General features: G+C 42.9%; 1 protein-coding gene across 8 annotated transcripts; it reads right to left on the bottom strand.

The window, feature by feature from the left end:
• Positions 1-26,184: 26,184 nt before the first annotated feature.
• On the bottom strand, positions 26,185-191,673 carry ZNF704 (zinc finger protein 704). Of its 8 annotated transcripts, XR_007772645.1 has the most exons (13): positions 189,143-189,209; positions 142,084-142,331; positions 73,742-73,845; positions 68,778-69,010; positions 66,255-66,355; positions 65,002-65,263; positions 60,037-60,141; positions 47,837-47,934; positions 40,932-45,821; positions 39,572-39,621; positions 27,198-27,285; positions 26,953-27,097; positions 26,185-26,649 (listed from the first exon to the last, which is right to left on the bottom strand). XR_007772645.1 is itself a non-coding variant. In XM_050941068.1 (9 exons), the coding sequence occupies exons 2-9, from the start codon at positions 142,308-142,310 to the stop codon at positions 45,710-45,712; spliced, it is 1,242 nt and encodes a 413-aa protein (XP_050797025.1). In that variant the 5' UTR covers positions 142,311-142,331; positions 189,633-191,673; the 3' UTR covers positions 32,313-45,709. The 8 variants fall into 8 exon arrangements, 3 of the variants coding, with proteins under 3 accessions (XP_050797025.1, XP_050797028.1, XP_050797026.1); XR_007772642.1 differs by having other exon boundaries at positions 27,198-27,280; positions 39,572-45,821; XR_007772641.1 differs by having other exon boundaries at positions 39,572-45,821.
• Positions 191,674-208,250: the final 16,577 nt, after the last annotated feature.

Below are 208,250 nucleotides of genomic sequence, written 5' to 3' on the forward strand. Positions count from 1 at the left end.
AACTCACTGGTTTAAATTAAAACATAAAATAAATTTATTAACTACAAAAGATAGATTTTAAGTGATCATAAGCAAACAGATCAAAGCAAATTACCTAGCAAATAAACAAAAAACACAAACTAAGCTTAATATACTAGATAGATTGGATATGAATTAGCAGCTTCTCACCCTAACTGATGGCATAGGCAGGCTTGCAGATATATAAGGCACAAGCTGTATTAGCTTTACAGCTTGGGTTTGTCAGGCTAGAAATCCCTTTAGCCTGGGTCCAGCACTTCCCCAGTTCAGTTTTTGTTCTTCAGGTGTTTCCCGGAGTCCTCTGATGTGGGGAGTAAAGAACAACAGATGATGTCACTCCCTGCCTTATATAGCTTTAGCATATGGCGGGAACCCTTTGTTTCAAAACTTGGTTCCCAGACTGGTTTGTGGAAAAATACTGTACTAACATCCCAAGCTGGAGTACAGAAGCATGTGGCCTGATCACATGTCCTTGCAGAGTCATAGCAGCCATTACTTCCAGGCTGTCTGTAGGGTTCTCAGGAAGGCTCAGCAGTTGGGAGATAAGCTTCTCCTAAAGTCTGTTGTTTTCCCTAATGGCTCATTGGCCTGAATAGGCCCTTTCCAACCAGGTATCTAGACTGAAAGCATCTTGTCTAGTGGGCATTACCCAGGTGCAACTACATTTGAAGTACAGCTACATAGTCAGAATTTATAACGTCAGATACAAAATGATACATGCATACAAATAGGATAATCATATTCAGCAAATCATAACTTTTCCAATGACACCTTACATGACCTGTCTTGCATCAAATACACCATAATTATGCTATAATAATAATAATATCACTATGAAAAATATGGAGTGCAGTGTCACACCCAGGACTCCAGGGTCTGGGGCTTTTAAGAAAAAACACTGAATAGTGCAATCATGAGAGCTGGCAACACGGTTACTGATACTATCATGTTAATTTAGCTCAAACACTGTATTATAGGCAGAGCTGTTAGTGTTGCTTGTTCTTAAGGTTGCTCATCACTTCCCATGATAAGACCCTCTTTTCGCAGCTCCTTAGAACTTTGCCAAATTTAACCATTCAGGCTGAAATTTCCTGTACTGTATGTTTGCCCGGATGTTTGGGGTCAGTTTCAGCAAACATGGTTCTGCTATGTCTGAGCCTGAGATTAGGGAAAAAAAAAATTTCTCCTTCATGTTAAAAGAAGTTATACAACCATTTCACAGGGGAGAAGCTCTGTTGCCCCCATGGGTTGCCATGGGTTTGAGATGGGGGTGGCATTTTTGCCAAGGATGTGCCTTACGCTGTTCCCAGGAAAAAAAACTGTTCAAATTTGACTAATTTATAAGTTTCTGCAAAATCTCGGTTTTCACATGCTCAGCAAAGACTTGTTATAGAATTTGACAGATAAAGTCTCTGAAGAGTCCATGCTCCATCCCAGAGCTGTAGGGGCTAAACAGGACTTCCCCTGCAGTTGCTACTCCTGGCTGTTGTGGCACCAGACACAGGAACTGAGAGCAGGGAAACTGTCTCCTCTGTACTCTCAAGGCTCCCTCTGCTGGTGCCCAGGAAGCAAGGAGTAGGGATGCCTCCTAACTCAAATGCAAAGATGAAGAAGCAGATTTGAAGGGGTGTTGTAGAGTATAATGGGACAAGGAACTTGGAGGAGGGTGGGAACTGGGACTGGAGAGAGATAGGACAGGAGATTGAGGGGTAGAGGGAAGACTGGAACTGGTAGGCAAGAAGACTGGGGATGAGGAGCTAGTGAAGAGGAGGAAAACTAGGAGCCAGTGGGGCAGACACATTGGACAATGAAGCGGGGGGGTGGGAGTGGAACTGACATTGGCTGGGCAAGGAGACTTGGGTAGGAGCCTGGAGGGATTTGATTGAGATCAGATGAGGAGCCTGGTGGGGAGGGAGACTGGGATATGGACAGGCCACCTCAAGGGGGAGACTAGGACTGGGATGAAAAGCCAGATGAGTGGAAACTAGAAGAGACAGGAAGTGGTAGGCAGTGTTCCGTAATGGCTAGGGAGCTGGACTGGGAGGCAGGAGACCTGCTGTGTGATGCTGGGCAAATTGCTAGAAGAGACAGGAAGAGGACAGGGTGGAAGGGAAGGGGCAGAAGGATTCAGGTCATGGGGGAAGAGAGGCAGGTAGGTCTATGACCACTACACCGTAGTCATCTGACCTCTGGAATAGAACCCAAGATTCCTGAGTCTCCCCAGTCCTTTGGCATCAGCAAATAGCTGTTAAAACCACTGAGAAAAGTAAAAGCAGCAAAGAATCCTGTGGCGCCTTATAGATTAACAGAGGTTTTGGAGCATGAGCTTTCGTAGGTGAATACCTACTTCGTCAGATGCATGTAGTGGAAATTTACAGGGGCAGGTATATATATGCAAGCAAGCTAGAGATAATGAGGTTAGTTCAATCAGGGAGGATGTGGCCCTGTTCTAGCAGTTGAGGTGTGAAAACCAAGGGAGAAGAAACTGGTTTTGTAGTTGGCAAGCCATTCACAGTCTTTGTTAATCCTGAGCCGATGGTGTCAAATTTGCAGATGAACTGAAGCTCAGCAGTTTCTCTTTGAATTCTGGTCCTGAAGTTTTTTTGCTGCAGGATGGTCACCTTAAGGTCTGCTTTGGTGTGGCCAGGGAGGTTGAAGTGTTCTCCTACAGGTTTTTGTATATTACCATTCCTAATATCTGATTTGTGTCCATTTATCCTTTTCCACAGAGACTGTCCAGTTTGGCCGATGTACATAGCAGAGGGGCATTGCTGGCATATGATGGCGTATATTACATTGATGGACGTGCAGGTGAATGAACCGGTGATGGTGTGGCTGATCTGGTTAGGTCCTGTGATGGTGTCGCTGGTGTAGGTATGTGGGCAGAGTTGGCATCGAGGTTTGTTGCATGGATTGGTTCCTGAGCTAGAGTTACTATGGTGCGGTGTGCAGTTACTGGTGAGAATATGTTTCAGGTTGGCAGGCTGTGAATGAACCATCACCGGTTCATTAACCTGCACGTCCATCAATGTAATATACGCCATCATATGCCAGCAATGCCCCTCTGCTATGTACATCGGCCAAACTGGACAGTCTCTGTGGAAAAGGATAAATGGACACAAATCAGATATTAGGAATGGCAATATACAGAAACCTGTAGGAGAACACTTCAACCTCCCTGGCCACACTATAGCAGACCTTAAGGTGGCCATCCTGTAGCAAAAAAACTTCAAGATGACTTCAAAGAGAAACTGCTGAGCTTCAGTTCATCTGCAAATTTGACACCATCAGCTCAGGATTAAACAAAGACTGTGAATGGCTTGCCAATTACAAAACCAGTTTCTCCTCCCCTTGGTTTTCACACCTCAACTGCTAGAACAAGGCCTCATCCTCCTTGATTGAACTAACCTCATTATCTCTAGCTTGCTTGCATATATATACCTGCCCCTGGAAATTTCCACTACATGCATCTGACAAAGTAGGTATTCACCTACGAAAGCTCATGCTCCAAAACCTCTGTTAGTCGATAAGGTGCCACAGGATTCTTTGCTGCTTTTACAGATCCAGACTAACACGGCTATCCCTCTCATACTCAGAAAAGTGTATGTCCCACTTCCTCTCTAATGGTGTTCTACATAGATGATAATAACCCACTACTGCTATCTGTTACTCTGTTAGCTCAAATAGCAGAGATCGATGTTGTGGATCTAAAGGTTCTGACCCTGTTGATGAACCATGTGGGTGTCAATACGATTTCACATGGTGGAATTTCTGTTTCCTCAGTTTGCTTTTAATAAAACCTAGGAAATTACATTACAAAAAAACTGTATGTTAAAAGAACATTTAAGATTGCAATGTCAAGCACTCAAAAATTAGAAAAGGCCAAAATTAAGGTTGTCTGTGTAACCTTAATTTGGCTCCCTTGTGCCTATGCATTATGTTATAGTCTTTAATTAGGTTCATAGAGCATCAGGGTGGGACAGGACGTCAGGAGATCATCTAGTCTAACCCCTGCTTAAAGCAGGATCTCTTCTCCCCAGACAGATTTTTGCCCCAGATCCCTAAATGGCTCCCTCAAGGATTGAACCCACAACCCTAGGTTTAGCAGGCCAATGCACAAACCACTGAGCTATCCTTCCCCCCTATTCAGTTGTTATTTCTTTCACAGGACCCCTGCCCCACTCAGAACACTGAATGGATGGTGGTCAAGGGATGAATCACAGCTATACAATGAAGAAGACTCTTGTATGTAGGACCCCTGCCTTATTTATTGCAGAAGTTAAGTGTGGGTGGTGAATGAGGCAGGAATCACAGGAAGAAAAGGGATGATCTCATGGTTTAGGCACTTAAATGCTGCCCTGGTGAATTGGATTCTACCTCTGCCTCTGCCACAGAGTTTATATATGATGCTGGGCCAGGGGCATGCACAAGGGGGTCCAACCAAGGGCACAGCCCCCCAATAATCAGCAGGGGCACAGAACTCCTCGGGGCCTGAGCAGGGGGAACTGACACCTCCTCCACCCCAGGGGGCAGAGTGTGGGGAGTGCATAAGAGCTCATCCAGCCCTGGGGCTGCGGCAGGAGGAACAGAACATGCCCCTCTAACAGTAGTCAAATTTTTATACCTACGCATACCCCTGTGCTGGGCAAGTCACTGACACAAAACTTTTCACAGGTGGTCACTAATTGTGTGTTCCTCACTTTCTGAATGTCCAAACTGAGACATCTGGGGTCTGATTTGCAGAAGTGCTGCTGAGCACTCACAGCTGCAACTGCAGTCGATGGGAGCTCTGAACATATAAAATGTTATATAATGCTAAGTACTCTGAAAAATCAGGTTGGAGGTATCTCAAACTGGGCATCCAAAACTAATGGATATGTCTAACCTTACATATCTTTGTGTAGCCCATCTGTAAAGTAGGGATAACAGTACCCCCTCATCTGACATCAATGTTATAAAGATAAACTCTCTAATCTTTGTGACATGCTTGGATGCTATAGGGAGGAGCACTGTAGAAGAGCCCATGAAGGAATTAATAATTCTGTATTCAGAGCAGGGTTTGAATCATGTGCAGCAAATGAGACAGGAACCACATACTTAAGTGCACACTATCCAGCCTGTGAACTGAATGATGCAAGGATCCTGTGGAAAAAACAGTACGTGCTCATGTAATTAAAGATGATCATAATGCAGAAGTGGGTTGAATTAAAGTTGCACTAGCACCTTTAACTCCAGCATTTACTAACTCTGCTCCATTTTGCAACCTGAATATTCTTTTTTCATCGCATCTTTTTGACAAAAGTGGCTATTTTGATTTAAATGAAGTTGCAGCACCCCTCTGCCCCTGCCCCACCGTCTCTTTGCAGTTTGGCTCTGGTGAGAGTCAGGAGTGCTGAGAGCAGCTGCTCCATCTCTCGCATGACTGCAGCAGCTCGTCTGCTGTATTGCAGTGAAATGGGAGAAAGAGCAGCTCTAAGTGAGCTCTCTCTCTCCCCACAGTGAGTGGGAAAGGTGCTCCACTGCCCCTACCTGCATCTGGGGGGAAGCCTAGCATGGGGTGGCCTCTCTCCCTGCCCAGCAGTGAAACTTTTGTCTGAGTTCTTCTCCTGGAAAGAAGCCTTCAGGTGAGTTGAGTGAAGCCCAGCATCTGTTTGTTATGGAAGGTGGAGACATTGTGAGTTTTCTGGGGTGAAGGGGGTTGGGGATCACTGTATCAGTTGGCTGGAGGAGGCACAGGCTGAGTTTTCTGTGTGTGGCGGAAGGTAGCATCAGTTCAGTTGGCTCGGGGGTGGGGTGGGTGGAATGGGCAAAGAATCAATCAAATGGGACCATGTGCCCAGAAGTGACATATCTTTGAAAAATGCTTTAATGTTATGTTTGTGTATCTAGGGCAAACATGACTGTGAGCGGGGCCTAAAGTTTCCAGTGCGTGTTGGCTGGTGACTTTCAGTTGGAAGTCCTGGCAATTTCAGGTGCCCTTGTGTTCCCTGGCTAGTTTTCGTGGTTCTACAATCGCACTTCTCTGTTGTTATGTGGAGACTCACAAAAATAACAGGGGAAATGGTATGCAAAATACCATCAAACGCACAAAGCAAAACTTAAAAAAAGGGAACTTTAAACTCTGTCTTTCAGTTGTGTTATTTGTAACAATAGTGGGTAAACAGGTTTTAAAAATGTGAGTTTTTTCCTATAACTTTGACAGTGACTTTTTAATCAGCATGATTTTTCACCTGAGAGTTTATTTTAAAATGACTAGTAAATAGGAAGTAGGATGTGGGGTTTGGGTTCTGATTTTTTTTTCTGGTTCCTAAAATTCATGGTCTACAATTGTTCTAACAGGCAGGACATTGTAATTGGTATTCCAAAGTTTGATATAGCAGATCCCATGGTTTCCCCCACCTTTATTATTTCTTGCTTCCCTACACTCTGTCTAGTTTCATTCTTCTCTTTATGAGCCTACATTTAAAAAGAATCACCTCTCGGAGCTTCTTTATATATCATAAGGAAGCAAAAACAGGACAATCCCTCCTCCTTTAAATCTATAATAATAATAATTAATTATATAGCCCTTCATCAATAGATCTCAAAATGCTTTGTAAAGGTGCTCAGTATCATTACCCCCATGTTACAGTTGGGGGAACTGAGGCACATAAAGGTGAAATGACTTGCTCACAGTCCCCTAGCTGGCCACTGGTAGAGCTAGGAATGTAGAACCTAGGTTTCCGGAGTGGTTCTTCCACTAGGCAAACTCTGCAAGTTATTTCAGTTAGCCCTATCAGCATGATCTTTTGAGATGACAAACAGACTTGTGAAGTGTTGCCCATATCCCAAAAGTCACCAAGAAATTTGGTGCTTCATCCCCAAATGCTTCAGAATTTGTGACATCAGGGTTCTGTTCTATGCCTGCCTCTATAATTAATAATTATGGTCCATATGGTTCTCTTTTCAGGATGTGGGAGAACCCCCAATGAAGCCCACAGGGCTATGTGTGGGTCTGCTGGCCTTGGCTCTTTGCAGGATTGGGTCCATTCTAGAAACACAAAACAGATTTGAATCACAAGTTCAATTAAACTGAATATATTTGAGCACTTTTTTTACTTGGATTTTTTTTTTAAAGTGACATTAGGGTTTGTGTGAAGTGGCAGATTGTGAAAGATGCCTTGGAAAGTGAAATCTTTAGTCAATAGGACAGATGCAGCACAAGCAGTGGCAGTGTGAGCTTGTCACTTGCCACCATAGCTCTGCATTAGCCTTTCACCATGAACCAGAGGGTGAAAAGAGAGTTCATTTTCCATATTCACACAACAGTCCTTGGATTCCCTGCTGAACTAGTGGGAATTATTGATGTAGATATCTGACTTTTGAGATCTTTCTCCTGGACTGAGATTCACCAGCAATTTATCTCATGCAAGTCTGCAAACAACCCCTGTCTTTCAGTTACTACTGACTTGAGACTAATTGGAACCCGTGAGTGACTGTTGAAATCTTACTTTATATGCCACAATGATGCAATCTCTTTAGGCACCTAGCTTCCACTATGTAATTGCTTTACTCAGGTGTTGTGTGGTTTTTAAAGAAAAACAACAACAAAAACTACATTTCTAATTTGAAGAGTTTCACAAGGTTTTAAAAAATATTTCCACTCACTGTATAAAATCAAGGTTTCTCCTTTAGGAGTGTATCTAGAATTAGATGGATTTTAAAGCTTTGAGATAGGCTTTGATTATTGTAACTGCTAGCTCTGTAGAATAGATGCATTTTAAAAATATTTCTCAGTGCAATGTGTTCTCTCTGTGTAATATCTGTGATCATCTATTTAAGTTGTATGTCAATTTTTCCACTTACCATAGTCATTTTGTAATAACAAATGGCTTCCACTAGAAAATTACATAGTTTGGCCTTGGGATCATAGGTGCTGACCCCATGGGAAAAAAATTGTGGGTGCTCAGCACCCACCAGCCACAGTGGTTTGATGGTGTTGCCAATCAACTCTTTGGCAGCTGGAGCAGGCATTTGGGAGGGCGGAGAGCAGTGAGTGGTGGGGTCCTTGGGGAAGGGGTTGGAGTGGGGTTGGGAAGAGGCGGAGCAAGGGCAGGGCCTTGGGAGAGGATGGAGCATGGCAGGAAGAGGCAGAATAAGGGCTGGGCCTTGGGAGGGGGCATGACCTCAGGGTGGAGTGGGGGTGGATCATCTGCTGGGAAAAATAAAAGTATGCTTGGAATAACATGAGTGGTGAGAGAAGTCCAGAGAAAGGCAGAGTTCTAATCTAACACTGGGTCCTTTTATGAAATACCCTAAATAGGAACTGTGACTTTGAAATAATTCTCGTAGTACTTCATCCCGAGCTAGTCTATGAGATAAGGCTGAAAGCAATTATTGACAGTTTCACAGGGTTAAGGTTGAGATTAGGGCTAGGTCAAATTTGCTCAGCCAGGAGCAAGAATTGATAAGAGGGTTGTCAGGGTAATACTTCCAAGCACTTTTAGTAAGTCTGCTTCAAAGCATGGCACATTAGTATTAACCAGGACAATTTGGGCATGGTGATAGAACACAGGGAAGAGGAATGCTTTAGACTCAGTGCCTTAAACTGGAGTGCCTGAAAAACAAGAACATTTAATGCAACAGTAATATTTTATAGTCCTGAGTGAGCAGTCCCATTGACTCCAATGCTTAAATGTAGGCAGGTGCTTAAAGATGGGATTTTCAAAAGCACCTGAGTGATTTAGGAGCACACATTCTGTTTACTTTCATTGGGATTTATGTCCCTAAATCACTTAGGGCAGGGTTTTCAAACATGCTGAAGAATCTTGTTGATTCAAGGCCTAACAAGTGCATTAATTGAATCCCCCATAACAGTTCACTTGTAGGACTTCAGAAATGGACAGCCACTGCAAGTGACAAGCTTTTAAAAATATATATCCATTATGCAGCAGCATTTATTTTATTTATTTTAATTTCAGAAAGATACAGACAGTAAAGAAACAGGGACTTATATTTGCTACAGGGAGCTGTTTTCAGCACATAGTTTTGTACGTTGTAATTAATTGCTATGACATGTTGCTCATCCAGAATTTATAGATTGTACAGATATGCATTGATTTCATGATTTGATTTGTTCTGTGTTTGGGATTTTCAAAGAAGCCTATGGGAGTTAGGTACACAACTTTCAGTGGGATTTCGGTGCCTACCTAATAACTACTTTAGGCTCTTTTGACAATCCCAGTCTTGGACATTTTCTGAGTTATCCTTTAAGTGCTCCAGCAGTTAATGGTAGGTCTGGAGCAGGACAGATGACTGTCTGGCTCTTTGATCCAGTTGATTGTCTTACCGAGGCTATGGTCCAAGTCCCTGGACCAAATGTGTTTGCAGAGGTTCTCAAATGAGCTAAGTCTCACTGCATTTATCTCTCTTGCTGTATGGTATTTTTCTGATCAGGATAAACCTGTAAGCTTAGTGGAATAAAGCAGGTAACGTTTTAGTTTTCTCTTCTCTGCGTTAGAAGCTGGCGAATAATTTGTGTTTTACCCAATATGAATATTGTAGAGAATCTACATAGTTTAGAAACTTCAAACAGATGTTTATTACATCTACTTTTAAGTGCCTCAAAGTAGCTAAGAATTTAACCTTTGGAGTCTTGCATCTACAAACATTCTGAGAGAAAATGGTCCCTGTTACAGGCTGGCTGGCTGCTTGCAATAAAATAGGCCCAGCAGCACCCATATGCTAGAACAGGTGCTCTCACTTTGGCCAATTCAGAGGGGGGTGGGGCAGCACATGGGGCTATAAGGAGACAGGCTGTCAGCGAGAAAGGGGCATTGTGAATCACAATTTGTGATCCCACATTGTGTAAGGATTGGATTCAGCTTCTCAGCCTAAAATGGAGAGGGGTTTCTAGGCACAGAACAGAGACTGTTGCAGACAGCAGGTGCATGGTCATGTGGTCACAGTGCATGTATTTAGGGCCCCCCCCCCAAAAAAAGCACTGAGCCTCTCCAAGTGCAGGTGGTCACCCCTTACAGCCTCTGCCTAAGAGCAGGCCTGTGGAGGATCACACAAATGCCTGAACATTGTATGTTCAGGAGGCATAAGGAATTGTCAGATGCAGAATAGAAGGGAAATACAAGCACACTCTGTGGGTACCCAACACAATAAGATGTCTGTAACACCATCGGTTGGATAGATTCTGGACCTCATTCTCCTATTGTCTTATTTAAAAAGACCAACCTTTTGCTAGATTTAATTTTTCCAACTGAATTAGATTTTAAGAGGAATGTGTCAGTTTCCTGGAGAAATTGCCTCAAGACTGCTTTGTCAGGTGTAGATAAGTCTATTAGAAAACAAGGTGGCATAAAAGTATCAGTGCTCTGACTGGTTTGCTTCCCACTCAGCTCCTCGAGGGCAGATTACTGTGCAGGTTCAAGGGTGTCATGAGTTCCAAAATGGCTTCCACGCCCACAAGTGTGGGCTCTGCATTTAGAATCGGGTCTGGCCAGGGCCAGCTCTAACTTTTTTGCTGCCCCAAGCAAAAAAGAAGAGTGCCATGCTGCCATACACCACCCCCCCAAGCGCCGTGCTGCCGAACCCCCCCCGAGCACCCCGCCAAGTGCCGCGCTGCCCCAAGCTCCCGCTCCCCCTCCGAATGCTGCGCCACGCCCTGCCCCCCTGAGCGCCGCGCATGTGCTTGGTCAGCTGGTGCCTGAAGCTGGCCCTGGGTCTGGCCCCTGTCACTTTAGCAGCCAAGCTAGTTCAGAGAGGAGCCATGTTGTGTTTGTGTTTCAAACACAGACTCTCTCTAGCGTGTTACTTTGTTAAATCCCACACGAGGGACATCCAGCAGGAGGAGAGTTTGGGAAGTCAGGGGGATCCTAGAAAGTGTTAGATGTACAAATGCCACAGGAGTGGAGAGAACAGCCTTTGGCAATGTTTAGAAAAGCAGCCAGTTGTGAACCAAGTGAGCTGCAAACAGGTAGTTTGCCTGGTGGGATTTCCCACAGAGTTTTTGCCTTTCAGGCTTCTGTGAGCAGTAAATACAACATTTGAAGAGGCTCTTCAAAGGAAGACAATGTGGATTGGATAGCGAACAATCAGCTATTGTGACCTGCACAGGACATATCATGTTTGTCTTTCTCCCACAGAATAGAAGTGACTTCGTCTGTAGGAAGTGAAAGCTGGTCTCCATATTGGAAGAAAAGGTTAAAGGACTAGAGACCCAAGTATCAACCCTGCATTGCATGAGAGAAAATGAAGACTCTCTGAATAGAAGTCAGTTTGGAACTGCAGTGCAGAACAGGGAAGAAAATTGGTAGCGTGTGACCCCCAGAAAAAAAGAGGAGAACCCATGTACCCCAGTGCAGATAGAGGTAATAAACCATTTTCAGGCTCTCTGCAGAGGTACTACCGCGGAGAATGGTTTGGAAGAGTCATCTGAGGGAAGGGATCAGAATGAGACCCTATCGACCAGAAGGCATGGGATGCATTGTCCTAGGGATGGGGGTTCCACGACCACCATTCCCAAGATGAGGAGATGGGTGGTCATGGTTGGGGACTCCCTCCTAAGGAGGACGGAGTCACCCAGTCTAGATGGCAGATGGACAATTTGAGAAGTGTGCTGCTTGCCTGGAGCTAGAATTCAGGATGTGATGGAGTGTCTACCAAGATTGATCAAACCTTTGGACAGCTACCCCTTCCTACTTCTCCACGTGGGCACCAATGATATTGCCAAGAATGACCTTGAGCAGGTCACTGCAGACTATGTGACTCTGGGAAGAAGGAAAAAGGTGTTTGAGGTGCAAGTTGTGTTCTCATCCATCCTCCCGTTGAAGGAAAAGGTCCAGGTAGGTGTCATCGAGTTGTGGAAGAAAATGTGTGGTTGACCGTGGGATATTGTTCCAGGAACAAGGATTGCTAGGAAGAGATGGGATCCACCTAATGAAGAGAGGGAAGAGCATCTTCACCAGCAGGCTTGCTAACCTAGAGAGGAGAGCTTTAAACTAGATTCACCGGGGGATGGAGACCTAAGCCCTGAGGGAAGTGAGGAAGTGGGATACCGGGAGGAAACACAAAGAGGAGGGTGCAAAGGGGAGGCCTTCTGATTCATACTGAGAAAGTAGGGCAATCGGCTAGTTATCTTAGGTACCTGTACATGAACACGAGCCTGGGAAACAAGCAGGAAGAATTGGAAGTCAAGGAACTATGATGTGATTGGAAAAACAGAGACTTGGGGTAACTCATGTGACTGGAGCACTGTCATGGATGGGTATAAACAGTTCAGAAAGGACAGGTGGGGGAGAAAAGGTGGAGGAGTTGCACTGTATGTAAGGGAGCGGTGTGATTGCTCAGAGCTCCAGTATGAAACTGGAGAAAAGCCTGTTGAGAGTCTTTGGGTTAAGTTTAGAGGCAAGCGCAACAAGGGTGGTGTCATGGTGGGCATCTGCTGTAGACTACCAGACCAGGAGAATGAGGTAGACAAGGCTTTATTCGGACAACTAACAGAAGTTTCCAGATCGCAGGCCCTGGTTCTCATGGGGGACTTCAATCACCCTGACATCTGCTGGGAGAGAAATACAGCAGTGCACAGACAATCCAGGAAGATTTTGGAGAGTGTTGGGGGAGGACAACTTCCTGGTACAAGTGCTGGAGGAACCAACTAGGGGCCATGCTTCTCTTGACCTGCTACTTACAAACAGGGAAGAATTGGTAGGGGAAGTGGAAGTGGGTGGAAACCTGGGTAACAGTGACCATGAGATGGTCGAGTTCAGTATCCTGACAAAAGGAAGAAAGGAGAGCAGCAGAATATGGACTCTGGACTTCAGAAAAGCAGACTTTGATTCCCTCTGAGAACTGATGGGCAGGATCCCCTGGGAGGCTAATATGAGGGGGAAAGGAGAGCTGGCTGTATTTTAAAGAAGCCTTATTGAGGGCGCAGGGACAAACCATCCTGATGTGCAGAAAGAATAGCAAATGTGGCAGGTGACCAGCTTGGCTTAACAGAGAAATCTTAGCGCTTAGACACAAATGGGAAGCTTACCAGAAGTGGAAACTTGGACAGATGACTAGGGAGGAGTATAAAAATATTGCTTGAGCATGCAGGGGTGTAATCAGTTGTCCTTTGGCCTTCCTGGAGTTGCAGCTAGCAAGGGATGTAAAGGGTAACAAGAAGTGTTTCTACAGGTATGTTAGCGACAAGAAGGTGGTCAGGGAAAGTGTGGGACCCTTACTGAATGAGAGAGGCATCCTAGTGACAGATGATGTGGAAAAAGCTAAAGCACTCAATGCTTTTTTTTTTTTTTTCCTTGAACTTCACAGACCAGGTCAGCTCCCAGACTGCTGCACTGGGCAGCACAATATGGGGAGGAGGAGAGCAGCCCTCAGTAGTGAAATAACAGATTAAGGACTATTTAGAAAAACTGGACACGCTCAAGTCTGTGGGGCCAGATGTAATGCATCCGAGGGTGCTGAGGAAGTTGGCTGATGTGATTGCAGAGCCATTGGCTATTATCTCTGAAAACTCATGGCAATCGAGGGAGGTCCAAGCTGATTGGAAAAAGGCAAATATAGTTCCCATCTTTAAAAATGGGAAGAAGGAGAGTCCAGGGAACTACAGACTGATCAGCCTCACCTCTTTCCCCAGAAAAATCATGGAGCAGGTCCTCAAATAATTCATTTTGAAGCACTTGGAGGAGAGGAAGGTGATCAGGAACAGTCAACATGGATTCACCAAGGGCAAGTCATGCCTGAACAATCTGATTGCCTTCTATATGAGATAACTGGCTCTGTGGATATGGAAACTGGTGGATGTGATATATCTTGACTTTAGCAAAGCTTTTGATAAGGTGGTCTGCCGTATTCTTGCCAACAAGTTAAAGTATGGATTGGATGAATGGACTATAAGGTGGATAAAAAGCTGGCTAGATCGTCGGGCTCAGTGGGTAGTGATCAATGGTTTGATGTCTAGTTGGCAGCTGGTATCAAGCGGAGTGCTCCAGGAGTTGGTCCTGGGGCCAGTTTTGTTCAACATCTTCATTAATGAGCTGGATGATGGGATAGATTGCACCCTCAGCAAGTTAGCAGATGACACGAGACTGGGGGGAGATGTAGATATGCTGGAGGGTAGGGGTAGGGTCCAGAGGGACCTAGACAAATTGGAGGATTGAGCTAAAAGAAATCTGAGGTTCAACAAGGACAAGTGCAGTGTCCTGCACCTAGGATGGAAGAATCCCATGCACGGCTACAGGGTGGCTGGCTAAACATCAGTTCTGCAGAAAAGGACTGGGGGACAGATAGTCACATAGTCTGCAGTGACCTGCTCAAGGTCTTCTGGCAGATGGCAGAACAAGGAGTAATTGTCTCAAGTTGCCATTGGAGGAGGTCTAGATTGGATATTAGTGGATGAGAAGCTAGATATTAGTCAGCAGTGTACCCTTGTTGCCAAGAAGGCTAACGGCATATTGGGCTGCATTAGTAGGAGCATTGCCAGCAGATCGAGGGAAGTGATTATTCCCTTCTATTCAGAACTGGTGAGGCCACATCTGGAGTATTGTGTCCAGTTTTGGGCCCCCAACTACAGAAAGGATGTGAACAAATTGGACAGAGTCCAGTGGAGGGCAATGAAAATGATTGCGGCTGAGGAACATGACTTATGAGGAGAGGCTGAGGGAACTGGGCTTATTTAGTCAGCAGAAGAAAAGAGTGAGAGGGGATTTGATAGTAGCCTTCAACTACCTGAAAGCTGTTCTTAGTGGTGGCAGATGACAAAACAAGGAGTAATTGTCTCAAGTTGCAGTGGAGGAGGTCTAGGTTGGATATTAGGAAAAATTATTTCACAAGGAGGGTGGTGAAGCACTAGAATGGGTTACCTAAGAAAGTGGTGGAATCTCAATCCTTAGAGGTTTTTAAGGCTCGGCTTACAAAGCCCTGGCTGGGATGATTTAGTTGGGGTTGGCCCTGCTTTGAGCAGGGGGTTGGACTAGATGACCTCCTGAGATCTCTTCCAACCCTAATCTTCTGTGATGTTCAAAGACCCAGGGTCAGATTGCCTGCTGTGCCCAGAGGAGCCAACATGGAGCTGAACTCAACTCTGATTCTCTGCATGGCCATCACCTTGAATAGAATAGCCTAGGAGTTACTCTAGCATGTGCCAGCTGGTAGCAGTCTCCTTGGGACCATTCACTAGCTGAGGACAGTGGGAGCACTAACATGCCTTTCTTCACCCTCAACACAGTCCTCCCTGCAGAGCAAGGGATGTAGGAGCTGGCTATGCCAGCTCTGTACCCATTGGGGACTGTTTCATGCAGGAAGAATCCTACCTAAGGGGTTGTGACCAGTCTCCATTTCATTGTTATTGCCTGAGCAGTGCAAAAGGTAGTTAATGCTGTTCGTGTAAATGGGGACCACATTGTTTTTTTTCCAAGGAAGGATGCATGCTAAGGAAAAATCCAATATGAATATTACATGAGATTGCCTCTTTGTGTATCATATGGGTCTTGTTTGAGGGACAGCATTTTTCAGCATGGCTCTGAGTTGTGATATAAGTTGTATGATTAGGACATGACTTTTCATAAGTGCTGAGATCAGCTGAAGTCAGTGGGAGCTGTAGATGTTTAGAAGAGCTGATTGAAAATCAGAATTTCAATCCCACAGGAAATTCTGATATTTTGACATTTGTTTTTGTCCAAATCGGGACCTAAATGCTCCCAAATTGTAACATTTAGTTTTGACTTGGTTAGACACTAATCTGTGTCCTCCTGAGTTATCATGGTGCCTCATGGGAAGTGTACATGTGAAGTGCCACATGCCCCACATTCTTCTTTCCATTTCCCATGATGGTTGCATGACTTCTGTGCTATGCTGCATTTGTTCAACCAGAGAGGAGACGGTGGTGCCTCATGGGAGATATAGTCCAGCCAGGGAGCCTCACCCGTAAAGGAAAATGGGGACAAGAGGCTGCTGACCTGCAATTCTCCTGAGGTATAGTTGCAGCTCAGGTGAATGTAGATTAATGCTGAATTGACCAAAAATGTTTTGATTTGGGTTGATCAAACCTGGAACTAAGTATTTCATTTAAATTTTCCAAAAAAACTTTGATTTTGTGGAAACTGCATTTTCTGTCAAAAATACTTGAGCATGTCAGAAATGTTCACATATATATTCATATTTCAAGGGTAGAGCACTTGTGAAAATCAGGCCAGTTATTTAAAGGCCTTAATATGGATTTGGAAGCCTGAATTTAGGCTACTATTTTTGAATATCTAGGCTAGTGAATAGTGCAGGAATGTTTTCTTAACAGGGCTATAATGGCTTGGATTAATTTTTGGTGTAATAATGTCCATGGGACTAATGTAATTTAAAACTTGATTCTCCTTTCACATTAATAGCCATTTATATCCCATCTCCCATAAAAGAGACGAAAATGAGAAGCGGAATGAGTATGGAAATCAGATTTTAAAAGCACATTAAGAATAAAACTCAAATTGCATGGAACGGGGTGAGACTAAGGGAATGTCATTTGGAAGTCCTAAGGCACCTATGTGGTTTTAAATAGATCAAAGAGACAACAATAGTAAGAGGGGAAAATATCAGAGTAAAACTGAAGCAAAAGTCTGCAGTAGCATGTCTATCACTATATAAAACTGCATGCCCTGTTCTACTGTCCCATGTTATTACTAGTTTATATTCCTGTTCAGGTTACCTAACTCCTGAATCTGGCCTTGGGGGGATTGACTGCTCTTCTTTATTTTACTGTCTTTGTGTCTCGAGACAGCTGCTCTGAATTTCCTATTGACACCTGCAGTTGTGACCCCTGCAGTGAGAATCTATTAATTCTTTCCATCTGTCTGGATCAACAGTTATAGCAACCCTACAGTGTTTCCTGTGCTCAGAATCTCTTCTGCAGTGTATGCTTCATCACCCCCCCCATCACATCTGTGCATTAAGGCTGTTTGTGATAATCAAATATGAACAATTATATTCGTTACTGTCATGTGCAAGGGTGAAAGACCACCTGGGGCATCTTCTTTGAAGTCTGGGATTGTTGCATACAGTCATAAATGGGCCATTCTATTCCCAGAGAACTTTTAATTAGAGTCAGGGGGATACGAGGAAGTATGTGTATCCCCAGTGTCCTGGCCTAATTCCATCTGGATTACATTCAACCTGTCTACATCCCTCCAGGTTAGCTGGATGCAATATTCTCTTCACTTCCCTGTGTATAACGTTGTGATGTGATAAACTCTGGCTGGATTTCACCCTATATATTGGCAGTGGTAAAAAGAATCTATATATAATTTGTGAAACTTTTGGGGATCCTTCTACATGAAATATACAGGTTGTGTCTGTGTGTGTACATACATACATGTACACACATTATTTCCAAATTGTCTTTAAATTGCCTTGATGTTGGCCTCTTGGCTGGCAAAAGTAAGACCTCAGCAGTACCCAGCTTCAAACTTTACTATAGGCCAGACTACCCCATCTCCTGCGAAGCAAGGGGGTTTTCAGATGTGTTTAGGTTGTGACCATTGGTATGAGGTCAAAAGAAGAAACCCTGAAGCATGACACATGCTGCAACCTGTCTATCTCTGAGTACATCGCTCTCTCTGTTTTCTGCTGTAATCTCACTGAGTCCAAAATTGCCTGAATGGATCTGGCCACTAGAAGATTGTCCTGCATATGAGGACTGCCCCAGTGGTATAAAGCAACTATACTGACTCTATGCCTCTTGGCCACTGGCAGAGGGGTCCTGGCTGTGGAATCCCTCTGCCCCAGCAATCCTCGGTGGCTGGAATGGTGTCGGGGTGGGGCTCATCTAGTTTTATACCAGGTACTGTCTGATGTCACCCGGGATTGAATGGGAGATCTCCAGCTCTAAAAGCATGCATCTCTACAGCTTGAGCTAGAGATCCAGACTCGTAGTCAACCATTGTACAGTCTCATGTTTCCTCTGTGGCTGGGGCATGGGATGGGGTGGGGGCCACAACCTTCCCAGTCCCAGGATGAAGCCAATGCAAAAGTGACTAAACGCCACGTTGGTGGACACATGCTTGATTTTGCACTGAGCACACACCATCTGAGGCTCATGATCTCGGCCACAGCTTTTAGCTGCTGCTAACATGAGAGAGGGTAGTGAAAGCCTTTAGTTGGGTTGACACCTCTTCCCCTTATCCAACACCCTTCAGGCTTGCAGCCATTTGTTGACTTGCTAACATTAATGATCCATGATCTGTAACAGGAATATTTTCATTACAGTTTTGTAAACAGAAAGGGAAATCAGGGGATCACTTGTAGAATATCTGAAGCCTCTATGGGATAGTATTTGAAGCTGTGTGGTGGAGATATGAGATATTCTAAACTAAGAGTACTAGAAAACGGGCTGGATTCTCTGCTCATCTGCCTCAGTTTTAAACCAGTATAACTCCCATTGCTATCAGTGGATTTATTCAGAATTACACTCATATAAATGAGAACATAATTTGACCCAGTATATTTCTTTAACAGTCACTTAGGGCAGCAAATTAGGGACAATGAAGTATGGGATTGTGACATGATTTTGTGAGTAACTGTGGGTGTGGGAGGAGTGTAAAATAATTAGAACCCATGGTATCTAGCTGAGGAATGTTTGGGGAAATCCCTGTAAGAAATATCAATCTGCGATTAATTAGGAGACTGGAGAGTCCATGTTTGAAACTGATGAAGAATAACATAGGGAAGAATCTGGCAGAAGACATGTCTCTGGGGGACATTGACAGGTACTTTGCTGCCAAGAAGAAGGAAAAGCATAAGCGTTATGCAAGATTTATGGAGGCTAGGGGCAAAGTTTAAATTTGAGCACTGCTAGCAAGTGCATCCCAGCTGATTTCAGCTGTCAAAGGGGAAATATATATTTCGATTTAGTATTTTTCTAATTTAGCAACTTGCAGATTTAATGTAGGTGTTCAATAGGAATTTAGTCAAAATGAATAAGTTAAATAACCTATTCATTTTCCACCAGGCTCTACCCCTTCAACTGCAGAGGCTGGTTAAAATTATTCCTCACAAAACAACTTGCATTTCATTTCAGTTTTAATCTTTATGTGGGAATCTATGTAATACTGAGGAATATATGCTGGACTGTATTAAACAACACAAAGAAACATTAGCTTTGCAATATTCCCTCTGAAGATAGAGAGGAGACAGTGACAACTTGCTATTTTCAGAAGAATAACCAGGAGAAGAATTCTTTCTATGTCTTGTAACTTTAAATTGGAGAGAGAAGGAAGAAGTTGCTGGATTGGCTGGACAGAATAATCTAGAAGAGGGATTTGTAGTCAGAGAAATCCCTATGACAGAGGTTTTCGAACTGGGGCACAACCTCTTGGGGGGCATGGAGGAACGTTCAGAGGGGGTGAATGGTGATGCCACGTGGCTCGTGCCCAGTGGTGCTGGAACTGGGGATGCTGCAGCACTCCCTGGCTTGAAGTAATAATAACAAACACCAAATTCCATAGTTTCCATCATCAGCACCTCCACTATAAAAATTGTTCCAGCACCCCTGCTCAGGCCAGCCCTGTGTGGTGGGGCCCGGGCCAGCCTCCATTGCGGGGAGGCAGGAAGAGAGTGCCACCTCCACCCCCTGACTCACCTCAGTGGCCACCCAGCCTGTGGGTCAGTGTCAGTGCCAGTTTCTGCTCCTGGCAACTTCCGTGCCCAGTGCTGGAAACCTGAGGGGGATGGGCAGGGGAGCAGGTAATGGCCCTGCCCTAGTGGTGCAGCCTGGCTGTAAGTTAGAAGCAGCCTGATGTGAAGGAAGCCTTGGATGGGCCATTGGTAAGTATCTGTGTATCTGAAACTTACAGGTGTAGGTAATGTAATGAAAGTTGTGTTAAGGTTTCTGAGTTGGCTACCTAGCATACTTTTGCATGTGTCTATATTTGTCGGGGGGGGGGGACCAAAAATTATAACTCAAAGAAGGAGGGGGGCTCAGCTCAGAAAGTTTAAAAACAGCTGCCCTAGGATGTTAGAGCTGTGCCTTTAAGAGCTGACTGCCTCTCGGAGTCTTCCATCTGGTTCTGAGGTTCTGTTGTTCTCACTGGGCTAGGTTGTGCTTTATGCACCTAGACCTGAGCAAGCTTGACTCCTTGCTTGAGATGGGGAGTAAGTTGCTTCACTCCTTGCATGGAGCAGCTTTACTCAACCACCTCAGGCCCTCAGGTGCCCGGCCAGCTATTCTAGCCAGAAAGCTGAGGTGGAGCAGAGCCAAAATTCCCACCCTTCCATCCTTTCCTTTCCCATTTACTCCCTGGGGAGCATTGAATGAGCTGCCGCTGCATCAGGATTCTTAATCTGCGCAGCCCTTACTCAGGCAGGAGTGAAGTAGGAGGGGCTGGGCTTACTCCACTGTCAGTTCAGGTATGATAGAGACTGTCACAGCTCTTAACATAAGCCGACCCATATGGATTGCAAAGTCCTTAAGATATAGCTGCCCAGAAGCCAGCTCTCGCTGGGGTCCCTTTGCTCCAGGGACACAACGGGGCTGTAAAGCTGCACTAAGTGAGCAGCTGCAAATCCCTGTCAAGCAGGGGAATTCCTGCCTGATGTAGAGCTGGCAAAGCTGGTTCTGCCCCACCTCTTCTAGTCTAATGGAGTGCGGTCATGCTGTGGGCATGGTCAGAGCAAAGAGATGTGGCTGGCTTACTGCTACACTCTGGTGATCCCTGGCTGGCATAAAACCCCTTGGCTATTGCTGCTGACTGTCAGATACAGCAGCCCTGAGGCTGCTCTAATTACATTGTGGACAAAACCAGTCCTTGGCGTCCTCAGGGGAAAGGGGAGTCTATAGCCTGCATAAAGCCTTTCCCCAGGTCTTGCACCAAACACAACTGAGCCTGACCAGAGGATCAGGGCCACTGTATTACTGGAATTCCCTGTATTGGTCTTAGTAATTGGTTTTACATCTAGAATCTTGTGTGTGAATTGCTGTGTTGATCCTTGGAGAAATACATTATTATTATTTTTTTAATTAAGGGGGAAAATTGAGTGGATAAATGAACTGTTAATCCTATGGTATTATCTCTTTACATAAGTGCTGCCTATTTAATTTCCCCTGGTCTTGTGTTATGTTAAAACTAACACAAGGAAGTATTTCTTCACGCAACACACAGTCAATCTGTGAAACTCATTGCCAAGGGCTGTTGTCAAGGCCAAAAGTGAAACTGCGTTCAAACAAGAATTAGATAAGTGCATGGAGGATAGGTCCATCAATGACTATTAGCCAAGAGAGTCAGGCATGCTGCCCCATGCTCTGGGTGTCCCTTACCCACACCTCTAAGTACCAGAAGCTGGTACTGGATGATAGGAGATGGATCACTTGACAATTGCCCTGTTCTGTTAATTTCCTCTGAAGCACTTGGCACTGGCCACTATCAGAAACAAGATAGCGGACTAGATGGACCATTGGTCTGACCCAGTATGGCCATTCTTATGTTCCCATTGAAGTCAATGGCAGAACTTCCATTGGTTTCACTGGGAGCAGAACTGGATCTCAAACAAGGCATGACTGAATCTACATCCCTAGTTTATGCTCATCGTACAATATGAAATCACTATTATAATGTTCATGCTAAAAATAGGCCTGGCATGCCTTATGACCTAATCAGAGCCCGGGCTAACTGTCACTGAAGTCAGAGGAAGTTACCCTTTTCCTTCAGTGGGAGCTGGATCAGCCCAATATTGAGGTAAGAAAAGAGAGGCTGTCTAACAGACCTAGAAGCTGGGTAGGCTTTATAAAGAGGAAACCTAAACTGGAGAGAGTGGACACAGGATAAGAAAAATAAGGTGGGAAAATATCTGATTTTCTACCTATGCAGAGGTAGCACGAGCCATCATACGGTGAGAAGGCATGTACAGCACTGGATCAAAGGACAAAAGCCTGGCACTAGATTAAGAGGGCAATAATTGCAGGCAGGCAGAGTTCTTTTATAATAGAGGTGATAATGTACAGCAGAGGAAGGAAACTGCAAGGAACAGAAATGAGGCTAAAGTGGAAATAAAAGATCCTTTGATCTCTCTGGCTCTCTCTCTCTACATAACAGCATTATTTTATCTTCCAGTTCCCCTCTCCTTTCATCTCCCTCTCCTCTGCTAGTTCTCTAGTCTCTCTACCCTGAAACCATACGAGGTTTCCCATCCCACATGCATCTTGTATAAATGGTGATCTATACAGTGGTATATCTTCATCAAGTGTACTTTCTAAGTATGAGCCATCCCAAGTGTGAGATTAGATGTGGACCTTGGGAGGCAACAGATGAAGAGTTGGCTAAGAGAAGGGGATTGTATATCAGGCACTCAGCTACATGCAGTGAATCTGGCCTGAGAGAGCATGACCCTGATGTTTCGTATGTGCGTGGTCGTGATCAGTGTGTACATTGAGGGAGCGAGGAGGAGGAATCAATAGTGCTTTGCTCCCTCTTCAACCCTCATTTGTTTTTCGAGTAGCGTGAGTGTTGCACATGCTGACACTGTTTTCATGGCTGTGACGAGTCTGTTCTGGAGTCCTCATTTTTGGTCCCGGGCCGTTTGACCCACACAAGTAAAGATGACCTAGATTATAGGACATGGGAAGGATGTAATACCTTGCCTCTTTAATCTCAGTGAAATCTGTTCTTGCCCTTTGAGTTGTCTAGTAAAATCACAATGTTATGGCAGAGTAGGCGGCCTGATATGATGCTAGTCGAATGCTCAGGTCTGTGCAGCTGGGATTAAGTCTACTGTAAGTTTTTTTGGAAAAATGACCCTTTTACACTTTCATCTTAAGAGCTCCTTCTCCCCTTGGGTGTGTGCTACACTTATGCCCACTCTGCTGATGGAATACTAAGCCATGGCTGTGTCAGGTTCTGCTGCTGCGTTGTCGACTTTACCTCTTTTGCTAACAAAATAGTTCAAGATGAGGGGCATGATGAGGCAATCAGGAGTTGAGATTCATTCTCTGCTCACAGAGGCTGGGTGCTGAACAGATAGCAAATGATACACAGGTCAGGCTACCAGACAGTTGTGATTTTTATCCAGAAGTTGTGGCCTGTTTGTTAAAGTTGCAGTTTGGTGCATGTACGTGGCTGTGCAGGAGGTGCATCCAGGATCTAAACTCTTGTTTTATAATTTTACTAGATGTTGAGATGGCAGCACAGTCCTTTACCTTCAACGGGGGCTGGATTTTCCCCTCTACTCTCCCCCATTTCTCCAATCCCCAGGGTGGGGGAGCGTGTGTGTGTGTGGGGGGGGGGGAGAGCTCGAGTCCCTATGCCCTAGAGCCAGCCCCAGCTCAGAAACCCCTGAAGATGCTGGGGGATGGAGGGTGCTGGCACTGCTGGGGCTCCCTTCTCTCAATACTGTGGCCAACTGGAGGCACAAGACCCAGCCCCACTCACCGAGGCCTCCCTGAGCCTGGTCCCTGGCACGGCTGGGCAGCCACAGACGGCAAAGTCCTCAAGGTGTCACAGGAGGTCGCTGCTGTCATGATGGAGGGGCGGCCAGGCCAAATGTTAGTTAGTGGCATTGTGGAAAATGTTGCAGAGAGTGTTGAAAGTTGCACGTCTGCAACAGAATTGTGGCTCACAATTTTCTTACAGCCTTTTACATAGGACCAGTTCCTGGCAGAGGGGTGGAGAACAGGCCTGGCCAGAGACTTCCCCTACTAACATTATTTTCCTCCCATTTTTGAGTTTTCCAACCAAATCTAGTCTCAGACATAAGCCCAACTCCAGAAAGGACCAGATGTGCTGGCGGTCCAATGCTTTTGGCTAAATGGGATTGTTAGGAAAGCCTTGATCTGCATTACCTCTGTGAAGGGTATCTAGGACCAGGATTTCACTGTGGGGGAGTGCTCTTCTGAAATGACTGTTCTATAAATAGCCTCTCTTTTTTTGATATATAAAAACACAAGACTTTAATGTTCGTAGTTGAATCCCACTCCAATAGATATAGTCTTAAATGAGAGTATAAGCAATCCCATTCTCTGCAGGATGGTTGATTTTCCTTTTACTGGTCCAGGGGCTCATTATTCCCTGATAAGGTTGGCAGCTGCTTCCAGAAAACTGAGGAGACAGAATTTCCCACAGGAAATTTTCCATGCTGCTAGGTGCAAGGGAATCCCTGGCAGACATGGGGGTCTTTTACCAGTTTGTCTGGTTGAGGGACTAAATTGGAGTTGATATGAGCATTTTCATTAACAGTGGACATCAGAGTTTGGTTGGCCCACCTTAGGGTGGTTACAATTGCTATTGTAGTTTTTTGCCATGTTGCTTGGCTCGCTGCCCTCCACGGATAGGGGGAGCAAGACCAAAGAAGAGCATCTATTGTTAGCTTCTGAGTCAGGCGGAGTGTTTTTATTAACCTTATGTAAGTAGTGGTACAGTCCCAATTTATATAACTAGCTCTTGAAGGCATCTCTCCACAAACACTTAGAATTATCTCTATTTACATGCCTTTAATTTTTAGAGACTGTAAATTCTCTATACACCACAAGAGGTCGGTATGTGATAAAGGTTTGCCCAATTAAACAAACTGCCTGATTTTTTTTTTCACAAATGCTGAGCACCTGCCGCTTCCATTGATATCAGTGGGTTGGTGGGTGCTCACACCTGTAAAAATCAAGCCATGTGTACATCACAAATACCTGCAGACTGACTCATTTGAAATCCCCCATCAGAAGGTCATACTTTTTTTTTCTCACATTTTCTGCCATTTTGCTATCTTTAAAATACCACATTTAGAAGCCAAAGTCATTTTAAAACTGAAATGAACATGATGTTGTTCGGTGCACTTGGAACAAAGCTGCAAAACTTTGTGGCTGGGAAGACAAGCATATATCAGTTTTAATAGAGAAAATGTGGTTTACATCTTTGTGAATGAATCACAGGCAGTAACATTCAATGAATTAATACTCTGGATCTTCAGAGTCATGCTATAGATTTTTATTGATATACGTTTTCTTATATCCCTAAAACACATTACAAGCTGGCCAAGTTCAGCATGGCTGAGCCTCAGCTCAGAACAGGCTACTATAGCAGAGTAACTATAGTACAGGAGACTGAGTTGGGAGGCTACTAAGCAGGATAGGGCTGATATATAGAGATGTAAGGGAAACTTGCACAGCACCTGTCCACTGTTATAATTAATGAGTTTAAAGTCTCCCTCTCTCAGTTCCCTCCCCAGCAAATATAAATAAAACTTTCTGTGTATCACTGACAATATCAGGATGAGGAATGATATGAAACTTCAGAAAGATGCAAATGTTTTCTCTGTCATTCATCTCTAGAGCTAGATTTAAAATGGTAGCAGAATGTTTTCCCATTTGACTAAATTTTCTTGCATCGCTACAGATCTTCAAACCAACACTGCAGTTTTACAACCACAAATATTTTAATTTGGTTCCAAACTATCCAGACTGAGCATTGCTAGAAATCTTGGCAGATGGTTGTCAAAGTTAATGAACTAAAACAAAACCTATCCAAGCTAGGGGCTCCAGAATAATGTTACATGAAATAATTTTACTTAATAGTATGTTGTGACTTGCAGGGCAGCAGGTTTCTACTACGAAATTTACTGGAAAATAGGATTGTATTACAATAATGTTGCAGCATTAATCTTGGAGAGCAGACGATTAATATAATGCTTTATAATGTATTGCTAACTCTTTATATTCACTGACCTTTACCTGGTTGACTGTCATAGATTGTTTCATAGGCCTTGGTATTGCTAGAGCTAGTGGAGTTCTCCTTTGGCATGTTTGGTGAGTCCAAAGCTGTTTTTCTTTTGTGAGCAGAAGGACCTGAGCTCTATCCTAGGTGATGCTATAAATTATCCAGATGACCATAGTGACAAAAGTGCAATGTAATTAGAGAAAGGTAATCCCTTGAGTTTGTCCACTAAATGGAGCATAAAGTTTCAAGGCTGACTCCTGTCTCTCTCTTGATGAGAGAACATAAAAATGTGCCACAAAGCACACAACTAGGAAGAATTAAGAGAGCCCCCAGCTTCATGACAGAGGCTGATCTAACTATTGAAGTACAATTTCACACAGTAAACATGATGTGCAATCATGAAACATTTTTAAATACTGTATGTTAAGATTATTTTATTGCAGTTGAATTTAACTGGAAACATTTGCTTTAGAGCATTTGTAGTGCACGATATATTATTTCAAATCAGTTCTCCCCCATTGCACAGCTGTAGCTCACCACTGCTCTGGAGGGACAAGCTCTAGGAGTGAAGAGGTAGTTTGCTCTTTATGCCATTTAGTCCTGGACTTCTCTGCTGAGACTGCCAGCTCCAGGACCACATGGCTGTGGATAACTTTCCTACAGGAGTGGGATTTTCCTCTAAAGTAGCCCACCAAGTAGCCATCTTTCATTGGCAGTAATCGCTGACCACTCCTGGTTTCAAAATAAATATTTAAGAGAAGCAAAACAGCTCTTATAAGGATGGGAGCTGGTTGGAAAATGAAAAGAAATCTTGTCAGAAGCATGTCGGTGGAAACCAGCAATGTATTGGATGGTTGTAGGGACGGCAGGAGCGGGGCTTCCTCATCTAAACCCTTCTGGTGTTTGGTTCCGAGAAAGGGCTGAGGTTTGAGACAATCCTTTACTAGATCTGGCTGGAAAACTGTCAAAACAGGAGTAAAAAAAAAATGTGAATAGGGGAAGTATGTGGTCTGGCTGCCAGCCCCACTGTTATCCTGGGATTGAGTTCTCAGCAAGGTATTTGAATGATAGTGTGTTTAGGTTAGTTTTCGTGGTTCTTAGGCTACACATTCACAACAGTGGTTCAAAAGGGGAATCTGCTGCTTCTGTGTATATATTCTATGGACCATCACTAGGTACCCCTGCTGGAATGCATCTCAGATCCCTTCTGGTGTATGGCAATCCTGTTTCTAGGCAAAGCTAATGAAGCTGCTCTTTAACTTACTACTTTAAATGTTGCATTTCGGGAGCTTTCGTTGGAACACCGGCGCTCTGAAGCCTGTTCACGTGTACAGCAGCTAACATGCTGAGAGGACGGAGCCACTGCTTCAGCTCAGCAGGTAGAGGTCTGTATTTTTGAGCGCACAAATCTGAAATGGGGAAATAGAGGAAGAGGCTAAGTGACTTCTCTGAGCCAAAATTAAAACTCTGGGTCCAAATTTCCAGTCCCAAGGTAGACCATGAGATCACCTGTAAATATCTGACTTATGACCAGGCTGATGATGGTCCAATCCCACTTCTGCTGACTGGTTAGGCTCAGTATGCTTACAGTCCTGTACTGTAAAAGAATGAAACTTTGCACAAACAACCAACCTACAAGTAGAAGTTATACACAAAGTCTTTTTATTACATGAAATAGTTGAACATACTCCATAATAGTTAATCAATTACAAGTGCATTTATTTAATGTTTTGTGGACATTGTAACAGTCTGAATGGCTGGATGGCCAGCATTCTACTGAATTCAAGCCAGTGCAAACCATGGCATAACCATAAACAGTAAATTACAGGTCTACAATGATGTTAGACTAGCTAAGCAAGAGCATATTTATTGACACATCGAAGCATCACAAAGTATGAGAGCCCAAATGTTAGAAAACTATCACTAAAATGGCATTTGTACAAATTCCTTATTTTATCTAACAGTAATGATCCTTTCTTGGATCCTGGTACATCAGTAATGCATGAGATCTTTCTCTAGTTTCAGGGAAGCCATTTAAATGTTTGATACTATAATGGGCAACAAAAAAATGTAAACATTTTAATGGTCCTTTGAAAGCCCATTGAGAGAGAATAAACTGTGCCACAGGAAAAGTGCATTTTAACTGGTGTGCCCCTTACGGCCAGTTTTTTAAATTTTAATTTTTCAATCAGAAATTAATGTCCTGATACACATAGCAACAGTTATTTATCCATTTCTGGTGCAAAAAATTAGAAAACTTTTTTTTCATTTAACTCATAAAAGAGAAAACAAGTAGAATAAAAACAAGTTGTCTTTCCTTAGAGGAACAGCAGTAAAAAACACCCAACATTTAAACACATCACCTTCTCTATCTATAGAGATATACACAATATACCAATAGCTAGCAAAACGCATAGCTGATGAACAGTCATTTTTTTCCTCCAGGTTTATGTAGCTGAACATTATAAGATTATTTACAGTCGGATAGATATCCACATAAGTAGTAATCAGAACACTTGTATTTGGCTAAAAGTTATATAAAAGACAGACAATTTATTTTTCAAATACTTTCCAAATATATATTAAGTTTCCAATATTTCCATTAGCGCCAGAGTTGGAAGCTCTTTTTCTCATGTTTAAAAAGTGAAGTTTGTGATATTAACTGATGACAAAGGGCCTGACCTGCTCCCACTGCAGTCACCGTAAGGGCTCATGTTGACTGCAGTGGGCCCTTGGTCAGACCCAAAGGGCAATCAAAGATTGCAGAGAAATGTAATAGTGCCTCTTTATTTTTGCCATAGGCCCTGCTCTGGCAGTGATATGTTTAGTGAGACCTTGGGTCTCCACAGATCCCCTTTGACTGCACTGAGGGTCTATGCAGATGGACTTACGTGCCCTTGCTGGGGATAGACTGTCAGCTGGTACAAATGGTTATACTTCCAATAGCTATGACAGTTTACACCAGCTGAAGATGTTGGCCCACTTCCTTACTGAAATCAATAGACTCAGTGTTGGTGCAAGGCCAGTGTGCATCACGCTGCAGGATCAGGGCCACAGTAGTGCTAGGAAGAATGATTTTCATACTGGAGAACAGACACAAGCTTTGCTAAAAAACAAAACTATAGTGGCTAATGTGACAAAAAAGCTTTAGAAGGGATGGGAATATTACACATGCAACACAGTAAATTAAGAAATATGTATGTAACTTGAAAAATATATTTTCATGCTACTTTTATAAAAACTACAGAATTAGGAAGTGAGCTGATCCATAAAATAAAAACATTTCTGTATGTTATTTTTGAAATTGTAACTGAATACCCCCTAGAAGCATATACTTTTCTAGATAAATATAAAAATAGCGCCACTGCTATCTTTATATGAGTATTCTGTGTTTGAGTAGATTGCGTATAAGCAAAAACCATCTTAGACTTGTAGTCCAGGGTTACTGTACTGTACCTTTTAAAGCAACAATGTTCTTAGCACATCTGACTCTTGCAAGGTAAAATATAAGAAACATATGTTACTCATTCACCAGAATGGTTTGACCTGTACTACAGAAGAAGCAACTGCCTGTACTTTAATGTTCTATGTAATACTTCTTTATTTTCCCATGTCTTCCTGCCATCTTCTAATCATTTCTCTAGTGAAGCACGCATTGAAAACAATACGGCCTGATCCTTCATTCCTTACACTCTCAAAACTCCCTTTGAAGTCGAGGGGAATTCAGGGTGTGTTAAGAATGCGGGCTGGGGCCCTCAGGAGCAATATGATAGATATCCAGAAAATTTGTTTGGTTTTGAATCAATACAAAATACAATAAAGGACAGTATGGAAATGCATAGTTTGTAGTTGCATACATTCATTCACTGTGATCAAAGGAAGCTGCTTCTGCTAGGCTAGTTCATCACCATCTATTTGCAACAGAACTGAATTCTGACAAACTTACATGAGATCAGTGACCAACATACATCTTGCAAATTAATGGTCACTAAACAATGCTACTTTTCTCTCCTCACTGTCTCTGTGAGCTACTTTAAGCCTTTTATCACGTGTAGGCTCCTAGATAAACTAGAACAGCGGTTCTCAAACTTCAGTAACCCAAGGACTCCCATTTTGATTTTAAAATTTTTCGGGGCCCCCAAATCTCTTGCTCAGCCCCAGGCCCAACCCCCACTCCATTCCTTTCCCCCAAGGCCTTGCCCTACCCCATCTCTTCCTGCTCCCCTACCCCTCCAATTCCCCCCTTTCCATCCCCCTCCCCTGAGCGTGCCCTGTCTCTGCTCCTCCCCCTCCCTCCCAGCACCACCTGCATGACACTGAACAGCTGTTCCCTGGCGTGCTGAAGGCACTGGGAGGGAGGGGAAGGAGTTGATCAGCGTGGGCCGTGGACCCCAGTTTGTGAGATGCTGAACTAGAACATACAATCTCCAAACCCATTATAGCGAATTCTTGCTGAACTTCAGGTATGCCAACATGTACATGTTTAGCCTGGTTTGTCTGGGGTTTAGACCAATGCTGCTCTCATTGATACAATGGAGACATAAGTCTTAGAAAAACTTTGTCTTTAAATATGGTGTTATGAGCTAGCTAAAAAGTGGCTTGGTTTCAAACACTGATATTTTAGTCCTCAGCATAGACTAGTGCTTCTTACTTTTTGTTTTTGGCAATGGCTGAGTATTTGAAAATGCTACCAAGTGTGCTTACTACTTACATTTCATTAACCCTTTGGAATCTAGCCTTTTCTATCATCCTGAGCAACTCAGAGCCTTCACTAGCACTATCTGCAGAGTTAGCTTTCCAACATCTGCACCATCACTTATGCTTAGAGTTGTTACATTACACATCGTAAGACTCCTTGAAAATGTATTGAAAGATTTGAATTCAGCATGCAAAAATATGCATATGCGGGCACAAAGAATCATAAGTGCATTAAAAACGTGTATACAAAGCAATTGCAGACTTCACATAAGAATTTCGGGTAGCCTCAATCTCTACATTCTTGGTCTAGCCCTAAAACCTTTCCATTCTGGCAGCAGAATGCACAGAGCCATTTCTAAGAATTACAGGCCTGATCCTGTGAATTGCACTGTCCTGAAGAGCAGGGAGCTGTGTATGTTGCATGGATACAGAAGTGGGTTCGCAGGTGCATTTCAGGGTTAAGTCTACATTAAATTCAATTGTAACTGGGTCCTCAAACTTAGCTGTGGTGTATCTAGGCCCAAAGAGTCTCTCCTAAGTCAATGGGAGTTTTACCTGAATAAAGACATCTCAGAGGTGCACCTAGGGTGACCAGATGTCCCAATTTTATAGGGACAGTCCTGATTTTTGGGAGGCTTTTTCTTATACAGACACCTATTACGCCTCCACCCCCGTCCCAATTTTTTACAGTTGCTATCTGGGTCACCCTAGGTGAACTCATTGTTCCAATACTATCAGGTCTTCTAAGCAAGAAGATTGACTGACTGACTGACTATAAAGACTATCGTTTGCAGTGTTGTAACCATATTGGTCTCAGCATGAGATAGACAAGGCAGAAGAGGTAATATCTTTTACTGGACCAACTTCTATTGGTGAAAGTGACAAGCTTTCCAGTTCTCTGACACACACAAGCTTCTCTTTTACCACCAGAAGTTGATCGAATAAGCACTAGTACCTCACCCACCTTGTGTGCCTCATAAATATTATTTTCTGCTTAGCGCATGCTGTCTGAACAAGGTTGGTGACTGGAATTCCGAGGAGGGTGAGGATTGTGATTTTTTTTTTTAAAGATGCTCTACCCCCACCCTCCCAAATTTCTGTAACACCTTAGGGAAATTTGTTACTAGTGTGTGTGGTGGATTAGTCACAAAATTACCCCTTGCTGCCAACAGGAGTTGTGCATTTAAATCCTCCACACATGGCATTGAAGACTTTCCCCTTAGCATGGGAGTTACTCGTCTGCACTGATCAGATACATAAAGAGTCTTTTTTTCTTCCTTCAGTTTTTGTGTAATCAAATGAAAATGCAGAAACTAGCTCAGTGGCAAAGCTATTCTGTGTGCTATCATGCAGGGGCTCTAGTTCTGAGTAAGGCCTTGGCTACACTGGCGCTTTACAGCGCTGCAACTTTCTCGCTCAGAGGTGTGAAAAAACACACCCCTGAGAGCAGCAAGTCACAGCGCTGTAAAGCGCCAGTGTAAACAGTGCCCAGCGCTGGGAGCGCGGCTCCCAGTGCTGCAAGCTAATCCCCACGGGGAGGTGGAGTACCTGCAGTGACCACACTTCAAAGTGCTCCCGTGGCAGCGCTTTGGAGTTTTGAGTGTAGCCAAGCCCTAAGTTTCACCAGCCTTGGGCAAGTGGAAGTTGGGTTTCACAGACACATCTTTAGCCTTTGCAGGGAGAGAAGACAGAAATCTCACACCGGGTAGGGACCGATCCTGCTTTTACTACTCAGGCAAACTATCAAAACGGAGGTTTGAGAGTTTGTCAGTAACAGCTGCAGGATAGTGCTGTTACAGATCAACTAACACTGGTGAACTAGCAGAGCATCCGCTTCAGAGGAAGTTAGGTGTTATGCCATCATCTACCTATTCATTTGGTACTGGTGAGGAAGGCACGTGTGTGTGTGTGTGTGTGTGTGTGTGTGTCTTTTGGATAGAATTAGGGGTTTAGATTCCTTCTGCTTCCATGCTGTAATCTCAAGACCTTCCAAGCATAGGGTGATCCCACAGTACCTCAGACAGTTGTGTTTGTATTATGGGAGGGGAACCTAGAAAGGATCTGCCCTTGGAAGGAAAGGGAGGGGGCAAAAGAGAGTTTTCTTAGCCAGCCAGTTTGCTCTGGCTTCCAGTCACTGTAGATCCTAGTGCTCTGAAGTTCAAGGGATGATTTGGAAACTGAAATAAACGCAGTTTGGGTGAGGTAAACAATTAGACATAGTGTTTATTTTCAGTGTGTTCTACAACACCTACAGAGGGCTCTGATGATCCTTGTTTGCTTTTTAAAGCAACAGGTGCTCATCTTGAAAGACAAAAAAGGAAAAAACAAACAAACTTTAAATGCATCTGGATGTAGCTTTAGGGCCAGATATTTTTTTAATGCAAAGAGTTCCATGTGGGGAGTGATGGATAATATAGCCGTTAGGGGCTGATCCTGCAAATGTTTACTCACATGAGTAGTTAGTGGCTTCTGTGATCTTACTCATACTCATATGAGTAAAGATCTGCAGCTTCCTTTTAATAATCAGGACCCAGTCTATGCAGAGAGTTGCACCGGTTTAACTAAGGGTGTGTTTTTAAATCAATTCAGCTAAACTAGTGCCAACTCCATAGTGGACAGTTTTTTAAAACCATTTAAACCTGGTTTATAAAGATTGATCACAAAGGAGTTTGGACCGGTTCAACCAAACCAATTAAAAAATATAGTTTACTTAACCAGTGGAAGTTCTGTGTATATACAAGTTCCAGGGCTACACCTTTTCCACTTGCTAGGAGATATTCCTTTTTAAAGCTGTATCATCTCATTTGTGTACTGAATCAACCAAATGTCAATTAATTCCAGAAGCTACAGTATTTATGTATACACCATTTAAAAAGTACCTCATCTGATCCAGAAACTATACATTTTTTTTACTAATTTAATAAAAATTGCTTGGTACCAGATTTCTCCATATTTCAGGATCATTTCTAAAAATTATAGGTCAAAGCTCTGCAAGATGCTGGTAATAATAATAAAAAAGATTTAAAAAATCAATTTCTCAATTATTTTTTAATATAAAAATACATGGCTAATAAGTAGGAAAAATATATACAATTAATTATCTAATTAAAGATCACTTCTTTTGCACAGAGTGGAAGAGAAAATACTTTTTAAAAATATAGTTTAAAAAAAAAGACTGAATTGCTTCTTGAAATATGTTTTAAAATTTCAAAATTTTACAGTCTCCAAAGCAACATTTGGCAGGAAATAGATGAGAAACACTAAACAGAGATTGTTTTCCTACAATAGGGAAATTCAATCATAAGGACACATGGACCTGAATCCTGCAGTCCCAATGCAGGCAAAATACCGACTGATTTTATCAGGCATTTTGCCCACGTATGGATGGCAAGATTGGGCCAATTCTGACTAATATTTGGCCTTTTGGCTTACACTAAAGTCTATAATATTAATATTCTCTTTCTGTACATTAAAATACGATGCCTCTATTACAGAAAAGGTAAAAAATTTTATTTAAGTGCTTCTTCATAGTTGTGAGATGTTACAAAACTTAGTGTAATTTGATGTTGGTTAGGACAGATTTGTTCCTTAATGACATTATGGACTAGATCCTATATACCCCTTTGCCCCTTTTTATGCCATTCTGATGGTGCAAAGGGGCTAGAATGCTGCACTAACAAGCCAGTTGAGGATTCTCCTCAGCACAGGAAATCCCAGAGGGGCATCGAGCCAGTGTAGCTAGCTCTGTGCCACCTCCACCAGTCCCAGCGGCCATAGCTTGCTCCATTCCTGTAATCTCCAGCCAACATAAGGACTCAGGGGCTGTTACAAACTAGCAAAAATTAGAGGAACCTCAGACTTCCCTGCATTATATCGTGGGCCAAAAACTGGCTCCTAGAAGCCCCTGCAGTCAGGGGATTACAAAGATAGTTCAAAGCTACCCTTGATGCTCATCAAAGCCATGACAAATGGAGCCCTGGCACAGCTGAGGTCCTACGTCTCATTTTACATAAGATTATTTGGCTAACCACTGACCGGTCCCCACTTCTCTCTTCTCCCCCCGCCCAATCATATGAAATACTACTAGTAGGAGGGTTAAACATTAGGCTTCATTATGCTAAGCAGTGTGCAAACACAAATAAGAGTCAGGCCCTGCCCTAAAGAGATTACAGTCTAAATAGCCAGGACAGACAAATGGTAAGAGAGAGGCTGTAATGTCATTGTGTGTGTGTGTGGGGGGGGGGGGATTATCGTAAGTGACTTGCCCAAAGTTACACAAGAAATCAAAATTGAGCCAAGATCTCCTAAATCCCCAGTCCAGCACCTATTCTCAATACCATCCTTTCTCTCCTAAATACTGATAGCAAAATCCTGTTTTCTAGAATAATGGGGAAGAGACTCCACAGTTCTGCTTAGCCAGCTTTTTGGCATAATCTTGTTTGTTTGTTCTTCTGGAGGAATGTGTGAACATAAGAACAGCCATACTGGGTCAGACCACAGGTCCATTTAGCTCAGTATCCTGTCCTCTGACAGTGGCCAATGGCAGGTGCCCCAGAGGGAATGAACTCATCAAGTGATCCACCCGTGGCCCACTTCCAGCTTCTGGCAAACAGAGGCTAAGGACAACATTCCTGCCCATCCTGACAAATAGTCATTGATGTCAAGTGAAAACTAAGGGCCCTCATCTTGCAACCCTTACTCTAACAGTCCTTACTTGCATGAGTAGTCCTATTGTCTTCAGTGAGGCTGTTCACATGAGTAGGAACTATTCTCTTGAGAAAAGACTGTGTGATTGGTCCTCAGCTAGCTACAACGCAATTCAGTCATGATACTGATGTAAAGTCTTGGATTGTAATATAATAGTGTTTTGTAAAAATATATGAATTGTGCAACTGACAACCATAATACGCTGCAGTTGTGCACTGAAGATAGACACTAGCGTCCGATCTCTTGGCTCTAGAGAAAATTCTCTGTCGTTTAATATGGACTTGAGAATGTGCAATATGTGCTGCTCTCCCTGCATCCCCAAGACATGCTAGCATTAATTATTGCTATATTAATCTTATTTTAAAATAACCAGCAGTAGTTGTTTTGACTGACCTACTCTATAGAAAGAATCATCTTAAAGGTATCCATGAAAGGCTCATTTTCATGAATTAATTTACAACAGTTACTTAAAAATGTACATGTATACAAATAAGTAAAGCATTTTAATAAATATGCAAATCACATTTGCTTTAAGGTACTTAAGAGGAAAAAAAATGACCTAAGCTAATGAATAATCTTTTCTGGCAAGTTTCTTGACTATTACATTATAAAACAGTAAATAAAAGTGGTGTTGATCACTGACTATCTTCTACTTACAAGTGATTTGAAAATAGTACAATATTCTGGCAGGAGAAAAGAACCTGTACTCAGTGAGGAGGCCATAAGTATCTGGATAGAGAAGTGTTATCCAGATGTAACCAAACTAGATTGTCAGGCTGCATAATGTAAGGTACAAAGTGCATGAAGTCTACTATACCTGCAGTTCTCAACCAGGGGTCTGGTGCCTCCTGGTGGGCCACGAGCAGGTTTCAGGGGGGTCCGTCAAGCAGGGCTGGACTTAGACTCACTGGGGCCCAGGGCAGAAAGCCAAAGCCCTGTTGCGCAGAATTGAAGCCCAGGATCCTGAACCCTGCCACCCGAAGCCTGAGCAACTTAGTTTCGTGGGGCCCCACTTGCCCTGCTTGCAACCCTAACAGTGGCCCTGGCTTTTATGTGCTGAAAAACAGTTGTTGTGGCACAGGTGGGGTATGGAGTTTTTACAGCATGTGGGGGTGGGGGGCTCAGAAAGAAAAACGTTGAGAACCTCAGTACTGTACCCTCTCCAAGACACTGGACACAACTCTTGTGCAATAATAAGTAGAGAGGCCCAAACAAACACTTAAATCATACTATGCTCCAGTTCTGAGGATATTTGGATTAAGATCTTAACTTCTTGTCTCAAACCTCCCTCAAGTAGTACTTATGTAACTGAGTCTGCCCATTAACCTTCTCCTAGAAGAAAGCCAAGATAATCATGTTTCTTTAAATGTGAAGCAAGGAAACATCCTGTTTAAGAGACTGCTGCTTGTCTTAATCTTCAGTTAACTCTGGTTAACAGAATGAGGGGGGAGGGATAGCTCAGTGGTTTGAGCACTGGCCTGCTAAAAACGCAGGGTTGTGAGTTCAATCCTTGTGGGGGCCACCCTAGGGATCTGGGGCAAAAATCATTACTTGGTCCTGCTAGTGAAGGCAGGGGGCTGGACTTGATGACCTTTAAGGGTCCCTTCCAGTTCTATGAGATAGGTATATTAATTGGAGGGGAGACTGTGTCTTTCTTGCTGCTAAGGAAATGTGGTGCATGATTGCTCAGTGTGGGACATCTCTATGCTGGAATCTCAGTAAGACACGGGCTATTCTCCTACCTACACATCCACATGAGGAGTCTGCACTTGATTATTTGAGGCTGTTACTTTGTTCACCCCGAATTCTACTTTCTCTTGGAGTGATGCTACCACTGACTTTGGATGAAGCTGCTCACTGTGACTCCTGGATCAATTAATAGTGCCATGGCCAAAGCTTTGTTGAGGGAGCAGAGACTTTAAGCAGACACAATGGCAATTCCCCAGCACTTTTAAGTGGGGGTTAGATGTGGCTTGATAATAAAATACGCTCACATGCCTACGGTGGTACCTCACTTCCTTAAGGAATATTTTCAGTGTGGGAAGACGGGTTTCCCACGAATTACTCCAGTAGTTGAATGGTTTGGGGCATAACTGGGAAAAGCTGGAAGAATGCTATTTAGTAAGTGGATAGGTGATTGTGTGTTGTTAGCAGCACCGCTAATATCATTTGGACCCTCTAGGCAATATCGGATGATTGAGGCCATCATAGAGTTTTTTGTCTGGCAGGGGCCTGTGAAGGCTATAACACCATCCAAGATAAAGGCTGGCACAGATTTTGGTAAAGTGGCAGTCCTTAGGCAGGGAGAACATTTCTCCAGCCTGGTTGGATTTCATTAGTTTTCAGGCCAGACATTTTCAGGTGCATTTGTTTTTGGTCCTCAACAAAAAGCACAAAATTTTGGTGCAGCTCCTGCTCACTGAACTCATACAGACAGTCTCTGACGCCAGTGGCGCTACATATGTGAGGGATTCTGTCAGCCAGGCTTTAATGGGGGTGTAGGAATACCTGGCCATGACATCCTTCCCTTGGCTGCATCCCTTCTATACCGGGAAGCAGATGGGGCGGGGGGGAAGAAGAGGGGGGAAGGGGTTTGGCACAGGAACTGCTATGGTGGCTCTGTGGACCTCAAAGATTCCCTAGCCAGAGATAATTCACAGGATCCGGATCCACTGGCTTTATCGTTGCCCTGCACTGCAAGAGCAGCATCTGGCTCTGGAGCTGTTCTTTTTGTAAACAATTAACATTCCCTCCATAACTGCTACCTCAGATTATTAATCAGTTTGATAAGGAATCAGTTTGACGTTCCAGCACCCAGTGCTGCAATGTATGAGTTGCTAGCTCTGCAGGGGATTCATAAATCTAATTAAAACAAATACTTTAAATTGCCTTTTAAAATTCTAAAAGAGTTTTTTGTTTGGTTTAAATGCCTCCCAAAATCTCTAAATTGTGGGTGCTAACCCACATGACAAAGCCCCTTTAAAAAACATAGTGAAAGCTGTGTATGACATGGTATCAGAACATCTGTAAGGCTTGTCTTTTGATTGCCCCAGCTATGAGAAGCGTTTCTATCTGTGAACAATGCGCTTGCAAATGATCTTTCTATGAGGACCTTTCTAGCACAGGGTCTCACTGAAGTCTGAGCAGATTGCCTTGTAGGATCGGGCTCAAACTGGTATGACTGTGTTTCAGAAATCGTTGTCAAAATGTACTGCATCTTCAAGTTAAATAGTTGACAATTTTAAGAACTTTACAACTGAGACTATAAATATTGTAAAACCCCCAAGAGACCAAGCAAAATCTCTTTTCAGAACATGGAATGCATGACCATGAAGTAGGCTTGTCTTCATGACACTGAAATGTTAATTTCAGACTAAATTATCTCTATGCTACCAAGGGCAACATTTTTTCCTTTCAGAAAGACTTGAAAGTCGCTATTTCTAATTCCTCCCAGGTGTTCTGGATTATTTCTTCTGCTCTGTTACGGTGTGTGCACTGTTGGTGTATAAAGCAACAACTCTCTTGCATCATTCATGGAATCTGAGTTTTGTTTCACAGTTTTTAGTAAATTGATATAAAATAATGCCAGCATTGTTGCAGCTCTGAAGTTTTGCCTGTACTAACCTATTGTTATTGATAAGTTAGCTTTAAAGAGCATGCTTTGCAGCACTTGGTTCTATAGTTTAGCCCTTTGTTTAGTAAGCAAGTATTGCATCGTATAAAGAAGGCTGCTATCTGTTTCCTTGCCAGAATAAATATGAGATCTTTTTAGAAACACTAAAACTTACACAGAACAACATCAGTCATGATGATACAAACATATTTGCATTTTGAAAGTTTAGGTGAACCGACAAACTAAGAACTATGGGCCTGATCGTTTGTTTCCTGTACACCCAGAATTCCTATTGAAGTCAGTGGGTGTGTTGAGCGCATAAGCAATGCAGAGATCAAACTGTATGTCATCAGTGACCTGTATGTGTCATGTGTGTGTTCTGACAGGCTTTCTTTGAGTTTGAGAGGGACAGGGCAATGTTGGAATTCTAAACAGTGTCTTAAAAAGCCAGTTCTCTGAATTAGACTTTTCTTAGTGTAAAAGTATTTCTGAATCTACAACAAACAGCACAAAATTACAAATGGCCAGGTTGTCTTGCAATATATTTCAAAACAAGACTATAAGAATAAGATGTCTCTATGGTCCTGAGTCAGCAAAGCATGCAAGCACATTTAGACTCTAAGCATATAAATAATCCCATTGGTGAGACTCTCATGTGCTCTGCATAAGTGCTTTTCTGCTACTGAAATACATCTCTTCAACCTCTAGTAAACTTTGAATGTGCCCTGCTATGCAGATTTATCGTACCTACACTCTGAGAGAAAGATCAGTCGCTATCATTAACAGTGTCCACATGAGAATTACATAAAGCTAAGAACTTTATTAAAATGTTCAGATATTTATGCACATGCATGATTTTACTCACTTGAGTGTATGTCTGCCCAGCTGGATCCCTGGTCATGATGTTAACAGATTCTGTAAAGAGATTCTGATAAGGAGAAATTACAATGGAACAAAAAAAAAGGGTCACTTCTTCATGTACAAATGGAGAAGTTTTGAGAACTGTGTGTATTTCAATAAAATGCATTTTCTTATTTGCATGCATGATCTTGAGTTTCATTCAAGCTTGTACTCTAGTAGATATGAAAAAGGTCTAGTTAAACATCAAGTGCACCATAAGGAAATTAGCACCTTGCAAACCAGAGTACTTAGTAGTTACAGGACAGCATGCTACAAAGTATACATTTTTGTTGTGAGCCACTTAAATGAACAGTAATCCAGTTATAGATAACACATGTTTAACTGGGTGATTGTATAGCGACAAGACTTCATGTTTACAATACATTCTAGAAAGCTTTATACAAATATGTAGACCATCTATTGTATCAGGTCGTGTTTCAAACTCTGTTCCCATAACTTTACATCAGCTAAAACCTCTTTCCTTTTAATATTTGAAGCACACAGGCTTAAATACTCTGTGTTAGCAAGAAAAAATCACAAATAAGCACTCATTTCTCATTTTAATAATTCAAATGGTAATATAGTCCTTATTTCATTAAATAATTCTATCCAGAAAAATAAAATAAAATACATATTAAAATTCTTAGTAATTGTAGGTTCAAACAGACCAATTTTTTGCATCTACTGCCCTTTTATTTTCCCTGAGGAAATCCATATTATTTACATAACTTTGTTATTTTTCTCAAGATATTTCTCTATGTACACTTAGTAACTTCTGTTTATCTGAACATTACATACCAAATGCTGCACTACTATTTGCTATTGAAATAACTAATTGGCGAGGAAAACTCTTCCTTAACATGACTGGATACAAATTCAGAACTCGGGGATATCCCTATCTTCTACAGTAGAGTAGTGTAAAATGAAAGACAAAATTCTTACATTTCCTAGAGGGGAACAATGATGAACCTTGAGAATTTACAAATGTAATTTAGGAGCTCCTTTGTAGCACTGGGTTAGATTTTAAGAATTCGGACAAAATCTTGCAATCCTGATTTATGTGAGTTGTCCCAGATAATAGGAAAGCTACATTTATATTTCTACTGCTAATTTGTTTTTCATGTTATAATTATTTCTTTATTTCTCTCAGGGAAACATACAATAGTTATCTCAAACTTGGATGCAAAGGTTTTACCAGAATTTTTTTTTTCTTAAAATTTGATTAAGGTTAGAAAAGCAGTTCTATTGAACTGTGGCTTGTTACTGCATTTGTCTATTCCCTTATGTGTTATCTGACCAGTTTATTGACAAAAACAAGTTCTTACTACTGTCAGCAATGTGGAGTAAACAAGGGTATGGATGAGTGAGCTGTATTCTTCTTCAGCCTGTGCATCATCAAAAATAGTGCCAGCTACCTTCTGACTGTAGAATCTTTCTGGACTGGTTAGAGATGATGTACTGTACGAAGCAGAAAGAACAAAGCTTGATTTTCAGATAATGAAAGAAATTGTCCTGCTGAAAGTCACAGAAAAATCCTTGTATCTTGTATATGATGGACATTTGATAAAGAAGTCTATGTAAACAGCACTGTAGTACCAGATGGGGAATACTGGAAGCAGATGCTATCAACCACAATTCAAGACACCACTTTTTGCAACCTTGAAAAAGGTTTTTGAAGCACAAGGATCCTGCCGCCACAAGTTGCTTAATTTAGCATCTATCTTCCGTACCTAAACTGTCAACTTGACTAGTTTTCCGTTATTTTGCTAAAGGGGTATAAAATCCTTCTGGAATCCCACAACAACAAAAACTCCACTACAATAATGTTTTATAACTGCTTTTAGAACAGGCAGCAACTATGTACAAGATAAGTCCTGGTAGTCTAGGATTAGCTCCATTTGTCTCTTCAGAGTTCAGTTCCAGCAGTGCTACCTCTAGGTAAGTTCAGTGAAGTGTAAATAGAAAACAAGATGTCATTTTAGTAACCTCTTTCCAGCCACCACTGTTATAGTGAAGAGCAGTATAATTTGATTGTAGGGATGACTGCTGTGGAGTTTGGCCCAGTCAAGAGTGGGGACAAACCCTCATAACCTGTTAAGTCTTCCCAACTGGCCAGGAGATGCCTAATTTCACATCCCTCTCCCAGGTTCTTGAGCAGCTCTCTTAATGTACCTATGGGAGAGTAACAGACCTGCAGGGAAGCCCTCTAGGTTACATCTGTACATTTAATTCACCAGAACTCCAGGCAAGATCTCTCTTTAGATAGTCCCTGATCAGACCATAGCAAAGGAGATATGGGTAGAATGACATCATGCTGCTATGTAGGGTGTCACTCTCAGGGAAAACTTGAGGGTGTAATATAAGTGCGTGGGACTGGAGAAAGAAACAGGCTCAGGTTTCAGGAGGATACCCAGTTTGGAATGACACCTGGAGCTCACATATGCAAGCTGGTGGCCAGGCTAATACTGGAAAAACAGAGGTCTCAGCGTGTAACACTGGCCTATATACATGTTCCATAAAGATCTCTGCCTTCTTGCAGTATCATTGCTTATTGCTAACGAAACAGCTGGAGGGGGGGCAGGGACCTGATTGATCACTAAACAATCAGTATTCAGATATCCCAATTAGGTGATTGAATTCCATAAAATGTCCCGCCCTAGACTCTGACCAGGTATGAAGCCTGCTCACCTTATTCACACAGATAGACCCAATGGGCATGTTTGCACCAACTTGAATGGCAGCTGACACCTCTGAAAAGTAGGTGTCAATATGCAAATCAGAATGGAAGTTTTGCTTACTTTGCACACCTATAAAGGACTATACAAGGTGCAAGGCAGTGCAGAATCAGATCAATTGACCTGGATGGAAACAGCTATGTGAATAAGATTATCCAATTTTTATATATTTCCAATATTTGGCATTTTATGCAGGACTAGAGAAACAAGCTAATCATGTTTAAAATGCTTGTCTAAAATGTTCTCCTTTTGCTTGAAATTTCCTTTTTTCAGGCATTTTCCCAAAAAGACATTTGTTTTGCTGTAGCAGGAAAGTCACTCCAGCAAAAATTAGGATCCAGTGGTGTATCTGTCAATATAAAAGTTTGATAAGATCACGTGGTACCAACTTCTGTCACCAGCATAATTTCTATTAAGTGGTTAAAAGAATTTTATATATATCCTTCAATATTTATATTTTAAGGGTCATGTTCTGGCTGCTAGTGGTGCATGTACACACATACCAAAGAACCCATGGCCAACTGTGAGAATGCATGTTGGAAACCGATCACCAAATTCTTACTCCTCTGAAAAAATCAGGGGTCACCTGACAGACCCTCCAGAGAAGTGTGACTTGGTGTGGTTAAACAGTGTAGGGAAGTAGTCCATACAGACATATGAGCCAAGCACTTCGGCCAGGCAGGGGCCCATTCATGCAGCTTATTGTAAATAATCTTACTCTTATCAAGAACAGAATGAAAGTGTGTGTAACTTTGAGAGGTGGACAATAACACAGCTTTGGTGGTCTATTTGTGTGCCTATCTTTCTAAGAATAGATATAAAATTAGCAGTGTGGGAGTGGCTATGTGAATTACGTTATAGGAATGGCTTTGCTAACGTTTATGTGAAGCCTCTGAGCATGCCCAGTAGATCTTTCCACAAGCCAGAGCAGAGTGAGCTGAGTATACATGCAATTAATAAGATCTGTGCCTTCTCTCTAACTCATTTTCCTCCAGTATTACAGCTGGGACGAGTGCTGTGCCTGGTTCTTAGGGCCAACCAGCATTTGCCTCATGTTGTGGAAATTTTATGATTTAATTAATATGTTCATTTATAAAGTGCCCCCTGTCAAGGTGCTCATGATGCTGTACAACATTTTAGAAACCAATTACAATAATATATTTAAAAATCCTCTTTAAAATTCAAGAGATCAGAGCAAATAAGGGAGAAGGGGAATACAAAGAGAAGGGAACAATGATGGGGATAAGTAACGAATATGAGGCCAACAGGGGTCATAATAATTATTTTATAAGCATCTTGAGAGGCTTTAAGAAATAAAGAGGGATATCAGTGAAGCAAGGGATATACTGTGTCCCACCATAGTAAAGGCACTGACAACAAGGTCAGCATTTAAAAGGAAGTAACTAGAAACAGTTACAAATTGCTAAGAGGTATTTCCCTAAAGAAAGCTTTGAAAAAAAACCACAGAAGGAAAAGCCATGACCTATGACTTCACCAAAAGATAAGGAAGTGCAAACAATAGGGTGCAGATGGCGCTGTATATCTGCCAATCTTTACCTTCTGTTGTGTTAATAAAACAAAACATGAAATAAATTATTCTGGCTGGATTATAGGGTCTGATTTTTCTAAACAAGTTAGGTGCACAGTTGTGCATAAAAAATAGGTAACTGTATGCATGCACGTGACCCTCACTAGCCACTTGTGCATGAAAATTGCGTGATTTGTAAACACAGTTGCAGAAATAATGCTGAAATTAAGCATGCAACAGAGCAAATAATTTGTTTTAAAAAAATCAGTCTCTTACTATTCTTATGTTCTTTCCATTCAAACATGTATTGCCTTTTCTTTAACATTACACTCTATGCTAGGTTCAAAAGTGTGTGCTTTTGTTCTTAAAATGGGCATAGGAAGCAGTGCAAGTTAAGTAATGCTGTCATGAAAGCTATGTGATCCAGTTTATCAGACTCCATGAAAAACAAGTGCCGCTGGTACTGGGCCTGTGTAACCCTATTAATATGATAGGTGCCTATACCTATGGTTTATTTTGCTTTTTAAACAGGCAGGAGTTGGTGACGCACATTCATATGGCATTTCCGCTTTACTTTATTTTCTCACTAAAATAACTACTGACGTATAAGTAACCTCATCTATCTAGCATTCTGGATTTAAACCCTCTAACAAAACATCAGCATTCTGGATTTACACTCTCTAACAACCTGAAGGACTAAATACACCAAAGCGCACACATCTATCAAAGTGCCCTCTGCATGAAAATTGGCTATTTCTGACCTCAGTGACTTTTTTTTAAATAAAAAAGGACTTTACTTAACACATACATATGTTGCTCCACTGCTGTCATATTCCACTTGCTGGGATGATGCAATGGGAGCACTTCTTGGGTGTTTTTGTTTTCTATACATTTTTTGCACAAATAAAATTTGGCATTGCTAATGGAAGGAATGAGTGAGTGAACCATTAATTTAGTAACCACCTTATACATAGGAGAAAAGGAAGCAAGAGTTGAACTGCTGGGTTGGCTCACATCTCTGAATAGATATTACGTATAATCCAGTTCTTAATAGGGCTTCAGCAGCATAAGATGGCCATTGCTAGGAAAAGGGACCAGTGAGAAGAAAAGATACTGGAATCCAAATTATATTCCTGTATGTTTCAATGATCGTTGAAATGCCTTCCCTCAAATCTTGGACTTACTTGTGGCTGAGATCTGCTGGTGATTTCCCATCATTTTTCTGTCTCTGGAGTATTACAATCTAATTTAAAACTTAGCTCCACTCTTTTGTTCTGGTTTGTGACTGCTTTTAAAAAATCATCCAGGAGTCCTTCTGACATATTAAGATTTGAAATCCTCAAAAAAACACCCGAAAATGAGGGATCCAACCAAGATCATTCACATCAGCAGACTTATTTAACAGGTTCCACTCTTGGTATGGGTGCTGTTGAGTGAACTGTAGCTTATATGTCTTAAAGTGTTAATTAGGCTTTTGAAAAGAAATCTTCATTTCAGGGCAAGATGCGGTGCTTGGTTCAACTGATACAGACGTTCACAGCATAGACATTGACACTGTTAAAAAAACAGTCATGGGGAGCAAGTAGTTCCGAGTTAGCAACAAGTTATTTTTTGTTTTAAGAAAAACATTAATAGCTGCTCTGGGTTCAATACTTGATAAGACTTTTTGTTCTATTGCTCCACACTGGTTTTGCTAAGTGCTTTTCCTTGGCTACAAGTGCTTTGTTTTGAAATACAAGTCTGTTTAAAAGGCAGCACTGGAGGATAGGCAGGGGCAGCTGCAGCAACAGGATCCTGCTATTGTACTTCACATCCCTTGGGTCCTCCATGCTTCCAGTCTTTAGTCGACGAACCTTTGGCAGGCTTTCTTCCAACGGCAGGCAGTACACCACATATCTCGGTTCTCCATCCCATACACTTTTCGGCATTTTTTCCCCTCCCCTCTAGGTTTCCTGTCCAAGAAAAAGGGACACCTCGTTAACAAGGTTTTTAGCTATGCCTCATCATCCCACACATTTTGAAAGAGACAAAACAATCTAAATGCAGCATGACCTTGAAAGAGCCTCATATTTTCAATGGATCTCTGACTACTTCAGCAGAATCTTGGTAATTTGAAAATAGTAAGACTAGGAGTGAGGTGAAACCTGCTATTGAGTGATCCACTCCGACCACCCTCCTGTGCTGTAGTCTTTAGAGAGTAGCTGGTGGGCTCGCTCCTCTATGTTGCTTCAAGGGCTCTAGCCCATCCAATCCTTTGTAAGGTGTGTGTGTGTGTGTGAGGGGAATAGGCAATCTGTCCTCTTCTCCCTTCCCATTCATAATAAACTAGATTAGAAAATGCTCCTCTGGTTCCATTGATGTATCTTTAAGAGAATCCTAGAAATTAGCAAATAGAAAGTCTTATTAGATTCCGTTGTCCATCTCTGTAAATCCAGGACTAGTCCCTATAATATATATAGCCCTAGAGTCAGATATACCACAGAGTGCCATGCAGTAATAGAAAATCACAACTATTACTGCAGTGCTGTCTGGAGTACAGCAGGCAAGAGGTTTGCTTGGTTTAGGTTTGCAGTATAAAAATTTTGCAAAGCTGTAGGCAAGCCTTGGAATTATGTGATAGTTGTCCCATATGGTAGGTATTACATTTTAGGGGAAAAGCCACTAAATTCAGAAGACAATCTACAATCCTAGTCCTGGATTTACTTTGACTCTCACTATAAACCAACTGGTACAGTATTCTATGTGATAGAAGATAGTGAATGTTGGTTTTGTTTTAATGGTAGCTCTCTGTAAGTCATTTGATATTCCAAAGCTAGCACTTTACAAGGATTCTTTGTTTGAGATATGTGGCTGCAAACCCTAAAGCACAAGTTACAATGTGGAAAAAGTGTCAGGGTAAGCTTAAAGTAAGTGTTAAAATAGCACCTTCCTATTCAACATATATGCATCCTGTGGACCAAATTTAGCCCTAGTGTAAGCAAGTGCAACTCTAAAATAACTGCACCATTACACAAGTGCCAGATTTGTCCCTGTGTATCTTTTGAATCATATCTACTTATGTTACAGACAAAATGAAGTTCAATACAGTAAACACTGCAGAACACCTAGGGGAGAGCTACCTGGATTCTGCTCTGCCTCCTACATCAGCAATACGAATGGCAGCAACATTTTAATCACTGAAAATTCACTACTGGGAATAGCATCTAAACAAGGAAGAGTCCTAGGTTGAGTTTGTAGCCTATGCAGTTAGAAAAATAATGTTTGTTTGTCTGTTTAATAACTTCAGAGTTATTAAGGTTTAACATGCATCTCTTATAATGTTTGAAATTTAGATCCAACGTGGGATTTTGAACATAAAAAGCAAAAACAATCTCATGAATTTGTGGTGCCTGATTCAACATCCGTTGACTTCAGAGGAGGTGGATCATGTCCACAGCCAAGAGCAAAGTGCCTGGTTTCTAAGTGAAACCAAAAGTATCTTGACCTGTTGTAAGATACATTTTCCATGGTTACACAAATTAAGTAAAAATACTGCATGAATGCTGATGAGCATGAAGATATCCCGGGATCCAAGGGAATATGCAAGGCAGTGTAGTGAAGTTTAGAGACGTTCCAAACTAGAATACTGGATCCAAACACCTTGAATTTTAGTGAAATTCAGGTCTGACTTGGAACTTCATGGCTCAGATTCATCTGGGGTATTGCCTAATAGCATGTCTTTTGAAACTCTCAGTAATTCAGTTCCTCCAAAACCTTTACTTTCTGTACTAATGAGAGAGAGAGAGAGAGAGAGAGAGAGAAATGTGTGTCTATTGCTGTTGTGTTCTATTGAAAGGAAATGCACCACACAGACAGGCAGTGCCAGTTCTGATTCTGGGCATTTGACTCTTCTGTACTCCTGCTGCCTACAGGCTCTCTCCAAATATTGAACCTACTGCTCTGTCATGAGGAGTTAATGGTCTCATACCTTAAGCCAAATGACACTCTGGGCGGTGATGAGAGAACTGTGTGGATCTGTTGTTTCAGCTCTCCAGTCCCTGCAGGACGATTATGAGTTGGTGAGACCTGGCAAAACACAGAAAAATGCAGTTAATAAAGTACACATGTATGTACATACAATATAAACATATTATTTGGCACCACAGCTGGCATGTCCACCACTGGATTTTTCCTAGGAAATCCCAGTTCCTGACGTGTGGTGAGAAAAGTAGTCAAGTAAGGTGAGTATGTGACATCTGACCCTTCAAAAGTTAGGGGATCTGTTCTGAAAAGTGTCCTCATAGCTTTATCTGCATGTGATGAACTTCCTCCCCTCTTCCTGTGACCCTCCAGCTCCATGAATAGAACAAACTAGAACACAGAACAACATGATTGTGTATTTTGGGAAATAAATAAAATGGATGATTGAGTTTTTCTTGTTGGAACTCTAAACAGTTCTCACTCTGAGCTAGTGAATGGTCATGATGAATAGTTAATGACTTGTCATTTGATCAGGAAAAAGTGAGATTAACTTAGGGGTGAGGATGTAGCCTGGCTAAGATTAAAAACGAATAACCCACAGTGCAATCAAGGGGTTTCACTTATTACTGTAGGGTGTGGTTTACACACCTGCATCCCTGGCAGCTACATAAAAGGGAGATTCCCTCTGGAGGGACACTGTAGTATAACCAGAACTCTCCCCTGACGGCTCTACCGGGGATGTTCGTTCTAGTTTATGGCTCCCTAGGATCCCTGCTGGCAGAGGCTGTCAAGGAGATGTACTGAATCATCATATTTGCCATGCCCTTGAAACCTCCTTCAGAGTCTTTTCCCCTATTTGGGTGGCTCTGTGCCCCTGGCAGAGGAGGGTGGTAGATGGCTTTTGCCCACTTTTGAGTAAATTTACTACATGGGCCTGGCCGTGGGCAGCTCAAATCAACTCAATATCAATGTTGGTGGCCCTAAACCTTTCCTGTGAACTCTGATTTCTCAGGAGGTGATCCTGCTCCTGTGTGGAAGAGATCAACACAAAAACCATCTACAAGATGGAGGAGTTGTTAAATGTCTGTGATAGCTCTAAATGCTCATTTTGGTGTACACAGAGAAATGCGTTTTCCTTAAGATGTTTCTAAATATGGAGATTGCTGTGCCCTTGAATTTAGATTCCAACAAATTGTTAAAGATCGTGCAAGTAACAGTCCTTTGTAAATTACCATTTTTCACCACTGCCTTTTTAAACTCCCATACCACCCATTCTGAAAAATTAGGACAAGGAAACTTCATATTCTTTGTTTTAGCCTGGCTAACTGCTTTCTAGCAATGCCATTGCTATAAACACGTAGAGAATTTTTGTAATGCTACTGGCATATAATTGACACAGCTTCTACATTGCCTCTTATTTGTTGAGCAGAAAGCTTTTATCTAACTGCAGGAACAGTAGAGAACAGTCTAGTGAAGGAAAACTCTGGTTGACAGTAATATAGCGACTAATCATTTAATCTAATTACTTCTGGCAAGATTCTGATCTCAGTTACACTGGTGTAACTCGGGAATGGCTCTAACCAGTTGGTGGTGTGGCTGATTCTCAACATGGCATGTGACCACATGCAGTATGGTAAATACTTGATTGGAAACTGCCTCCTAACCATGTTTGTCCTTTCTGGAGTCCTAAGCTGGCACATGGCTGCCATTCTGTAACCCATTTGTTAAACTGTTGTTCTGCCATGTGGATGGGATCCCTTAACTGTGCTTGAACACCTACCTTAGTCCATCTTCCTCCTAGATTGCTGTGCGACAGGACATCCCAGAGTGCATTGCCCATGTCCTGCTGGTGATGGTCTGTTTGCATGTCCTGCTAAGCTACCAAGGGTAGTGGCTCAGACTTTACCAGAATGATCTGACACACACTCACAAGCAGGCTGGAAGGTGTAGATACACAATCTCAGTTGACAAATGGATGAATGGGGGTGGGGAAGGGAGGGTGATGAATCTTGCTGAACAACTGCTTCCCTCAAGTGTGGTGTTATAAATGGATCAGAGGAGATTGTTTCTATAACCAAACACTCTCTAACTTGTGTGGACAAGCCCTCATCTGAAGTCTGTAGTCTATTTTTGTGCAGTGGTTTGGGAGATTGTTGGCACCATGCTGAAATGTTCTAGTATGCTTCTATTGAATTGTAGCATACACTGAAGGCCAGATATTCTGCTGTGCCCAGCTTATGCTGGGTGCAGCAATGATGCAGCTGTCAGGGAGATGATTATAGCTCCTTGCTTCTCTGTCTCAGCCTTGATGCAGTTTGGCAGTGGCGCTAAACACCACCAGCTGTCTATGATCCTCTAGTTGGGGATTACCAGAGCACTGTTTGTTCCAGCCACTTCCCCAAAATGCCCTCAACGCTAGCAGCTGTAAGTAGGGAGGCATCGGAACTGGTTCCTCTCCTGTGGGGGATGCCCCCCTCCCATGAGTATTCGGAGCAGGGGAAAATCAGAGTGAAGACCTCTAAGTACAATTCCCAATAGAATCAGGAGCTGAATCTAACTCTGAAATCCCATCCTCACGGATCTTCTCTGGTTCCACCCTTCTGAGTCTTTTAATGGCTGCCATGATTTATCTTCTTGGCATACAGCAGAGATGGACATGTGTGCTGGCAGACTAGGTGGCCAGCTTCTGCCAACGCCCCGGGTCTCACTGAACACTTCCTAACGTGTAGCTGGAAACCAGTCTGGCTCACCAGTGTGTTAGTATTGTTAAAATAGATATTAGCATTATAATAATGTATTTAGATTTTATGAAATGCTTGTTGGATGCTGCAAGTATTAATCTCACTTACAATATCTGTATCTCATGTTATAGGGTAAAGTTTAAGTGTTTGCTCTGTAACTATAAAAGTGTTTGCTAAAACTGTGAAACCCCACAGTCAGTAGAGAAGCATTACCAAGTGTGAAATGCTCATTTATCACAAGAGTTGTCATCTTCTCCCCAACAAAAAAGGCCTTTAGACACCAGACAAACCATTGTGGAACATCGGTGGCCACAAACTTTGTTAATTGCTTCCCCCACACCGATGAAGAGGTGTGTGCACAAGCCCTCATCCTATCACAGCTAGAATGCTGGGGGAACGGCATAAAATCCCTGTCAAGGAAGAATTGTGGTCACTATGCTGCTTGGAATTCAAAGGGCAATATACTAGCCAGGGACTCCCAAGATGCTTGGCTTAGCCCTAAAGAAACCCTAAACTTGTATATTATAGCAGCTACTATTACCTTTTGGAAACTAAGACTATCTCATGTGTGTGTGTTTACCGGCTTTAACCTTGTAAGTAACTCATTTATTTTTCTTAGTTAATATTATAGGGTTGGCTGTGAGCACGATCTTTGGTTTGAGATCTGAGGTACAACTGACCTAGGGTGACTTGTCCTTTGGGACTGGGAGTAACCTGAATATTGTTGTGCTTTTTGGTGCAAGGCTTTGGTGTAAGGCAGGCTTGGTTAGGTGACAAGATAGACAGGAGTGCCCAAGGAACTGTCTGTGACTCAATGGTAAGGCTGTTATCATGCTTTAGGAATTCACACTTGTTCCTTGGTTGGTGAAATCTAATTATTAGGGCTTTTGATTAATTGCCATTAACCATGCGGTTAACTCAAAAAAACCTGATCACGATTAATTGCAGTTTTAATCGTACTGTTAAACAATAGACTATCAATTTAAATTTATAAAATAGTTTTGGATTTTTCTACATTTTCAAATATATTGATTTCAATTACAACATATAATACAAAGTGCACAGTGTTCATTTTATATTATTTTTATTACAAATATTTGCACTGTAAAAATGATAAAAGTAGTAGTATTTTTCAATTCACTTCATACAAGTACTGTTGTACAATCTCTTTGTTGTGAAAGTGCAACTTACAAATGTAGAATTATGTACAAAAAATAACTGCATTAAAAAATAAAACAAGGTAAAACCGTAGAGCCTACAAGTCCACTCAGTCCAACTTCTTGTTCAGCCAATCGCTCAGACAAACAAGTTTGTTTACATTTGCAGGAGATAATGCTGCCCACTTCTATTCTATTATTGTTTAACAGCACGATTAATCAATTTTTTTTAATTGCTTGACAGCCCTACTAATTGTAGAACACAGCCATTTAGGGATTTGTGCCCTGGTTTGTAACAGTCTTCCCTGAGGCTTGCACTCACACTCATGAGCTACTTTAAACAGCTTGACAGCACACTTGAGTGTATGGGGAACCCAATCCTGCGTTAATAAAACTCCTGCTGCTGCATGGCCATCAAATTAGGCCCTCTGGTACCAATCTGCAAACTCCAATGTCATCCCTGCCCACTGGATTATCTGCATGACAGTTGATCTCCTTACACATGCCCATACCATGCCTCTCTTTATTATGCATATGCCTCTTTTGAGTATGGGAACAGGTGCGCCATTGGTGTGAGACTTATTTATTTCTGTTCCACATGGAGAATCATACGTAGCAGTTAATTTTTCTCGTGCCAATGTATAGATTCCGCTCAGGGATTAAGGCCACAGAGTATGTAGAACTGACACAGGAGGGACTCATCACTCACATTAATCAGTTCTCTGTTCGATGTCCCTGTGACATCCTGGCACCCCAATATTCACCACTGTCATGTAGTTAGGATACGTTTTGTACAAAGTATGCCTTGTGAGGTAGCATTCTAAAAGTCTTGATCTGCTGGACAGTAGTATCTCATTGGATTGTATGTGCTATCATCGTATGTGAAGTTATAAAGTTTGGCTATGTATGTGTTACCGAAGCACGTTGTCCTGAAAGGCTGCTTGTGGCTATTTTCAACCTCACAATAGTAAAAAGGCCAAACAATGTTAAAGGCTTATTGAGGAAATGCACACAACCACAAGGATTACCCCAGAAACCTCTCAGAGGTACAATTACACAATGGGAACTCTTTGACCCAGCTCACAGCAAAAGAGCTTTCCAGCAAGAGGGAAGATGATATAAAAAGGGAACAATGACATCATGATGGGACCTCACTCTACAACAACACACCTGGAAACATCTGAGGCAAGGACTAAACTGGGGGAAGTGATGGTCCCAGGCTAAAGGGTTTTTTAGCCTATGTATGAAAACCTGGGAAAGCCAAGGCAACTTGTACCTTAAGAATCTGCCAGCCTGTTTATCACTCAGGGTGAGAATTTGCTAGTTCATATCTTACCTATCTCGTGTATTTAAGCTCAGTTTGCAGTTTTGTTTATTAAGGTAATCTGCTTTGATCTGTTTGCTATCACTTAAAATCTATCTTTTGTAGTCAATACATTTATCTTTACCAGTGAGTTTGCCTGAAGTGCTTGGTAAGGGTGTTTGCTCAAGTTTACAAAGACTGGTGTATATCCACTTTCCATTGATTAAGTGGTGAACCAATTAATAAATTCGCACTGCTCAGTATATTCCTGAGGTACAGTGGTGGGAGCTGGGTGGGATTTGGCTAGTGCCTTTCTCGGTGTGATTCATGAGTGGCTCTGGGAGCATTCATGCAATCTGGGTGGGTATGGGGCTCCACATGCTGTTGTGCTGAGTGATAACAGCAGCTGGAGTGGTTTGCTGCTTGTCACTAGCAAAGCATTGTGAGAGACAGACGAAGCCAGGGCCGCCCAGAGGGGGGCGCAAGAGGGGCAATTTGCCCCGGGTTCCGCAGGGGCCCCCACAAGTTTTTCGGGGCCCCTGGAGCGGGGTCCTTCACTCTCTTGGGGGCCCCAGAAAACTCTTGCGGGGCTGGGCCCCGGAGCTTCTTCCGCTCCCAGTCTTCGCTGGCGGGGGAGTCCTTCCGCTCCGGGGCGGAAGGACCCCCTGCCATTGCATTACCGCCGAAGTGCAACCCGGTCTTCGGCGGTAATTTGGCGGCGGGGGGCCCTTCTGTTCAGGGACCCGCCGCCCAAGTGCCCCGAAGACCCGCGGCGGGGGCCCCCCGCCACCGAATTACCGCTGAAGAGCGGGTTGCACTTCAGCGGCGGGTCCTGCTTCGGCGGTAATTCGCCGGTGGGGGGCCCCCACTGCGGGTCTTCGGGGCACTTGGGCGGTGGGTCCCTGAATGGAAGGGCCCCCCGCCGCCAAACAGGGCCGGCTCTAGACATTTCACCGCGCGGGGGGCCCCCTGCCACTTGCCACTCCCACGGCTCCGGTGGACCTCCCGCAGGCATGGCTGCGGAGGGTCCGCCGGTCCCGCGGCTCCGGTGGACCTCCCACAGGCGTGCCTGCGGATGCTCCACCGGAGCCGCGGGACCAGCGGACCCTCCGCAGGCACGCCTGCGGGAGGTCCACCAGAGCCGCCTGCCGCCGATGGCCCCAGACCCCCGGAATCCTCTGGGCGGCCCTGGCCGAAGCTGGAGAGTTAAGGGGGCACAGCAGTCCCATGATCCCAGGCTGCACCCCAGGGTTCCTGTCACACCTAGAAATGACTCAGAAGCCACAGAGCTGCCTAAGCTAGCCAGGCATGAAATGCTGAAGAGAGCATCTTAGGCACTGAAGTGGTTGACCTGGTGGCGTCCCTTGCTGACGAGGCCGACGTAGGAGTGTTCCTCAGCCACACATCCTGTCCTGGAGCTAGGCACCTAAACCAGCTCAGATACTTAAGCAACCCATGTCTTAGCAACTGAAACCATCTTCCTCTCTTTCACATGCGATACCCCTTCATGTTCATCCTACATTTCCCCATGGTCCAGTGCATCTCCTGTGTGGGCACTGTTCTGCCCCATCACCTATTGCCGGGCTGTCTCCAGCAGGATCTGACAGGCATCAGGTCTTGGTGTGCTCAGAGCTTGTCTACAGGACCTGTGAGACCGGGATCCCCATGACTAATTTGAGAAGCCCATCTCTGGAGCTTCAGCATGAGGTAGGGTCAGAGATACACACTAACTATAGGACAGCATTAGAGTTCAGTCAACTTTGCATATGCTGACCCGTGGTCACCTCAGCAGCAGCTTTGAGAATGTCAGTGGTGCCTAAATGGTGGACTTAGGAGCCTAAAGCGCCAGACAGGTGCTTTGAGGAGCTGGGCTGAAAACTCTAGTATTCATTAGTTAGGGCCTGGCCGCAGCAATGTGTGCAAAGTCCTCTGAGGATGTGAACTGCACTATCTGCTAAACGCTAGTAATTATTAATAATAAGACAAAGAACGATGGGCTATTTTTCACACTGCTTGGAGTGCCCTTTTTGTCTCTCTCAGATGAAAAAAGAGGAAGAAAACAGCCTCCACATACATCTTTAAAATATTAGTGTCCATTTTACCTAATCATATGTTTAATTCCTATTAAGAATTATAAAACAGAGAAATATGTGTCCATGTAGTGGTGGTGATGTGTGGTTTATTTATTTATTTTTAGGACTGAGCGGCATTTGTAAAATTGTCAGGAGAAAGGGGGATAAAAATGACCTATAATTGTGCTATCAACCCTGTTACTCTAGATCTTCACATAAGATTGTTTTAAGTTATACTGTAAATCACTAGCATCTTATTATTTCCCAGAAAATTATTTGTTGTTTCTTAAATTCCGCTGGGAACACTCTCCCTCTATAGCTGCAAGATCAATGTTATTGCTTGAAGTCAACTAAATGCCTACATGTCTAATCCTTTCCCTTTTAGTGTCTGATTTACAATGCCACTAATTGCATTCTTGGATTCCCAATACTACTGGCGCCAATTTCTGCTACTCCACAAAAGGAGCTAGTTTAATAATTACTCTATCAACTGTATTGTTGTGCAATTGAATTCCGAGGGTACTTTACACATGGCATGCTCTGTCGAGGCACTCTTGTTCAAATGGCTGCCAGCATGATGGCTTTCACTGTTAGTTGTTCCTTGATGGAACTTAATAAATATTCATTGGCAGAGTGCAGTGTAATTGATTCAACCACTTTCATTTTTATCAGCCCTGCAGGAGACCACGCTTTTGCAGAAAATCTCCAAGACTTACCAAATGTTGAGAGTAAGAGGCTTTTGTGATTCACTTGGTGAAGCGAGGACAGAGAGGCTGCATCTGTTATCACCGTGTCTATTATACATTGCCAAGAAAAAAAACCCAAAACCTCTGTGGCTCTCTGGATGACTAGTGTGCATTATGTGATAATTAAACCGTGAAAATTTTCAGTTTAATTTGAAATGAAATGTTTTGATATCCAACATAAAAATGATTGCCAGCCGATCAGAATCCTGCTTAACATTTTTTAATAAGAATTAAAATGAGAATATATTTATTCACTAATAGATTTTCTGCATCTTAAAATTAATGATGTGAATTTAAATTTTGTATTCACATTGAATTATGTACCCGTCACCTAGTATTATCCAGTTTACCTCTCTCAACTCTTATTTTATTTGGATGGGATTGTGGAAAGTTTCTCTATAATTAAGCAAAAGGTCTGATTCAACAGTCCTTACTCAGGCAAAATTTCCATTTACTTTCACAAGGACTTGTCAAAGTTGGTCTTGAATTCTAATACTCCACCATTAACAAATAATTTCAGGACATACTAAGTGCATGTTTTCAATATAAAAGCAAAATGTTCCTTTGTGAAATCAACAGAAGTTGCATGCATGTATCTGAGGCTAGAATCAGAACTTAAAATGCATAATTCAGTTTTGTTAGGCCAATTCTTTTCTTTCAGTTGTACAGGAGTTGCAGTGTTCTATTTACTCCTGAGGACATTCTGTCCCTAAAAATTATATGCCCAAGAATTTAAAATTCTGCAAACTTCTACAAGTTTTGTCAATAAATAAATGCAGAGCCTCCAACATGGCAGTGGGGAGCACAGGCCATTGGCTGCACAAAGGTGGAAGATCCTGCAGTCCTCCACCCCCAGGCAGCGGTGGCTCCAGGCACCAGTGCTCCAAGCGCGAGCCTGGAGCGACAAGCTGGGAGGGGGGTGCATCCTGCCGGTCCCTGCAAGGGCGGCAGTCAGGCAGCCTTCAGTAGCTTGCATGCGGGAGGTCCGCCAGTCCCACGGATTCGGCGGCAATTCGGCAATGGGTATGCCAAAGCCACGGGACTGGCGGACCTCCCGCAGGCAAGCTGCCAAAGGCAGCCTGCCTGCTATGCTTTGGGCAGCAAAAAAGTTAGACCTACCCCTGCCCCCAGGACACTGACTCAGCAGTGAGGCTGCACTGCACCTGACACAGCACAAGGCCCGGGCCTGTCCCAGAAACACCCTGGGGTTCTGTGCCAGGAGTAGGGCAGGCAGGCTCAACCAGACAGGATCCAAGTGTGGAGGGGCTCAGTGTGGGGGGATCCGGGTGTGGGGTGAGAGGATTCTGTGTGAGACAATATGGGTGCCAGCAGCTCAATGGGGTGATCTGGGATGCACAGAGGCTCTTTGAGGGGGTTCTAGGTACAGGGGCAATGGGATTAGGGGGAGAGGCACTCCGGCGGCTCTTTCTTTTTTTTTTTTTTTTCTTTTTTGCTCCGCTGCGCATCCCCACATTCCAATATTTCATCTTTGTCATCTGGTCACCCTAAATGGGATTCTGCAGGGGCTTCCAGGTTGTGGGTGTCTCAGCAGGGTGTGTGTGCTGGAGGAGTGGAGTTTGATGAGGGGGTCTGGGTCTGGGTACAGGCACGGGAGTCTGGAGACAGGGGGTCAGAGCTGGGGTTGAGCTTCAGTGGGGTGGGGTTCGGGTAGGGCAGGCTAGGGGGGATCTGAATGTACCGGGTAAGGCTTGGCAGGGGTGTCTGGGTATGGGAGGTCCAGATGCACAGGGCTTGGGGGGATAAGGAAGCAGCTCCCCATAGAGTGACACCTCCTCCCCACAGCTGAGGAGTGATGGGGGCAGGAAGCAAGGGAGGTTTCTGGGGGTGGATCTGACACAGCCCCAGTCACTCCTTGCAGGGGAAGAGGAAGTCCCATCCTTTCCTGCCAGCAGCCCAGCCAGGACAAGCAGCTGATCCTGGCGCAGGGTAGGAACTACTGGCTGGGGTGTCCCCAGCCCCACAGTGATTTACTTCTCTGTGAGCTGCTCTGGGTGCCGAAACGTTGTACCTGCAGTGCTAGGAGTGGTGTGTGATTGCTCTTGCTCTTGCAGCTTCCCTGTCAGAAAGTCATTTTTCTATAGGGAAGCAAAGAAATCTGCGGGGGACATGAATTCTGTTCACGCGCAGTGGTGCATAATTCCCCCAGGAGTATCTATTGGACATTAGCATCTCTGCTAGATTCTTTAAACGTAAGTACCTTTCTAATAAGCTGCCTAGGAAAATGATCATTTCCTCTAGTTTTATAATTAATCCTTTAGAAATATAAACAATGGACACATGCAGTGGGAAATGTAGAAGATTTTACAGACTCTGCGCTACCCAGTTCATTCTTTTGTAATCAGATAGTTTTAAAAATATACTACAGACCTGATTCTCCAATTATTTACATATTGTAAATTGGGAGTAACTGAATGTAAGTCAATGTAGTATAACACTGGGGTTTTCAAACTTCATTGTACCACGATCCCCTTCTGACCCCAAAAGTTACTACTTGATCCCAGGAGGGGGAACCAAAGCCTGAGCCCGACAGAGTCCCACAGTCCCAGGTGGGAGGGCTGAAGCCAAAGCCTACTGTCCTGGGCAAGGGGGCCAAAGCCAAAGGCTTCAGGCCCAGGCATGGCCTGTAACCTGAGCCTCTCCACCCAGGGCTGAAGCCCTTGTCTTTGGCCCCGGGCGATGGGGCTTGGGCTTTGGGGTCAGGGCCGGCTCCAGACACCAGCCTACCACGCACGTGCTTGGGGCGGCACCTCGGGACAGGGTGGCACTCAGGGTTTGCTTTTGTTTTTTTTTGGTTCGGCCAGGTGGTGCTGGGGGGAGGCGGGGCTTGGGAGGCGTGGCACCGTGCTGGGGGGACTGGGACTTGGGCAGCACGGCGCTCGGCTGGGGCGGGCTTCAGCTGCATGGCGCTCAGGGGGGGCGGGGACTTGGGCAGCACGACGCTCGGGGGGGCAGGGACTTGGGCAGCACGATGCAATGCTCAGGGGGGGCGGGGACTTGGGCATCTCATGGGAGGGGCAGAGACTTGGGCGGCGCGACACTCGGGGGACTTGAGCAACAAAAATGTTAGAGCCAGCCCTGTTTGGGGTCCCGACCTATATAGTCTGAGAACCGCTAGTTTAAGGGCTTGTCTACATCAGAAAGTTGCAGCGCTGGTGAGGGAGTTACAGCGCTGCAACTTAGGAGGTGTACACATCTGCAGGGCACCACCAGCGCTGCAACTCCCTGTTTGCAGCGCTGGCCGTACTCCCGTTTTGTCTCGGGTGTAGAGGATCCAGCGCTGGTGATCCAGCGCTGGTAATCAAATATAGACACTTACCAGCGCTTTTCTTGACCTCCGTGGAATAAGCAGGTATCCCAGCATACCTGAGGAAGCCTCTGGTAATCAAGCTGGTCTCCTTCCCCGGTTTGCTCTCGCGTTCCCCGAACCCCGAGCAAGCAGGTCTCCTTCCCTGAGGTTTGCTGGGTGGTTCCGGGAACGCGAGAGCAAACCGGGAAAGGAGACCAGCTTCGCCGCGGTTTGCTCTCGCGTTCCCCGAACCCCGAGCAAGCAGGTCTCCTTCCCTGAGGTTTGCTGGGTGGTTCCGGGAACGCGAGAGCAAACCGGGAAAGGAGACCAGCTTCGCCGCGGTTTGCTCTCGCGTTTCCCGGAACCACCCTGCAAACCGCAGGGAAGGAGACCTGCTTGTTCGGGGAACGCGAGAGCAAACCGCGGCGAAGCTGGTCTCCTTTCCTGGGTTTGCTCTCGCGTTCCCCGAACCACCCAGCAAACCGCAGGGAAGGAGACCTGCTTGTTCGGGGGTTCGGGGAACACTGGAGCAAACCGGGGAAGGAGACCTGATTCCCCGCGGTTTGCTCTCGCGTTCCCCGAACCCCGCTTGAAGCCGCCCAACAGCGCTGCAGTGTGGCCACATCTAACACCACTTGCAGCGCTGGTTGCTGTAAGTGTGGCCACTCTGCAGCGCTGGCCCTATACAGCTGTACTAATACAGCTGTAACAACCAGCGCTGCAAAATTTTAGATGTAGACATGGCCTAAGAGGAGAATCAGGACTTGTGGGAATGTATCTTTCTCAGTATCTCGGTCACATTTCATTTCAATAAGAGCATTACTGGTAAGTTTTAAAACTTTCCATTGGTAAGGTACCTTCTTTGTTCATCTTCCACTTACCGGAATGCCCGTGAAGGTAACTGGAGGTGACTGCCAAGAGACGCTAAAGCTACGGCCATTGGGAGTGAACTTTGTTGACCCTGGAATGTTCACTGGAGGAGTGGCCTGTTTTAAAAAGAAAATGTTCCAATAAAAATAAGTGCTCCTCTTCCAAAGCATTGCACCAAAATCTTTTGCTATTTTTTTTCAGTTGAAACTTTTAAGTAAAGCAAAGTTACAATAAAATGTTAACATACTTAATTGTACATCATTTATTCAAGACCAGATTAATATTCAAAGAAACAGGCAAAAGATTCTGGCTTGCTCCACCGAGTAAACAAAAAATTGTAACCAAATTTCTAAATACTTGTCCAATTTTTGGCACTTTTCTCCTGTATGTACTTGGTGTGAAAACTTTTCCATTACAATACTCCAGGGGGAATACATGTGCCCTGCAGATTTTTTTTTCTCCACAGAAAATACATTCTGACAAAGAGGCTCTGTAGTTACACCTTTCACCCACCAGGGGCTGCTGTTGTGCCAGAACAGAGGCAGCCTGTGTACTGCTCATCAAATAGAAAGAGAGCAGAGGCTGCATTCCTCACAGTGCCCTGCCTGGAGGGACAGACAGAGAGAGTGGGGACACACAGGGCTACTGGGAGGGGGGGGCACATAAACCAGAAGAGCTGGGGGGGGACAGACTGGAGTGGGGCTGAATGGGAGTCGGGGGTGCCGGACCTCATGGGGACAGGGGATGGCTGAGTGGAGATGCAGGGACACATGAGGACGGGCAGATGTGCCTGGGAGAGGCTAGGGCTCAGACAGAGCCTGCATGGGGGAAGTTCCCCAAGTCCCTTACAATCCCTCCCACCTCCCTCAGAACCCCCCCACAAAAAAAACCCCATGTTCCATACTTCTCCACCCACACCCAATCACTCCCAGCTCCTTCCTAGCAATTACTTCCTTCTCTCTCAGCTCCTCCATTACCTCTGACTCCTCAAAGCCTTTGCATTGTTTCTGAGGGGTGCAGGAAATATGTTTCTGTACTGTAGTTTAAATGAATTATTACTCAAAGTTCTGTATTAATATGCCTAGTAAGGAATTTATTTGTCAAAAAAACATTTCCTGAATCTTTTTTTGTTGTCTGTATTGTTGACAGGTATTTTGAAATAAATTATTAACATAATTGAAACTGGCATGATTATATTGTGTTATTTTGACAAATAAAACATGCAGAATTTTAAAATATCCTGCACATAATTTTTAATTTTTTGGCACAGAAGTCCCCCAAGAGTAATTACAAAGATAATCCATATTTTACTATACCACAATTGCATAGCAGGAGAAGTCACACTTTTATATGCAATACAAAGTCTTGCTACTAACAAAACAAAAAAAAGAAAAAGGAAATTACTTTGCCATTCTGTTTACAACTGGAGCATTCAATAAGCATGTCTGGGGATCTCTAGGAAGCTGGAATTCTGTCATAAAATGAATTTCAAGAATTTCCTCCCAAAACTGTCTAATTCCTCAACACAACTACCAGATGTGCAAGTATGTTCCCCCTTCCCCACTATATATATAAAGTTCTAAAAACCAGCATCTGGTCAATTCTTACAAAAACTTTAACTAGAACGATTAAAAGCCTAGTAATGAGCAAACCCAAATATAGTACTTTAAACTAATGTTACTGTCTGATTGAAACTACTAAAGAGTGAAAGGAGAGAAATTTCAGCTACCAAAATGTTTAATGATCAACAATATGAGGTAGCTATTCTGCAATTATAAGATAAACATGCTGAAAAACAGCTTTCCCTGTTTAAAACAGTGGACTGAAATCATTCCCACCACATAAGGACAGTTATTGGAAAAAAATAAAGCTAAATCAAGATTTTGAAAAACAACACTATTTTCCTCTCAGCTCACTTATTTTCCTTCCACCTAGGTTTTATAATGTGCTCATCACATTTATGATGAGCATCTTTCTGTTGAGCTGCCTCCTCCTCTATGGGCTGTTGGAACCTGGCTAAAAGGTGTGCTCTGCTGAATTGGGGTTTCCTTCAACATCATCTTCACTCCTTTCTTATTTTATACAGTATTTCACAATTTGTTCCTCTCTGCTTATCAGGGTGAATAAGTAGCTGCCTTTAGGACTGGCTTCCTATGCCTTTTGTGAATCAACCTTTTTTCATCACAAGGTTCTTGTTTTACATTTAGACCATTTAAAAGTGAGCTTTCCTTCCAGTCTTTCCACCAGCCAATCAGGGCCACTCAGGGGGAGGCAAGTGGGGTAATTTGCCCCAGGCCTGCAGCCCCACAGGGGCCCCCACAAGAATATAGCATTCTATAGTATTGCAACTTTTTTTTAATAGAAGTGGCCCCTGAAATTGCTTTGCCCTATGCCCCCTGAATCCTCCGGGCAGCCCTGCAGCCAAGAACGGCCGTACCGGGTCAGACCAAAGGTCCATCTAGCCCAGTATCTGTCTACCGACAGTGGCCAATGCCAGGCGCCCCAGAGGGAGTGAACCTAACAGGCAATGATCTCCATCCTCTGACAAACAGAGGCTAGGGACACCATTCCTTACCCATCCTGGCTAATAGCCATTTATGGACTTAATCACCATGAATTTATCCAGTTCTCTTTTAAACACTGTTATAGTCCCAGCCTTCACAACCTCCTCAGGTAAGGAGATCCACAAGTTGACTGTGCGCTGCATGAAGAAGAACTTCCTTTTATTTGTTTTAAACCTGCTGCCTATTAATTTCATTTGGTGACCCCTAGTTCTTGTATTATGGGAATAAGTAAATAACTTTTCCTTACCCACTTTCTCCACATCATTCATGATTTTATATACCTCTATCATATCCCCCCTTAGTCTCCTCTTTTCCAAGCTGAAGAGTCCTAGCCTCTTTAATCTTTCCTCATATAGGACCCTCTCCAAACCCCTAATCATTTTAGTTGCCCTTTGCTGAACTTTTTCTAGTGCCAGTACAGAAAATTTTAAAATATCATGTATGTTTGCAGCCACTTACCATATCTGAGTGTCTCCCTCACTAGACTCACAGTCATGTTCAGCAGGAGAGATGACAAACTAGAATTTTGCAGACTTCTGCACAAGATAGTTCTCAGGACACATAAGCATTGTCTAAAGCCAACCTCAGGGATTTCTCAAAGGGGAAAGGAGCAAGACTGTGAACAATAACATCTAAGGGAACAAAGGCCTGTATGCGAATAGCTGCCATCAGAATCTGCTGCCAGATCTAAGAGAATCAACACTGACACATAATCTTATCCAGCGATAGGAGGCCATCAGCCAATGAGGTCAGAGTGTGTCTGTGACATATCCATGCTGAAAGCCTGACTGAAAGTCATCAAGGAAATCTAGTCACTTGCAATGATACCAGAATTGCTTTATCACAATCTCTGCAATAATTTTCCTTAAAACAGGAATGTTTGAAACCCAAAGACAATTGGCAAGATTAGCAGCATCAAGTGAGTAACAGCTTGTTTGACGGGAAGATGGTGTATCCACTACCACCATGCTGGAGCATTGGTTCAATATTCACTCAGATAAAGGGTGTCATCACTGCTATTTCCCAAAATACTTTAATGAGAGACCTCCAAGGAAAACCCAAAGCACTGACCAAGCCTACCTCCAATTATCTTATAGCTAGGGCCCTACCAAATTCACGGCCATGAAAAACGCATCATGGACTGTGAAATCTGGACTCCCCCCATGAATTCTGGCCTTTTGTGTGCTTTTACCTGATACTATACCGATTTCAAAGGGGAGACCAGCATTTCTCAAATTAGGGGTCTTGACCCAAAAGGGAGTTGCGGGGGGGTCGGGTCACAGTATTGCCACCCTTACTTCTGTGTGCCTTCAAATCTGGGCGGCTGTTAGCCGGGCACCCAGCTCTGAAGGCAGTGCCCTGCTAGCAGCAGCGCAAAAGTATGGGTGGCAATACCATACCACGCCACCCTTATTTCTGCGCTGCTGCTGGCAGCAGCGCTGCCTTCAGAATTAGGCTCCTGGCCAGCAGCCACCACTCTCCAGCTGCCCAGCTCTGAAGGCAGCGCCACCACCAGCAGCAGCGCAGAAATAAGGATAGCAATGCCGCAACCACCCTACAATAACCTTGCAACCCCTCCCCCCTACAACTCCTTTATGGGTCAGGACTCTTAAAATTACAATACTGTGAAACTTCAGATTTAAATACTTGGAATCATGACTTTTATTATTTTTAAAATCCCGTGACTGTGAAATTGACCAGAATGGACCATGAATTTTGTAGGGCCCTACTTACAGTTAACATACAGCTGGAGGTGATCTCACTAAAGACTAGATATCAGATCCAGCTGAATATATTATATTGCTTTGGTGCTTGCAGATGCATAACAAAGGTTTTTAGTTTGTGCAAAAGACACATACAATATATGAAAAAATTATTAAATTTATTAGATGTGATAAGAATTCATTTTTTATGTCCATAAGCAGGCCATGGACCCCAATACTTCAAAGCCTATATTTTTCTTAGAAATTATATGGTGTTCAGGAGATTAAAGCATGTTAAAAGCAAGAGTTTTCAATAACTCATTTTTAGCACAGTTTTACATGCTGTTTGAATTAAGCTGGAAAGTTCTTTAATAGAATCTGGAATCTCTTTGGGTTTTTCTGCCATTTGTAAAGAATCACCAGTAATAGCGGTGGATATTATAGCCTTCTTTTTATTGTTCTTGCTCAACCACTTGTATGCAATGCTGCCCACCTCACAACAGACCAATCAGAAATGTTTTGGCAGCCACTAGGACTTGTCATGCAGAAAAATCCAATATGGGCCAGGCAGTGTTAGTCTCTCCCAGTGTCTCTCTCATACAAAAAAACATTATCTAGTTTATGTAAAGGTGCTTTGGTTGTTAAACTCAAGCAGGTGTGTGATCACTGAATTCTAGTAAATAGGTTAGTTCAATGTCACTGACTTTACCTGGTAAGCATGATCCGTGTGTATGAGGTAGAGATTGGTAGGAGCTGAGCGGCTCAGAGGCGTCATCAATTTAGTCTCAGTTTTGGCACATGAAGTTTCAGGACGGTTTGCATCTTGGGTGGGGAAAGGAGGAGGAGATCCTAGAGATGGAGAGACTGGAGAAAGGCTGCTTAAGCCATCCGCTACTGAGTCTGTGTTGAGCCTGATCTCTGTGTAGTAAAAATCTTCCTCTCCATCACTGTAGTCAGACTCTCCTACACGTCTAATTCAAGAAAAGACAAAACACATATTACTATACTAAGGCAACAGTGTGAATTTTCAAGGTTAATTTTTGAAGTCCCAGATACATAGCAAATAAATTAAATATATGAACATTTAAGCGTCAGCTGTGCTTACTTTTATAAAGAATGATGTGTGTATCATATAAACATTTTACTCATTTGCAGGGAAGGACTTGGCAGAAGTCTTGTGTACTCTTTAGAGCAGGGGACTAGTCGTCAGTCTTCCGCATGGCATTCTTGACCCTGACACTGACTCATTTTTTTGACCATGGACCCATCACTTAACTTCTGTGCCTCAGTTTACCCATCAGTAAATTGAGACACTTGCCTCGTGGTAAACAACTAATGTTGGTAAAGTGCTTCGAGATCCTCACATGAAGTATGGCTATGGAAAATACAGAGTATTCGTCGTACTAGTAGAAGTGATAGCAAAGGTGGGCAGTCACCAGTTTCATTAGTAGTATTTCCACTAGTAAAGAAAGCCACTTCCTCTACCTTGGAATGGGATTTTGACTCTAGAAGGAGAGGTGCCTTAGAAATCCTCAAAATGGATTGTGGAGGCATCAGTCATTCATTTGTAGTAAAGGCTCTGTTGAGATTTCAACTTAATGATTAAATTCCTTTGTTGCATATGGAATATACTGTGTCACTGCACCAAATTTACCTCACTTACTCTTAGTGTACAGACTTGAGTTTTCAAAAACATTGGAAGTGAGGAGTTTAGGACTTAGAAGTAGGTAAAATGACTCCTTTTTGAAACCACTGCGTTGGTTACACTCATGCCACATTTCTGGGGTGAAGGGCACTGTTAGTTTGTTTTTTTATACGGCAGCTTAAATTCTGATGTAATCACTTGACTCTAGAAGCTGGTCCAGGGTGCCTATACCTCCATCTGGCCCTGCTTGTGTGAGCATTGGAGAATCTGAAAATGGGTCAGTACCAAATCTCTTCAAAGGAGGATTGTCCTCTTACCCAAGATGAATGGTCCGGATGTGTTTCTGAATCCCTGCAGCTGTGCTCAGTACCTTTCCACAGTTTTTCCATAGGCATTTGAACATTACCTTCATGGAGTTCTGACAAGTTATAAGAAAAGCAGGTTTAAAAAAATATGGTATTATTCATATGTTCACATGAAAGGTAGGAAAAATTACAGTTATACACCGTCACTATATGTTACTCCATCCTAAACCGGGCCATACTCTGCTGTCAGTTACACCAGTGTAAATCCAGAGTACACCGGTGTAATTCTGCTGAATTCAACAGAGTTACTCTGGATTTATACTTGGTGTAACTACAACAGAAACTGGGATCCCCCTGCAACATTTCCTGGATCATTTTGCAAGAAAACTTAGGGCCAGATTCTATGCCTAATTTAAGATCTTGCAGCATGCTGACTTCAGTCAAGCTATATGGCATGAAAAAGCAGAATCTGGCTCTTGAACACGTAAAACGTAAGTGGCCTGATTTTCAAAGGCGCTTAATACCCACAGCTTCCAATGACTTTCATAGGAATGGTGGGTGCTCAGCATCTTGGAAAATAAGGCCACAAATAGTGTTAAGTATAACAAAGAGCCACCTCCCACTAACTTCATAGAATGATAAATCAAAACACTGGAAAATATTAGATATAAATAGAGACGCCCACATCTACACACACAAGGCAGTGTTAAAAAGGCAACAGTCAGCATGGGACTGGATCTCATGAAACCTGCCAATTTTCAAGAATTTATTGCTTTCCCAGGCCATGGAATAGTCCATTTCTATAGAAACTGTTTTACTGTTCTAGGCACCTCCTCTTCTCCAAATTAGTGAGTTCAGAATATTAAGATAGTCAAGCAACTGCCCGATCATTCTTTAGTGCTTTTAACTCCTTCCATTCAGACATAAGTAAGTGATTCGGTGGGGAATGGGTTGAATTTATGGCAAAATGTAAACATTCAACTTTCTTGAGGGGTGGAAGTGGAGTACATGACATTGTCCAAGACGTGACTCTACAAAGCAGAGGTAATTTGACACTAACTTATTTGGCATTCTGTTACTCCTAATTGGTGAAGTTATCAATTGCTCTATTTTCACATTTACACTTCGTGGATTGACAGCGCTAACAAACTAGTAATTAGATCATAAATATTTTTCTCCAAAGAGCAAAGTCACAATCAGACAATTACTAGTCAGGGACAGAATGAAAACATAGGAGAAAGTGAATTTGCCATAGGTGAACCCTATGTAATATCATTCATTCCTTATACAAATTTGATGTTTGTTGTACAGGCCAAAAACTGAAAACACTAAAACAGACCATCAAGTATAAAATGTGTGTGGCAGGTATGTAAAATATGAATAATGAAGCAGTAAGAATGGCAGTTGTAAAACCACCTGCCTAATCACTGCTGAACAATCAGAACAATGACAAGCACAGCTTTAAGTGGGTAGTAAAAACATCACAGCATTTCTTTTTCTCTCTCTGTCCAGCCTCCAACCCCCGAGCCACCTCTGGATTTGTTTTAATAACTAACCCCTTTTAATTTATCATAGCAAATGTGTTCTCCATACTGTTTTTTTTATTTAGCAACGGGGAACAATAACCTCACAAAAGATGTCTCAACAAAGGCAACAGTGATTGTGGGACAGCAAATGAGCAACTCCTGTAGCAAAGAGATGAATCCAATCGGGTTTAAAAACCATCATTAAAACTTCATTCTGCCAGTGATGAGGCAATTATTGCTCTCTGTCTGATCCAGAGAAGAAGTCACCAAGAAAGGATAAATACCTTGTTTTCCTCTTTCTCACACAGAGCTCTTTTTCATCTTGCTATGTAAAATCTATCCTGTTGTGTTAGGAGTGAAGAAATCTTGGATTAATGCCATCTCTTTGTTTTCTTCTTCAAGAGTGGCGCTTTGCTTGCTGGCATACTGATGGGGGAAGGGAAGTTACATACCAAATGAAGGCATTTGGTTTAGTTTAATTTATTTAGTTGTGAGTGGCCACACGAATCCTTCCTTGGGGGAGTAAGGTTGATTTCAGTGAAGTTCCCCTAGGGATGAATTTGGCCCGATGACATTATACAGATTCAGTTTGTCTCCTCGCCGTCCCATCATGTTTGTTCTGAGTGCTTCACCATATTAGGACACCTGATAACTAACAGCATTTTCAACGAACTAGAAATACAGGGCCGAATCCGGCCCTGTGATGACAAAAAGGGAAAAGGGAGAGGCTGCCTGTTGCAGCCTGTCCCAATGGGGTCTCTGCAGGAAGCATCTTGCTGCTTCTCTGGGCAGGAGCTATGCTGATGGCAGCATGTACACTAGCCAGAGGGGTGGCGTTAGGGGGGACATGCTGCATGGGCTAGCACATACATGGAGCTATGGAGAGTATCTGTTTAACAGCTGAAACTCCCTGCAGAGTTGTTTGTGTAGTCTTTTGTGGGTTTCATCCCCCCTACAGCAGAACAGGATCCCAGATGTGTAGTGTTGTGGAGCTGCACAGGAGGCTAACCTTTCTCTTCCTAGGGATGGGCTCGTCAAAAAGGAGATTACTGGTTTCAGCTTCATCAATACTATCATCTGGCTGAGAGGGCATTCGAAAGGGTTTGAAGCTATCGGCAGACAGAGGCGGAGATGGGGTGGATGGATTGGACTGATCACTGGGTGCACTCCAGCTCCAGTATCCACTACTGCTGGTACTAGAAGGCACAAATCCTCCTTCTTTCCAAGATCCATTCAGGGATTCTGTAAGAACAGCAATGACAGGAATTAACAAATGTCATGAGTTAAAGCTAAGAAGATCTGTTTGCTTTTATCTGGTACTCAGTTACCATGTTTACCTTAGGCAGACAAAAGTCAGAGAACTCAGTTTGCAAAGAGGACAGACTGATCTTACTAACATTTGTTTCAGTAAAAAACCCACCTATGATACATGAAGAGGGGGAGGGTAGATCCCTTTTATGGACACCCAGCCAGCCAGTTAGCTATAAAGTCCTCCTTGAGGGCAGGATTGGATTTTTTTGTCCCTAAAAGGTTTGTGCATATGCTGTTTAATTGACTAGTGGAAACAGCTAATTTCCCTTTTGTTTTTTTTTCCTCAGCTCTTCCCAGGAAGGGGGGGTGAAAGGGCTTGAGGGCACCCCACAGGAAGAAATTCCCAAGTGTTCCTTCCTGGGTTCTAAAAAAGGGGGTGGGGGATTTGCACTTGGGAGGTGGCAGCATCTACCCATCCAAGGTCATAGAGAAGCTGTGACCTTGGGAGTTTAATACAAGCCTGGAGTGGCCAGTATTAATTTTTAAAATCCTTGTGGGCCTCCACATTTTGCACTCTAAGTCAATTTGTCAATCAGCCTTGACACCACCTTTCTAGAAAAGAAAAAGCTGAAGAGGGGAGACAAAAAACTATTCTGGAATATAACTATATCTGGAGCTGCCAGATAGCACGGTGATGAGTGCTTGATTCAGGAAAGCATTGAAGCAGATGCTTAATTTTGAGTATTCCTAGGACATACTGACTTCAGTGCGATTTAAGCATATGCTTCACTACAATCATAAATAGGAATGTTTTCCCTGAATAGGGCCCAAATTGATCACTAAAATAAATTAGATTAAAAAATCAAATCCCCTCCCTTTGACTGATAGAAACTCTAAATGTGCTATATAAATTCCCCAATCTTAAACTTCTGAGTATGCCTAAATCTCTGTTTTGTAATCCCAGACACCCCCTCCCCCGAAAAGAGGCACACACAGCCCCAAAACACTAACCCATATCCGTAAAAATTCTTCATCAGCCTACTGAACTGAACACCAAACAAACAAAAGTGCTCCAACATCAACCTCATGGTGTGCCAGTGTGTTTATGTATCAGATCTTTATTTATTTATTTAGATATATGTGTCCTGGGGCAGGAACCTTCCCCCTGCCCCCCAATACAATGCCAAGCACTCTGCTGGTGCTTAGCAAGTAAATAATAAAATTCAGTATTAAATGCGAGACTGGAATTTTTCCAAATCTGACACTACTTGCAATTTCCTGTCCCTCACAAACTCTTCCTTACTTTTTCACTTTTTAACACACAACTCTCATTCTCAGTGGCGGTACAGGCACAAGAATCATTTCCTTCACTCATTAACAAAAGCCTCATCCAAAACCCACTGAAGTCAATAGAAATCTTTCCACTGTCTTCCATGGGTTTTGGATCAGGCCCTAAAGGATGAGCAATTATTAAAAATATCCACTGCTCACAACACTGGGTCCAATCTTGCAAACATTATGCTCATGTATAATTATACTCACTTACGTGCTTAAGTGTTTGCAGGATCGGGATCAGAGTGCAAAATGCAGGCAAGTTAGTGAGCACCACAATTCCCTTTGAAAATGTACAAATAATTAGCTCATTGTTGACAAAGCACAAAATAAAACATTAGAACATAATGCAAAACTGTTTCAGTTTGTGGTTACAGCACTTCAGCATTCTTGTGTTTCTCTCCTTTTTTCTATTTTTTGAATGATTTGCACTTCAGTCCCATGACAAAGCCAAGCAGCACATCTGGTATCAGCTTGTGAACTTAGCACCATTTAAAAATGCTGTTTGTTCAGAAAAACAAAGGAGGAAACATGCTTTCAAATGTAATTTTCCGACACATTTATGGCGGCGCTTTGTGTTCTCTGGCTTTACAGCTTCCCTTTACGTTGGTGAGATGGAGATTTAATCAAGAAAAAAGTAATAAACAAAAGCAAATGACTGAATGAGGTTGACAAGAAGAAGAAAACAAGCACAGTGGGCCTGATTTGCATTTACACTAACACATTTGGCAGTGTAAAGGAGCCTTAAAATAGGTATAATTGTAATTTACTTCCACTTTAAGGCCCCTTTACACTGCCAGAGTGGTATAAAGGGGGCTAACCGTAAATGAGAATCAGGCCCAATATTACAGGTTTGTGGGAAAAAGGGCCATCTTCTGATCTAGTTTACACAGAGGTAAATCCAGAGCAACTCTGCTATAGAGCAGAATTTCACCCACCATTCTTACAAACGTTTGAATCAAAACTTTTAATTTAATCTTTCCACTATTTAGCAAATATTCAAATGGTATATGCAGAAATATCATAGAGCACTCAAAACTGCATCAGAATGAATATCAAACTCAGTGATCCATGACCTTGTACATATTAACAACAATTCAGTAGAACTTATCAACTGGGAAAGCTGACCAATTAGAAGCTACTAAAGAGCACGCGTTGATGCTCTCTTTCTGTTTTTAAATCGTTGGAAGTTTTTCAGATGCTAGGGTTGCGGGGACTATCTAAGTCAAGGTTTCTCAAACAAGGATCACCGCTTGTGTGAGGAAAGGCCCTGTCAGGGCAGTATGTCCCTCAGCCGCTTCCAGCAGCTCCCTTGGGCCCGGAGCAGCGATCCGCGGCCAGTGGGAGCCATGATCAGCCGGACCTGCGGACAGGGTAGCTAAACACACCGGCCCGGCCTGCCAGGGGCTTTCCCTACACAAGCGGCGACCTCTGTTTGAGAAACCCCGATCTAAGTAGCTAGATACACAGATTCCCAGACAGTGTATCTTTTATGAAAGATGAAGAATTGGCTTCAAAAGCAAGGGTTTCTCAAACACTTTCAAAGTGTGGACTCCATCTTAATAGAAAGATTGCTTTGTGGCTCACTCCCACCTCCTCCACTGATTCATGATCAGTTAATATCCCTGCTACAACTACTGCAATTGTTTACAGTAGGAGAGTATTTAGTACATAGTTAGCAGCTGGAAGTGAGGAGGAAGAGCCAGCACACATGACCGGCTAGTTCTCCATGGACCTCTAACAAGTGCATCACCACATCAGGATCTCTGCCACATAATATTATAGATTTTTAAACCTTTACAAGCCCTCTCAAACTATCATTGACGTTTTCTTATCAATTTCATTATCAGATGTTGAAAATACCAATTGCTTATCAGATTTAAGAACTGTTTTACACTTATGTTGTGTTCATGTAATCAAGTGTCTTATGGGTAGGGCCCTACCAAATTCATGGCCATGAAAAACATGTCACGGCCGGTGAAATCTGGTCTCCTTCCATGAAATCTGGTCTTTTGTGTGCTTTTACCCTATACTATACAGATTTCACAGTGGTGACCAGCGTTTCTCAAATTGGGGGTCCTTATCCAAAAGGGATTTTCAGGGCGGACACAAGGGTATTTTAGGGAAGTCATGGTATTGCCACTCTTAGTTCTGCGCTGCCTTCAGAGCTGGGTAGCTGGAGAGCAGCGGCTGTTGGCCAGGAATCCAGCTCTGCAGGCAGCAGCGAAGAAGTAAGGGTGGCGATACCATACCATGACATCCTTACTTCTGCACTGCTGCTGGTGGCAGCTCTGCCTTCAGAGCTGGCCCAGCAGCTGCCACTCTCCAGCCGCTCAGCTCTGAAGGCAGCACTATTGCCAGCAACAGCATAGAAATAAGGGTGACAGAATTGCAACCCTCCCTATAATAACTTTGTGGGCCCCCCCCACAACTCCTTTTTGGGTCAGGACCGTACAATTACAACAATATGAAATTTCAGACTTAAATATCTGAAATCATGAAATTTATGATTTTTAAAATCCTATGACCATGAAATTGACCAAAATGGATGGTGAATTTGGTAGGGCCCTATTCATGAGTTTGGTTGCATGTTGTCTGAGAGAAATTATCCTGGAAACAGGTGCACAGGATGGGAACTAAGGCCCCGATTTTTCAATTTTTCAATCTTTTCAGCCTTGAAGTTGTAATCAGGTCTCCGGGAGGAGGGAGGAGTCACAATTACTCTGCCTTCTCATATTGCTAAATGAGAAATAGGACCTGGATCTGTTCTGACTGGGGAGGATGTGGGTGGGTGGGGACAGTAGGGAAAAGGCTGAGAATCACTGCCATATTGACTTTATGTGTAAATTCTACAGATTATCAGATTATTTTATACAAACATTTCAGGATGGTCAGAAGATCCACCACTTTACTGATCCTCCTCTGGTCTTTCTTCTCATGCAGGGGTTGAGCTAGGGTTACAGATGCTAGATCAGCTCCACTGCCACTCAGAAGCCATATTCTCATGTATGGGCTTTTCTCCAATAGCACCTAGAGACCTCTACTAGGTCAAGGCCCAACTGTACTAGGACAGTATAAACACAGAGTAAATCACAGTCCCCTCCAGAGGTGGATTCTGCTCCTCATTTATCTGAACTCTCTCACTAGTCCTCAAGTTTGCCTCTAGCTCCCCTAATGGGTAATTATAATGGGTACAACAGGACAACTGGGCAGCTATTCTTTTCCAGTTGAATTACTACTACTGGGGCAGATAAGGATACTTTATCACTACCATATTTATTCAGATGTGTTATGTGCCTGCCACAAAATGGAAAGTAACTTTCAGATTCTCAGTATAATGTATTACTACCACTTCCTACAATCCCCCAAAGTACTATTTTGTAAGTTTACCATTGGGCCGTACAGGAGGGCTGTGAACCAAAGGGCTGGTGGATAAACTGGTTAGTACCATAGCTGCTGTCACTTTATCCATGTCCAGTTCTTCTGAAGATTTTCTGAAACACAGTGAAAGGAAGGCAGAAAAATCTCAGTAAACGACTCTTTCAGCAGTTTAATGGTAGGCCTAATCCTAGGATTGCCAACTTTCTAATTGCACAAAACCAAACATCCTAGCCACGCCCCTTTCCCAAGGCCCCACCCTGCCCCTTCCCCGAGGCCCTGCCCCCCACTCACTACATTCCCCCCCTTCTCAGTGGCTTGCTCTCCCCTTCACTGAGTTGGGGCAGGGGTTGGGCTGTGGGAGGGAGTGTGGGCTCTGGGAATGAGGGGTTTGAGATCCAGGAGGGGGTTTCGGGCTGGGAGGAGCTCAGGGGTTTTGGGTGCAGTTGGGGGCTCCAGCCAAGGGATCTGGAGGGTGGGAGGGGGATGCGGGTTGAGGCAGGGGGTTAGGGTGCAGGAGGGGGTATGGGCTCTGGGTGCGGGCTCTGGGTTGGGGCTAGGGATGAGGGGTTTAGGGTGTGTGAGTGGACTCTGGGCTGGGGCAGTGTGTTGGGGATGCATGTGTATGACAGGGCTCTAGTTGGGGTGTAGGCTCTGGGGTGTGGCTAGGGAATCAGGGATTTGGGGTGCAGGAAGGGGCTCCAGGTTTTGGGGGACGGTTCAGGGCTGGGGCAGGGGCATGGGTTTACCTTGGGTGGCTCCCAGTCAGTGGCACAGTGGGGCTAAGGCAGGTGCCCTGCCTGTCCTGACTTTGCCACAGTTCCCGGCCAATGGGAGTGCAGAGCTGGTGCTTGGGGTGGGGGCAGCACGTGGAGCCCTGTGCACCCCCTTCCCCCCCGCCTATGATCCAACCTGCTGGCTGCTTCTAGGGAACAGCACAGTGCCACAATAGGTAGGGACTAGCCTGCATTAGACCCGCAGCACCGTCAACTAGACTTTTAACAGCCTGGTCGCCGGTGCTGACTGGAGCCACTAGGGTCCTTTTTCAACTGGGCACTCCGGTCAAAAACTGGACGCCTGGCAACCCTACCTAGCCCACAGGAAACTGGAAGATGGCAACAAAACTACTTAAGGAGAGAATCAGAAAACAACCAGATCTGAAAGTTTGTGTCAATCACCTACCTATACTAAAGTTGACTACTTTTAGCAAATCAAAGGGAAAGATACTGAAAATGAAAAAGGGTTTGCATGAAAGATGTTGTGAACCTCTCTCTCTCTTTGTTACCACAGTGAGGCCCCATGATTTCAACTACTCATGTGCTTAAGTGCTTTTCTGGATTGAGGCCTAAAGAAACAAAAGTAGGGCAGGTAAAATAAACAGCACTCTCAGCAGAGTAACAGGATACCTGGAAGCACTCTTTAATTTCAAGCTAAAATTGAGTGGGACAGATTTTATTTTATTTTAGTTACTTCTGCTTAATTGTATTAAGTACACACACACACACGCTCTCTCTCTCTCTCTCTTTCACTTTATCATCACTTGGCCATTAGCTTAAAAGATCGGTTAGGTTACAGACCAGACCCACCAAGCAACCACCTGCTTTAAGATAAAAAAAAATCTTTGAAAATCTGAAAGATTCAGCCCTAGAATGATCTGCAGCACAAGGATCCACAGGGGACGGTAAGTCTACCAGGACAGGAATTGTGACAGCTAACTAAGGGGCCTGGAGTGGGCTAGCATCTTCCCAAAAGTGGGCAAAGCCTGCTGTGGCAAGGAAAGTGAGGACAGCTGATTTTCAGAGAGTTTCCTATATAGCCTGAACTTCAATTTAAAGCTACCCAACTGCCTGGCAGAACCTCTGAGTAAGCAGCAGTGCAAAAACTGCCTGGGGCACAGTGTCCCCTGCTGGTTAAGACAGGCACATTAGCAGGGATGAATCAAGCCTCTAGAATAGATATGTATTCAAGGCAGAGCTCTTGTTCCATTTTTGTGGCTGTAAAAGTGGCTCTCTTTATATTACAGTATACTTCAAATAGCATTTCCATTTACATTCTGCCAAACTACTCCAAGAGACAGACAATCAGGAAAATGTAAATGTATTGGAAACAAATTTCTGAAAATAGACTGCACCAAAACAAAACTACTGAACATCACTACCTGTGAATTCAGCTGTGACAGAGGAACTCTATCAAAAAGCAAAGAGAGAAAACACATCTAGGTGAGAGAACCCCCAAAATTCACATTAATGAACCAATAATGCCAATGACCGGATTTTGCAAATCAGTCAGCAAGTGCACACACAATAAAAAACAAAGTTCATGAATCACAGAATATACTTTGATAATTGAATTTGACAACTATAGATAAATTTCTATTATTATACTTCATAGCCCATTAGTACATTTACTGGCCATTAATTGTTAAAATAATGAATTCCTGGTAATTATTTTTAAAATAATGAGTTCAGTACAAGGCTTTGCTATTACATTTTTGCTGGGCAGTTGGGAGAGACTACTAATTTTTTGTGTGAATTTGGAAGTATGTAGATCAGCGGGGTTCTACTGCATATTTAAAAACAGAACAACTCTCTTGATATTTTGGATTAGCCACTTGTTGGTCAATCATTATAAAGTAATTTCATCCTGCATATGGGGCACTGTTTTATGAAATACAGGATTTAACTCACTTAATTTGTATTCCCCTCTTCCCCCTCCCTGCCCTTGTTTGTGTTTGCTTTCTGTTGCTATTCTAGCAAATGAGTTTGTTGACAGGCATGTTCATCTTAAGTGTATAGTTTATACTGGTGACTTTGCAGAAAGGGGATGGGAAAACATTTGGCTGGGCCATTCACTACAAGGCCCAAGATTTATTATGCAATCTGATTACTTCTGTGTCAACAGAGGATGGGAGGAAATTCTAGCCCAACAGAGGAAATGCACCAGGAACAGATGCAGGCCTTTGGGGAATGAGTTGGAGGGCAAAGGATAGCAGGAAGGGAAAAATCTGATGTTCCTTGACCAGGGTTGTCATATTTAAAAAGGGTTAATGGGATGACCCAGGCAATTATAGGCCTGTCAGGCTGACACTGATTGCAGCAAAGATAGTAGAACAGCTGATATAAGATTCGATTAATACAGAATTAAAGGATGGCAATATAATTAATGCCAATCAACATGGATTTATGGAAAATAGATCCTTTCAGACTAACTTGATTTCTTTCTTTATTGAGATTACAAACTTGGCTGATAAAGGTAATAGTGTTGATGTAATATACTTAGATTTCTGTAAGGTGTTTGACTTGGTACTGCACAACGTTTTGATTAAAAAACTATAATGCTATTCAGTTAACATGGCACACATTAAATGGATTAAAAACTGGCTGATAGCTATCAAAATAAAATTGTAAACAGGGAATCATCATCAAGTGGGTCTGTTTCAAGTGGGTACTGCAGGGATTGGTTCTTGGCCCTACACCATTTTAAATTTTTATCAATGACGTGGAAAAAAACATAAATTTATCACTGACAAAGTTTGCAGATGACACAAAAATTGGAGGAGTGGTAAATAATGAAGAGTACACGTCACTAATATAAAGTGATCTAGATCGCTTGCTAAGATGGGTGCAAGCAAACAGTGTTTTAATATGGATACATCTAAATATTTATCTCTGTGAATAAAGAATGTAGGTCATACTTAGGATAGGGATTGTACCTGGGAAGCAGTGACTCTGAAAGAGATTTGGGGGTCATGGTGGATAATCAGCCGAACACAAACTCTGAATGTATTGCTATGGCCAAAAGGGATGCATAAACATGGGAATCTTGAGTGGAATAGAGCTGGTATTTAACAATGGTGTGACCACCGCTGGAATACTATGTCCAGTTCCGGTGCTCACAATTCAAGAGGACGTTGATAAATTGGAAAGGGTTCAGAGAAGAGCCATGAGAATGATTAAACGATTAGACTCAAGGAACTCAATCTATTTATTTTAACAAAGAAAAGGTTAAGGGTGATTTGATTACAGTCTATAAGTACCTACATGTGTGCGACTCTAACTACCCTTGTATTCACCCCTACACACTATTGTAATAATCTTCGTACAAAATATATCTTGTGAGGTATCTTTTCAATACTAATAGCTCACTGATTAATAATACTCTTGTATGATGTATGTATGCAGTATTAAGAGAGTTATGTATATATGCTGGTGTTATGACTAAAATGTGTTTAAAGCAAGGCACGTTGAGGGAACTGGTAAACAGGTCTTCCCTAGACAAAAGAATGTATTTGCTTCTCTGACCAACCTGGTCATCAGGCAGCAACAAAGAAGGTACATTTACATATAAGCAGTAAAACAGGGCCATCCAACTACCAAGAGGAGGAGATTGCAGGAAAAAGAACAATTTGCATTTTAGCAAACACCAGCAAGGAAAGAAAGAGTATTCAGAGTCCATGTCACCTTCCTGACATCTTGAATAAAGTTTACTTTGAGAGGTAACCCTCAGAAGAATCCACTTCACAGGTTTACTGGTCTATAAAGAGAGAAGGGCTGAAACTCAAGTGATAAGCAATTGAATCAACACTGTATATAATATTACTATATTATAAAAGTGTATAAAGTGAGGTCTTTTCTGAAAGCTAATAACACACTGATGATTAATATAATTGTGAAATGCATGTATTATCACTATACGAGGAAATATGGATACTTAATTATATTATGCTTTAAAGTCTGTATCCAAACAGGGAGAACAGGTTCCCTGCCAGACAGGAGAGAAAGTAGCTATTTACCTCACTCCTATGAAAATGAAGCATGATGGAATCAAAACAATGGAAGCCCAATTTACATACAGAGGGATTGGAAGCCCACAGGAAGGGAAGAACAGCATGAGGTCATCCTCCCTCTTGAAACAAAGACACACTGGAATTTTGGAAGATAAGCAAGGACAGAAGCCATCTTTGGCATCCATCACTGAACAGCCCAAGAGAACAAAGCTCTTGCAAACAGAGAAAGATGGGTCTTTCAACGAAGGGGGGGGGTTGAAGTCTCTGGAAACTAAACACAAGTAAGAAACCTTCTTAGGCAAAGATATTTCACTTAGGAAGACAAGGGAAGCAGCTTCTTGTACTTACGTGGAAAGTCTTGACTGAGGGAAAGTCAGCCATGACTGCAAAGAAGGTTGGTGAGAGAAACCATCGTGTACAAAGCCTGTACCTTGCAAGACTAAGTTTTAGACTTTTAGATGTGTGTTTTCACTTATATTTGCTTGGAACCCTTTCTAACTTTATTCCTTTTACTTGGCACCACCGAACCTATGACTATTGTCAATAAATCTGTTTTATATTTTACTATAAACCAACTCTGTGCTGTGTTTGAGGGGAAGGGTGTATTTACCCCAGTAAAGTTAATAAGCTGTGATGTACTCTTGTGTCTTCAAATGAACAAAATAACCTTATTTTTCTCCAAACTGTCCAGGAGAGACCTGGACATTGAACACAGTTTTGGGAAAATTTGGGACTGGGTGTGTTAGGGTCACCTTGCTGGTTGTAACCAAGGCTGGTGGAAGCCAGAGTGGGGCTATAGACAGAGCTGCTGAACCAGGACGGTCTAGGACGCAGACATTCAAGTTGTGACTTACATGCTAGTAGGCTGGTTGAGATCATCCGAGGTTGAAGCTAAAGCAGCAAAGCATTGTACAGCACCCAGGCTTACAAAGCAAGTGGTGCCACAACCCCTTACTAGTCTACACTGCACCCTAGAACTGTTACAATGGGGAACAAATTTTTGATAACAGGCTCTTCAATCTAGCAATAACATGATCAAATGGCTGGAAGTTAAAGCTAGACAAATTCAGACTGAAAATAAGGTGTAAAATTTTAACAGCAAGGGTAAGTAACCATTTGAACAATTTACCAAGGGTCATGGCTGTTTTCTCCATCACTGCCAACTTTTAAATCAAGATTGGATGTTTTTCTAAAACACATGCTCTAAGAATTATATTGGGGAAGTTCCATGGCCTGTGTTATATAAGAGGTCAGACTAGATGATCACAATGGTCTCTTCTGGCCTTGGAATCTATGAATTTATGAAAAGAGAAGTCATCCTGCATCTTCAGTATGTGTTATCATTCCCTTGTGCCTGGTTAATGTACAGGAGCTTGTTCAATAAAGAAGGAGCAATACGAATATCATGCTGCCTCAATATCTCTTCCATATGATGCTGTCATTCAAAGTATTTTTCAGGAAATCTTCCTTGACCTTCCAGAATAATCCTTTGAGCAGTAACTAATCTAACAGAAATGCATCTTGATGATGCCTTAGCTTTTATAGAACTCTTTTCATCCATCAGTATATCTCAAAGCACTTTACAAAGGAGGACAGTATCATTTTCCCCTGTTTTTTAAAGGGATTCGTTTCTTTCCCAAAGCCTGAGACAAAATACAGACAAAAGGTTCAAAATGTATACTGTTTCTAATTACGCCCCCAATTATAGCTCACTCTTTGAGACAAATTAATTTTAGCATTCCCAAAACATGTCTTACAGCAGTGGTTCTCAAAGCCGGTCCACCGCTTGTTCAGGGAAATCCCCTGGTGGGCTGGGCTGGTTTGTTAACCTGCCACGTCTGCGGGTTCAGCCGATTGCGGCTCCCACTGGCCACCGTTTGCCGCTCCAGACCAATGGGGCCGCAGGAAGTGGTGCGGGCCGAGGGATGGGCTGGCCGCCCTTCTTGCAGCCCCGTTGGCCTGGAGCAGCGAACCGCAATAAGTGAGAGCTGTGATCGGACAAACCTGCGGACGCAGCAGGTAAACAAACCAGCCTGGCCCGCCAGGGGCTTTCCCTGAACAAGCGGCGGACCAGCTTTGAGAACCACTGTCTTAAAGTACTGTATGTAGCCACTGAGAACATCTACACAGAACAGCATCTACCACTTAATTTTTAGTAAAATTTAACCTATAGAAATTTGCCTCTATATAATTCCAAAATAATATTCAGTTTCCTTCTCCCAAGATCCTTCAACTATTGAAAGTTTCAAAGAACAGTTAAAAACTTCTAATAAAATAGATACTTTTACAATATATATATTTTTAATGTTGCAAGTCTATAATCCAGAAACTGCCAACAAATCAAATGGCCAAGGGCCAGCTTCATGGGACTACTCACATGAGCAAGAAGACTAGGACTGGGCCCTCAGAAATGATTCAGTCACTTTCAAAACTGACCCCAAGGGTAGTGGACTATTTTTAGCATGTAAGTGTTTTATCAGTCTGAGTTAATACATTCCCACACTTTTTGAAGCTAAAGAGTAGAATCAAAAATAAGCCACAGTTTCTAGACATAGTAACCGTATGATAGCCAAGGTATTTGGGCTGGTTACAGATTATGGGTGAGATTTTGTCAACCTTATTCACATAATGTAGTACCTAACTCTTTAAATAGCCCAACTGAAATCAATGGATTATTTAAAAGAAATAGCAGTATTCATTTTAAATAAGGGGTGAATGGTATTTGGCCCTGCAGAATTAATACAGTGGTTAATGGGCTGTAGATACTAGGTTCATAGGAACATAAGTATTGCCACACTGGATCAGACCTCTGGTCCATCTAGTGCATAATCAAGTCTCTGATAGTGGCCATTGCCAGATACTTCAGAGGAAGGTACAAGAATCCCCAATAGGTAGAATCATAGGGTTAAAAGGGACTACAAGGGTCTAGTCTAATCCTTGATAGATGTGTGGAATAATCTCCCTCAATGACTATCTCATCCTAATCCCTAATAGTTGGAGATTGGTTTAATCCCTGAAAAGACATATTTATATATAGGCTGCTAGGTAAGAGATTGAGATCCAGGACCTCCACGGTAGCATTTCTGAAATGCTTTCTGTTCCAAACACAAGGCCAGTTAGACAAGCAGAACTGCAGGGTCTCAATGTGTGGATGAGATGATGGTGTAGGGAGGAGGGGTTTAGATTTATTAGGAACTGGAGAACCTTTTGGGAAAGGGGGAGCCTATACAGGAAGGATGGGCTCCATCTAAACCAAAATGGAACCAGATTGATGGTACTTAAAATTAAAAAGGTCATAGAGCAGTTTTTAAACTAAGGGCTGGGGGAAAGTCGACATCCCTGTGGCAGAGGAGCATGGTTCAGACAGAGACATCCCTTAGAGGAGGATCTATTAATAGAGAATCTCTATGTCCTAGTAAGGAGGAGAGGATGGAAGATAAAATATGAGTAGGGTCGGATTAGAAACAGTCAAATGAAAAAGTCCCATTCAATTACATCACAAAATGGAAGACAGCTGAAAAGTGACAATTTTTTTAATTGCTTATATACAAAAGCTAAATAATAAGATGGGTGAACTAGAGTGCCTCATATTTAATGAAGATATTGATATAATAGGCATCATAGAAACTTGGTGGAATGAGGATAATCAATGGGACACAGCAATATCAGGGTACAAAATATATTGGAAGCACAGAACAGGTCATGCTGGTGGGGGAGTGGCACTATATGTGAAAGAAAGCATAGAGTCAAATGAAGTAAAAATCTTAAATCAATCAAACTGTACCACAGAACCTCGATGGATAGTAATTCCATGCTTGAACAATAAGAACATAGAAGTAGAGATATACTACCGACCACCTGACCAGGATGATGATAGTGACTGTGAAATGCTCAGGGAGATTAGAGAGGCTATAAAAATAAAAAAACTCAATAATATTGGGGGATTTCAACTATTCCCATATTGACAAGGTACGTCACCTCATGATGGGATGCAGAGACAAAGTTTATTGACACCTTAAATGACTATTTCTTGGAGCAGCTACTCCTGGAACCCACAAGGGGAGAGGCAATTCTTGATGTAGTCCTAAATGGAGCACAGGATTTGTTACAAGAGATGAATACAGCTGAACCACTTGGTAATAGTGACAGTAATATAATTAGATTTAACATCCCTGTGGTGGGGAAAACACCACAGCAGCCCAACACAGCAGCATTTAATTTCAGAAAGGGGGACTACACAAAAATGAGGAAGTTAATTAAACAGACATTAAAAGGTCCAGTGCCAAAAGTGAAATCTCTGCAAGCTGCGCGGAAACTTTTAAAAGACACCATAATATAGGTTCAACTTAAATGTACACCCCAAATTGCCACCACGGCTAAACAACAAAGTAAAAGAAGCAGTGAAAGGCAAAAAAAAGGCATCCTTTAAAAAGTGGAAGTTAAATTCTATTGAGGAAAATAGAAAGGAGCATAAACTCTGGCAAATGAAATGTAAAAATATAATTAGGAAGGCCAAGAAAGAATTTGAAGAACAGCTAGCTAAAGACTCAAAAAGCCACAGCAACATTTTTTTTAAATACATCAGAAGCAGGAAGCCTGCTAAAAAACTAGTGGGGCCACTGGACAATTGAGATGTTAAAGGAGCACTCAAGGATGATAAGGCCATTGCGGAGAAAATAAATTAATTCTTTCCATCAGTCTTCATGGCTGAGGATGTGAGGGAGATTCCCAAACCTGAGCCATTCTTTTTAGGTGAAAAATCTGAGGAATTGTCCCAGACTGAGGTGTCATGAGAGGAGGTTTTGGAACAAATTGATAAATTAAACAGTAATAAGCCACCAGACCAGATGGTATTCACCCCAGAGTTCTGAAGGAACTCAAATGTGAAATTGCTGAATTATTAACTGTGGTATGTAACCTATCATTTAAATCAGCTTCTGTACCAGATGACTTGAGGATAGCTAACTGACACAAATTTTTAAAAAAGGCTGCAGAGGTGATCCCGACAATTACAGGCCAGTAAGTTTAACTTCAGTACCAGGCAAACTGGTTGAAACTATAATAAAGAACAGAATTGGCAGACATATAGATGAACATGATTTGTTGGGGAAGAGTCAACAGGGTTTGTGTAAGGGGAAATCATCTCCCACCAATCTACTAGAATTCTTTGAAGGGGTCAACAAGCATGTGGACAAGAGTGATCCAGTGGATATAGTGTACCTAGATTTTCAGAAAGCCTTTTACAAGGTCCCTCACCAAAGACTCTTAAGCAAAGTAAGCTGTCACGGGATAAGAGGGAAGGTCCTTTCATGGATCGGTAACTTGTTAAAAGATAGGAAACAAAGGGTAGGAATAAATGGTCAGTTTTCAGAATGGAGAGAGATAAATAGTGGTGCTCCCAGGAGTTTTACTGGGACCAGTCCTATTCAACATATTCATTAATGATCTGGAAAAAGGGGTAAACAGTGAAGTGGTAAAATTTGCAGATGATACAAAACTACTCAAGATAGTTAAGTCCAAAGCAGACTGCAAAGAGTTACAAAGGGATCTCACAAAACTAGGTGACTGGGCTACAAAATGGCAGATGAAATTCAATACTGATAAATGTAAAGTAATGCACATTGGAAAACATAATTCCAACTATACATCCACTCATTGTACAGTGGCAGTCAAAAGAGCTAACAGACTGTTGGGAATCATTAGGAAAGGAATAGATAATAAGACAGATGAGAATCGCCTCATCTCAAAAAAGATTTTGGAAAAGATACAGAAAAGGGCAAAAAAATGATTAGGGGTATGCAATGGCTTCCGTATGAGGATTAATAAGACTGGGACTTTTCATCTTGGCAACAAGACGACTAAAGGGGCATATGACTCATAGATTCATAGATTCTAAGCCTGGAAGGGACCTCGAGAGGTCATCAAGTCCAATTCCCTGCCCTCATGGCAGGACCAAATACTGTCTAGACCATCCCGGATAGACATTTATCTAACCTACTCTTAAATATCTCCAGAGATGGAGATTCCACAACCTCCCTAGGCAATTTATTCCAGTGTTTAACCACCTTGAAACAGTTAGGAACTTTTTCCTAATGTCCAACCTAAATCTCCCTTGCTGCAGTTTAAGCCCATTGCTTCTTGTTCTATCATTAGAGGGTAGGGTGAATAAGTTTTCTCCCTCCTCCTTATGACACCCTTTAAGATACCTGAAAACTGCTATCATGTTCCCTCTCAGTCTTCTCTTTTCCACACTAAACAAACCCAATTCTTTCAGTCTTTCTTCATAGGTCAAGTTCTCAAGACCTTTAATCATTCTTGTTGTTCTTCTCTGGACCCTTTCCAATTTCTCCACATCTTCCCTGAAATGCGGTGCCCAGAACTGGACACAATACTCCAGTTGAGGCCTAACTAGCGCAGAGTACAGTGGAAGAATGACTTCTCGTGTCTTGCTCACAACACACCTGTTAATGCATCCCAGAATCACATTTGCTTTTTTTGCAACAGCATCACACCGTTGACTCATATTTAGCTTGTGGTCCATTATAACCCCTAGATCCCTTTCTTCCGTACTTCTTCCTAGACAGTCTCTTCCGATTCTGTATGTGTGAAACTGATTGTTCCTTCCTAAGTGGAGCACTTTGCATTTGTCTTTGTTAAATTTCATCCTGTTTATCTCAGACCATTTCTCCAATTTGCCCAGATCATTTTGAATTATGACCCTATCCTCCAAAGCAGTTGCAATCCCTCCCAGTTTGGTATCATCTGCAAACTTAATAAGCATACTTTCTATGCCAATATCTAAGTCGTTAATGAAGATATTGAACAGAGCTGGTCCCAAAACTGGCCCCTGTGGAACTCCACTTGTTATACCTTTTCAACAGGATTGGAAATCATTAATAACTACTCTCTTGAGTATGGTTATCCAGTCAGTTATGCACCCACCTTATAGTAGCTCCATCTAAGTTGTATTTGCCTAGTTTATTGCTAAGAATATCATGCGAGACCATATCAAATGCCTTACTAAAGTCATGATAGAGGTCTATAAAATCATGACTGGTGTGGAGAAAGTAAATAAGGAAGTGTTATTTATTCCTTCTCATAACACAAGAACTAGGAGTCACCAAATTAAATTAATAGGCAGCAGGTTTAAAACAAACAAAAGGAAGTATTTCTTTACACAACACACAGTCAACCTGTGGAATTCTGCCAGAGGACGTTGCAAAGGCCAAGACTATAACAGGGTTAAAAAAAAAACCTAGATAAATTTATGGAGGTTAGATCCAGCAATGGCTGTTAGCCAGGATGGGCAGAGATGGTGTCCCTAGCCTCTGTTTTCTAGAAGCTAGGAATGGGTGACAGGGAATGGATCTCTTGATGATTGCCTGTTCTGCTCATTCCCTCTGAAGCCCCTGGAATTGGCCACTGTTGGAAGACAGGATACTGGGCTACATGGACCTTTGGTCTAACCTAGTATGACTCTTGGCCTCAACTACACCTTGTGGCAATATGTTCCACAGTCTAATTTTGTGTTGAGTGAATTGATATCTTTCAGTTTCACTGAATTTCCTCTTGTTCTTGTGTTGAGATGAGGAAAACAGAAGCTCCCCATCTACCTGCTCTCTAAAATTCATTCTTATACTTTTAGTATGTTCCCTCTTATTCATCTCCTTTCTAAGATAAACAATCCCAATCTTTCCAGTTTCTATTCCCATGAGAGATTTTCCATTAATGAATTATCTAAATATTGTGCTAAATCCTCAAGCTAGCGAGGGATATGCTCAGTGCTGCTGAAAGGGCTCGAGTGAAAAGAGGTTCTAAATCACCTTTAGCTTCTCCTGATGATATGGCCGGATAGAGGACAGTTCAATAGCTGGTTGTAACACACTGCTGGGGACACCCAGAGCTGTGAACTATCGTGTTACCTCTCTGCCTCAGCAAGAGTGAGTTTTGCTGGTGATTAGACTGTGTGTCAGCTCCCTGCCAGATCAGTCCATCTTCCTCATCAGCAAACTCCTCAAGGCTTTCTCAGCCCAAACCTCACCTCAATGAACTCCAGCCTCCAAGCTCCTCAAAGATGTTTTTCTGCAATGCACAAGTCCCTACTACTGTACATTCACAGAAGATATTAAGTTCACTGATCTATTAAGTAGTCAGCACATCACCGTTTATTAATTTAACTGGTATAAATATACCCTCCCCTTCAAACACAGCACTGAATTGGTTTATGGCAAACGTTTATTAACGGGAGAGCAGGAATTTAGTGATACCAAGTAAGAGAGAGAAGGTTGCAATGGTTACAAGAATCTAAATGTAAAATTACAATTATTGCTCTGCATTTACATCAGCCATATGAAGAAGAAGATTCCCACTCTCCCATTACCAACCCTTTCTCCATCCAATACAGCCAACTAATCCATGGTTTGTCCTATGCTGACTGTGGCAAAGCAGGACTTCTGATCCTATCTAACAGTACTCCATAGTGTCAAAAAGAAGGACCGCTATGTCTTCCAGTCTGGTCCCATATATTTTACAGAGCCATTCACTGGATGGTTCCAACTACTGTAGTGTCTATCTTGCTGTTTAAGGAACGCAGTGCTGGTGATTTACTGATAACCTGCATTCTGTTGTCCAGCTAGACTTAGAATTGTTCCCTAATGCATTTTAGTTTGAGATGATTAATCTTTGTTTTAGGTAAAATTTTACTATAATAAAAGGTGGCAAAATAATTCCCTAATTTCATTTATATTAGCATCTCAAAAGCCATTTGTTGTTATGTTCCATTTGGAGGCCTCTCTCTTCTACGTTACCTGAGTAAAATTTGCAAAACTGTGCCTTAAACTGCACTTTCAAAACATTCCAAACAAGTATATGTCTGCAAACCCCACATGCTTTATAAGTCTGGATATGATGAAGTTGGCAGTGCTAGTGCTTATTGGAGTGGCATAAAACTGAAATGCTCACAGACTAAAGAAGGGAAAATAGCATTGTGCCTTTGCTCAGGAAATAAAGAATGTAAGATGAAGTACTGACATCTGGTGGAGTTTTGGACTACACATATTCTTTTAGTGAACTTTGAGACACTGTAATGTAGGCATGTTAGCCCATGGTTGTTTTGTCAGAGGAGTGAAGAGTCTGAATTGTGTTAAGTATTTTAAGAAGATTATAATGACTCATCTCTATGATGTGACAGTCCTAAAACATTGTATGTATGCCAGCTTTTCCAGGTTCATTTTCTATTAAATATCAATTCAGCCTTAGAAAAGTTATCAACAGACTTGTGGGGCAATCAGATTAAAACACAGGTTTAGTCATTTGCCTTTAGTCCTATATGTGGCTACTTGTAATAATTAAAAAAAAATTGCAGGACATTCATTGTGACCCATTACAGGTAAGGTTTGTTGCCTGATCTTTAGATTCTGTATTAATTATAGTGATTTTTTAAGAATCCCCAGTTATCACTTTGAGTGTTGATAGGTTCTTGTCCCAAAACCGGCCAAGTATTATTTAAATTATTATATAATTGGGAACCTTTATGTGCACTATAGAAACTCTTTTATATTTATAAATATAATTTATTAATACATTTTGCACAGTCACTAACACCCCAAGCTCATCAGACAGAGATACTACAGAATGTTCATCTGCACATCCGTATACTCGCACCATCTTTTGCAGAAAAACCTGAAATGTTAGCCACCATCTTCCTTATCATCCCCACCATCACCAATGGCCATCATTCTGGCACCTCCCAAGGACTATCTCTCTCTTTCCTACCACCCCTAGGCTGGGATGCCACTTTTATAATATATTACACTGATGCCGTTATGTTCAATGCATATTTAGTAGGGGATTTTTCCCTTTTTCCTTTTTTTGTATTTCTTCATCTTACTAATGTTGGAGTGGCTTTGTCCTACAGGTTGGTTAGTATATCAATGATCTCAACTTATTATCATATACGTCCATTCATTACCATGGTCCTTTTGTGGTTAGGTATCACACTTGATATTTCTGTCCTAACTGATTATTTCGGTTCTTTCCAAGTTTCAAGCTGTGGTGTAAGTTTAAAAGGGTATGAACTTAGGAAAACTCCATTGCCATCCTGCTTTAACACATCCTCTATGTTAAAGGTCACAGCCATATATGGACCTTATGCTTTAGCTCAACATACAGGATGTGGCCTGCAGGTCCCTTGTGTTACAGCCAATATATAATACAGAACAATGAACCTATTATAATAAAACAAATAATCAAAGCCATAAGAAAAGAAGACACTTATAAGAAAAGATATATAGGCAAGCAAGCAGGCTAGCCTTAAATGGATCTCATGTACCCGTTATGTATGTTAGTTTGTTGCCGGGACACTTCTGTGGTTGAATATGTACCTGTGGTCAGAACTTCCCCGTAAACTCTATTTTCAGCTCCTCAAATACTTGGGGTTTTCCGTTGGGCCGTTTATCTGTGCAAAATGTATCTGTTCATAGGTCTCAAGCCTTATGCTAACTTGCTGAAGCTAATGTCCTACAGGATACAGGCTGTAGGTTTCTTGCATTACTGCTGAACATAATGCAAAGCAGAATATAATGCAAAGCAGTAAATATAATAAAGGCAAACTAGTCCACTGGGCTACAGATTGCATAACAGTTTCCATTATAACTCATTGTTCTAAATTGCTCATAAAGTTATGAAACTTTTCAGCTGAAATTTTCTACCCTTGGTATATTCCTGAGGTGATTTTTTTGAGTTTGAACAAAAATTGTACAGTCATTTTTTAGTACAGAAGAGTGAAAAAAATCTATATTTTATATTATAAATAACCCCCCCAAACTGCTCTTGCTCTCTTGAAGAGTCTGCAGCCAAAATGAATAGGATTTGAAAGCTGAAATTTGGCATGATAATATCCTCCCATATATTCCAGTGAAAACTGGAGCTGATTTGTGTTAGGAGCCTTTGAAAAAAAAATCACAGTCCAGGTGGGATGCAGTGGTATAATAATAAGGGGAATGGGTGGGTTCTTTTTTATTATCTACAAAATATTGCTTTATTTTAGTGCTCTAGTTTGATATTACAAAGTAAATTTTATGTAAGAGTTTTTAATGTGGTTTGAGCTAATTAGTGTATATATTTATATTTAAACAAAATAAATATACAATTTTAGCATATGAAGATAGAATCCATAATAAAAATGAAGATTATTAGAAAGCACAAAAATGCAAAAACTTATTTCTGATAAATGTGCACTCTGTAATATAAGCTGTAAACTACTGTTGAACAGGTATAATGGTCAGCCTAAGTGGATCAAAACATATAAAGAGATACCAGAATTATTTATAGATACTCTCTATAAAACTGTTTTTCTGAGATGCTTTTAATATTAAACATTCATATCGCTATGATGTGCTTGTTATATGAGCCTGTTTACTGCCTGACTGCTTTGCATTTAAAACAATGGAGTCAGTGGTGCGATTTCTACTGGCAGTAGAATGCATTTGGCTTAATTCTAATTCTTTGTTTAGCACTACAGGCCTAAATTCATCTATTTCTCATTACAGGAAACTAGCTAAATCATGGCCTACAGTTATCTAATCATATTAGCTTAGTCTTGACAGAACAAAGTGTTTTCCTTGCTAACACTCCTATTTTCATCAGTGACTGCTTATAGACACAGTATTATAACACTTTTGTGTAGAAAAGACTACAGCTGTAAGAAAAAGTATTTTCGTTAAAACCATTTTTCCCTTTTAGATAGCAAGTTCTGCTTGCATATCTTCATTCTTGTCCATAAAGTAGCATTATCTCAACAAGCACAATATCTTTATTATAATAAAACAATCATGAAATAATACAATAGCCAATGATTTCTTTACACTAGTTCTACACTCTATTGAAGTTACTCCTGATTTACACGGGTGTCAGACCACAACACCACCCTCACCTTCCCAGTGTCATTTCCATGAGTGTCCTGTAGAACTCTTATTCCACACAAAAATATATATTAAGAGAATGTTAAAGTTGCCCCACCTAGCACTCAAGAGTCATAAAATGCCAAAGTTACGGTTGGATGTGTAACCTTAACTCTCCTCACTTTTACATAGATATTATGAGACAGACTTTAACTACAAGATAGCATACCATTTATCAAATAATATACACTTCTACCCTGATATAACGTGGTCCTCAGGAGACAAAAAATCTCACCGCATTATAAGTGAGACCACATTATATCAAACTTGCTTTGCCCCCCCCCCCGTTCCTTGTTCCCTGACTGCCCCCTCGGGAGACCCCTGTCCCTAATCACCCCAAGGACCTCACCCCCTGTCCCCTGACTGCTCTGACTCTATTCATCCCCCCTCCCCACCCTCTGACAGGCACTCACCAGCAGTGGCGGGAAGCGGAGCAGCCCAGCCCGTCAGCTCCACTCCGCCAGTTCCCAGCTGCGGCGCTCCACTTCCCGCCATCAATGAGTGCGAGGAGGTTGGGGAAAGGACGCCTCCCCACACACTCACCTGTGGCGGGAAGCTGAGCGATGCAGCCCCAGCCCACTCTGCTTTCCTTGCCCTGGCCCCAGCCGTATTGCTGGGGGGTGGCTGGGGAAAGGTCCTGCACCACAGCTGGGAGCTGGTGGAGTAGAGCTGGCTGGGGCTGGGCTGCTCTGCTTCCCGCTGCAGGTGAGTGCAGGGAGGTTGGGGAAATGACGCCCACCACACTCACCAGCGGTGGGAAGCAGTGCGATGCAGCCCCAGCCCACTCCACTCTGCCACCGCCCAGCCACAGCGCTCTGCTTCCTGCCACAGGTGAGTGCAGGGAGGTTGAGGAAAGGATGCCCCCTGTACTCACCGGCGGCAGGAAATGGAGCTCTGCGGCTGGGAGCTGGCAGAGTGGAGTGGGCTGGGGCCAGGCTGCTCCGCTTCCATCGCTGCTGGTGAGTGTGGGGGGGATCCCTTCCCCCAAGGCCCCTCCCCTGACACAGGTAGGGCTGGGGCGAAGGAAGCAGAGCGGGCTGCTCCCAGCCCCCCACTAATCCCCCAGGCCACTCTGGGACTGTGAGGCCCCCAAAAGTGCCCTCCCACAGCTCCTGTCCCCCAGACCCTGGGGGAGGGGGGCAGCCGCTGACTGCCCCCGAGACCCTCTGACCCTTATCGAACCCCTTGGCCCTGGCCAAGCCCGACACCCATAACATGCTGCTCAGAGCAGCATGTCAGAGCTTTACAACATTGTATGCGAACCCGCATTATATCGGGTCGCATTATATCAGGGTAGAGGTGTACTATATACATGCTTCTACAACCTTAGATATGTTTGTAGATATCCATGTAGAACATCTTATAATACTTCCCCCCTTGTTCTAATCTTATACTAACTTTATTGCCTTCAAAGTCCAGTTTATCTTTATTCACTTAGGACCAAAGCCTGACACCTGCTGAGCGCCTACAATCTCCACTGATTCAGGGACAGTTGGTAGTATACAGGACCTTTGAGGATGTCACCCTTAGATTTTTCTTCTAAAATCTGTATTTTAATAATTTTCTCAGCATTTAGGAGAGCATCTTTCTTTTGAAGAGAACCTTTTGAAAAGTAATTTATTGGTTTAGTATCTTAAAGGCATTCCTGTTAAAGCTGTAGATCCAAAAATCTGGCGGGTTTATGCAAATTAGAGCACCACACATCTCATTAATATACATTATATTATTTGCATAAAACCATACACTCCTCCGCATCTTCCCTTGTGGATCCCTGCCTTGATTTTTTTCCTGGACCCTTCTCTCCTTATTTCTCTTCTCCACTGTACTTCTGCTTTTTGGCTGGCTCCCTGGTCCTCATTATTACAATATAGTATAAAAAAATCTTGCTAGAATTCATGAAAATTCCAAGTTTAGGATTATAAATAAAGCTTTTACAAAGATAAAGTTATAACTTTAATAGTTTGAAAGTAATAGTTTTTCTCCATGATGCTGACGGTCAACATGCTGTAGATGCGAGATATCCACTTTGACCCAGTCCTCTCCCAGGCAAACCCATCTCCTTCACCGGAAACTGACAAGACTGGTTAGGATTTTAGCTATTCCGAACAGAGAAGAGGTGACCTGTGCAGGTAATTAATTACTTTTACATAAATGATATGAAAAAAGACATTCAGCTCGCTGTGATACTAAAGATACAGCGGTGACCAATTCCAGGCCAGGTCACACTGTCATGCTGCACATATATTACATGGACTTTGTACAGAGTGGGAAGCTTTGTTTGGAGTAAATTAGCTGAGCATTTCTCACTTGTACATTTTTGTTGAACCAGTAACTGGAATTTAAATCTTTCTTATTTTCTAACTTTTTGTTTATAAAATACAACAACAGTCTAGTAAGGTTATTTTCCTTGCTCTGAATTTATAGATACAGACTCAAATCCTCAATTACAGCTGTAAGTTTTATTTCTCTATTTCACTGAAATTATTAGCATAGGTTACCTGACTTGCTTTCTGCAATATGCTTGTTTACCTTTCTAAAAAGAAGTACTGTATTTTCTTCGTTTTCTTTTTTTCCTTCCTCCTCCGCACCCACTATGGCCTTGATTCGCCACTCAACCCAAGCAGAGTTTAGGGGACAGCAGTGAGCCAGTTATGGCTTCTGGTTTAGATTGTCTGGCCGAAAGTAATTTACAGTTGGATAAGGGAATCCCTAAATTACACCACTCGTGGTGGTGGTGCTCCACAAATGCTCACTCACCTCCTTGTCCCACCCTTACAATGCCCACTCCTTCCCCTTATACCAACAGTGGGGGATGGCTGGCACAGGAGATTATAAAAAGCTGTGCCTATCAACTCTCCACTTGTGGAGAGTTCCAATGGGCAGTGGGAATCCTTCATCGGCTATCTCCAGCCAGTTTAAAACAGCATTGCACTGTTTGCACAAAGTGGCCTTCACAGACTAGGTAATTTGATCTAATGTCTTTCTTTATAGCATGTTATAAGGAAGGAAGTATCCGTTTAATTTAACAGATTATGTTGGCCTGAATTTGTGAAATTATTCCTTAAAATAAATAACAGCACTTGGTCATACAGCTCAAAAGCCATGTTCTCGTTCTAACTGTGACTACGACTTCTGGTTAATTGTGTGTGAACTGGGGTCCAGCCTCCACACACAAAGTGTGACCCCAGAACAATATAACTGTCTGCCTACTGTGGATGTCTTCACTTTACATAAGGATTCAAAAGCTGCCTCTTTCTGTAGAGCGGGGAGGTCCTACTCCCTCTGCCTGGATCCGGAGGAACAGCACCTGGAGTACTGCATTCAGTTTTGGGCATCATATTATCAGAAAGGTACTGACAAATTGGAGGGAGCGCAGAGAGAACCAACAAAAATAATCAGGAGCTGCAGACACTGACAATAGAAAAGAGAAAAACAGCTTGCCTATCTTGGCTCAGGGCTTGAAAAACTTCCCTGACATTCATACACCTACCAACTAGAATGGATTAAAATAGCAGTTACAGCAGCTAAAGGTACCAGAACAAGAATGGATGTTACATACTTCAGGAGAGGCTGGGGTAATTTTGAAGAAATATGGGCTCCTAATGGACCAGATCCTGCATGAACTGAAGTGAATGGGTGTTTTGCCACAGACTTCAGAAAGCGCAAAACTGGAGCCTATGTTGCTTACTTAAGCAGAAACAGAACAAAGCCATAAGGCTTTCATTTGCTTGAGAAACAAATGTTACCTACAATAGCATTATTCTATGTTCATCTTCTATTTTTATTTATTAGTTTTGGTTTTGTCCTTTTTTCCCCCCAGGAGTATAATCTTTTCACTATCTAGATAAATTTATGATATGCTACTATATGGTAGGCATTGAATAAAAACCTGCTATTCTTTTCTTTTATTTTAAAGAAATAAAGCAGTATTTTAAAAAAAAAAGCATGAGCTTACAAACAGAACATTTCACAGAAGTCCATGAACGAGTCAGATATTTGTGTCAGTACATGATTCTCTAGTGGAACTTTTTACTAAAAAGTGATACCTTTTCAGTTCCACGGCTAGACAGTCATATGTTCAGCGCAGGTCAACTTGAACCTAGCCTATATATTGTCACAGCCTCCACTGAAACTATTTCTCAAGCAAAATATTATTGAAAGGATAATTCATACTTTAGGACTGATTTTCCTTCCTTATAAAAAGGGTTGTGTTTTCAAGAACTGAAAAACTCAAGAGCAGATTCAAATTGGGATTATTTTCATCCGTCTATTCTATTAACTGTACTTTATACTAAGTGCAACACTGAAGGAATATTCTGTCACAAACAATACATCAATGGCTGATCAGCAGAGCACTTATGCAACATATCCATCTGTGGTTCGTCTGTTGGCTTTGACTGTTTGCCTAAGGGATAGCTAAGCAAGTCCAGTTCAAACGCAACTTTAATTTCATCACACATCCTATATTTGTATGTAAAAGGCCTTCCTTACTCTTTAAATAACTTCAGCTTGTGCTGCACCACTGCTTTAGCTGATGTAATGCATTGTAGGACAACAAATGGAGTCCAGTCATCATGCCGATTACCCCATCTTTGAAACTAGAGCACCATGTATGGGCAATATCACACCATCCCACAGAAAGGGAACTGAGTGCCCATGGTACTTCCCAGGTTCAACCTCACTGGCTTGCCTTTGCAGGACCCTTTTAAGGGGGTGGAGTTTAGAGGAATATGGAGGGGACAGGAAGCCTGGCCTCTGGACTCGATGGATCCATGCTCTAATACCTGATGACTCATTTTTGCAACCTCTGTTCTCAAACACAAATCCTCATCCAGAAGCAGGCCCACTGAGAGGTCCAGAGAGGCCTGGGCCATTTCCAGCTTTTGAGGCCTCTAGCCATAATAAAAATAAAAAATGGCGACATGTGGCCTAATCTTGTGCCATTAGAACTGATGTATTTTTATTAATATTTATGAACATTTTAACTCTTTAATATGACAACATTTATATTAGTTAACAAAAAATTATGTCTTTTACCAAATCACAATCCCTATTTGCTTAAATTTGCAGCTCTAAGCTGAGAGAGCATGTCACATTTTGGTCCAATAGAAATACGTGTAAAAACAAGCTGCAAAATTTATCAAATCCCAAAAAATTACCAAGTGTCTAAATTTGAGGCCCTCTTTGAGCTTGATGCCCTCCTGCCCTCCCCCCACATTGACCCTGCCCAGGAAAAAGGGAGAGAATCCCAATGTTCCTCCCCTTCTACCAACATCACAGCCCTGATTATCCTGCAGTTGTGCATGCAAAACTCCCACTGACTTAAATAGGAGTTGTCTGTGCACAACTGGTGGGACAGCTAAACCATGGGCTATACTGTAAGGATTTACTCCAGTCTGCTTTCATTCATTTAGAGGAGCTTACCAGCCTAAATTACCATACATCTTTGTGTTATCCCTTATCTAACACAGATTTTTCAAACATTTTGTTTATCTTCTTACACATCAACAAAAGCAAGGAAGTATCAGTCTCTCTCTCATTCTTCAGGTATGTCTATACAGCTGCTGGAAGGTGTAATTCCAACTCAGGGAGACAGACCACGTGCTAGCTCTGCTCAAGCTAGCACGGTAAAAACATCAGAGTGGCCACAGTAGCACAGACAGCCGCTCAAGCTAGCCATCCCAGTACATGCCCAGGGAGTTTGGCGGGATTATATTCAGATGGCCAGCCCGAGCCGCTGCCTGTGCTGCCATGGGCATGCTGCTATTTTTAATGCAGCAGCTCAAGCAAAGCTAGTGCGTGTGCGTGTCTGTCTATCCGCTCTGAGAATTGTACCTCCCAGCTGTGGTGAAGCATATACCCATGTACAGAGTGCTTGAAACAACTTATTTCTGCCAGTCTGATTCTCACTTACATACAGTACCAATGTCAGACGATACATTGATCTATATCCCCCCAAACAAAATGTTGTTAAAAAAACAGTTACATTTGTTCAAGTTTACTACACACAAGCATAAAAAAGACAGGAAATCACTAGTTAAGTCTTCACCCAACCCTTGCAACTCACAATCATAATCTCACCTTCTCCAGATTACCTCACACATATCCACTACACACAATACACATTTACATGTATCAACACTGAAAGATGTACAGAACGGCACTGTAATATACCACGTCTCTTTGAAACAAACATTCACATTTAAAATCTCCCTTTGGTCGAAGAATGTTCTTTCAGCATTTAGACTCAAATGAATACGCAAATTATTTTAACAAGGCAGGCCACTGTAATTATGATGAATTTCATGATTTTATACTTTAAAAAAAATTTAAAAACAAGAGGGTATGATAGTTAAAATGTACGCTCATGGGCCTAAATTTTCAAAAGTGACCAGTGATTTTGGGTGTCCAACTTGTGGTATCTTAAAAAGGCTTGATTTTCAGAACATACTACACAATGACTCTGAAAATTAAGCCCCATTAAAAAGGCATCCAAGTAGGGCATCCAAAACTCTTACTCTAGGGAAGAGTTTGGCTTCTGTGCATTTCACATTTACCTCTTATTAAAAAGGAGTTAAAATTAATACCCTGACACAATCTTGGAGATACATTATTGCTACGGTGAATGTTACAGATGCACTGTAAAATTACAACACAAATACATGGATGTTAAATTTCAAGGGCTCATTTTTCTCAACCAAGAGTAGGCTGGTTTTTGCCAGTTGTGTTTTAAACATACTACCATTAACTTATGTAACCTTTAATAGATCGTGTCATCTTTTTAGGGATGACATGCAATAACATTCTGGCAGGTAATCTGAAGGGCTAGAGAGAGGGTATAATTCAATGGGAAAAAAAAAAGACTGAGCTTCAGGATTTCATGCCACCAAATAAGATACTTTGTACAACAACTTCACAGTAAATGCATAGTGTACCTACTAATACTGCTAAAAAGGCTGCAACACTGAAATCCAATCTTAGTTAACTGACATAACCCAGGTTTTGAGGATATTCAAAAGCAGTTCTTGAAAAAATGCAATTTACTCAAAAATCAGAAGGGGGGGGTGGAAATATACATGAAAGACAACAGTCATTTTTCAGTGAACTGCTGCTGGTTGGACTAGATTTTGTCCAAGACTGCACATCTAGATGAAACTGGGGGCAGACATTTATTCTTAAGACCCTGATTTTGAATGAAGCCTCATTTCTGCTAAACATTTTGTGCTCACAAATTTGTGGGAGCAAAATGTACCATTCAGACACAGATTTATCAGATGCAAATCATATGTGGTCTTAGACTGCATTTTAGAAAGCAACATATACACATATCCAATATGTGTATACTGGAGAATTAATTCAGTCTCATTGCTCTATATACAGACTGCATTTTCCCAGCCAATAGTCAGTTGGGATCAATCTACTAAATGAAACTCTATTTAGATTTTCCGCAGCTCACTGTGCTACTAAGTAAAAAGTATACATGATTAAAGAATAGGCAGTTGTATTTTCCCCTACACATTTTAGAAGTTTTTACACATTTTACAGTTAGATCTTATGTTCTGCATCTCATAGACTCATAGGTCAGAAGGGACCAATATGATCATCTAGTCTGACCTCCTGCACAAGGCAGGCCACAGAACCCCACCCCTTACCTTAGATAGAAACTGACAAAATTTAACAAGGTGCAGTTCAATGTTAATGTGGAAAAGCAAAATACTGTTTTAGTCCCTTGCAGTTGCAACAGGTGATCAATTATAGGTTGAAGGAGAAAATAAATACCTGCTTTACCTAGAAATCAGCTGACAGCCATGGTAAATTGCTACTTGATTTAATTTTTCACAGCAGAAATTCTCAGCAGAGAACACTCAGAAAGTAGTTCTGCAAATAGTTTGATTCTGTTTCTGAGTGATTTTCATCCTGTGCAGTTTTTTAGAAAAGCATGCTAAATGTTAATGGCCTCATGCGTCACTGGATATTCTATACGCTTTCTGAATAGCCCAGTGGAGAGCATAAAAAAAAGTGGTGCTGCCCACTTGTGAACTGTACAGAATAAATTTTACATTGTAACACCTGAGAGTTGGGATTAATGAACAAATCTGTCCTCTAAGAAAAACTCATTTTTATTTAAATACGTGAGATAAAAAGAAAGGGGCCAAATCTTGCAAACCTTTATACACGTCAATACTCCTACAGATGTCCTGTAAGGACTACTCACTTGAGTGAAGATTTTTTTTGTGCTGGAAAAAAGGCTGCAAGATCTGACCCTACCTTGTTTATTACTTGACTTGCCTTAAAATAGAACCTCCAAAAGGAAAAAGGATTAAAATGTGGTTCAGTTTCACCTTCTTGAAGGCTCTTAGGTGTAACCTATCAGGTAAGAATTTACTAACACTTCTACATTTTCTATAGCAATAGCACATAAGAGGGACCATTTTCCTGTTTTTCCAGCTGTAGAACCTCTTCCTGTTCAAGTAACTTTTAATGTTAGAAAAGAGACTGTGGAATCTTTTGTAAACATTTGTAAATATTTAATTTTTTGTTAGTTTTTGTAGGGTGTCACACCCTCTTTCAGTTTTATTTTTTATTACAATTTCCAGGAAGGGAGTTGCTGAAAATATTTCAAAGTTACCAAAAAATCTTTCAATTCTTGTAGAGGGTTGTGCTTCAGCATGTCTGGCTATGAGTTTTGTCAGTTTTTGCAGATGATGAAGTACAGGCCTACCATAAAGCTTAGTTTGTTTTTTGTTGGTCCCCCGTTACCCCGCAAGGTAATGACAGCTACATCTGTGTGTTTTGAATAGCCACCAGCACAATGGAGCCCTGAACCTGACTGGAGCCCCTGAGCACTACTGGAATATAGTTATTAAATAATAATTGGCATGAGATGGAAAAGAAGGATTCACAAGTCAGGTACATAGTGCTAACACCTGTTCCACACCTTATTCACTGTTTCAGTAGCCTCATCACAAGCCCTGTGTATGGTATGGTGCATTGCTACTGGATCAATACCTGTAGGTTGCTACACTCCCAAAGTGACTCAGCTCTGCTCAGCAGTGCATGAAGAAGGGAGGGGGGAAAAGCCATTCCTTCCCTCTTTGCTCACTTGCTCAGAGCGCAGCAGGTGACATTCCCACTGTGTGCACAGACCCAGGGTCCCAGGAGGCAGTGCAGCAGCATAAGGTCTTACTCCCCCTTTCATCCCTGTGAGCACGTATAGCTAGCTCATGAGGGCCAACTACCAACTTCCTCAGGCACAACTAACTGTGGTGCAGCTACTGCCCTTCCATTCAGAAAGGGCTGATCTGAACCCAAAATATATTTGTGCATCAGCAGCATTGACTGACATCAGCATGGCTGTGGGAATAAAACGAGTAAGGCAACACTTGCTGCTGAAGAGCCAGTGGAGCACTAAACAATGAGGGTTATGATTAAATTTGGTGTGTGGGGTGGTTTGTTTTAATTTCTGCTGTGATAATGGAGTGATGGTTTAAGCAAAAAGTCACTGCACGTTTACAAACCAAAAGCCTTTCCCCATCAGTTTAAAACTATTTTTGGAAAAATATATACCAGCAAAATGTGCGTTCCAGACTGAGCCTAGAGCTGCACTAGTGGGTACTTCAATTTTCAGCAGGCTTCTAAAAGAGAGCCCCTGAAATAGTGAATTCCTAACTAGGAGCTCCAAGTGGTTGTGCTTGTGATATGGGTCATCTTTTTAAGCATTAAAGTTTTGGATAATGCTCATATTATGCTTTGAACACAAAATACTATGTTAATGCTACATATTAGTACACATTGAAGGCAGTTAGTTATAATTTATACAAGTATTTTCTATCCATTTGGTGCATTCAGGACCCAGAATGATAGAATCATAGAAATGTAGGGCTGAAAATGACCTTGAGACCTCATCCAGTCCAGGTCCCGGCATTGAGGCAGGACCAAGTAAACCTAGATCATCCCTCACAGTGTCCGTCCTTTTCTTAAAAACTCTGAAGATTGGATTCCACAATTTTGCTTGGAAGCCTATTCCAGAATTTAACTACCTATATAGTTAGAAAGTTTTTCCTAACAGCTAACCTAAATCTCCCTTGCTGCAGTTTAAGCCAATTACTTCTTGTCTTACCTTCAGTGGACAAAGAGAACAGTTGATCACAATCTTCTTTCTAACAGCCCTCAATATATTTGAAGACTATTGTCAGATCACCTCTTTAGTCTTAAGAAAAGAAGACTAACATGCCCAGTTTTTTAACCTTTCCTTGTAAGTCAGGTTTTCTAAACCTTTTACCATTTTTGTTGCTCTCCTCTGGACTCCCTCAGTTTATCTACATCTTTCCTAAAGAGTGGTGCCTAGAATTGGACAGAGTACTCCAGCTGAGGCCTCGCCAGTACTGAGAAGAGCAGGACAATTACCTCCTGTGTCTTACATATTACACACCTGTTAATATATTTAGAATGGTATTAGCTTTTTTAGCAATTGCATTACATTGTTGACACATATTCAATTTGAGATCCACTATACCATAACCCCAAGATACTTCTGACCAGTACTACCACATAGCCAGTTATTCCCCATTTTGCATTTGATTTTTCTTTCCTACACATAGTGCTTTGTACTTGTCTTTACTGAATTTCATCTTACTGAAAAGAAACCAGTTCTCCAATTTGTTAAGGTCATTTTGAATTCTGAATGATGCAAAATGGCTAAAGTTAAACTAGTCCCTCTCCAGCTGAATGATTATGGGGAAAGGAGTTGGGCAGCAGAGCCGGATGGCAATTTAGCATCCTGAGGATGCTGACATTACATGCATTTTATTGCAAAAATAAAGACCATGATGGGAGAGGTTTAAAAATATTCAGTACACTTTGGCTAAAAATATAGGATGCCATATCTACATTTCTTTAGTTTTTTAAAATATAATATATATCCCCTCCAGCTAGATTAATTTAGCTACCTGGGAACAAAAATGATAAAGTCTAGCACACTGATGATCTTCACTTTCCCACAAGCCACTTCCAACAGTACTTCATTTGTAGTTTCCATATGCTTTATTAACTACTATAATTGAGGGATCCTTTCTGGTTGGTGCTCAGAAGCCAACGTCATATCCTTATCAGTGCTGAAAGCATGAAAAGCAGCATTAAATCTCCTCCCAAGCGCCCAAAATCAAATAAACCCCCCTATTGCTTTAGCCACAATCCCTGAAAATGTGTGCTTGTCCGCGAAGTGCAGAATGTGCCTCTGTCTTGGAGGCCTCACACTGGGATGACTTCCAGTCAAGGTAAACACTAGAAAGGGATGGGGGCGGCGGGGTTACAGTTTGAGTATTTATATAAATACAATTTTACAAATCATGACCACAAACATCAAATAGGCAATATTAACAATTACAAAACTGAACAAGTTACTCTTTGTTGAGGTGCCACAGAGCTTTTTAAAAAGGTCAGCCTGAACTCAATGTAATTTGTAGCTCTTTTAATATAAATCTCAGTTTTGTGGATTCAATCAATCATGAAACACATGAAATCTGGTCAATTTCCTATATTAAATTTTCTGAATAAGAAATACAGTCTCCTGCATTTGGCCAACAACATGTAGAGAAGTACTCACTGCTGACTGACAACGTTATGCATGTCCTATAACTAACATCCCTAAAATTAAAATAGATTTAGCTCTTATATAGTGTTCATCAATAGATCTGAATGCATATAACAAAAGATGGGTACATATCATCAAGGCCACCCACATGGGATGCGGGGCCTGGAACAAATCAGCCTGTATGGGACCTCCTTAACATTTTTTATACAGTGCTGGTGGGTGAGGGATGATGGAGAGTCACGGGGTGGCATCTGTGCTAGGGGGTCCCAGAAAAGGGAGGTGTCCAGGATGGAAGGGCAGCGGATGGGGTCAGCCTGGCGCTGGCATGTTCTGGTGGCGCTAGGACGCTGGCGGCCGGTGCAGCTGGGAGCCGTGGGGCCAGGCAGAGCAGGACAGGCTGGGATCACTGCTGCCACTGCCGGAGACTGAGCCCAAGCCCTGCAATGCCGAGAAAGAAAAAGAAATACAACACGCGTTTCCTGCCGGTGAGTGTGGGCCCAACCCCCACTGCTGGCACCAGGCCTCCTGCTAAGCACCCGGAGCCGCCTGGCCTGCCTAACTCCACCCCTCGGGCCGGCCTAGCACCCCCTGCACGACACACGTAGACTGAAGAGCAGGGCTCAGAGCAGTAAGCCCGGTTCGCCATACCCAAGGGACATCTCTGCATATCATTGTCCTCCTTTGACATATGGGAGAGACTGAGGCAGGAAGTTGAAGAGACCTTCCCAACATCACACAGCAGGTCTGGCAGAACTGGGAAAAGAACCTAGTTCCTCCTGACTCCCAGTGCAGTGCCTTATCTACCATGTTAGCTCCCAAATTAAAATTATTGAGGAGATTTGTCAAAATAACTGAATTTTACCTTGGAGATTATCGTAATGTTTTGTGAATGAGGGGCTTTGATTTGCAATTTGTGAAACTGCATCACAGGCTTTTCGCTTTTGAATGGAAATGCTCATTAAACTAATCATGAAATGTAACTGTGTATAAGCTGCTGTAAGATATGGGAAACTAAACAGTATTTACTCAGCACTATGGGCTTTGTTCAGTAGGAAGTACTGGGTTGATAATCATATACTTTCACTGATGAAGGCATGTAGAATTCACCTCTGAATAAGTATAGTTTGGCATCCCTCCCATTCACAGTGTGAAATTAAGAGATTACTATTTTGAAAACACACATGCTAACATGGTAACCAATTTGTCTGTTAACGATAACACTGATTATAAGGAGCTGGGCTCTCATACTGAAATTCCATTTGCTGTACTCTATACATTGCTAATGCACAATGTGGAGGAAAAGGACAGGGAAAGCTGACAGGCTTCCAACCTTAAATACTTCATGATCACTTAAATGTTTCTAAATTCTGTCCAGGCTGTCAGAATATGGTCATGGAAGATAATCTGTCGCTTCGTGTATTAGATTTAGGGAGGCTATAGGAATTATACTAAGTCCCTTGAGTTGTCCAGTGGTAATTCTTACTCTGCCATTTTACAGAGGATCAAAGTGCAAATTCAGTTTTTAATTTATCTTCTGTGGGGCTTGTTCTCCTCTTGTGTACAGAGAATATTCTTTCCTTCCTTCCTTCTTCTGGACAGGAGAAATAGCCTAGCATGACATATTCTAACCAGCTGCTAATAAAGGAAAATAGGATTTTCTAACTGAGCAACTTTTTAATGAATGTACAAGTAAAAACAGCTTGGCCTTTGTATTAAATTACTTCATCTAAGAGCGTCCTCTTATAATATTTCTAAAGCCCAGATGAAATGCTTAATTGTTTTCTTTCATGTATTCAGCCAAGTTCCACTAACAGAATCATAAAGGAAAAGGGGTAATGTTAAATACAAACCAGATATAAGCCCTCAAACTCTACTCCTTGTATGTTCTGACTTCATATTTCATTTCATCCCCACAGCTTTCTGTACCACAGCAAGTAACACTCCTCACCTGTCACCAGAGAGGAGCCATCTTCAGTGATGAACAGAGGAATGTCAGGCACCTGGGTTATTTCACATCAGAAAAAATAAAGCTGCTAAGATAACGTAGCAGACAACCATTAGAGCTCATGAAAGATGGCAGCTGGCCCTGTTTTCAGCCCAGGCAGTGCGTGTTTTTAGAAGATATTGTTCTGAAGTAGGATACAAGAGACATTGGAGGGTAACTGCAATAATATCTAGCATTCCTTCATAAAATGGAGTTGTATGATCCCAAAGCATTTTACAAATGCTGGACAAATTTCTGTTCACACATTTACACAGCAGTTCTCATCCCTGATGTTCTGCTCCTCCAAGAGGTCTGAGAACAAAATTTTGCCTCACATATATTAATCCCGTCACCCACTACTAAAATGCAGCCAACCATGACATGTCACATAGCAGCAATAGCTCCCATTTAGACTATGTGGTTTTAAATTGCTGTCATGTCCCACCTGTAAAGTGACATGAATGTTGTGGAAAAATCAAACTGGATCTCAAGTTAGAATTGAATATTTTAAGAGGCAAAATCTGTTCAAAACTCCTCTGTAGAATTTTTAACCTCAACTTTTTTATTTGTAAAGTGAAAAACTTACCCTACTTGTCTATCTTGAAGTCATATTTCTGCCATAATCATACAATGAAACTATGAAGTGCAAAACTAACTAACTAGCTCTCAAAGAAACACAGCAATGCTTCCTTGTGGCTTATTTGGAAAACACATACTCCAATGAGTCTAGGTCTGTCTTTTAGTAATATAAGGATCTAGTTTCCTGGCAGTCCAAGCTTTAATAGTTCCTGCTTCTCTTATTAAAGACAGGAGAGGCCAGTTAAAGAATGGAACAAAATATCCACATAGAAGATTATACTAAATCTTCATAAAACAACAATAAAAAGACTCATCTAGACACTACCCTTGCACAGCTCAATACACTGTTTGTCCAATATAACGCGTCTCATTACTGTGAAAAACAAGTAGCCCAAAAATATTAGAAAAACAACGTGTGAAAACAGAGTGCAATTATCTGCGTATCCCTTTGGGAACAGCAGTTATGCCATTGCTCACAATGCAGGACAAGCAAGAGACAGAGTTCACTCTTTTGTGTCTTCTGACTGGTGTTTGATTATATTTTGTAAGAGCTCTCTTTGGGCTTTAAATAATTCATAACAGAGTGTGTGTTGTTTAGTTCAAGAGGGAAGCTTGGAGAATGTTAATCACAACAGTGATGAATTGGCACAGCTGTAAATCTGCAAGGCCACTCCCCGATGAGCTCATCCCCTAGCAGTGCAAATTAGAATGACATCATGCTCGTAAAGCTCTATACACATATAACTCATATCTGAAGCCTCAGCTGCTTTTCTTCACACACAGTTTTTCTCCAAACAAGATAATTATGTACAGATACTCCTGGGTGAAATGCAACAAATGTCGCCTTCCACTGAATACAGGGTTATTGTTTTTCCCCTCCTCTTAGGTCTGTCATAGCTTTGGCACAGACACAAAAAAAAGATACCTTTTCTACCTGTAAAAAATGACACTACATATTTCTCAGCAAAACTGGGCAAGTATTTGTGGTGTTTAGATGTTGCTTGTAATTATTAGAACTGGGAGCACTGGCTGTTGGGAGTCTGAAAGAACAGAAAGTAGGAAGGAGAGTAGAGGAGTTGAGGAGGCAGAGTGAGAGTAACAGTGTGCAGCAGCAGTTTGGTAAAGAGGTTTCCACTGTAAACATAAAGTCCTATTGAAGCCTGTTAGTACCTTGCCTGCTTGATACAACATTTTGGTGATGAGGATGGATCTTCTGCCTCTGAACCCACCTGCACCCTTTCTGCAAAGCCCAGGTGAGATGCCAATTGCTTTTACTGCCTGGATCCATATATGTTTGAGATTGACCTGCTTGCAATCAGTGCTACAGAGATTTCTGAAGTAAGAAACCATGTTCTGCTAATCCACTGCCTTGGATCAGAAGGGCAGCGTATATTTTACACTTTTCCCCTTGCAGATGATAAATATAAGACTGCACTAAAGAACTTTTTTGTGTCAAAAGTGAATGTAGTAGCTAATCGCTATAGATTTCGCCAGTGTGAGCAGAAACTAGGGGAGACTATAATGAAGTATATTGCTTCCCTGGGGAAGCTGATTGTAAATTTGTGACTTTGGGAATATGACAGATGAGATTATTAGAGATCAGCTCATTGAGAAGACAACCATGCTTCGTGTAAGAGAACACTTTCTAGAACCACAACTTACACTAGAAAAAGCAATAACCATTGCTACTCAGATTGAGTCAGCTACAGCTGAAGCCAAAATAATGAGCAGGGATACAGGAGGCACAGTCCAAGCTGTGACTCCTTTGCAGAAAAGTTCACTATCGCTGCAGACAAACAATTGCAGGAGGAAAACTAATGAAAAGCCACTGAATCAGCAAATTCAAAATACAGTAAAAGCATGCTTTTGCTGTGGATCCCCAAACACCTTGCAAGCTTCACAAGATGTCCAGCAAAAGTAGCTCAGTGCAAAGGTTGCAAAAAGATTGGGCATTTTGCTAAAGTATGTTACAGTAGCCAGTTCAATCAACAGGTGCATGCAGTTATAATACCAGATGTTACTGTGATGAGCATGGACAAAACCACTACTGCACATATTCCAGAACAGACAAAGTGCACTGTAAATTTTCCACCATACCAACAGGCAAATCACAGTCTATTCAGCTAATGCTGGACACTGGCTCAGCAGTATCTATACTACCTGATTTCATCTATTTGCATACTTTAAAGATGTGCCTCTGACTGAACCCAAACTTCAGCTGGTGTGCTATTTGAAAAACCATACTCCAGTACATGGCTGCCTGCCAGCAATAGTTACTTTTGGTGATTGCTGTGTAACTGCAGAGTTCTACATTGTCCACAAAGGCACTCCTATCCTTGGCAGAGATTTACTGGCTGCTTTAAATCTCAGGGTAGTTAATGGATGAATTGATCTTCATCAGCAAAGCACTCTTGCGGTACACACCCCAGTTTCAGCTGGGACCCAACACCAGGCTGAGGACAGGGCCGGCTCCAGGCACCAGCTAAAGAAGCAGGTGCTTGGGGCAACCAATATCAAGGGGCAGCATTCCGGCTGCTATTGGGGCAGCACGTCCCGGTCTTCAGTGGCAATTCGGCAGCAGGTCCCTCAGTCCCTCTCGGAGCGAAGGACCTGCCGCTGAATTGCCATCGAAGAGTGGAGCAGTGCGATTGTGCTGCCACGGCTGCCTTTTTTTTTTTTTTGTGCCACTTGGGGCGGCAGAAAACCTGGAGCCAGCCATGGCTGAGGAGAAACTTGGCTGTGCTTACGGCTTTCTACAAAAACAACACAGAGGACTGTTGTATTTGCTTCAACGACACTAAGTAATGCTGAGAGAAAGTATTCTACAGTTGAAAAAGAAGCACTTGCTTGTATCTGGACTACTGAAAAATGGAGAACTTACCTGTGGGGCCACACGTTCAAGTTGCACACAGACCACAGCCCTTTGACAACGTTGCTCACCACGAAAGGACTGGAAAAAGCAGGATATCGTATTGCTAGATGGTCTGCAAGACTACTCTCTTTCAATTATGAACTGGAATATAATCCTGAAAACAAAAATATGGTAGCTGATTGCCTTTCTCGCCTGCCTTTGCCCTCATCAGATGGTCCACCTGAGGATGAGGATGTAGTAGTTGCACTTATTACAAGCACTCTTACTGCAGTTACAAGAGAACAATTTCAAGCTGCTTGTTCAGCGTGTCCAATTCAACAAAAACTACGGGACTTTCTGACAAAGAGATAGCCCAATAACCCTAAAAGCCTTGACCCAGTTTTGCTGCCTTATTTTAGAGTTCAGGATGAACTTTCTTTGCTCGATGGCTGTGTGCTACAAGGTACACACTGGCTACTTGTGCCAGAAGAATTACAGTCAAAACTCATACACCTGGCACACAATACTCATCAAGGAATTGTCAGAACCAAACAACAACTACAGGGTCTGTATTGGTGGCCAGGGATAGACTCTAAAACTGAAGCACTCATAAAATCCTGTGTCATTTGCCAAATGCATGATAAGACAGCAGTGACATGTACCCCTCCATTACAGCCTGTTCCTCTTCCTGAATCTGCATGGGAAAACGTGGTGATTGACATTGTAGGACCCTTTGATACGGCTCCAATTGACTGTCATTATGCCATCACTTTAATAGACTATTTCAGTAAATGGCCTGAGGTAGCGTTTACATCACAAATCTCTTCTGCTACAATCATTAAGTTTCTCTCTTCAGTTTTTAGCAGGGAAGGTAATCCCAAAGAACTGGTTTCAGATGGCAGTCAATTTACTTCCCTGGAGTTTGAAACTTTTCTAGCAGAGAGGAACATTTTACACAGAAGGTCATACCTATATTACCCTCAAGGCAATGGGGAAATTGAACGGTTTAACAGAAGTTTGAAAGAGAGTCTGCAAATGGCTAAACTGGAAGGGCTATTGTGGGTACCCTTCACTACTGATTTCTTGCAAGCATACCGGGCTATACAACATGCCACAACGCAAAGATCACCCGCAGAGTTACTGTATGGGAAACAGATGAATACTAAACTGAACATTGCTGGATTGTTAAAGGCATGACCTGAGGCCCCAACGGAGGATGATGTGAGAAAAACAGTTGAACAGAACCAAGCAAAGTATAAGGCTTTCATAGACAAGCGGAGGAGTGCTAAGGAACCAAAGTCTGAGTGTGGTTCCTTCATTAGAGTACGAAAACCTGGAATTTTATGCAAAGGGGACCATAAATTCACAGCTCTTCTTAAAATCATAGTGAAGAAGGGACCTTACACCTATCGACTTTCTGATGGGCGGGTATGGAATGCTTCTTATCTTTCACCTGCCTATGCACCAAGAGGAGATTATGCCAACATCCAGTCTGCATTGGATGACTTCACCTAGTATCAACACAACAAGACATTGCATTGGAACTGGGGCTTGAGAGATGGCCTGTCAAACCCAGACAACCACCTGTCTGGACTAGAGACTGCGTTATGTAGTATCTACAGTGTTTTCAGTGTAATATTTCTGCCAATAGAATAGTGTCTTGTTTCCTATTTGTTCCTGTGGTTAGAACAACGTTTATTTTAATTGGGAGAGTTTCTTAAGAGAGGAGAGAATGTGGTGTTTAGATGTTGCTTGTATTTATTAGAACTGGGAGCACTGGCTGTTGGAAGTCTGAAAGGACAGAAAGCAGGAAGGAGGGGGGAGGAGTGGAGGAGGCAGAGTGAGAGTTACAGACTGTGCAGCAGCAGCTTGGTAAAGAGGTTTCCACTGTAAAAATGAAGTTCTGTTGAAGCTTGTTATTACCTTGCCTGTTTGATACAACAGTATTGAAAAAACTATTAAAATATGCATTTAAATAAAATCCACAAATACTTTTCAATGGAATTTTAAACCTCGTCACTTGATTTTCTACAAAGATTAATCTATGTGACTTTTTGCTTGCAAGAATGTTCACAGAAATCACACATCTCACAAGTACGAGTACAAATGTGTTTGTACAAAAGGTTCTTGCCAGAAGTGTTCATCCAGTCATACTGAAATCTCTTTGATTTCTTTATTCTCCATTATAAATTCTGCAGTCATCTGTCACTTAAGGAGAAAAACAATTCTGCGCAACTTAAATGAGCAGTCAGACTCTATTAGTAATGAATAGCTAATAGTCAAAGACTAAACAGTTAATGAAAAGCCCACAGGTGGAAACACATTTGAATGAAGCGTTCAGTGGACCATTTCAAATATCACATACTAAACTGTATTAATCCAAGTCTATTTGCTGATAATTCACAAACAGGAAGAAGAGCTACATTTGTCAAATACATTACTATGAATGCACTGCCCCTTTCTACTTATTTTTTATTAGGCTTAGTTAAATACACTACCATTACAGAATGTCAGTAAATCTATTTTACATTCTTCAAGAACTGACTGTTGTTATATCATCGAATAGGGTAAATAAAAACACAAACTGAGTAAATAGTATGGATCAGTGGCTAGATACAGTCAACGTGACCCAGAATGAAATAGAACAGGATACACTTCTGATTCTTATATCACTTTCTAACCATGAATCAGTTCAGACAAAGATTAGGTTTCTTTCCTCCACTTGAATGAGACCCGTGCTATACTATCCACTCCTGAGGGAATTCTGCACCAAAAATAAAAAATTATGCCCACAATATTTTATAATTCTGCAATTTTTATTTGTCAATAAATAAATGTGGCTCCAGCATGGCAGTGGAGAGCACAGGCCACTGGCTGCACTGAGGTGGGAGCTCACCCTGAAGCCCCCACATCCCCCGGTAGAGGGACTCGTCAGTGAGGTTGCACCTGACCCTGACACAGTGCAAGGGCTGGGCCTGCCCCAGAAACATCCCGGGACTCTGACCCTCTACACCAGGTGTGGGTGGGCAGGCTCAGCCCAGCAGGATACAAGTGTGGAGGGATTTAGTCTGGGGGATCCAGGTGTGGGGTGAGAGGTTTCTGTGTGGGGCAATCTGGGTGCAGGTGGCTCAGTGGTAGATCTGGATGCACAAGGCCTCATGCATGCACAGTAATTGGTGAAAAAGGCAGACTTGATTTCTGAACACGAAAACTGCCTCCTGTTAATTGCTCCTGTGTCTGGGGAAACATGACTCTGTGTACATTGTTTGTACACAAACAGGATTACACTGAAGAAATACCAGACTTGCATAATCAAGTTCTCCTCCTAATGGAAACAGCCTAGCAAGACCCTGAACACTGAACAGTCTAGCCCAGTGATATCAGACTGAGGCTTGGGAGCAACAAATGGCTCTACAGTGCGTCTCTGGCAGCTTTTTGCAGCACATGATATTAAAACACTGTGAATTAATTATTAACCCATCTAAGCTATTAACCAATCAGGATGCTTTTAATATGTTATTAACCAGTTGTAGTTAATAAAATAATAATATTTGGTCAGTCATTTTGCTGTGAGAATAAGAAAACCTGTGGCTCTTTTGGATAACGTTGATTGCTAATTTGGTTCCTGAATCACTGAGGTCTGAATATCACTGACTTAGCACTATTCACAAGATGGCCTTGTGCAGGATTTGTGCTCCTGCTTTTTGCAACAGACACACAAAATGATTCTCAATTTGATTAGGCTTTTACTTAGTATTCACAGTTTTGTAGCCTTATGGAAAATTCCTATAGAATTTAATAAGGAGGAAAGCTATCATGCTCTTTAGAAATATACTAGTGAGTCAGTGATTCCTAGTGGATAAAGCACTGGACTGCGACTCAGGAGACTTAGGTTCTATTTCGAGCTCCACTGCTGGCCTTCTGAGTAACCCTGGACAAGTCACATAATCACTCCATGCCTCAGTTTCCCTACATATAAAATAGAGACAATGATACAGCAGAGACTAGCAGGCAAGGTACAGGAGTCATCAAACTAGCACAGGATTTCAGAAATCCTTGAAGCGGAGAACAATATACATTCCCAGCAACTTCTTCACAGCTTTGTTTGTACAATTTCTCTCCTCGAGTCTGGGAGCTTGTTTTCTTGTACTTGTCTATAAAGTGCTAGGGAAATATTACATTAGTAATAATTTTTAAAACAGTAGCCTGAGCCCAGTAATCAAATAGTTAGAGGATGACCCATCTATGCACAGAACATAGCTCTACCAAAATATTTCGAGTAACACTATTTAATGGTATCTGAGAGCTAGTCCACAATAATTAAAATACAGTTTGACAGACTGACAGCTATAATACCCTGAATAAACTTTACTGAATTAAGTTAAACCTTATCTAATCAGGTTTAACACCTTTGGGGTACGTTGTATTAGAAATGCAAAGGTTTACGGGCTATTGCGAGATTGTATGGAACTCCTTCAGCAGGAAGACAAGATTAATACAATCTCTGGAAGGCATTAGCAAGTTCAACGGTCTTCTTGGAACAATATGTCTGAAGTGACTTGCACAGGTGCCAACTTTCCAATGTGCCAGGGGGTGCTCGACTACCAGCTCTGCCCCAGGCCCTGCCCCCGTCCCCCTTCCCCTAAGGCAACACCCCACCCCTTTTCACAAGCCCCTGGCCAATTTCTTCCTACTCCACCACCACCCCACCTCTTCCCATTCCATTCCGCCCCCTTCCCTGCGTGTGCTGTGCCCTCGCTTCTCTCCTCCCCTCAGAGACCTCCTGCATGCTGTGAAACAGCTGATCATGGCGAGCGGGAGGCGCGGGGAGGGAGCGGAAGGTGCTGAACGGCAGGGCCTGCCGGTGGGTGGGAGGCGCTTGAAGGGGAGGGTGAGCTGATAAGGGGGCTGCTGGTGGGAGCTCACCCATTTTTTCCCCTGTGGGTCTCCAGCCCCGGAGTTGGTGCCTAACGTGGATTTCCTAGGACATACCATGAGGTGAGAGCAATACAATTTCTACCCTCCAAAGCCAACCTTTTGAATATATGCCCTGGAGAGAGGCCCACTGTATGTTCCTTACCTGCTTCTGGAAACTCCAGATCAAAGACCCCTAATCTGCATAAAAGGATGGACTAAACTTCTGATGAACTAGTAACCACAAAGAAACCCCTAGGCGGGGTTGGTGAAAGACTTTACTTGCCAGAACACATTAGAGTTGTGGTGATCTCTACTAAGCTTATTAGCATATGTGTAGATTCCTTTTATTATTTTTAATATGTTTTTTCTGTAATGCTTTTTACCTTAAGAATAAAGTAGGCTTGCTTAGAAAGAACCAAGTGGCAATTTGTACTGGTGGCAATCACTCTTATCAGTTTCTGAAGAAAAAGCAAGCAGGTCTGTTTAGGCAAACCATCTTTGCTGGGAAAAACACAGTGAAGGAAGGGACTGTGCAGCCTGGGAGCATCCTGGTCAGAAGGGAGAAAGACACAGGTTTCTACCCAAAAGAGGCAACAGCTCAGGAGCTGGAGTCCTGAGATCAGGAGTCTTTGCTGGACCACGAAGGGAAACAGAGGTGCAGTTACCCTGAACTGTGACATACAGCAGTACAATAATCAAAATAATGCTAAATTTTCAAAGTTGCTGTCTCAAGTTCCTTCTATGTTTAATTTCTATTTATTTTAAATATAGTTCCTTAGCCATAACAAGATAATGCTTCAGTTTATTTTTGGAAGTTCAGAACTTCTTTTAATGCCTGATTTTAGTTAAATATTAGTCAAGAATTATAGGATAGGAATATGTTACTCCACTTAGTTGTATAAGTTATTAAGTATAGGTCTTCCATTTGGCAAGCCACACCATTATATAATTATTTATAGTATGAAATAGAGTCGTTTTGTTTCTTTTGACTAATACCAAACTTCAAAATTACATTCAGGAGTTCTCTTCAGCATATTAAAATGGCTTATGCACATTTCTTAAGGTTTCTACACTGTGGTAAATATTTTTGAGAGATTTTCACAACATATATATTTAGAGATGAGATGCTGAGTGTGGAGAACCTGAATAAAAAAATAAAAGTTTTCCCCTCAAAACATTATTACAGTGATTCTCAAACTATGGTCATCAAATCAATTGTTGTGCACAGAGCTACTTCTTTCACAATGGCAACAATGCTCTTAGATGTAACCTATTTCAGTCTAAAGGCTCATTTTGACTCAACAAATGTTAATAAAAGTTAAATCTAGGAACTCTCTGTATCCTGAGAAGCTGCTGCATTCTTTGTTGGTGTTTATTTGGTATAAATTCAAACAGTATCAAATTTGCAGATGACATCAGAATCAGAAGTGTAGCAAACAAAGAGGAAAAGTGAACAAGTTATTAGTGACCTGGAGTAATTAGAACAGTGAGGGCCTCAGCCAACAATGGGAAATTTGGCACTAATAAATGAAGAGAAAATAAACAGTGCTGACACAAAAATGTACCTCCATTTCTTTAAAGAGAACTTGTTTTCACTTGTCTCTTTAATGCATGATATTAAGATTGGATGGGAAGGTGGTCCACAGGAGGCTCTCTATCTGAAGAAGCAGGCCATAGTGTGAAAACATTTGAGAACCACTGTGTTATAAAAAAGAAAAAAATATTAAGCCATCTGGACACTCCTTTTTCACTCTATAATAATTTTTCACTTGTCCAAGAACATTTACAAGATTTTATTTTTACTCAGAGAATGCAAAACATACATCAAGCTTTGAAAGAGAAGCCGCTGCAAGGTCATAAAAATGGCACTCTGAAAATGTTCGTGAAAAGTGCAAAAAATCTGTTGTTAGTAATAATGTAAAGTAATCACTGGGTTAGAAAATGTGTTTCGTTATCAACCTTTGCTTCTGAACTGAGAGAAGGGCTCTTTTTGTGGCAAGGGCTATTTAGAACTATCCATCTGTAACAGCTCTTTCATACCACAGTGCTAGGCTTTTGAAACAGGGTAGGGGCACTAACTTCTTGGCCACTAACACACCAGGGTATTGTCTATAGAACCATAACTTCTAATGGGGTTCAAAGGAATTATGAAATATTTGTTTTTCAAACTGTTGTGCCTCAATTTTAAAAACACATCAGAGGTACCAAACCATCAACTAGCCAACCTCCCAACAGCTCAGACACCTTTCTGATTTGACTAGTCCATGCACCTACTGTACATGAGAACTGTTGAAACACAGAGCAGCAATTGCAGGGACATACCTGAGTGTACTGAAAACACGCTTCCACAGTATTAAAGTGTAAGTCACAGAAACATGTTCTTCATCTGTATTCTTTCTGAATCTTCTTTCAAAAATCCACATGGTTCTGTTGTATTTAATGGTGTGCAGTGAAAAAGACCAGTTTTATCTACTCTTTTGAGCGATTAGGAAACAGAGGTTAAACACCGCAGTTCACTCAAGGGGCCACATCATGCGCTACATCCATCACCCCATTTGCCAGTAAAGCTAAAACTGCTATCTATCTCACTTCTCCCATTAAATAACTAGTAACAGCTACTGTTACATTTTAAACACTCCCCACCTTTTCAGCTGCTCAAACTTCCTCAAACAAGTTTCTTTTGGCCTGAAATTTTGCATATTTGGTTTCAACCCAGAGGGGTGGGTGGGTTGTTTAGACTGAGTTTCAACTAAATCTGTTCAGCAGTTTTTGAGTTCTGCAAGTACAAAAACAAAATCACTTTCCCATATGTTATTTTCAAAATTTGTGCATGTATAAAATCCATGACTAACTTAATTGGTTCACATTTTGCTTGGTTTATAGATCTCAGTTAGATATAAGTTTGAAGGAAACTAGCACAGAAGTTTTGTAGTTTGAATACAGACATTCCCCAAACCCACACATGCACAAAAAATTTGCTGATGTGTTTTTTTACCCAACCTACAACTAAGAATATTGGGGATATCTATGTGCAGTTGCTCCTGCTGTTTAGGTTTTCTGCTCATCCTAAAACATACCTAAATGCTGTGGTTGCTGTGAAGTGCTTTAGCTTAATTTAACCTTGTAAAGGACTTTAGAAGTCCACCAAACCATACAAAGTCTGCAGGAAATCTGGGCCAGGAGTGCTGCCATCAGGACTGAGGTGTACTTACAAGACTAATAGGGGAATCCTACACAGTGATTACCCAAGCCATCAAGGAGAAGCTAGCAGACAAAGGGGCACAACAAGATCCAGTGGCTGGAAGTTGAAGCTAGACAAATTCAGACTAGAAATAAGGTGATAATTTTTTAACTCCTGTAACTAACCACTAGAAGAGCTTACCAAAGGACTGGAGATAAATTTTTTTAAAAGCACCTAAGTGACTTAGGAGCCCAAGTCCCATTGACTTTCTATGACACTTTGACTCTGAAGTGCCAACAAACACTTTGAAAATTAGATGTATGTGCTTTTGAAAATTTTACGTGGGTTGTCTTTCCAAAATATATGTCCTAGTTCCACCACAAGTTATTGAAGCATGACACATGAAACTCTATGGCCCGTGTTATGCAGGAGGTCAGACTAGGTGATCATAATGGTCCCGTCTGACCTCTAAACCTATTCTTTTTAAAGGTACCGACATTTTGATACTGAAAAAGATAAAATAATTAAGGCAGTCCCTGCCCCGAGTAGCTATAATAATTTACTATGTGGCACAAGCCCCTGCTGGGAGCCCATAAGTACCATGTTGGCCCAAAACATGAAGCAAACAACAACAAAACAATGGGGCACATATTTGAGTGCGCCCAAGGAGCACAAAGCACAAGTGATGAGAATGAGTGCAAAGCTCACCTCTGCACTCCCCTAACACCGGGTTGCTGTGTGCAGGGCCACTCCCACTCACCAGCATGAGAACAGCCTTCAGGCTCTTCTAATTTATGCTTGCTGCTAATTGACACAAGGGCCAAACAGCAGCTGGGGAATGGTGAAGGATGGAGGCTTTTCAGCTACAATCTTTAGGCTGGCAACAGGGATGAGCAGACACCACGTATCTGTGGCCAGGTCTATACTACGCATTTAAATCGAATTTAGCAGCGTTAAACCAATTTAACCCTGCACCCATTCACACAACGAGGCCCTTTATATCGATATAAAGGGCTCTTAAAACCAGTTTCTGTACTCCTCCCCGACGAGAGGAGTAGCGCTGAAATCGGTATTGCCATGTCGGATTAGGGTTAGTGTGGCCGCAAATCGCCGGTATTGGCCTCCGGGTGGTATCCCATAGTGCACCATTGTGACCATTCTGGAAAGCAATCTGAACTCGGATGCACTGGCCAAGTAGACAGGAAAAGCCCCGCGAACTTTTGAATTTCATTTCCTGTTTGCCCAGCGTGGAGCTCTGATCAGCACGGGTGGCCATGCAGTCCCAGAATCCAAAAAGAGCTCCAGCATGGACCGTACGGGAGATACTGGATCTGATCGCTGTATGGGGAGACAAATCTGTTCTATCAGAGCTCCGTTACAGAAGACGAAATGACAAAGCATTTGAAAAAATCTCCAGGCTATGACAGACAGAGGTCACAGCAGGGACTCAGCACAGTGCCATGTGACAAGCGTTAACGGAAAGCCAGAGAAGCAAATGGACGCTCATGGAGAGAGGGAGGGAGTACTGAGGACTCCAGCTATCCCACAGTCCCCGCAGTCTCCGAAAAGCATTTGCATTCTTGGCTGAGCTCCCAGTGCCTGTAGGGTCAAAAACATTGTCCGGGGTGGTTCAGGGTATATCTCATCAATTTATCCCCCCCCCCCCGTGAAAGAAAAGGGAAAAAAATCGTTTCTTGCCATTTTTCAATGTCACCGTATGTCCACTGCATGCTGCTGGTAGATGCGGTGCTGCGGTGCTGACTAGCAGCATCCTCTCCCCTTCCTTTCCTGATGGCGGACGGTACAAAATGGTGGAATACCGTCATCATCCCGTGAGTGCTCCTGGCTGGCCTCGGTGAGGTCGGCCGGGGGCGCCTGGGTAAAAATGGGAATGACTCCCTGTCATTCCTGGCAGACGGTACAAAATGCTTGGTAACCATCCTCATCATAGCAGCTGGAGCCTGAGCTCCATCAGCCCTGCCCCCATTTCATGTCTAAAGAAAAGATTCTGTACTCCCTGGACTATCATAACAGCAGGAGGCTGTGCTCCTTTGCCCCCCACCCTTTAATGTCGTGCCTGGACTATCATAGCAGCTGGAGGCTGCTTTCCCCTCATTTTATCTCGCTAAAAAGTCAGTGTTTCTTATTCCTGCATTCTTTATTACAGGAGGGTTGAGGGAGGAGGGAAGCAACAGGTGGGGTTGTTGCAGGGGCACGCTCCAGAATGGCATGCAGCTCATCATTTCTGCAGGATCTCTGGGGCTCTGACCCGGAGCGGCTGTGCTCTCTGGCTCTCTAGTAGACTTGCCCCATATTCTAGGCAGGACTGGCTCTATTTTTAGATACAACATAAAGAAGGGAATGACCCAGGGAGTCATTCCCATTTTTGTCCATGCGCCCCCAGCCGACCTCAGCGAGGCCAGCCAGGAGCACCCATGACAGCAGCAGATGGTACAAAACGATTGATAACCATCATCACCAATTTCCAACTGCAAACGATACAAAATGATTGATAACCGTCATTGCCAATTTCCAATTGCAAACGGTGCAAAATGACTGGTAACCATCATCTCATCGCCAATTTACAATAGCAGATGGTGCAATAGGGATGGTAACCATCTCAGCTACCTTGCAAAGGCAAATGAATGCTGCTGTGTAGCACTGCAGTACCACCTCTGTCAGCAGCACCCAGTACACATAGGGTGACAGTGAGAAAAGGCTAAACAGGCTCAATGGTTGCCATGCTATGGCATCTGCCAGGGCAATCCAGGGGAAAAAGGGCACGAAATGATTGTCTGCCGTTGCTTTCACGGAGGAAGGATTGAGTGACGGCATTTACCCAGAATCACCCGCGACACTGTTTTTGCACCATCATGCATTGGGATCTCAACCCAGAATTCCAATGGGCGGGGGAGACTGGGGGAACTATGGGATAGCTACCCACAGTGCAAAGCTCCAGAAATCGACGCTCGCCTCGGTACATGGATGCACACCACCGAATTAATGTGCTTAGTGTGGCCGCATGCACTCGAAGTTATACAATCTGTTTTACAAAACCGGTTTATGTAAAATCGGAATAATCCCGTAGTGTAGACATACCCTGTATCTCTATTTACCTATAAACCCTCAGAAAATCACCCCAGCCTTGATTCTCTTTTGGCCAGTTATGCTGGCTTTTCAGCGAGTTGACTAGAAAGGTAGTGAAATGAGACCCTTGCTTATTGTCCTACTACAAAATTGTAACCTTGTACTTTATTGTCTGTTTTACTGTTCCCATCCTTTGTTTGTCTTATGAATCCCATGTGTCTTGTCATAGATTATAAACTCTTTGGGACAGGGAATGGTCTTTTTTTTTTACTGTGTGCCTGTGTGCATGATCCTTGGTTGGCATGCCTAGGTGCTACTGCAATACAGATGATGAAGAATGGCCTGACCCAAAGCAGATGTACCACACTCTAGAATCTGGCCCAAAGTCCTCTTTTAAACAAACATAAGAGGGACTGATTTAATTAGGTCCCTCAACTCTTTATGCTCAGAGCACCATGTATCTGTACTCTAAATGCTTCACATCTCAGCTTTATTTTCCAAAGGATTGGTTATGTGATGGCAACAACCGTTACAATTATTTAAAATGGGACCGGGAGCCAGGACCTTCTGGATCTATTCCCAGCTTTGGCAGATTCCTTCTGTAGCCTCAGACAACTCACTTAGGCTAATATTTTTGAAAAGTCACCTCTGGTCTTGAGTGCCCAACTTGAGACACACTGGGCTCATTTTCAGATGTTCTAAGCAGCTGCAGCTCTCACTAATGTCAACGTAAGTTGTGTGCACTCAGCATCTTTATGAATTAGGCCCAAAATGTCTCCAGTTGGGCACCCAAAACCAATATACATTTTTTATGTTTGACCTTAACCTCTTTGGACCCTGGCCTCCCTGTATGGAAAAGGAGGAAAGTCGAAGCAGATTCCGGACATAACAATCTGGAACACCAGTGTATGTTTTATTGCAGCAAGCAATTAAGCATCTGTGAGAAGAACAAAAGTAGAGTTTATTTGTTATTTTCAACTTGAGTTATGGTGGGATTTCCAGGAAGGACCTCAGACAGACAGAGTCTAAACAGGGATGGACAGTTGTGGGGGCTGGACATGGGCAGAGGACTCATCAGTAAGAGATGATTGCTGGGAGACAGATGAAGTCATCATTTTTAATCCTGGCTCTGCTACACTGTGTAACCACTTAATCTCTCTACCTCAGTTTCCCCAAATCTGTAAAACGGTTATGCTTACTTACCAAGGTGTGGTAAAATCAGTTCATTTTGTACAGCCCTTTATCTTCAAAATGCTGAACAACTTCTAGACATCATTGTTAGCAGAGCTGCTACCCAAAACTCACTAACATGGTGTCAAGGGTTTTTCCCCACTTTGAACTTTAGCGTCCAAAAAGTGGGGACCTGCTTGATCACTTTTAAGCTTAATTACTAGCTTAAATCTGGTACGCTGCCACCAGCCAAAAATATAGTGTTTGGCACACTTCTGTTCCCCCCAAAACCTTCCCTGGGGAACCCAAGACCCAAACCCCTTGGGTCTTAGAACAAGGAGAAATAAACCATCCCCCCTCCTTTCCCCGCCCCAGACTTTCCCCTCCCTGGGTTGCCTTGGGAAGCTACACAGATCCAAACTCCTTGGATCTTAAAACAAAGGGGAATTAACCATCCCCCCTCCTTTTCCCCCCCACCAATCCCTGGTGAGTTTAGACTCAATCCCTTGGATTCCAAAACAAGGACAAACCAATCAGGTTCTTATAAAGAAAGCTTTTAATTAAAGAAAGAAAAGGTAAAAATTATCTCTGTAAAAATCAGGATGGAAAATGCTTACAGGGTATTTAGATTCATATAGCCTAGAGGGACTCCCCCGTCCCCAGCCTGAGATTCAAAGTTACAGCAAACAGAGGTAAAAATCCTTCCAGCAAAAAGACACATTTACAAATTAAGAAAACAAACATAAGACTAATCCGCCTTGCCTGGCTATACTTACAATTTTGAAACATGAAAGACTGATTCAGAAAGGTTGGGAACGCCTCGGTGTACATCTGGTCCCTCTTACCCCCCAGAGTGAACAACGAACAAAACAAACAGCACAAACAAAAACTTCCCTCCACCAAGATTTGAAAGTATTTTGTCCCTCCATTGGTCCTCTGGTCAGGTATCAGCCAGGTTCACTGAGCTTCTTAACCCTTTACAGGTAAAAGAAACATTAACCCTTAACCATCTGTTTATGACACATGGACACTACAACTTTTAAAAATAGTCACTACCTGAGATACAGCTTTCTTTTTGAGCAAATTGCCATTCTCCTAACCAAAAATACAGAGATTCAGGTATAAAACAGAACATTTTCTCAGCAAAAGTCTATTATCAGTTAATATCATATACGTCAGACTCAGATACAACACAGCATACACATGCGTGTACTGGAATGCATAAGAGAGGTGATCCTCACCTAGCCTAGTCACACAATCATCAAAGGCCATCCTCAAAGGGATTATTTTTCAGATGCTGTATGTTTCAACTGGACAAAGCATTTGAAAATATTCAATAGGGAACATATTTAATAGGGAAAAATCCTCTGGTAATAGGGAGACAAATGAGATCACTGATCAGACTTTCCCAAATCTAATTTCAATAAGTACCTTTTATCTTCCTGGGGTGGATGGGAGGACAGAAGTTATCCTCATGATTCACCCTACCTCAAGGTATGGTCTTTTCAAATCATATCTATATGATATCTTTTGATACTGTATTATTAAAAATAATTTAATTCTTCACCACCACCCTTTTGTGTTCAACAGAGTCCACTATCAAAAGCCATACACTGCAGAAAAGCTACATCAGTGTTCAAATGAATGGTAATCAAGTTTCAAAGCTGGACATGTGGACGATTGCCAACAAAATTCCCCTTTACTTCCTGGTGAGCACAAAACAATGAATCTACTTTATATCTTTTGTAAACAACCAGTGCTCAAAGCACTGAATACACAAAACATTCTTCCCTGCGAAGAGCGGCAAATAGCATAAGGAATATAATTAACTGTCAGAGAAACACAGCAGGTAAGGAAGCAAATGTTCAGTTCCCTTCTGTAACCAGTGTCTAGAGTTAAGATGGTTGTAACTGAATTAAAAAAAGCGTTGACCTCTTTCTAAACTGCAGCCACCTGACACATAGCAATGTAATAAATAAAAAGACCAATTGAATACTTCAGTTTAAGTTGCAGAGATAGCATGCTTACAGTATGAGAGCTGCTTTTTTAAGCGAACAATATTCATATCCATTCTAAAACTACTTGCAGTGCCAACCCTTGGTGCACAAAACATTTCTGAGCTTTCAGCCTCTCTAACAACAACAAATTGGGTTAGATCCAGTACTGAACCATACAACAAAGTATAAGACCAACAATCCACTTGTGAAAAATGTCATTTTTCCCTTCCAAGTCAGTAAATGCTGGACTCTGCTTTCAGAACCCACTACTACTTTTGCCACTTAAAAACACAATAGGAGAAAGGATTTGAACAGTGATCGGAGCAGGAGGACTGGACTGGACCCTGGGTCTCCTGCCTTCTAGGAGGCTGTCCTAACCATTGGACCATAGAGTCATTTTCTCTGGCTCTTGCTCTTTCTGGCCTAATGATTGTTTAAGCATTTATCCATCCATGATCTTCAGCAGGGCATATCTAGCAGTATAATATCTGTGAAACACTGAATGGTTTTTAAACTAAATTATTTTATATAAAGCCTTAAGCAACAGAGTACATCACTCTCTCTAAAATGTTAACTATATTTGCCCAAACAAATAAAAGGTCATTTTCCTAGTTAGCTTTAGAAAAATGAGATGGGCTGAACTTAAATTCCAAATATGATATTCAATGAACATCAGGGGGATTTGATTACTAATTTTTGTCCTTTATTGCAATGGCTGATTGATGATGCTTTTTGGAAGGCTGATTGGGCCGTGTCAATTTTGCCAGGGATCTATAGACAGAGAATGTTATCATGCATGCATGTGTGTGAATACACACATAATTTCCCAAACTACTGTTTACAATCCACTGGTAGGTTGTGGAAGGGAAATGGGTTCAGTTGAGGTTTGGCCTCCAAAGTACTGTAGATAGTTTATAATGTACCTACTTCTAAGACTGTCGCTACACCACTTGTTCACCATAGCTATCCTTTCTGGAGAAAGTTGGTGGGGTAGAGAAACTGTCTCTTTAATGTGGGCGGTAACTGGCCTGCCCAGGAGGAAGACGGGGTGGAGAGAAGAAAAATAAGCTACTACCCAATCAATCCCATTACCAGCCTAGACTGAAAATATACCATTGACGTAATTGGGTCTATTCAGTGTATTGAACAAAGATTATAATTTTGGAAAAGTGTAGGTGGTGAGGGGTGACTAAATAGATGTTATGTGGTACTCCTTCCCCACCCCTTGGCACTATTAGATTCACATGTAATTGGTGCATACTCAGCCATTTCCCCCTTCAATAGCTTCACTGTAATCTCTTTAGTAAAATTGATTATATTTATATGGTTTCAAGGAAAAAATTAATTCTTCACCAATCCTAGCACAATTTTCAGTAGCCTCTTATTTTATGAGACCCTCACCTTTTCGTCTTCAACCTGCTGCGTCTGCCAGCTTGTAGGCAAACACTGTCTCTGACAATCAATTAGTGGAGTCTATCACCTGAGGCTGAAATAACAGAGCCAAATTCATGTTTGGTGTAACTATTGAGGTCAGTGGAGTTACACCTGGCATTACTTTAGCCTGCCACAGGTGCAGCTTGTCCATTGCTCCAGCCAAGACTCAACCCACAATCCTCATGGCCCATAGGCAGTTGCTTTTGAGGTTACAAGATGCCTCCTGCTGGCCAAGAAGGCAGAGGCCCTTGGAGGCTTGTCTCAGATGGAAGTTTCTTTCTGTAGCAGTACATTCTGAATTCCATTTTTAGTTAGAGAACTGAAGTCTCATCCAATGAGGTGCTGAGCTCCCTCAGCTCCCATTGTGGGCACTCAACAGTATGTAAGGTTGCAGCCCATGTGATGTAGTTTCCATGAAAGGTACATATTTATGCTGGTACAGGGCCTAGCACAATGAGGTCTTGGTCCATGACCTGGGCTCCTAAGTGCTTCCACAAACACAAATAATAAGTCCAGAGACAGCCTAGTACGTTTTGACACTACTGTAGTATAATTTTTTTAAAAAAAGCATTAGATCTAGAAATATATAGAAACCTTTGACAGACACATGGGTTAGTGATGGAAAAATCCACCTTTAACTGAAGATCTGTTTTGCTTTGCATCTGTGTGTTAAAAGTTTTGGAGTGTTTTAAAAAGAAAGAAGCTACATTAGGGGTCAGGCAAAGCATTTTATTTTTGGCTTGTAGAAAGAAACTTCAAATTGTCAGTGTTTACCTAAAAGATTTGTGTATATTTTCAATCTGTCCTGTTTGTGGCTGCACTGTGCGGGTTATTGAATGAGTTATTACCTACTTGTATTTGTGATTTACTATTTTACTTCTTTTAAAAACAAGACCCATAAAAATATAGCCAAATCTATACATGAATCTTCTAGATCCTCTGCTGGCTTATGAAGATAAATTTGGTTTCTCTCTACTCTGGTTGAGGATCATCAAATCAGAACTGCGTGAAAAAGTTTCTCACATAGCAAAAAGCAAGCAGATAGGAACTTCGGACTTTTGTCAGTTTTAGAAAGAGCTGAAATAAAAAACACTCCTCTTTGGGACAAACATACTTATTTTCAACAAATGTTAGATTTCATCAGGATATACAAAGCTTTGATGATTTCATGAAAATGATGGTGAAAAATAAGGATTAAGTTCACAAGTTTGGCCAAGTTTCCCAGGTATTCCCTTTCCTCTCCAAATGAGTTTGGCAGCTTCCCTTTCAGCAAAAAGTAGTTACTTGGATGTTTTCCATACACATAAATACATTCAAAATATAGTAAAAGAACAAGAGGAACCTTAAAACAACACAACACTCTACAATTTATTTTCACAGAGCATCACATATACATCGTCTCAAAAAAGCAAAAGGAGGAATAAAAATAACACCTTAAAATATATAGGAGGAATAAAAATAAATAAAATAAAGGAGGAATAAAAATAACACCTCCTGTATGAACAATTGAAGGAAAAGACAAGAAAGATGGAATAGGGGAAACAAAAAACAAGGTGAACTTTACAAATGGTTAAGATGCCAGTATGAATTCTTTCAACCTGGTCATAGTAAGGTGAGAATGGAAAGTTTAATGAGGTGAATGGGGTGAAGGAAGAAATTGTTTTCTAAAGTTTTTAGCTAAAGTGGAAGGAAAAGGAAGGTTTGGCGATTAGATGTGAAAAGAGGAAGTAATTTAGAGGGAGGGTTAGATTTCTAGGTGGATGGAGCAGAGTCATACCCACAGCGAGGAAACAGAAAGGGGACTAAGTGGGTGGGACAGACTAAGCAATAATAGACGGATATATGGAAAAATGTATAATGGAAGGAGTCAGGAGACAGTTTTGGCAAACTAGGACGACAATTTTGGGCCAGACGTAAATCAGCGTAGCTCCAGCTCTAATGCAGCTATACTGATTTAACCCAGGTGAGGATCTGGTCCTCTGAGTTTCATTCAGTGAAGAGATATACAGTGGCTGCTATTAGAAATGTAATACTTTGCCAAAAGCATCCACAATTAGATTATCCCAGTCTTCTCCCCCAGAACACGAATACCTGTAGTCATTGGGTGGTAACAACTGGCTAACATTGACTTTTTAATGGCTTCCACTTTATTTTTATTCCTGGAACAACAGAATAGTTTGTCAAGTATCAGGGGGTAGCTGTGTTAGTCTGTATCCACAAAAACAACAAGGAATCTGGTGGCACCTTAAAGACTAACAGGTTTATTTGGGCATAAGTTTTCATGGGTAAAAACCCACTTCTTCAGATGCATGGAGTGAAAATTACAGATGCAGGCATTATTATACTGACACATGAAGAGAAGGGAGTCCCTCACAAGTGGAGAGCCAGTCTGACAGGGCCAATTCAGTCAGGGTGGTTGTAGTCCACTCCCAATAACTGATGAGGAGGTGTCAATTCCAGGAGAGGTAAGGCTGCTTTTGTAGTGACCCAGCAGCTCCCAGTCCCTATTCAAGCCCAAATTAATGGTGTTAAATCTACAAATGAATTTTAGTTCTGCAGTTTCTCTTTGAAGTGTGTTTCTGTCGTTTTTTTGTTCAAGTATGGCTACTTTTAAATCTGTTATAGAACGTCCAGGAAGACTGAAGCGTTCTCCTATGGGCTTTTGTATGTTACCATTCCTGATGTCCGATTTGTGTCCGTTTATTCTTTTACGTAGAGACTGTCCTGTTTGGCCAATGTACATGGTAGAGGGGCATTTCTGGCACATGATGGCATCTATAACATTAGTAGATGTGCAGGTGAATGAGTCCCTGATGGTGTGGCGATGTGGTGAGGGCCTCTGATGGTGTCGCTAGAGTAGATATGGGGACAGAGTAGGCAATGAGGTTTGTTACAGAGACTGGCCCCTGGGTTAGTGTTTCTGTGATATGATGTGTAGTTGCTGGTGAGTTTTTGCTTCAGGTTGGGGGACTTTCTGTAAGCAAGGACTGGCCTGCCTCCCAATGTCTCTGAGAGTGGGGGATCATTTTACAGGATAGGTTGCAGATCATTGATGATGTGCTGGAGTGGTTTTAGCTGGGGTTAGTACTTGATGGCCAGTGGTGTTCTGTTTTCCTTATTGGGCCTGTCCTGTAGTAAGTGACTTCTGGGTACCTGTCTTGCTCTGTCAATCAATAGTTTGTAACATTCTGGGACTTCTGAAATTTAGAGGCTATGGATTACACTAGAGATAATGGAGTTACTCTGGGTTTGTAACAGAGAACAGATCCTTGGCCTGTGAGATTTAGGAAATAAAGAGAGAATCGCAGCTGTGATGATGGAAGTGATTAAATCTATGGATAAGGAGTTGAGACTATTTTTTCATTGACATCTGACTACATTTAAGGTCAAAGACCTCCCAATTTTATTAAATACTGAGGGGGATTTTAATTAAAAATATCACAGTATAACTAAACAGTAAAAAAAGAAAACTAAGAAGAGGATCTATAGCAGCAATATGACGGAGCCTAGCACATTATGTGTGTGTAAGAGGGAAAATGTGACTATGTTTCTTTAACAGTTATTCAGTACTACAGTACTGCAATTTATGCTGATATCTGTTGGCAGCTTCCATCAACCTAGCTACCATCACTCAGGGAAGTAGAGTCCCTACAGCAATGGAAAAACCCTCTCCATAGTGTAGTATAGACATAGCCTTAGCTATGCTACTTCTGCAGTAAAATGGAGTAAAATGTTTCTTTAAAAAAATCACCCCATTAAGCAGATCTTGGAGTAAGGTGGTCCCATTTTTAGACACTTTTCAGGAAACATGCACATTAAGGTTGGCCAAGCACAGCATCTCCATTATCCTCTCCGCCCTCCTGGAACGGACCAGAGGAGCAGTCATCCTCCATTAAATCTGATGCAGTCCTTCCCTTCCTTCCCTGTAAGTGGCACTGTGCAGGGGAAAGGGTCAGTTCTGCCCTCTTTTCTTACTATCCCTTCCTTGCCATATACAGCAGCCTTAAAGGAAGACAAGACTCTGGAAGCAAGGAGAGAAAACTGGGGGCAAAAGAGATAAGGAACAGAAGGGAGGACTGGAGGCATGACGGAGGGAGAAGAGAGAAAACAGAGTACCTGGGATAGGAACAGGACATAGCGCAATATGCTAGTAAGGTAAAGGAACAAATGGACCTGGAGGAAAAACAAAACAAAAACCAGAGAACTGAAGAGGAGACAGCCAGTTGCAAAGCAAACAAATGAAGGGAGAGACACAGGGACAGTGTTCAGTTGAGGTAAAATTCAGGGAGAAAGAATGAATTTCAAAAGAAAAAAATATATGTCTTCTAGGGGAAAGAAGGTTGATTTTAAACATTTTATGTAACATTTTCAATCAAGGGGATTTGACGAGAGGTCTGACTGCTTACAGATAAAAGAACACTGGGGAGTAAATTAGCAGCCATTTGGCAGGTAAAGTGCATTAAAAGGATCTTGAACAAAACAGAAGAACCACTGCAAGCTTATAAGAAATACTCGTCCGTACAGAAAACGAATATGCATTTCATGCTGAAAAATAAAAAGCTTTTTACTAACTCCATTTGCACAATACATTAACCAACCAAGTGCTGTTATAAATATATACAAGAATATAATAATCTCAAAGAAAATGCTAGCAGCTCAGCAGAAAGTATGCATCTCTTCAAACAAATCTAATTCATCTAACAATACTCCTGCCTTCTATGTTACTGTAAAAAATATTTGCTACTATCAAGTTGATTATTATGATGAGGATGATTTGTTATTCAGGTTGCATTAGTGCCTACAATGTGCTAGCCACTTTCAAAACATAGAGGAAGATGTGGTACCTGCCTTAAATAAATACATCCTTTTATAGAGTGCTACTATAAAAGAGAAAGGCATTAAAATAATAAATATTCTACCTACCTATGTATCTTAAATCACTTTGATATATGGATGTCCAGATTATTTTAAATGCCTGATTTGTATGTCCCTCATTACTACAACATTTGAGTACCTAATAATCCTTAATGAATGTTTAATGGATGTAAACATCTTGTAACAACTGTAATTAGAAAATCCTAGAAAAGTGACCTTTCATCTATATAGATCCTTCATCAAATATAGACCACTGGTCAAATTTGACTCTATTCTCAGTGAAGGCAATAAGGTTGCGAGGTCATTTATTAGTGCAGGTTTGGTCTTACAGTTATAAATAAAACCTATGTAAAAATCTCAGATACAACATTACAATAAATATGCAAAATTGTCAAACTTTCCCACCTCCAGTCTGTAATAAAGTGAATCTTGCACAGAATACAACAGAGTTGCTATTACATGATGAAACTCATTAACTTCTAAAAGTTGGTTAAAATAAATGATCGTTTGCAATTTTGGTATCATGTAGAGAGTAACATCTTCTGTCTGAATACTAATCTTATCTTTGCTGACCACCTTTGCACTGATTCTGGGGGGTGTGAGAAATATGTTTCTGTATTGTAGTTTTAATGAATTATTACTCAAAGTTCTATATTAATATGCCTACTAAGGAATCTATTAGTAAAAAAACATTTCCTGAATCTTTTATTTTGTCTATACTGTTACTTGTTGACAGGTATTTTTAAATAAATTATCAAAATAATTGAAACTGGCATAATTGTGTTATTTTGACAAATAAAATATGCAGAATTTTGCGCATAGAATTTTTAATTTTTTTTGGCACAGAATTTCCCCAGGAGTAAAGTATAAAACACTGGAACAAAACCAGGGGGATAAATTCAGAATAATGTGAGGTTCCAAAAAATGTTATACTAATACTCAGACTCCCTTATACACTGGTGTAACCTGCAACCTGTTGAGGCACATGAAGGTTTAATAAAAGGAGAAATTGTGGAAACAAGTTACAGTAGTAGGCTGATTAAAGATAATGCTAAGGAAAAGGTTACTCTACATGAATAAACCCCTAATTTCTTCCTGGTCCAACTGGCAAAACTTGTACACATGGCAAACTCTCCAAAACAATTATGTAATAAACACATACACAAAAGCAGAAGTATGCAGACTGACTAAACTGAAGTAAACACAAAGGCACTTACATGGAAGAAAAAGCTACACTTCAGGAAGGGATATTCAGCTGGCAGCTGACTGACAGTTCCCTCAAATTCTTTCTAATCCTGTTGTTGGACTAGAAAAATGTTAATACTGCATCTCCCCTCCCTGCAAATTGCACAGAAAAAGGCCTCCATATCACTTATGTCTAATTTATACAAACATTTAAAACAGAAATAAGTATCCAGCTCAAATCGTTGTCGTAGTATAATTCCCAATTCTGGACCTTAGCGTCCAAAACATGGGTACTAGCATGAGCTTCTCTAAGCTTAATTACCAGCTTAGGTCTGATAGGCTGCCACCAATCAGGAATTTTCCAGGGCCTGATACCCTCTGGTCCCCCCAAAACCTTCCCTGGGGACCCTAAGACCCAGATTCCCTGAGTCTCACAACAAAGGGGAATAAACCATTCCCTTCCCGCTCTCTTCTTCCTCCCAGCTCCTTCCCGCCCTGGGAACACTAGGAGATCGCCTGATTCAACTTTTTGAATCACCACACCAAGAGGAGTGTTACCTTCCCCCTCACCCAGAGGCACTACAGACTCAAGCTGCGTGAATCTAACACAAAGAGAAATTTTATCCTTCCCTTCTCCCCACCAATTCCCTTGAACCTTAACTAGGAGAAAAAAATTCAACAGGTCTTAAAAGCAAAACTTTTAATAAGAAAGAAAGAAAAAAGTAAAAGGTTTATCTCTGCACTTTAGATGGTAAAAAGTTACAGGGTCTTTCAACTTATAAACAATAGAAAGAAACTTTCTCCAGCAGAAACACAATTTAAGCTACTTCCAGCAAGTACACATATGCAAATAAGAAAACAAATTAAAAGACTATAACCACCTTTGTTCTTACTCACAATTCTGAATAGATAAGAGACAGTAGCAGGGAGATTGGCAGAAACCTGGTTGCACCTCTAGTCCCGCCCAGGACCCAGAGAGAACAAAGCCAAACTCAAAACCCACAAACAAAGGCTTCCCTCCACGAGATTTGAAAGTATCTTGTCTCCTGATTGGTCTTCTGGTCAGGTGTTTGCAGGTCACTGTTTGTTAACCCTTTATAGGTGAAAGAGACATTAACCCTTAACTATCTGTTTATGACAATTGTATGTTAACATGGCAACATAAGTTAAACAACAAATGTAATAATCCTAAAAAGGAAATTCTCATGTTGATATAAGCCCTACATTTGCTTTTTGCAAGACCCACTAAATTGACCGCAGATTGCTCTCCCATTGACTCCTGTACTCCACCGGATTGAGACGAGTAAAGGGAGTCGATGGGAGAGCATCGCCGGTTGACATCACGTCATATGGACCTCCATGCAGGGATCGGCAACCTTTCAGAAGTGCTGTGCGAGTCTTCATTTATTCACTCTAATTTAAGGTTTTGCGTGCCGGCAATACATTTTAACATTTTTAGAAGGTCTCTCTCTATAAGTCTTTATTATATAAATAAACTATTGTTGAATTTAAAGTAAATAAGATTTTTAAAATATTAAGAGGCTTCATTTAAAATAAAATTAAAATGCCGATCTTATTAGTTTAGCATGATCCTTTTCCTTGATGAGTTTTCCAATGTGCGCCACAGCAGGGAGTGACTTAGGCCAGGAGCAGAGCCCTAGGCTGGCTGCCGGTACCCCAGACCAGCAGTGGGCTGAGCGGGGCCGGAAGTCTGGACATCGGCTGGCAGGGGGGCTGGTGGCCGGAACCCCAGACCGGTAGCAGGCTGAGCCTCTCAGCCTGCCACTGGCCCAGCTCAGTTCACTGCTGGTCTAGGGTTCCGGCAGCGGTAAAAGTAACTTAAATTTCTCATAGGTACTGTTGTATTAGAATCCCCCTTGGGAGGGGGAGGAGCTCAGGGGCTGGGATGTGTGGTAGGGAGCACTCAGAGCAGGGGGTTGGAGTGCGGAGGGATCAGGGCACGGGGTGGGGATGTGGATGGTGCAGAAGTCAGGGCTGGGAGCTTGGGGGGTGTAGGAGTCAGGGTTGGGTGGCGTGAGGGGTTCAGGGCAGAAGGTTGGGGGGTGAAGCGGAAAGTCTCGGGGGGATGGGGACTTGGGGCTGGCCTGGGACAGTCCCGGTTATGGCTGGGTTACCTGGATGGTGGATGGGTCCCTGCCCCACGCTGTTCTGTTTCTGCCAAGAGAGCTGTGGGCCAGCTGTGTGGGGGCACTGTGTCTGCAAGCAAATGGAGGGCGGTGGCAGAAGACCAGGGCCAACTCCAGGCACCAGCCCAGCAAGCAGGTGCTTGGGGCAGCCAGCAGACCGGGGGCGGGGGGAGGGCGCCATGTCCGGCTCTTCTGCGGTGGGTCCCTCACTGAGGGAAGGACCAACCGCCGAAGACTGAAGCGGTGGCGGTAGAGCTGCCGCAGATGGCGATTTTTTTTTTTTGCTGCTCTGGGTGGCAAAAACACTGGAGCCGGCCCTGCAGAAAACCCTCTAGCCTGCCACTCCCTTCCCCCAGGGGACGCAGGGACGGCACGTGCCTGCAGTGCCCTGGTGTCCAGCCACACTGGCGAGAGAAGGGCAGCAGGACAGGCTGGGACGCGGACACTTCCACCGCACCTCCTGCTGGCCCCTTTCACTTGCCTGACTGCCTGCTGCTTAGGCCACCGGCGCCAGCCTGCAGGAGAGTTCTGGCAGCCAGCAGCCCCCCAGCAAGGAGTGCGCCACGCTCTGTGCCCCAGCATCGGCCGGCTCTGGGTTCCGGCTAGGTTTTGGTTCCGGCTGCTGGCCCCTTGCCAGCCAGGGTCTCAGCCACCGGGCTGCTCAGCCCACTGCCAGCCTGCGGTTTTGTTCACCCAGGCTGGCAGCGGGCTGAGTGGGGCCGGGACCTCGGCGTGCCATTAAAACTCGGCTCACGTGCCACCTTTGGTACGCGGGCCGTAGGTTGCCGACCCCTGATCTAAGCTATGTTGACTTGAGTTACGCTATTCACTTTACTCAAATTATGTAGCTTAGATCGACTTTTTCCTCAGCTCAACAGTAAAGCTTCTATGATTTTCTCTTATTTTAATCCCATTTGCAATCCAAACACTGCAGCACCATGATAATGCATTGAGAGCCAGAAATTGTCCATTCAGAGTCAAATGCAAAAAGTAAGCAATCACCATTAATGCTGAAATATAAGTAAGATTTTTAAATTATTTCACATGTAATAATCTAAGGGATCTTCAAAAACACACAAATATATTTTAATTTTTCTACTATTCCTTTAAACTCAGTTATGTTGCTAGCTGGTCAAGAATTGTGGCTAGGGCAACTCACCTGAGATGTGGAGACCCACATTCAAGTCCTAACTGATTTTAAGCAGGGACTTGAACCCGGGTCTCCCATATCCTTGGTGAGTGCCTTACCCACAAGACTACAGGCTATTCTGGAATCTGTCTGCCTCAAAAATTTTCATGAAAAAAAATAAGAGAAAGGTCTCTGTTTTTGTTCCACACTATAACAAAAACAAATTTCAAAATCTCTATTTTTTTTACAAAACGGAATTCTTGTATTCTGGCCAGCCCTAGTTACATTTTCACAAAAGCAAAGTGCTCTGTATTGCCATCTAGTGGAACTAAAGCTTCCAGAACTATGCTTCCAAACAGCTGTTGGTCTGGATTTAAACTTTTGTACATTTCTAAAGTTTCATAATCCAAACAAAATAATCAAGTTGCAAGCCCTAAGGCAGCACTTATCTGTCAAGTGACATCGATAAATTATTGCATTTTCAGAATGATTCTTTGTCATTACACTTCTACATCTCACTAAGACAGTGATGAGCTGCTAAAATCTTAACAATCGGTTCCCTATACAAAGTTATGATTTAAGGGATGTGCCACAGTATGTATTTTTTATACCAATAGGGTTACCATATGTCCCTATTTTCCTGGGAGAAATTTGTAAATTTTAAAAATTCAGCCCAGACAGCGATTTAAGAACCGAAAAGCCTGACATCTCCGGGAAAATACAGATGTATGTTAACCCTACCTAAAGTTCTTTCTTAAAAAGATGGGCCTGAACTAGAAATGAGCTCCGTTTCACATGTGTGAGTCCCCGCCACTCCCTTGGGGTGTGCTAGGGTGACCAGATGTCCCAATTTTATAGGGACAATCTCAATTTTTGGGTTTTTTTCTTATATAGGCTCCTATTACCCCCACCCCCATCCTGATTTTTCACACTTGCTGTCTTATCACCCTAGGGTGTGCACATGTGTGGGTCCCAGCTGCTCCCTGCCCCCCCCTCATTTAAGCAGGTGTGCAGGGTTACTGCCCTGAGAACTGCAGGGCACCAGTGGACATGGGGCTGGCTGTAGACAGGGGCATGGGGCAGGGCTAGCTGGTGGCAGGAAGTGTGACATGGGCTTGCTGCAATAGGGCCTGGTTGTGGGCAGGTGGTGCAGACGGGCTGGCTGCGGGCGGGGGTGGTTGTGGGCAGGGGCTGTGGCAGGGGGCAGGGAGCGGCAGGGAGCAGGGGCTGTGGCTGCAGGCAGGGGGTGGCAGGGGCTGTGACAGGGAGCAGGGGCTGTGGCTGCAGGCAGGGGGTGGCAGGGGCTGTGGCTGCAGGCAGGGGGTGGCAGGGGCTGTGACAGGGAGCAGGGGCTGTGGCTGCAGGCAGGGGGTGGCAGGGGCTGTGGCTGCAGGCAGGGGGTGGCACAGGCTGTGACAGGGGCTGTGGGCAGGGAGCAGGGGCTGTGGCTGCGGGCAGGGGGTGGCAGGGGCTGTGACAGGGAGCAGGGGCTGTGGCTGCAGGCAGGGTGTGGCACAGGCTGTGACAGGGAGCAGGGGCTGTGGCTGCAGGCAGGGGGTGGCATGGCTGTGGCAGGGGCTGTGGGCAGGGGGTAGCAGGGGCTGTGGCTGCGGGCAGGGGGTGGCAGGGGCTGTGACAGGGAGCAGAGGCTGTGGCTGCAGGCGGGGGGTGGCAGGGGCTGTGACAGGGAGCAGAGGCTGTGGCTGCAGGCGGGGGGTGGCAGGGGCTGTGACAGGGAGCAGGGGCTGTGTCTGCAGGCAGGGGGTGGCACGGGCTGTGACAGGGAGCAGGGGCTGTGGCTGCAGGCAGGGGGTGGCACGGCTGTGGCAGGGGCAGGGAGCAGGGGCTGTGGCTGCAGGCAGGGGCTGTGGCTGCGGGCAGGGGGTGGCAGGGGCTGTGGCTGCAGGCAGGGGCTGTCAGGGGCTGTGGCTGCAGGCAGGGGTGCAGTTACACGGGGAGAGTGGCTGAGAGCAGCACAGCAGCACAGCAGGCTACAGCCGGGAACCCACCATGCACCAGCAGGAGCCCCAGGGCCAGAAGTCCAAGGAGCAGCAGCAACAGGATCAGGAGGCAGCCCACATGGCTCCTGCAGCGCAGCGCCCCCCGGTGGCCGGGAGGAGGAATTACACGCTTCCCGGCTGGAGTCCATCAAAGCTTCCTTCGCAGGGAAGCCAGTTAACAAACGGTTCTAAAGGTGCTTCTAAATTTAACAAGGGGTCCTGCGAAGCAGTGCAACCCGGCTCCAGCTCACCCCTGCACTAAGACCTTCATTCTTATTCACTGAAAAATTCTGCCTCTTACCTACACCTTTATAACAGATATGTTATGGGAAAAATAATATGTGGTTGGGGTTGATTTTGTTTTTTGAAAAGGAAGGGATATTAGCTCACTTAAGTACACTGCGAATTCTGAAGAAGCCTATGTTAAAAGAGTTACTTTTAAGATATTTGCATGCTGTGTTAAGGATTCTGTACTACTATCAGTGTGTCTCAAGCTCTTATTCCTTGGACACCCCCCTTTGTTTGGAGAGCTATTATAAAGTTTCATTTTAATTGTTGACTTTGGCACCAGAAACAAAACACGAAGTTCCTCAGTTATATGGCCTCAAATCTCCACTAAATTATTAAAACAAAAAATAAACAAACTGTACTTCTGTAGCGTTCGGTGTTCTTATCTTCAGTCCTCATACACAGTTGCAGAAGTTTGTGTGTTTTTTTCCTAAACTGTAAGCAGATCTTAAATAAACAAGATAACGTCTTGTATAAACAAAGTTACTGCAATCCTTGCCTAGTTTCTTATTGCACCATTCAAACGAAAAAGCTATTTAGTTTGCAACAACTTGCCTACAATAGATTGATTAAAACTTACTGAGGTGGAGAAGACAAGACCAAACAGATTCAGACAAGGGACCACTGGACAGAGAGTGCTGCTCTGAGAAATTACCCCATCCCTACTTCCCCAAATGCAGCAAAGATTCCCTAGAGGAGAAAGCTGACGGAGACCATGTGAAAAGGCACAGGGACTTCACAGAACCCCACACACTTGCAGCAATTTCAACCAATACACTGAATTTGGGTCTGAACTCACAATCACTGAATTTGGGTCTGAAGGGGGTTGTAGGAAAAGATACTGGATATTCCCCCGGCAGAGCCTTAGAGAGTTTCCTATCCACTATGGAGAAGTGGAACAATATGTCCCAAAGTGAAGAAAATAACGAGTTCCCAAATAATTACAACTTTTACTAGAATTTGTCTCAAAATTGTAGCAATTGTCACCAAGGTATCCATCACTGTTTTACTGGGTCTAAAATCTAGGTTAGTTTTCCCTCTTCATTCACTAATTCTGCTAGAATACTAGCTTGACTGGAATGTATATAAACAAGAAAAAAATCCTCTCTTGCAAACAGAACAATCTAATTTAGTTACTTATAGCATAAAATGCATCATCAAACTACTTAAGAGGACATTTTGGCAATCAGGACACTTTTCATTGCTTACAAAGGCTAATTCTAGCAGCCTTCGCTCACACACGCCAAACCCCTCTGAGTTCACTGGCTCCTAAATGAACAGATGTATTTCTTCAAATTGCAATTAGTTTTACTAAGATACTTGTAAACATTAAATTCATTCTCTCTTTTCCTTCTTCGTGGAAAACCCCCATCTCACTGAGGAAGTACATTCTTGTGGTGGTGAAGGGTAAACTTTACTGGCACTTGGAAGACAGAGGTTCTATGCCTTGCTCTAACAGACTTGCTATGTGACAAGCAAAATGAGTTACACCTAGCAAGGGACATAAGACAATAAGAAGAGGTTCTATAGTATCTTAAAAGCAAGAGAAAGACCAAGCCCATGCTTACACTACAAAATTATGTTGGCATATAGCCACTACAGTTATTCAATTGTTTGTGTGCGCATACACTCAGCTCCTTGTGTCAGAGGTGCCCATCCTCACGAGGAGCACTTGTATCAATTGTATTGTCAGCGTGGGGCATTGCAAGATGGCTTTTGAAAGCCAGTAACAATCAATATAAGCAATGCAATGTCTACATTGACACTGTGCTGACCTAATTACATCCACCATTACTCTATGTTGCTTGGGGAGGGGGCATTACTAATTCAGCGTAGAGACGCATTTAGGTCAGCAGGAGCCAAATTTAAGTGAAGACACTTCCACAGCTAGGTCGATGCAAGGCAGTTTACGTCAACCTAACCCTGTAGCATAAGGAAAGTATAGGTCCATTAATTAGTAGTGAAGGAATGCTAATGACAGATGATGACATCAAGACAAATGAGGTCTTTGATGCCTATTTTGCTTCTGAAGTGATCAGATACTTAACACGATTAATATTAACAACAAGAGGGATAAATGCAAGCCGAAATAGGAAAAAAACCTAGTTAACAATATTTAGATAAGTTAGATGTATACAAATTGGCAGGGCCTGGTGAAATTCATCCTACGGTACTTAAGCTGAAGCAATTTGGGAACAGATAGTGATTATCTTTGAGCACTCATGCAGGATGGATGAGATAGAGAACTAGGGAAAGGCAAACATAGTACCAACCATTAAAAAGGGGAACAAAGAGAACCTGGAGGAATATTGACTAGTCAGCATAACCTTGGTACTTGGAAAGATACTTGAACAAATGAGTAAACAAACTAGTAAGCACCAGAGGATAATAGAGTCTTTAGAAATAACTTACATTGATTTGTCATCAAGAACACATCATGCCAAACCTAATTTCCTTCTTTGACACGGTTACTGGCCTCGAGCATAGACAGAAAGCTGTAGATGTGATCTATCTGGATTTTAGTAAGGCTTTTGACAGTCCCCCATAACATTCTCATATGCAACTAGGGAAATGTAATATAGATGAAATTACTCTGAGGAGGATGCAAAACTGGTTTAAAGACTGTATTCAAAAATAGTTATCAATGGTTCACTGTCAAACGGGGGGAACATATCTAGTGGAATTGTGGAGGAGTCTGTCCTGGGGTCCAGTACTATTCACTATTTTCATTAATGACTTCAATAATGGAGTGGATAGTATGCTTGTAAAATCTGTGGAGGACACCAAGCTGGGAGGGGTTGCTAGCACTTTGCAGGGCAGGATTAGAATTAAAAATGATGATAAATTGGAGAACTGTTCTGAAATCAACAAGATGAAATATTATAAAGACAAGTGCAAAGTATTATTCTTTGGCAGGAAAAAAATTAAACGCACAACTACAAAATGGGGAATAACTGGCTAAGTAGTAGTACTACCGAAAAGGATCTGGAGATTATAGTGGATCACAAATTGAGTAGGAGTCAACAGTGTGATGCAGTTGCTAAAAAGGCTAATATTCTGGGGTGTATAAACAGGAATCTCAAATGTAAGACATAGGAGGTAGTTGTCCTGCTCTGTTCAGCACTGGTGAGGCCTCGGCTGGAGAACTCCATCCAATCCTGGGCACTCACTGTAGGAGAGTCCAGAGGAGAGCAACACAAATGATAAAAGGTTCAGAAAACGTGACCTATGATGAAAAGTTGAAAACGGGCATGGTTAGTCTCGAGAAAAGCAGACTGAGGGAGGACCTGATAGCAGTCTTCAAATATGTTAACGGCTGTTACAAGAGGATATTTTTCAATTGTTCTCCATGTCCACTGAAGATAGGACATGATGTAATGGGCTTAATCTGCAGTGAGGGAGATTTAGATTAGATATTAGGAAAACCTAACTATAATGGCAGTTAAATTCTGAAATAAGCTTCCAGACAAGTTGTGGAATCCCATCATTGGAGATGTTTAAGAACAGGTTGGATAACTCCTCGTCAGGTATGGCCTAGATTTACTTGGTCCTGCCTCTTGAGGTCCCTTCCAGCCCTACATTTCTATGATTAATCAAAAGGCACTTACACTCTGTGCCTAGTTTCCTTAAATGTAGATACTAATACTGCCTTACTCATAGGGATATTTTGAGATAAGTCTAGTCAGTTTTGGGTGGCACTCAGAAAACACAGTGATGAGTATCATGAAAACACTGAAATACACAAAGGCAGGGATCGGCAACCTTTGGCACGCGGCTCACCAGGGTAAGCACCCTGGTGGGCTAGGCCGGTTTGTTTACCTGCCGTGTCCATAGGTTCAGCCGACCGTGGCTCCCACTGTGCTGGCTCACCACTCCAGGCCAATGGGGGCTGTGGGAAGTGGGGGCCAGCACATCCCTTGGCCATGCCGCTTCCTGCAGCCCCCATTGGCCTAGAAGGGCCAACCGTGGCCAGTGGGAGCCGCAATCGGCCAAACCTGTGGACGCGGCAGGTAAACAAACTGGCCTAGCCCACCAGCATGCTTACCCTGGCAGGCCGCGTGCCAAAGGTTGCCGATCCCTGCACTAAGATTTTCAAATTTTATTCACTTGTTTATTAGAGATAGAGCTGAAACAGAATCCCAGCTCCGAATATTTGTGAACTTCATGGATTTTCACGGTTGGCTTCTATCTCTAGCAGCCAGAGCAAAATCAGTGGTACCGCCACCTTCAGACTTTGGGGAAGCCCTGACCTAGTCTTGAACTTTGCAGCTCAATTGCATCATCCTTTTATCACTCCCAGTACCATAATATTACTTCAAAGGCAGAACTTGTAATAAACAAACGTGGACAACTACACATATTGGAAGGAATACATTTACTATGCTGACATTTTACAAGGCCTTTGCTGAAACCTCAATGCCAAAATTAAAAAAGAAAAAACATACAAGAACACTACAGGTTAACCTGGACCCCAGGACATTCACCACAACATTACCTATAGTAGTTTTTAGCCAATACAAAGAGGAGAATCAGGAGACGTTTGAACCATCACAGGAACTGTGTGTGTGTGTGTGTGTGTGTGTGTGTGTGTGTGTGTGTGTGAGAGAGAGAGAGAGAAAGCATTTGTGACCTTGCACCCCATAATGCTTTATAGAAATATACTTATGAGTGTAAATATGACATAACAGAATATGTTCTAAGCTAGATATGCCATGTAACATATCTTTGCAAAGGTTATGTTCTGCTGCATGTATTCATCCTATTTGTATGCATTATCATTTTTATATCTGAAGTTATGAGTGTTGGCTCTATGCTTGCATTTAAAGTGTTTGCTGTAGAAAGCACCTAAGGCAGATTTGGTCAACATAGTGTGAAGGGGTTCTTCAAGTATTTGGGAGTACTTGGCTAACAATGGACCTTGAGAGATGCCAATCCACATCTAAGCTTTCCTGGGAATGTTAGGTCTAACATGTGAGCAATGGCTCAGCCTGTAAAGAACTGAGTCATGCATTAACATGTGACTTGCCCATGTGACTCCAAAACTCCATCTTGTAGCTGTGATTCTACACAGGGGAAGAGAAGGGTTTCCACCCACAAGACAGAGACAGGGTTTCCACCCATAAGCCCCTGGAAATCCCTCCATTTTGTCTTCAGCAGGCTCAAGAGATAGCCTCTCTACCCCATGGAGATGCCTGAAAGAAATGGGAACAAAAGACAGTAACTACAGGGATGTAAGTGATTGCTGGACGCGGCTAGTCTGTCAATGAAGCTTATTGGAACATCTCTGAGGGTGAGATATACCTGCATTTAGTTTCCTACTGTATTAGGCTTAGACTTCTGTGTTTTATTTTATTTTGTTTGGTAATTTACTTTGTTCTGTCTGTTATTACGTGAACCATTTAAATCCTACTTTTTGTATTTACAGCTGTGCATCTCTATCAATGTTATAGAGGGCAAAAAAAATTATGAGTTTACCTTGCATAAGCTTTATACAGGGTAAAAAATGGATTTATTTGGGGTTTGGACCCCATTGGGAGCTGGGTATCTTGAGTGTAGGACACAGGAGCACTTCTTAAGCTGTTTTCAGTTAAGCCTGCAGCTTGTGGGGGACGTGGTTCAGACCTGGATCTGTGTTTGCAGCAGGCAAGTGTGTCCAGCTCAAACAAGGCAAGATACTGAAGTCCCAAGCTGCCAGGGAAAACGGGCTCAGAGGCAGTCCCAAAGGGGTTTCTGTGATCCAACCCGTCACAGCATTCTCTTGCTCTCATCCTTTAACGGTTTATAGACCTCACAAAGTTCCAGAAGATTTCAAACCATCTATATTCCTCCATTTCTACAGACACACAGCATGAAATTCCCTCTCTATCTGTTACTTAAACTCCAGAAAACATACAAATAAACAGTGTCATCGCCTTCTCACCTGGGCATTTGTCAAGTTGGAGGACTGTTATTTATCCCCAAATAGTCATCTTGAGTAGTTTAACCAAAAGTGGAATTGTTTAATAAAATTACCTACGTTTGTGTGCATTTACAGTAGTTCCACAGTGGGCAGGAGAACTGTAATAACATGTACAAAGTAAAAGTACACACAACTGTTTACACCACAATGGCTCAGACATGTTTTTAGTTGAATTATCCACACCCCATCTCACTTCCTGGGAACACACAGATTTTTCTTTCCTTTGTCAGCTTCCCCTTCATGTTTATTTTCTTCAATTCATTCATTTCCTGTCTCTTCTGCTCTTCAATAGGCCTCATTATGACTCAGTCCTAGGGGGGTAATGGAGAATAAGACCCCACATGCTCCCTTGAGTATCTGCTCCATGTTGCAGATGCAGGTACGGTGTGGGGTAGCAACAGGGGTGCTGGAATGAGGTTGGGGGGGAGATAAGAGGGCCATGGCACTCCCACCTTTCACAGGCCATAAGGGCAGCAGCATGGGGGGGAAGGGGCAGAGAGGAGTGAGTGGAGGACAGGATCTTGGGGAGAAGAGGCAGCACAGGAAGGAGGCCTCGGGGGGAAGGGGCGGCTGGCGGGGGGGGACCGGACCACAGTTTGAGCACCAGTGGCCCACACACACACACTTTTAGGGACCTTCAGCCACTCCTGGAGAGCAAGCATGCAGGCAGATGGGATAAGAGTGCGAAGATCCTTGGCACTGCCTCAGTCATCAATCTCTTACTTATCAGGGGCACAGATCCTTCCCCAGGTTTCTTCTAGGGTGCCTCAGCTGTGCACTACACCACACTGGGTCTTGATGTAAAATAACAACCTCACACTGTATTTATGTCCATTTCTTTGTTAATACTATTCCATCTCCATTTTTCTCTCCCCCGCCTCCCTTTATTGGCACTCAGTATTTGTTTCCCTTTTTAAAAAAATCTTTTCCAGAGCACTTAGCAGTGCAGCTAAGTGGATTGAAACTTACTATACCCTGCACAGCCATTCATGACAAAGAAGGAGCAGAAGAAACACATGCTGGTAAGGTTCAAATGCTTTCAGTTTCTGTTTTTTGTTATTAGTATGTTTAGTTCTCCAGCTGACACTTCAGAAGAACAGTTTAATGCTTTACTTTGACCTGCTGGAGAATACCTATTAGCCTCACTGTGCCAACAGTACCAGTAATCAAACTTTCCTCCCCTCTTCCACTAAAAGACAAAACAAAACATGCTTTTAAGAGTCTGTCCTTACCTTACTGGAGGCACATCAATATTTGAAGAAACAACCTTACGCTTCTGTTCAAGAAGACAGACAGAACGAGTGTTTTCTTTTTCATGCTCATGAATTCTGTTTGGTTTTTTGGTGTCTGCAGTTTTTAAATCTTCCTCCCTCATGGCCAACAGGAGAAATTGTTGGTCTGGTAATTTTTGACTGAAGTCGTTTTTTAGGTCATCCTGTTGAAATGTAGTGAAGGTCATGTCACGCTTAATGCTGCCTGCCTGCAAAATTAAAAGCAAATATTATTACATTTTCCTTTATTTCTCTTAAAAGGGGAAAAATTCAACACCCCTAAGGCAGCCATTTCTATTTAGCATAATTAACTAGGCCACTACCTCTTTGCCCTTCACAGACTCTAAAATTGCTGTCATTTTGCTTCAAAAGAAATTTACTAGTGACAAAGGTAGTCCTGACAATAATATCTTTGTTTTGGGAAGCAATTCCTGACTGCATTATAAGGTAAGCAGCTTCAGATAACTCATGATTCTTAACCTAAGAATAAATCAAATAACTAAGTATTATATATTCACACACACACACACACACACACAGAGTCGTTATTTGGAAATAAACAGGAGAATTCACAATTTATATGGATATCTTTCTAAAATGAATCCAACATGGCTAGCCCACCAAAACTTTATTATACATACATACATACACACACACGCACACACACACCACAATTATTGCACAGCATAACTGTAAATATCATTTGGAAGGAATGTGAAGTGTGTTTTTAAAACAACTGGGAGGCTTCCGAGAAGTAATGTAATCATATGTATTTTACTTGAAAATAAAGATAACATATTTAAACCTGTCTTTCTCCCTCCCTTCCCCATAGAAGAACCTGATTCCTGGTTGCAGGAGTATGAATTACTGGCCACGTCCTGTTTGACTATTAAACAGAAACTCACAGTTGCAAAGAGGCTGTTGCATAGCAGCTATGATAATTTGCCCCCACTTGGCCTCTTCTACAGGGAGATTCAGACCCTCGCACTGTAAAGGTGCAAACACACAGGAGGGCTGTTAAGAGACCAGCCTTTATTTCCTGACCCCAGTCACACAACATGGGTCAGGGCTACAAAAAGCTGTGACCCTTAAATACATGACAGTGGTCAGCATTCACTCTGAGCCTCCCCTCCTACAAAAGGGAGGGTTACATGCTTCAGACACTTCCACTTCAAGTATAAGCCTGGTCTACACTACGAGTTTATGTCGAATTTAGCAGAGTTACATCGAATTAACCCTGCACCCGTCCACACAACGAAGCCATTTTTGTCTACATAAAGGGCTCTTAAAATTGATTTCTGTACTCCTCCCCGACGAGGGGAGTAGCACTGAAATCGACATTGCCATTTCGAATAAGGGTTAGTGTGGACGCAATTCGACACTATTGGCCTCCGGGAGCTATCCCACAGTGCACCATTGTGACCGCTCTGGACAGCGATCTGAATTCGGATGCACTGGCCAGGTAGATAGGAAAAGTCCCGCGAACTTTTGAATTTTATTTCCTGTTTGCCCAGCATGGAGTGCTGATCAGCACAGGTGACCATGCAGTCCCAGAATCAAAAAAAAACTCCAGCAAGGACTGCACGGGAGATACTGAATGTGATCTCTGTATGGGAAGATGAATCTGTTCTATCAGAACTCCGTTCCAAAAGACAAAATGCCAAAACATTTGAAAAAAATCTCCAAGGCCATGATGGACACAGGTCACAACAGGGACTTAACACAGAGCTGCGTGAAACTTAAGGAGCTGAGACAAGAGTACCAGAAAGCCAAAGAATCAAATGGATGCTCACGGAGGGAAGGGCGACTGATGACTGTAGCTATCCCACAGTTCCCGCACTCTCCGAAAACCATTTGAATTCTGGGCTGAGCGCCCAATGACTGAAGGGTCAAAAACACTGTCGCGGGTGATTCAGGGTATATGTCGTCCGCCCCCCTGTGAAAGCAAAGGGAAAAAAATCGTTTCTCACCTTTCTTCAATGTCACTGCATGTCTACTGAATGCTGCTGGCAGACGCGGTGCTGCAGCGCTACACAGCAGCATCCCCCTTGCCTTGCCTTGCAGATGGCAGACGGTACAGTATGACTGGTATCCGTCATCGTCATCCCGTGGATGCTCCTGGCTGGCCTCGGTGAGGTCGGTCGGGGGTGCCTGGGCAAAAATGGGAATGACTCCAGGTCATTCTCTTCTTTAAGTTTTGTCTAATGGAAATTCAGTCCTGCCTGGAATATCATGGCAGCTGGAGGCTTCTGCCTCAGGCTGCTCTCCCCGTCAGCAGCACCGCGCGGTCGCGCCTACCTCAGCCTACCCCTTGCTATCAGGGATCACAATCAGATACTTAGACCTCTACATTTTGCTGCAAATAAAAAAATTAAGCTGCCGTTTAGAGCTGTCCCCCAACACACATATCCTGGGACATTTTGTATTTTACCAGTGTCAACCAAAGGCCCACACACAAATGGAGATTCAGTCCCGCCTGTGCTTCTATCCTAGTGCTTGTCACAGATTCCCATTTTCAGCTATAGGCTGAGCAAGTGCAGAATGGTGGTTCACTCTACTTCACTGTAAAGCCAACCGCCCGCCCCTCCCCCCTTCGATCTCTGCTTGCAGAGGCAATAAAGTCAGTGTTGTTTCAAATTCCTGCATTCTTTATTACTTCATCACACAAATGGGGGGATAACTGCCACGGTAGCCCAGGAGGGGTGAGGGAGGGAAGCAACAGGTGGGGTTGTTGCAGGGGCACCCCCTAGAATGGCATGTAGCTCATCATTTCTGTGGGATGCCTGGGGCTCTGACCCGGAGTGGCTGTTTTCCTCTCTGGTTCTTTAGTAGGCTTGCCTGATATTCTAGGCAGGACTGACTCTCCATTAGACAAAACTTAAAGAAGAGAATGACCTGGGGAGTCATTCCCATTTTTGTCCAAGCGCCCCCGACCGACCTCACCAAGGCCAGCCAGGAAAACCCATGACAGCAGCAGATGGTACAGTATGACTAGTAACCGTCTTTGCTAACTTGCAAAGGCAAGGGGATGCTGCTGTGTAGCACTGCAGTATCGCGTCTTTCAGCAGCATCCACTAGACATATGGTGACAGTGAAAAAAGGCTGAACGGGCTCCATGGTTGCAATCCAGGGAAAAGGGCGCAAAATGATTGTCTGCCGTTGCTTTCACGGAGGGAGGATTGACTGATGACATTTACCCATAACCACCCGTGACAACCCAGAATTCCAATTGGTGGGGGAGACTGCGGGAACTATGGGATAGCTACCCACAGTGCAATGCTCCGGAAGTCAATGCTAGCCTCGGTACATGGACGCACACCACCAAATTAATGTGCTTAGTGTGGCCGCGTGCACTCAAATTTATACAGTCTGTTTCCAAAAATCGATTTCTGTAAAATCAGAATAATCTCATAGTGTAGACATACCCTAAGAGTACCTTCTGGGACTGGGGCCAAGGGAAAAGAGCCCAGAGGGTCATGCTAGCAGCTCCTAGAGGCAAAGGAGCCTTCAACACTCTTACTAGCTCAACATGTAACCCACACACCTCCAGGGTGTGGTGTTCATCCCATCTAGTGGCACCGAGACCACTTAGAAAGAGACTCAAATAAGTCTGTTCTACAACTTTAGCTAATAGCCTGCTGGCTTTTAGATCATGCTTTAGAGGCTCATGCACTAAGCTCCAGGGGCCCCAGGTTCAATCCCGCTCACAGATGACTGGGGTCTGTCGGCGTTACGTACACTAACTCTCTCAGGCCCAGATACAAGTATCCCCTTCCAGGCTTACATCACACCTCTGCCTAGTTCCTCCATTCTCTCAACTTCTCCACTCCTGGGGAATGGAGGAGCAGGGCTGGGCTGGCACAGGAAGTTAGTTAGAAGGGCCTGATCATGTTACTTCAAGGCACCCAAACTTTTGCTACTGAGCTCTCGAACTGGTCACTTGTCAGAAGCCTAAGGAATGCACTCAAACTGCAAACAATAAACCAGAATGCAGAATATGAATGTTTAATATGAACTTGCAGCCTGCAGAAACCACAGGTCATCCTGAGCTAAGTAGCTGCACTTCTGTGATAGAGAGGAAGATGCCACGGCCACACTGTACAAAGCTGGGGGCTGACTTCTTGAATGCCTATGCATCACTTGAATTCTTATTGATCAGTAAACTGGAGGACACAAACAGTCCTGGCAGTAATCGCATATGTGATTTCTCTAGTTGAATCCTTGTCCTCTGCTGCCCAGGGTCAGTGTCTGGAAGCCATCCTCCCCGTTCTCACATTTAAAATGCCCGGGATGTTTTGGCAATATCCCTATTCCTGCTAGCCCATCTTTACAAGCTGACTGGTATGGTTCCATGTAAAGCTACAATGAAACCTCTCGCTACTGCTGCCTGGATGTTTATTTGGATATTTCAAAGGAGATGAACAAGCTAAGGTATGACAGGGACAATTCCAAGACTGGGCAAAGGCAGGTGACAAACAGTCTGGTGTAGAGTTGCCACCCATCCTGTTTTCACCCGGAGAGTCTGGGTTTCAGCCTGTGTGTCCGAGTGCCATTTGACAAGCCAGGATGTCAGGGTTTTTTATTAATCTATGGCAACCCTAAGCAGAAGGAAAGAGACGGTGCAGCCGCAGCCACTGTCACCACCTCTGGGGCCAGGCTCGCGGCGATAGCATGTGGTGTGCTGAAGCAGGGCAAGGGCGGGGCCTCAGGTGAAGAGGCGAGGCAGGGGACAAGGCCTCAGGGATCCAGTTACAAACCATTGGAAATGTGTCAACCCTTGTCTAGTGGTGTCCCCGAGCTGCTTCTACTAGACAGAGTTTGATGTCATACTGAGCGGGGACTCCATCATCAGCCTGTGACAGTGGACACCTCCAACATCCAGCAGAAGAAACCCCAGAAATGCACAGTGAGAAGAGTTCATTGAGGAGGGGGATATGGAAGATGCAGAGCCCACAGATAACTAGGAGCTATTTGAGATGCAGCTGGACCCAGAGACAGAACACATCAAGGAAGGGGATAGGGACTCAGATAGGTGTATTTTACTGCCTCCATTAATGTACACTTTTTTAAAGCTCTCTTTATGATCCCCAACACTTCATTTCCCATTCTCTGGCCCCTATCTCCCTCTCAAAATGGCTGCCAACTTCATGCAGCAGAGAACAAAGGGATTCTGTTTTAAAGTAGTGGTTTATTTTAAGGGCAGCAATAGTTAAAGAATTTCTGTGTTTTTTTTTTTGTTTTGTTTTGTTTTTTAAAGATACCAAAAAGCATTCCCAAACACATGCTTTGGCAGAAGCCTTTGATAAGAAGCCTTTCAAAGAAAGAACATTTTTAAAATAAAAATAAAACCAGAAAAGACATACACAAACCAATACCTGAGCATTTAAAATAAATACATCAAAAATACAAAACAATGCTTGCAAGCAATCTAGTACCCGGGCATTCACTACATGATGTTGCAGAAATATTCTTGTAAGCTTATGAGATGAAGGTTTTCTAGTCCATAAATGCAATATTTTGCCTTTCATGTCTGAAAATCCAAGTACAAACCAAAATATTTTCATGCTGTGCGTAGACTCAGGAAAGAGGCAGAACCTGCTGCTGGCTCATGGGTTTTAGACTGGCTCACAGAAATAGCCAACTACCACAACTCTCCTCCACTTGCAGAGTTTCTGGTTTACCTTGGCCCAGACATCCTTTTTGTTCTCTGGCACAGTGTCGGGGAAACTTTCAGCAAGTACTCTGATCTTTGCCCGTGCATTTCTAAGAAAAGCAGCCTTGTTTCTCCCGCTGCAATAAGACACTCTGCAATGAGCTCCAGGGGTATGATCACTGTGAAGAAGCCAGCTGCGTATGGGCCCAGGCAACCTCGAGACATCTTGATGCTTTCTCTGGGTCTCTTGTATCCTCGAAAGTGATATAACTGCCAGGATCCCCACTGCCAAAGTTCAACAGTGTTTACTGCATTATCCCTACATTTACCCTGGACCCGACATCTAGCCCTGCACCCATCACACCTAATGGGTTTCAAAAGTACCCCTAGACGCTCACCATGGCATGTGCTGCTGCACAAGCCTGACGCAAGCGGATGTGACTGTGACCTGTTCAGATATTTTATACTGATCTATATGAGAAATATTTTAAGCAGCTGTGGCATTTATTTTGATGTCTACTAATCCCTTAAATCTAACAATGGCTGCCTCTCTGGTTGTTTATCAGTGACCTCTTGGCTGGGACATTCTTGAGGGCCACCTCAGCTATGCCTGCTGAAAGACTGAACTGTCGAGTTTGCAAACACAGTACAATCAGTTGCTTGGTCTCTAAAACAGACATGATAGGTCTACTGATCTGTTCAGTATTTATACTTCTCACAGTAAGATGGCAGAGATCGAAAGCTGGCACAAGGAAGAGCAGGTTATGGGATGGTACAGTGGCGCTTGTGAGAATTTGACTCCAAACTCCCATAATACCCTGAGAGGAGTGCTAGTATCCCACAATGCACTACAATCTTTCCCCAGAAGGCAGTGTACTGGCCAGTGGTGCAGGGGACACTGGGATACCCACTCACATCTTCTACCAACACAACCCATCACTGAGGATGAGCTCACTTGCAAATGCAGACAAGTGAGATTGCACTCTAGCAATATGGCCATATTGGCAGCTGTACGTCAGTGGAAATTTTAAAAGTAAAACTTCCAGTGTAGACGTATCTTAAGTAAACTACCTCTTTTCCCCTCCAAAAAAAGGTCTCCTGACAAATTATTAACAACAGAGCAGAAAGATGTTTGTTGCTCCCAAACATCTTGATGTATAGTTTTCAAACATTGGCAGGTACGAGAATGGTATGTTATTTTCAGTTCACAGGATAGATAATTATGCCAAGTTTGTTCTGCTATGAAAAGCACATATTACCACAGGCACATAAATACTTAGGACAAATGATTTAATGTGTGTCTCATTCTCATGTTTTCATGGCAGGACTACTAGCAGTTTCAACAGGAAACTGGAACAGTTCCTTTACAAATGTAAATAGTAGAAAGCATTAGTCATTTTATACTTCTTGATGCACAGCCAGTTGACATGCTACTGAGAAAATTTGCCTTTCCACTGTCTTGGAAAGCAAAACACTCAACATGTAAACAACTAGAACTATGAGCTAAGATACAGACGGTATAAATTTGGTTGTGGTAATGGTGATTAAATGGTGATTTAAAAAATAGACTAGAAGTCCCTCCTCAAGGGCCTCATGCGGTCCCTCAATATTGCTGTAGGGTCAGAATTCACACACACACACACACACACACACACACACACACACACAGTCAGCGTTAATGCCTGTGCAACCTTAATTTAGCTCCTGTGCCTGCTACGTTATGAGAGTATTTAAGTACATGATCGCATACTATTTTTGATTTCCACATGACCCCTAACATATTCAGTGCACAAGATGGACATTTTATGTTCTCCTAATTGGTCACTGTGTGCCCCCATGCCTTATTTACTTGACACTATTCAAACCTTACTCGGAAGGCACAATTTTTAATTTCCTCATGGACTTTTCTATGGTGCATATCAGTAAAGCATCTTAGTGCTTCACAAACATTAATGAATTTCTTTTCAAAATACCCCTATGAAAGAGGGGGTATTTATCATCCCCATTTTTCAGATGAAAAAGTGAGGCACAGAAATTAAGGTCAAAAGCATCCACTAATTTTGGGTGCCCAATCTGAGATGCCTAGAACCTCATTTTTCACAAAGCGCAGCTTCCGTTGACTTCAGTCGCAGCAGTGAGTGCTCAGCCTTTCTGCAAATTGGACCCTGGGATCTCAAGTCAGACACCCAGAATATCAGGAAAACAAAATCAATGACTTGCTGTGAAAAGTCTGATTTATGAAGATTAGGACCTCACAGGGACTCTGTGGCACAGGCAGGAAGAGAATCCAGTTAAACTACCTTAATTATGACAATGACCTTCTTCTTCCTACAATCACCTGCTTCATTCACTACACACCTTCCAACTTCTGTAACAAATGAGACAGGGGTCCTACAGAAAACAGCTGCCTTCACTACACAACCAATTAATCCCCAGAACAGGTCGACCCTGTGCATTGAATGAGGCTGGGGCCTTGGCAGGAAAAAGTTATATGATCATGTAATTAAAGGCTTTATCATAATGCATATGCACCAGGGGGTCAAATTAAGGTTGCACATGCAACTTTAATCCTGGCATTTCCTAACTTTTTAGTGCTTGACTTTGCAACCTTACCAATGTTCTGTTAATATAGTTTGTGTGTAATTTCCCAACTTTTTAAAAAGCATGGTGAAAAACTAATCCCAACATGTGCCATTATACTGACATCTACAAAAAGTCATCACCCAGGTTGGGAACCTTTAGATCAGATGTCCCCAAACTGTGGGACACATGCTCTGGACAGTATAATAAGGTTATTGGGTAGTGACAGGGCCACACTGAAGAGCCTGGGGCAGCAGGATGCTCTGCTCAGCAGGGGAAGTGGACAGGGCTCTGTGCAAGGCAGTCTCAGCTGCCAGGACTAGGCTCTCTGCCTTTTTCACTTTCCCACTGCTGTGGCAGCAACCAACAGGCAGTTACTCTCTACTGAGGAGGCTGGAGGGGACTCTATGAGCAGGGAGTAGAAGGCTGTACCATAGGAGTACTGCCCCCTCTGATGGACCGAAATCTGTCCTGACCCCAGAACTTCAGGATGGCCCCAGGGCACAGAGCCCCATCCACTCCCCCTGCCAAACACAGCCTGAGCAAGGGAAGCGGACAGGGCTGTGCAGAAGGGCCAGGGTCAGAGGAGGTTCTGTCCAGCATGGGGAGCAGTACTTATGGGATACAACCTTCCACTGACCCCAGTATGGCCTCATTCACTTCCCCTTTGCAGGGATGGAACAAGACTGGTAGGAATCTGATCCTGGCACCCAAGACTGCCCAAACCCTGTAGTGAATGGAAGCCTTCCCCAACTGACGCAGGGTGAGAACTACCCCCAGTTCCTGTGGGTACTGGGCATGCCCTCACACAGCCCCCAAAAATACAAGGCATCCATCTCCCCCCATCCCCTTAGAAAGGGGGGAGTGTGAACATGGTACATGAATCTCTGAAAGAGAATCAGCAAAAAATTTTTGGGAACCTCTACTTTAGATCTGATGCAGAGACCTCTGCCACTTGTGCTACAGAACATGGAACAGCAGTAGTAGGTTGTCATCCCCAAAGTGGACCAGCACCAGAGGGGGGATAGGTCACTTTGCCAGCGGGTTTCACAGATATCTGCCAACAGCAGAGGAATGATGAGACTTGGGAAAGTTAGGTTCCATTCCAAGCTCTGGAGGAGAGTGTGACCTGCTGAGCACAGACTTCTGCCCATTCCCCTTCTTTCTCTCCCTCATCCCCAAGTGTGACCTCTTCTGCCACTTCCCCTCCAACCTGTCCCTATCCTACCCCTAGTCCTGTCTCTTCCCTACCTCCGTCTCTTTATTCCAGTCTCATTCTCCTCATCTAACCGATCCCATTCTCCACTCCTCAGGCCTCATCTCAGTACCAGTCTCCTTGCTCAGCAACTCCTATTCTCACCTATCTGAATTCCCCACCCTAGGCTCCCCACCCCCACTACAGTCCCAGTCTCCTTACCCAGCCTGAGTTCCATCTCTGCACCAGCTTCTCATCAAATCTGTCTCTCTCTCTCTGATCCTGGCCAATCACCAGCCCTACATATGCTCCACATCTCAACTGGCTTCCAGTCCCAATCTCCAGACTCCTCCTCCAATCTCAGTGTCCCCCTCCCAACTCCTCAACCCAGTCTCTTTGCCCAACCAGTCCTATTCTTCAACCAGCCTCCTTGTCCCAATCTACTCTCCTGCACCCCACCCCCAATTTGGCTCTTGTCCCCTATGCATTCAAATCAGACAGTTTCTTCCTCCACACTGCCTGGAAACAGTGGGTGGGGACTGTCATTGAGACTACAAGAGAGAGTCTCTGCTCTCAGTTCAGGTGCCCAGACCTGGACCCAGCAGAGAGTTGTAATTGCAGAGAAGGTCCTGTTCAACCCCAGGCTAGAGCATGCCCAGTGCAGATGGAAATTTGGGTGAAATTTAGCTACTAAAATTTAAGAAGTCTCTACTGACTATGTGCAAACTGTAATTTTTCAAACTTATAAACTTGGCCAAATTTGGGTGGATTTTCTTGAGCAATAATGCCTTTGGCTGTCCCAACACAAAGGCCACCCCCAAATAAGTTACAAATTCCTGCTCCAAAACATGAGGCGCTGGAGCTTCTCACAGAAATCGTCTTCAGAATTTTTTTTAAACATGGGCAAAACAACATTTTCCCCTAGCCCCTTTCTCTGAAATATCTGAACCATTTTGGTTGAAAGCTTTTCCCCAAAAGTTCAGCCTGAAGCAGATATCCAGCACTGAAAATTTCAACCCAAACCATTACAGTTTGACCAAGTTATAAGCAACTAAAAATACAAACCTTGTCTACACGTACAGCACTGCAGCAACGTAGCTGCACTGATGCAGCTGCACCACTGTAGCATTTTAGTGAAGCTCCTGCCATTGATGTAGTGCTGTCTACACCGGGGTTAGCTTGGTAGACCTATATTGCTGAGGGATGTGGATTTTTCACACCCCTGAGCAACGTAGCTATACCGATGTAAGTTTGTAGTGGTTGCAGCAATCCCTCAAGGTCAATGATGATTTCTTTCACAGGTTTTATTTTTCATGGGTCCTTTAGTGACTGAGGAATCCGATCCTTGAGCCACAGGCTCAATTGGCAGACATTGCAGGTGGTGTTGGAAGACAGGGTTGGGCTGCGATTGCTGTGTGACAGTTGTGTTTCCTCTCTTTTCTGGCATTTTTCTGCAACTGATTTTCCTCAAAAGTGGACATTCTCTCTCTGAGAAGTCTTTGACAGTTATCCCTATCCTGGGCTGTGGTGTCAATGTGCCACATCTCTTGATGTTTATCTTGAGGGTGTCTTTAAAGCGTTTCTTTTGGCCTTCCCATTTCCTCTCCCCTTTGGTAAGTTGGGCATACAGAAGTTGTTTTAGTAAGCATACATCAGGCATGCACACATAGGGCCCGCTCCTCCTTTGCTGGTGCTGGATAATCAGGGCCTCAACACTGAAGATGTTGGCCTCTGTGAGGACATTGACATTAGTGCAATGATCCCCCCACTTTACGTTGAGGATCTTCCGAAGAAAGTTCTGGTGTTCTAGGATTTTCAAGTGTTTTCCATAGCTCACCCAAGTCTTTCAGCCAGAGAGGAGAGTTGGGATCACCATCACTTTTAGTTTATGAAGTCTAGTATGTGTTCTGATGTTATGACTGTTGAACACCCAGCGAGACAGTTTGCCAAATGCAAGACTGGCACAGCAAATTCTGTGCTGAATCTCGACATCTATATCTGCCCTCTGTGAGAGAAGGCTGCCAAGATAGGTGAAGTGTTCTACATTTTCCAGTTCTTCTTTGTCAATGTAGATCTTCCTTGCTGGGTCTGATGATTGACTGGGAACTGGCTGGTGGAGAACTTGAGTTTTGCCAAGGTTCAGAGTTAGCCCTAGGCTTTTGTAAGCTTCTGAGAAGCAATGAAGGGCTGTTTGTAGATCCTCCTTTGAGTGTGCAACTACAGCACAATCATCTTCAATTATTGTCGCCGATATTACTTTAGTTCTGGCATGGAGATGAGAAAAGCTGAAGAGGTTGCCATCAATCCAATATTGGATGCCAATTCCCTGTAGTCAATGGTCTTAGGTTAATGTTTTCATAGCTGGTAAGAAAATGGAGAAAAGAGTGGGTGCCAGTACACAGTCTTGTTTTATGCCAGTTCGAATGACAAAGAGCTCAGAGGTAGAGCCACTGCACAGGATGGAGGCAGTCATCTGATTTGGAGGAGTCTTACAATGGTGGTAAATTTGCTTGGGCAGCCAAACTTTGACATGATTTTCCATAAAGCCTCATGGCTGACAGAGTCGAAGGCTTTGATCAGGTCAATAAAGGCCATATACAGCTCCTGGTGTTGTGCTTGTCATTTTTACTGGCTCTGCCTGGCTACAGAAATCATGTTGGTTTGTGCCTTGTGATGGTCTGAAGCCATATTGGGACTCTGGAAGTACTTCCTCAGCAAGGCGATTCAGTAAGATTCTAGCAAGAATCTTCCCACTGATGGAGAGGGGGGCAATGCCTCGGTAGTTGTCACAGTCGGCCCTGTCTCCCTTTTTGAAAATGGTGACAAGGTTAGCATTACGTAAGTCAGCGGGGATTTCTTTGGTGCACCAGATTTTGAGGAGCAGCAAGGAAAGCTTGTTAGTCACTGTTTCTCCCCCCATTTTCAGTACTTCAGCTGGTATGCCATCAGGACTTGGTGCTTTATTGTTCTTCATTTGTTTAATTGCTTTGAAGACCTCCTCAGGTGGCAACGGTTTCCCAGACTGGGTTCTGACGAATGGAGTCAATGGTGTTGTCAGTCACAGTAGACTGTTTATAGCATAGGCCTGGTCCCAGTCTTATAGTGAGAAGTGTCAGGCAACCTCAATAATCGGTGGCTCCACCGGCCTCTCTCCTGAATCCCTGCCACACACTTTTTTCAAGGAATTGTCACAGCATGATTTCTCACTCAAAATAAATACATATTAGGATTGATATTTCCACCGTAAGTATAAACTAAAATATGAAAAGTTTTAAAGGGTGCCAGCCAATTCAGTGAAACACTGCTTCCCGAATAAATGTGCTCCAGAAACAGCATTCCTAAAATTTATGGTTGTAAAGATACACTTCGAAACGTGAACACAGTGTAAACTGGTACAGCTCTGTCTTCCTGACTGCAGGCTGTCTGAAACACATATGTCTCATTCATCTTCATGGCTTAAGTCTGACACATAAAAGAAGACAATTTGTTCACTGTTTCACTGCTGATCGTTTGACATCCAACTAATATATTTCTTAAACCAACTCCCAATGACTCAACTCTCTAAATGGCACAAGCCCAAACTACTCCCTACTCAGCTACTAACAGATTTCATCCCCCTCTGACCCTTACAGGATAGAGATTTCTACCTTAAGACTTCAGGGAAAGGAACTCATCAGTGACAATACTTTTCAGTTGCATTAGGTATTTACAGTGGGTTAGGAGATTCCACCAGCCACCAATGAAGTTTTCTATCCCAGCATTCAGAGTGAGTGCACTGGGGTGGTCCACAGGAGTCAGCGGGACAGAATCTTTCCCCTGCAGGTCAGGATGTAGCAGTAGCATTGTTGCCACTGTTTGCAGCCTAAGAGCTGCAGCAACCACATTTATTCATGGTGATTAGTGTGACCCATGGAGTCACCAGTCCAATCATAACCCCTTTCTTGCACCTGCTTATCTGAAGCCCCCACAGAGCTATGCAGCACACAATGGATGAGGACCTGCTACATGCTGCCCTTCCCCTGTGCTGCAGAACTGCTCTTGGAGGGAGAATAGTGGGGCAAGATTTGTCCTTCAATTTAAAAAATAATTATCCAGGTCAAACTGTGTTGGAGGACTAGCCAAAAGCATTCACATGCTTCTAGAAATATTAAACAATAAGAAGGCCTAATAAAACAAACAATCTGAAGACTAATTGAAGTCAGATTTAGGCTTGGCTTATGCCCCAGGCAGCATATCATTTCTTCTAAATTTATAGACAACTTTAAAAATTTTTTGATATCTAGCTAAAGGGCTTGAAGACACTGGAATATGTGGCAGTAGCTTACATTATTTACACAAATTGAAATCTATATCTTCACAACATCCTCATTGGGAGTTGGCCTCTTAACTTGCTCATGATACGCACAGAAGGTTAAATGGACATTTTCAAACATATTTTAAAAGTGTTCACCATGCATTAAGGATATCATTTAACGTACAGAAAGTAAACTCCAACAGCCTCCACAGAACACTGGGTATATTTTTATGTATATTACACATAGAATCATAGGACTGGAAGGGACTTTGAGAGGTCATCTAGTCCAGTCCCCGGCACTCATGGCAGGACTAAATATTATCCAGACCATCCCTGACTGGTGTTTGTCTAACCTGCTCTTAAATATCTCCGATGATGGAGATTCCACAACCTCCCTAGGTAATTTATTCCAGTGTTTAACCACCCTGACAGTTAGGAATTTTTTCTTAATGTTCAACCTAAACCTTCCTTGCCGCAATTTAAGCCCATTGCTTCTTGTCCTATCCTCAGAAGTTAAGGAGAATAATTTTTCTTCTTCCTCCTTGTAACAACTTTTTATGTACTTGAAAAAACATACATAGTTTTTTCAATCTTCCCTCATGTTTTCTGGACCTTTAATAATTTTTGTCGCTCGTCTCTGGACTCACTCCAATTTGTCCACATCTTTCCTCAAATGTGGCACCCAGAACTGGACACAATATAGTATAGTATATATTATAGAAGTACATTCTCCCATTGTCCCCTAAACGTGGGAAAAACTCCTACATCCTGAGCTCTTCCTTCTTTCACTTTTCACGAAGCCTCCATCCTAAATTGATATCAACTGTCTGAGGCTATGTCTACACAGCAGCTAGTCACCCATGACTGGCCCAGGCCAACCAACTTTGGCTCGCAGGGCTTGGGCTGCAGTGCTGTTTCATTGCCATGTAGACTTCAGGACTTAGGCTGGAATCTGGGTTCTAGAGCCCTGCCAGACGGAAGGGTCCCAGAACTCAGGCTCCAGCCCAAGCCCAGAAGTCTAGGCAGCAATGAAAAAAAACTGTTACCTACCTTTTGTAACTGTTGTTCTTCGAGATGTGTTGCTCATGTCCATTCCAATTAGGTGTGTAGGTGCCACGTGCACAGGAGCCGGAAGGCTTTTCCCCTAGCAGTACCTGTCAGATGGGCTCAGGCGCCCCCTGGAGTCGTGCCTCAATGGTGCTGTATATAGTGCCCTACCAACCCGCTGCCACCTCAGTTTCTTCTTGTCAGCCTTGCTCTGACCGAGGGGAGGCGGGTGGGTCTTGGAATGGACATGAGCAACACATCTAGAAGAACAACAGTTACAAAAGATAGGTAACAGTTTTTTCTTCTTCGAGTGCTTGCACATATTGATTCCAATTAGGTGACTCCCATGCAGGAACTCGGATGCCAGGTCAGAGCTCATGGGTCTGCTGATTGAAGCACCACTCTGACGAAGGCTGCATCATCTCTAGCCTGCTGAGTAATGTAATGCAAGGTAAGGGTATGGATTGAGGACCATGTAGCAGCCCTGCAAATTTCATGGGTTGGAACCTGGGCCAGGAATGCCACTGAAGATGCCTGCGCCCTTGTGGAGTGTGCTGTCAGCGTGGGAGCGTAGCCCATCCAAAAGCACAATGTAATCCATGATGAAATTCTTTGAGAAGAGACTGGAAGTCCTCTCAATCTGTCTGCTACTGCGATGAATAGTTCAGTGGATTTTCAAAACTGCTTCGTCCGTTTGATATAGAAGGCTAATGCTAAGCAAACATCCAAACTGTGGAGTTTTTGTTCCCGGCTGTTTGCATACGACCTGGCGTAAAAAACTGGGAGAAAAATATCCTGATTAACATGAAACTGGGACATGACCTTCGGGCGGAAGGCTGGGTGGAGTCAAAGCTGAATCTTGTCCTTATAGAACACTGTGTAAGGAGGTTCAGAAGTTAGGGACTTAAGCTCAGATACCTTCCTGGCAGAGGTTATTGCCACCTGGACTGCTACTTCCATGAGAGTTAGAGCAAAGAGCATGTCATAAGTGGTTCAAAGAGGGGGCCAATTAGTTTGGAAAGAACTAGGTTAAGGTCCCAGGCCAGGATCGGCTGCCGTACTTGAGGGTATAGCCTGTCAAGTTCTTTAATAAAGCATCCAACTATTGGGTTGGTGAAGACCGAATGGCCCACCACACTTGGGTGAAAGGCAGAAATGGCAGCCAAGTGGACTTTTACTGATGACACAGAAAGGTCTTTGTTGCTTTAGATGCAGAAAGTAGTCCAAAATAAAAAGGTATTGTCAAGTGTGTAAGAGACGTGTTTCTCTGCAATGATCAAATTGTGACTCTCTTCCATTTGGCTAGGTAGATGGCCCTAGTAGATGGTTTCCTACTGCCAAGGAGGACTTCCATAACTGGATCCGTGCAGACAAGCTCCGTTCAGTTTAGCCATGGAGCTTCCAAGCTGTGAGGTGGAGAGACTTGAGGTTGGGATGCTGAAGACAGTCTGGGAGCAGCGGTAGAGTGATCTGAGTTTCCATTGACAGAAGAGACGTGTACCAGTGCTGACATGGCCGGGCTGAATCTATCAATATCACTGAGGCTTTGTCCCTCCAAACCTTGAATAGCACCTTGTGGGATTGGTCGCATAAAGGAGGTGGTCCTTCCAGGAAAGAAGGAATGCATCCACGATTGAGCCCAGGCTGTGATTCAGGAAGGAGCAGAACTGCAGACACTTCCTGTTCTATCTTGTTGTGAACAAGTCTATCTGAGTAATTCTCCACTGTCGGAAGATGGATGTTCACAACGTCCAGGAGGCTTGACCACTCATGGTGGTGAAAGCATCTGTTTAGATGGTCTCCTAACTGATTCTGAACTCTGGGGAGATAAGATCCTCCAGATGTATTGAGTGAGCTATGCAGCGGTTCCACAGTTTGAGGGTTTCCTGGCACAGGGGAGAGGAGTGTGCTCCCCCTGTCTGTTTACATAAAACATCACTATTGTATTGTCTGTCATGACTGATACACATCTTCCCTCCAAGTGAGCTTGGAAGATCTGGCATTCCAGACGAACTGCCCTCAGCTCCCTGATGTTGATGTGAAGTGAGAGCTCTGCTTGCAACCAGAGGCCCTGAGTCCTGAGCATCCCCAGATGTGCTCTCCACCCCATCGCTCATGCACCTGAGACCAGAGAGATGACTGAGGTCTGGAAAAGGGAATCCTGGTGCACACAGCTTGCGGGTTGAGCCACTGTAGGAGGGACTTGAGAACTGGCCAGAAAAGAGTGACAACCTTGTCTAGACTGTCCCGGTTTGGTCGATACACCAAGGCTAGCCATGCCTGATGGATCCTCAGTATGGCATGCTGCACTGTGTAAGTACAGGAGGCCACATGGCCAAGGAGCTTCAGGCAATTTCTTGCTGTGGGGATAGGGAATTGTCTGCCACCTTGTGTGATGTCGCAAAGGGTCTGAAATCGTGACTCTGGTAGAAATCTCTTCCCTGTTTTGAGTCCAGTACTGCCCCTATGAACACTATACTCTGAACGGGGGACAGAGTTGACTTCTGCATGTTCAGTAGAAGGCCAAGGTCATTGAAAATTGTTCTTATCACGCTTACATGCGCATCCACTTGTGCTTTGGAGCGGCCCTTGATCAACCAGTTGTCGAGATATGGAAACATCTGCACCTGGCACTTCTACAAAAAAGTGGTCATAACTGCCATGCACTCGGTGAACACTTGGTGTGACCCCAACAGGCTGAAGGGGAGGACCATGAACTGATAGTGATTGTGGTTAACCCCAAACCTGAGGTACCTTCTGTGGGACAGTGTTATTGAAATATGGAAATAAGCGTCCTTCAAGTCGAGGGCGGCATACCAGTCCCCTGGATCCAGGAAAGGGATAATGGAGGCCAAAAAGACACTGCAGAACTTCATCTTCTTCATGAAATTGTTGAAGTCTTGCTGGTCTAGGATGGGCCGGAAGCCTTCTTTGGCTTTCAGGATTAGGAAATAATGGAAATAGAACCCCTTGTCCCTTAGCTTCTGAGGAACCTCACAAGGACCGGCTCTTGCTCCTGGCCCTTGGCACTGAGAGGATCACATGGTGCCAGGTCTTCCAGTGCAGTGACCTGTACAGCTTGTGACGGCAGATCCTGCATCAAGGGAGGTGGGGGAGGCATGTGGGATACTGAAGCCACCAATACCAACCTCCTGGTATAAGACTCCTGGCGGCTTTGATAGAATGCCCAGGGGGTTCAAAATGGCCATAGGGTTGGAGCCTGGCATTGTGCGGGTCATGGCATCTGGGGACATTGCTGTCTTTCCCTGTCTGACCTCGAGCATCTTCGTTCCAATCTCTGCCGGCTCCACCTGGACACAAAGGACTCCCCCTCCGATTGGGAGGACTCACTGTAGGAGGACCATAGGGGAGTAGTGCCCACCGGTACTAGGGAGCAGTGCTGAGAAATTGGGGACCAATGCGGCTGCCCTGCCAGTCTCTTGCCAGACGGTACCAGTGACAAGTGCCGTGGTGATGGTGACTGGGCAAGCCAGCGATGGTACTAAGTCTCGGGATGGCACCGAGGGTTTCAGGGGTACTTTTTGAGCTCAGTGCCCTGTCTTACCTAGGCGGGGAAGGAAGTGCTGTGAAGGTGATGAGTTCTCTCACCGCCTCAAAGGTCCAGTGTGGAGGGCAGCTCCAACACCTCTCCGCATCTCTCCCAGGGAGAGGAGTTCTGGAGAGCTGGACTCAACTGACCCCTTCTCAGGGCAGGAGTCAACAGTGCTAGACTAGGAGGTGCTGCGCTTACATGGCCCAACGCGTATCTCGCTGCGTCCAAGTCCCTCCGTCCTGGTCTCATGCGGGTGAGCACCCCCATCTGGCTTCTTCTTCTTGCAGGGCACTGGGGACTGGGGAGGGTGCCGCATGCTGCCATATGCAGATCCCCTGTGCAGTGAGCCCTGTTGGTGCCAAGTATCTCTACCCAAGTCCTTTCTCGGTGCCAGTTTCCCATGTCAATGCCAGAGCTCTGCACACTGATGCTGAGGTGCTAGGCATCGGTTCAGACTAACTCAACTCTATGAGTGGGGACAGAAGGCAGCATCCATCAGAAGGATCTTCAACCGTTGGTACCCCTCTTTTTGAGTCCTGGGACGGAATCCCCTACAGATCTTTCAACAGTACTGATGCAATTCCCCTAGACACTTCAAGGGTCAGTCCTGGGCATAGGCTTGTTACAAACTGTGCAGGGTCTAAACCCCAGGGACCGAGGCATGCCCCAGTATGGGGGGTGGCAGGAAAAGAAGAAGGATATCCCCAGAACAATTCCCTTCTGGACTTCTAGCTATATAATGACTAAACTAACTACAAATACTACTCTAACTATTTAGAGAAAAAACAGTGTGACGATTACTAGGGAGAAGGCTTCCTGAAGCAAGAGAGAATGAGCATTCCAACTAAATGTCACGGGTGGTAAGAAGGAACTGAAGTGGCAGGGCCCTGTATACAGCGCTATTGAGGCATGACTCCAGGGGGCACCTGAGCTAACCCAATGAGTAATGATAGGGGAAAAACCTTCTGGCTACTGTGGACGCAGCACGCACATAACTAATTGGAATCAACATGAGCAAGCACTCAAAGAAGAAACATCCATGCAGCCCGAGTTGGCTGGCACAGGCCAGCCGCGGGTTTTTCTTTGCTGTCTAGACATATCCAGTGTGTTCACTGTATGGGACAGTGAACTTTATTCTTTAATGTTCTTGGTAAAGTCCTAAATATACTGATGGAGCCACGGAAATGATAAACAGTATATACGATAAAGTGCACCACTGCACCCATCATGCTATACTGTCAATTTTATAAGCAACATAAATAACCACAGACCAGACCTTTATCTAGTATAAACTGATGCAGTTTCTAACAGTTACACCATTTTACATAAGCTGAGAACATGGCTGCATGTGTTACAGCATCCTGCTTGCAGAAGAAATGTGTATATATAAGCCTGACAGAACACTGCTTATGTCATTCTGGCAAGCAGCAGCTTGGCGATGTGAGGCCAATAGACTTCTCTGATCTCCAAGAGCAATTCAGCTCTCTCATTCTTACCCACAGATTTCTACTAGGATTCTGGCACGGCTAAATGAGGTCAGAAAAATCCCCAATTCAACACACAGTGGGAGTTCTTCTCAGGGACGGAGTAAATTAGATAGCTTCAAGGCTCTGACCATTCTTGTGCTAATTTCAGGCAAAAAAAAGTGTCACATCATACAAAGATGGAACATACCTCTAAAACTCATTGAAATTGTGATACTATACATCAGTTTCTCTATAGGGGAAAAAGAAAGTCTCTAGGGGAATGCCTCTATTGATACAACCCCTGGTAGGGAAAATGCTTCAAGGGAACAACTGTCTAGAGGAAACACCTGCATGTGCATGTTCCCTCTGAGCCCCTAAGATGAGGCTTTAACCATTTTAGCCAGAGCCCAAACAGCCCATGGGTGAATTAAGTCATTCTATTACTCCACCTCTACTTAAGGCCAACAAGACCCTTTATAAACCAGACTCAGCTGCTCTTTGGGGTCCAACTCCACATATGTACTTAGGCATTACTGTGATCCATACAACTTCTGCATGGCTGCTGCCTAACCTCACTCAGAGCCTAAATGTCCATTGTAAAAATTCCCTAGGTGTCTAAGTTCTTGCCTCAGAGCATGTGCAGTGCTGCCTCACTAGTCATCCAGATGCCCATTTCCTGCCTAAGCCCCAGAGCAATCTACCAACTGGGGAGGGAGGGAGACAGGTGCTCATCCACCTATCTGACCCATGGGGCTTGATCCACATATATATAGGCATATATGGGGGGGAGGGCAGATGACAATGTGATGATGCCAACCTTATCACTTTTACCCAATGGTCAGAGCACTCATCTGGGATGGGGAGATCCAGGTTCAATTTCCCCCTCTGCCTAAAGGGTAGAATTGATTTGAACAGCGGTAGTGCTCTAACCACTGAGCTATGGGATAGTCCGGGGTGGGCAAACTACAGCCTGGGGACCACATCCAGCCCTTCAGACGTTTTAATCTGTCCCTCGAGCTCCCAACAGGGAGTGAGGTCCGGGGCTTGCCCTGCTCCGCGTGTGCCATGGTTCCTGAAAGCAGTGGCATATCCCCCTACACGTAGGGGCAGCCAGGGGGCTCTGCACATTGCCCCTGCCCCAAGTGCCACCCCCGCAGCTTGCAGCCAATGGGAGCTGTAGGGGCAGCGCCTGCAGACAGGGCAGTGTGCCTAGCCGCCAGGCTGCACTGCCGTGTAGGAGCTGGAGAGGGGACATGCCACTGCTTCCAGGAGCTTCACTGAGGTAAGTGCCGCCTGGAGCCTTGACACCCTCCTGCATCCCAACCCCTTGCCCCGATCTCCCTTCCACCCTCCAAACCCCTCAGTCCCATCCCAGAGTACCCTCCTGCACCCCCAATCCCTCATCCCCAAACCCACCCCAGAGCCCGCACCCAAACCCCCAGCCTGGAGCACCCTCCCATACCCTGAACTCCTCATTTCTGGCCCACCCCAAAGCCCACATCCCCCACCAGCACCCCAACCCCCAATTTCATGAACGTTCATGGCACGCCATACAATTTCCATACCCAGATGTGGCCCTCAGGCCAAAAAGTTTGCCTACAGCTGGGATAGTCTCATGTAGGGATCCCTTCATCTGTCCTGTTGAAACTGTTTCACTTTATATTAAAAAAATGAAAGGCATTGAGAGAGATTGACCCTATAACCTGGTGGTTAGGGCACCCACCTGGAAAATCGGAGACCTCCAGCTATTTTGTGTGGAGTGAGGTAGGTGCCAAACTCATTCTCATGAGAAGTGACTTAGGCGCCTAAGCCACATGACTCCAGGAGAAGGGTTCCTGGTCATGGATCACAAGCACAGATAGCTACCCACCTTCAGATCAGCCTCAGGCACCTATTTCCATGGGAGACGCCTCTCTCATCAGCATCTCCCTTTGGCTAGCTTAGACAGCTCACCTCCTGGCATGCTGACTTCTGTGGACCACATTCTAAGGTGCCCATCTCTCTCCGTGTACTGTATATAGAGCCTAGCACTTGACTGAGGCTTTGTGGATTGCTGTGTTGTTCCAGTGATTTCCCATGGGCCTAAAAGTTAGATGCCAAAACACTGAGCGTCAGTACACCTAAATTCCCCTGTGGATCTGGGCCTGAGTTCCTCTGGCTCACAAGTAACTACCTCTGCCACATTTCCCATATTTTGGATAGATCAACATGGTCAATAATTGATCAATAATCAGCAACCTAATTCTGAGCCCCAGGTTTACGCACAACCTTAAAAAGATCTGAATGTAAAGAAAGATGCTATCTAGTTTAACAGAGATTCTTAATTTTCATGTGAGTCACTATAAAGTCTATTGGTCTGATTCCATTCTAAACTTCCTTCCAATTAATAGTGAAAACACTGATAGCCACAGCATGGTTACATACTCTTCAGCCAGCTTTACTTAATATATCGCTCTTGCTTTTGTTTGTAAGCGGTTTCTGTTCTTATTATCACTTTTTTTCTTTCTTATAACTTTCTTTTTTTCTTTCTTATAACTGATCATAGTGTATGATTTCTCAAGTTGTCTTCATTCTCTTCCCTCCTTTCCCTTCTCTCTTTCCCTCTCCTGTTGCCTATATAGCATTCTCTACCTCCTCCCATGTATTTTTTCATCTCTTATTTTTCCTCCAAATTCTTTCCCACATCCCAGATCTCTATCTTACTATGTTATCCTTCTTTTTGAGTGGATTTTTCAAGCCCTAATAAACTACTCAGTCTTCTGCTTTGGTGTTCATTTGCTACAAACCTCTCCGTGTGTCCTTGGAAGTTCATTAAGTTCAGGACACACTTACTATCTGGTTAACAAATCAGGAGGTCCCATTAACGTGTTGCACATTTAAGAATGCAAGCCAGCATTGAAATTTTAAGAATAGATAGTGAGTGTTCTCTGCATTATGGGCTATTCACAAAAATCCACATGGTCTATAATAGGAATAAGTGGGGTCATGCAATTTTAGCAAGTAACCCATAATGCAGAAAATATGGACAAAAAAAACTTCATAAGATTTCAACCTTGGCATGCATTCTCATATACCTTAAAAGGGACTAATATATTGTTGCCCCTTGTCCCAAGTGGTTAGACAATACTTGAGGCCTTGCCGGTTCGTTTCTGGTAAGAGGATAATTGGTATGAGTTGGATATTTCATTGATGCAATCTCGTTCATTTACAAAGAATGAACAGGGAAACAAGGCTTTGTGAACACAGTAGGAACAAACAGGGAGCAGAAATCCAAGCCTGTTTTCCAGCCAGTCCTGCACCCCAAGGAGCTCTGTCTCTGCTCCCTCTCAGTGCCAACTCAACTGCTTCTCTCGTGTCTCCTGGAGTCTTCTTTACTCCCTCATTCCTTTTTGTTGCCTTCAACAAATTTCCCTGCCTCTGACATACACAGCTGCAAAAAATCAAAGCCCCAGCTCCTGCATTTGCAGTAACTCCCAGCAGGGGCAGTTCTATGTATTTTGCTGCCCCAAGCACAGCAGTTAGGCGGTTTTCGGCGGCGCACCTGCGGGAGGTCCGCTGGTAACGCGGATTCAGCAGCACACCTGCAGGAGGGTCGCAAGTCCCGCGCCTTCAGCGTACCTGCCGCAAAAACTGCGGGACCAGTGGACGTCCCGCAAGCATGCCGCCCCAGGCACGCGCTTGGTGTGCTGGTGCCTGGAACTGTCCCTGACTCCCAGAGAAACCCCTCTTATTTCCCCTGAATTAGTTGTTGCTCAGGCCTTCCCATGCACCCAGTCCCTTGTGGGGTGACTTCTTATTCTCTCCAGCTATCTTACCCTATAAAGGGGCTTAACTGTTTCTTTCATTTAGCTTGAATGAAGGGTCACTAGCATGGCCACCAGCTTTAATGAGGTCTATAATCACCTATAGATCAAATTGCTGGCAGCCATTAGCATCTTCCAGTATAATAATAACGGGACACACACACAAAGTTTAACCAAAAAAAGGAGGACAGATGGCCGCAAGACTAGTTTAGGTCACAGTCTGGTCTCCTGGCTTGTCTATACTTGAAGCACTACAGCGGCACAGCTGCTCCACTCTATTACTTCAGTGTAAACACTCCTTACACTGACGGCAGGGATTCCTCCATCAGCATAGGAAACCCAACTCCCTGAGAGGTGGCAGCTAGGTTGACAGAAGAATTCTTCCATTCACCAAGGGCTGTCTACACCAGGGCTTATGTGAGCTTAATTACACTGACTCACAGGGTGTGGATTTTTCACACCGCTGAGAGACGTAACTGGGTCAATTTAACTTTTTGGTGTAGATCAGGCCTAAGCCAACATAGCTGTGTTCTGGGGTCAGTAATAATCATCTCTTTTGTTCTATATAAGAAAAAAATAGAAGTACAGTCCATAGCAAAATATCACGAGCAGCAACAAGCATAGGATAGGCATCTCTTGTTGCCAAGACAACATCAAACGAGTAACAGACTCTTTAAAAATGAATTCCTGGAAGAATAAGGGTTTCAGTTCTTTTTAATGTATTTCCAGCTCAAGCTCTCTTAATGTTCATGTGAGGTGAATTCTCATTTTTTGCCTCCCTGAGAATGCAGCAACATTGGAAGGAAAGAACTGCATTGTACTATCTGAATTTCTATTCAGCTAGAACTCTCTATTCACACAAGAATACAATGAGGTAAGATAGATTCTAGTAATGATGTTTGGAAAAGCTCTACCCTGAATGTTAATGTATTACTACGTTTTGGACTACACTTTGCATTTAATTATTCTCCTCACCAGTAGCTGCTCATTACACATAAACCAAGTCAGTTTAGTCTAATCACTCTAAGCATTTGTAAATTCCTGCTTGTTAACAATACATGAGATAATGCATTATTAGGACCATTGTAAGTGTTCTCTTCATATATAAATGGGACTGGATTTTTTTTAAACCCTAGCTAATACAAATCCATGTCTTCATTTTTTGATTGAATACCAACTAATAGTCATCAGTATTTTTGAATACTAAACACATGTCAAAGAATTAATGTTCTGTGGACTTCACAAGATAGTGCTATAGCACTGTAGGAGAGAAATATTAATATAATTATTTGTTATTAAACTTGCCTACACCTATACTGAAGCTTATGATATAGTTATTATTTTCATGCACACGGTGCTTGGAGGAAAATACTTCATGCATATATTTTTTATTTAAATTATGTGAAATATTCAAGCTAACCAAAAGAATCCCAGAAGTCTTCTACTTTATCTCCCAAGAACCAGCAAATGTCAGGGAAGATAAACAGGGCTGTATGGCTGAAGAGAGTTTACCACCTCCAAGGGCATTTACACAGATTCTAGAATGCAGCTTTATAATTTCTATTTCACTTTAACATTCTATACTATTTTCTTTTATACTGTGTTTTGAAAGATGTATAAGTGTGTTATTGTGCTTTATGCTTTGTATAGAATATTTGACAAGAGTCTAACAACAATATACTGCAAATGGTAGGTTGTAAATATAGCAGCCATTTGCTCAAAAGCAAACAAGCCAACATCCCTCTTGTATAATACATCAGTTTGGTATAGATATGATCTTTATCTAAAGAAAACAGACTTTGTAAGACATTTATGTTTGAGAAGAATGTCTGGTTGTGTAAAGAACAGATGGATGTTTTATTTGAAAAACTTTAAAAAGAAATAATGCTTAGGACGTATTATCAGAAGTATAAACCAAGCCATTAAAAGTGAGTCTTTTCAACCTCACCTTTGCAAAGAAACACTCTTAGTTTGAACCCACACAAAGAATTCTAGAGAAGTACCCTGACTAAAATGGATTTAATTTGCAAACACACTCAAGTCTTCATTCTGTAAACCTGGAGAACATTTATAGGGGGAAAATGTTTTCCAGAAGATACTGATTCTTCCCAACTCATGTTACTTATAGATGAAAACCTTTCTCTCTCTCAAATACTTAACTTAAATGCAGGGTACTAGACTAGATGACCTCTCAAGGTCCCTTCCAGTCCTACGATTAATTCTAGGATTCTTTTGAGGTGTATGTATATTTGCAAATATTTGAATACAAGCCTTCACATAACTACCTGATATTGTTATATGAATAGTAAGGTATTATTTTTATAAATATATCAAAGTCATCTGATACTAAACTAATGTAAAAAGCCATTTAAGTATAAAATATTTATATTAATGGAAAAAATTAATTAATTACTGGCAGTTCTCAAGCATCTCTCACCCTTCCAGGAAGACAAGAAAATCTTGTATCCAAAGATTGTTATGTACAATCAACAATTTAAGATTAAATAATTCTTAGAAAGTCTATTTTAAAAGATTGTTTTGAGAACTAAACTTTTATTTCAAGATTTGGAGTGTTTGGACTTTTTGAAAATAAAATTTTATTTCCTGTCAAATTTTAATAAAATTGAAAAAATATTTCAGAAAATGGACTGAATAATAAAATAATAAAATAATAATAATAATAATAATAATAATAATAATAATAATTAAAAAAAGAGGCAAAACTAACTTTAAAAGTTAGCTGTGATGCCTTCCTACCACAAAAAACCACAAAGGCAATTAAAGAACGTTGCATATTCATTAGGCAGACTACATATTCAGGAGCCGAAGGGGATCACCTAAGCCAAATCCAGAGACATGCAACCAGTGAAAAAGAGTGTGACAGCAACAAACCTGAAATGCAAACAAGCCTGAAGGTGATGTGTTTTCCTATAATTTCCTGAAAATTGGAAACAGAAGAATATTAAAAATCTCTGAAGTGAGCACATGTACACACATATATACACACCCATCCACCCTCTACCACCATGCTTGGACAGTAAGCACTCTACAATTCATCCTGTCCATCTCTACAAGCAAGCTACAGCAAACATAAGAAAATAGACTCAAGAAGAAACCAACCTTAGGAAAAGCTCCCCAAAACTTCAGATTTGATTGGAGAGAGGAAGTTAACTAAGATGCTGCCAAGAGATTAGATTTAATCTCTTGTAATGATTTCACTGGGACATGAAATTGTTGCGACTTAAAACATTAACAGTTTCTCCTAGTAACTGCCAGATGATTAGACCATGTACTGTACTTCTGAAAAGGAGAAAGGGGCTCCACATTTGTAAACAGAGAAACAATGGAATTGAGTAGTATTTAAGATTCTTAGTATTCATAACTGGCCTGTCGGAGGTCCTTAAATGGCTTTTTCTAAGTAATAGATTTAAATATTTTCTTTTATTTCACAAGATGTAGATAAGATTGTTTACTTTACCCAACTATAAACTGGCTGGTTACAAATAACTAGGATGACTAGATGTCCCGATTTTATAGAGACAGTCACGATATTCAGGGCTTTTTCTTATATAGGTGCCTCTTACCACCCCACCCCCGAGTCCTAATTTTACATACTTGCTATTTGGTCACCTTATAAATAACCAATAAGTCCACTTACCCTGAAACAAAATTTTGGCCATCTATAAACACTTCATTAAAGGATATACATCTAACAAATGGATTCATGATCATCTGGGGGTAACAATATACTTTGGTAATTTACCAAGTGCCCCCCCTCCCAAAGATGGTTCACTCTGAAGGATATAATCTCTGTTAAAAGTTCTCCACAGAGAGAGACATAGACAAAACTGCAATTGAAGTAACCAGTTCATCATTTGTGTAGTCTTCTGTGTTTTGTCTAATATTTTCTTTTCCTCTCTTTAATAAGCAGCAAAGAGTCCCGTGGCACCTTATAGACTAACAGACGTATTGGAGCATGAGCTTTCGTGGGTGAAAACTCACTTCGTCCACATGCATCTGTTTATTGGACCAATTTCTGTTGGTGAGCGAGATAAGCTTTTGAGCTTGCACAGATCTGCCTGAAAAAGAGATCTGTGTAAGCTGAAAGCTTGTCTCTCTCTCACCAACAGAAATTGGTCCAATAAACGATGTTACCTCACCAACCTTGTGTTTCTAATATCCTGGGTCTAACCCAGCTACAATACTGCATACATATTATTGTAATTTGGGGAGGAGGATCCTTAACTTGGAAGCCGTTTCAAGCACAAGGGGCAATATGGAAGAGGAAATGAGTGAAAGACAAAAAGGAGCAGTCAGGAGACAAATCTGAGCAAGGCATAGAGAGAGGGAAAGGGTTTGCAGGAGATGAGCACAGATGTACATTAGCAATGGCAAAGAAGATGACTGCCTGAAACTCTTTAGGATGAACTGAGGCAGAAATAGTGTGACGTAAGGAAGCCAGAGAATAGGTCACAATAGCTGAAAATTACTAACAAATAATATTCAGTATTTAGATCTTCAAAATGTGGGTGAAAAACCAGAAACCAGCTTTTAAAGATCTATGGTTTTGGCACTGGTTCTGTACCTGAATTTATATTTCTCTGAAGTGGATTAATGGATTACCTGCACCAAAATCCACAAAAGCCTCTTCTCATCACAGTCCTGCAAATTCTGACACCTAGATCTATCTAAAGATTGGTTCTTTCAACTAAAAACTCTGGAAGGATCTAAATATATAAAGCCTGGATTTTCTTATTTTTTTAAAAAGTCATTAGAGATCCTTTGAAGCCTCAATAAGCCTGGCTTCATAGCTAAACTTTTAAAGAAGGGAAGTGACAGACCTTATTTACAGAAAACAAGCCTACTTGTCATGTGTTATTTCTTAGCATGTTTATTGGCATACACAATTTCATAACCCCTCTCTTTCTGCCTCTACAGTGACTGCCCAAGTCAGTTTTGCACTCCAAACATTCCTGAATATAGTCATTATTTAACTCTGGTTTATGACCACGACATAAGTTAGACAAGACTGAGGCCTGGTCTACACCTAATATTTAGATCGACCTAGCTACATCACTCAGAGCTCTGGAAACTGTCATGCCCTGAGCACTACAGTTATGTCTACCTAACTCCCGTTGCAGATGTGGCTAGGTCAACAGAAAAATTCTTCTGTCAACCTAAGTACCACCTCTAGGAGAGTGGGAAAACCCTTTCCATCAATGTAGGAAGTGTCTACACTACAATGGCATAGTTGCTGTAATGTAGACATACCCTGAGTTTTGCAACCACATGGCTGTTTGTAGTGAACTGGATTAAGAATCAAAGCCCCACTTCAGGGAATTTTCTATTTTGTGGTTCACCAAAGTCCTTTGGAAACCTTGCTTCATTCACCCAAATCAGGACTTTCACATGCTAAAAGTGATCTTGAGGGAGATGTAAAGAGGAAAGGACTAGTGAGAACGTAGCACCCTGGTCCAGCTGCACGTGATTTAGGGCCTGTATTCACGCAGAAGTTCTATTAGTATAACTGAATGGGATATGTTTAATTGGTGCAGCTTTGTATGTGGACACTCATATCAGTTTAAGCCTGGCTTATATATTGGCTTAATTTGCACCTGTAAATTATACAGATTTAATTAAGGAGGCTGTGCTAAGTACCCTTCTTCCTCTTCAGTTTCAACAATTTCAAGCCCACTCCCCTTTCCACACAAGGAACAGGAAAAGCTGCTGTGTCTGTCTTTCTTATCACCTTTAGTGATTTGGGGTCAGTGAAAATTGAGAGGTTGGTTCTGCAGTCTCTAAAATGGAATTGAAAAAGTCGATCAAATTCTCAATAACCGCATGCAGGGAGAGGAAACGGAAGCCATCACATTTAGAATGGATTCCAGAGGAAGTGGGAAATTTCCCCCATGGATGTGATTTTACCTGATTCAGCAAGTAATGCTAGGTTGTTCAATCTATTTTCTGGAGACCTCCAGATCAAGTTCCAAGGTGGGGAGAAAAGCTAAGAGGCTTCAAGATCTGTTGCAAACTGGGCTTGAAGAGGGTTGGCTTTCTGGACAGGTCTGCAAAATCTGAGACCAGGAGCTGCCACGTTACTTGAATTTGCAAAGGGCCAGCTGAGACACAGAGGGTGGAGCCAGGACCTCTTAGGAGGATCTGAACTCTTAACCTACTGGACCACAGGAAGAAGAAATCTTCATCTGAATCAATGAGGCTGTTTACATAATGAGGTTCCAGTGCAAGGGGAGGGGCTGAGCTGGTTCTTAGTTGTGTCCCATTGTTGGAACAGCCTGATTATACAGGTACCGTCAATTAGGGTCAATACTGGGCACTCGTCTCAGTGCCCTGAGACCCTTTTAGAGGGCACCATGGGGAGAATATTAGAGTGTCCACATCACACACATTTTCTCCTCTCTGATTGACCTTGTTTGATACAAGTGAAAGGCATGCTCCTTAGGGCAGCTGAACAAGCAAGGAGACTGTCTGGCAAGAGAATTGAACAGCCAAGAGATGCTCCCCAAAGATCCTTTTGCCCCAAAAGATTCATCTTGTTTTTTAGGGGGAGGAAGAAGGTCCCAGTACAAGAATCCAAGAGCAGAAGGAGGAGGCCCTTCAATCTCACTTCTGGGCATGGCTGCTGCCACTTGGAAGCACTGCAGAAACCACGACTAGGTCTAGGAGAGACCTCAAACTTCTTCCCCTGTTCCAGAAAAGAGAGACTTTCTTCCTAATGACTGCTGGTAAACTGGAGGAAGGAAAATATTTTTACTGGAAGAGGAGTCTCAGAAAGCACACAGACAGCAACCTGCCTTCTCAGAGAAAAAGAACATTAGGGTTTCTGTCAAGTACATGGTGCTTCAATACATCAGCAGAGGGAGCTATCAATATATAGAAAAGAAAAATATCCCCCATCTCTTTGCTCTACCTCAGTACATAGAATAAGGATACTTATCTGGACAGAGAGCAGCAGGTATCCAAGCAAGAGTGCTTTCTTTAGGGGTGTTCTATCTCATATGCAGCAAAAATCTAATTTCAAATTTTTGGTTGATTTGATGGTCTTACATTAATTACAATTAAGTCTGAAAAGGCTTGGCTTGCGAGGACAGCACTGCAATCCCAAGCATTTGCTATCCAGAAGACTATAAGTTATTTCCAGAGTGATATCCAGTATGTAAAATGATCAACTCAGGTCAAATGTTTAGTGTATAACCTTTACAATGTATGATTTAAATAGGATTATCATACAGTTTGTGCACTATGTAGAAATGTGATGCAGGCATAAACCACTAGTAGCCATCCAATACCAAATTCAATTTTATGATTGCTTGTCATAATCGCACTGCTTATCAAAAATCCAAGCAACCTTTTCGAAATTATGTTAAGAAAAGCTCAGTGAATGATTCTGAAATGATTGTCTATAAGGTTACACATTTCAGTATCTAATCACATAAGCATTTTACTTTTTTCTTTAATCCTGTGCCTAATGATTATTTGGTACTGTCTACTGTAGTTTGAAGATGTACTTAAAAACAAAAAATATTAAAGCTATTGTTAAAAAAAAAAAGTACGTGTAACACCAATCCAGTAACCACATTCATGGGTGAAATCCCAGCCGCACTGAAGTCGATGGGAGTTTTGCCACTGACTTCATTGCAGTCAGGATTTTCACCCTCAGATTATTTCTTTATGAAAAATTAGTGACCATAAAAAAAGATTTTTTTTGCTCTTCACAAAGTTCAAGCAACAGAAGTTGATCTACAGTATCTCAATTTCCTGCCCTCATTAGTTTTATTGTCAAACAATGTGCACTACCCAGCCATGTACTTTTAATACTGTGAGACAAATGTCATCACAATCATTACTATTCCGAGTCAGAAAGTTTGGCAAGACGCCAAATGGTGAAAGTTATCAAATTATACATTGTTCATCAGTACTAAGAAAGCAAAACGCTTGAATGTTCTGTTCTGCAAGGAGCTACAGCCTACAGTAACAGTACAAGTCAGCGAGAGGTGAGCTGATGAATATTCAATCATATTTAATCCATTGTTTTCTTTTCAAATATAATTGCAAATATGAGATGTGAACACCAGATTTTCCCTTACTCTACCATCTTTCAGTATTCTTTTGGATGACTTAAGCATTAGGAATGGCTTACTGCTCTTTTAATTTCCTTTGGAAATTTTACAAATATGGTATCCCTGTACTTTACTGGATACTGTCAAGGCTTTTTTTGTTTGTGTGTTTTGTTTTTAAACCAGGAGTACAACATAGACTCAGACTCTAGGACTGGAAGGGTCCTCGAGAGGTCATCGAGTCCAGTCCCCTGCCCTCATGGCAGGACCAAATACTGTCTAGACCATCCCTTATAGACATTTATCTAACCTACTCTTAAATATCTCCAGAGATGGAGATTCCACAACTTCCCTAGGCAATCTATTCCAGTGTTTAACTACCCTGACAGTTAGGAACTTTTTCCTAATGTCCAGCCTAAATCTCCCTTGCTGCAGTTTAAGCCCATTGCTTCTTGTTCTATCATTGGAGGCTAAGGTGAACAAGTTTTCTCCCTCCTCCTGATGACACCCTTTTAGATACCTGAAAACTGCTATCATGTCCCCTCTCAGTCTTCTCTTTTCCAAACTAAACAAACCCAATTCCTTCAGCCTTCCTTCATAGGTCATGTTCTCAAGACCTTTAATCATTCTTGTTGCTCTTCTCTGGACCCTCTCCAATTTCTCCACATCTTTCTTGAAATGCAGTGCCCAGAACTGGACACAATACTTGTGAAGAAAGTGTCTATTACTGTTCAGTAGAATTATTACCACATTTCTCAAAAGACAGTTCACCAACAATTTTTAAATGAGCTTGATAGTAAACTAACAAACCAAGATCAAAGAGTTAATCTCTCAATCTCACTCCATTTTATAACAATAGCAGGATCCCATAAACACATGATATGGGGCACTCCCCTCCTGAATACTTTCTAGTGACTGGATGTGGTACCACAGTCCTTTTCTTGTCCCAGCATCCACCCCCCTTCTTCCCTCTCCCTCTGCAGGCTGCCAGCTGACCAGGGATCTTCACTGACTTGACCCTTCAACCATGTCACAAAGTCTGAATGTCCCCTTTCTAGTGTATTAAAAAGAATCCAGCAAATAAAACAGTTTCTTTGCCCTTGCTACGGTCTTCAGCTCAGCTTTGGACCCTTTAAATGCAGCCCTTTGTTTCAGCTCCCAAATAAGCCCTGCCCCCTTTGGAGGTTTATGCCACTTTACCTGTGGCAGTGGGGGAACCAGAGCCTGGCCACTACTCCACATCCCAACCCAGGGACCCTACATAGCAACCACAAACTGCTCACTTCAGTCTTTCACTGCTAGTTCCTTGAGCCTCTTCTTACCCAGCCCTTTCTATTGCCAGCCCTATTTCAGGGAGCAACATCTTCTGGGCCTTCTCCCTCTGCAATCTCAGTGTATATTCAGCCAGCCATAAACTCTGGCTACTTGTCAGAGTCCTCTGGCCAGAGAGGCACTCTCTTTTTCACTCCTCTAGCCTCAGACAGGAACTGATATTCTTTTTTTGCCTCGGTCTTCACAGACAAGTTCAGCTCCCAGACTGCTGCACTGGACAGCATAGTATGGGGAGGAAGTGAGCAACCTTCAGTGATGAAAGAACAGGTTAAGGACTATTTAGAAAAGCTGGACATCCACAATTCCATGGGGCAGGATGCACTGCATCCATGGGTGCTGAGGGAGTCAGCTGATGTGATTGCAGAGCCAATGGCCTTTATCTTTGAAAACTCGTGGCGAATGGGGGAGGTCCCAGATAATTGGAAAAAGGAAAATATAGTACCCATCTTTAAAAAAGGAAAGGAGAATAATCCAGGGAACTAGAGACCCGTCAGCCTCACCTCAGTCCCCGGAACAATCATGGAGCAGGTCCTCAAGGAATCCATTTTGAAGCACTTGAAGGAGAGGAAGGTGATCAGGAACAGTCAACATGAATTCACCAAGGGCAAGTCATGCCTGACCAACCTGATTGGCTCTGTGGATATTGGGAAAGCGGTGGATATGATATATCTTGACTTTAGCAAAACTTTTGATATGGTCTCCCGCAGTATTCCTGCCAGAAAATGAAAGAAGTATGGATTGGATGAATGGACTATAAGGTGGATAGAAAGCTGACTAGATTGTCAGGCTCAACGGCTTGATATCTAGTTGGCAGCGGTATCAAACGGAGTGCCACATGAGCTGGTCCTGGGGCTGGTTCTGTTTAATATCTTCTTTAATGATCTGGAGGATGGTGTGGACTGCACCCTCAGCAAGTTTGCATATGACACTAAGCTCGCGGGGAGAGGTAGATATGCTGGAGTGAAGTGATAGGGTCCAGAGGGACCTAGACAAATTGGAGGATTGGGCCAAAAAAAATCTGATGAGGCTCAACAAGGACAAGTGTAGAGTCCTGCACTTAGGATGGAAGAATCCCATGCACTGCTACAGGCTGAGGACCAACTGGCTAAGTGGCAGTTCTGCAGAAAAGGACCTGGGGATTACAGTGGACGAGAAGCTGAACAGGAGTCAACAGTGTGCCCTTGCTGCCAAGAAGGCTTACAGCATATTGGGCTGCATCAGTAGGAACATTGCCAGCAGACTGAGGGAAGTGATTAATTCCCCTCTATTCGGCACTAGTGAGGCCACATCTGGAGTACTGAGTCCAGCTTTGGGGCCCCAACTACAGAAAGGATGTGCACAAATTGGACAGAGTCCAGTGGAGGGCAACAAAAATTTTAAGGAGGCTGGGGCAGATGACTTATGAGGAGAGGCTGAGGGAATTGGGCTTATTTAGTGTGCAGAAAAGAAGAGTGAGGGGGAATTTGATAGCAGCCTTCAACTACCTGAAGCAGGGTTCCAAAGAGGATGAAGCTCGGCTGTTCTCTGTGGTAGCATACTTCCCAGGACTGGATGTGTCAATGCAGAGTGTACCACAAGCAGCTATCTGGTACGCCGCCTTTGGAATTTTTTGGCAATGTGTTGTGGGATAGAAATGACTCATCCAGGGCTCTCCAGGAGCTAGCATGCAACTTCCTCCATCCCATAATGCCACCCATATCCCATAATTGTCATGTATCTCTTTTTATATCCCATAAACATGCTTAGCACTTTTTGGTATCTGCCATCTCTAACAGAAGTGTAGAGCCCACAAAGCTCTGCACCATTCTCATGAACATTGCAAATACAGATACAGATTTTAGGCTGTAGCTACAGACCCACAGGAAATACTGCAACAATGGGGGACAGGATAATTTCTTCAAGGAGAATTTATTGAGGGACATAGCAAAAAAACAGTTCAAGGTGGGTGTTTTCATTCATGGAACAGCCACACATGGTGGAACACTGCTTTTAGGCCCAAAAATTGAGCACTGATGGGACTGCATTGTAATGCAGGTTTAGGATGACAAGCTGTAGCTGAAGAACTTTCAGATGCAAAAGGCCACATTTCTGGATCTGTGTGACAAACTTGCCCCAGTCCACCACCACAAGGACACCAGAATGAGAACTGCATTGTCCTTAGAGGACTGAGTGGTGGTCACACTCTGGAATCTTGCAACATTGGATAGTCACAGGTCAGGGGGAAATCATTTTGGAGCTGGAAAATTCATAGCGGGGGTCGTGGTTATGCAAGCATGTAGAGCCATTAATCATTTACTGCTACATAGGACTGTGACTCTCAGCAACATGAAGGACACAGTGGATGGATCTGCAGCAATAGGGTTCCCAAACTGCAGTGGGGCAACAGATAGCATGCACATCCCTATTTTGGCACCAGCCCACCTTGCCGGAGTATATCAATAAAAAGGGCTACTTTTCTATAGTTATAAAAGCATTGGCGGATCATTGGGGACATTTCATCAACATCAATGTTGCCTGGTCAGAGAAGGTGCATAAAGCTTACATCTTTAATAATACAGGACAGTTCAGAAAACTGCAAGTTGGGACATTTTTCCCCAATCAGTGGATTTCCATTGGTGTTATGGAAATGCCAATAGTGATTCTGGGGGATCCAGCCTTCCCACTGGCTTCTCGGGCTCACAAATCCATATATTGGTCCCCTTGACTGCACCAAGGAAAGAGTCAACTAACTCAGCACCCCTGGGTGCTGATGAAGACTGAGGAGCAGCAACTATCTGTCACTGAGAGGTCGATGGAAAGAAGAATTCTGAGAATTTCAATCTGCAACGAGTCCCCAGTGAAGTGATCAGACAGTAGAGTGGAGTGCAGGATGTCATCTTTGAGAGCAAGCATAGTAAAATACGATGGGATGGCCATATAGCGAGGCTCATTGACAATCAGTGGACTGCAGTTGTCGCCATGTGGTACCCACGAGAACTTAAACAACCACTCAGCTGACCTCTAAAGAGATGGGAAGATTTTATCGTGAAAAGACATGACCGCACATAAGGAAGGAAGGCCAGGACAAGAAGAATGCGCTAATCACAACATCTTCCAATCTATACGAAGTCTGAAGGACCAACTGATCAAGCTGACTAACTCAGCAGGTGCAGAATGACAGCTGAATGTGCTATTGGTAAACTGAAGGGAGGCTGGTGGTGTTTACCCACTTGATTGGATCTCAGCAAGAAAAATATCCCAAGGGTTATAGCTGCCTATTGTGTCCTGCATAATTTCACAGCACTTTAACAATCAGCCACAGCAGTGTTCTGTGCTAGACTGTTCTCCAGACCTGGAGCTTTGGGCGCTGCTAAGAATTGTGTAGTGCTTGCAGTACATTTATAAGTACTGTGTGCTTTGAGTACCACTTTGCATGCTGCAATATGTGTTGTGAACTAATCAAAATAATCTGATTCTCAAAAAATAGAACTTTATTGAGTATTGAGTTTTTTTTAAGTGCAGAAAAAAACAATGCTATATAAACTTTTAACGTACATTAACAGAGTGGAACTTGGAAGTAAACATTTCTGTCCATATTGGTGCACAAATGTAGTCCATTGTGGTTACACATGCGTCACCAGCAGTTCCCACAGGTGAGTGTATGTGAAGCTGTGGTTTCCCTTGCTGTCCCCTTGTATGGAGTGCTAAGCAGAAGAAGATGCAGCCCATGATGCTACATGGAATGTTGGGGGAGTAGGAAGCAGTGGCCATGGAGTTCTGCAAAGGGAGGGGAGTCTGAGATTTTGGGGCCTGTAGGTCAACCAGGATGTGCAACATTTGGGTTTGCAGCCTGAGAAGAGCCACTATGTCCTGGTGCATTTCCCCCTCCTTTTCCTGCTAGGATTTTCTCCTGTCCTCTTTCCTTCTCCATGCTGTCAGTCATATTGGCCCTCAAAGCCCCTTGATCATAGTCTGATGTAACACTGGCTTGCAGGATCTCACAGAACATGTCCTCTCTAGTCCTTTTTTTTCTCCTCCTCCTAAGTGCCAGATGTTCTGAAAGCATAGAAGGGAGCACCACTCAAGGTTTTCATGCCAGAAGCTGCTGATAAAGACAGAGATGTGCCACTGGATTCACATTCACAATGGAAAGGGAAAGAAGTTTCAAAACTCAGTTCCCTTGTTCCCATAAACACTTTTAATGAAAAATGCTTACTCGAACTTTGGCTTTGGAGTACCTCGGCTCGCACTGCTTTCCAGCCCCAGCCATGGTGTTTTTGGTCTGCCAGGGGGAGGGAAGATGCTTTTCTGTTGCAAGAAACAATACAATTTCAGTCCCTATTCCACGCGTATGAGTATCAGGCAATGGCACTGAATACTGGTGTTATTTTGCACAGGTGGTTGCAGCTTCAGCTGATATCTCCCTCCTGAGGTTAACAAAGGCACAGAGAATACAGCTGCTGCTGGTATCCCGAAACCATCCAGACTCATATGCCGCTAGCTTGTTTACTGCAATGGTGCCAGCCAAACTCAGAATGGCATGCAAAAATATCCTACCATGGAGGAAGATATAAGGCAGCCATCTGTAGAAATCTTTAGGAGAAAATTGCAAGGTATCTCCATAGAAGTTTCATCAAGACCTCTCAGGAGGATAAAAGGGTCCTATATACATAAATGAAGTGCTCCACAGGTTCTCCCACACTCCTACCAACCAGGGAAAAACAGAAACCAACTCTACCTCTGTTTGTTGTACCTCTCACTCTTCTCATACAAGTAAAACAATGAAAAGTTGATACTTATGTCTTATTAACTTGGGGATGGGCCGAGCACCATCTTTAAATTTAGATATTGTAAGGGAAAATGCATGCGCACACTTACCCGCGTTGTCCTCCCCTTCAGCAGGCTCATCCATGCTCCCTTGCCAGGACTGGCTAGACTGTGGCAAAATCTCAAACAGCTCCTGGCTCACAGCATGGCTGGAGCCCCCAGCAGCAGCTCCCCTCTGCTCACTGTTCACGGCAGGATTCTCTGGCTCCTTTGAGGTATCCACAGTGATGTTCAGGGTACTAGCGGATCTCCATCAAGTATGGCACGCAGCTCGTTGTAAAAGCAGCAGGTTTGCAGCTCAGCACCAGATTGATTGTTGGCTTCCCTGGTCTTCTGGCATACCCAACGGAGTTCCTTCGCTTTCACATGGCACTGCTGCTGATCCCAACGTGCCCCTTTGCCTGCATTCCCCATGCAGTCTGTTTGTAGATCGCCACATTTCTACAGCTGGTCCATAGCTGCGCCTGCACAGCCTCTTCTCACAGGCCCAGGAGATCGAACACCACCTGTCTACTCCCTGCCAGACTGCATCTAGTGCATGGAGCCAGCACAGTCGGTTGGACAGTTGCTCATAAGAAGGGTGAACAGCTAGATGTGCTCACCAAGCCTGGCACTTCAAAAACAGGCTGAGATTTGGAGGGAAACGGCCATTGTTTCCGGTCTCTGTGACCCCCTAGCCAGTGGAGTTTACAACTGTGACCAGAGCCGTCATGGTCGCATGGAATGGGGCATTGTGGGACAGCTGCTGGAGGACTGTTACGATTGACAAAGGTCATGGAGCACCTTCATTCACACAGTGTCAACCTCAGCAGGTTGACCATAGATCCATGCTGTATAGGGATGGTGATGCAATAAAACCACCTAACAGGGCACTTATGTTGGATGGAGACAAATCTGAGTGTAGACACATGCACACACAGGTCGATGCGACCTATCTAGGCCTGATCTACTACAGAAAGTATTGAATTCCTGTGATATTTTAGAGAGACTGTGAAAGAAACAACAGAGGGAAAGAGAGAGAAATGCTACTGCAAGAACAAAAATGACCCTCACACACCTCACACAACTCTGACAAAAATACAGAGTGCCAGCCTACATTTGAGGGCTCTCCTATCTTCAATATATTAATACAGGCTTCTCTTTAGTTAAAAAAGTGTGCATTACTGTGACAGCTGAGAGCATGATAAGTGCTCAGACTCACAGCCCGCTCCATGTATAACTGCAAGAAGCTGGCAGTAAAGCACTCTCAGCAAAGGTTTTGGATTCTGCTTCCCTTCTTCTCTTCCTGTCTTCCTTCAGAAGACAGATTTGACCCTCAAGACGCACTCCAAGCCTCACCTGTTTTCCCAGGCCTTTCTTGGGGACAAAGGCGGGGGGGTGGCTGTGGGAGATGTTCGAGTTGGAAATGCTATTTTGGCTGGTGGAAGCAAGTGGGGAGGACTTTTATATGTGGAAAGATTTCTGAATGTAACCCCTTAGAAGCAGTATCTTGTAAATTCAGTTTGAAATGGGTTTTATAGCTCATTTTATTTTGAATCTTTTAAATATACACATGCATATAGCATGAAATTATTGGGGAAAAGACTCAAAAACTAACTAGTTTTACAATCCTATAAAACTAAGGTGGAGATCTATGACCCTTCAAATGCAACAAGGTTCGCCCGTCCCTACTAATCAAGAATGTCCATGATGCACAAATCAATCTGCCCAATCCATGCATAAGGCTTCTTTTCCAAACTGCTGCAGTTAGCTCAATGTTCAACCCCTACCAGATAATAGTTTTGTAACTGAATATTTTAGCTAAGCAGAAAGTAGCAGTAAACTTCAGAGCTGACGTATGAGCCAGTCTATGCAAGCTAACCTGCTTATTAGCAAAATGAAATGAAATGGAAATCCATGAAATTCTGTTCTTTGATGAACATTTAGGACTAAATTCTAACCTTAGGCCCAGCGAACTCCCATTGGCTTTATGTATGTATGAGCGCAACGTATATGTATTTGAGGGTTGAACATGTCCTTTAGTATTCCTGCTCACCAAGGGAATTCTCGCCAGCCAGTCCTCCTTCCAATGCTCTGTTCATAAAAACTGTATGATATTGATATAATCTTACCACAGGAAGAGTGCAGCCTCAATACACATACTCGATTATTTATGATCCCATGAGATTTAATGTAGCCAGCACAGGCCATAACACCACAGCCCATAACAATTACTGTAACTTATTGTGGGATCCACAGGGATTCAAGAGAATTTCACACAGAAGATTAGATGAGCACAGTAAAAATTAGCCTGTGATTCTAGATATTCAATATTAGTGACTACTCCAATATATTAATTGCAGTCTAATTTCAAATGGCTGCTAGTATAACTGAAGATGAATTTTCAGCTGTGTCACAGAAGAACAGTTCCATAGGCAAACTACAGTTATGCAATCAGCAACCTAGCATTTATTGTTCTCATATGCATACAGCTGAACAGTTCCGATAATACAAGACCCTGGAAACTTCACTAAATAAGATCGTTAAGGTTTTTGAAAACGTCACTTATTCATAGATTCTAGGACTGGAAGGGACCTCGAGAGGTCATCAAGTTCAGTCCCCTGCCCTCATGGCAGGACCAAATACTGTCTAGACCATCCCTGATAGAAATTAATCTAATCTAGTTTTAAATATCTCCAGAGATGGAGATTCCACAACCTCCCTAGGCAATTTATTCCAGTGTTTAACCACCCTGAAACAGTTAGGAACTTTTTCCCTATGTCCAATCTAAACCTCCCTTGCTGCAGTTTAAGCCCATTGCTTCTTGTTCTATCCTTAGAGGCTAAGGTGAACAAGTGTTCTCCCTCCTCCTTATGACCTGCTTTCAGATACCTGAAAACTGCTATCATGTCCCCTCTCAGTCTTCTCTTTTCCACACTAAACAAACCCAGTTCTTCCAGCCTTCCTTCATAGGTCACGTTCTCAAGACCTTTAATCATTCTTGTTGCTCTTCTCTGGACCCTCTCCAATTTCTCCACATCTTTCTTGAAATGTGGTGCCCAGAACTGGACACAATACTCCAGTTGAGGCCTAATCAGCGCAGAGTAGAGCGGAAGAATGACTTCTCGTGTCTTGCTCACAACACACCTGTTAATGCATCCCAGAATCACGTTTGCTTTTTTTGCAACAGCACCACACTGTTGATTCATATTTAGCTTGTGGTCCATTATAACCCCTAGATACCTTTCTGCCATACTCCTTCCTATACTGCCTCTTCCCATTCTGTATGTGTGAAACTGATTGTTCCTTCTTAAGTGGAGCACTTTGCATTTGTCTTTGTTAAATTTCATCCTGTTTACCTGAGACCATTTCTCCAATTTGTCCAAATCATTTTAAATTATGACCCTATCCTCCAAAGCAGTTGCAATCCCTCCCAGTTTGGTATCATCTGCAAACTTACTAAGCATACTTTCTATGCCAATATCTAAGTCGTTGATGAAGATATTGAACAGAGCCGGTCCCAAAACAGATCCCTGCGGAACCTCACTTATTATACCTTTCCAGCAGGATTGGTAACCGTTAATAACTACTCTCTGAGTATGGTTATCCAGCCAGTTATGCACCCACCTTACAGTAGCCCCATCTAGGTTGTATTTGCCTAGTTTATTGATAAGAATATCATGCGAGACAGTATCAAAAGGCTTACTAAAGTCTAGGTATACCACATCCACCGCTTCTCTCTTATCCACAAGACTCGTTATCCTATCAAAGAAAGCTATCAGATTGGTTTGACATGATTTGTTCTTTACAAATTCATGCTGGCTATTCCCTATCACCTTACCACCTTCCAAGTGTTTGCAGATGATTTCCTTAATTATTTGCTCCATTATCTTCTCCGGTTATAGTTTCCTGGGTTGTTTTTATTTCCCTTTTATAGTTGGGCACTATATTTGCCCTTTTCCAGTCTTCTGGAATCTCTCCTGTCTCCGATGATTTTCCAAAGGTAATAGCTAGAGGCTCAGATACCAACTCTATTAGCTCCTTGAGTATATCCCCCTTTATTCCCTTAGTCTCCATCTCTCTCTTCCACCACATACAACCCTCATGCTTCTTCTAGGTTCCAGCTGGCATAAAGTGTCATCCCCCCGAGGCTTTCTTCCACCTCCAGTTCTTTCCTCTTGGGCAAGATCTGGCCACAGTGACCCATGCATTCTTCACCTCCAGACTGGACTATTGCCATTCATTATATCTGGGGTTAAAGGTGGAAATGACAAAGAGGCTTCAGTTTATGTAGGAAGTTGTGGTGGTGTATTTCCTCAGCAGGACATATCCTACCCGTACTTTGATTTGGCATTGAAAGGAAGTGGAGGGTGGAAATCCTTACAGATGATAGCCTTGGTTTTAATGAGGTCAGGACCCAGCTAACTCAGAGACTCTATCTTGGAGCTCTTCTGGGAAAATGCAGCAGTGATACCTAGGATGAAGCTCATAAGAGCTGGAGATAAAGTGTCTGTGGTCAAGAGTGCTGTACACTGGAGTAAGTTACTGGAGGAGGAAAAAAAAAGACTGAGCCAAAGCTTAGCCATCTTCAGAACATGCTGCAACACCAACCTATTTGCCAAACACTTCCCACCATAACAGAAGACAAGGAAATACTATGATGAGTCACATGCTAAAAAGAGATAAGGTAAAGGGGACTCATTAAAAAAAAACAAACCTCAGAAATATATATTAATTTCACCACTATATATCAACTCATTTTTAAAAAGGTCTTTATTCAACAAATACATTTAGATGAGCATTAGTGAAAATCAAATGTAGTCAATTTTTTTCCTTATCTTCCATGAGCCCTACTTACTATAGCTCAGGAGTCGGCAACCTCTGGCACGCGGCTTGCCAGGGTAAGCACCCTGGCAGGCTGGGCTAGTTTGTTTACCTGCCACATTGGCAGGTTCGACCAATCGCAGCTCCCACTGGCTACGGTTCACTGTCCCAGGCCAATGGGGGTGGCGGGAAGCCACGACCAGCACATCACTCGGCCTGCACCGCCTCCTGCAGCCCCCATTGGCCTGGGATGGCAAACCGTGGCCAGTGGGAGCCATGATCGGCCAAACCTGCCAACGCAGCAGGTAAACAAACTGGCCCGGCCCGCTAGGGTGCTTAGCCTGGCAAGCCATGTGCCAGAGGTTGCTGACCCCTGCTATAGCTTCTTTGCTTGCATGTTCTATCTACTTTCTCTCCCTGATGTCACTCTTTCTTTCCTATAAGTGATTGTGGCATATGACTTCTCTTTAGTGTCACTGTCATCCTCTTTCTCTCCACATTTTAAAATATGTTAAATAGAAAGCTGACTGATGTCACTATTACGGACAGTATACAACAGTTTTATTTCTTTATAGTAGAGAGGGCACGGCTTTGGGGATATGGTGGCACAAACAGTTTTCAATAGTCGGTAATTAGCTGTCAAATAATTTTTTCCAAGCCCTAACTCCAGTGCAGCCCCCATGCCAACGAACTAGACTACTACAATTCACTCCACATAAACCATTCAATGAAGACCACTTGGAATTGTCAGCTAATGTAAAATTCTTTGATCCTTCAATATCAAGCTGATTGTCTCTTGTAGCCATCTAAAATGTGTCTATGAAAATATTGCATCCCTCTTACTGAACGGCGTTCTCTGGAGATGTACACATTGCAGCCACATTGCATGGATGTCTAGAGGGACTGTTTCCAGATTTTGGATTTTATTTATAAAAGCATTGTTTCCAGATTTTGAATTTTATTTATAAAGCCCATCATGATTTAGGTCCTGACTACATTTGAAACAATATCTAGTATGCATCAGCTCAAAAGCTGACATCAACTGGGATCAGTTTTGCTAAGAGTTCCGGGAACAGGAAGTAGAATGTTTTTGGTCACAGACCCTTGGCTATGTATTTGCCAAGAATCCAAATTTTCTGATGTTTAGTGCATGATGCAAGGCCTATTTGCTCCTATGGTTTCAGGGTCAGAGTGAGAGGGGTTCTATTCTGAGTTCATTTTGTCTGTTTCCTTATTTTTAGTGTGTTATATTTTAAAATTATTGTATTAGAGCCCTGAGAATTGATTCATGGGGGCATATGTTTATCAGTCTATAAATAAGGGCAGTCCCTCTTATATTCTTGTACATGTTAAATTATAACTCATTCCTTTGTTTATAATATTTAGTCAAGAACAAAACACTGAAACAATGCACTTTGACAACTATGCATACTCTCTTCTAATAAACCAACATCTATGTTACTACTCAATGAAAGCCACTATTCAGTGAAAGAGGCATAACACTTGACACCAAGTAAACTACACGAAGCAGTATCTGATCAAATTACTACTCTGATCTGATCTATAAGGCTCATATGCTTGTCAGTGAACACTAGGCACATACAAACAATCAATGCAAAACAAAAACCCTCACATCTGAATACCTTCATACGTATTCATGTAACACACTTCTCAAGAGAATATTTGCCAACACAGAAAACAGTATATTCAGGAAATCCACATTATATAGCTATAAATTGCATACAATCTAGATAATATTTAATTTTATTAATATTCCACTTTAGACTTTCCCCATTAGTTTCCTTCTCCTGTGTGATACAAGATGTAATTTGCCTCATATCATATGCTTCAAAGATTCACTTTCCATGCCATGTGTGAAAGACTTCCATGATTCTAACTTCAGTGGGATAAGGTGATACATGGGATTAGTAATCAGTCACAGAGCCCTTCATCTCTAGATTGCCAGTTCAAGTGTCACATAGATCTGTAGGGATTAAGTAGTTACAAGGTGTCAGCTGCTTGGAAACCTGAATAATATGGATTGGTGGTCTCAGTCCAGATCATAATGATGTGTCACAAATTATCACTCCAACTGACATCTTTGTGAAAGGCTCTGCAGATAGGCCAATGGTTGAACTTGCTTGGATTTACCCTCACACTCCTACAACAATCCCTCTGAGTAAGGATTGAAACACTTTAATAGCGTAGAGGTATCTTGAACTGTTGCAGCTTTTGTTGTGCTTTTTACTGTGGATATGCAAAGGACTAACGTCAACCTTGCACCTTTCACAAGTTCTATACGGTTTTCGTACTTTTTCCCTCCTTATTAGAAAATGATAAAATAGAATTTTTAAAACTTACAAAAGTGTATATAATTATCTGACTTCAGTATAAATGTCCCACAACATCTCTACCTATCTGCATCCCAGATCCTGCAAAGACTTACTTTTTGCACTATGCTTCACTTTACTACCATTACTATTAATTTACCACAAGTTGTCTCACTGAAATCAATAGAGCTACTCATGGCAGTAAAGTTAGGCAGGTGCATAGACCTTTGCAGGTTCAGGGCCTATAGACATTTCTAAAGCACTCAGACAAGTCTTGATCCAGAGCACGTTGAACTCAATGGAGATAATCACATTGACTTTGGACTTTGAATCAGGCCTCCACACAGGGTCTAGGCCAACAGCTTTCAATTTTTTTGAGCTGAGTCCCCCCCTTTGAGTTACAATTTTTGGGTGTGCCCTCCCCAAATACCTGTCCCTTTCCCCGTGGGTTTTCAGGGTGGGGGAAGCTGCATGCGACAATCTCTGGGGACGGACCGAGGGCTGGGCATGGAGGCATTGACACTCACCCACAGGCTGGGTGGACTGCTGAGGTAAGTCAGGAGGTGGAAGTCCCCCCCAGGGCTGTCGCTGCTCACCTCCCCGAACATTCCTCTGTGCACCCCACAAAAACCTCTGGTCTAGACACTGAGTAAATCTTAATATTCAATTAATATGGTAACTAAAAATCGTCTTTTTTAAATCACCCATTTAATGCAGCTTACCAGAGCTACCTGTAACTCCTCATATCCCAGTACTTCTTGGCAATCTGTCTAATGTAACACATGGACACTTATATGTCCAGCTTTACTCCTGAAAAATCTAGAGCGATGGTCAAAATTAAGTTACAAATCCCTCATAATCATCTGACAATAAATCTAAGACATACATTTAACAAGGGAAATATTTAGTTCTTTAAGTATTCTAAACCACCTAAAATATTAGAAGACTCCACCACATCCATTTTAACTGTAGGACTCCCATGACTGATTGCTTTTCCCAAATCGCTGATAAAATGCTAATTCCTACTTCAGAAAAATGGCTGTACCCGCTATTTCAGAAACCAACAATCCCCCATAAAATTATACTAACAAAAATAAGAAAAACAACCAGCCCCGCTCGTTTTTGTTGTTAACCACATTGAGCACTAGTAAAATAAAGCTCACAACGACTTTAAGTACTTGTTGAGTACAGGATCCGATTTAAAAGGCGTTCACAACTATTAATGTTATAAGCAGCAAAACAGCTCCACATTTTCTATACCCATGACTTACCCCTCCTGTTCCAGAGAGCTGAGGAACAGCAGTGAGCCAACAATATAGCTCCCTGTAGCTAACCAACAGATTATTTTACATGTTGAGATTCCGTAGTTTATAGCTTTCCTATTGTATATTACCACAGTTTTCAACAGAATTTTTGAGCTACAAGAGCACCTCTGACCCAGAGGAAGGAGCAGCACACACAATGCCCCTCTCTGTGCCCATGCCTGGAGAGCAGGGTGGCCTCCACAACACATACACCCAAACCAGAGAAGGGAGCAGCATCCACCACATCCCCCTCAATACCTGGCCCTGGAGAAAGAGACAGGTTGTGTCACTGAGGGGGTGGTGCACCCAGCCCTGAAGAAGAGAATAGCAACAATAACCCTTACTCCCAGTGCTCCCCTCCTCCAGCCTGAGAAGGGCAGCACCCTGCCCCTCCTCTTTCGCCCATGCCCAACCCCCGAGAAGAGGGTGGCACTCACAGCAGGCTCCCCGTCTTCACACACACCTCCAGGTGCCGCCCCCAACCCCCCAGTTCTCCCAACCCTTGACCTGCTCCGTCACCCCAACACGGGAGGGGGCAGCACCCATGACGCACACGTCCAGGCCCCATCCCAGAGAGCAGGCAGCGGGGCCCGCCCCCCAGCGCAGCTTCTCGCTCCGGACTAGGGAGCGGCCGCCACCCCACCCACCCTGCCTGCAGCACGGGCCAGGGCAGCGACAGCGTGGAGCGGGACTCCCACCGGCGCAGGGGCTGGGCACTCAAGACCCTCCCTAACTGGGAGGGGGCCGGCGGGACTCCAGCCCCCCGGCCCGGGACGCACCTTCAGGCTTCCCTTGGCGGGGATGGGCAGCGGCGCGGGCGGGCTCCCCAAGCCGCCTTCCTCTTCATCCTCCTCCTCCTCCTCCACCACCACGTCCTCGTCCTCCTCCTCCTCCAGCGCCGCGGCAGAGCCCTCGCGGCGGGGCGGCCTCCAGCAGCCGCTCTCGGGCTTGGGGGCCCGGCCCCCATCCGGGGCGGGCGCCGCCAGCGGCACGCTTGGCCGTCGGCTGCCCAGGCTGGATCGCTTGGCCAAGCGCCGCGCCTGCATGGTGCGGAGCCCGGGGCGCGGCTCAGCTCCCGGCGGCGGCCCCGCGCCGGCCGCTCATAGACACCCGGGGCTCGGGAGGCGGCGGCGGCGCTCACAGGGGGACACAGCCGCTGGAGGGGGCAGTGGGGCGGCGCAATAGACGCGCTGCAGCCATGGGGCAGGCGAGCCCGGGTGCAATCGGCTCCGGAGGGGCACTGACTCCCCAGTCCCGCGGCTTCCCCACCTGCTCCCGCTGCCCTCGGCGCGGGCCTGCCCGTCACCTCTGCTCTGCCCCAGCTGTCGGCAGCGGTGCGTTCCTGCTTTACTCGCCGCTCCTTGCAGGCAGCCAGTTAGTCCTCTGCCCCAAAACCCGGACTGGATTCCTCCGGCTCACCGCCCAGCCAAGCGCTTCGCTTCGCAGGAGAGCAATGGCCATGCTCCAGCGCTGTCACCACCACGCCTCTCCCAGGGAGAGAGGAAAGGATCGCTGCTGCCTGAGAAAGGGAGCTGGGGCGAGATTGTTAGCAGTACTTAACATTTGCCACCTGCCTAGCCCCGTGATGACACTTGAGGGGTGCTCTCGTTTAAATAAACTCTGACAAACACAGGACTTGTAGATTTCCACCGTTAATGAGAATCAAACAGTCATTTTGAAAACAAATCATTATTCAGCAGTTGCACCTTCTCAACCTTACCTCATTGCCAGGGGCATCAGTCATCCCAGTCCCACAGCGCCCTGCGTTTCACTCCAGTGTGGTGTCCCGTATTTTATCAAAATTAAAGTTATTTACAACAGAAATAAGGAATTACGAACCAGTTAACTTTTATACAGCAACGTGCGTCTCCATGTATAAAGGATCACAGGAGTTAGAGATGATGCTCCAATAAGTTTTTGTTTTTTCAAATCCACCCCTCTGTGCATAGAATATTGTCCTAGTAGGTGATATAGCCTATGTTAAACAGATATAGCACTCTCATTGATAAACAGCAATCTTTCCAGAGCAGGATACTACTTTATTTTAAAAGGGACGCCCTGAATCAGAGCTACCAACAGTTTTAGAGGATAGCCCTGGTCTTTGAACATTTGTTCTAAAGAACTGGAGCCCTAGCCAATGTTATAGGACTATGGCAGCTATTAGCATCCTCACCTCTGCTGTCCCTCCCCCTCTTATTTTTTAAATTCATTAATATGCTGTGCTGTTAATAGAAAGAACTGTCTTTTCTCTCTCTACCTCTTGCTTCTGGGTAGGTGGGGATTTTTGTGACAGGATCTGTGAACAGACTGACCATTGCCAATTCCCCTATAGCTAGTTCTTATTCCCAAAGAGTCTTGGAAGTAGGTACTGCAAGCACTTGAAAGACTCATTTTACTGTAGCTTTGCACTCTTTTAGCAACTATAATGCAATACTGTTTTGTTGCTTTGCCACATGCTTAACAAAACACAGTAATAAGAGTATGTGATGCTGCCAATTACACTGGCAAAAATTTGCTCAGTTGGGGATTGACAAGTTTGACAAGAGTTGTCATTGATTAGATGTGCAGTTCTCTCATATCTTCTGACATACACATGATTACCTAGCTTCTTACCTCTGTTGTGTTTAGTGGCTCAATCCTGCTTTTGAAAAAGAGACAAAAATAAATCCTGCCTCTTTTCACTTCTAATCACATAAATTGGAAGGCAAAATGGACAGTGTAAATGAAGACCAAAGACAGGTTTAAGTTTTGCATTAAATGTGGATTCCATCATGCCCAAGGCCTAAAAGCCTTGAAAGGTTAAAGACTGAATGAATCCACATTTACAGTACATTCATGTATTTGAATTATAGCTATCAATTAATCACAGTTAACTCAAGCAATTAACGCAAAACAAATTAACTCAAATTAATCACGCTCTGTTAAACAATAATAGAATACCAATTTCAGTGTATTATAAATTTTTTTTGATGTTTTCCTACAGAGCTCATGGAATGGTGGTCAAAACATGAAGGGACATACAAATGTTTAGCATAGTTGGCATGTAAATACTTTGCAATGCTACAGCAGCGCCATGCGAATACCTGTTCTCACTTTCAGGTGACATTGTAAATAAGAAGTGGGCAGCATTATTTCCCGTAAAAGTAAACAAACATGTTTGTCTTAACAATTGGCTGAGTGGGACTTGTAAGCTCTAAAGTTTTATATTGTTTTATTTTTGAGTGTAGCTATGTACAAAAAATAAATCTACATTTGTAAGTTGCACTTTCATGATAAAGAGATTGCACTATGATAATTGCATGAGGTGAATTGAAAAATAGTATTTCTTTTGTTTATTTTTTTACAGTGCAAATATTTGTGATAAAAAATATAAAGAGCACTGTACACTTTATATTCTATGTTGTAATTGAAATCAATATATTTGAAAATGTAGAAAACTAAAATATTTAAATAAATGGTATTCTATTATTGAGTGTGATTAAAACTGCAATTAATCACAATTATTTTTAATCTCATGCTTAATCACAATTTTAATTGTTTGACAGCCCTAATTTGAATATCATAAATCTAATTTCTGATCTTCCATAATACCTTAAGTCCATAGTATGGCTGTCTGTCATATCCAACAATGATGTCACAACATGTCTTGTGGTCCATAGTCTAATCTGTGAGGAGCAAGGTTGCAAACAGAGGTCACGTAGGAATGTGCAGGCTTCTGCTGGAGGCTCGGCATGAAGCTTGACCCTTTTTTCCAATCAGTTTTACATGTCTGTCTCTTTCAAAGTGTTGCTCTCCATTCAGGTCTGTTTTAGCTGTGTCTTCAAAGTTATCGATAGTTATGTTACATGAATTGAGATTTTGCTTATGAGTGTCTTTGAAGCATTTACGTTGATCACCATTCCTGCACTTTCTGAGTTTCTGCTAGCCATAAAGGACACTTTTCAGGAGTCTGTCATAATATGATCCGTCCATCTAAGATGAGCTTTGATAGTCATTGCCTCCATGTTGGTTGTTTTTGCTCTTTCAAGGATGTTAATGTTTGACTCTTTGTCTTGCCAATGGACCCTCAGAAGAGAGCAAAGACAGCCCATGTGAAATTTTTCAGGTTGCTTGATGTGGCTGCAGTAAATTGTCCATGTTCCATACCCATATAAAATGGATGCTATCATTGCTGCATTGTATATCATCAGTTTTGTCAAGTGTTTGATGGTATGTTGGTTGAGTGTCCTAAGCCTTTTGAACTCTGATATTTCTTGATCTGGAGAACCACTTGAGATGACTCAGCCAAAGTATGCAAATTGATTGTCATTCTTTAATTTTGGGCCATCAGAGATTATATTTGGCTCAAGGGTAGTGGTTGAGGGAGCTGGTTGGAAGAGGACTTCAGTTTTGTCCAGGTTGATAATGAGTCCAAACTGTTTAGTTGTTCTGAGAACCTGTCAAGGATAAGCTGTAGGTAATTTTCACTATTATAGCCTTTTTTATTTAAATGTATTTATTGAATGTAGTAATTTTGTATTAAACTACCATGGGTTTAGCTCCTACTGCTACAGTTTCTAGCACAACTGGGTGAAAATTACCTCTGGTGTTTTTCTCAAATTTGGAGACTCTAAGAGCACTCAAAGTCCAAGAATAGTGACCACAGACAATCACAATTACAATGTCTTATCTGTACTACAAGTTTTCTTAAATCAATAAGTAAGATTACAGTTACCCATGCATATAGAAATCCTACATAATATCTAAGATTGTAATCAATCTCACATCCTTAAAGATATTCTAGGGTCCGATGGACTGCTCAATAGACAAATCATCAACAGAGGGATGGCTCCTGCTGGGGTTTCCTGCGAGGTCAATTCTTGGGCTCGTCCCTTGCGTCTTCCCACTTTTACCCAACCAGGGAATCTCTTATCTTGTTCTGAGCACACACAACACCTTATGCATATGCATGAGGGTTTCAACCCTCTTTTCCTTATCTGTGCTTCCATACTCCATGGATATTGTGGTGCCCCAGTTTTCCTAGGTTGTTCTTAGTTCCTCTTATGCTCATAAGCACCTATGTACCCTGTGGTCAAGACAGGACATTCCATGATGTTACAATCAGGTGTCTCGTGATCTTGGACATTACCTTACCATTTATTGCAATCTAGTTTTTTATTACATTACCTATTGGCACATCTTTTGCAGTAATCTTGTGACTTTACTGGCATAGGGTTATTCATCATTCACACACTCAAGTCAAGCATTGTTAAGCCTATGACCTAGTAACAAATCTATTTTGCACACATTGATTACATATGAAATAGCATATGAATTGACCATAATATCACATACTACGATGATAAATGGATGATAAAATGAACTAATTGGCTAGGTAGAGCAGAGACATCTGCAAAAAAGTCCTCAGTAGTTTAAATTATAAACACTTTATGGGGGATAGTGGGCCACATTCAGATCTCATTTGCACTGGTGTAAGTCTGGAGTAATTCCACTGAATTCAAATTCACAGAGTCAAATTTACTGAATCAATTCACTGGAATTATTCAAGCTTTACATTGATGAAACTAACATCAGATTCTACCCCTATATGTTTCAGTCATAATTATACACTAAAAGGGAAATGGGAAAACAAATGGTAGGCAAATTGAATTAATCATTGTCACAAGTGTAAGGTTATGCAGCCACACATCTAGCATGTGAACGACTAAATAAAGACTATCATCTGGCCCAGGATATGTTTCAGGCTCTCTTTCTGCTACAATGGCCTGGCCACTCAGGATCGTCTCGCCTTTGCACACCACAGTCGTGCAGAGGGGTCAGGGTTCTAGCAATGTTAAATTGAAGTCCGGAGATGGTTCCCAAAAAGCATTGTTTTCAGTTATATTATATAGGTAAAACTAGTTATCTCCTTTATCAAATGTATTTAAATACTTACATAGAATTACATTCTACACTAATTTATGCTGGGGTGAAGCTATAGAAAAACCTGTTTTCTTCAATGTAATTTCAGAATACATCTCTGTGTATTTAAACCTTCAGTTAGACTGTTTCTCTCTAGAATTATTGTAGAATTCAATGGACTTGATAAATATTGTCTGTGCATTGGATTTAGAGCAGTGAAACAGAGCAGAGACTGGTCTGAGATTTTTAGCACTCTCTAGCTGAGCCAGATTGGGATGATAGCAAGAAGATTTTCTCTCTCAAAATTTCATGTACGCCTGGAGGACAGAAATAACTATTTGTTCCATTTCTCCCCAGCCCATTTCTCATCCTGCAGCACTGGAGCAGCAGTTTAACACAGATTTTCCGAGAGTTTAATTATAAAACAAAAGCGATGTCCTAAGAAGATTTATAAGAACAGTTTAGGGATTAAACTGCTAAAAACAGTTTTGGGATCCACAGCCCTGCTAAATATTTATTCTTCTAGGTCCACTAAGTGTTAGGAATCAAATGTGTAACAGAATCCATTGTCTTTCAATCAACTCTCTTTCCTTATAGGGTGACGAGATAGAAAGTGTGAAAAATTGGGACAGGGGACTTTTTTTTTTTTTTTGGCCATGCTCTTACCCACAACAGTTTAGGGCATCCTGCCTATATCCTACTGAGGACTCAAGGCATGACCCAGTCAATTTAGGCACACCCACCCTGTCCCTTCCAAGGGTTGGGGGTGTAAGGCACCTCTCCTTACCCCTGGGGCTCAGGAAGAAACCTGGTCAATTTAAGTACCTGCCTTTTCCCATGGAGCTCAGGGCTCTACGAGTCTGTGGAACCTTTTCCCAGTGAAAGAGCCTTAAACAGCTGTGCTCTAAACATCTGCTTATTAGCAGCATACATAGAGTACACATATGAAGCAAATCTCTTATGCTCACCACTCCCAATATACAGACAAACTTCACCTGGAGCACACTGGGCTTCTGATACAAAGCCTTATGTTTCAGGCTCTCTTTCTGCTACAATGGCCTGACCACTCAGGATCGTCTCGCCTTTGCACACCACAGTCGTGCAGAGGGGTCAGGGTTCTAGCAACTTAATGTTAAATTGAAGTCCGGAGATGGTTCCCAAAAAGCATTGTTTTCAGTTATATTATATAGGTAAAACTAGTTATCTCCTTTATCATCATTAAACCTGTGATATTATTCAACACACCTATGTAACAAAATTTAACCAATCACGCAGTGGCACCTATGTTTTCTCCTCCCTGCTCAACTCTTTTTACATTGTATCTCTCATGTTCAAACTGTAACTTATTTATGACCTTCTTTGTTTCTGTAGCTAGTCAGCATAAATTCACTGGTCAGAGCTTATTTTATCCATTTTACCAGTTCTTGGGGTCGTTCTGTTTCCTCCCTAAACTTCCAAGCACCTGGGTATCTCTACTTTGCAACACTTAGTGTTATAACTCTTTTAGGGGCATTCCTGAAGTGGAGGTGCCTTATCAGCAGTGGAAAATTTTTTTCCTTAATTTTAGTGGTGAAATCCCTGAGTTTCACCTATTGTCTCACATTCCATCTTACATAAACATTGTCTGACTGTTCTCACTGTATCGTCCTGACAATGCTATGTGTTAACCACGGAAGAGAACTCTAGCCATCATTGGCATTGACCTATGATGTCTATTCCTTAAAATGATTGGTAGAATTTCCTTACACTACATCTTTTTCACCGTTATTTTACTCTAAATTTTATCACTGAATTAATTAGTGGCCCATTTCTCAGCTATATATGTCTCTTATTTCTAGTGTAATTGTTCACTCGTTTGTTTAAAGTTACCATTCTTTCATTCCAGATTTTGTTAGTTTATACTGTGATCCTATTTTAGCCTAAATCCTGCCTTCTGTGCACAGCCTGGTGCCCAGGGGTTGAGAGCCCCTTCTTTTAAAAAACAGCAAGAGAAACTCACCAGAACACTCATGGAGGCCCTAAAAGACAGTCAGCTAACTCACTGGTCCCAAAACTATTATGGGACATGATTGGCAGATTAGGGGTGTCTGTAGCCAAGCCAGTTTGCTAGTTTGCAAGCAGCAGCAAGCGCTAATCATCCTCAGGTAGGAGTGCACTTTGTTCTTACACACAGGCGCAGCAAGGTGTAACAAGTTAACTGTGTATTTTGCTGGCCCACCATGTGGAATCCTGGTCTGGCTAGCAGGAATTCTATAGCACAAGACAGTGGCTCTCAACCTTTCCAGACTACTGTAAACATTTCAGGAGTCTCACTTGCCTTGCATACCCCCAAGTTTCATCTCAGTTAAAACCTACTTGCTTACAAAATCAGACATAAAAATACAAAAGTGGCACTGTGCACTATTACTGAAATATTGCTTACTTCCTCATTTTACCAGCCCCACCTGTTCCTGGAGCCCTGACTGTCCCTGGACCCCCACCATCCCATCCAACCCTTCCTCTCATTCCTGACAGCCCCCTCGGAACCCCTGCCCCATCCAACCACCAGTTCTCCCTGTCCTCTGATTTGCCCCCGGAACTCCTACCCCTGACTGCCCCCTGCTGCCCCATCCAACCCCCCCTCCTTCCTGACTGCCCCCCAGGACCCCTGCCCACCCCAACCACCATCCACATCCCTGCCCACCACTCCCAACTCCCCTGCCCTCTATCCAACCCCCCAGCTCCCTGCCCCCTTACCACGCTGCCTGGAGCACAGGTGTCTGGCTGTATGGCTGTGGCTGGAGCCGGGCCACGATGCCGCCGCCACCACCATGCAGCACAGAGACCGGGTCAGGCCGGGCTCTGCAGCTGTGCTGCCCCAGGAGCTCACAGACCTGCCGGCCAGACTAGCATTGTGCCAGCAATGGAGATAGCGAACTGAGGCTGCAGGGGAGGGGGGCAGTTGGGGAGGGGCTGGGGGCTAGCTTCCCGGGCCAGGAGCTTGGAGGCCGGGCAGGACTGTCCCACGGGCCGGATGTGGCCCACAGGCCATAGTTTGCCCACCCCTGTTCTAATCCATAAACTAGACAATCACCACATCTTTTAAATGTGTATGGAAGTATATTGCAGGGAACATTCCTGTACAGAGGGGTGACTTAAGAACTCCTTTATGATCCTAATTTCTCTGGTTCTAAAAATTCTAGTGTGTAACAAATGTAGTTGAATTTCCTTGAGCTGTACGTTTAAAAGCAGCATTCTGCTACTGCTCTGGTACTCCCAGGCATTGGAGCTGCTGCCAACTTCTTTAATTGGGGACCTGCCTTCTCCCCACCCTCTTTGTGAGCTTCTGATTCTTTTCGCTTTGCAGTGATCACTGAAGCTCTCTCTCTCAGCTGGGAGGACAGTCAGGCACCTTCAAGAAGAAGGGAATGATTGACAACATTAGTCTGTACATTGTCTACCAGATGCTGCTCAAAAGAAGAGAGGTGGCAACCTTCCCACCCTCTCTTTAGTAACCCAAATCATCACTTCTGTGACATTCCTGTGCCCACTCCTCTAGAGAATGGGGAGCACAAGATTGTTTCTGAATCCGGCTATTGTGTGGAGCAATTCCACCATGCAATCAAGGCTACATTTACGTTAAGAAGGTTCTAATAGTAATCATGTGTTGGAATGAAGTCAATACTAACAGTTTTAATCATCAGTCAAACATTTCTCTTTCTGATCACTGGTACAAGATCAGTACTTAGAAAAGCTTATTAGTCCTGAAAGTATTCTTGCTGGTCCAACAAAGTATTTCAAGCCTTGGCAGATCATAACAGATCAGACCATGAAGAAAGGGTGTCATCTAGGTTAAAAAGTGTCTCCTCGCACCAGAATTTTGTTTCTTGTTAACTATATAAATCTTGAATAATTTCACAAAAATTGAAGCTAATATTTGTGCTTCTTGCATGGTTTCCTCTCCTGGAAAAGCCTGAGAGATCATCCGTGTCTCACACTAGTGTGGACATCATGAGCTCTTCCTGTTTCCCTGGCTAAACATAAACCACAAAGACACACAAGAGGAGAAATTAGAAAAATTGTAAAACCAATGTTTTCTCCACTTAACTTACTTAAGCCAATGAGAAATAGACACTGCCTAGGACATTAATGGCAGCATTGGACTAAAACTGCCTCTCAGACTTTACTGGGATAGGATACCAAGCATGGGAAGTACACAGTTATAGGCCACAGTTCTGCAAACACTTAAACACATGCTCAACTTAAAGCATGAGAGTAGGCCAACTGACTTCAGCAGGACTACTTGTGTGAGGTACATTAAACACATGCTGAAACATTTGTAGGATTGGGGCCATTAACTTCTCTTTACTGGTGACACATGAAATGGAAACAATTCAGCTCAAGTCCCAGAATCTAGGCTGAATTTTCAGGACTAGCAGTTAAGAAGAGCAACCAACGCTTTTTCATTGCAAGATGAGCAGATTTGATCAGGAATTTAGTAAGACACAATAACTAGAGAACTCCACAATGCCATATTTACCAACTCACTTTTTAGGGTAAAACTGCACTATAAGGTTTGTGATGCTACTGAACGTTTTTACAAGGTTATCAAACAACTGACAAAAATACTGAAATAATGAATTCAATAAACTAGGTGACATGCACACTTTTAAAACAATATAACTTTGATTGTTATTATTAATTATTTGTGTCCTCATTGCCTTCCCCGTGCCCTGACTTCAATTTTGGTGTAGTTTTAGCAGCCGTGATTTACACAAACTCTTGGTATTATGGATGAATGTTATCTACCTTTGAAAAATGGGATCTGAACATTTCAGATTGTATGCTACACTGGTTTTACTTCTAACAGTTCTTGAGCCAGTGGCCATTAAAATTGTGTCAGAATTGAAGGGAAAATTAATCAGATAGCCTGATAACTCATGTGCCACCACTGCCATAGATGAATGGAAAGCTGAATCCACAGTTTGAATTCTTCTCAGTTCCTGATGGTATGATGAGCCCTAAATTAGTCTCTGGTTCCACAGAATAGCAACTGCACTTCGTCTAACAAATCTGACCCTTCACACCAGTATAATTTTACATCCTTGCTTTTAATAGCAATTTATCCTTTTTCTGTACGAAAATTAAGCTTTATTCATCAGGAAGCCAGAATCTTTTCCCAATCTGAAGTTTGTGTATGTTCTTTTACTCATATTAGCAGTTTCCCCTACTGTAAAATGAGCATTATACTTAATTTGCCTACCTGGCAGGGGTGTTGTGAGGAATAATTTATGTTTGTAAAGCAATTACAAGACAACCACTTTAGATAAATGCTACGTTATGATGCAATTGACTATTTTCATACTGGTAATTTTAGAAATATGATCAACTTTACCTTAAAGGGCATAAAAGGGAAAAGCTAAGGATAAACATGTCACATAAAAATAGTGAGCTTTACAGCAGGCAAATACTGTTCAATAGAACTGGTTGAAGTTTGTCATTTGAAATGTTTTGATGGAATACCCCCCCCCAAAAAAGTCTGCTTTGCTCATCATTTTTTGGTTTAAATTAAAAAAACAAAAACCCAAGACATTTTTCAGTTGCCAAACCCTTCAGTGAAAGTCTGAACATTTTGGAAGGGAAAAAAATCATTTGTTGACATTTTTTCACAGAAACTCTTCCTCTCCTCTCTCCTTTTTCCCTGACCAGTTCTACTGTTCGTGCATCATGACCTTTGGAGGAATCTGAACTTACCTCTCTTCGTCACACAAAAATGAATGTAGGTAACCTTTTAGAATAGTTACCTTGCATGGAAATTATTTTGTGCATTTAAGAAAAACAACATTGTGTATGTTTTCCTCTACAAAGGTGAGTGCAGCTCTGTGTGTGTGTGTATGTATGTAATCCTCCTATTGAAATTCTACTGTTTTAGCAGCAGCCTTGCATCACTTGAGCAGATGTCTCAGTTTGCCAGTGTCACAAATGCTCACAATGCATTCGATCCATGCTCCTGCTCAGGATCCTGTACAGATTTTTCTTCTGACAATTCCACCTACCGGCAGAATGCGGTCTGTAAACATGTGTGGTTCAGAAAAAGGGAGCTTGCCATTGGTAGATTCACTCCAGCAGGCCTCCTCTACACTACACATCAGATCTGTCAGTTACTTTTACAGTGTGCACTAGATTTTGGCGCCACAGCTGGGAATGAGGTTTTTGTTCCATAACAAAAACATAAGCTTGAAAAGCAATGCTGTTGCACAGTCTATGTAGAGAGAAAGGAAGGAATACACCCTGAGAACGTTTCAGAGCTGTCATCGAGGCAGCTCTCTCTGGTTCTCAGAGATTATGTTCTAAACAATGTGACAAATTATATTTGCAGCAGCTATAAAACTGTTTAATCCATAAAGATGAACATTAGGCAGTGGGGTTTTATGAACTGTTTGTAGTTTTAGGTGAAAGTATACAGTATTTTGATCTGTTAAAATTAAGGTGATCGGATAACAAGTGTGAAAAATCAGGACAAGGGCTTAGGGTGTGATAGGTGTCTATATAAAACAAAGCCCTGAATATTGGGACTGTCCCTATAAAATCAGGACACCTGGTCACCATGGTTAAAATACTTTCCAATAATTATGACTACCTCCATTTTTCTTATGACAATGGTCCTGTGGTCAAGACTCAAGACTGAGATGTCAAGATTGCTAGGTTCTGTTTCTGGCTGTGGAGTAGACTTCCTGTGCAAACATAGTCAAGCCATTTAAGCTCTTCTTGCTTCAATTTCCCCACCTGTAAAATGCAGCATTGCCAATTCTCACAATTTTATTTCGCATCTCACTAAATTTGTTGTTTTCTTAAAGTCGGAGCTCTGGGAAACAAGTGATTTCTTTCTGGAGGAAAGCTTTAAAATCTGACCCAAGTCTAATAAACCAGAAGGCAAAGAAAAAAAAACCCTAAAATCTGTTTTAAAAATGGCTCAAAAATCATTATTATTGAATCTCATGAGTTTGGGGGCCTGATTCATAATTTTTGAATGCCTGGGCTTGGCTGTAGGGAAATGGGACAGCGACTTATCTCATAGAGCTATTATTTATCTTAAGGCATTAATATTTGTTAAACACATGGCATTTACTTAGTGTCTTACATACAAAGATCCCAGAAGATATTCAAGGCTGAAGCTAACTTTCACTTTGGGTCAGAGCCCCATGCATGCAGCTTCTATGATCAGCTGCATGCCATTCTAAGGGGGAACCCTTCCAGTACCCCACCACTGTCCGTGGACACCTGCAAGGGCGGAGTCTCATGCAACATGGAGGAGGATTTTATGGATGAGGAAGAGGAGGAGAAGGAGGAGAATGCGCAGCAGGCAAGTGGAGAATCTGTTCTCCCTGGCAGCCAGGACCTTTTCATCACCCTGGAGCCAATACCCTCCCAAGACAGGTTTACAGACCCTGAAGGCAGAGAAGGTACCTCTGGTGAGTGCACATTTGTAACTACACTACAGGGGTTAAAAGCAATTGTGTTTAATGTTTGATTTGCCTGAAGAATTGGGATGCATTCGCGGCCAGTACAGCGACTAGAAAAGTCAATGTGTCTGGGGATGGAGTGGGAATCCTCCAGGGACATCTTCATGAAGCTCTCCTGGAGGTACTCTGAAAGCCTTTGCAGAGGGTTTCTGGGGAGGGCTGCCTTATTTCATCCTCCATGGTAGGACACTTTACCATGTCAAACTAGTAACAAGTAGTGTGGAATCATTGCACCACAAAGCATGGCAGCGAATGGTCCTGGGTTTTAGTAGCATTCGTGCAATATTTGGTCTTTATCTTTCTGTGTCAGCCTCAGGAGAGTGATATCATTCATAGTCACTTGGTTAAAATAGGGACATTTTTGTAAGGGAACAGTAAAAGGGCCTCTTTCATGCTGGTCTGTTTGCGCTTGGCTAAAAGGGATTATCCCGGAGAATGGTCTGAGGTAAACCGGATGAAGTTCAATAAAGACAAATGCAAAGTGCTCCACTTAGGACGGAACAATCAGTTTCACACATAGAGAATGGGAAGAGACTGTCTAGGAAGGAGTATGGCAGAAAGAGATCTAGGTGTCTTAGTGGACCACAAGCTAAATATGAGTCAACGGTGTGATACTGTTGCAAAAAAAGCAAACGTGATTCTGGGATGCATTAACAGGTGTGTTGTAAACAAGACAAGAGAAGTCATTCTTCCACTCTACTCTGCGCTGGTTAGGCCTCAACTGGAGTATTGTGTCCAGTTCTGGGCACCGCATTTCAAGAAAGACGTGGAGAAATTGGAGAGGGTCCAGAGAAGAGCAACAAGAATGATTAAAGATCTTGAGAACATGACATATGAAGGAAGGCTGAAAGAATTGGGTTTATTTAGTTTGGAAAAGAGAAGACTGAGAGGGGACATGATAGCAGTTTTCAGGTATCTAAAAGGGTGTCATCAGGAGGAGGGAGAAAACTTGTTCACCTTAGCCTCTAATGATAGAACAAGAAGCAATGGGCTTAAACTGCAGCAAGGGAGATTTAGGTTGGACATTAGGAAAAAGTTCCTAACTGTCAGGGTAGTTAAACACTGGAATAAATTGCCTAGGGAGGTTGTGGAATCTCCATCTCTGGAGATATTTAAGAGTAGGTTAGATAAATGTCTATTAGGGATGGTCTAGACAGTATTTGGTCCTGCCATGAGGGCAGGGGACTGGACTCGATGACCTCTCGAGGTCCCTTCCAGTCCTAGAGTCTATGAATCTATAGCCACACGGTGGGGGAAGGGGTGTGCTGCACATCCAACCCAAAACCGCAGCCCCCTCCTTTTAAACAGGAAACCCAACCGGCATTGCTTGCTATGGGAAAGGAGGGTACTGCAGTTTGAAACCATTTCCACATGTTATGAAGGCAGAAGAAGCCAACCCTTTTGCTTACCATGGCTACCTGGAAAATGAATTCTGTTGCCCAGCCGTGTATGACGTGTCAGCATACTGGCAGGTGCTCAATATAAAAGGCAAAATACGACCGTGTACCTAAAACACATGTGCTGTCTGCTGTGAATTGCTTCATTCACTGTGAAAGTCTCCCTTTTGTTCTCAGAAACTTTTCTTAAATTTTACTCTCCCTTTTTATCCACCCTGCAGGTGCAACTGCTCCCCATATCATCTCCATCTCTGAGGTTGTCGCAGATTAGAAGGTGAAAAAAACGCACTTGTGATGACATGTTTTCTGAGCTCATGCAGTCCTCTTACACTGATAGGGCACAGCTGAATGCATGAAGGCATTCGGTGGCAGAGGCCAGGAAAGCATTAAGTGAGCATGATCAGAACATGAAGGGGGAGATGCTGAGGCTAATGGGGGAGCAAATGGACATGATCAGGCATCTGGTGGAGCTGCAGGAAAGGCAACAAGAGGACAGACTGCTTTGCATCCATTGTATAACCGCCTGGCCTCCTCACCAAGTTCCATATCCTCCTCACCCAGACTCCCAAGAACATAGGGTGGGGGGAAGGCTCGGGGCACCCAGCCACTCCACTCCAGAGGATGGCCCAAGCAACAGAAGGCTGTCATTCAAACAGCTTTGATTCGTAGTGTAGCTACAATAAGCAACGTGGCCTGGTCCTTCCCTCCTCTCCCACCCCACCAGTCTACCTTGTCAGTGATCTCACTTTTTTAAAAATAAAGAAAGAATGCATGGATTCAAAACAATAGGGACTTTATTTCCTTTGCCAGCTATGGTCAAAGAGGGGACAGGGTTGGCTTACAGGGAAGTAAATTCAACAAAGGAGGCAGTTTTGCATCAAGGAAAAACACACACAACTGTCACACCGTAGCCTGCCCCGTCATGAAACTGGTTTTCAAAGCCTCTCTGATGCGCAGCACGCCTAGCTGTGCTCTTCTAATTGCCCTGGTGTCTGGCTGTTCAAAATTGGCTGCCAGGCGATTTGCCTCAACCTCCCACCCTGCCATAAACATCTCCTCCTTAGTCTCACAGATATTATGGAGCACACAGCAAGCAGCAATAACAATGGGAATATTGGTTGTGCTGAGGCCTAACCTAGTCAGAAAACAGAGCTAGCGAGCTTTTAAACATCCAAAGGCACATTCTACCACCATTCTACATTTGCTCAGCCTATAGTTGAACTGCTTCTTATGACTGTCCAGGCTGCCTGCATATGGCTTCATGAGCGATGGGAGCAAGGTGTAGGCTGGGTCCCCAAGGATAACTATTGGCATTTAAACATTCACAACAGTAATTTTCTGGTCTGGGAAGGAAGTCCCTTCTTGCAGCTGTTCGAACAGCCCAGAGTTCCTAAAGATGCGAGTGTTATGTACATTTCCCGGCCACCCCACATCAGTGGGTGAAATGTCCCTAGTGATCCACAAGTGCTTGAAGCACCATTAAGAAGTACCCCTTGTGGTTTATGTGCTGGTTGGCAAGGTGGTCTAGTGCCAAGATGGGGATATGCGTTCTGTCTATTGCCCCACCACAGTTAGGGAAACCCATTGCAGCAAAGCCATCCACTATGACCTGCACATTTCCCAGATTCACTACCCTTGCTAGCAGAAGGTTAGTGATTTCCTTGGCTGCTTGCATCACAGCAGCCCCAAGGGTAGATTTTCTCATTCCGAATTGATTCCCGACTGACCGTAGAAGTCAGGTCTTGCAAGCTTCCAGAGGGCTATCGTCACTCGCTTCTCCACTGTCAGGGCAGGTCTCATCTCAGTATTCCTGCACTTCAGGGTGGGAGAAAGCAATTCGCACAGTTCCATGAAAGTGGCCTTACGCATGCGGAAGTTTCTCAATCACTGGGAATCATCTCATACCTGCGACACTATGCGGTCCCACCAGTCTGTGCTTGTTTGCTGGGCCCAGAATCAGCGTTCTGCTGTATCAACCTGCCCCAGTGCCACAGTGATGTCCCAATTGCCATATCCCGTGCTTTCAGGAACGTCTGTGTCTATATCCTCCTCACAATTGTCCTCATGCTGGTGTCTCCTAGCCAGGTTCTGCACATACTGCACGATAATGTGCGAGGTGTTTACAATGCTCACAACAGCAGCGGTGAGCTGAGTGGGCTCCATGCTTGCCGTAGTATGGCGTCTGCACGGGTAACCCAGGAAAAAAAGCATGAAACAATTGTTCGCTGTTGCTTTCAAGGAGGGAGGGGAGACTGATGGCATGTACCCCAAACCACCTGCAACAATGTTTTTGCCTCATCAGGCATTAGGAGCTTAGTCCAGAATTCCAATGGGCATCAGGGACTGTGGGATAGCTACCCACAGTGCACCACTCTGCGAGTTGATGCTAGCCACGGTACTGAGGACACAGTCGGCCAACCTAATGCGCTCAGTGGGGACATGCAAGGTTGACTGTTTAAAATTGCTATCTAAAGATCCACTTCTATAAAATCGACCCAATTTCGTAGTGTAGACATACCCCTAGTTTCAAAGGCTTTGTCTAGACTTGGGTCTAGACTTATGCTGTAAGAAGGCATTAGACAAGGCAGTGGACGCATTATCATGTGTTAGCTGGTCACATAAGAGCCTAGCTTTAAATACCAACTGCTTTGTCTACACTAGACTTTTGGAATGTGTCAATCAGAGCACATTGGCTAACACCTTGTTACAGCACATCTTGAAATCCAAGCGTAGACAAAGACAGAATGGAGGCACACTGGGAAAGGCTGGAGCGGATTATGAAGGTGGGCAGTAGATAAGCAGCTCATGGAGGGTGGAATTGGGGGTCAGGGACATAAAGGATGGATATGGAAAGGGGTGCAGGAGACTAGGGGCGAGGAGTAGTGTAAGGGACAAAGGCATAGAACAGAGCATATAAGGAACTACAGGGGACCAGGGAATATGGGATGGGGATTGTAGAGATTGTGTGCAGTGACTGGGAGAGGCACAGATGGCAGTGTGCAGGGGACCAGGGTGGGGGACAGCCTGGGGGGATGGTAGAATAGTACAGGGAAGGGGACAGTGAAAGGGATTGAAGTGGGAGAACAGGAGGTTTTTATACACATTTTGAAAACTTTAATCACTTGAAGTTTTATATCTACAAATGAAAGTGTTTGAAATGCAGCATGATGCTTCCCCTGAGCCTCAGCAGCCCCATCCCACCTCCAGGTCTCCCTTGATTTCTGCACTCCACTTCTCCTGCCCCCCTTCCATGTCTTAATCTCCATCCATCCCTTCCTAGTCTCCTGGGAAGTCTCCCCTACTTCTCCCACACTCCAGACTCTGTTGTCCCTAGTCATGCCAGCTTACTTCATGATCTTCATGCTCTCCAGTGGTCTGCACACTGTTCCAGCCTCTGAAAAGCTGTGCAAGAGATTCCTGTTTTATCTTCTTCTCCTCTGAATCCCCCTTCCATGTCTGACAGTACCCTACATGCACACACACACAGATTCCTTCTTCCTTGACCTCACTCCAGGCCCCTTATCCAAGCCCTTTGGGTTTCTTGTACCACTTTCTATAGGACAATTCATGGGGTATGCCACTGCTCAATGAAAGTAAGTATGGCGGTATTTGGCCCTTAAAAATTGTACAAATAGTTTCACTTTCTTCTGTCTCTGTGTTTCTTGCTGTCCAAATTGTGTGCAGTTTAGAAATCTAGGTAGCCTGCAAACCCATGTCTTATGGGACTTGGAATCTAGATTAATATTTTTGCATAGAAGCATCAAGTTCCTCTTAGAAATTGTTAATTTACTTTTTTTTTAAGGTAGGTTTAGTCAATCTTTTTACCACTGATCCCATAACTAGGCTGTCCCATGAATTATTATTCCAAATATGTAAATATAATTTATTAGTGTATCATAGTTTTGTCAAAAAGTAGCTCATTAACCAAAACTATCTATCCCTATTAGTTATTTCCTACTAGATTACAGAGAATGATGCCTCATTTGCACATGCATTTTGAAAACTTACTCAGCTATTGTATTTATTATTTTGCAAATTGCAGACATTGAGATGAAGGGTGTATAATTTCCGAGCTTGCCTTTATTCCCTTTTGGAACACTGGTACTGCATTGGCATGGATCCACTTTTGCTGTAACTTCATTTGAATACAGCAAATTCTTTATTATGATTAACAAAGAGCTGCTCTCTGGTCTGCTTTGAATCTAAGTCTGCTCAGGGAGATTAGTTGATTTTGAGCAATGCCAACTCACTAAATAGCTCTACTTCACTGGTCTCAAAGATGTGTGTGACAATGGATGCACAAGTATTTTTTTTTTGTGTGCATATTATCCCCTGTGAATCGATAACGTTTCAGCAGTTTTGCCATCCTTTGCTATTTTATTTCCCATTTTGTTTAATAGTGTTAATTCAAAGCTTCTTCTTCCCCCATGTTATTTTCCAAGATTTGTAAACACAGTCAACTGTGCGTTGAACTCCAGCATTTAACCTTCTTAGTATCTCTCTTTTGTTGGTGTGTTTGTATGCTATTGCCCTCTACAAGATGGAAACGACGACAGTTGTATGCCCTAAACCCTTTGTTGGCAGATATTCTCCTTCAATTTAAGTGGAAGGGGCGAGAGGTTTTGGTCAGGGGGATTCCTGTTTTATTCCTTACTGTCCCCATGCCGCTCGTCTGGCTGGATGTTCAGAAGAGAGACAACTGTGAAGCTCCAGGGAGCAACAGATTTGTTTACTTGATTCTTTTGTTTTCATGAATTTCAACATTACCCCTTCTTGGATTACCCCTGAGCAGGTAACAACATACAGATTGCATTTGTATCCTTAGGTGAGTATTTGGCACAGATATTTACAATCATTGTTAAGACTGGGTTCGTTTCTCTTTAAATCATTTGTCTGAAGTCAGAAACTCATTTTCATGAAGCTTCTTTTGGATTCCTTCACCACATAAAAATTAGGCAGTTGTCCACTTCTGCTCATGGTATAATTTATTCTAATTTACTCATCTAGGTTGACAGAAACTAGAGCTAGATGGGAACTTATTCCTTATAAAGTAATCATTAGAAAGGTGCATAAATTGTAATCCATAA

Source organism: Gopherus flavomarginatus, chromosome 2 (genome assembly GCF_025201925.1).
Source record: "Gopherus flavomarginatus isolate rGopFla2 chromosome 2, rGopFla2.mat.asm, whole genome shotgun sequence".
NCBI classification, from domain to species: domain Eukaryota; kingdom Metazoa; phylum Chordata; order Testudines; family Testudinidae; genus Gopherus; species Gopherus flavomarginatus.

Coding starts and splice junctions, on each gene's coding strand:
- ZNF704 (XM_050941068.1), bottom strand. CDS start 142,310: ATGACCTTCACTACATTTCAACAGGATGACCTAAAAAACGACTTCAGT. Junction 66,356..68,777: donor CCATCCCTAGGAAGAGAAAG/GTTAGCCTCCTG, acceptor ATAACTTGTCAG/AACTCCATGAAGGTAATGTT. Junction 60,142..65,001: donor ACACGGATCATGCTTACCAG/GTAAAGTCAGTG, acceptor TTTTTAAAACAG/GCCACTCCTCCAGTGAACAT.